Source organism: Dendrobates tinctorius, unplaced genomic scaffold, assembly GCF_039654945.1.
Source record: "Dendrobates tinctorius isolate UK_male_01 unplaced genomic scaffold, ASM3965494v1 ptg000120l, whole genome shotgun sequence".
NCBI lineage: Eukaryota > Metazoa > Chordata > Amphibia > Anura > Dendrobatidae > Dendrobates > Dendrobates tinctorius.
This window is the reverse complement of record NW_027361788.1, coordinates 41,363,525-41,650,000: the sequence shown is the minus strand read 5'-3', so window position 1 is coordinate 41,650,000 and position 286,476 is coordinate 41,363,525. Positions and strand designations below refer to the sequence as shown.

The 286,476-nt window shown below is 46.7% G+C and overlaps 1 protein-coding gene across 1 annotated transcript; it reads left to right on the top strand.

Moving 5' to 3' along the window:
• The first annotated feature begins 69,914 nt into the window (after positions 1 to 69,914).
• Positions 69,915 to 190,950, top strand: LOC141046672 (ficolin-1-B-like). Its single transcript, XM_073541248.1, has 14 exons — positions 69,915 to 70,050; positions 89,685 to 89,798; positions 90,607 to 90,660; positions 99,204 to 99,248; positions 100,248 to 100,301; positions 116,677 to 116,730; positions 117,363 to 117,416; positions 117,602 to 117,655; positions 118,755 to 118,799; positions 119,239 to 119,265; positions 119,467 to 119,594; positions 180,608 to 180,737; positions 181,181 to 181,315; positions 190,619 to 190,950. The coding sequence occupies exons 1-14, from the start codon at positions 69,969 to 69,971 to the stop codon at positions 190,879 to 190,881; spliced, it is 1,239 nt and encodes a 412-aa protein (XP_073397349.1). The 5' UTR covers positions 69,915 to 69,968; the 3' UTR covers positions 190,882 to 190,950.
• Positions 190,951 to 286,476: the final 95,526 nt, after the last annotated feature.

Sequence of the window (286,476 nt, the reverse complement as noted above, 5' to 3'; positions counted from 1 at the left end):
TACTGCTAGTTGTTGTTGATAGGTTCAGTGGTCTGCAATCTGATAGCTGCCAACTTCTCTGGTTTTCTGGACTTAGCTAGCATTTCTGTTTTTGCCTCCTACGGCGACTCGTTCATAACAGCGCCCCCTAGCTGTCACAGGGGTCACTGCATCACAATATATATCTATATATATGTACATGTATATGTATTTATGAACATGACTGTTCCCATTTATTTTGTAGCTGCAAAGAACTGTAAGGAGCTGAGGGACCAAGGAATTATTTTCAGCGGCTGGTACACAATATACCCAGATGGCATGCAACCTTTGATGGTGCTTTGTGACATGGTCACGGATGGAGGAGGTTGGATAGTAAGTTTACAATTGCACTTTGAGATGACTGATGATTTTTGTATGGCCTCAGTGTGACAACAGTTCTATAATCATTTGGATATTTCAAGCTCTAAAAAAACATCAAATTTTTAAAAGGCAAAGACGAGTGATGGTGGAGAAAGTAAAACCATATAAGATGTTATAAAAGTGTTTAAATGACTGTAAGGACACAAAAAAGGAGGGAAGAGACAGAAAGGTGTCAACAATAATCTATAATCGGGGGAAGAATGCAAAAAAATAGGTAAAAGTACAGTAAATAAAGACAATTCAATGTTTACAGACTTTCGTAAAATTGTCTTGTTTTGAGTATTCAAGAATTTATCCAAATTGACTTTGGGTTGGTTTAAAAAAATTGTACAATAATGGCGGTTGGTTGCGCAGGAATGAGCTTACGTGAGTGTAAATCAATGTAAAACCGCAGACAATCATATTAATGTAACATTTATAGCTCCATCATTTACATAAAACCCTTTAGCTACTGATCCCTTTCACCTCGAGGGCAAGTGAGGATCTAAGAGGGCAATGATAGTCCTGCAGAAGGAGCTTTGAGTCTATAGACATCTATGTTAAAACAACAAGGTCTGGAGTTGCTAAACTTATCGATTTTTTTTTTTTTTTTTTTTTTTTTTATATATATATATATATATATTATATATAACTTCCTTTGTGATTTTTAGTTATCCAATGCCAGTTACAATCCATAGACATACTATAGGCAGTTAAAATAGTTGGCTGTAAAGCCAGGATTTTTCTTGTACTGCTCTGATCTTAGTTTGGATGATAAGATGAATACGTCCACCTCTCATCCAGGTGTTTCAGAGACGAGTTGACGGTTCAGAAGACTTCTACCAGGATTGGGAGACCTACAAAAGAGGATTTGGTAATCAACTCACTGAGTTCTGGTTGGGCAACGAGAATATACACCGTCTTACATCCAGAGGTAAGGATCAAGTACTGATCATGGTATCAATGCTGCCGAAAACCTCTTCATTCAATTCAGATTAATCACCTAAAATGGAAGCCACAACATTACTGTCGGGATCCTTCAGATACTTCTTTCACCCGAAGGACCGATGTTCTTGGGTGTGAGACACCATATGTCTCTAATTAAATCAGCTCCGTCGAGAAGAACTACACAGACACAAGCTGTATAATACAACTCGGGATGCCTGCCAAGACGCCTCTGGCTTCTCAGTTAGGCTTCCATCCTTTATATCAAAGAATTTTAGTATTTACATACATGCGCAGTATAGAAATGACTTCACAACTTGTTTCTATACAGAGAAAGCCACTGAAAGACAGGAATTTATCTGTTATCTGGTTTCGATTCTCAAGGGAACAGGAAAGATAAGTTTCAACAAGAAAATGCAACGTAGACAGAACTCAATTTAACTCCTTCAGTTCCTATCATTCCCCCCTTTGACATCTTTATTCTTCACAGTCTGGAACACTGGATCCTGTAATGACAGCTGATAGTGTCCTATTCACCAGGTACTATCCCAGGCCGACGGGTTGCCCGAGGGAGACAAGTATCTTCTTTTACCCTCTCCATCCCCCAGTTACTAAGGTTACGTCTGTCATCACAAGAGTACGCTCCTTCATGTCAGAAATGAGATGTCAACCTAAAACTTAAAGAAAACAATTATCAACTTTGGTATATGTTCTGTCATTATCTTTCTCATCTGTTTCTGTATTTTCTCTTACATACAGAAAAACACCAAAAAACAAGTTTCAAAAACACATATATTACAAGGAGACAAACAACAATACGTAATAAACTTAGTATAATCCCAGCTATCCAACCTCCTATACCCTTAAACCAATTGACTGGATTCAGAAAGGAGAAAGTATCTGACCACCAACTATCTTTATTGCGATCATTGTCTTTATTATACTGATCTCTAAGTTTTTGAACATCCTCTAATTTTAACTTTAACTTTATAGTGTTGTTGGGATCTATATAATGACAGCAAGCGGGTCCGACGACCTGACACATGCCACCCTGTGCTGCCGTTAAATAATCCAGTACTATGGTATGCTGATTAGTAACTATAATAAGTTGATTCTGGACAGCAACAGTGGTGTTAAGTATATCCAACATGTCCCAGATTTGATCATCTAAATAATCTGTAGCCCTGACCAATTTATCCCACATTTGAGTGATCATAGGATAGATAAAAATAGAACTAACAATTTTATTAGCCACACTCATCTGCACTATATGTGGTCTCCCAGAAGGACGAGGTGTATTATCTGCTGCTCTTTTGTATAATGTATGTTTGGGTATAGCCTGCATATCCAATTGTTGGTTTGGAATGATAAAGGTAGCCAGAGTTAAACGTCCCAGAGTACAAGTACCTCTTACCCCTACTGGCAACCATTTATATGCATTGTCTCCACATACCCAGAACATATCACTAGGTAAATCCCATAAGGCTGAATGTTGTAATACCAGTCTATGAACTAGGTCTATGTACGCAGATACATTTTGAAGCATACACCAATTTGGAAGTTGTCCTAATCGGGATTTCCACAGGTGGGAGTTCCTTTCTCATATCCAGATGACTCGTTACAAGGTATATTACCTGAAATGTTAAAACAAGTTTCGTTATTGCCCTGGGGAAATAAATCGGAATACTCCCAAGACATATTATGCAACCTTCTTTCTAACAGTATTGGTTTGAAAGCATCAGTAGAATGAGAAGTTACACTAAAACTAATTTGTAGACCATACGCTGGAACTTGGCCCAAGTTGGTAAGTTGAGTCTTATTCCTAGGTACCCAAACCCCTCCTTTATATGCCAAATATTGAAGGTGTGTATTACTTCCTGAAAGGTTACCTTGCCACCAGGGATATCCTACCCATCCCACAACAGGTATACCGATAGTCATATTCCATAACTTCATATTATTTGTGGCATTATTAGCTAATGTATCAGAACATTTGGTCCAAGCAAATAATTCTTCGGGTGGAACAGGGATAACAAGAAAAGGAATACTTGTGGCTGATACTGGTGAATACGTGCAGATCCAGCAGTCCGCCGGAGACTGGGTATCCTTTGACCAATCCTTCAGTAATTTTTCATGGTGTTGTATAAACCTATTATTCAATGGCATCGGAGAATTTAAACTGTCCCATGCAGTCACTATCATTAGAGAAAATGCAAAAAAAACCAAAGCATTATGTTCTTTTATGTGTTGTTAACCCCTGTGGCTAGTTTGCAATGTGATGCGTGGATCCAGGTTGGTCGTCCTTCTAACTTGACAGAAGTAGGCGTTGTCAAGAGTACTTGATAAGGACCTTGGTATCGGGGTTCAAGCGTCTTTCTGGAGTGTTTCTTGACATATACGTAATCACCAGGTTGTAGGCAGTGTGTTCCTTCCACACTATCCGGATCTGGAATGGAAGAAAAAACTAGAGAATGCATTTGAGTTAAATGCTTTTGTAACTGGATTACGTAACTAGTCAAACCATCCACATTAAGTGTTAAAACCTGTGGGTAGTACAACCCTGTGTTTGGTGGTCTTCCAAACAATATCTCGAAGGGTGACAGATTAGTTTTCCCCGTGGGTGTGTACCTTACTGAGAATAATGCTAATGGGAGACACTCTGGCCATGGTCTATGGGTCTGTTCCATGGTTTTCTGTATTTTCAATTTTAGTGTCCCGTTCATTCTTTCTACCTTCCCTGAACTCTGTGGGTGGTAGGGTGTATGAAATGCTTGTTCTACACCTATCATTTGCATGACATTTTGCATTACCTCAGCAGTAAAATGTGTGCCTCTGTCTGATTCAATTGTTTCAGGTACACCGAATCGTGGTACTAGTTCCATAACTAGTTTCTTTGCAGTGGCTCGAGCTGTAGCCGTTTTCACCGGGTAGGCTTCTGGCCATCCAGAGAACATGTCAACACACACCAGAACATATTCATATGGTCCACTTCTGGGAAGTTGAATGTAGTCGATTTGTAGTCTCTGGAAAGGATATAACGGCCTAGGACTGTGTTTCCGTGGAGTCTTCACTACTTGTCCGGGATTGTGTGCTAGGCATATGGGACAGGTGGTACAGTGTAGCTGCGCCATCTTCCCAAACCCAGGAGCAATCCAAACGTTCGTGACTAGGCGTGTCATTCCATTGGCGGACATGTGAGTTGGAAGATGAACTGCTTCTGCCATCCTCGGATATAAAACCCTAGGCAAACAGTACTTCTGATCCCTCTTCCACATTCCGTCCGTTTTTTCGGCACCCATCTTTTCCCAAGTTTCCTTGTCTGTCTGGGCGGAGTCTTCTTGGAACTTTTGTAAGTCTGCAAACAATCCTGATGCATCCTGTTGCACTATGTTTACCTTTTCTGGAGTCCCCAAAGCAGCTTGCTTCGCTGCCTGGTCTGCTTTCTCGTTGCCTTTCGCTTCCATGTTGTCTTTTCCGGTGTGTGCTGGCACCCTCATAATGGCCACCCCCTGTGTCTGGCCACATTCTCGAGGATTTCTCTGATCAGTGTGGCATGTTTTATGGGTGTTCCTGCTGCTGTCATGAAACCCCTTGTGCGCCACAAAACCCCAAAATCATGTGCTATCCCAAAGGCATATCTTGAGTCAGTGTAGATATTTGCTGTTTTTCCTTTGGAAAGTTTTAATGCTTCATTCAGAGCTGTTAGCTCAGCTTCCTGAGCGGACATATGGGGTGGAAGTGCCTTTGCTACAATAATCTCATGTGGTGACACCACAGCATATCCTGTGTGGAATTTTCCAGTTTCATCGGCATATCTGCTGCCATCCACAAAAAGTACAAAATCTGGATTTAGTAATAGTGTGTCAGTGACATTGGGCAAGCCAACAACTTCTTGTTGCATCAGTTCTACGCAATCATGTTCATGTTCAACTTCCTGTGGGGGTTCAAAAGAGAGTGACAATTGTTCCTCATCTATCCCCCCTTCAGAATCCGCAATGGGCAACAGTGTAGCCAAATTCAGATTCTGAGTTTTGGTAAATGTAACATTAGGTGGCATAAGCAAAGCACATTGTAGTCTGAGTTGTCTGGCCATAGAAATATGTTTGGAAGACACCTGGTTCAAGATACCGTATATATCATGTGTGGTACAGACAGTTAGTGGATTGTCCAATACAATATCAGAAACCTTATCAAGTAGTAATGCAATTGCAGAAACTGCTCTGACACAGGATGGTGTTCCTTGTGCTACAGAGTCTAACTTAGCAGAATAGTATGCAAGGGGTCTATTCTTTTTGTCATGTTTCTGTGTCAGAATGCCAGTAGCATGCCCTCTGATTTCAGCAGCCATAAGTTGGAAGGGCATGTCATAATTGGGTATGCCTAATGCTGGAGCTGATATTATGGCCTTCTTTAGATACTGAAATGAGGTTTTTGCGGTATCAGTCAGTCGGAAGGGTGTTGTGTTGATGCAATCATACAGTGGCTGCATGTGTTCACTAGCATGTATGACCCATTGGCGACAGGAAGAAACTAAGCCCAAAAATGCTCTCAACTGCTTATGAGTTTTTGGTTCTTTCATCTGTTGGACAATTGTGATTCTGTCATTGGTTAGGTGTCGGGTACCATGAGACAGACAATGTCCTAAAAATACAACTTTTGGTTGACAGAACTGTAATTTCTCTCTGTTGACCTTACACCCATTGTCTGATAAAAACATCAATAATGATAGCGTATGGGTTTTACAGCTAGGCTCATCAGGTGCACAAAGCAATAGGTCATCCACGTATTGTAGGAGCACAATGTCAGGTGGGTGTGGCCAGCCGGCCAACACAGACTGTAATGCTTGTGTATATAATGTGGGCGAATGCTGCATGCCTTGTGGCAGTCTGGTCCAGGCATATTGTTTGCCTTTAAACGTAAAAGCAAATAAGTGCCAACAGTTTTTGTGAAAAGGTACTGAGAAGAATGCGTTTGACAAATCAATTACTGAAAAACATTTCGATTGGCTAGGGATTTTCGCCAATAACGTGTGTGGGTTAGGTACTACAGGTGTCAAAGGAACAAGGATTTTATTTATTTCTCTCAGATCATGAACCATGCGATATTTTGGAGCGTCACCTGGTCCTCCTTTCTTTTTGACAGGAAACAATGGCGTATTAGCTTGTGATTTGATCGGTACCAATGCTCCATTGTTTACAAGATCAGTGACTTGTCTTATGTATCGGGCGAACCCCATAGGAAAGGTAGTTGGATCTGGAGCATTGGACAATAATGCCATACATTCTGGGGCAGACCATGGAGTATAATGATTGGTATGAATCTGTCTGGTGTGTGTAACACCTTGTTCATCTACTTCTCTAAAAGGGCGTGTTTGAGTCCTAACAGGGGCTAACCTGCTAGGGTGGTGATAACGGGGTGCTCCACAGGCTAGGCAAGTATCTCTCCAGTCTGGATTTTGTTGACCACAATTACTACAAATCCATCCTGGATTGCCATTATCAGATGATAGCGATTGTACATCAGGGCACAGTCCGGTGGACGGCGGTATAACCGGCACTGTAGGTGGGGCTGTTATACGGGTTGGGGCAGGATAGGGTGGTGGTTCCTGTTTCTCAGGCACAGGGCTAAATTCTTTGGGGCGTATCCATCTTTTTGTTTTCTCATTATACGCCCAGTTTTCTCGCTTAGCAACCTGTGATACTTTAATACATGCCTCTACCTGTTCACCCCACCCGTTGTCTGCAATTCTTCCTGATTTTGTGTCTTTTATCTCCTTCCATTTTTCTTCGTCTAAAGCTTCTTTACCTTTTAGCTTAAAAACTCTTAGTACCACCTTTAAGTCTTTTGCTGCACTACTTCCACATCTATCTTTTATTATTTCACATAGCAATTTTCCTTCTTCCGCTGTTCTCCCCTGACTGTTTCCCATTTTCTTATCCTGTATCACTTATCCCTCCTGTTAGTCCCCCGCCTTAGGTGGTGTATTGGGTAAGCTCAAGACTCAGCTCTACTATACCTCGTTACCTTCTTCCTAAGGTGCTAACAGACTGAATGGAGTTTCTGTTCCTCTTTGTACTACGTGTTTCGTGTACTTGTACGCTATATATGCTGCAAACAGAAGCACTCCCACAACACACAGGGATGTGAATAGGATATCCATTCACTGGGTTTCTTCAGTCATATCTTGTCACAGGCTTATTTTGTGATCCTGTGCTCATTCAATCATACTCTTATCTGTCACAAGGTTTATTCGTAAAGGGTGTTGATTTAAGCTTAGGCGGTGACCTCCCCGAAAGGACGCTGTCACATAACCCAGTTAGGCAATATCACCACTCTTTGGACGAATACCTACTGTGCAGCTTATTTTCTACTTTCCACAATCCTTCAAATCAAAGTAGCCACTCAACAACCTCCTTGATTCCTAACACGGAACCGTCTATTGTGAAAAACTTGTCCGTCCGGGCTTTGTAGTATGAACTGTTCACCTAATCTTAGGTTCCGTAATGTCTGACCTCTCAACGTGTTACTCAATGGGATATGTGTATTTAATGCTAACAATATCCACCACTGTTCTCCCTTTTTGACATAATGAAACTTTCTTATGTTTGTGTCTGGGATTGTCCCTGCAAATGTCCAATCACCATACCCGTTATGATTTGCATCAGCTCTTCTCCTAAAAATAGCAGTACACAGGCAGAATCTACAATAACCTCTCATTCGAGCAGAAGTTACATATGTGTGTCACACCCGATTTCCTCAGAGTTCCTATATAGACCCGATTTTACGGCTCCCTCCTCTACTAGATTCCCCTTGATACGGACCTTAGTTAAAATGATATATTATGAAGAGCAGAGAAGAGAAAAATGATCTCTTACCTGGCCAGGTGTTTAGGTCTGCTGTTCACAATATCATCAATAACCGGTGTGGTCCAGAGGTCGGGTAGTCTTGGAGAGGTGCCTATTTCGGGTCCCTGTTCGAGGCGCCAGGAAACTGTCGGGATCCTTCAGATACTTCTTTCACCCTGTCGGGATCCCTCAGATACTTCTTTCATCCAAAGGACCGATGTTCTTGGGTGTAGGACACCATATGTCTCTAATTGATTGCTCCGTCGAGAAGAATAACACAGACACAAGCTGTATAATACAACTCGGGATGCCTGCCAAGACGCCTCTGGCTTATCAGTTAGGCTTCCATCTTTTATAGCAAAGAATTTAGACATTTACAGACATGCGCAATAAAGAAAAGAAAAATAGTTACCTCTACAACAGCTTTGCCATGTAAGCAGGAAATATTTGACCTTGGTTCACAAGGGAGATGTCTGAGACATCTCCTCGAAGAAAAGATAAAGTTCAGCAGAATTCATTTAACTCATTCAGTTCTTATCATTCCCCCCTTTGACATCTTCATTTTCCACAATCTGGAACACTGGATCCTGCAACAACAGCGGATAGTGGCTCGTTCACCAGGTACTATCCCAGGCCGACGGGTTGCCCGAGGGAGACAGGTCTTCTACCTTCTCCATCCCCCAGATACTGAAGCCACGTCCATCATTGCAAGAGTATGCTCCTTCATGCCAGAAATGAGATGTCAACCTAGGATTTAAAGGAATAATAGTTCAATTCTTGTTGTTTACAGTCAAACTTCCTTATCTATTTTTGCATCTTTTCTTGCATATAGAGATACACCAAAAAACAAGTTTCAGTAGCACATATATTACAAGGAGACAAACAGCAATACGTAATAAACTTAGTATAATCCCAGCTATCCAGCCTCCAATACCCTTAAACCAATTAGCTGGATTAAGAAAAGAGAAGGTGTCTGACCACCAACTGTCCTTAGTACGATTATTGTCTTTATCGTACTGATCTCTAAGTCTTTGAACATCCTCTATTTTTGATCTTAACTTTAAACTACTGTTGGGATCTATATAATGACAGCAAGCGGGTCCGATGACTTGACACATACCTCCTTGCGCTGCAGTTAAATAATCTAGTACTATGGTATGCTGATTAGTGACTATGATAAGCTGATTTTGGACAGCAACAGTGGTGTTCAATATATCCAATATATCCCATATTTGGTCATCTAAGTAATCTGTAGCCCTGACTAATTTATCCCACATTTGGGTAATCATAGGATAAATAAAAATAGAGCTGACAATTTTATTAGCCACACTCATCTGCACTATATGTGGTCTCCCAGAGAGGCGAGGTGTATTGTCAGCAGCTCTTTTGTACAATGTGTGTTTAGGTATACCCTGAGTATTCAACTGGTCATTCGGAATAACAAAGGTAGCTGGAGTCAAACGACCCAGAGTACAAGCACCTTTTACCCCTACTGGCAACCATTTATATGCATTGTCTCCACATACCCAGTACATGTCACTAGGTAGGTCCCATAGGGCTGAATGTTGTAGTACCAGTCTATGAACTAAATCTATGAACGCAGATACATTCTGGAGCATGCACCAAGGTGAAAATTGTCCTAAAGGACTACAATAACCTGCATCAGGGTTTCCACAAGGGGAGGTTCCCTTCTTATATTCCGAGGACTCGTTACAAGGCATATTACCAGGAATATTAATACAAGTTTCGTTAGTGCCCTGGGGAAATAAATTGGAGTACTCCCATGACATATTATGTAACTTTCTTTCTAGCAACATTGGTTTGAAGGCATCAGTAGAATGAGAAGTTACATCAAAGCTAACTTGTAAACCATACGTTGGAACTTGCCCCAAGTAGGTTAACCGAGTCCTTTTCCTGGGTACCCAAGCCCCCCCCTTTATATGCCAGATATTGAAGGTGTGTATTACTTCCTGAAAGGTTACCCTGCCACCAAGGGTATCCTACCCATCCCACAATAGGTATTCCAACAGTTGTGTTCCATAACTTCACATTATTTGTGGCATTATTAGCAAGTGTATCAGAACAACTGGTCCAGGCAAATAATTCCTCGGGTGGCACAGGAATAACAAGGAACGGAATACTAGTGGCTGATACTGGTGAATGTGTGCAGATCCAGCAATCTGCTGGAGACTGAGTGTCATTTGACCAATCATTCAGTAATTTTTCATGATGTTGTATAAACTTATTATTCAAGGACATTGGAGAATTTAGACTGTCCCACGCAGCTACCATTATTACAGATAATGCAACAAAACCAAACCAAAACATTATGCACTCTTATGCTTTGTTAATTCCTGTGGCTAGTTTGCAATGCGATGCGTGGATCCAGGTTGGTCGTCCTTCCAACTTAACAGAAGTAGGCGTTGTTAGGAGTACTTGGTAAGGTCCTTGATATCGCGGTTCAAGGGTCTTTCTGGAGTGTTTCTTGACATATACGTAATCACCAGGTTGTAGACAGTGAGTTCCTTCCACACTATCTGGATCTGGAATGGAAGAGAAAACTAGAGAATGCATTTGAGTTAAATGCTTTTGCAACTGGATTACATAACTTGTCAAATTATCCACATTGAGTGTTAAGACCTGTGGGTAGTACAACCCTGTGTTTGGTGGTCTTCCAAACAGTATCTCGAAGGGTGACAGTTTAGTTTTCCCCGTGGGTGTGTACCTTACTGAGAATAATGCTAATGGGAGACACTCTGGCCATGGTCTATGGGTCTGCTACATGGTTTTCTGTATTTTTAATTTTAGTGTCCCGTTCATTCTTTCTACCTTCCCTGAACTCTGTGGGTGGTAGGGTGTATGAAATGCTTGTTCTACACCTATCATTTGCATTACATTTTGCATTACCTCAGCAGTAAAGTGTGTACCTCTGTCTGATTCAATTGTTTCAGGGACACCGAATCGTGGTACTAGTTCCATCACTAGTTTCTTTGCAGTGGCTCGAGCTGTAGCCGTTTTCACCGGGTAGGCCTCTGGCCATCCAGAGAACATGTCAACACACACCAGAACATATTCATATGGTCCACTTCTGGGGAGTTGAATGTAGTCGATCTGTAGTCTCTGGAAGGGATATAACGGCCTAGGACTGTGTTTCCGTGGAGTTTTCACTACCTGTCCGGGGTTGTGTGCTAGGCATATGGGACAGGAGATAACTCAAATTAACCTGATTTTAAGGCAATACCACAAAAAACACGTGAAAGAAAGAAAAAAAAAAAAAAAAAAAAAATTATATATTTTTTATATATATAACAATAATAATGAAATGGTTATAATTCTATTAGTATACCTTTTTCAACGTGTATAAGTGTGTGCCACTGGAAGAATGGTAGACCATTCGAGAAAAGATTTGTAAACCGAATCAAAGAAAAACCCAAATTTTGGTCAAAAAATGTATATAAAAATTAAATAAGATATATGAATAATAAAAAAGTCATAAAACAGATATACGATTAAAATACCTTTATTAAGTAATAGTAATACGAATACATATAAAAAAGATGTGTGCTCAAAAGAATTTTATATATACACAGGTGTATATATAAAATTCTTTTGAGCACACATCTTTTTTATATGTATTCGTATTACTATTACTTAATAAAGGTATTTTAATCGTATATCTGTTTTATGACTTTTTTATTATTCATATATCTTATTTAATTTTTATATACATTTTTTGACCAAAATTTGGGTTTTTCTTTGATTCGGTTTACATATGGGACAGGAGGTACAGTGTAGCTGCGCCACCTTCCCAAACCCAGGAGCAATCCAAACCTTCGTGACTAGGCGCGTCATTCCATTGGCGGACATGTGAGTTGGAAGGTGAACTGCTTCTGCCATCCTTGGGTACAAAACCCTAGGCAAGCAGTACTTCTGATCTTTCTTCCACATTCCGTTCGTCTTCTCAGCTCCCATCTTTTCCCAAGTTTCCTTGTCCGTCTGAGCGGCGTCTTCTTGGAACTTTTGTAAGTCTGTAAACAATTCTGATGCATCCTTGTGCACTATGTTTACTTTTTCTGGAGTCCCCAAGGCAGCTTGCTTCGCCGCCTGGTCTGCTTTCTCGTTGCCTTTTGCTTCCATGTTGTCTTTTCTGGTGTGTGCTGGCACCCTCATAACGGCCACCCCCTGTGTCTGGGCCACATTCTCGAGGATTTCTCTGATCAGTGTGGCATGTTTTATGGGTGTTCCTGCTGCTGTCATGAAACCCCTTGTGCGCCACAAGACCCCAAAATCATGTACTATCCCAAAGGCATATCTCGAGTCAGTGTAGATATTTGCTGTTTTTCCTTTGGAAAGTTTTAATGCCTCATTCAGAGCTGTCAGCTCAGCCTCTTGTGCGGACTTGTGGGGTGGAAGTGCCTTTGCCACAATAGTCTCATGTGGTGATACCACAGCATATCCTGTGTGGAATTTTCCACTTTCATCGGCATATCTGCTGCCATCCACAAAAAATACAAAGTCTGGATTTGACAATGGTGTGTCTGTGACATTGGGCAAGCCAACAACTTCTTGCTGCATCAGTTCTATGCAATCATGTTCAACCTCGTGTGGGGGCTCAAAAGAAAGCGATAATGTGTTCTCATCTATATCCCCCCCTTCAGAATCTGCAATTGGCAACAATGTAACCAGATTCAGATTCTGAGTTTTGGTAAACGTAACATTAGGAGGCATGAGCAAGGCACATTGCAATCTGAGTTGTCTGGCCAAAGAAATATGTTTAGAAGAAACCTGATTCAGGATACCATATATGTCATGTGTGGTACAGACAGTTAGTGGGTTATCCAGCACAATATCAGAGACTTTGTCAAGTAGCAATGCGATTGCAGAGACTGCTCTAACACAGGATGGTGTTCCCTGTGCTACAGAGTCTAATTTGGCAGAATAGTATGCAAGGGGTCTATTCTTCTTGTCATGTTTCTGTGTCAAAATGTCAGTAGCATGCCCTCTAATTTCAGCGGCCATCAGTTGAAAGGGTATATCATAGTTAGGTATACCTAATGCTGGGGCTGACACTATGGCCTTCTTCAGATACTGAAATGAGTCTCGTGCAATGTCAGTCAGTTGGAAAGGTATTGTGTTGATGCAATCATACAGTGGCTGCATGTGTTCACTAGCATGTATGACCCATTGGCGGCAAGACGAAACTAAACCCAAAAATGCTCTCAACTGCTTATGGGTTGTCGGTTCCTTCATTTGTTGTACAATTGTGATTCTGTCATTGGTTAAGGGTCGGGTACCATGTGATAGACAATGTCCTAAGAATATGACTTTTGGTTGGCAAAACTGTAATTTTTCTCTGTTGACCTTACATCCATTGTCTGATAAAAACATCAGTAGTGAAAGTGTATGGATTCTACAGTTAGCCTCATCAGGTGCACAAAGCAACAGGTCATCCACATATTGTAAGAGCACAATATCAGGTGGGTGTGGCCAGCCGGCCAACACAGACTGCAATGCCTGCGTGTACAATGTGGGTGAATGCTGCATGCCCTGTGGCAGTCTGGTCCAGGCATATTGTTTGCCCTTAAATGTAAAAGCGAACAGATGCCAACAGCTTTTGTGGAGGGGCACTGAGAAAAATGCGTTTGACAAATCAATCACTGAAAAACATTTCGATTGACTAGGGATTTTTGCCAATAGCGTGTGTGGGTTAGGTACTACTGGTGTCAAAGGAACAAGGACCTTATTTATCTCTCTCAGATCATGTACCATGCGATATTTCGGGGCATCACCTGGTCCTCCTTTCTTTTTGACAGGAAACAATGGCGTATTAGCTTGTGATTTAATTGACACCAATGCTCCATTGTTTACAAGATCAGTGACTTGTGCCTCAATAGCAGCCTCTTGTTGGGCACTGATAGGGTACTGTCGCAACTGAGGCAACCTTGTGTCTGCTGGCACCTCCACCACAACTGGGGATACGGGAAGTAAGCCAATATCCGCATTCCCTTTTGCCCATAAGGTATCAGGTAATTTGTCTAGGGCTGGGTCCCATGGTTGTGATGTGGTGTCATCAGGATTTTGTGACTCGAGAGCTTGAATTATCATACAAGCCTCAAGAGTGTCCTCGTCCCCATCTGGGATAGTAAGATGTACTGTACCATCTTCAGCAAATTTGATATCTGCCTGCAGTTTCTTCAGTACATCTACTCCTAATAGGCAAATTGGTGCTCTTTTGACAAACAAAAATTTATTCAGGAACATTTTAGGTCCTATCTTAACGGGTAAAGGTTTGCTAAAAGGAATTAGGCTAGATTGTCCACTGAATCCTGAGACAAAAGTCGAATACTCTGAAAGGAGGTCTGGAGTTATTACTTTGTCATTGACCACCGAAGAGGTTGCTCCGGTATCTAATAGAAAGGGTACCTTTTTACCATTCACCTGAATTTTAATTACTGGCTACCTAGAATCGAGTGTCATTCTAGTGGCATTTAGTCAGTCGGTTGCGTCCTCCTTTCTAGATTGATGTTCCCTATCTGCTTTTCTCTTTCGGCAATCTCTTTGAAAGTGACCAGGTTTCTTACAGTAATGGCAAGTAAAAGTCTTTCTCCTTGGTCTCCCTACCGGGTCTTCCAAATCTAGTGTAAGAAACACTTTCCCTTTTTCTCTTTTGTTTTCCCTTAAGTCCATCTCAATTCCCATGGCTCTCTGCTTTAGACCATGGGCATTGTCTGCTGACCTCCAATCGGGAGTACAATTTTTCAACTTCAATTTCATTTCTGGCGTTAACCCATCTATGAAGGACTTAGCAAGCAGTCTCTGTACCCCCGGGTTGGTAAGGTCTAGTCCCTCATCGCTAAATCCCATCTCTAATGTCTGGTAAAAATCAGCTACTGTTTGTCCAGGTTGTTGTGAAACAGCTGTCTGTGAACCTCGCTGTCTCTGTTTGTCTCCCATGAACGTGTCAAGGACTTCTAGGAATATTCCTGCTGATGCCTGTGTGCGAGGGTTGTCTGCTGCATCCTCCGCTGGCTTTCTAATTGTCAAAGCCTGCCAGAGCTCGTGTTGGAGTGGCAGAGGTAGTTTTAATCTGAGCATATCTTCCCCGTCATTCCAGGTACCTCTGTGTACCATCAACACCTGTCTTAAGTAAGCAGCAAATCGGGCTGGATTGATAATCGGGTCAGGGGCGTTAGACAACAAAGCCATACATTCAGTTGCAGTCCAAGGCTGGTAATGATTAGTAATTATATGTCTAGTGATGTAATCCCCCTGTGCTGTAATCTCCCTGAAGGGTCTGCTTTGTGATCTGACAGGGGCTAATAGGTTGGGCGCATGGTATCGGGGTGCACCACAGGCAAGACAATTCTCCCTCCAATTGGGGTTTTGTTGACCACAATTACTGCAGACCCATCCAGGTTCATCACTGCCACTAGGTGGCTTAACAGCTATTTGCGTCTCTGGGTACAGCTTAGCCGGTGGTGGAGGTGAACTGGGAGTTGTGGCAGGAGCCATAGGTACTGGTGGTGGCACTGACAAAGGGGTTGGATAGGGTGGAGGCTCATGCATTTTCTCCACTGGGTCATCCGTCATTCTGACCTTCTTTGGACGTATCCATTTCCCTGTCTTCTCGTTATATGCCCACTTTTCCCTCTGAGCAACTTGTGAACATTTTAAAAATGCTTCAACCTGTTCTCCCCATCCCGCATCTGCAATTTTTCCTGACTTCATGTCTTTTATTTCTTTCCATTTATCCTCATTCAAAGCCTCTTTCCCTTCTACCTTGAATTTTTTTAATACCTTTTCTAGGTCTCTTGCTGCACTTTTTCCATATCTATCTTCAATTATATCACATAACCAATTTCCCTCCTCAGGTGTCTTTCCCTGACTGTTCCCCATTTCTTTATCCTGTTTCTCTTGTTCCTTCCTGTTAATCCTTCCTTCCTTAGGTGGTGTATTGGGTAAGCTCAAGACTAGGCTCTACTATACCTCGTTACCTTCTTCCTAAGGTGCTAACAGGCTAAATGGGGTGTCTGTTCCTCGTTGTACTACGTGTTTCGTGTACTTATATGCTATGTAACATCCGAACAGAAGCACTCCCACAACACACAGGATTGTAAACAAAGTATCCATCTATCGGGGTTCTTCAGTCATATCTTGTCACAGGCTCATTTCACGGTCCTGTGCTCATTCGATCACACTCTTATCTGTCACAAGGTTTATTCGTAAAGGGTGTTGATTTAAGCTTAGGCGGTGACCTCCCCGAAAGGACGCTGTCACATAACCCAGTTAGGCAATATCACCACTCTTTGAACGAATACCTACTGTGCAGCTTATTTTTCTACTTTCCACAACCTTTCAAATCAAAGTAGCCATTCAACAACCTCCCTGATTCCTAACACGGAATCTTCTATTGTGGAGAACTTGTCCGTCGGGGCTTTGCAGCATGAACTGTTCACCCAGCCTTATATTCCGTAATGTCAGACCTCTCCCATTTCGATTTGCATCAGCTCTTTTTCTAAAAATAGCTGTGCACAGACAGAACCTACAGTAACCTCTCATTCGAGCAGAAATTACATATGCGTGTCACACCCGATTTCCTCAGAGTTCTTATATGGACCTGATCTTACGGCCCCCTCCTCTACTAGATTCCCCTTTATACGGACCTTAGTTATAATGATACATTATGAAGAGCAGAGAAGAGAAAAATTGATCTCTTACCTGGCCAGGTGTTTAGGTCTGCTGTTCACAATTTCATCAGTAACTGGAGTGGTCTGTAGATCGGGTAGTCTTGGAGAGGTGCCTATATCAGGTCCCTGTTCGGGCGCCAGGAAACTGTCGGGATCCCTCAGATACTTCTTTCATCCAAAGGACCGATGTTCTTGGGTGTAGGACAACATATGTCTCTAATTGATTGCTCCGTCGAGAAGAATAACACAGACACAAGCTGTATAATACAACTCGGGATGCCTGCCAAGACGCCTCTGGCTTATCAGTTAGGCTTCCATCTTTTATAGCAAAGAATTTAGACATTTACAGACATGCGCAATAAAGAAAAGAAAAGTAGTTACTTCTACAACAGCTTTGCCATGTAAGCAGGAAATATTTGACCTTGGTTCACAAGGGAGATGTCTGAGACATCTCCTCGAAGAAAAGATAAAGTTCAGCAGAATTCATTTAACTCATTCAGTTCTTATCAACCCGAAGGACCGATGTTCTTGGGTGTGAGACACCATACACTCACTGGCCACTTTATTAGGTACACCATGCTAGTAAGGGGTTGGACCCCCTTTTGCCTTCAGAACTGCCTCAATTCTTCGTGGCAGAGATTCAACAAGGTGCTGGAAGCATTCCTCAGAGATTTTGGACCATATTGACATGATGGCATCACACAGTTGGCGCAGATTTGTCGGCTGCACATCCCTGATGCGAATCTCCCGTTCCACCTCATCCCAAAGATGCTCTATTGGATTGAGATCTGGTGACTGAGGAGGCCATTTGAGTACAGTGAACTCATTGTCATGTTCAAGAAACCAATCTGAGATGATTCGAGCTTTATGACATGGCGCATTATCCTGCTGAAAGTAGCCATCAGATGTTGGGTACATTGTGGTCATAAAGGGATGGACATGGTCAGCAACAATACTCAGGTAGACTGTGGCGTTGCAACGATGCTCAATTGGTACCAAGGGGCCCAAAGAGTGCCAAGAAAAAATTCCCCACACCATGACACCACCACCACCAGCCTGAACCGTTGATACAAGGCAGGATGGATCCATGCTTTCATGTTGTTTACGCCAAATTCTGACCCTACCATCCGAATGTCGCAGCAGAAATCGAGACTCATCAGACCAGGCAACGTTTTTCCAATCTTCTACTGTCCAATTTCGATGAGCTTGTGCAAATTGTAGCCTCAGTTTCCTGTTCTTAGCTGAGAGGAGTGGTACCCAGTGTGGTCTTCTGCTGCTGTAGCCCATCTGCCTCAAAGTTCGACGCACTGTGCGTTCAGAGATGCTCTTCTGCCTACCTTGGTTGTAACGGGTGGCAATTTGAGTCACTGTTGCCTTTCTATCAGCTCGAACCAGTCTGCCCATTCTCCTCTGACCTCTGGCATCAACAAGGCATTTCCGGCCACAGAACTGCCGCTCACTGGTTTTTTTTCTTTTTCGGACCATTCTCTGTAAACCCTAGAGATGGTTGTGCGTGAAAATCCCAGTAGATCAGCAGTTTCTGAAATTCTCAGACCAGCCCTTCTGGCACCAACAATCATGCCACGTTCAAAGGCACTCAAATCACCTTTCTTCCCCATACTGATGCTCGGTTTGAACTGCAGGAGATTGTCTTGACCATGTCTACATGCCTAAATGCACTGAGTTGCCGCCATGTGATTGGCTGATTAGAAATTAAGTCTTAACACACAGTTGGACAGGTGTACCTAATAAAGTGGCCAGTGAGTGTATGTCTCTAATTAAATCAGCTCCGTCGAGAAGAACTACACAGACACAAGCTGTATAATACAACTCGGGATGCCTGCCAAGACGCCTCTGGCTTCTCAGTTAGGCTTCCATCCTTTATATCAAAGAATTTTAGTATTTACATACATGCGCAGTATAGAAATGACTTCACAACTTGTTTCTACACAGAGAAAGCCACTGAAAGACAGGAATTTATCTGTTATCTGGTTTCAGTTCTCAAGGGAACAGGAAAGATAAGTTTCAACAAGAAAATGCAACGTAGACAGAACTCAATTTAACTCCTTCAGTTCCTATCATTACATAACACAGGGAAGTATAACATGACCTTAGGTGCAGCATGGCATGTTTCACCATATTAATGTGTAGTTACCCCACCCAATGACACAGCCAGTCAGGAACGGCTATAGGCCAGAGGTCACTGGTAACTCAGCCACTATAAAAGCCCAAGCAAAAGATGCTGCTGCCATTTTGTAGGAAATGTGGATAACAGAGAGGACCTCAGAGAGGAGTTAGAGATACATAGTACAGAGAATACAGATGAATGAGGAGATACCGTAAGGAGATAAGAAGAGAGATTCAATTACAATATATTGATAGAGAGATAGGAGTCACTGACACTGTGTCAGTCAGGAAGTCGCTGCAGTCAGTGTTGCAATCACAGTCAATTAACTGTGACATAAAGGATTATTCCCAAAAGCCAAGCTATTCCCTATCAACGGGATAGTAGACAACTTGCTGATCAATGGCGCACCCACATTAACCCCAGAATTGAAGCTTTGGAACCCAAGAGCGAGGCTCTGCAGCCCCATCCTGAATGGAGCAGAGGTGTCTTTTTCAGGCAGTCCCATAGGCTATGTATGGAGCGCATATGTGAGGTGATCGAGAATATGCCGCTGACTGTCACCCAACATTACCCTTATTGCATGTAATTTGCAGCTGCTGTTCTGTTTCAATAGTAATGTGCATGGACATTGTTCTGCCCATTCTGTGCAGCTAAATATTTTTAAGCGCTGTTACAGCTATGGCCATTAGGTGTGATTATTCATGTGTTTGAAATTTTCTGTTCCCCAAATGGTTAATTGTTCAGAACCGCCCTTCTTTCTGCCCTGGTCAACAACATGTAACAATTCTTCAGCCTCCTGAGTAGTTCACACCTGCTCAGCTCAACTCTTTGCAAAATCATTGCTATAACAAGCGGATTCCAGTAAGGATAATGCAATTATTAGTTATGCGTCTATGTTAGCAGCCATAATGCAGCCCCCCATGATGTTTGCAATGCATGCTCAGCTCCTGTGATGCTATTTCACTGCATGCTTTTTCATAAGCATCCTCTAATTAAGCATCCTCTGTTCAGTCACTGCAAGCTTGCAACCATTAGGTGTTTTTGACATCTTTCTCCTTTATTGCTGTGTATGTTATATTGCTCAGCTTTAATATAATGCATGATAACAGCATCCTGTATTATTGCTTCTGTTGTGATAATACCCTGCATTGCTATTACCTGCCAGTATTTGTGTATTGTATACTGTCTACCAGTACTGACCTGCTGTATTATCTGTCTTTTGTAGTTTTTACCTGAAACATCCACATTTTGTACAACAGTCTACTAAATCATCCATATCTGTGTTCAACAACCTCTGATATCAGCTACTACTGTTCTACTATACTATTTGTTATCATCTCCCATCGTTGTCCATATCATCCCAATAAATAATAGACTTAAGCACTCATACAGTCTTGTTTCTGGGAGTGGATGAAAGGTTAAGCCGTATGCTGGAATCCACATAGCATCATACGTGGAAGAAGGTAGAACAGACATTGAGAATATTGTTGCCGCAGCGGGGTCCCAGCAGTTGGGATCCCAGTGATCAGCAAGTTATCCCTTATCCCATGGATGGATATAACTTGATTTTTGGGGAATAACCCTTTAGTCTCCTCTGAGTGCAAGTGAAGTAACAATTTAGCACTGCATGGCCCTAACTTTTTGCACTGGCACAGTGCAGTCTGTGAGTGCTGCAATGTTGCTTTATTTTTTTTCTGCATCAAATCATCAGCATTAAACACCACACCACCATTATGCTAGTGTAGTCTATGTCCAGATAGGGCTCATACAGAGGTTAGGCTAGTTTCACACTAGCATTTATTTCCTGCAGTGCACGGCGCCGCTAAGCCCCACCCCCTCCCGGCTCCCTGCCCGCCCCATCCGGTCATCGGTGCCTACTAGCGCACATGGACGCTTGCTATCTGCGCACCCTATCTTTAGCATAGGGTGCGCAGATCGTGCGCTGTCCGTGCACTAGTAGGATTTTAGTGTGCGCTGCGCACTTTTGAAGGTGCGCCGTGCGCGCCAAAATGCAACATGCTGCGTTCGGCGCACACGGGCGCACCTTCAAAAGTGCGCAGCGCACGGCAAAATCCTGCTAGCGCACGGCCAGCGCAGATCGCAAGCGTCCATGTGCACTAGTAGGCGCCGATGACCGGATGGGGCAGGCAGGGAGCCGGGAGGGGGCGGGGCTTAGCAGCGCCGTGCGCTGCAGGAAATAAACGCTAGTGTGAAACTAGCCTAAGTGATTTTTTCTTATGCAACAAAAGACCCAATAGTCATCAGTGTTTTAAAGGATCAGATTTTTATCAATGTGTCAGTTATTACCATCAGTGTTTAATCATTTATTTTTGTCTAAAAAAGCAAACAATCGAATGTTTCTCAAGCAAGTCAGTGAGAAAGGGACAGCACATGGATGGCATCTTGGGCCTGTTGAATTTTTTTTCTCGGACCCACAGACTTGCATTGGCAAATTTGATCCGTGACTCAAATATTACACCACAATATATTGTAGCTCAGTCTGTGACAATTTAGCGAGGCACCACACTAATGTTTTGCATCTGTGCAATGTCTGCAAGTGCGCACCCAATATTGCTGTATTTTCTGTGTCAAACTACTAGCATTTAATCATCACACCACTGTTCATTGCAGGTTGTCTGTGACAAGTGATGTCTGCCAAATACAACCTGAGCACGTACTGAAGTGAATGGACTTGTCAAAGGTCTCCTGTCGAAAACTCAGTAGCCTCAGGCCACGTTCACATTGGGTCAGTATTTTACATCAGTATTCATAGCCAAAACCAGGAGAGGAACAATCAGAGGAAAAGTATAATAGAAACACGTCACCACTTCTGTATTAATCACCCACTCCTGGTTTTGGCTACAAATACTGATGTAAAATACTGAACAAATACTGACAGTGTGAACGTGGCCTTACACACATCTTTTCAGGGCTTTGGAACACTTTCAATTTGTGATTAATCAATTCGCTCTAAGTCAAATTTCAGGATGAATCGGACAAATCAAACCTGATAGAAATTTCAGGAAATTCACTCAATCTCTTCGGACATAAAAATTATTTTTAATAATGATAAATTTATATTGAGATTTCCCTAAAATGTTGTCCATGGAGTACCCACATCTCTGTCTGATATTACCTCCTATAGGTAGCTTTCAGCTCCGGGTGGATTTAGAGGATTTTGACAATAATCGAACCTACGCCACATACTCAAATTTCAGTATTAATGGAGAAGGAGATAACTACAGGTTGAAACTTGATAAATTCATTGAAGGTACCGCAGGTAAGAGACCCAGACACACATTTATTTGCCATCTTTATGTTATCTACTGTAGCCACAATGCAAAAAACAGTGGTAGAAAATTGTGAAGAACTGATCTTTGTGTGTTTCGGTTGTGTAAGTCTATAATAAAGATACACTTTAAACTTGAAGTGCGCCCATATGTAAGGTGCAACTTGTGAAAGGAAAAAAGAGAGTTGTTCATGTTTTTGCCTGTGATATTGTGGGTTATGGGCAAGAAAAGGACACATTGGTTCTAATACTCTCATTTAAAACTTAATCTGTTATTCTGAAAGATGTCTCCCAGCCAAAAGGCTTCATGCATCAGCTAAAAATTGACCAAAATATACATTTCAGATTGTAATGACCGATTGTCGGCTGTCACATCAAAAAATAACTGCTGCCTGGTTTTGACCAATAGACAACCAGCAAATGTTTGCTATTGTTCTAAAGAGAAATTGACCATGTTGGATTTTTTGGGGGTGATCATAAGCACTGGCTGTATCATCAACCAAAGAAAAACAACACAGCTGATGCAGTCTGAGATGTATTATTTTTCCCTGGGCAACGTTCATTCATCAGCCCACCTTTCTCTAATGTGTATGGGGGCCCAAAGTCTAATTGGTAAACAACTTGTCCAAGAATATCTGTGATCTGCTATCATCTGGACCAATATTTCTTTAAAGGGAATCTGTTAGAAAGATTTCCCTTAGTAAACCAAAGATACTAAAGAATAGGGCAAGTTGAAACATTTTCAATGATGCCTATTCCAGAGCCACTTGGTCCTCCATTGCACTAAAATTCGTCTTTGGTAGATATGCCAGTTGGGCACACAATTTCACTGGTGGGCATAAAAGTTCACTTCTCGGCTCTGTTTCTCATTTTTTCTCTGCCCTGCACTACCCCTCGCATCTTGATTGACAGGGAGATGGAAGCTCTGCTACGTAAAGTCACCTCTGCTCCCTCCTGAAATCTCGCTCACTCACTCTGCTCCCTCATGAAATCTCGCAAACTCGCTCTGCTCCCTCCTGAAATCTCGCGCACTCTCTCTGCTCCCTCCTGAAATCTCACGCACTCGCACTGCTCCCTCCTGAAATCTCACGCACTCGCTCTGCTCCCTCCTGAAATTTCGCGCACTCGCTCTGCTCCCTCCTGAAATCTTGCGCACTCGCTCTGCTCCCTCCTGAAATCTTGTGCACTCGCTGCTCTTCACTTGTCCTGCACATGCATAGTATGAAGATCAGGGAAACACTGAGGGGCAATGGAAATCTACTAATGAAAATCTTACTGACAGATTCCCTTTAATGCTACCAGATCATCTTAAGCTTCAACTTTGTATGACTTAATGGGATCGATTATTTAAGAAAAACCATAGTGTCTCTTGTTCTACGGCAAAGATTCTCAAACTTTATCTTCCGGGGACTGATCAGATAATGCCTAGCTCTCACCATTAGTGATGGAAGTCTAAGGAAAATGAAAAACAAGTTACCAATAAGTTCAAAATGAGTAATTATTAATGTTGCTAAACTAGAGGCTGCGGCAACTTATTATATCCATGAATATTACCTACCCAGCTGAGCCTCACCAAAAACAAGGCTGGTGCTTCACTAGTGAGGCTATTGTGGCGCGCCTGCGGATCCAGTAGCCACAGAGGTACTGCACCTCATCCAGAGGTGTAGTATCTCATGACCAGGTAAGATGGAGGCACTTTACCACACTCCTAACACTGCACCCAACACACACTAGTTAGTCAGGGCATCTGGGTGTACCCTTCAGGAGGATGGCCTCATCCCAGACTGGCTAGGAAAGGGTGTTGGGGGGGGTTAGTGGGGAAGGTAGGTAGAAGGGGAGGAGCTTAGAAAGGAGTGATTTAGAACAGCCAATCACTGACAGCGAGTGGGAGGAGCTTAGGGAAAGAGTGGGAGATTTGAAGTGAGTTGAAAGAGTTCCCTCAGGGGAAGAGCAGGTGAAAGGACGTATTGAGGGCAGCTCCTGTCAGGAGCTGCTGGACTGATTGGCTTGGAAAGAAAGGCTCCCTGAAGGAAGGACTGGTTCTTCTAGAGTCCCACGCTAATAGCCATCAGGTGGGGGAAGGAATTAGGTCGCAGAAGGGTCTCAGCCCCTAGCATAGCGAAGTGAACATCGAACTTAACTAGCAAGCTGACAGTTGTGGTTGCTTTATGGGCCACAGCGAACTTCCACAGTTACCTTCTCCGGAAAGGCTGCCACGTTGGATCATGAATTCTGACAGGATCCACGGCAGCTAGCCTGGGACACTGACTGTGAGCTGCTGATAGGAAGGAAGGAGTTAAAACAGCATTGAGGAGACGGCGTAGGAAGGAATATACTGACAGGGAATGTTGGAGGGGTGTACTCATTCACCTGGGAGTTTACTGGACCCCTGATCTGGAGGACACAGCACGGAGGTGGGCATCTGTACTGCAGAACAGAACTGTGAGTAAAGCCGATTGAACTACCAGCAACTGTGTCCTGAATTACAGACCATCCAATGATAGTAATTGGAATTGTGTAAACATTTTCTCTGTAGTGGCATTGTTAGGAAGTCAAACAAGTTTGAACAGGTTTTGGGGATTAAAGAAAAAAAAACATCAAAACTTTAAAAATAAAGAATGTTTGGTATTGATCAGACTTATTTGCCGTGCATTGCTCCTCTGGGAAATTTAATATGCAAATTGCCTCTTCAGAGAGAAAGAGGACTTGAACTCTATAGTGCCACCTGTTGGTAGTAGCGATCCTACAAGTCACAATTCACCCTTTAACGAGTCTTGTAATATGACTGAGGATTAAAGTCAAATCAGAATCTCAATTTGCAGACACGGTGTTTCGGGCTATTGGCCCTCGTCAGTGCAAAGTATGATAACTGATTTGACTAGGTGAGAGGCTCTGGACTGTCTTTAAGGGTCGATTGTGACTTGTAGGATCGCTACTTCCAACAGGTGGCGCTATAGAGTTCATGTCTTTGTTCTCTCTGAAGAGGCAATTTGTATATTAAATTTCCCAGAGGAGCATTGCATGGCGAATAAGCCTCCTTACCTTGACAAGCCAGAGCTGGTATATCAATCTCCACAAGGAGAAACCTTACTTCGTAGACCCCAGTCCAGAGCCTCTCTGCTAGCCAAATCAGTTCTTATAGTTTGCACTGACGAGGGCCAATAGCCCGAAACACCGTGTCTGCAAATTGAGATTCTGATTTAGCTTTAATCCTAAGTCATATTACAAGACTCGTTAAAGGGTCGATTGTGGCTTGTATGATTGCTACTACCAACAGGTGGCGCTATAGAGTTCAAGTCCTCGTCCTCTCTGAAGAGGCAATTTGCATACGATATTGATCATTCATTTATTTTTATTTTGCTTTCCTGGCATTTTTTCTAGGAGACTCACTAAGTCATCACAAGGATGAAGCCTTCTCCACCAAAGATAAGGACAACGACAAGGGAAAAATAGAATGGACACCATGTGCTGAATATTTCAAAGGAGCCTGGTGGTTTTATAGCTGCTATCACAGCCACCTGAATGGGAAATATCTGAAGGGGGAAAATTTAGACCCTTTGAGAGGGGTTGTCTGGATCAATTACAGAGGCAAATCTTATTCCCTAAAGTCCTCAGAAATGAAGTTTCGCCCTGCTTAAAAGATAGATAATAGTCTAGAAAATGTGACCAGTATTCTGTTTGCCTCTGAATTAATCAGAATAAGGATATCTTTGACAGAAGTATTGTATATAAGAATACATTGGTATCATGGCCCCTAAGATTGCTATGGGGCTCCATGTGGGGGCAACTCAAGCCATCCTCATCCTCCTTACTTATCTCCTAATACCTAAGGCCTGTTTCACACTTTAGTTTTTTGTGTCAGTTAAAATCCGCCAAAATGGCGGAAAGCGGTTCCGTTGGTAACTGATGTGAACGGATGCCACCGGACCGTTTTTTTGACGGATCCGTTGAATGAAGAATTTTAAAGGAACCGCAGTCCGGGAAGGGGGGGGGAGGAGGAGAAAGAGAGAGAGAGAGAGAAAGAGAGAGAGAGAGAGAGAGAGAAAGAGAGAGAGAGAGAAAGAGAGAGAGATTTTTTCCGTCCGCCAGGAAGGATTTCAGGGTTAAATTCCCGGCTGTCTTCCTTCCTCCGGGCATGCGCACTGTAAAATGCGGCTCCTGCAGCGAAAAAAACGTTGCATGGTCCGTCCAGGCATGTCGGCGGATGCAAAAAATTTGGCGGATCCGCAAAAACAACAGATCCAACGGATGGCCATCCGTCAAGATCCGCCAGTAATGCAACTCAATGGGGAAAAAAACGGATCCGCCCAAAAAAATGGCGGATCCGTTTTTTAAAAAAAAACGGCGGATTTTGACTGATGGTCAAAAAAGGAAGTGTGAAACAGGCCTAACAACAAAGGGGGCAATGAAGTGCCAGTTGTCTACTCTGCAAGCACTTGGGGCTTTGTGAAACCTTTTTGCTGTGTGTCTTTTTCCATCTATGTCCTTTAGTCCATGGTTCCCCAACTCCAGTCCTCAAGGCCCACCAACAGATCATGTTTTCAAGATTTCCTTTGTATTGCCCAGGTGAAGCACTTATCACCTGAGCAATACTAAGGAAATGCTGAAAACATGATCTGTTGGTGGGCCTTGAGGACTGGAGTTGGGGAACCCTGCTTTAGTCAGTGAAGATGACAGCTACACTACATGCTGAATGTTAGCAGATGAATAAAAATAAATTGAAGAAAAATGTGTCCAGCGAGCAGTGAAGGTGCTAAAATTTAACTTTTAATCCACATATATAAAAATGAACTGCACTGAAAACTCACTAGCAAGAAAAGTGAACGATCAATACGTTTCGACTTTACGTCTTATTCATGATCTAACTTTAAGACACATTGTCAGCCGTTTTATAGTGTTTCCAGGATATCTCATTGGTTGACTAATAACATATAATTATTATTGTGCCAATTAAAATAATACAAACATACATATGTGATCACTAAGTAAGAAAAAGATTATATAAACAATTTAAAAATAAAAATCTTTCATAACAGATAAGAAAATGGATAAACTTTTACAAGTATCCAAATCAGTAATATTCAATATTATGTAATTAAATCATGTCCAGCATTTAGACCATGCGGGATATGGGTATATAAAATAAACATCCAATAGGATTCCCTGTTTTGTAATTTTCTTTTATAATTCCCATCTCCATTCGTTGCATCAGAGAGATACGAGTCTTCAGTGGGCAAGTTGTACATCCCGTATATTGTAATTTTCAATTACAAACGAATACTGCAGCTGTAGGTATATTAGCAGCCTCAAAGCATTTTGCTAAAGAACATAAGGGCAGCGTGAATTATTTTAGATTTTGTGGCATAGAAAAAGTATATAAACCGCGTAGAGATGTTAGATCATGAATAAGACAAAGTCGAAACGCGTTGATCGTTCACTTTTCTTGATAGTGTCTTTTCAGTGCTGGATACCATATGTTGGTTCATTTTTATATATGTGGATTAAAAGTTAAATTTTAGCACCTTCAGTGCTTGCTGGACACATTTTTCTTCAATTGGATTCTGCTGTGGTTGCTTCGCCCTTGTCCGTGTGAGGTTTCGGTTTGAAAGCAGGAGGTCAAAACAGGACGAATTGGTAAGCTGACATTTTTGTGCTATCTTTAATGAAAATAAATGTAATGATTCACAATGAATATTTTCTTTTTTTAATTTTCTACCATCCCAGAATAAGAGTATAAATGGAATTATGCATAATAATAATAAGAATTTTAGCAAGCTAGCAGTATAAGAATGAATGAACACTATGGTATAAAGCAACAAGAAGTACAACACTAAAGTAGACAGAGTACCTGTAACGCCGCTGTGTTTGTACTCTGCTTACTCGGCATCACTCTGCATATCTCTGCTTTAACCCTTCGCTCTTTTCCCTCTAATGAGCTGGAATGCTGTTGTCAGTTACCTGTGTGGATGCTGCCCAGTTCCCGTCTCCGCTACGTAGCCGTACATGCGTGTGTGGCTCCGCTGCGCTGCATGACCACCCACTTGTGCGGTCCCTGGCTGCCGCTGAGGAAAGCTATCCGTGGGTTGCAAGGTCCTCTGCAGTTGTGCATGACTTACCACGTGTGTTCAGGCTTGCAGCCACTGCCAGGTGTCCTTTGCAATGCTGATTTGTGTCTGGCTGTGCTTAGGGTGCATGGGACCACACCTCCCCTGCTTTTATGAGGAATGGGTGTGTGCTAGAATTGCTGCTCCAGCCTATCGCTGTGAGGCAGCTCCCTGTGGGGCATTGCCAGAGCTTCGCATCAAGTTTCTGAGTCTTGCTATGTCTGTTTAGTGTTCAACACTTGTCCTGCCTGCCAGCAGTTCTAGGTGAGCTGATGCCAGTCTTCCACCTGCTCTGGGGGCGAAGTACCCACATCCATTTCTGTTCAGTCTGTTATCAGCTTTGGGACAGCTGATGTCTGAGTTCCTGGACTTATCCCGTTTATATGTTGGTACCAAGGTCCTAGACCTGATTCCTGCTGTGTTATGAAGTCCTAGTCCTGATTCCTGCAGTGTTATGTTGCTGAAGTCCCTCTGTGTCTTGAACCCTGTGCCCAGTGTCTGTGACTCTTTGCTAACTGACTTTCTGTGATCTAACCTGGGTTCATCTTGGAAGTAGGAGTCTGGTGTATCTGGTGAGTTTTTGCTACTCTGTGCTCAGCTTATCATTCGGTGCAATCCCCAGCCGGTTCCAGTCCAACTCGGCGGGGTTTGCACTGGAACGCTTGAGTTCCTTTTTAGGTCGCTGCCAGATGGTCAAAGCCCGATGACCGTGGCCTCTTGTCCATAGCCTGATGACTGCTTCCAGATGTCTGGTGCCTGACGTCCTCCGCCAGATGTCCGGATCCTATCCTTCCCTGCCCGATGCCCGGAGCCTGCCAATCGCTGCCAGATGTCCGGAGCCTGATGACTGCGGCCTCATGTCCAGAGCCTGATGTCCGCAGCCTGATGTCCGGAGCCTGTCAATCGCTGCCAGATGTCCGGAGTCTGATGCCAGTGTTCTGATGTTCTATCTGAGATCTGAGTTCTGATGTCCTGCCTGAGACCTGACGTCCTGATGTCTGCCTGGTGTCCTGATGTCCAGATGTCCTGTCTGAGACCTGATATTCTGATGTCCGCTTGATGCCTTGATGTCTAGATGTCCTTCTTGATGACTTGATGTCCTGATGTCCAGCTTCTGCCCTGATGTCCTGTCCGTGTTCTGATGTCCTGTCCGTGTTCTGATGTCCTGTCCGTGTTCTGATGTCCTGTCCGTGTTCCGATGTCCTGTCCGTGTTCCGATGTCCTGTCCGTGTTCCAATGTCCTGTCCGTGTTCCCTGTGTCCAGATGTCCTGCCTGAGTCCGGATGTCTGTCCGTGTTCCGATGTTCAGACTGTATCCAGATGTCCAGTCTGTGGTTCTGGTGGTCCAAGTTGTGCTCTTGAGCTGGTCCCGCTCGTGTTCCTGGATGGATTCCTCCTCCGTGGTTTCCGGGAGTCTCCAGCTCTGTTTCCCCTGTGACGATCCCGCCAGCGAGTCCTGGACCTGACCAGCCGATGCCCGATGCTGTATTGCCAACATTCCTGGACCTGTGCTATCCATGTCTTGCTTATGATCTGATGTCCTGCCGGTTCCCTGGGGTCTTACCTGTGTTGTCCCTGCCATTGTCTGAAGGCTGCCTGAGGTCAGTGTCTCATGCTCTCCTGCTGTGCTTGTGCTACGCCCGAGGCCTGAGAGAGAGGCCATCATAGTATGCCCGTGCCAGACAACCCTGGACTGCATCAACCCGTGATGATCTCCTGACATCGTCTGAAGCTAGTCCAAGGTCGGTGTCTGATGTTCTCCTGCTGTGCCTGTGCTACGCCTGAGGCCTGAGAGAGAGGTCATCCTAGTATGCCTGTGCCAGATGACCTTGGACTGCGTCAACCCGTGATGACCTCTTGCTTCGCCTGTCAACCTGAGATGTGTTTCCTTCATGATGTGCATATTCCGGAACCTGGTGTTTACATGTCTTTTGCTTTATTTCAGTAAACTTTATGTTTCTTCATACCTGAAGTTGTGCGGTGTCTTTTAGTCCTGCATATGGCCATCTTGTCCACAAGCTCAGCTGCCACAGACCCCAGTTGCTACCCTTCCCTAGTCCGGGTAGGCCCGGGTACCCCCTGTGGTCCAGTGGGTCCACATTCCACGATCACCTGGGACGCATACCCCGTCATCGTTATAGTTCGACGACATTGGAGCGTCGGCTGGGTAAGCCACGCTGTGTCCGCGATCGTAACAGTACCAAAGCCACAAAGTGAAAGATTCAGTTTCCATTCTGACTCCAAAACTTGGCTGCGAGTATAGGGCATTTGTGTCAGAGACACCGCACTACACTTGATCATAGAGCTAGTGCGCGTGTCCTGAGTACAGAAGCAGTGCTAAAAGTTACCTGTGGAGCAGGGCAGCAGAGGTGACCAGGCGTGCTTCAAGCTAATAGTGTCAGGGTCCAGTCAGCGCTGGAAAGTAAAGAGGCACGGGACCTGCGGACACTGAAAATGAGTAAGCTTGCACAGGACCTATGGTCATGTGACTGCAAGGGGGCGTGGCTTAGCGTCCTGCTTACAGATATGACAGGACACCATACAACAACTCAGAGTCAGGCAAAACGGAGGTCACAACAGTACGGGCAAACGAGGCACAGGAGGGACAAACAGATGGGTAGTCAGACAAAGCCAAAGGTCATACACAAGAGGGCGATGTGGTACCAAGGGGACGAGCAGAGAGAAGTCGGGTCACAAGCAGAGAGTCATACACGAGAGGTAGCGCAGTATAAGAGGGACAGGCAGAACTCATAACAGGGACAGAACCGGATCAAAACCACACAAGCAAGCAAGATATCAGGCACAAGGCACACGTATACAAGAGGTCACTTAACTCAGCCGAGGGCAGGAGTATAACTGACACCGGACCCAGGTCCAGTGAGCACTAAATAGCCTCCTTCTGCCAGAGAGAGGCAGCACAATTAACCCATAGTCTAACCAGGACGGGTCAAAGCGAAATCCCGTCCTGGATCATGACAGTACCCTCCTCTCAATGGGGGGCCACTGGACCCCCAGGTCTCTCAGGGTACTTGGCATGAAAGGCTCGGATCAACCGATCCGCATGAACTGATCGAGCAGGAACCCACGAGCGTTCCTCAGGACCGTAGCCCTTCCAATGTATCAGATACTGAAGTGCACGACGGACCCACCTGGAGTCGACAATTCGCTCCACCTCGTACTCAGCCTGCCCGTCTACCAAAACCGGTGGCGGGGAAGATGATGATCCCTCCCCACCGGACCTCACAGGTTTCAAAAGGGCCTTATGGAAAACATTAGGGATCCGTAGAGATGGCGGGAGACTCAACCGAAAAGCCACCAGGTTAACTGCTTCAGTAATTTCATAGGGGCCTATAAACTTGGGTCCAAGCTTCGCAGAGGGGACCTTGAGCCTTATATTTTTGGTGGATAACCATACCTTATCCCCGACCTGAAACACTGGACCCACGGATCGTTTTTTGTCCGCAAAAAATTTAAATTTGTCCTGGGCCTTCGTAATGTTATTTTGGACCTCCCGCCATACCTCCCCCAACCACTGGATCGTCTCATCCGCCCCAGGACACCCAGAATTCAAACGGGAAAATTCTCCAAAATGAGGATGAAACCCATAATTGCAAAAAAATGGAGATGTACCCGTAGACTGGTTAATACGGTTGTTAAATGCAAACTCAGCCAATGGTAACACAGAACACCAATCATCCTGTCGGGCTGAGGTCAAACAACGCAGAATTTGCTCCAGAGACTGACTGGTCCGCTCAGTCTGCCCATTAGTCTCTGGATGGTAGGCGGATGAAAAGGACAGACCAATACCCAACCTCCTACAAAAAGCTTTCCAAAATCTGGGCACAAATTGCACTCCCCTATCAGACACCACATTCAAGGGTACCCCATGCAACCGCACCACATGCTCCACAAACAATCTGGACAATGTTTCCGCATTAGGTAGAGCTGCCAAAGGTACAAAATGTGCCTGCTTACTAAACCTGTCCACTACAACCCAGACCACGGTATTACCCTTGGAGGGGGGAAGGTTGGTGATGAAATCCATGGACAGATGAGTCCATGGTCTCTCAGGAATTGGCAGTGGTACCAATTCCCCGGCCGGCCGGTTATGGGGAGTTTTCGCACGGGCACAAACCTCACACGCAGAGACATACTCCGCAACATCAGAGGCTAAAGAAGACCCCCAGAATATTCTAGCAATGGCCTTCCGGGTGGCTGAGATCCCTGGATGTCCACCCAGAAGTGAGTCATGGAACTCCTGGAGGACCTTGAGACGAAACTGAGCTGGCACAAAAAGTTTATCCCCCGGCTTAGCTGAAGGTGCAAGAGACTGGGCTTCTCGAATCTCCCGCTCAACACATTAGAAACATCTTCCACCACCACCCCAGGCTGAAGAATGGAGGATGGAGGTTCCGGGGGAGACACCGGATCTAGACTGCGTGACAACGCATCCGCTCTGATATTCTTGGATCCTGGCCGAAAAGTGATCGAGAAGTTGAATTGGAAAAAAAAAAGTGACCATCTAGCCTGTCTGGGAGTCAACCTTTTAGCTGACTCAATGTAAGCTAGGTTTTTGTGGTCCGTGATTACCGTTATAGGATGGACAGCCCCCTCCAAAAAATGCCTCCATTCTTCAAAGGCCAATTTTACGGCCAGAAGTTCCCGATTCCCCACATCATAGTTTTTCTCCGCAGGGGAGAACTTCTTTGAGAAAAAGGCGCAAGGTCTTAAATTGGTCAAAGTGGCGGGTCCCTGGGACAATACCACCCCCACCCCCACCTCTGAGGCGTCTACCTCAACAATAAATGGTTCAGACTGGTCCGGTTGAATAAGAACCGGGGCAGACATGAAACATTTTTTCAAAAACTGAAATGCCGCTACCGCAGCGGTTGACCAATTCTTGATATCGGCCCCCTTTTGAGTCATGTCTGTGAGGGGTTTAACCACCTGTGAGAACCCCCTTATAAATTTACGATAATAATTAGCGACCCTAGGAAACACTGCAGAGCCTTCAAATCACAAGGCTGAACCCACTCGACAATGGCCTGCACCTTATTAGGATCCATGCGATACCCTTCAGCAGACACGATGAATCCTAGAAAGGACAGTTCCTGAACAAAAAATAGACATTTTTCAAGTTTAGCAAAAAGACAGTTCTCCCTGAGCCTTTGGAGAACTGCCCGAACATGACCAATGTGAGCCTGTTTATCAGGAGAGTAGATTAAAATGTCATCCAAATACACCACCATAAAATGTCCAATCAAATCAGAGAACACATGATTTATGAAATTTTGGAAGACTGCTGGAGCATTGGTCAGGCCGAAAAGCATGACCAAATTCTCAAACAACCCTTCAGTAGTGAGAAAGGCGGTTTTCCACTCATCTCCGTCCCGGACTCGGATAAGGTTATACGCTCCCCGTAGATCTAATTTCGAAAACCACTTAGCTCCGGACAACTGATTGTATAAATCAGGAATAAGTGGAAGGGGATACGTATTCCTCACAGTTATTTTATTTAACTCACGGAAATCGAGGCATGGGCGCAAACCACCGTCTTTATTCTTTACAAAAAAGAACCCCGCCGCCACAGGAGAAACAGAAGGACGAATATGTCCCTTACGGAGACTTTCGGAAATATATTCCTTCATCGCAGCTCGTTCCGGACCCGAGAGGTTATACAAGCGGGCTTTGGGTAATTTAGCACCTGGAACCAGGTCAATGGCACAATCAAATGGGCGGTGTGGTGGTAAAACCTCAGCCTCTTTTTCGGAGAAAACGTAAGTATAATCTATCAGGCACTCCGGAATACCTTCTAGACCCACAGACGACACAGACACAGATACAAGACATTTCTCAGAGCAATAGGGACCCCATTTAACAATGTCCCGAGATTCCCAATTAATCACAGGATTATGCAGATGTAACCAGGGGAACCCCAACACCAGTCCCGCAAGCAGGTTGTTCATTGCAAAACATGAAATACGTTCCTGGTGCAAGGAACTCACTCACAGTACGAAACATAATGTCATTCTTAACCAGTGGTGTTTTGTCAATAGCAACAATGTGAATCGGAGTCTCCAACCTAACTGTCCCTAACTTACACCTGGCCACCAAGTCAGAGTCAATAAAGTTCAATGATGAACCTCAATCCACGAAGGCAGAAGTGGATGTGGAGACACTCCCACAACAAAGTTCCACTTGAAACAACATTTTAGAGAAGGCAGAAAAGGCTACCTGAGAACCTGGGTGACCTCCACGATAATCACCCAGGCTCAGTCGCTTGTTGGTTAGGGGCCGGCAATCCTTTTTCCAATGTCCAGACTCGCCACTGTGAAAACAGCATTTTCTCACGCGCCGTTGTCTCCTTTATTCCTCCTTAAGGTCGATGGTTCCCATCTCCGTGATTTTCAATGTAGAACTGGCTCCCCTACCTTGGGAGAATAATGATGTCTCGGTTTGTATCACTCCCCTTGCCCGTAACCTGCGATCCATCCGGACGGCCTGTGTCATAGCCTCCTCCAGGGAATCAGGTGGGGGGTGGAGAGACAAGGCGTCTTTCAGATGCTCAGACAGGCCTCTACGGAACAACCCCCGGAGGGCGGCGTCACTCCAGCAGACCTCAGCAGCCCAGCGTCTGAACTCGGAGCCAAACCACTCAGCTGAGTGCTTCCCCTGGCAAACATTCATCAACATGTCCTCAGCCATACGCATCCGATCAGGCTCGTCATAAATATGCCCCAGGGCCTCAAATAATGCATCCACGGTCATACGCTCAGGGGCCGTGGTAGGAAGGGAGAAAGCCCAAGCTTGGGGGGCTCCCCTTAACAGGGATATAATGACCCCCACTCTCTGACTTTCATCCCCAGAAGAGTGTGGTCGTAAGGAAAAAAAAAGCTTACAGCCTTGAAAACTCTGAATTCATTTTTATCTCCAGAAAAGGTATCGGGTAATTTAACCGGAGATTCCGGGGAAATAAATGTAACATCCCGAGCCCCCAATGAAAGAACTCCCTGCACAGTGTCAGCGATCAGCTGCTGAGACTGAGCCAGGACTGTTTGTTCTCCAAGGAGTTTATGAGACATCTGCGTCAGGTGCTTAACCTGTTCAGAAAGAGTGTGCATAGGATCCATCACATACACAGGAGAATGGGAGCAGAGAAAAAAAAAATGGTATGGGTCAGTTATAATGTCAGAGACACCGCACTACACTTGCTCATAGAGCCAATGCGCGTGTCCTGAGTACAGAAGCAGTGTTAAAAGTTACCTGTGGAGCAGGGCAGCAGAGGTGACCAGGCGTGCTTCAAGCTAATAGTGTCATGGTCCAGTCAGCGCTGGAAAGTAAAGAGGCACGTGACCTGCGGACACTGAAAATGAGCAAGCTTGCACAGGACCTATGGTCATGTGACTGCAAGGGGGTGGAGCTTAGCGTCCTGCTTTCAGATATGACAGGACACCATACAACAACTCAGAGTCAGGCAAAACAGAGGTCACAACAGTACGGGCAAACGAGGCACAGGAGGGACAAACAGACGGGTAGTCAGACAATGCCAAAGGTCATACACAAGAGGGCGATGTTTTTACCAAGGGGACGAGCAGAGAGAAGTCGGGTCACAAGCAGAGAGTCATACACGAGAGGTAGCGCAGTATAAGAGGGACAGGCAGAACTCGTAACAGGGACAGAACCGGATCAAAACCACACAAGCAAGCAAGATATCAGGCACAAGGCACACGTATACAAGAGGTCACTTAACTCAGCCGAGGGCAGGAGTATAACTGACACCGGACCCAGGTCCAGTGAGCACTAAATAGCCTCCTTCGGCCAGAGAGAGGCAGCACAATTAACCCATAGTCTAACCAAGACGGGTCAAAGCGAAATCCCGTCCTGGATCATGACAATTTGAGACACTGTTTTTATAGCTGTCTCTATGTACTATTACTCACACGAAGAGATTTCACCAGATAGCTTGACTCGACTGCAAAGGCACGTATGAAGAATCCAGAAAAAGGCTTATTTTCAAGATGAATTCTTGTAGTTATACAATAGCAATAGATGTAACAGCTGTAATAGGTAAAAAAAAATATTATTCTGAATCAGAGCTGCAAGATATGAGGTTCTTAAGATGAATACATACAGAGAATGAGCAAAAGAAGGGAGGGGTAACTGACATCAGAGCTAGAGAGGCAGACTGGGAAAGAGGGAGGACAAACTTCTAAAATTATTAAAAACTTCTAAAATTATAGAAAGCAAATCTTATTTCATAGAAACACAACAGCAACAATACAATACTCTATGACAGTGATGGCAAACCTTTTAGAGACTGAGTGCCCAAACTGCAATCTAAAACCCACTTATCGTATATACTCGAGTATAAGCCGAGACCCCTAATTTTGCCATAAAAAAACTGGGAAAACTTATTGACTCAAGTATAAGCCGAGGGTGGTGCTTCACAAGGGTTAATGATGGTTCAAAAAGATGCTCCATAGATAAATACTCCCCATAAAATGCTGCACAAGGGTTAATGGTGGCCCAATAAGATGCTCCATAGATAAATACCCCCCATAAAATGCTGTACAAGGGTTAATGGTGGCCCAAGAAGATGCTCCATAGATAAATACCCCCCATATATTGCTGCACGAGGGTTAATGGTGGCCCAAGAAGACGCTTCATAGGTAAATACCCCCCATATGCTGCTGCCGCTACTGCTATTAAATAGAAAAAATTACATACTCACCTCCCTCGCTGGGGGCCAGGTGCCGGTGACCTGAGCAGATGGGGACACCGGCGCACTCTGTGGGACAGGTGCCGGTGTCGCCGCTGGCTCAGGCCCCCAGCACTGGCGATATTCACCTGTCCCCGTTCCATCGCTGCACGCCGTTCTGTCTTCTCGGGTCTCTGCAGTGACGTTCAGCAGAGGGCGGCACTGACTATGTCATCACGCCCTCTGACCTGAATGTCACAGTCAGAGGATGCGGAGAACAGAGCGGCGTGCGGTGGTGGAACGGGGACAGTTGAATATTGCACTGTTCCCCATCCTCCCCCGTCATACTCACCCCCTCCTGGCACACGGTCTCTACAGCCCCTGCTTCTTCCATGGTCTCGGCGGCAGCTCTTCCAGGTTTCAGCGGTCATGTGGTACCGCTCATTAAAGTCATGAATATGCGCATATTCATGACTTTAATGAGCGGTGCCACGTGACCGCTGAACACAGGTGCCGAGACCATGAAAGAAGCAGGGGGGCTGCAGAGACTGCGCCAGGAGGGGGTGAGTATGATCTCTGACACCCGCGCTCCCCCTCCCCCGCCGACCCCCGGTATATGACTCGCGTATAAGCCAAGAGGGGGACTTTCAGCCCCAAAAAAAGGGGGTGAAAACCTCAGCTTATACGCGAGTATATACGGTATTTATCGCAAAGTGCCAACATTGCAATTTAACCGGAATACTGAGGTTTTAGATTAGAAAAACAACTCCTACATTAGCACGCTATAGCAAAGAGCTTGTAAGCCCTGTACTCTAAGCCTAAGATACTAGCCACCGATTGCAGTGGAGGTCTGTTCTTGAGAATGGAGAGGATTTTCATTCAAAAGTAAAATTGCCACATATGATGCTGTATACTGTATAATGGCACACATAATGCTCCATACTGTATAAAGGCCACACAGTGCTCCATACTGTATAATGGACCGGCCCCCACATGAAGCTGCATGCAGTATAATGGCCCCATATGATGCTCCATACTGTATAATGGCCACACAGTGCTCCATACTGTATAATGGCCCCACATGATGCTGCATACAGTATAATGGCCCCACATGATGATGCATACTGTATAATGGTTCCACAAGATGCTGCATACAATATAATGGCCCCACATGATGCTGCATACAGTATTATGGCCCCATATTCTGCTCTATACTGTATAATGGCCTTGCATTAAAAGAAAAAAAAACTACTCACCTCTGCCCATTCCAACGCTGATCTGGTCTCTTCATCTATCAGTTCTACCTGTGGGCACGCGCGCCATCTCTGCAATAGCGCCATCACCACTCTCCTCAGCCCGAGCGCCTTCCCCGTCCTCAGTACGTGGGCAGACTGATGGAACGGTGTGCTGCCTGATGGGAGAGTTAGGAGCAGAGGAGAGTAGACCTTGAGGCTCTGGCGCTAGTGATGAGGGTCCGGGAGATTACGAGTGGGCTGAGGAGAGTTGTGGCGGCACTAGTTTTGAGGAGATGGTGTGTGTGCCCACCGGGAGGGCTCTGTGTGCCCCCTCTGGCACGAGTGCCATAGGTTCGCCACCACTGCTCTATGATAACCAAGTCATGGGACATGACAGTTTCCAAATTAAATAAAATTCATTTTGCCGGTTCATTAAGATAGTAGATTTATTAATGTGGGTCAAGAAAGACCTTCCGTACCTGTGCCCATGGGAGAAATTATATGGGATAAACAATACTCAAAAGCTCTGTCTCACAAGCTACCACCTGAACTGAGAATACACTCCTAAGAAATACCTTATGCTGGCACCACTTATCCAATACGGGTAGTAAGTCCCAGCACCACATACATTGTACTTGCTGTTATCAATTGAACACTTGCAGTCTACAAATAACATGGACAAGACACAACCCATACTCTAGATATTTAGGGTTTCTTTAGAACAACAAAGAAAAACTCATAAAGGGGTCGTCCAAAACTAATACTGATTTTCATCCAAATGTTTCTCTATTCATTTTAATTATATAATAGTTTTTGTAATACGGTTTAGTTAAAAAGTCCCTTCCCTCTCTAATCTAACAGCTTTATTTTATTTTTATTTTTTTTACCTTTTTCCATTTTGTTGACGCCTTGTTTGAGAAACCTCAGTGCACGCTGGAGTACTCAAACAGGACATTATTGTCACACGAGCACTGTTCGCTAGTCACCTGGCAGCTCCAAAATTACTACCACAAATAGGTTTGGTGCAAGCTATTCAATTTCCTGGAGCCCAGAGAGTTGCCTGTTACGAGTGTGTCTCGCAGGGGTGGGCTGGGCTGGGTGGCAGAGAGGAAACAGCCCCCGGGCCGCTCACCCAGCAGCTGTACAGGGCTACGCTGCGCACAGCAAATTATGCGCAGCTGTGTCTGCTGTACTGTGACGCGGCCGGCAGCAGAACCAGCCGCATCACAGTCTATCAGCGCACACGTCTATCATAGAATCATAGAATCGTAGAGTTGGAAGGGACCTCCTGGGCCATCTGGTCCAACCCCCTGCTCAAAGCAGGATTCGCTAAATCTTCCCAGACAGATATCTGTCCAGCCTCTGTTTGAAGACTTCTATTGAAGGAGAACTCACCACCTCTCGTGGCAGCCTGTTCCACTCATTGATCACTCTAACTGTCAAAAAGTTTTTTCTGATATCTAATCTATGTCTCCTACCATTCAGTTTCATCCCATTGCTTCTAGTCTTTCCTTGTGCAAATGAGAATAAAGATGATCCTTCTGCAATGTGACAGCCCTTGAGATATTTGTAGACAGCTATTAAGTCTCCTCTCAGTCTTCTCTTTTGCAGGCTAAACATTCCCAAATCCTGCAACCTTTCCTCATAAGACAGGGTTTGCAGACCGGTCACCATTCTGGTTGCTCTTTTCTGAACTTGCTCCAGATTGTCTTTTTTAAAATGTGGCGCCCAAAACTGGACACAGTATTCCAGATGAGGTCTAACCAAAGAGGAGTAGAGGGCAATAATGTTGACTCATATTCAGTCTGTGATCTATTAGTATACCCAAGTCTTTTTCACATGTGCTGTTACTTAGCCCTATTCCTCCCATTCTGTATATGCTTTTTTCATTTTTATTGCCCAGATGTAGTACTTTGCATTTTTCCCTGTTAAAAACCATTCTGTTAGTTGCTGCCCACTGCTCCAGTTTATTTATATCTTTTTGAATCTTCTCTCTCTCTTCTCTACCTACCTTGACGGTTGCGCAGCTCCCACTCTCTCCATGTTCTGTACTTCCAGGTCAGGTGTCGGGCGTGCGCAATGATGTCATCGCGCATGCGCCAACATGTCCCGCAGGATGCTGAGAGGCGCTGCAGAGAAGTGACTGTGAGGTAAGTATGGAAAACTTTTTTATTTTCATTATAAAATGAATTCAATGGGTGAGGGGGTGAGGGTAACTTCAAGTGATGAAATGGGGGGATGTAAGGAGGACTGCACATGATGGAGTGGGGGGTATGTGGGGCTGCACATGAAGGAGTTTGGGGGTTAAAGGAGGCTGCACATGATGGAGTGGGGGGTCAGTGGGGCTGCACATGATGAAGTTTGAGGGTTAAAGGAGGCTGCACATGATGGAGTGGGGGGTATGTGGAGCTGCACATGATGAAGTTTGGGGGTTAAAGGAGGCTGTACATGATGGTGTGGGGGAGTCAGTGGGGCAGCACATGATGAAGGGGGAGGGGGGCTGTACATGATGGAGTTGGGGGTTAACAGAGGCTGCACATGATGGAGTGGGGGGGTCAGTGGGGCTGCATATGATGAAGGGGGAGTGGGGCTGCACATGATGTTGTTTGGTGATTGAAGGAGACTGTAAATGATAAAGGGGGGGAGTGGGGCTGCACATGATGTTGTTTGGTGATTGAAGGAGACTGTAAATGATGAAGGGGGAGTGGGGCTGCACATGAAGTGGGGGGTAAGGGGGACTGCACATGATGAAGTGGGGGGAGTAAGGGGGACTGCACATGATGAAGGGGGAATGGGGTTGTACATGATGAAGCGAGGGGTAAGGGGGACTGCACATGAAGTGGGGGGTAAGGGGGACTGCACATGATGAATTGGGGGTTAAGGGGGACTGCACATGATATAGGGGGTAAGATGGACTGCACATGAAGTGGGTGGTAAGGGGGACTGCACATGATGAAGTGGGGGTAAGGGGGATTGTACATGATGAAGGAGTGGGGCTGCACATGATGAACTGGGGGGAGTAAGGGGGACTGCACATGATGATGGGAGTGGAGCTGCACGGGACTGCACATGAAGTGGAGGGTAAGGGGGACTGCACATGATGAATTGGGGTTAAGGGGGACTGCACATGATGTAGGGGGTAAGGTGGACTGCACATGAAGTGGGGGTAAGGGGGACTGCACATGATGAATTGGGGAGTAAGGGGGACTGCACATAATGGATTGGGGAGTAAGGGTGGGTTGGGGAGAGCAAATGATCAATTGAAGGGGGTGGGGAGAGCAAATGATGATGTAGGGGGAGAACAAATAATGAATTTTGAAGGTGGGGGAGTAAATGTTGTACTGAATGTGGGGTAGAGCAGTTGATAATGAATAGAGGGTGGGAGAGAAAGACATGGCAATGAATTGGGGCAGGATGGGCATGTAAATATAATGAATCGGGGTTAGGGTTAGAGCGGGAGGTACATAGTGAGGGGAGTTGAGGATAAAGTGCCTGGTAATGAATTGGGGGAAAGAGTATAGGTGCTAATTAATTTATATATTAAATGGGGATAGTGGCTAGTGGCTATTTATAGTTAGTGGGTGCACAGTGGTGGATTATAATTTATATTTGGAATGATGGGTTAATAATAACAATAATAATAATAATTTTATTTGTATAACACCAACATATTCCGTAGCACTTCACATTTTAGAGTGTCCTTGTACAGACAATGGACATTAATCATAACAATAAACACATAGATCAGCAGATACCAAAAAGAATGAGGGCCCTGCTCGCAAGCTTACAATCTATGAGGTTGCATAATAACCAATTATATATTGATTGTGGGTGCACCTCTGTATTCAGATGTGTAGTGTAGAAGAAGGGGAAAAAGTGGGGAATGTGCTCTGGAAGTGGTGCTCTAGGTAACTGTGTTATTTCATGCAGAGACAAGTCCTGGCTGGAAGAAGTGATGGCGGTCTGTGCTGGATGAAAAAGAAAAGCAAAGATGAAGGACTTCAGCTAGAGACGTCACTGGTGAGTCAGTGTGTTACCTGTACACTGACACTATACACTGTATACTATATACAGAGCTCCTGTGTATAATGTCACTTGCAGAGGTGATCACTGTATTATCTGTACACTGACACTATATACAGAGCCACTGTATATAATGCCACTGGTGATCCCTGTATTAACTGTACACTGATACTATATACAGAGTTCTTGTGTATAATGTCACCAGTGATCACTGTATTACCTGTACACTGACAGTAAATACAGAGCTCCTGTATACAATGCCACTTAGTATTGTGTTGTTTTTTTTAATTAATGATCAGTATTGTAGAATATTTAGAATTGAGAGTCCTCAGTGGTTGATACCTTTTAATGGCTAACTGAAAAGATGGTAACAAATTGCAAGCTTTCGTGACTAAGCAGGTCTCTTCATTAGGCTAGACTAATACAAAATCTGAAGAATAACATATTTATACACAAGAGAGCACATAAATAACTCAATAGATAAGACAAGTGATGTGAAGCGGAATAGTCATTGTGGGAGAGAGATAAGCATAAATATTGGAGCAGTTCATAGATAAGCAGTGTGAAGGTTTTATTGCCCTCTGATTGCCGGTCTGGTTCTGTGTTGTGATGAGCCCAGAAGGTCTGAGGGGCAAATTCCTTAATTGATGTAAAAAGTGTCAGGGTCCTAACAGCGCCGGTGTACAGCCTCCGCTAAGCAGGGACTCACCCGCACCATAGGGACCCCTGGGGACAAGAACAGCCGGAAATAAAGATGCACAGGACCTGAATGTAGAAGTTTAGCAAGCCGGCACAGGACCTACGGTCATGTGAACGGTCATGTGACTGCAAGGGGGTGGGGCTTAGCGTCCTGCTTTCAAAGAAGGCAGAAAACTCAAAGTCGGGCAAGGCAGGGGTCATGCACAGTACAGGCAAGCGAGGTAGAGGAGGGATAAACAGACGGGAGGTCAGACAAAGACAAAGGTCATACACAAGATATCAGTAAAGTGCCAGGGATGAGACAGAACGGATAGTCAGGGCCAAGCAGAGATAAAACCAAACAGACGTAGAAGGTACCAAGCAGAATCCAAAGCAATATCCAGAGAACAGACCGAGTCATACACAGAGAATCATGCAACCAGAACACAGCACTAACACACTCAGGGGTCACCACACAATGCCAAGGGCGAAAGTATAACTGACGGGGGATGGGAGCTTCCTGAGGCAATAAGAAGCCTCCCCAGAACCAATGAGAGGCCACCATAATAGGTCCCAGGTGTGCAGGTGAGAGTCTGCACTGAGGTCAGAACATTAACCCCAGCAGTGCCGGTCACCCAGCACTGGCATCATGACAGTACCCTCCTCTCAACGGGGGGCCTCTGGACCCCCAGGCTTGCCCGGGTATCTAGCATAGAAAGCCCGGACCAGACGATCCGCATGCATCAACCGGGCCGGCACCCAGGACCTGTCCTCCGGCCCATACCCCTTCCAATGAACTAGGTACTGTACTGACCGCCGTACCAACCTAGAATCTACGATGTGACCAATCTCATATTCCACATGTCCCTCAACCGAAACCGGAGGAGCAGCGGACTCGGATTCTCCCCGGACTGCTTCAAGCGGTTTCAGTAGAGATCTATGAAAGACGTTAGGGATCTTGAAAGAGGGTGGAAGGCACAGCCTGTACGCTACTGGGTTGATTTTTTCCACAATCTTGTATGGGCCAATGAATTTGGGGCCCAACTTGGCTGACGGAATCTTTAACTTAATGTTTCACGTGGAGAGCCAAACTTTCTCTCCAACCTGAAACATGGGACCAGGTGTTCGTTTCCTGTCTGCGAAAAACTTATACCTGCCTTGAGACCTAGATATATGCCGCTGGACTTCTGCCCATGTATCTTTTAACCGCTGAACAGAGTCCTCAGCCCCGGGGCACCCCGTATCCAGACAAGAAAACTCACCAAAATGAGGACTGAACCCATAGTTGATCAAGAAAGGGGACATACCAGTGGATGGACTCACCCGACTATTGAAGGCAAATTCAGCCAACGGCAGTATATCACACCAGTCATTCTGTCTAGCAGAAGTCAGACATCTGAGGATCTGTTCCAGAGATTGATTAGTGCGTTCCGTCTGACCATTACTCTCAGGATGGTATGCAGACGAAAAGGACAGAGATATCCCTAATTTTTTGCAGAAAGCACGCCAAAACTTAGCCACAAACTGCACACCACGATCAGACACCACATTCAGGGGTACCCCATGCAACGGACCACATGCTGCACAAACAATCTGGATAAGGTCTCAGCAGAAGGTAATGCGGACAGGGGTACAAAATGAGCCTGCTTTGAAAATCTGTCCACCACTACCCATACCACCATATTACCCCTGGAAGAGGGAAGATTGGTAATAAAATCCATGGACAGATGGGTCCACGATCTTTCGGGAACTTCCAAGGGCATCAGCACCCCCGCCGGCCGGCTATGGGAGCTTTTAGAACGAGCGCAGACCCCACAACCAGAAATGAATTTCTTTATATCAGAACCAAGAGTAGGCCACCAGAAGATCCTAGCCACCGCCAGTCGCGTGGCTTATATACCAGGGTGAGCACACAACTTGGATTCATGGAACTCTTGCAAGAGTTTAAGGCAAAGTTGCTCTGGGACAAATAACTTGCCCCCTGGCTTGGCCACAGGAGCCAGCGACTGGGCCCCCTCAATTTCCTGTTCCAATTCAGACGAGATCCCTGCTAACACCACCCCAGGGTGCAGGATGGAGGACGGTGGCTCCGGGGCAGACACAGGGTGAAAACTACGAGATAAGGCGTCAGCCTTGACATTCTTTGACCCTGGATGGAATGTAATAGTAAACTGGAAACAAGAAAAAAATGTGACCAACGGGCCTGTCTGGGCGTTAATCTTTTAGCAGACTCAATGTATGACAAATTTTTGTGATCAGTGATCACAGTAACCGGGTGACTGGCATTTGTCAGGTGTATGGCTTTTTCTGGTCTTTTGCTTCCCTTCCCACGTTGTTCTAGTTTAAAGCTCTCCTTACAAGTGTAACAAGGCGACTTCCAAATACATGTTTTCCAGTCTTCGTAAGGTGCACCACATCTCTAGCAAGTAGTCCATTGCCTGAGAGAGATTCCCAACAAATGTCTGGATAGTTGAAATCTCCCATGACAACTATGTCATATTTTTTGGAGAACTTGGCCATTTGATGCATAAAGAGTTCATCCATATCTTCCGCTTGCACAGGTGGCCTGTAGTAAATGCCTACAATGGTGTCCTTTCCATTGTTCTGTCCTTGTATTCTTACCCAAACAGTTTCCACAGAACTCCCAGTCTCTGAAGCTTCAACCTCTGTGCAGATATACGCGTTTCTAACATACAATGCGACACCTCCTCCTCGTTTCTCAAGTCTGTTTCTTGCACATAAGTTGTATCCTTCTAGTCTTGTATTCCAATCATGTGTATCGTCCCACCAAGTCTCAGTGATTCCAATGACATCATATTTCTTTTCCTGTGTTAGTAGTTCTAATTCTCCTTGTTTGTTGCCCATGCTTTGTGCATTAGTATAGAAACATTTTAGTTTGTGATTGGTTTCTCTTTCTCCAATATTTTTATTAATTACCGTATTTTCCGCTTTGTAAGACGCACTTTTTTTCCCCCAAAATTGAGGGGAAAAAGGGGGTGCGTCTTACAAAGAGGATATACATTTGCGCTGCCACTGAGGGTACTTGCCGCGGCACTCTGTGCCCTGATGCTGCCGCTGCGCTGTCCGCCACCGCCGCGCTCCTGTCCCCCGGTGGTTTTCCGCCCCACTGCCGCCGCCGCGCTCTGTCCCGTTCAGCGTGGGGGGGTCTCTGTCGCTCCATGCCTGCTTTCTTCCTGGAAAATGGCCGCCGCGCATGCGCAGACGGACATCTCGGCACTGAAATCTCGGGAGATGAGATTTCAGCGCTGAAATCTCATCTCCCGAGATTTCAGTGCCGAGATGTCCGTCTGCGCATGCGCGGCGGCCATTTTCCAGGAAGAAAGCAGGCATGGAGCGACAGAGACCCCCCCACGCTGAACGGGACAGAGCGCGGCGGCGGCGGTGGGGCGGAAGAAACCACTGGGGGACAGGAGCACGGCGGAAGAAACCACCGGGGAACAGGAGCGCGGCGGTGGCGGACAGCGCAGCGGCAGCATCAGGGCACAGAGTGCCACGGCAAGTACCCTCAGAACGGGACAGAGCGCGGCGATGGCGGCAAACACCGGGGGATAGGAGCGTGGCGGTAAGAACCGGGGGAGAGCGCGGCGGTGGTGGCAAGCAGGCACCGGGGGACAGCGTGGCGGTGGTGGCAAGCACTGGGGGACAGAGTGCAGCGGTGGTGGCAAGCAGGCACCGGGGGACAGAGCGTGGCGCTGGTGGCAAGCATCAGGGGACAGAGGGCGGCGGCAGTAACAGACACCGGCAGCGGCACGCTGCACATCAAAACACCCCCTCATCCCAGCCGCAATGTTCCACTCCGGCCTCCTCCATCACCACCCCTGGTAAGCAATAAGACGCATGGATTATAAGATGCACCACCATTTTATTAAAAATAAAGTTTTTTTCCTATTTTTCTCCTCAAAATTTGGGGTGCGTCTTATAATCCGGAGCGTCTTATAAAGCGAAAAATACGGTAGATTCTTTTGTCTTTGTTCTTCCTTTCCACTTCTAATAGCAGAGTTCTCAATAGCATTTGTCAGGTGTATGGCTTTTTCTGGTCTTTTGCTTCCCTTCCCATATTGTTCTAGTTTAAAGCTCTCCTTACAAGTGTAGCAAGACGACTACCAAATACATGTTTTCCAGTCTTCGTAAGGTGCACCCCATCTCTAGCAAGTAGTCCATCGTAAAGGTAATTCACTCCGTGATCCAAAAATCCAAATCCTTGCTGACGGCACCATCGACGTAGCCAGTTGTTCACCTGCAGAATCTTATTCCACCTCCTTGTTCCATTGCCATCCACTGGGAGGATGGAAGAGAAGACCACCTGCGCTCCCAGTTCTTTCACTTTCTTGCCTAAGTTTTCAAAGTCTCTGCAGATAGTTTCCAGGTCATTTCTTGCGGTGTCATTTGTCCCCACATGTAGTAGCAGGAATGGGTAGTCATCTGTAGGTCTGAAGAGTCCTGATATACTGTCAGACACATCTTTAATTTTTGCACCTGGAAGACAGCACATTTCTCTTGAAGTTATATCCGGTCTGCAGATAGCGGCCTCTGTTCCTCTCAACAGGGAATCCCCCATGACCACCCCTCTCTGTTTCTTCTTCACAACATTTTTCTTTCTCCATCCAGGAGGACTCTGAAGGCGTACAAGGTTGCTGTTTGTGGGCAAAGACTTATCCTGATGTATTTCTTCATCGTTTTCCTGCGTGAGAGCCTGGTACTGGTTCCTGAGCAGTATGGGTGCTGACTGCCTCCTGATCCTCCTGCTTCTCTGGGTCACATGTTTCCATTCCTCTGTTTCTTCAGGTGCACTTTGAATTTCTTCTCTTTCTGTAACATGAAAAGATAATTCTGCTCTGTCTAAGAACTCTTCACCTTCCTTAATGATCTTCAACATAGCTAACCTCTCTTCGAGATTTTGCAACTTTTCCTCCAACAGGGACACAAGCTTGCATTTGTGGCATGTGAAGTTTGGCTTTTCCACTGGTAAGTCTGTGAACATGTAGCAAGAAATGCAGCTCACCAAATAGCTCCTGGCCTCTTCCATATTGAGATATCTTAAAAACGATGAAAGATGAGCCAATGACGATGAACGATGAAAGATGAGCCAAAATTTGCTCGCCGATATGTACTGAGATTATGTGAAAAGCCCGGACAGCCCCTTTAAATAAAAAATAACCTAGATGTGTTTGGTGTCTATAAACTCACAATGACCTAGAGAATCATAATGGCAGGTCAGTTTTAGCATTTGGTGAACATGGTAAAAAAAATCCAAAAAAGTTATAGAATTGCACTTTTTTTGCAATTTCACCGCACTTGGATTTTTTCCCCCATTTTTGAGTACACGAGATGTTAAAACCAATGATGTTGTTCAAAAGTACAACTTATGTCGCAAAACACGAGCTCTCACATGGCCATATTGACGGAAAAATAGAAAAAAGTTATGGCACTGGGAAGAAGGGGAGCGAAAAACAGAAACGCAAAAACGAAAAAGGGTTCCATCATGAAGGGGTTAATAATGATATTTTCCTTGAAAAACAATCCCATATGATTCAATGGGAACTACATTTTAAAAAAAAATCATTCTCTATAGATCAATAGGAAAAAGCTTTAAAAAAGCTTTAAAAATAACATGCTCATCAAATATCTGCATGTCTTTACATGAGTCATATGAAATGGTACTATACACCAATCAGATTGTCAAAAATTATTCCAAATCCTTCTCCTACATGTGGGACAAACTGTAGATTTTTTGGAGACTTAATACATGTCTATCAGAATTGCCTCGAAATTAATAATCTTTGGCATCAGGTGTCTCAACTTATTAACCAAATTCTTAACTGGAATTTACTTAATTGGAATATGTCACCTCAAATAGCTTTACTTTCCCTTGAATTGGAACAAATCCCTCCAATCTCAAGGTCCATTCTTATTCATATTTATTGGTTGTGAAACTATTGATAGTGGCTCTATGGAAAAAAAAATTCCCTCCTAAATTTAAGGATATTGTTGAAAAAAATAATGGTTCCTAAAACATATGAATGCAAATTTGCAACTGCGAATAAAAAAAAATGGAATATTTGGTCCCAAGTTTTTCCGTAAGCTGTATTTTCTAGGTTGATAATTCAATTTTATCCTTTGAATACCTTGAAATCAGTAAATTTGTTTTCTTTTGTACATTATTTGTTATATTTGTACGCTTTACTTTAAGAATGTACCAACATGATTTGTAATCTTTGTTCTCCTTTTCATATCCCATTTTCCTTCTTTCCAAATTTCCCCTCCTTAAGGTTGGTTTTACATGTCCTGATATTTCCGGTACCGGAAAAAAACGGTACCGGAGATATCAGTGTCCGTATGTCAATTTGTCACATTCGTGTGGCATCAGTGTGTACCATCCGTGTGTGATCCGTGTGCCATCCGTATGTCTGTGTGTACCATCCGTATGTGATCCGTGTGCTGTCCGTATGCTGTCCGTGTGCCCGTGTATTGAAACAGTTTGTTTCAATGTTAACCCTATGACTTTTAAAACGCACACGGATGACACACGGATGGCACACGGACGCCGTGTGTGGTACATGTTTACACGGACCCATTGAAATGGCTCCATGTGATCCGTGCTGTTGCTCAAAAACAGACATGTCAGCGTGTTTTACACACGTGAAAACACACTGACATGTACACAGACCCATTCATTTGAATGGGTCTACGTGTGTCAGTGTCTCCGGTATGTGAGAAAACTTTCACCACACGTACCGGAGACATATATATATATATTTGATAGAGTTCTACATAGTAGAATAGCCGCAAAATCAATTGCCGGCTTCTGTAAAATCATTCCCCAACCCGACATGAAATAACACTTGGTTTCTATACAGTAAACCATTTCATTTCATGTTTTTTTTTATATGTCCCTGACTAAGAATTAGATTAGGGTTTGTGTGTAAAATTTGGGACGTCTAGGTGTTAAATTAAGGGGTTAATTCGATGGAAAAAAATGTGTGGGCTCCCGCGGCAAAATCGCAACCAGAGAGGTAAAGCAGGTGAGTGAGGGCAGATTTTAATAGCCTTGAGAGAGACCATTGTTTTTGGCCCCCCCCCCCGGCTACAAAAATCTGCCCCCAGACACCCCAGAAAAGGCGCATCTTATCCTCTCTATTCCCATTGCCCTGTAGTGGTGGCTAATGGGTTAATATCAATGGGTTAATGTCATCTTGCAATTGGAAGGTGACATTAAGCCGATTAATAATGGAGAGGTGTCAATAAGACACCGATCCATTATTAACCCTAGACTATGAAAGGGTTAAAAAACACACAGACATTAATTAAAAAGTCTTTTAATGAAATAAAGACACCAAGTTTTTAACCAATTTGTATTACTCTGCTATTCCAAAATAAAACCATGACCTGCAAAAAAATAACATAAAAAAGCAACAATATCCTTACCTCTCCGCCGTTCAGTCATGTCCCACGCTGTAATCTTTCACAAGGGGTTAAATAGTTTACAATGAGGACCGGTGCTAATGCGACCAGCCCCACTGTAAACTACTTCAAAATGAATTAGTTCAGCTCTGCGCAGCCTCACTGGCTGCCTGGAGATGAACTAATTAGCGTGGGAAAGTTTCTGACTTTTTTCCCACGCTCATCAGTTCACCTCAGGTTAGCTGGGGACTCCCGCTGACGTCACTGAGTCTGCAGGGAGTCCTCTGGCTGACCTGAGGAGAACTAATGGGAAAAAATGCAGAAACTTTCCCACGGTAATTAGTTCATCTCAGGGCAGTCAGGGAGGCTGAGCAGAGCTGAAATAATTCATTCTGGCATTTTTTTCCAACAAATTAAACCCTTAATTTAACACCTAGACTTCCCAAATTTTACACACAAACCCTAATCTAATTATTATTCAGGGACATATAAAAAAAAACATGAAATGAAATGGTTTACTGTATGTAAACCATATGTCATTTAATGTCGGGTTGGGGAATGATTTTACAGAAGCCGGCAATTGATTTTGCGGCTATTCTGCTATGTAGAACTCTATGAAATGTAAATATATATATACACTCACTGGCCACTTTATTAGGTACACCTGTCCAACTGTGTGTTAAGACTTAATTTCTAATCAGCCAATCACATGGCGGCAACTCAGTGCATTTAGGCATGTAGACATGGTCAAGACAATCTCCTGCAGTTCAAACCGAGCATCAGTATGGGGAAGAAAGGTGATTTGAGTGCCTTTGAACGTGGCATGATTGTTGGTGCCAGAAGGGCTGGTCTGAGTATTTCAGAAACTGCTGATCTACTGGGATTTTCACGCACAACCATCTCTAGGGTTTACAGAGAATGGTCCGAAAAAGAAAAAAAAACCAGTGAGCGGCAGTTCTGTGGCCGGAAATGCCTTGTTGATGCCAGAGGTCAGAGGAGAATGGACAGACTGGTTCGAGCTGATAGAAAGGCAACAGTGACTCAAATTGCCACCCGTTACAACCAAGGTAGGCAGAAGAGCATCTCTGAACGCACAGTGCGTCGAACTTTGAGGCAGATGGGCTACAGCAGCAGAAGACCACACTGGGTACCACTCCTCTCAGCTAAGAACAGGAAACTGAGGCTACAATTTGCACAAGCTCATCGAAATTGGACAGTAGAAGATTGGAAAAACGTTGCCTGGTCTGATGAGTCTCGATTTCTGCTGCGACATTCGGATGGTAGGGTCAGAATTTGGCGTAAACAACATGAAAGCATGGATCCATCCTGCCTTGTATCAACGGTTCAGGCTGATGGTGGTGGTGTCATGGTGTGGGGAATTTTTTCTTGGCACTCTTTGGGCCCCTTGGTACCAATTGAGCATTGTTGCAATGCCACAGCCTACCTGAGTATTGTTGCTGACCATGTCCATCCCTTTATGACCACAATGTACCCAACATCTGATGGCTACTTTCAGCAGGATAATGCGCCATGTCATAAAGCTCGAATCATCTCAGATTGGTTTCTTGAACATGACAATGAGTTCACTGTACTCAAATGGCCTCCTCAGTCACCAGATCTCAATCCAATAGAGCATCTTTGGGATGTGGTGGAACGGGAGATTCGCATCAGGGATGTGCAGCCGACAAATCTGCGCCAACTGTGTGATGCCATCATGTCAATATGGTCCAAAATCTCTGAGGAATGCTTCCAGCACCTTGTTGAATCTCTGCCACGAAGAATTGAGGCAGTTCTGAAGGCAAAAGGGGGTCCAACCCGTTACTAGCATGGTGTACCTAATAAAGTGGCCAGTGAGTGTATATGTGTGTGTGTGTCTGAGTGACACAAATGACATCATTTTGGAAACTATACCCCTTAGGGAACTTATCTAGATGTGTATTGAGCACTTTGAACCCAAAGGTACTTCACAGAAGTTTATAACGTTAGGCCGTAGAAAAAAAAAAATCACTTTTTCCCCAGATAAATCTTTTCTAGCTCCAAATTTTGCATTTTTGTAAGGGTAACAAAAGAAATTGCTTCATACAATTTGTTTTGCAATTTCTCTTCAGTGCGCAGATACCCAATATGTGGAGGAAAACAACTGTTTGGGCGCATGACAGGTCTCGGAAGTGAAGGAGCGCCATTTGACTTTTTGAATGTAAAATATGCTAGAATAATTTTGCGGTTGCTATTTCGCGTTTGGAGAGCCCTTCATATGCCGAAACAGTGGAAACCCCCTAGAAGTGACACCATTTTGGAAACTAGACTCCTTAGGGAACTTATCTACATTAGATGTGTATTTAGCACCTTGAACCAACAGGTGCTTCACAGAAGTTTATAGCGTGGAGCTGTGGAAAGAAAAAAAAATCTAATTTTTCCAAAATAAATCTTTTTTAGCTGCATATTTTGCATTTTCATAAGGGTAACAGGAGAAATTGCTCCATACAATTTGTTGTGCAATTTCTCCTGAGTACACCGATACCCCATATGTGGAGGAATACTACTGTTGGGTGTATGGCAGACTTAGAAAGGAAGGAGCGCCTTTTTGAATGTAAAATTTACTGGAATAATTAGCGGATGCCATGTAGCGTTTGGAGAGCCCCTGAGGCCCCTGAGGTGCCTAATCAGCTCACATGCTTCTGGAGATATGCACCTGTAAATTAGGTGGGCTCTCACCACTACAGAAATGCCAAACATGTGGGTGCTATATGTGGTTTAGGCACACTGGGGCTCAGAAGGGAGGGGGCATTTGGATTTAGGAGTGCAGAATTTGCTGAATTTCTTTTGGGGAGCGTGAAGCCATTTAGCTTTTCCAAAGCCTTTGTGCTACCAGTAATTTGGAAGCCACCTATATTTCCATTAACATATGACGGACCTGAGTGAGGACTTGCTTTTTTTGTGGATTGAGTTGAAGTTTTTATTGGGAACATTTTACATAACGTTAGGGATTGCAACGCCTCTGCTGCGTCTCCAAGAGTGGACCCTCTGGGTCGTGATACCTGAGCCCCCATTGGCGAGCAACCCTAGTGAAACCACCCCTTATACTGGGAGCATCAGGAACAGGCCCAAGGAAGTGTTAGGGTCAGCGGAACGCACCAGATATAAATAATAGGAGGTGCGTTCACCGCCCGGGGTCCACCGTGCGGTAGATGGTACAACCGCTGTTGGACAATGGCAGGTGCACCAGAAGGTGAAGTACTGCGCTCGGGTTAACGTCACCCGAACGCTAAGGGCGGCTCTGTTCAGACACAGAGTCGCTTGGCAGATATAAATATAAAGCCGCTGGCCCTGTTAGCTTCACAGGAAGCTCAGCGGGTGGCGTTGAAGCCGCAACCGCCAATAGACACTGCTACCGCAGCGCAGCAATAACTAAAGCCGCAGGCATCGTACCGGAGAACCGGGCACCGACAGACGCTAGTGTAAGTGCGGAAAGCACAGTGGTGTGTAGCTTGCCACAACCTGGAGCTGACTTATCCAACACACAGTCACCAATCGTATTATCCAAGGGAAGGGGTTTCATAATAAGTCAGTCACCAGTCCATGTATCCATCACCATACACACACAGCATAATATGCTACACTAGTGCATAGCCGAGCCGCCATGCGGGCTTTTTATAGCCATGCGCTTCTAGGACCTTCCAGTACCCTGGAAAGGACCAATCAGATCCGACACAGGAGCTGAACATGTGACCCCTGCTCTCCAGTGAGAGGTCACCTTGCGGGCATGCCCAGTAGCACGGCATGAGGACTTAGCCTCTGGAGCTGTTCCCTGCAGAGCAGGTTGCGCTTCCATTGCTGCACCGGAGGTGGCAGCAACATCCAGGCCGTCAGAGCGAGTCTGAGCAGTACGCCTGGCTCGCCGTGATTGCTGAGCAACACCCGGAGTGGTCGGAGGAGAATGGGAGACTGCTGGATGTCTGGCTCTGGATTCCTGCTGTGGATTCCACAATGGCCAGTAACAAAGGGGCGGCTCGAAGGGGACAAGGAAAAAACAAAGCGTAGGTGAGAGAAAGGACTGGTGGACTCAAGGGGACCAGGAATGGAGCTTGCAAGTATGTAGGATCAGTGGTAGAAGAAGGAATTAGAATGGGATCCGAGGAGATGGATCAGAGACCCCCACAGAACCACAGCGAAAGATGACACTGCAAGACAAAAAGGACAGGGATGGGTAAGACACACACAGAAAGTACACCAGGGCAAAGCAAGGGCGTGCAGAGCACACAAGTGGGAAGACAGGGACCTGTGGGAACCAGTATATGCTCCAGCAAATAGGTACTAGCGCACACACGACTGATAATCAGGTGCCTTCCCTGGCAGGAAGCAGCCTGATATACCCAGTGGCCTCCAGGTCATGACCTCCTCCTAGTACAAGAAGGGGTATGCGGCCACGAGCTATGCCGCCCAGCTCGCATGCATGGACCGCGGGATCCCCAGAGCAGGCGAGAAGCTGGAAGTGCCGGCAAGATGCGACGAGGGACAGCATTGTGCCGGGAAGCGGAGGAGCTCAGGTAAGTATCGCGGGTGGCAACAGTACCCCCTCCCTTACATCCCCCTTTTTTAAGGCCGGAAAGGAATCTTTTCAAAATGCGGGGTGCATTTATGTTCTCTTGTGGTTCCCATGACCTCTCCTCCGGACCAAAGCCTTTCCAGTCAATCAAGAAAAAAGCTTTCCCTATAACCTTCCTCATGGCAAGTACATCCTTTACCTCAAAAATGTTCTCAGCGCTAATAGGTCGAGGGGTGTGGCAAGGAGAGGAATGAAAGTGATTAAGTACCACAAGTTTAAGGAGGGAAACAAGGAGGAGTTGGGGATACGGAGCGAGGCAGGCAACTTCAACTTGAAGGCAACGTCATTAATTCGCCTCAAAATCTCGAAGGGACTGTTGTAGTGGGGGCCCAATTTATAGGAAGGAATTTTCAGTCTGATATACTTGGATGAGAGCCACACCTTTTTGCCAGGTTGATATGTGGCTCCCCTGAGGCTTCAGTCGCCACAGAGGTACTGCACCTTCTCCTAAGGTGTAGTGCCCCACCATCCAGGTAAGGTGGGAACTCCTGACCACGCTCCACACCTGCATTCCACACACAGGATAGTTCAGTGGGGCCCACCTAACAGCTTCATGCTGGGGGTTAGCAGAGCACCCCTCGTGGAACCCTGCTTCGTAACACGAGATGTGTTGGGAGGCGGATGGAGTTAGATGATATAAAAGAGAGGGAAAGTGTAGGATTGGAGGCCAGTCAGTCAGTCTGACAGAGGTCAGTCTGGGGAGAGTTGGTTAGAGGAGAGAGAAGAGAGAAGATGGGTGTCTGAAGGACGTGCTGCAGCAGGTCCCAGTGATCTGGGCTGCTGGCACGAGAAAGACCAGAGAAAGAGACTGATAAGACTGATAAACTACACTTCCATAAGAGAGAGAGAGAACAGATTGGAACGAAGGAGAATAGAAGGACGGTGGGAAGCTGGTTGAGAAAGAGAGAGAACCCTTCCAGTCCAGAGCACACAGAGGCCGGGGCCCGGTCCCCGAGGTTGATTGGAATCTTTATGTATGGCAACAGACACCGGAGGAGTAGTGAGCCGCTAACGCCTTACTCCCACCATAGACTTCGGACACAACAGCGAAACAGATAGAGAGCCGGGATTCAGGAGAGGAGTCCCCGAAGCAGGCTACAGCTGTCTGTCATACAAGTAGAGACTAGGAACACCTAAAGAGAGGCATTCCAGGGTAACTAAGTACTGGAGTGCTTCGCACCTTAAGGCACATTGGAGGAGTCGTTCAGTAAGGAACATATTGGCGAAGTGTGGAAGGGAGAATCCTATCCTGCCTGGAGGTTGGCTGGAGCCCTGACCTGGAGAACACAGTACGGAGGCAGGCAGTGGTGTGAACTGCAAACAGTGAGTAAAGCTTTGGAACCGCATACTCTGGTGTCCTCCAGTTATTCTGCACCGTTACACCTGGGTACCAGCAGCCATCCTATACTGCGCCTCTCCTCATCCATTGCACCTACACTGCCCTGGGACTACAGCTCCACCTGTGGGGAGCTACACCATCTCTGCTGCACCACACCATCAGTCCCAGTGGACCTGTATGCAGCGTTGGCCCAACAACATATTTGCCAAACACCACGGTTGGCGTCACAAACTTTCCTTATAAACTATTCTACCATAGACTACATCGCCGCCATTGATATTGGGCGCCCAGGGCCATGGACAGGGTCCCAGCTGCTGTGACACATCATCCCCCTGACACCGGCCCAGTACCGAGTATCCCACAGCCCTGGGTGAAGCGAGGGTGACCCAGATGAGGCGGAGGACCAAGCGCTTCTTGTCAGCGTGTCTCTTCATCCTGTCGCAAGCTCTTTCAAGTGCTCCTTTGGTCTCCTCCCAAATTTTGGAAAATTCCACAGACAGAGAGTCGGCTGCTGGTACCCCGAGACAGGAGAGACCGGGAGAGGCATGTTAGGGTGCTGCCCAGAGACAATGAAAAAAGGATATTTGGAGGAAGCCTCACTGGAAAGATTGTTATATGCAAACTCCGCCCAAGGGAGAAGACTGACTCAATCATCTTGATGAGCATTAGAAAAGTGCCGAAGAAAGGACGCTAGGACTTAAAAAATCTGTTCTACTTGACCGTTGGTCTGGGGGTGGTAGGCAGAAGTGAAGTCCAGGGTTACATTCATAAGCTTACAGAGAGCTCTCCAGAAACGGAAAATGAACTGAACTCCACGATTGGACATAATGTGTTGCGGGAATCCATGAATTGTGAAGATGTGGCGAATGAAATCTTTGCCAATTCGGGAGCAAAGGGCAAAATAGGTACCAGGACAAAGTGAGCCATTTTAGAGAAACGATCCAGCACCACCAGAATAACTGTACACCCAACGGAACAAGGAAGGTCGGTGATGAAATCCATGGCTATATGCTGCCAAGGAGCCGATGGCACCAGAAGAGGATGCAGGAGTCCGGTGGGTAGTTGTCTCAGAACCTTGTTCTTGGCACAGGATGGGCATGAAACTGTAAAATCCTTAATGTCCTGGCGAATAGAGGGCCACCAGTAGTGGCGAGAGATAAGAGAGAGGGTTTCTTAATACCAGCATGGCCGGCAAGTTTGGATGAGTCCCTAGAGTAGCACCTTCTGTCTGTCGTTCTCGGAGACAAAGGTCTTACCTGGTGGAAGAGTGGCAGGATGTAGGGGCACCGCGGTGATGATCCTAGAAGGGTCGATAATGTGAGAGGGATTCTCCTCAACATCATCTAGCTGAAAAGACCTATATAGAGCATCAGCCTTGACGTTTTATTGCCCGGCCGGAAGTGGAGTTCAAAATCAAAGCGGGCAAAGAAAAGCGACCACCTGGCTTGTCGGGGGTTGAGCCTCTGAGCATAGAATCATAGAATCATAGAATCGTAGAGTTGGAAGGGACCTCCTGGGCCATCTGGTCCAACCCCCTGCTCAAAGCAGGATTCGCTAAATCATCCCAGTCAGATGTCTGTCCAGCCTCTGTTTGAAGACTTCCATTGAAGGAGAACTCACCACTTCTCGTGGCAGCTTGTTCCACTCATTGATCACTCTAACTGTCAAAAAGTTTTTTCTAATATCTAATCTGTGTCTGCTCCCATTCAGTTTCATCCCGTTGCTTCTAGTCTTTCCTTGTGCAAATGAGAATAAAGTTGATCCTTCTACAATGTGACAGCCCTTTAGATATTTGTAGACAGCTATTAAGTCTCCTCTCAGTCTTCTCTTTTGCAAACTAAACAATCCCAAATCCTGCAACCTTTCCTCATAAGACAGGATTTGCAGACCGGTCACCATTCTGGTTGCTCCAGTTTGTTGATGTCTTTTTTAAAATGTGGTGCCCAAAACTGGACACAATATTCCAGATGAGGTCTGACCAAAGAGGAGTAGAGGGAAATAACGACTTCACGTGATCTAGACTGGATGCTTCTGTTAATACATCCTAGAATTGCATTTGCCTTTTTTGCTGCTGCATCACACTGTTGACTCATATTCAGTCTGTGATCTATTAGTATACCCAAGTCTTTTTCACATGTGCTGTTGCTTAGCCCTATTCCTCCCATTCTGTATATGCTTTTTTCATTTTTATTGCCCAGATGTAGTACTTTGCATTTTTCCCTGTTAAAACCATTCTGTTAGTTGCTGCCCACTTCTCCAGTTTATTAATATCTTTTTGAATTCTTTCTCTCTCTTCTCTAGTATTAGCTATCCCTCCTAGCTTTGTGTCATCAGCAAATTTAATCAGTTTACCCTCAATTCCTTCATCTACACCATTGATAAAGATGTTGAACAATACAGGACCCAGGACAGAGCACTGTGGTACCCCACTTGAGACATTCTTCCAACTGGATGTGCAGCCATTTACGACCACTCTTTGGGTCCGATCACTAAGCCAGTTATGAATCCACCTAACAGTTGCCTTGTCCATTCCATACTTAGTCATTTTTTCAATAAGGATTGTATGAGATACTTTGTCAAATGCTTTGCTGAAGTCAAGATATACTATATCTACAGCATTTCCTTGATCCACCCAATCAGTGATTCTGTCATAGAAGGAAATTAAGTTAGTCTGACATGACTTATTAGCTACAAACTCATGCTGACTCTGTTTAATCACTTCATTCTTATCCAGGTACTGACATACATGTTGTTTAATAATTTGTTCAAAGATCTTTCCTGGAATAAAAGTCAGACTCACCGGCCTATAGTTGCCTGGGTCCACCTTCTTCCCCTTTTTGAAGATAGGAACAACATTTGCTCTTCTCCAGTCTTCTGGGACTTCTCCTGTTCTCCAAGAATTTTCAAAGATTATGGAGAGGGGTTCAAAAATTTCTTCTGCTATCTCCTTCAGTACTCTGGGGTGTAATTCATCTGGACCTGGAGGCTTGAATTCATTTAGGTTAGCTAAGTGATTCCTCACTCTCTTTCTGTTTATAGATATCCTGGATTCTTCTATTCCCTTAATAGGACAGTGAAGAACAGTTGATGTTACATTTCCTTTCTGAGAGAAAACAGATGCAAAATAGGAATTTAAAAGTTCGGCCTTCTAAACATCCTGTCTTACCATTTCATCATTTTCATCCTGTAAAAATCCTATAGCATCTTTGACTTTTCTTTTACTTTTGACATATCCCCAAAATCCTTTATTATTGCTTTTGACATCTCTTGCAAGCCTCAATTCATTGTTAGCTTTAGATAATCTGATTTGTGCCCTGCAGGTTCTGCAGACAGCATTATATTCTTCTTTAGATATGCCCCCCTCTTTCCATTTTATAAACATTTTTTTCTTCCTTTTTAGCATGTGCTTAAGTTCTGTGTTCATCCATCCTTGCTTCCTTAAATGCTTCCTATTCTTCCCTCTTTTCGGAATTGTTAACAATTGTGCTTTGAGAATTTCATTTTTCAAGATTTCCCATCCTTCCTGGACGTTTTTGTCTTTAAGGATATCCAGCCATTGGATCCCTCCAATTCTCTTTCTGAATCCCTTAAAATCTGCCTTTCTGAAATCTAACCTTGACGTCTGAGTCTTCACAGGTCTTCCTCCTCTAGTTATCCAAAATTCTAAAATAGCATGGTCGCTACCACCTAGGGTCCCAGCCACTTTTACCTCCTCAACCATTTCCTCCCTGTTTATAAGGATTAGATCCAAGGTAGCAGTTCCCCTTGTTTTCTCCCCTTCTTCGTTTCTTGCGGTGTCATTTGCCCCCACATGACTGGATGTAAGCCAAATTCTTGTGGTCGGTGAAAACCGTGAATGGGTGTACAGCTCCTTCAAGTAAATAACGCCATTCCTCTAATGCCAACTTTATGGCTAGTAGTTCTCTGTCTCCAATGGAATAGTTGCGTTCGGACATTGAAAACGCCTTGGAAAAGAACCCACAGGTGACTAATCGACCAGAAGAGGACTTCTGGGAAAGTACTGCACCGGCTCCCGTGGAGGAGGCATCCACCTCCAGAATAAATGGTTTACTTGCCTCTGGACAATGCAGCACCTGAGCTGTTGCAAAGGCTTGTTTCAGAGCCAGGAATGTGTCCTACGCTTCCTTAGACCAAATGTTTGGATTAGATCCTTTGCAGATAAGAGACGAGATAGGCCTGGATAGCAAAGATAAATGTGGAATGAACTGTCTGTAATAGTTTGCAAAGCTAAGGAATCGTTGAATGGCCCTAACTCCTAGGAGTCGCGGCTAGGTGAGTAGTTGAGGATGGCAGACACCTTCTCGGGATCCATACTTTGGCCAGAGTCTGAGATGATATACCCCAAAAATGGCAAGGGCGTTTGTTCAAAGATACATTTCTCAAACTTGGCATAGCGACGATTCTAAGGCGTAGCAACACCTGACGAACATTTCGTCTATGAGAAGGCAGATCCGGAGAAAAAATGAGAATGTCATCTAAGTAAACTACCAAGCAGGAATATTGGAGATCCCGGAAGACATCATTAACAAACTCCTGATACACTGTGGGAGCATTGCAGAGGCCGAATGACATGACCAAATATTCGTAATGTCCATCCCACGTATTAAACGCGGTCTTCCACTCATCCCCCGAACAAATCAGGACAAGGTTGTAGGCCCCACGAAGATCAAGTTTGGTGAAGATCCGTGCTCCCCTTAAGCGGTCAAAAAGCTCTGGGATGAGCGGCAGAGGATATTTGTTCTTGACTGTAATATTGTTCAGACCTATGTAATCAATACAGGGATGAAGGGAGCCATCTTTCTTCTTAACAAAGAAGAATCCTGCACCTGGAGGACTTTTGAATGAAGCCCCTGGCCAGATTCTCCCGGACATATTCTGACATAGCTTGAGTCTCTACCGGAGACAGCGTGTAAGTTCTGCCCCTCGGAGGGGTAGAGCAAGGAATAAGCTCAATCGGGCAGTCATATGGCCGATGCGTAGGAAGACTCTCTGCCTTCTTCTTGTTGAAGACATCCGAAAAAGACCAACAAGCAGATGGTAATCCAGTGAGAGCAGAAAAGGCCGTGATGAGCCTACCGGATGGACGAACATCAGACACCGCTCCTGGCAAGATTGTCCCCAGCAAAGTATGCCCCCAGTGTGCCGATCAAGGATTGGCTCATGCGCCCTTAGCCAGGGGAGGCCCAGAAGAACCGGGTGAGAAAGACTAGGCAGAAAGTAGAAAGCTATCTTTTCCCGATGCAAGGCTCCCACCTGTAATTCCACCTCTTCGGTGACTTTAATAACGGTCTCCTGTAAGGGTTGACCATCCACAGACGCAATCCACTGAGGATTTACCAGGGTTTTTACTGAGAATTGGTACTTACTAACCTCCTCAAGTCTAATGAAGCTCCCTGCGGCCCCCGAATCAACATGAGCCACCTCAGAGTAGTGTTTAGAGCCCACGATCAGCTGGACGGACAGGGTCAGGGGTAGAGAGGAATTACATACACCTAGGGAGGCCTCTCTTACCTGTCCGAGGCAGAGGAGTTTCCCGGACATTCTGTACAGGAGAGGAGCAAGTGGGAAGCACTTCCACAGTAGAAGCAAAAACATTGTGAAAGTCTCTCTTTTCGGCGTTGTTCAGCCATTTTGAACCGATCCACTTGCATCGGTTCAGGTGCAGTAGCGGAATTAGACACTGTGGGTCGCGGACTGATAGACCTATGAATGGGAGCGGACGGGCGATTGGTTCTTTCCTCTCAAGCAGATTCGCAAGAGCGTTCCTGAAAACGTAGGTCTATGCAAGTAGCGAGGGATATAAGATCCTCAAGATCAGCGGGAGTATCCCGACCCGCAAGTTCATCTTTAATTCTGCCAGAAAGGCCCCTCCAGAATGCTCTGACCAACGCCTCATTATTCCACCCCATTTCAGAGGACAAGGTGTAGAAGTAAATGGCGTATTGGCTGACGGCAAGAGAGCCCTGATGGAGGTTGAAGAGGGACTCCGTTGTAGAGGCTCATCGGACACTCTGCGAAAAGTTTCCAAAAAGACTGGCAACTGAGAAATTATGGGATCATCACGCTCCCACAATGGATTAACCCATGCCAAAGCCTGTCCCTCTAAATGTGAAACCACGAACACCACATTAGCCTGATCGGTGGGATATCGCTGCGGTAGCAATTCAAAGTGTACACGGCACTGATTCAAAAAACCTCGGCAGAGCTTGGGATCGCCATTATACCGGGGCGGTTTACCAAGACGAGGTGGAGGATGAGGTATAGAATCAGGGTCACGAGGCTGGTCCTGCGCCACAGCCGTGGCAGCGGACTGGAGGGAAAACAAGCGGTCATCCACCGAGGCCATGTAACTTAGAATACGGGCCTGTCTATCATGCTGCTGGGCAAGTTCCTGCTGAAGACTCGCAAGCTGAGTAGCATTTACTGGGTCAGAGGCTTGTAATGAGGACAAACAGGAGTCCATGGTCTTCATAAAAGACATAATATGAGTTTGATTCTCGTGCAAAAATACCAGTTCCTTTTGGGCCTTGGCAGAGGCACCAGCGGGATCCATGGCCTGATTATATTGCAACGCCTCTGTAGCATCTCCAAGAGTGGACCCTCTGGGTCATGATACCAGAGCCCTCCTGAGCGAGCAACCCTAGTGAAACCACCCCCTATACAGGGAGCATCAGGGACAGGCCCAAGGAAGTTTAATATCACAACGGCCGGTACCAAAGTGGCAGCTCGAAGGGGACAAGGAAAAGACAAAGCGTAGGTCAGAGAGATGACTGGTGAACTCAAGGGGACCAGTGGTACATGAGGAAGGAATTAGAACGGGATCCGAGGAGAAGGGAACGATCAGAGACCCCCACGGAACCACAGTGAAAGATGACACTGCAAGACAGAGAGGACAGGGGTGGGTATACACACACAGAAAGCACACCAGGGCAGACTACAGGGCAAAGCAAGGGTGTGCAGAGCACACAAGAGGGCAGACCAGACAGGGACCTGAGGGAACCAGTATATGCTCCAGAAAATAAGTACTAGTGCACACACTACTGATAATCAGACGCCTTCCCTGGCAGGAAACAGCCTGATATACCCAGTGGCCGTCACCATGACAGGGCGGCACCTCCGGGTCATAACCTCCTCCTAGTACAAGACACCGAAGGGGTACGTGGCTGCGAGCTATGCCACCCAGCATGCATGCGTGGACAGCGGGATCCCCGGAGCAGGAGAGAAGCTGGGAAGTGCCAGCAAGAAGTTCAGGTAAGTATCGTGGGTGGTAACATGGATAACATTTATCCGTCGCTCTACTCTGAGCACTTTGGGGTTTCCATCTAAATCTCTGAGTGACAAAACAGATGAAACCCCCAAGGGATCCATTCACTATAATGAGGCAGCAGATTTACTCTGGACTCCATCCAGCCTCTGTTCAGCGGTGTCCTTTTCAGAAGTGCAGAAAACTGTGGCCGACGGCACTTTTATGCAATCCTAAAAGACGGACACCACCGGATCACAGGTCCTACGGCGCCCACAGTGCCTCCATCTGCCTCATTATATGGAATCTTCTGCCGGAGGTTCTGTCTGAATCATGTATTTTAGAGATTTACACAGAAACCCCGATGTACGCGTTCAATGCAGAGCACAGGATAAATGTACGCCGTGCCTTACTGCGATCTTTGGGAGGCAGAATGAAAAAAATCAACAGCATGTGAGGAATTGGTTTTATTTATTTTTATGCCGTTCCTCGTGCGGTATAAGTGAATAGGAGACTTTAATCTTCGGGATGATGCGAATACAGTGATACCAGATTTATATCGGGTTTTTCTGTTTGATAGCTGTCACACACTAAAAGACGCTTTTTTTTTAGAAAACTAGTTTTTTGCATCACCATATTTTGAGAGCTATAATTTTTTCATATTTCAGTCGACAGAGTCATGTGAGGGTTTGCTTTTTGCGGGACGAGCTGACATTTTTATTTACCATTTTCGGGCACATGACTTTTGTTCAGGAATTGCTTTTTGGTTTTTTTTCTCTTATACAGTTCCACGTGTGGTAGAATTGATAAGATAGCTTTATTTTTGGGTCAGTACGATTACAGTGATACCTCATTTATATCTTTTTTTACGTTTTGGCGCTTTTACACAATAAAAACTATTTTATAGAAAAAAATAATTATTTTTGCATCGTTTTATTCTGAGAGCTATAATTTTTTTATTTTTTCTGTTGATGGAGCTGTATGGCAGCTTGTTTTTTGCGGGACAAGATGTTTTCAGCTTTACCATTTTTATTTACATCCGTTTTTTTGATCGCATTTCATTGCACTTTTTGTTCGGCAGTATGATAATAAAGCATTGTTTTTTACCTAGTTTTTTATTTATTTTTTTCACTGAAGGGGTTAACTAGTGGGATAGTTTTATAGAGCGGGTCGTTACGGCCACGGCAATACCAAATATGTGTACTTTTATTGATTTTTTCATTTACATAAATAAATGAATTTATTGGAAAATATTTATTATATTTTGTTTCTTTATTTCTGAATTTTTAAAAAAAATATTTTTACACATTCTAAAAAATTTTTTTTTACTTTTTTACATTGTCCCAGGATGGGACATCACTATATAATGTAAGATCACTGATCTGACACTTTTCACTGCTTAGTATCAGATCAGCGATCTGACAGGCAGGGAAGGAGGCATGCCGGCGCCTGCTTTCGGCTTGAGTCACGCACAAGGTAGAAAAATACGGACCGTATTTTACGTCCGTAATGCACATAAATGGTCCCTAAATAGTGCTCCGTATGTCATCCTTTGTCAGGGTGTGGGCGCGAATTTTTCTCATGTAAGCATCCGTATGTGATCCGTATACCGTTTTTTTCTCGCAACCTTGCAAAATGGACATTTAACGATTTTGAGGCCTGCACATAATTTAAATCATCAGCACCAACCCAATTTATTGCCTCAACATCAGGTGGCAGCCTCCAATCTGCCCATTTTGGTGCTGTGCTTATGTTGGTGTCTTGCTGGTTGTTAGCAAACATGTCTGACACACTTCAGTTCACCCCAACTGACCGTGTCCTCTTCAACTGGGTTTTGTCCAGGTGCTTTGGCCAGCCATACCCAGTGATTGTGGATCCGAGGAGGAGGAGACGAATGTGGGTGCATCCACATTTGAGACAACGCCTCAATAAAGGCCATTTTCACAGGCTTGATGCAGCTCTGAGGACACATCCTGACAAGTTTTTCCTCTATTGTCAGATGACCGTTTCTACCTTTGATGTTTTGTTGGAGACAGTGCGCCCAGGGATCACCTTCCAGGACACCCGGATGCGCAAATGTATCTCTGCGGAGGAGCGCCTTCTCCTTACGTTATGGTATGTATTTCTCAGCTACAGAATGTATGTAGATGATTATTTTCTCAAATAATTCTCTTACTCAGTAACCCCTTTTTGGCCAAGAAACATTAGGTATTGGTACGAAATATATGCTCTCAAACTTAGAACACTTTGATGTGTTATTCCACATTACATAGCCGTGGGACATGTGTATATGTATTGTTCACCTAGCTTCTTACTTACACACTGTTGTGGTGATCTATATGTAATGTGTGCATCCTTGAGCATGTATTTTAATGTATATATTTTCTACATTTGTTTAATTGTAGGTTCCTCTCAACTAGCCTTTCTTATGCAGCACTCCATCTGGAGTTTTTGATTGGGAGATCGACAATATCGGGCATCGTTCGTGCTACATGTTCGGAAATCTGGTCCAGAGTTCATCATCTGGTCATGCCTGAGCCTAAGATGGGAGATTGCCAGGCGATTTAAGTTGCACTGCCAATTCCCCAATTGTATTGGAGCCCTGGATGGGAAGCACATCCGTGTGCGTAAGCCGCCGAACTCAGGGTCCCAATTCTATAATTATAAACAATATTTTTCTGTAGTTTTGTTGGCTCTGGTTGACAGCAACTACAGGTTTATAATTGTAGACATTGGGGCTTATGGAAACTGGAGACTCTAGAGTCTTCAATTCTTCCATTATGGGTCGGCGGCTGCGCAATAACCTGTTGGTCCTACCACCACGTCAGCTGCCAGGCTCAAATCAAGAAGCGGTGCCTTATGTCCTAGAGAGGGATGAAGCCTTCCAATTGACCAGGCATGTCATGAGGCCATACCCGCGCAGAAACCTTGACCACCGGCGCAGGATTTTTAATGTGCGCCTTTCACGTGCCCGAAGACTGGTGGAGTGCGCCTTCGGCATTCTTTGTGCCAAATGGCGTGTCCTCCAGTCTGCCATTCAGCTGAGTGAAGCCAACGTCAATGAGGTCATCAAAGCTTGTGTGGTCCTCATCTGATGTGACTGAAGGTGTGGTGGACAATGGGGCTAGGCCTAGGTCACATGTGCTCCCTTTACGGCGTCCTCTCTCAGGACTCAAAGTACGTGATGTGTTCACCCAGTATTTTGTTTCACCTCATGGTTCTACTACCTGGCAAGATCAGGCTGTATCTATGTTGTGATGTTCTTATGTGTGTGTATATAATTTTTTTGGTTTGGTCTTCTCTGATTTGTGCTGTCTGTTTATATGTGATAAAGTTGACTTACTTATTCGAATGCCTAAAATAATTCAGGCAGAAGGCCAAAGATGCATTTTCAAATGTTTTATAAATGCAAAAAATAACTTACAATACGGTGTACCATATTTTTGTCATATGGCAGATATTGCCCAGGCCATTTAGCCTTTTCTGTGTATAACATTGTCATTTTTTGACACACAAAGAGGTAACAAAAAATTATAAATACCAACAAAAAAAATGTATAAAACAATTAGCTATTTTATAACTGCTGGTAGCTTGACGGAGGTGATGGCGGGAGGCCGTCATCTCTTTGTTGGGGGTTGGGGTTCCCAGCTTGACCATCACCCTGTTGGGGTGGATGATCTTGGCCCTGTGGGAAGATGTGGCCATGTTCCTGCAGCAGTGCACCAAAGAGACCATAAGGATACTGTTGATTATAATCTTGTGGCTGATTGTAGCCACGTCCATCATACCCCCCAATTTGACCATGTCGTCCAAACCCAGGTTGGGGCCAGCCTCCAACACCAGGTCTGTACAAGTGGCCATATTGGGCAGGTTGGTTATAGGCTGCCATTTGGCCCTGTTGTTGCCAAGGTTGGTTTGGGGGGGGAATGGGTGGAGGTGTAGGCACACATGCAGGCGGACACTCAGATCCTAATTGAGCATGCACAGCTGGTTGTCGGACAAGGCGGAGACGGTTACGGGTTGAGAGCTGCCACCTCTCAAGATACTCAAACAACTCATATGGGTCATTGGGGTGTGTGCATGCATCAATTAGGATCTGAATGGATCCGCGCACACGTAGCCTCACCTCATGGGGTAGGGGACGGAGGTACCGGGCCAGGCTTCGGGAATATGCCTCTTCACCCTCATCCTGGGCAGCCCTGGACAGGTAATTTAGGACACCTGTGTCTACATGCCTCCGGGTATCAGAGGCAGTGTTGTCCCTTCTCCGTCTCCCACGGCGGCCTACGGCTGCAGGCTGGGGGGACCCCTCAACACGGCCAGTAGGGCTGCTGCTGTTGCCGTGGTCTTCTAAGTTGCTGGCTGCTGGTGGCTCTGCTGGGTCTGGACCAGGTGCAGAACCTGATGCTGGGCCTGATGCTGGTGGAGCTTGGGGGTTGCAAAAGCTCTGGTCAGAAGATGGGCCAGCCACCTCTTCACATCCCCCATCCGGGTCTACAATGGGCTCAGTATCCGACCCTGTCTCCCTCTCTGTGAGGTTGGACTGAGTTCTGTTAGGAAATGTACAAAAAACCAAATGTAGCTCTGACCCTAAAAAGCATATGTGTCATGTGGTGTGATGTCTGTACTTACGGTCTGAGATCCATACTGGGTGCCAAAAATGCCAAGCGGTCAAAATAGATGTATTTCCGCTTGGTCGGTGCTGCTGCCCCACTCCTGGCCCTCTGCTGTCTTTCCCGCCGGTACTGGTCGCGGATGCTGCGCCAGCGTCTCATCACATCCTCAACTGCAATGTGAATTGAAAAGGGACTGTAACCTTTGTGAATTGTGCCAAGCAATATTCCTAACATTTCACATAGTCACGTGGCCTAGTAGGAGGTGGTTTTTATCTAAATTTTTCTTTAGCAAACAGGGATACCTACATACACAGTCTAGGATTGTAGGGGCTACATTTAAAAAAGCTCAGTTATGGCCTTTAAGCTGATTGGTAAAAATGGCAATTACTTACGAATTTGTTGTTGCTCCTCACGTGGCCGTTGGGCAAAGTCTGGGAACATGTGCACACAGATGCGCCTCCATGCTGCCTCTTTGCAGCCCCGATCAGAATAATGGGCATCCCATTGGTCCCAAAGTTCGGGCCTTTCATGGACCAATACAATTAGGAGTTCCACATTAATGTGGCTAAACATGACGCTGCAGGACTCCGTGGAGGCGTACTTCCTGGATGTCTGGAGCACTTTTTGAGCTAATTTGCATGTCTAAGCTTCCTGATGATGGATTGGCCCATTTCCTGTCACCAGGAAAAGTCTTGCGTATTTCTCGCAAGTCACACGGGTGGTCCGTGTGTAATGCGATTTTTTTGCGCACCCATCGACTTGCATTGGCGTACTACGGTCGTAATATGCTGACAATCGCAGCATGCTGCGATTGGCACGGACCATAGAAAATACGCGAGAAAAATACGGCTGATGGGAACTACCCCATAGAGAATCATTGGTCCGTGCGCAATGCGTTTTTTTAACGCCTCTCACTCGTCCGTATTCCTCTCTAGTGTGACTCCGGCCTTTAGCAGGCGCTTGCAAGCCACCTCCCTGCAGGACTCGGAAGGACCCCACGGCCATCTTGGTGCCGGGGGTCTCCATGGAAACCATCAGGACAACGCGATCGCATCGCATCGAGGGAAGCGCACAGGCCACAGGATTCCCTGCACAATGCTTCTCTATGCTGCTGTCATGACTGACAGCGGCATCAGAGGGGTTAAATGCCTGCGATCGGTGCTAACACCAATCGTGGGCATTGGTCACATACAGTTGACACTCGCATCCGATCGCTGCAGCACTCAGAGTGAGGCTGCACGATAGGTGCGCAGTACTAGTACTGCTGTTTGCGGGAACGCACCTCCCACAGAGCAGTACTAGTACCGGGCATGTCAGGAAGGGGTTAAAGAAACAGTTCAATCATTTTTTTCCTATTACCGGTAATATACTGCTATCACCATATTATATAGCACTGTGCACTTACAATTGTTCATTTAAGTGGCTACAAACTTTGATGGGAGGAGGAGGAGTGCTTCTGTGAGTCATCTTCTAAGACTGGGGTATTATATTGGGAATTGTTGAGGTGTCAAAAGAAACAGAGCATTGGGTTCTTATGCTTGGTTATCTCCCTACTAATCAATAATGTTCATGGACCAACCTACCTTAGTTTCTCTATAACAAACGCCCATTTTTTGTTTTTCGGTTTATGGGGTCAAAGATTGCTCTTGTTGCATTTACTGTATAAACTCTGCTGTGGCAGAAGGTCGAAGCAGCTGTGGGAGAAGCAGCCATGGTCCTCTCACCGCAGAATATACTGGTTCTCCTGCTCGGTACAACCTTTTTCTGCAGCTGGGCAGATGACACCTGTCCAGGTACGTGACACTCACATTCTTAATCCTCCCATACACAATAGACAGCTGTCATTCAGCGGATAGCTAGACTTTCTCTCCTGACTCTTCCAGACACACGAATATGCCTGTGTTCACTATGAGAGACATCTCTGGCGAGTTATTGTACATTGAACAAAAGGATTGGCAGTGCAAAATCAGACTTGTCAGATCCTTCGTTCTCTGACATCATCTGTTGGGGGAGAGTCAGAAGCCCCCATACACATAAGAGTGCTAATGATATCGGTGGATTCACCTAACATAATTTTAATATTTGTGGTATCCTTTATTTTGGTGACAGTCATCATATATTTATTTATTTTACTCAGTTAGTGCCATTAATTCCACATGACTTTAAAGACATTATTGGCACTGTCCCCATTACTGGCCCCCATTGGGGCTCACAATCAGGATTTCCTACCAATATGTATTTGAAATGTGGGCGGAAACAGGGACCCGGAGGAAACCCACACAATCACAGGGAGAACACAGACTCCTTGCAGATGTTGTCCTTGGTGGGATTCAAACCCAGGACTCCAGCATTGCAAGGCAACAGTGCTAACCACTAAGCGAGCGTGCTGCTGTTTAGCACTTGTGCTGTGGTCATGCTGTGGGCATAATTCCAATGAAAGTGTATTATATATGTTATATTTATTTATTTTTATATATATATATATATATATACTAGCTATGAACCCGTTCTATGCCCGGGTGGTGAGCATTTTTATTGGTATATGGTCTCCCATCCTGGTATGTGCTGCCCCCCTCCTATCCTGGTGTGCATGGCACCCCTCATCCCTATCCTGGTATGCATGGTACCCTATTCCTCATCCTGGTATGCATGGACCCCCCCGAATCCGGGTACGCATGGTCCCCTCACCTCCAAATCCTGGTATGCATGGTACCCCCTTATCCCTATCCTGGTATGTATGGTCCCCTCACCCCCCTATCCTGGTATGCATGGCTCCCTCACCCCCCAATCCTGGTATGCATGGTCCTCTCACCCCCCCAATCCTGGTATGCATGGTCCCCTCACCCACCTATCCTGGTATGCATGGTCCTCTCACTTCCATACCCTGGTTTGCATGGTCCTCTCACCCCGCTATCCTGGTATGCATGGTCCTCTCACCCTCCTATCCTTCTTTCGTGGTATGCATGGTCCCCTCACCCTCCTTTCGTGGTATGCATGGTCCCCTCACCCGCCTTTCGTGGTATGCATGGTCCCCTCACCCCCCTTTTGCCCCCTTTCGTGGAATGCATGGTCCCCTCACCCCCCTTTCATGGTATGCATGGTCCCCTCACCCTCCTCTTGTGGTATGCATGGTCCCCTCACCCCCCCTTTCGTGGTATGCATGGTCCCCTCACCCCCCTTTCGTGGTATGCATGGTCCCCTCACCCCCCTTTCGTGGTATGTATGGTCCCCTCACCCCCCTTTCGTGGTATGTATGGTCCCCTCATCCCCCTTTTGTGGCATGCATGGTCCCATCACCCCCTCTTTCGTGGTATGCATGGTCCCCTCACTCCCCTTTCGTGGTATGCATGGTCACCTCATCCTCCTTTCGTGGTATGCATGGTCCCCTCACCCCCCTTTCGTGGTATGCATGGTCCCCTCACCCCCTTTTGTGGTATGCATGGTCCCATCACCCCCCCTTTCGTGGTATGCATGGTCCCCTCACTCCCCTTTCGTGGTATGCATGGTCTCCTCATCCTCCTTTTGTGGTATGCATGGTCCCCTCACCCCCCTTTCGTGGTATGCATGGTCCCCTCACCCTCCTTTCGTGGTATGCATGGTCCCCTCACCCTCCTTTTGTGGTATGCATGGTCCCCTCACCCCCCTTTTTGTGGTATGCATGGTCCCCTCACCCTCCTTTTGTGGTATGCATGGTCCCCTCACCCCCCTTTTGTGATATGCATGGTCCCCTCACCCCCCTTTTGTGGTATGCATGGTCCCCTCACCCTCCTTTTGTGGTATGCATGGTCCCCTCACCCCCCTTTCATGGTATGCATGGTCCCCTCACCCTTCTTTCGTGGTATGCATGGTCCCCTCACCCCCCTTTCGTGGTATGTATGGTCCCCTCACCCCCCTTTCGTGGTATGTATGGTCCCCTCACCCCCTTTCATGGTATGCATGGTCCCATCACCCCCTCTTTCGTGGTATGCATGGTCCCCTCACTCCCCTTTCGTGGTATGCATGGTCCCCTCACCCTCCTTTCGTGGTATGCATGGTCCCCTCACCCCCTTTCGTGGTATGCATGATCCCATCACCCCCCCTTTCATGGTATGCATGGTCCCCTCACTCCCCTTTCATGGTATGCATGGTCTCCTCATCCTCCTTTTGTGGTATGCATGGTCCCCTCACCCCCCTTTTGTGGTATGCATGGTCCCCTCACCCTCCTTTCGTGGTATGCATGGTCCCCTCACTCCTCTTGTGTGGTATGCATGGTCCCCTCACTCCTCTTTCGTGGTATGCATGGTCCCCTCACCCCCCTTTCATGGTATGCATGGTCTCCTCACCCTCCTTTTGTGGTATGCATGGTCCCCTCACCCCCCTTTCGTGGTATGCATGATCCCCTCACCCTTCTTTCATGGTATGCATGGTCCCCTCACCCCCCTTTTGTGGTATGCATGTTCCCCTCACCCCCCATTCATGGTATGCATGGTCCCATCACCCCCCCTTTCGTGGTATGCATGGTCCCCTCACTCCCCTATCGTGGTATGCATGGTCTCGTCATCCTCCTTTCGTGGTATGCATGGTCCCCTCACTCCCCTTTCGTGGTATGCATGGTCCCCTCACCCTCCTTTCGTGGTATGCATGGTCCCCTCACCCCCTTTCGTGGTATGCATGATCTCATCACCCCCCCTTTCGTGGTATGCATGGTCCCCTCACTCCCCTTTCGTGGTATGCATGGTCTCCTCATCCTCCTTTTGTGGTATGCATGGTCTCCTCACCCTCCTTTCGTGGTATGCATGGTCCCCTCACTCCTCTTGCGTGGTATGCATGGTCCCATCACCCCCCCTTTAGTGGTATGCATGGTCCCCTCACTCCCCTTTCGTGGTATGCATGGTCTCCTCATCCTCCTTTCGTGGTATGCATGGTCAACTCACCCCCCTTTCGTGGTATGCATGGTCCCCTCACTCCCTTTCATGGTATGCATGGTCCCCTCACCCTCCTTTCGTGGTATGCATGGTCCCCTCACCCTCCTTTCGTGGTATGCATGGTCCCCTCACCCTCCTTTCGTGGTATGCATGGTCCCCTCACTCCTCTTTCATGGTATGCATGGTCCCCTCACCCCCCTTTCATGGTATGCATGGTCTCCTCACCCCCCTTTCCTGGTATGCATGGTCTCCTCACCCCCCTTTCCTGGTATGCATGGTCCCCTCACTCCTCTTTCATGGCATGCATGGTCCCCTCACCCCCCTTTCATGGTATGCATGGTCTCCTCACCCCCCTTTCCTGGTATGCATGGTCTCCTCACCCCCCTTTCCTGGTATGCATGGTCCCCTCACCCCCCCCTTTCATGGTATGCATGCTACCCCTCACCCCCCCTTTCGTGGTATGCATGGTCCCCTCCCCCCCCTTTCGTGGTATGCATGGTCCCCTCACCCTCCTTTCGTGGTATGCATGGTCCCCTCACCCCCTTTCGTGGTATGCATGATCCCATCACCCCCCCTTTCATGGTATGCATGGTCCCCTCACTCCCCTTTCATGGTATGCATGGTCTCCTCATCCTCCTTTTGTGGTATGCATGGTCCCCTCACCCCCCTTTTGTGGTATGCATGGTCCCCTCACCCTCCTTTCGTGGTATGCATGGTCCCCTCACTCCTCTTGTGTGGTATGCATGGTCCCCTCACTCCCCTTTTGTGGTATACATGATCCCCTCACCCTTCTTTCATGGTATGCATGGTCCCCTCACCCCCCTTTTGTGGTATGCATGTTCCCCTCACCCCCCTTTCATGGTATGCATGCTACCCCTCACCCCCCCTTTCGTGGTATGCATGGTCCCCTCACCCCCCTTTCGTGGTATGCATGGTCCCCTCACCCTCCTTTCGTGGTATGCATGGTCCCCTCACCCCCTTTCGTGGTATGCATGATCCCATCACCCCCCCTTTCATGGTATGCATGGTCCCCTCACTCCCCTTTCATGGTATGCATGGTCTCCTCATCCTCCTTTTGTGGTATGCATGGTCCCCTCACCCCCCTTTTGTGGTATGCATGGTCCCCTCACCCTCCTTTCGTGGTATGCATGGTCCCCTCACTCCTCTTGTGTGGTATGCATGGTCCCCTCACTCCCCTTTCGTGGTATACATGATCCCCTCACCCTTCTTTCATGGTATGCATGGTCCCCTCACCCCCCTTTTGTGGTATGCATGTTCCCCTCACCCCCCTTTCATGGTATGCATGGTCCCATCACCCCCCCTTTCGTGGTATGCATGGTCCCCTCACTCCCCTATCGTGGTATGCATGGTCTCGTCATCCTCCTTTCGTGGTATGCATGGTCCCCTCACCCCCCTTTCGTGGTATGCATGGTCCCCTCACCCCCCTTTTGTGGTATGCATGGTCCCATCACCCCCCCCCTTTAGTGGTATGCATGGTCCCCTCACTCCCCTTTCGTGGTATGCATGGTCTCCTCATCCTCCTTTCGTGGTATGCATGGTCAACTCACCCCCCTTTCGTGGTATGCATGGTCCCCTCACCCCCTTTCATGGTATGCATGGTCCCCTCACCCTCCTTTCGTGGTATGCATGGTCCCCTCACCCTCCTTTCGTGGTATGCATGGTCCCCTCACCCTCCTTTCGTGGTATGCATGGTCCCCTCACCCCCCTTTCATGGTATGCATGGTCTCCTCACCCCCCTTTCCTGGTATGCATGGTCTCCTCACCCCCCTTTCCTGGTATGCATGGTCCCCTCACTCCTCTTTCATGGTATGCATGGTCCCCTCACCCCCCTTTCATGGTATGCATGGTCTCCTCACCCCCCTTTCCTGATATGCATGGTCTCCTCACCCCCCTTTCCTGGTATGCATGGTCCCCTCACCCCCCCCTTTCATGGTATGCATGCTACCCCTCACCCCCCCTTTCGTGGTATGCATGGTCCCCTCACCCCCCTTTCGTGGTATGCATGGTCCCCTCACCCTCCTTTCGTGGTATGCATGGTCCCCTCACCCCCTTTCGTGGTATGCATGATCCCATCACCCCCCCTTTCATGGTATGCATGGTCCCCTCACTCCCCTTTCATGGTATGCATGGTCTCCTCATCCTCCTTTTGTGGTATGCATGGTCCCCTCACCCCCCTTTTGTGGTATGCATGGTCCCCTCACCCTCCTTTCGTGGTATGCATGGTCCCCTCACTCCTCTTGTGTGGTATGCATGGTCCCCTCACTCCTCTTTCGTGGTATGCATGGTCCCCTCACCCCCCTTTCATGGTATGCATGGTCTCCTCACCCTCCTTTTGTGGTATGCATGGTCCCCTCACCCCCCTTTCGTGGTATGCATGATCCCCTCACCCTTCTTTCATGGTATGCATGGTCCCCTCACCCCCCTTTTGTGGTATGCATGTTCCCCTCACCCCCCTTTCATGGTATGCATGGTCCCATCACCCCCCCTTTCGTGGTATGCATGGTCCCCTCACTCCCCTATCGTGGTATGCATGGTCTCGTCATCCTCCTTTCGTGGTATGCATGGTCCCCTCACTCCCCTTTCGTGGTATGCATGGTCCCCTCACCCTCCTTTCGTGGTATGCATGGTCCCCTCACCCCCTTTCGTGGTATGCATGATCTCATCACCCCCCCTTTCGTGGTATGCATGGTCCCCTCACTCCCCTTTCGTGGTATGCATGGTCTCCTCATCCTCCTTTTGTGGTATGCATGGTCTCCTCACCCTCCTTTCGTGGTATGCATGGTCCCCTCACTCCTCTTGCGTGGTATGCATGGTCCCCTCACTCCTCTTTCGTGGTATGCATGGTCCCCTCACCCCCCTTTCATGGTATGCATGGTCTCCTCACCCTCCTTTTGTGGTATGCATGGTCCCCTCACTCCCCTTTCGTGGTATACATGATCCCCTCACCCTTCTTTCATGGTATGCATGGTCCCCTCACCCCCCTTTTGTGGTATGCATGTTCCCCTCACCCCCCTTTCATGGTATGCATGGTCTCATCACCCCCCCTTTGGTATGCATGGTCCCCTCACTCCCCTATCGTGGTATGCATGGTCTCGTCATCCTCCTTTCGTGGTATGCATGGTCCCCTCACCCCCCTTTCGTGGTATGCATGGTCCCCTCACCCCCCTTTTGTGGTATGCATGGTCCCATCACCCCCCCTTTAGTGGTATGCATGGTCCCCTCACTCCCCTTTCGTGGTATGCATGGTCTCCTCATCCTCCTTTTGTGGTATGCATGGTCAACTCACCCCCCTTTCGTGGTATGCATGGTCCCCTCACCCCCTTTCATGGTATGCATGGTCCCCTCACCCTCCTTTCGTGGTATGCATGGTCCCCTCACCCTCCTTTCGTGGTATGCATGGTCCCCTCACTCCTCTTTCATGGTATGCATGGTCCCCTCACCCCCCTTTCATGGTATGCATGGTCTCCTCACCCCCCTTTCCTGGTATGCATGGTCTCCTCACCCCCCTTTCCTGGTATGCATGGTCCCCTCACCCCCCCCTTTCATGGTATGCATGCTACCCCTCACCCCCCCTTTCGTGGTATGCATGGTCCCCTCACCCCCCTTTCGTGGTATGCATTGTCCCCTCACCTTCCTTTCGTGGTATGCATGGTCCCCTCACCCCCCTTTCGTGGTATGCATGGTCCCCTCACCCCCCTTTCATGGTATGCATGGTCCCCTCACCCCCCTTTCATGGTATGCATGATCCCCTCACTCCCCTTTCGTGATATGCATGGTCTCCTCCCACCCCTATCCTGGTATGCATGCTATCCCTCACCCCCCCAATACTGGTATGCATGGTCCCCTCACCCCCTCTTTCCTGGTATGCATGCTACCCCTCACCCCCCAATCCTGGTATGCGTGGTCTTCTCACCCCCTATCCTGGTATGCATGCTACCCCTCACCCCCCAATACTGGTATGCATGGTCCCCTCACCCCCCTTTCCTGGTATGCATGGTCCTCTCACCCCCTTTCCTGGTATGCATGGTCCCCTCACCCCCCTTTCCTGGTATGCATGGTCCTCTCACCCCCTTTCCTGGTATGCATGGTCCCCTCACCCCTATTAAACTGCACATATACAAAAAAAAAACATTTATACTCACCCTTCTTTCCTGTGCTCCAGCGTTGTTACGTTCTGCTGGAGGCCGGGGGAGGAGTCTGGCGCCGTGTCTTCAGTAAAATGGTGCCGGATCGCGCCATGCGCATGTGCGATTCCGGCAGCAATCCTGCCCTTGTCTCCGGCCGAAGAGAAGCGCCGCGGCAACGCTCCTCCCGGTCAGGTAAGTATGTATGTATGGCGCCCGAGATTGCGGTATGTAAGCATACTGCCATCTCCGGGCGCCATACACATCCCTCACCGTTGGCTGCCTCGTTCTGTCTGGAGCCAGACTGCGCAGGCGCGTCGCGCTTGCGCAGTCTATAAAGGCTTTGGATAGAGTGATGCTTAGCACGTTATATTATAGATATATACTGTATATTATGCTTTCATTGGAGTTATGCCCACAGTACGACTCCTCACGGTGAACCTTTTTGACCTATGAGCACTTTTCCTCCCTTCTTTGTCAGATACGCATGGCTAATGCATTGAAAAATCTTTTTAAAAATCTGGTTCAGAAACTCCAGATTCCTCTACAGTATCTACTGAGACCTCACAATCTTACCTCAATCAACAGATCACCTGTCCCACTTGGAGCAGAGAAGGTGGGTTCCCAAGGACAGTCATGCTGCTTAGTTCATCAGGTGATCTTGACATAATGTATCCACCAAGCCTTACTCCATCTTTTCAAGTATTGTCCCTAATATGCAAGGTTCTGTTACTAACCTGGTTCTAGTGTTCTGGTCTGTCTCTCACAGCCTAACGGCTCTCTAGGTGATTTCTGTAGGCTCCTTTCTTAACTACTCTGCTACCCCATCAGAGCAGTAGCTGCCAATCCTAAAAGGGAATCTGTCACCCCCTTGGACGTACCTAAGACTGGTTTCACATTAGCGTTTTTGCACGCAGCGCATCATGCGCTATCGGTCGTATGCGCCATGCGCCCCTATGTTTAACATGGCGGGCGCAAGCACGCGTTCATCAGTGTTTTCGTGCGCATGCGCTTTTTCCAGGTGTGCGCTAGACGCTACATGTTGCATTTTTTGTTCCGCCCGACCTCGTTAAAAAAGTGCATGCAATCGCATGCGCGCAGAATGCGCCAAAAAACACATTACAGTCTATGGTAGCGCAGGCGTGCGCTTGGTCATGCGCACTCCAGTGCTTTTGGGCGCATGTGATTTTTGAGTAAACAATGTCTAGACACTGGTTTAAACCACCTCCTACACAAAGCAACATTGTTTGGGGGGTTGTGTACATTAGAAGGTGTTTTCACTAGCAGAACAATACTCTACAGACAGCCTGCAAGAGACCAGACAGCCTGTAAGGCCTCTTTCAGACATCCGGTGTCAGGGGTCCGGCGGCCTGCGGCGAATAGCCGGGCCGCCGGATCCGGCCTGCAGCGGTGACACCGGATGTACATGCGGCCCCTGATGCGGCTTGGAGGACATTTAAAGGAGCCGCAGCACCGGGGGTCGAGAGAGCCAGCCGGAGAGAGATCGGGAGGCGAGAGAGCAGCCAGAGAGACAGCGGGGGACAAGAGAGCAGCCAAAGAGACAGCGGGGGACGAGAGAGCAGCCGAAGAGAGAGCGGGGGACGAGAGAGCAGCCGAAGAGAGAGCGGGGGACGAGAGAGCAGCCAGAGAGACAGCGGGGGACGAGAGAGCAGCCAGAGAGACAGAGGGGGACGAGAGAGCCAGCCAAAGAAAGGTATGGAGCGTATGGAGAGAGAGAGAGAAGGGGAGGGGGAGAGAGAGAGATGCGCGCCGGGCACTTGTGGGGTTAAAACTCATAGTGCCCGGGCATGCGCAGTTGAAAAAGCCGGTCCGGCGCTGCAAAAAAACCTTGCAGCCAACGTTTTTTGCAGACGCCGGACGGCGCATGTTTGCCGTATCCGGCAAAACCCGGAGGTGCCGCATGTCCATCCGGCATGATGCGGCGATCATTACATTCTATGTGTAAAAACCGGATCCAATTCCGGATCCGGTTTACACAAATTTCGCCGCATCATGCCGGATTTAAAAAAACGGATGTGTGAAAGTAGCCTAACAGACCAGAGCCATTATTTGGATCAAAGCTGCAGCATCAAGAATGTGAGTATTCTAAAATCTAAGGTCTGCCTGTCTTTTCAAATGTATTATGTACTAATGCCTTTTATTTTTTTTATTGTAGCATGTCTTCTGGGGATGAATATCGGCCGTCCCGTGGTGAACTGGCCCAAGTAGAGTGTGATGTGAGTATGTTCCTGCCCTACAAGTATCTGCTTCAACATGTACACATGTTTAAAATTATTTTTTGTTCTTTTTCAGACGTCATCGGACACGTTTTCAGAGTCCGAAAGTGCAGGAGCAGCCAAGTCAAGTGCCGGCGGTGAGACGGACGGGCTGTAAGTATAGACTAACTGTGAATGTCCTTCTTTTTTCTTTTCTTTTTTTTCCCCCTGGCTGTTTTTCCATCATGTTTTTAATCTTAAATCTTTCTTCTTTTCTGTATTTTTTTCTTTTTCATTTACAAATATTTCCAAGAATCTAATTTTGTTTTTGTTTTTCTAGGTTCCACAACGGGATGAAGACATCTTTCTGGACAATGACGCCCTGATTCGCCTGGTCCAGTAGCGTGTCCCGTTGTGGGACAGCCGTGATCCACAGCACGCGAACTCGTTGGTGACTCACCAGCTGTGGAATGAGGTGGCCGCAGCGCTGATGGATGGCTGGGACAACGCATGTCAAAGGGTCCGCAAGGATTTTCCTAAGTATTTCAATGATTTGTGCTGCCGCATTGACTGTTGGCCATGTTCACACAGGTGTGTGTCATGCTAGATATATTCTAGCATGATACACAATTGTGTTACATTGGCCAACAGTGAGTGCATTGTCTATTGTATTGCTGTGTGATGCCGCATTGACTGTTGGCCATGTTGACACAGGTGTGTTTCATGCTAGATATATTCTAGCATGATACACAATTGTGTTAGATTGGCCAACAATGAGTGCATTGTCTATTGTATTGCTGCGTGATGCCGCATTGACACGTGGCCATGTTAACACAGGTGTGTGTCATGATAGAGATTTTGCCATCGGTGCAATTTTTTTTTCTTTGTTTTTCCCACAGTGAACAAAGTCAGAACCCGTTGGCGCTCGATGAAGGACCGCTTCAACAGGGATGTTCGTGATGAGGACTAGGTTCGCAGTGGTTCAGCGGCAAGGACCAGAACTAAATACCATTATCATCAGGAGTTAGCTTTCCTAAGACCGGTCCTTGCCACCAGAGCATAAGTATTTTGGTGTATTGTATTGTTTTTTAATCAGTGCTTTTCTATTCCACAGCAGTTGGCGCTTGTAAATGCATGATACTAATGTTTTTTATTTGCTTTTCACAGCACCCTGCAACCTGTCCCTGGAGTGGTCCTTCATCAAGCTGCCTCGGACCCGCCCCAGCCATCCAACAGCCAGGAAGCATCTTGCAGGTCAGCAACATATACAACTGGAGACCAGGAAGCTGGTCTTTCAGGTCTTCCCCTGTCCCAGGTCTCTGCCACTGGTTTTGCGGGCAATTCCCACCAGCGGCATAGGGCCTCGGACAGGAAAGTCATGCCTGAGTTCCTTCACTTGAGCTCGGCCTTTCAGAATGCCATCAAGGGGCTGGCAGACAGAGTGGAAAGCGGTTTTCCCTCATGGAATGCGGTTTTAACCATATGGACCACCGCTTCCACTCTGTCGACAGTTGCCTTGACCGTCTGGAAGCCGACCTCAACAGACCAGCGCACCATCATTTTAGCAAAATTGAACGGGCCATGGCGGAACACCTTAGTCCAGATCTCCAGATGACTGTGATGCAGGCCTGCAACAATGTTTTCATGCAGGCTATGCAGCAGAGTCAGTACGGGCAGCAGTCAGTGGTGGCATTTCCATCTGTGCCACCACTGACTCGCTTCACGTCACTACTGACTTCTGCTACATACCACTGCACGGCCACCTGCATTCCAAGCCAAGCCGGACACCACTACACCACCGTAAGTCCGAGTGCTGCTGGATACTCCACCGCCACCACCATGGCAAGCGCTGCTCCTGTCTGGACCACCACCGCCACCACCACGTCTGCTTGGAGCACCGCCACCACTCTGCCTGCTAGGAGCACCGCCACTGCTCATCCTCCTAGGAGAACCGACACCGCTCCGCCTGATAGGAGAACCGACACCGCTCCGCCTGATAGAACCGCCACCGCTCCACCTGATAGGAGAATCGCTACCGCTCCTCCTGATTGGAGCACCGCTACCGCTCCTCCTGATTGGAGAACCGCCACCGCTCCTCCTGATAGGAGCACCGCCACCGCTCCTCCTGATTGGAGCACCGCCACCGCTCCTCCTGATAGGAGAATCGCTACCGCTCCTCCTGATTGGAGCACCGCTACCGCTCCTCCTGATTGGAGAACCGCCACCGCTCCTCCTGATAGGAGCACCGCCACCGCTCCTCCTGATTGGAGAACCGCCACCGCTCCTCCTGATAGGAACACCATCACCGCTCCTCCTGATCGGAGCACTGCCACCGCTCCTCATGATAGGAGAACCGCCACCGCTCATCCTCCTAGGAGAACTACCTCCGCTCCTCCTGATAGGAGCACCACCACTGCTCCCCCTGCTAGGAGCACCACCACCGCTCCTCCTGCTCTGAGCACCACCACCGCCACTGATACTCCTGCTTTGAGCACCACCATCACCACCGCTCCTCCTGCCTGGACCAGCACTGCCACCGCCACCACCGAGCATCAGCAGCAGAGGGGTGACCTGCATTCTATATTTGTAAAAACCATTCCCAGGTCCACCAGCTCCAGGCGTTCACCCACCACAAGGAGGTCCACAACTAGCAGGCACTCCAGGCAGGACCCACAAGGCAACAGGAAACAAAAAAAAGAAGGACTCTTACCCTCCCTCCACCATCACCCCCCAGTGTGTCTCAACCTGCCTCCAGTTCCATCCCTGAGCTCCCTTCCCCCACTACTTTCGTCGCCCCTTCCCCTAGAACCCCATTCCCCCCTTTGAGCTATTCCTCATCTCTCCACACCCCAAAATTGCCTCCATCTTCTCCAAAAAGTCGGTCCAAATAAAATGTTTTTTTTTTTTTTTAGAAATAAATGTGAATTTATGGTATACCATAACAATGTTTGATCAATGTGTCTTTCGCCGGCTACACACACTTCGCCGTACACACACTGTGCCATACAATATGTGTATTTGCCACCACATAGCTCCATTACCTGTCACATGTTTCTTGTGTCATTCATGGAGATCTGTGTAGTCAAAAAAACACAACTATATGACTTGTATTTTCACAACCACTCTCTTCAGTCTGCTAATATTGCACAGACTGAATAGAGGATGGTGTTGAGTGCAAGGCATATCTATTGTTACCTTGCCATGTATCATAAAGAGTGAATTAATGATGGTGTGTTTTGATCATCATCACTTCAATCTTTGTGACACAAGGCTAGAGGATTCTAGATATACTTTGTAATTAACCACATCATCTATTCAGCCTGTGGCAAATAGACTGAAGAGATGATGGAGAAAATACACGTCATATGTACAATACCCTGGCCTCGTATCATAACTATTTATCACACCTGGGCAGGAGAATACACAAATGAGTTAACGTGCAGCGTCATTTCAGTCTGCATTATCTATTGCCCGCAGACTGTAGCGATGCTGTGGTTTAACCTATATGTGTATTCACCTGCCCAGGTATGATAACACCACCATGAAACCCAGCCCGGGGATTGTATAAGTTGTATAAACTTTATCATCTCTCAAGTCTGCGTTCATACTGTTGTCACAGTGGAGATCATACAACTAATATTTTGAAAGTGAAGGATAAAATTGCTAAAAAAAAGCAATATTTGTAACATCAGGCCATGTGATACAAATATTAGTTGTATTATCTCCACCGTCGCTGCACATTGAACAAAAACTATAGAGATGATAAAGGTCATACAACTTGCGTGTATGAAGTCACATGGCCATGAGTACTAGTACATTCATGAAGAACAAAACACAGCATCATGAATTCACTGGTACACCTGGCCAGGTGATTATTGTTTTGGAGTGTATAAAAACAGGGTGCACTCGGTACAGGTATGAAATTAGGTTTTTTATTAACATACACACAAGAAATCCATTTCACACCATTTGATCTTGCCATTCCACACATTCTACATCTGAGGTAAAGTAGGCCGCAAATTGGTCCCTCATTTGGCCAACTTCAACGGATGAAGGGAGAGGGTGCTGAGTGAATTCAGGCAATGGGTTTGCAGCTGGTTCCTCGAGTTCAAAGTGAGGGTGCTCTTTAGCCATTACAAAATTATGAAGAACCACACACGCCTTCACCACCTCATCCACTGTTTCCAGCTTTAGATTAATGGCTGTGCCAAGAATGCGCCATCTGGAGACAAGAATACCAAAAGCACACTCTACAGTTCTTCGGGCCCTGGTCTGTCTGTAATTAAAGATTTTTTTGGTGTGGTCCAAGTCACGACTGGAGTAGGGTTTCAGTAGGTTTTGGCACATTTGGAATGCCTCTTCCCCAACCATTACAAATGGCTGTGGCGGACCTTCGGTGTGGGGAAGAGGCCGTGGTGTGGGGAAATTAAAATGGTTACCATACAACCTACGGCCCATGTCAGAGTTCTTAAAAGCCGGTGAGTCATTCCCCCAGCCAAATGCCCCAATGTCCACCGCAAGAAACAGACAGTCTGCATCCGCAATGGCCATGAGTACTGTAGAAAAGTACTTTTTATAGTTATAGTACTCAGAGCCTGTTCTTTTGGGTTTTATTATCTGGATGTGTTTCCCATCCACTGCTCCTAAACAGTTGGGGAAATTGCAGACTGTCCAGAATCTTTCAGCGATTTTCATCCACTTTTCCGCGGTGGGCAGGGGCATAAATTCTGGACAGAGAACGTCCCAAAAATCCCGGAAAGGTGTCCGCAACTATTCCCGACAAGGTTGATATTCCAAGCCGGTACTGGAAGTGGAGTGAAGATAGGGTCTCTCCAGTAGCCAGGAATCTGCCAAACAGATAAAGAATAAAAATTAATATTTATGTCTAGAGTTTTGTAAACCACTGAAATGTAAAAATATTAGTACATGGCAGACCAATAATTATGCAGGCTTTGGAATAGTACATGGCTGACCCAAAACAATTATGCAGGCATTGGTTATTAAATATTACGTACCGTAATGTGACCAGGAGCCGTTCCTCTGGAGGAATTGCAGGACAGAGCTATGTGTCCTGTCTCCGGATGGCTCCTTGAACCCGAGCAAGTAAATCCATGAAGCTTTCTTGGGACATCCGGGTATAGTCAGTAAATTTTGCCGGGTTTGCCTGAAGCTCACTGTAGAGGGTGTGGTATGCTCCACGGCTCTCCCGGAGTTCAATAATCGGATGTATCAACAAATGCCCCCTCTGCCGTCTTCGCTATCTCTCTCTCCCTTTGTTGCTGGCAAGCAAATGCAAAAGACTGAGCCAGCGCGATGTCCAAATCCAAGTTAAAGTGAAAAGTCTTCCAACGCAGATCCCTGTTCGCAAAGGAAAAAGTAGTCAAATCTGAAGAATTCAGCTGTAACAGGGTCTATATAAAGCATTCCCATGACACACGTCCACTGGTGTCCCATTGGTGGAGTCGGTTTCAAGAATTTTTCAAGGATTTTTTTCCAGTGAAATGGGGCACCTAGAGAAAGTATGCGCCTAAAAAAACGCAAACGCATACAAAAACGCATGAAAACACATATAAACGCTGCGTTTTTTCTGTCGTCATGCGCACGCTGATACGACAAAAAATTGCTGCGCTTACAAGCACTCGCAAGCGTTTTTTTAAGGCGTTTCAAGTGCGCACGAAACGCTGCGCAAAAAGGCGCTAATGTGAAACTAGCCTAAGCTATTACTATGTGCATACAGGTACTAGAATACTTAACATAGTCATACCTGTATTCCTCATACATATCTGTGGTCTTGTTCTTCAGAAATCCTCTTTTAATCCTTTATGTTAACCTGGTCTTTCAGGCTTCGGGGCGTGCGGTGCCTGGAAGGAAACTCGGTCTCCGATCGTCATTTGTATACCTTGTCGCCTCCCATTAGCATCACAGGACCCTGTGACGTCTAGTGGTTGTCCCGCACCTGCACCCTGCACTTCCGATAATCCACCCTTCCTTGGGCATTTGCTTCTTGCTTCTTCAGCGCAGGTGCCTGTGCATAGATGACCAGATTAGCATAAAAGAGGATTTCTGAAGAATAAGACCGTGGATAATAGGCATACCAGTATGACTATTTTTTAAAGCTTAGGTACGTCCATGGGGGTGACAGATTCCCTTTAAAGGGGTTTTCCACGAACAAAGTTAATTTTAATCAACATTTTAATCAATAAAATACTTTATAAATACTTTAGTCTCCACATCTCGGTCTGCACAGTGCCAAATGAATTGTGGCTTAGACTGTTAGGCTATAGGCTGAACCCGATGGACTTATATCTACCTTCAACCTTACAACTATAAAACTATCTTCTCTTATAAACGGGAAATGAAAAATGAAGAATTACAAGGTTATTTTTCAAATCAAGGATAGGTGCTAGGTGCTTCATTGTAATAGACATTCTTTTTTAACCACAAATAGGTGACTAAAAAGTGATTTCAATGGGGGACCTCCCTTCTAGTCTTCTAGTTCAGAATTCTTTAACCTCTTTCTGCCAGTGGACGTACTATTCCATCCATGTGCCCTGGGACTTAATTCCCACGGATGGAATAGTACGTCATAGGCGATCAGCCACGCTCACGGGGGGAGTGCGGCTGATTGAGGCCGGGTGTCAGCTGATTCTCACAGCTGACACACGGCGCTAAGTGCCAAGAGCTGTCACGGACCACTCCCGGCACTTTAACCCCCAAAATCCTGTGATCAAACATGATCGTAGCATGCAGAGGGGCTGACAGCCCTTCTGCCTTTGGATCGGAGACCCCGCGGCATGACGCGGGGTCCCGATCGCTGCCATGGAGACCTGATGTCGTCATGACAACATCCAGGTCTCCAGACCTGAGAGACTTCCTGTCATGCACAGTGATAACCAGGAAGTCTCTCAGGTTAGTGTATAGAAGCTGCAGCGCTGACAGCTTCTATAGCATGCAGATCTGCATGCTATAGAAGCGATCAGGCTGCACAAAATGAGTGTCCCATAGTGAGACAAAGTGTAATAGTAAGAATTAAATAAAAAAAAATTTTAATAATTGTAAAAATATTTTAAAAAATAATAATAAAAATATCAATATTTATTCCATCTATATATAAATATTTGAATAAAAAAAATATAAACAATAAAAGTACACATATTTAGTATCGCTGCTTCCATAGCGATCCGACCTATAAAACTGTCCCACTAGTTAACCCCTTTAGTGAACACCATTAAAAAAAAAAACAAGGCAAAAAAACAATGCTTTATCATCATACTGCCGAACAAAAAGTGGAATAACACGCGATCAAAAAGATGGATATAAATAAACATGGTACCGCTGAAAACGTCATCTTGTCCTGCAAAAAACAAGCGACCATATAGCTCCATCACCAGAAAAATAAAAAAGTTATAGCTCTCAGAATAAAGCGGTGCAAAAATAATTATTTTTTATATAAAATAGTTTTTATTGCATAAAAGCGCCAAAACATTAAAAAAATGATATAAATGAGATATCGCTGTCATCGTACTGACCCGAAGAATAAAACTGCTTTATCAATTTTACCACACGGGGAACGGTATAAATGCCCCCCCTCAAGAAATTCATGAATTGCTTGTTTTTGTTCATTCTGCCTCACAAAAATTGGAATAAAAAGCGATCAAAAATGTCATGTGTCCGAAAATGGTACCAATAAAAATCTCAACTCGTCCCACAAAAAATAAGACCTCACATGACTCTGTGGGCCAAAATATGGAAAAATTATAGCTCTCAAAATGTGGTGATGCAAAAACTAGTTTTCTCAATAAAAAGCGCCTTTTAGTGTGTGACAGCTGCCAAACATAAAAACCCGCTATCAAAACCCACTATAAATAGTAAATCAAACCCCCTTTATTACTCCCTTAGTTAGGGAAAAATAATAGAATAAAAAAGTATTTATTTCCATGTTCCCATTAGGGTTAGAGTTAGGGTTGGGGATAAACTTAGGGTTAGGGTTGGGGCTAAACTTAAGGTTAGGGTTGGGGCTAAACTTAGGGTTAGGGTTGGGTCTGGGCTAGAGTTGGGGTTAGGGTTTGGATTAGGGTTAGGGTTGAGATTAGGGTTAGGGGTGTGTTAGGGTTATGATTAGGCTTGGGATTAGGGTTACGGTGTGTTGGTATTAGGGTTGTGGGTCGCCCCCCAGGGCTGTGTGGTACTCGGTACCGGGCCAGTCTCTCAGAGGGAATTGTCACAGCAGCGGTGGCCCGTCCATGGCCCTGGGCACCCATGTAAAAGGTATTGAGTTGGGAATAAAGTTTATAAGTGATTTGTGACGCCACCTGTGGTGTTCGGCAAGGGAGGTGTTAAGCCGACGCTGCAGACAGATCCTCTGGGACGGATGATGTAGTGCAGCAATAATGTTGTAGCCCTCCACTGGTATGGCTGTTGGTCCCAGGGCAGTGTAGCGGAATGCTTATGAAGAGGGTGCAGTGCTTGACACAGAGATGTAGCAGTGCGGAGGATGTTGGAGGAAGGAGGCAAGGACACAACAAGGTGCAGTTTCTTTACCTTTACTTGGCAAACGCAGTCCAGGGTCCTGATTACAGATGTCACAGGAGCAGGCTAGCCTGGAAGCAACTCAGGAATCTCTCAGATGGGTTGTGTAGTCTCCTTCCTAGCGCTGGCTTGGAGTACATGCAGTACAGTGTTACACTGAAGTTCCTCCTTCTTATTGTCTCTTAGAACTACCTCGTATGGTAGACAGCTGTAGGCCTCTATCTCTCTTGGCTCGCCCGTCGCTGTTGTGCCTCCGAGTCTTAGTTGGGAACAGAGCATTTACAGCTTCCTATTAATCTTGTTTCTGTTGCAGGACCTTCAGTATCCATACAACCGTGGAGACCAGGATCCAGATCATGTGCTATCACTGGGAGGGAGCTCTCTATCCTCAGCTCAACCTCCAGCTTCTCTCCACACGTCTACACTCGTTGTCCTCCTCACACTAACTGACTATTTCCCCTCCTGGCCCTCAGAGCGTGCTCCTCCCCCAACTCTGGTTCAGAGCTCCCTCTGCTGGCCTGGAGTGGGAACTGTGTTGCATGACATGGTTAACTGTCAGAGAGACCCTTCCTTGTTTCTAAGCATGACATCACCCTCCCTGGAGGAAGGCAATGCCATTGTGACGACCATACTCCTGGGGGCGCCACAGTTGGAGTTAGAATTGGGGGTTTTCTACTGTTTAGGCACATCAGGGGCTCACCAAACGTGACATGGCGTCTGATCTCAGTTCCAGCCAATTCTGCATTGAAAAAGTCAAACGGTGCTCCTTCCCTTCCGAGCTAAGCCATGTGCCGAAACAGTGGTTTACCCCCACATATGGGGTATCAGCATACTCAGGACAAATTGCACAACTTTTGGGGTCCAATTTCTCCTGTTACCCTTGGTAAAATAAAACAAATTGGATCTGAATTAAATTTTTATGAAAATAAGTTAAATGTTCAATTTTTTTTAACATCCCAAAAATTCCTGTGAAGCATCTAAAGGGTTAATAAACTTCTTGAATGTGGTTTTGAGCACCTTGAGGGGTGCAGTTTTTAGAATGGTGTCACTTTTGGGTATTTTCTATCATATAGACCCCTCAAAGTGACTTCAAATGTGATGTGGTCCCTAAAAAAATGGTGTTGTAAAAACGAGAAATCGCTGGTCAACTCTTAACCCTTATAGTTTCCTAACAAAAAAAATGTTGGTTTCAAAATTGTGCTGATGTCAAGTAGACATGTGGGAAATGTGTTACTTGTTAAGTGTTTTGTATGACATACTGTATCTCTGTGATTTAAGGCCATGAAAATTCAAAGTTGGAAAATTACAAAATTTTCAAACTTTTCGTCAAATTCCCGTTATGTTTTTTCCACTAATAAATGCAAGTTTTATCAAAGAAATTTTACCACTATCATGAAGTACAATATGTCACGAGAAAACAAAGCCAGAATCACCTGGATCCATGGAAGCGTTTCAGAGTTATTACCTCATAAAGGGACAGTGGTCAGAATTATAAAAATGGGCCTGGTCATGAACGTGCAAACCACCCTTGGGGGTTAAGGGGTTAAATGAGTCTTAGCAATGGGTTTCTACATAAGACAACCCTTTTGAGGATTAGACAATTTGATAACTCTTGCTTTCTGTTTCTCCACAGATGTGAAACTAACAGAATTTAGGGAATCAGATAAGATGCCCATTTTAAGGGGACACCCTGGAATCCCTGGATATCCCGGACTTCAGGGACCTCCAGGATTGCAGGGACATAAAGGTATGAGTCAGTCATGCAAATGAACAACTGAACAACCCAGAAACCATAGGTTTTCCATGGCTTCTACATGTAGTCGCTAGAGACAGTTATAAATATGACTTTTAATTTCCATAGCACTTAACTAGACTAGACCACCAGGGATATTACCATTAACTATAAGCCACTAAGGACCTAAACATTCTATGATCTGCTCATATCTATCTGGAACTAATGAGTTGCACTCCATAATGCAATTACTCAATATTACCATGAAAAGTTAAAGGTAGCAATGGGAATGCTCACCAACAGTGGTTGTGCTAATCCAGGTACAACTGTTTCAATCTGCAAACACCATCTAGGAGATCCAGACATATGGAGATTTTGTATAGGTCTCCAATGCACTAAGAGAAAAGTGTGGTTATTAAGTGGCACTGTTATTAAAGAAAAACAACAAAAAAAATTCTCTAATAACATTATAATATTTATATTCCAATAATAACATACAATGCACTTCAAGGATGATCAGACCTCTTCTTCAAGTACAACAAACTATGATCATTGCTTCCATTTAAAGATCTAACTCAATCCCCAGATAAACGTATCTGGCTACTGCATAAAACTATCTGTATAAAAATCTTTGAGGGTAACCTTTAAGCCCATCTAGTCTATGGTTTCCTACAAGGACGCCCTTGTAAGACGCCAATGGAATGGTCACAATAAACAACCCTGAGCACATAATTCAAGTTATTATCACACACATTTGGACAATTTGTTTGGAAGACATTCCACCCATTATATGTATTTGCCTTATCATATTTTCTCAATTAAGGTGATCTGGGATCTTCAGGGAAAACAGGGGACAAAGGACTAACTGGAGAAGAAGGTAAAATCTCATCTTGGACATTTCTAATGCAGATATTTTATTTCACAGTAAATTCTCAGTTTCCAGCAATGTGTTTTGATACTGATATTCTCCAGGTTGGTTTTCAGCTTTCACCAACAGGCTCCCCGCTTAGGGTTTATTCCTACTCTGATAGTCATATAAACTAATTGCTATACAGTGATTTCAGTACCATTACAACACAGTCAAAGGCAAAAAGATTTACATTCAGTGACTCACAGGTTATGAATCCCCTTATTCAAGACTTTCTGTTTCCCTTTTCTTCTCCATCCAGCCCAGATCTCTAGGACAAGTTCTTCCACCTATGTTTCACCTCTGCAAAGTTTTCCCCCTAATCATCTTCAGCGTTTGTGCAGCAGATCATCGCCTCTCTCCACTAGGGCAAGCTGATCATAATGCCACACACTGTGCCCCCTGATCAGCAAAGTGCCGCATGATGTGCCCCTAGAAAACTATACTGCCACACACTGTCCAAGAACTAGTGATTAAAATGAACTTTTGTTTGTGGGGAAAAACATTTCAGCATCCAGACATAGAATTGTTTTCCTCTAGTTTAGTCCTGTCTGTTCACCTCCTGTGTAATGTATTTGTTTCCAGTTTTGACCTCAGATTATTTTTATGACTACTGTATTCTTGCATATTCTGATTTATATACCTTTCTTGCTCTCTTGGTTCTGACCCAGCTCTCTGACCACTCCTGCCAGCCTGCACCACCGTACAGCAGGTTATCCCATGGCCCCAGTGTGGGGAGGTTGAGCTGACGGACAGGTCTGCCTGTAGTGAAGGGCAGAGGGATAGCTCAGTGTAGGAATGAAAGTGCTGAGAAGAAGAGAAAACGGTCTGAGAGCATCAAGTAACGGTGTGCTTTGAATGGTGAAGCGCTGTGGTGAAAGTGCCTAGGGCAGCCACAGTGGGAAGAGCCACAAAGGACGCCACGACAGTGAAACAAAGGAAGTGAAGGCACCCAGGTCTGTGTAAAAGTGAATTCTGGACTATTCCTGTGATGAAGTACGGTGGTCGTACGAAAAGCGGCCAATAAAATCTGAACTGTTGGACACAACCCTTGTCTCAATCTCGTGTCTGCTGGCGCCACGAAGTGGGTCACCCCCCCAGTCCTGTTGGATCAGCACCACCTAATCGCCTCCCTCAGCCCCGATCCCTACATTTGGTGTAGTCAGCAGGATAGACGCCACCAATACTTCAAATTCAGTGGCAAGCCTGCAACGGAGGAATTAAAAAAAGGACTTGGGCTGCCTGGTTGTGGATTACAAATTTGGGACTCGGTTACGGCCATCAGAGGAACCGGAGCGGTATCAGAACTGAAAATGGCTGTGATGATTTGCCATCAAAAGAAAGAGACACAGGCTTATACAATTGAACTGGATGATCCGGGGCTATATCAAATCCGCCCCTGGGGGGGAGTGGTGTTCATCTGGAGAGAACTGCCCCCTCATATTCGACCCTGGAAGATGGGTGGAGAAACCCACCACCGCACCACCCAAGAACGGGAGTGGCCCGGGTGGAGAGACCTGCTGCGGCTGTTTGGTGCCATTCAGCTACTGGACCCCGGACGGAATGAAACGTTGCAGCTGTCGGGGTATCGGGCGCCTGGAATGGCGGTGGCACCAGGGAGTGGAGACTCGTTGGGAGATCTGCCCAGGAAGCCTCCCCGCAGAACTGTCGGGCCTGGAGGCCGGCCCTGCCAGACTGCGGAGTGAAAACCAACGACCGGAAAAGGAGCGCTGGGAAAGCCTACTGGGAGCCGCGGCGGCTGGGAAGGTGAGCGTGTCCCTGGCCCTGCCGGCGGCACCCCAGGCAAACCCTGTCCCCACGCTCCATGTCGCAGATAGACCTCGGGGCCCCGACACCGGCCCTCGGCCTTCCCACCCGACTCCTTACGCTGTAGTACCTCCCACTCTGGATGACGGCGTGGCCCCCCACCAAGCTGACTGTCGCTTCATCGGTTTCCCTCCCAGTCACTGCTGTGATTGGGCCATCAGCTGCAGTGGTTGACTTACCGGCAATTGCGGTCGCTGCTACATGTGCGGCCCTGCCTGCGGTTGGTTTTCCGGAGCCTGTGGCCGCCTTGAGTCCAGCTGCGGCCTCCCCGTGGCCACGCCAACTTCACCGCCAAAGACGGCTGTGGCCTACTCACCACCAAAGCCTGCGGCCGCTTCTGCCCCGCCCTCAACTTCAACCACAGCCCGCCCACCGGACTCTGCAGCCTATACCGGACCCTCCGCTTGGGTTTCGGAGGTCATCGAGAGAAAGAAGGCCAGAGAGCGGGAGATCTGGGGGCTGCTTCATGAAAAAGGAGAGGCTGGCATGGCGGTTCCACGTTCCATCGGGAGGCTGGTTTACACAAATGTGGAAAAGGGTTATGGATTCATCCGGGACCTCGCCACTGGTGAAAAGGTATATTTGAATGTGGCGTCCATCCGTCATGGCCGGGCTCTACAGGAGGGAGACTTAGTCTCTTACTATAAGGAGTACTGCCCCCGTAGCTACTACGCCGTTGCGGTGATCGCTTGTCCTGAAGACTACGTGTGTCACGGTCACGTGTGCGAGTACCGCAAGACGAACCCATATGACACACGTGACCCTGGATACACCACCTCCAGTGGGGCGAATTTAAATAATAAACACTTGCAGCTGGATACACCGCCTCCAACAGGCGAATTTAAACAATAAGGGAAACCTGGGAAACATTAACAATGGTGGGCCCTGCGATAGGGAATAGGGAAGTGGAGACCTCCAGAGCTCCCCTGAGCCAGTGTCCCTGCACTCCTAACGTTCCCTATGCCGGTTCCGCACCGGGCGCACACAGGAACCTAAAAACCCTAGCTCGCCCTGACCTAAACCCTCACTAGGGAATTGGTCGGTGCGGAAACTTTGAAGACTTAGGCAAGAAAGTGAAAGAACTGGGAGCGCAGGTGGTCTTCTCTTCCATCCTCCCAGTGGATGGCCATGGAACAAGGAGGTGGAATAAGATTCTGCAGGTGAACAACTGGCTACGTCGATGGTGCCGTCAGCAACGATTTGGATTTCTGGATCACGGAGTGAACTACTTATACGATGGACTACTTGCTAGAGATGGGGTGCACCTTACAAAGACTGGAAAGCATGTATTTGGAAGTCGCCTTGCTACACTTGTAAGGAGAGCTTTAAACTAGAACAACATGGGAAGGGAAGCAAAAGACCAGAAAAAGCCATACACCTGACAAATGCTATTGAGAACTCTGCTATTAGAAGTGGAAAGGAAGAACAAAGACGAAAGAATCTAATTAATAAAAATATTGGAGAAAGAGAAACCAATCACAAACTAAAATGTTTCTATACTAATGCACAAAGCATGGGCAACAAACAAGGAGAATTGGAACTACTAACAGGAAAAGAAATATGATGTCATTGGAATCACTGAAACTTGGTGGGACAATACACATGATTGGAATACAAGACTAGAAGGATACAACTTATTTGCAAGAAACAGACTTGATAAACGAGGAGGGGGTGTCGCATTGTATGTTAGAAACGCGTATATCTGCACAGAGATTGAAGCTTCAGAGACTGGGAGTTCTGTGGAAACTGTTTGGGTAAGAATACAAGGACAGAACAATGGAAAGGACACCATTGTAGGCATTTACTACAGGCCGCCTGTGCAAGCTGAAGATATGGATGAACTCTTTATGCATCAAATGGCCAAGTTCTCCAAAAAATATGACATAGTTGTCATGGGAGATTTCAACTATCCAGACATTTGTTGGGAATCTCTCTCAGGCAAAACTAACAGGTCAAGGAAATTCTTATCCTCTCTTGCTGACAACTTTATCTTCCAAAAGGTAAGGGAGAAAACAAGGGGAACTGCTACCTTGGATCTAATCCTTATAAACAGGGAGGAAATGGTTGAGGAGGTAAAAGTGGCTGGGACCCTAGGAGGTAGCGACCATGCTATTTTAGAATTTTGGATAACTAGAGGCGGAAGACCTGTGAAGACTCAGACGTCAAGGTTAGATTTCAGAAAGGCAGATTTTAAGGGATTCAGAAAGAGAATTGGAGGGATCCAATGGCTGGATATCCTTAAAGACAAAAATGTCCAGGAAGGATGGGAAATCTTGAAAAATGAAATTCTCAAAGCACAGTTGTTAACAATTCCGAAAAGAGGGAAGAATAGGAAGCAGTTAAGGAAACCAGGATGGATGAACACAGAACTTAAGCACATGCTAAAAAGGAAGAAAAAAATGTTTATAAAATGGAAAGAGGGAGGCATATCTAAAGAAGAATATAATGCTGTCTGCAGAACCTGCAGGGCACAAATCAGATTAGCTAAAGCTGAAAATGAATTGAGGCTTGCAAGAGATGTCAAAAGCAATAATAAAGGATTTTGGGGATATGTCAAAAGTAAAAGAAAAGTCAAAGATGCTATAGGATTTTTACAGGATGAAAATGATGAAATGGTAAGACAGGATGTTGAGAAGGCTGAACTTTTAAATTCCTATTTTGCATCTGTTTTCTCTCAGAAAGGAAATGTAACATCAACTGTTATTCACTGTCCTATTAAGGGAATAGAAGAATCCAGGATATCTATAAACAGAAAGATAGTGAGGAAACACTTAGCTAGCCTAAATGAATTCAAGTCTCCAGGTCCAGATGAATTACACCCCAGAGTACTGAAGGAGATAGCAGAAGAAATTTTTGAACCCCTCTCTATAATCTTTGAAAATTCTTGGAGAACAGGAGAAGTGCCAGAAGACTGGAGAAGAGCAAATGTTGTTCCTATCTTCAAAAAGGGGAAGAAGGTGGACCCAGGTAACTATAGGCCGGTGAGTCTGACTTCTATACCAGGAAAGATCTTTGAACAAATTATTAAACAACATGTATGTCAATACCTGGATAAGAATGAAGTGATTAAACAGAGTCAGCATGGGTTTGTAACTAATAAGTCATGTCAGACTAACTTAATTTCCTTCTATGACGGTATCACTGATTGGGTGGATCAAGGAAATGCTGTAGATATAGTATATCTTGACTTCAGCAAAGCATTTGACAAAGTCTCTCATACAATCCTTATTGAAAAAATGATTAAGTATGGAATGGACAAGGCAACTGTTAGGTGGATTCATAACTGGCTTAGTGATCGGACCCAAAGAGTGGTCGTAAATGGCTGCACATCCAGTTGGAAGAATGTCTCAAGTGGGGTACCACAGGGCTCTGTCCTGGGCCCTGTATTGTTCAACATCTTTATCAACGATTTAGATGAAGGAATTGAGGGTAAACTGATTAAATTTGCTGATGACACAAAGCTAGGAGGGATAGCTAATACTAGAGAAGAGAGAGAGAGGATTCAAAAAGATTTAAATAAACTGGAGAAGTGGGCAGCAACTAACAGAATGGTTTTTAACAGGGAGAAATGCAAAGTACTACATCTGGGCAATAAAAATGGAAAAAGCATATATAGAATGGGAGGAATAGGGCTAAGTGACAGCACATGTGAAAAAGACTTGGGTATACTAATAGATCACAGACTGAATATGAGTCAACAGTGTGATGCAGCAGCAAAAAAGGCAAATGCAATTCTAGGATGTATTAACAGAAGCATACAGTCTAGATCACGTGAAGTCATTATTTCCCTCTACTCCTCTTTGGTCAGACCTCATCTGGAATATTGTGTCCAATTTTGGGCACCACATTTTAAAAAAGACATCAACAAACTGGAGCAAGTTCAGAAAAGAGCGACCAGAATGGTGACCGGTCTGCAAACCCTGTCTCATGAGGAAAGGTTGCAGGATTTGGGAATGTTTAGTTTGCAAAAGAGAAGACTGAGAGGAGACTTAATAGCGGTCTACAAATATCTAAAGGGCTGTCACATTGTAGAAGGATCAACTTTATTCTCATTTGCACAAGGAAAGACTAGAAGCAATGGGATGAAACTGAATGGGAGGAGACACAGATTAGATATTAGAAAAAACTTTTTGACAGTTAGAGTGATCAATGAGTGGAACAGGCTGCCACGAGAAGTGGTGAGTTCTCCTTCAATGGAAGTCTTCAAACAGAGGCTGGACAGACATCTGACTGGGATGATTTAGCGAATCCTGCTTTGAGCAGGGGGTTGGACCAGATGGCCCAGGAGGTCCCTTCCAACTCTACAATTCTATGATTCTATGATTCTATAATCCCACCACTGCACTAAAACACATATGAGGAAAGATGACAAAACAGGGGAAACACCACTTAGCTTTGCTCTGTTGCGTACGCTCCTAGCAACAGAGGCCACCACCAGCGTGCATCTTCTCCTCCATCACCATAACCGGATCCTTCACCATAGTGCAGCCTTGGAGCAGAGTCCACCACCAATTGCAGAAGTCCAGTAACAGAGTCCCAAAGATGAGCTCAGCTCCTGCCCAAAAAGTAAAGCATGCTTGAGTCCAGCTCTCAGCAACCAAGTCCCGCATGCTGAGTGCAACTCTCTCCATAGTCGCCACTCCACCAAGCCATGCAAGCACTTCCTGCCGACACCATAAACTGTGACTCCACCACGCCATGCCAACCCTTCTTGCAGACTACATAGCTGCCACTCGTCCCCTCTGGCTGGGCTGCGCAGGACTCATGTTCAGCTCCTTCCTCACCCAGGCTTCCTTGTGAATGACTAACACACAATATCACCAACAGTGATTGGACACACCTGACTCTCTTTTATAGAGCCTAACACCTGATTTGTAATTAAGTGCACATTAAACCAAAGAAACTAAAGTGCACTACCGCTCACCATCACCGGGGCAACTTAGAATGAACGACACCACGTGTAATAATTCTAATGGCCACCGGGGGCAATCAACCCACTTTGGCACCAAGCCAAAGGAAAAAAAGTTCACTTTGTCCATTTGACTTGTCAGATCCAGCCTGGATCATGACAACGTGCCCCCGTAAAAGGACTCATAGAGACACCCCGAGAATCCCGGGACTTCACGGCTGTGGAATCCCTTGCTGAGTTGGCGGAATACCGGCCTCAGGATATGGCCCGGACTACCAAGAATTCGATGCACCATTGTGCAATTCACAGGACAGTTCTACGTCCAAGTTATTAGGAATGTTTTGTTTATTGAAAGATGTTTTTTTCTTTTCCTGACACAGCGGGGATACATGCGGGGGAGCACTCATGTCAAAGAAAGGGGAAGTATGCCAGTATGACTGTTTTTGATGTTGGAAAACAAAAATCTGTTTTGATAAAAACGTATTGCAGCAAATATGGAAAAGTGTGTAGTGAATTTAAAATGTTAAAGTGTTATAAAAAAAATTGTGTGTTCAACAGATCCCGGGTACGTGACATATGACGACCACGACTTAGTCAAGTTGACAGGACGACGAGGCAGGAAGAAGGTAGACAGACCGGGGTACATGAGTCAGACCCCCAGGAGATAAGATTGTCGGGGACGACAATGGATAAAGGAAAGAGGAATGGGGAGGTTGAGCTGATGGACAGGTCTGCCTGTAGTGAAGGGCAGAGGGATAGCTCAGTGTAGGAATGAAAGTGCTGAGATGAAGACAAAAGGGTGCCATGTTGTACTGTGACCATTAGAGGGCAGTGGGGAGCGTAGGAGAAAGTGGTTATGTAACTGCCAGGGGTCAAGGTCACTGCCATTGGTTAAGAATAACTGTCAGGTGATAGTGGGTGGAGCTACCAAGGCTGGTAGTATAAAGGATGACGGAAGGTTCTAGAAGTTCCAGTCAGCCAGGGGAGCTCACTAGATAGGAGGGATTGCCATAGCGAGGAAGACGGTAGAAGGCCCTCAGAGAGTGACTGACAGTGGAGACGGTCACGGGGGGTGGCCCAAAGGACAGTAGCGGCAGACAGAGACGGTCTGAGAGCAATAAGTAACGGTGTGCTTTGAATGGTGAAGCGCTGTGGTGAAAGTGCCTAGGGCAGCCACAGTGGGAAGAGCCACAAAGGACGCCACGACGGTGAAACAAAGGAAGTGAAGGTACCCGGGTCTATGTAAAAGTGAATTCTGGACTATTCCTGTGATGAAGTACGGTGGTCGTATGAAAAGTGGCCAATAAAATCTGAACTGTTGAACACAACCCTTGTCTCAGTCTCGTGTCTGCCGGCGCCACAAATTGGGTAACCCCCTCAGTCCTGTTGGATCAGCACCACCTAATCGCCTCCCTCAGCCCCGACCCCTACACCCAGCTCCCCTGTTTAAGTCCAGATCACTGGTTAAAAGATGAAAGCCCGACTAAACCCTGGGATCTGATAAGCTGAGCGGCTTGCGCTAAGTCTGTCCGTGTTAGCCTTTTTAGAGATGCCAGGTGACCACTGACAAGGCCCTGTTATACTTTCTTGGAGATACCTTGAACTGGAGATACATTTCTGATAGATGACCTGTGCGTTCTTGTACTGTTATGTCTCTTCAGACGAAAATAATCAGGGTCTTACACCTTATAAATTAGTGATTGAGGTTTCTAAACCACAAAACAATATATAAAACCTCTGATTAACTTTTTTTACTAATATATTTTTTGAAATCTAGGTGATAAAGGAGCTGCTGGACAAATGGGACTTATTGGAACAAAAGGTAATGTTGGAGTGCAGGAAAAATTTTAGCAACCCCCTTTGTATACATTAATGAGGCAAGAAAAACATGCCTACCTTCTTTTAGACACAGGGTCACTCTTGTACATGGACCACATCTCATATTCAATAATGGGACTGACCATAATATCAGACATAGCCTCTACTGTTACATGATGGTTATGGTGCCACCTAGTGTTTGTTTGATCCTTTGTGATAATATCAACTCCATGTTTCCGCTGCTGGTCACACATGCTCAGTGGCTCAGCCCCACCTCCCATGTGTCTGCTGCTGCTGGTCACACATGCTCAGTAGGTCAGCCCCACCTCCCATGTGTCTGCTGCTGCTGGTCACACATGCTCAGTAGCTCAGCCCCACCTCCCATGTGTCTGCTGCTGCTGGTCACACATGCTCAGTAGGTCAGCCCCACCTCCTATGTGTCTGCTGCTGCTGGTCACACGTGCTCAGTGGCTCAGCCCCACCTCCCATGTGTCTGCTGCTGCTGGTCACACATGCTCACTAGGTCAGCCCCACCTCTCATGTGTCTGCTGCTGCTGGTCAAACATGCTCAGTAGCTCAGCCCCACCTCCCATGTGTCTGCTGCTGTTGGTCAAACATGCTCAGTAGCTCAGCCCCACCTCCCATGTGTCTGCTGCTGCTGGTCACACATGCTCAGAAGCTCAGCCCCACCTCCCAGATCTTTGAATGTCTTCACATACCTATGGCTGAAATACTGCTGCAATTTATCAGTGGGTAATCTAAGGTCAGATCAGGAGTAATATAAATTGTACATTGCACAAGGTGAAGCTGACCTTAGATTCTCTGTCCGATTAAAGATATTGATAACCTTATTGGTCAATAAATATCCCCTATGTATTACTGGCATGAAGATGGATCTGGGTGTCTCCTACTTGCATTTGGTCTCTATCAGGTGGATGGGGAAGGTGCTACATCTCTCTAAAGACATTTACATTTTGTATATTCTAGTTTTTTCTTTGTTAAGGTGACCAGGGCGTTCCAGGAATAACAGGAGACAGAGGACTAACTGGACAGAAAGGTAAGAGCACGTTATGTAAACATTTTATACAAGGGATGTATGGAGATTAAAAATAAGTGACTACTATCTGCGACACAGCATCACTGTTATATATGGGCCATGTGTGGTATTCATATGAGGGGCCTGAGACGTAATACCAGACACAGTCTATGTGGTTACACTGGACTGGTGTCCAGGATGGAACCCAGTCCCTAAATGACCTCTGACTGTCCCTCGTCAGGGACTGGGTCTCGAGCTGTAGCAACATTAGCGTGACTCAGCCTTCCTCACAGCCACACAGACTGCATTGCTGAAAATGGCCTGACAACTAAAACATAGACAAGTGCACTGAACCCAAGGCCATGTGAGAGGGCTGGAAACACGAAAACCTCACAGGTTGTCATCTACCTCTAGCAGTCCTGTGGTATGGCAATTAATGTAACGGAGGAAGTTTTAATCCAGAGAGGCACTTCCGTTACGAAGTTGAAGATTCCAAATCGATGATAATAAAAAAAAAATTGTGGAATGTTGTATCCCAAAATTCTGTAATTAAAAATATTTTTTTATTTTTTTTAAGTGCAGGGTACACTCATCTAAAACGCAACACATTTTGGCTGTATAAGCCCTCATCAGGCACAGAGATTAAAATTAAAAAATTCCACTTTTATTTTATCATCCATTTATATTCCTCAACTTACCAGCGGGAGCGCCTATGAGTTAAACTGTTCTCCATTTCCAAACGCTGAAAAGGTTTTCTGGAAAGATCTTTTTTTCACAGTACACCAGACTGTCAGCAAGCCCTCTGAAGGATTCCTTGCATTATAGTGGGCTGTAAAAGTGGTCTGGTCAAAATTAATGTTTTTGTGAACAGTTAAGCAAGTTGAAGATGAAATGATCTATGAAAGACCTAACATTAAACTTGACACATTTCCTTTGTATTTTAGGCAAAAAATATACATATTTTCATATTTTCCATTTTAAAAATTACTAAAAGTAAAATGGGCAGATGCAAAAGTTTGTGCATCCTACATGGTTAGGACTCTCCACCCTCCCCCCCTCTACTTTCCAGGCTACTTAATTAATGAAATGCAATACAGAAACAGTTTAAAGGGAATCTGTCACCCCAAAACTCACATTAAACCATTTATACATTCATAGAGCGTGCTTAGCCCCTGTACAAATCTTGCTTGTACTGTAGATTTTATTAACTTTATTTAATATAATAAAGATAGTTTTACTAGATATGTAAATGTTGGGGACTTGGTGTACCGTTGACTTGGCCAAGAGCTTGGTGCACTGTTTTGTTCTCTCAATTATCACCCTTTGTACCTACTCTTATGGTAATTGGCAGCCCTCGCTTTAGAGCACTGGCACTGCCTGATCTAAACCTCCAGGCTGCACACACTGACACTGCAGGGGCCAAGCGCACAAGTGCAGGTATGTTTTCATTACTGCCTCCTGTGTGTACTGGCAACTTGCTGCACACAGATTGATGTTCCCTAGACCCACAGGTGGGGAACACAGGGCATTATTAGGTATGCTATGTGTTTCTTCTACTGCCATTTGGTGGCAGGTAGTTTTCCCACCGTTTTTGCCATGTCAAGTACCCTGCAGTAGTGAGTAAATTATTGGAGGGCATGCTCAGCAAGTCGGGGGACAGTAGCAGGGGTGATATGTTTTTCTGCCCTGGAGACGGCCCACTGATTGGCGCCGGGATCAATGAGTGGGACTGGGGAGGGAACAGGGGGATAAAAAGGACCAGTGCCACAGGAGCACGTCCAACCTCCGGCGTTTGTCATACCAAAAGTGCTGCTGTATCGTTCAGTGAAAGAATCTCTCCTTGATGAGCTGAGAAAAAATATAGGAGAAGGAGCCTTGTCCTGCTTACAGCGGTGCCTTGAATCGACGAGCGAAGATGTTGCTGAGCTGGAGGATGGAGAGCGAGTGAGCAGGGACCAGAAAGTAAGGAGCGACGATGCAGCTGGAGCGACAACAGAGGTCAGAGGAGTCAGATTGCCAGGACAAAGAAGGAGACTGAGGACCGCTGAGTGTGCCACAAGTTAGCATGCCAGTCAGGGACCGGTTGACCTCTGACTTCTTAAGGCTGTTGATGGTCCTGCATCGGACTGTATGCATTCTGGAGGTCTTGAAAGGAGTCAGCCCTTCGAGCAGAGCTGCAGGTGTGAAGAAAGAGCTACAGGTGATGAGCACAACCACTCTCATACCCAACTCCTCAACGCCTTATCTCAACTGTCTTATTTTGTTAATGTCCCTGAAGAGTATGCTGCCCTGTCAGTCAGACCACTCAGCCTCAGGTTATCAATCCTCCCAGACCCATGTGGCTGCAGAGGTATGGAGGTACCTTGATGGGTGTTTGGAAGGATTGGTAAGGGAGCATAATTCTGTAGTGATGCCCATAACTACAGAAGTTAAAGAGTGGGGGAGGCCTGCAATAAAGAGGTATTGACTTGTACAGTTTCCCCATTGGGTTATTATTTATTGTCATTGCTGCCTTATTGTCATTGCTGCCAACATCAAAAGAATATTTGGCTAAAATGGATAAAAAAGAGGAAGCGGATAGAAGGAGACCAATACCCAGGTCATTTAACAACTATTTGCAGGTACAGTATTATGCATATATGCTAGCATCATGGGGGAGAGGTTTCTGAGGACATGTTTAGGATTATTCCAGTATGTGGATATAGTTTTAGAGGCCTACAAAAACTTTATTGGCCTTAGTTGGTACTTTTATGATGAAAACTTTAGGCAAAAATTGGCAGTTTACCCATCATTGAAATGAGGTGTCAAGGATGTTGAGTTATAGTGAAATTTAATGATACTAACGAAATCTGCAGGTTTTCAAAGACCCCAGTTAACCCAAAACGTGCTTAGAAAAGAGATGTGTTTTTGTCATGTCCACCATGTCTGTTATGTGTCATGTCTGCCATGTCTGTTATGCTGCAAGTTGCCTGGAGCAGTGTGCACGCACGCCTTACCTCATGGCTGCACGCTGTTGCTGGGTAACCATACGTCTCTGTCTGACTCTGCAATCCACTGTATTCCTGGAAACCCCTGATCATGTGACCTTTCCTATGTTCCAGCTCTGCTCTGGTTCTGCAATCCGCTGTATTCCTGGAAACCCCTGATCATGTCACCTTTCCTATGTTCCAGCCCTGCTATGGTTCTGCAATCCGTTGTATTCCTGGAACCCTTGATCATGTGACATTCTCTATGGTTCTACCCAGGCTGTTCTAGCGATGCTCTCTATGATCCTGGAGGATCCAAACCGGAAGTCCTTCCATGATCCTGACCCGGAACTACAGGTGCTATGGCGCTATATCAGACCGCCCCTCCCTATGGTCAGGGCCTGATTACCGTGTTGCTTCCCTGCATGGCTGCTTGGTCTGCTCAGTCGCTCCCTGTATTCTGTGCCCCTGCACTCTGCCCTGTCGTGCATCTCTGCACACGCTAAGTGCTTATACTCTGCCTCTTGTCTCGTGCCAGGTCTTGTGTTGTCTCTCGTGCCATGTTTGTTCTTGCCTTGCTTTGCCTTGTAGTGCTTCCGCTGTTCTCTGCCTTAGCCTGTTTTGCTATGTCTCGCCTTAGCTATTCTTTGACTTGTAGTCCATCCTCTGTTCTCTGCCTTACCTGTTTCGCCATGACTGGCCTTTGCTATTCTGAGCCCTGTAGTACTTCCACGTTCTTTGTCTCTGCCTGGTTTTCCGTACTGTGTCCTATGGTGCTCTCTTGCTCATTTCCATGTCTAGTCCCAAGGCTCTGCCTTGGCCCGGCTCTGGGCTTCAGCCTACGCTCCGCTGCTAGAGTCTGTCCTCGGGTGGTCTCTAGCACACTGCTGACTAGTCCCAAGGCTCTGCCTTGGCCCGGCTCTGGGCTTCGGCCTACGCTCCGCTGCTAGCTCTGTTCTCTTTCTGACCTGACTCTGTGTTTCTGCCTATGTTCCTCTTCAGGTTCCGCTCCTTGCTTTGTCTTTTCCTTGCCCTGTTGGTTTTCCTTCCCCCTGTCTTGTTGTTTCAGTACCGACCTGTTGGTCGCGTCAAACAGGACAGGGTCACTAGTCAGTCCTGTTGTTTTAGTTACCGGCCTTTGAGTCGTGTCACACAGGACAGGCATATGTGACAAATTGCCCTTGCCCGCCTCCTGTGCCTTAGTCGTGTCGCATGCTTGTGTCTCAGCTGTGTGCGCTGACCAGTGAGGCGTGTCTCCTGCCTCGAACCATGGCGTGGCTCCTAGCAGGCACCCTGCCTCGAACCCTGGCGTGGCTCCTAGCACGCACCCTGCCTCGAACCCTGGCTTGGCTCCTAGCACGCACCCTGCCTTGAACCCTGGCGTGGCTCCTAGCACACACCCTGCCTTGAACCCTGGCGTGGCTTCTAGGACACACCCTGCCTTGAACCCTGACCATGGCGTGCCCCTCTGCACACGCAGGACCCTGTCTTGTATGTTGAACCTGACCCTGTCTTGTATGTTGAACCTGACCCTGGCGTGCACCTTGGCACGCGCAGGACTCTGCCTCGTACCTTGTGCCTCGGCGTGTCTCTATACACGCACCCTGTCTTGTTTGTTGCTTTGAACCCTGGCGCGTCCCCTACACATGCACCCTGCCTTGCACCTTGCCCTGGACCCTGGTGTGCCCCTAGCACGCACCCTGCCTGGAATCCTGCCTTGGACCTTGGTGTGTTTCCTAACACGCACCATGCCTGGATATCTGTCATGCCTCCTTGCCTGAACCCTGGTTTGCCTAGCGGATGCCCTGAACCTGCCGATTGCTGCCAGAGATCGTAAGCTTGATGACTTCGGCCTGATGTCCGGAGCTGATGTCCGCAGCCTGATGCCCTGATCATGTCGATCGTTGCCAGCTGTCCGGAGTCCGATGCCATTGTGCCTTTGCCTGTACCCAGGCATGCCACCTGGCACGTACTATGCTGTGGACCTTGGCATGCCCACGCACGCACCTTGCCATGTTTGCTTGTTTTCACATTTTTGCACTGAATGTTCCTGCAGTTGTCTAAATGAAGATACCTTGAACTTACGTCTTGTCTTGTTTCCTGCTTGTCCCTGGTCGTCAGACACTCACATAGTGTCCCCCTGAGCCGGCCGTCTGGTCCCAGCAGTCGTGGTGGCTCACCCCCTTGGTCTTGCCCCTGACACTCCCTGTATAGGGGGTGGTTCCTCACAAGGTCAGCTCGCCCTCGGTGGGTGAGTGCCACGACCCAGAGGGTCCACTCAAAAAATGGGCTCAGCAGAAGTTGAGTCCGTCACAGTTTTGCTTTCAATGAGGCCTAATGTAAGTGCCCTAATTTATGCAAATATAGGCACAAATGTTTTTTTTGTAGTGGATCGCACACAACGGCAAGATGCTTTAATAAAGCCAATTTGCCAGGGCAGCCCTCAACAAAAGAATATCTTAACAAGAGCATTGACACCGGTAAAGTGATAGTATATTCTAGTTTGGCTAGTGTGGTATCCAAACTGCAGGATGGCAAGGTTGCTATTTGAGGTTTTTCAGATGGTTTTGTAATACCTTCTTTTGGCGCCTCTGGTTGTTCTTGGGTAAATAATTTGAATTCAGTGGAGCTGCATCCAGAGGTGGTAGAGGCGAAAAAAGCTAAAGAAATCAAGGCAGGTAGAATTGCTGGGCCTTTTAGAAAGCCTCCATTTGCGCATTTTCAATTGTCACCTCTGGGTGTCATGCCAAAGAAAGAGCCTAATTCTCTTCAGCTGATCCATCACTTATCTTATCCGTATGGTTCCTCACTGAATGATAGTAGTGATGATGAGCTAAAGTCGGCATGTTACACATCGTTTGAACAGGCAGCAGAGATAAATAAAAGATTTGGGCCTGGTGCATTGATGGCAAAAGCAGATATTTTAGCAACTTCCGATTCACCCAGATAGTTTCAATTATTTGGGCTTCAATTTAAGGGTTTATTTTATATAGATAAGTGTTTAATGATGGGTTGCTCGTTATCATGCTCCTATTTTGAGGCATTTTATTTTTGGAATGGACAATTGCGTTGCATTGTATGAAGGGTGGCATCGCACACTATTTAGACAATTTCTTGTTTGTGGGCCCAAAAGATAGTGAAATGTGTAGTCAATCGTTGAATACGTTCAAGTCTATTTGTTTTTAATTAATATATATTTTCACATAATTTTTATCTGTACTGGAAATGAAATGATATACTTTCCTGTTATAATTAACATTGGTGTCTCGTTCTGGTTTCCCTGGAGTCTTTTTTTCCTCTGTCTCCTCTCGTTTTTTTGTCTTGATTTTTAATGTGGCTTTTTTGAGCACATGCAATACCCCACCACTAAATCATTGATAATTATATTTTAATATGTTGTTTAATATCGTGAACAGCACTATTCCTATATACCGCAAATTTTTACTGCACAACCAATTTAATAAAGAAAGGATAATATAAGTAATTTTAAATAAATATTTTTAACAATTCTTATATGGATATCTTTTTTTATATAAATAATACTTTTTATATAAATAATTTTTATGCAAATTTTATCTTCCAGCAAGAACTGTGCAATAATATATATAGAAATAAGACCAAAAAATGTCTTTTGAAAGAATATTTTATTCAGAAATTTCATGGTAGAAGTTTGTTTTTCTATACATGTTGTTGGATTTGGCATCGTTTGTGTGGTTTCATGGTGGCTCTCTTGAGAGGATGTTCTCCTTGTAAGGCATCTCTCCTTTTTTTTTCCCTCCCATTTTTGGAGGTTCTTATCCCTTTCTTTTTAAATTTTCTTATAATATTTTTGTTTTCGCTGATTGCTGTTAATAAAGAAATGAATATATATTAGTCATTTTATAATGCAAGTATTATAATAATTTTATAACAGAAATTTATATATATATTGTCTATTAAGTGTCTATCATGTGTTCAAGCAATGAACTTTGACATCCTTTTGAATCAGGATTATTATTATTTATTACCTGTTAGACGCCGAGCACCTGAATGACAAGTGTACTGTTTTTTCTATTTAAGAACCTGTTCATGATACTTGTATTTGTTTTTTTCCTGAGGAAGGAGTTCTGTGAAACTTCGAAACACGTCGAATAAAGACCACTGTAATAATAATTGTTCATAGTGACTCGCAGCACGGATTGTCTGACCACTTTTTTTCCTATCCTGCATCTTCCAAGTCAATTTGTAAGGATTTGGTGATTCTGCTAGCGAAGGACAAGACAGTTCACCCAACGAATTGTATTGAATATTTGGGTATTATTATTGATACTGTTCGGAGAGAATTCAGGTTGCTGTTGGGAAAAAAAAACAGTTAAATGCATGAAGGCATCAGTAGAGTTATATGCAAAAAAAAACCGAAGATGAAAGATGAAGAATATTGAATCACTGTTGGATATGTTAGCATTTGCCTCCATAATGTAATGACACCTAAGGTGTCACTGGCGCTGCCTAGGGGGCGCTACCAGGGGGGCGCGTGAATGAGCGCAGGGAGTGCAGACAGAATGCATGCAGTGCAGAAGGACCTGAGACTAGTGTAGTGAGCACAGGACCTGCCACTAAGTGATCACATGACATGGGGGCAGAGCCACCGCACATGAGTGCAGGGAAGGACACTGAGCACGCAAAGACAGGGCAAAGACAGTAAACGTAATCAAGGAGAGCCGAGAGTCAGAAGCCAGATGAACGCACAGTACCTAGGGACAAGACGAAGAGTAAACAGGGACAAGCCAAGGGGGTTAGATAACCAGGAGCGATGGAACAGTACAAACGCAGAAGTCAGGGGACCAACCGAATCATACACAGCAAGGCACACAAGCACAGAGCCACATGTTTAAGGACGAGTAACCTGGGTCAGCAACCACTAACCGAGTATACGGAAGTATCACCGACACTATATGCCGGTACTGCCAACATTAAATAGCCGCCCCACAACCAAAGAGAGGTGGACTGAATTAACCCTGACCTGACAAGGATGGAGGCGGGACCATCCTGTCCAGAGTCATGACACATGGTTATTCTGAAGGATAGGGTTTTTTTGTAGAAGGTTAACAATGCATGTTGCAAGTTTGAGGAACCTGTCTTTGTGTGTATGTATTACTAAAGATGTAAAGGAAGATCTTGGTATATAGTTAGAGTTTTAAGTGATTTGAATGGTAGGACTGTCAGGCAGGAGCCATTTGTGGTAGCGAAAGATATGAACCTTTTACGGATGCATCTGGGTCGGATGTCTTTGGGGCTTACTGTAATAGTAATTCGTGTGCGGCTAGATGGCGGCAGTCGTGGGTGTCTAACGGGGTTACCATGAATTTAGTGCTTTTTCCTGTGGTAGCAGCTTTGGTACCACATATGTACAATTTGCTTAACTAGAGGTTTTCTGAGTGTGCGCCCCATTGGGGGTGAGCATCTTCTGTTACACTAGTCTGTTATGCCTCTGACACAGTTTCAGTTTAGAAGCATTTTGAGTAAGTGCTTATCTGGCCTAAGTTTAGGCGATATATACTTTTCAACACATTCTTTTCATATTGGGGCTGCCAGACTGGGTTTGGATGAGTCCATTATTAAGAAACTCTGAAGATGGGAGTCAAATTGTTACCAGCTTTACATTAGAAAGTAAGCGTTTTCATGGCAATTTTATTTAGGTTATACAGGTTTTACAGTGTGGATCATGGGACATTCGTTTGTACATTGGGCTGAGCAGAGAGCGCAGGAGCGCCACTATGGGCCAAACCTGTTATTACCACCTGATTGGGTAAGAGTTGCTGGATGGGGATTAGAGGGCAGAAATGGGATGGCCTTCTCGATCAAGTCATAATGATGTGCATCATTTTCCTAGCCCCCAATATCATAATAATAATCTATGAGGTAATGACTTTGGTAAGATTGGAACGGTGGACCTTCTTTTTCTAATGAAAAGAAGTCTGCAGAAATGAGCAGTTTGTTCCCAGGAGTAAAGATCATTTTTTCTGAAGAAATTCCAAGAATTTTGTGGATTTGGTCAGAGAAAGTCTTAGTTACTCACCGGTTAACGGTATTTTTCGGAGTCCATGACAGCACCACCTGAGAGAGGGATCCGCCCTTCCTAGGAACAGGAAAACCTACAGATACAAAAGGGCGGCACCTCTCCCACGCATCAGTTGGATTACAGAGCATACAAGAGGACCTCCAAGGTTAATGCATGATTATATGTACAACAATATCAATACCTAAATTTTTATCACCCGTGGATATGTACAAAGGGAAGACGTGCACACCCAATTTGACTAAGGGAAGGGAATCTATGGGTGCTGTCATGGACTCCGAAAAATACCGTTAACCGGTGAGTAACTAAGACTTTATTCGGTCGTCCATGACAGCACCACCTGAGAGAATTACAGAGAGTAAACACTACTTTAGGGGGGGACTACAGCCTGCAGAACCCTGATACCGAAGGAGAGGTCTGCAGAAGCACCCAAGTCTAGCCTATAATGACTATAAAAAGTGCTCGGAGAGGACCAAGTGGCCGCCTTACAAATCTGGTCGATGGAGACTTCCGATCTCTCGGCCCACGAGGTCGCCACGGCTCTGGTGGAATGCGCCTTCAATTTCTCCGGAGCTACTCTACCTTTTGAGGTGTAAGCTAGCGAGATTGCTTCTCTAATCCATCTGGCTAGTGTACTTTTGGACACCCTAAGACCTTTCCTAGGGCCTTGGTAGGAGACAAAGAGGGCATTGTCCTTCTTCCAGGGATCGGTAGCCGCTAGGTACTCCAAGAGGCATCTTCTAACATCTAAAGTGTGTAGCTTCTCCTCTTTCTCATTAATTGGTTTAGGGAGGAAGGATGGAAGGACTATTTCCTGCGACCTATGAAAGCTGGAGGCTACTTTTGGTAAATACGCTGGGTCAGGTCTAAGTATTACCCTATCCTCTTTTACCTGAAGAAAAGGTGGGCGCCTAGACAATGCCTGAATGTCGCTTACCCTACGGGCTGACGTTATGGCTATCAGGAAAGCTATCTTGAGGGACAGGCTCCTAATAGAGGCTGACGAGATGGGTTCAAATGGCGCTTCTGTCATAGCTGTGAGGACTAGGTTCAAATCCCATGGCGTGAGTCTATTTTTTACTATTGGTCTGGATCTACTCGCTGCTTTGATAAACCTATTAACCCAGTAATTAGCCGCGATGTTGCAGCTAAAGAGGGCCCCTAAGGCGGATACCTGTACTTTAAGGGTACTGGTGGAGAGACCCAGGTCCAGCCCTTTTTGTAAAAATTCCAAAATCTGGCCTATAGGGACGGAATCATCAGTATTTATATTTGAGCTTTGGAGGAATCTTTTCCAAATTCTGACGTAAATCTTAGTTGTCACCACTTTCCTACTTTTTAGTAGAGTGTCAATTAGGTCTGGGGAGAAGCCTTTACTTTTTAGCAATGACCGCTCAAATTCCACGCCGTGAGATGAAGGCCAGCCACCTGAGGGTGGAAGACCGGGCCCTGGGACAGAAGGTCCGGGATGTCCGGGAGAACCCAAGGATCGTCTACTGACATGATCCTGAGGTTCGAGAACCATGCTCTTCTGGGCCAGAACGGGGCGATGACTATGACCCTTGCCCTGTCCTTCCTGATTTTCCTCAACACCAGAGGAAGTAGAGATAGGGGAGGAAAGGCGTAGGCTAGCTTGAAGTCCCATTTTATCAGTAGCGCATCTACTGCCAGAGGAGTCTCCCTGGGATTTAGGGAGCAAAACTGTCTCATTTTCGAGTTCTCCTTGGTGGCGAATAGATCCACCTCTGGCTGACCCCATCTCTGCACGATCTGAACGAAGATGGAGGTGTTTAAGGCCCACTCTCCTTGTTTTAACAGGTTGCGGCTCAGGAAATCTGCCGCGACGTTCTCTTTTCCTCTTATGTGAAGAGCCGTGAGAGATAAAAAATGCCGCTCTGCTAGCTGGAACAACTGTCCTGCCACATTCATCAGAGTTTTGGATCGAGTTCCGCCTTGGTGGTTGATATAGGCCACGGCCACTCGATTGTCCGAGAGAACTCGTACGTGATGGCCCTGTAGATACATAAGGAGCTCTTTAGCTGCGTGTACTACCGCTGTCAATTCTTTCAAATTAGAGGACATTTGTATCTGATCCCGTTCCCATAGGCCCTGGACCAGAATTTCCTCCATATGCGCCCCCCAACCGGAAGGACTTGCATCCGTGGTGACCACGCGGGTAATGTTATACTCCCACGGGACCCCTCTAGACAAGTTATTTCTTTCTAGCCACCACTCCAGGGACTCTATTGTGTTACTGGATAAGGTCAGTCGACCTTCTAAGTTACCCCCAAGAATTCTCTGATACCATAAAACTTCGCCCTGTAGAGTTCTCGTATGAACTTGGGCCCACTGGACCGCGGGAATGCAGGACGAAAGGGAACCCAACAGGGACATGGCTTTCCTGAGGGACATGGAGGGGTTGTTGGAAGCGTTAAGGACCCGGCAATGCAGGTGCAGCAGCTTCTCTGGGGGCAGACGGCATTCCTGCTTTTTAGAATCTAGGGTTAGGCCTAAAAATTGTTGAATTTTTAATGGCTGCAAACGGGATTTTTTGATATTAAGTAGCCATCCCAACCGCTCTAGAGCCACCGTTGTTTTCTGTAATTGTTCTAAACACTGCTCGGCTGAACTGCCTATTATAAGGAGGTCATCTAGATAGGGAACGACTAGAATGTTTAGCTCGCGCAGATGGGCCATCACTTCTGCCATCACTTTGGTGAATACTCGGGGCGCAACTGCTACCCCGAAGGGTAAGGCCGCATACTGGAAGTGCTGGATTGACCCCTTCAACTGAACCGCCAGTCTAAGGAAAGGTTGGTGTGCTAGACATATAGGTATATGGTAGTAAGCGTCTTTCAGATCTAGGACCACCATGAAGCAGTTTTGAAACAGCATTTTTATTGCGGTGTTAATTGTTTCCATTTTAAACGGACGTACAACCAGGAATTTATTGAGGGCTTTGAGGTTAAATATAGCCCTAAATGAGTCGTCCGGTTTACGGACCAAGAACAGGGGGGAATAGAAGCCTTTCCCCCTCTCTTCCTCTGGAACTCTCGTCAGGACTTTTTTGTCCAGTAGCTCGAGGACCTCGGTCTCCAGGGCAGCTAGTTCTAGCGGGAAGATTTGAGCGGAGTTACCCTGAACCGATCTTGGGGGACGCAGGAGAACTCTAGGTGCAGTCCTGTAGCTATCACCCCCAGTATCCAGCTGCTATTTGAGATTCTGGCCCAGGCCGGGTAGAAGGCAGATAATCTTCCTCCTACCGGAGCCACTAGTCATTGGGGCGGCTTCTTATTATCCCGTGATGGACCTTCTTGGCGACCCCCTCCTCCGAACATGAAGCCAGTACCTCTGGTTTTCTTGTTGTCCCATCTGTTCTGATCTCTGGCCTGCCTCCTGCGGGAATACCCTTTCCTAGAAAAGGGACGTCTCCAGGATGTATTCGGCAGACTTGGAAATTTCTTTTTCTCATCCCCGGCTTTCTCTAACAGTTCGTCTAGGACGGGGCCGAATAAGTATTCACCCTCACAGGGAATAGAACAGAGACGGGACCTGGCTTGGATATCTCCCGGCCAGCATTTTAACCAGAGGGCTCTCCGGGCCGAATTTGACAAACTTGCAGACCTGGCCGCCATTCTTACTGAGTCTGCCGAGGCATCTGCCAGAAAGGCAGCAGCATTCTGGATAATTGGAAGAGACTTACGGATGGAAGCTCGCGAGGTTCCATCCTTCAGCTGGGAGTCCAATTGATCCAGCCAAACCATCATGGATCTGGCTGCGCACGTGGCTGCTATTGCTGGCCTTAGGGCGCCTGCTGACATCTCCCATGTGCCCTTTAGAAAGGAATCTGCCTTTTTATCTAGGGGGTCTTTAAGGGAGGCCATATCGTCGAAGGGTATAGATGACTTTTTGGAGGCTTTAGCTACCGCTGCATCCAGCTTGGGGGCCTTATCCCATCGACTTACTACTGGGTCCTCAAAGGGGTATCTTCGCTTGAAAGCAGGCGGCATAGAACCCCTTTTTTCCGTTTTTTTCCACTCCCTGTCTATCAGGCTTTGGACTCTTTCGTTTAATGGAAAGGACCTTTGCTTTCTGGGGTCTAGACCCCCGAACATAATGTCCTGGGCAGACAGTTCTGTCTTTTTTTCTTCTACCCCCATGGTTGACCTTATGGTTTTAATTAATTTATCCATTTGGTCCAAGGGAAAACAGAACCGGCTGGAACCCTCTTCGGAAGAAGAAGAGGAGGCCGAGGACTCTGAGGAGATATCTTCCCTCCTAGGGCCGACTGAAGATTCTGAGCCTGAAACACTAGCCCGTCTTCTCTTAGAAGAATCTTCTTTTGATAGGGCTTTTATTTCAGTCCTGATTAATTGCCTCAGGTCTGTAGCGAAGCTTGGAGCTTCTTCCGCTACCTGCATAAATAGGGAAGAGTGTAAGAGTCTGATACTCCACTCATGTTCTACCCCTCATCTCCGTCCCTACCGTCTGTCTCACGCAAGACTGACACAATCTCTTAGGGTGGCCATCTGGTAAGGGGCAACTACAGAGGGGCACATTCCTTGTGCTTCTGCTTCCCTGTGGCCTTCTTCCCCTGATAATCAAAAAACATAAGGGGACGCTGCATCAGGGTACATTCTCGCAGATCTCTTACCCTTGCAGATGAGGATAGGTACCGGATCATGGGGGGCTGCAGGAGGATCCTTTGGCCTAGAGGAACTACTGTGGCTCCTTCTGCCTCTTAGGCTGGTCACTGGGGTGCTTTGCCACGGGCTGCACCTCTTGTGGATCCATGGGGGCTTCTGTTGTGTCCATCGCTGGGCCTCCAGAAGCACCTCAGCAGCAACGCCTTCTGTCTTAGGAAGGCTTCCCCTCCGGATCAGCAGGAGCTCCGTCCGGGGTTCGGGCCCCCCATTGGACCGCTCCCCGCGATCCTCCCCCTCTCCTCCAGGCCTGCCCGGCCCCCTCAGGCGGCGGGCGCGCATCGGCGCGTGTCCCCCACAACCGGAAGTCGACCGGCATCCGACTTCCGGTTTCGGCGCTAGGCTCCGCCCCCTCCGCCGCGTCACTTCCGCCGCGCGACAGAGGCCGCGGGGACGCGCGGCAAGGGCCTAGCACTGCGCCGCCGGCTCGGAACCGCCACTCCCTTTGTGGGACACCGCCGGCGGCGCCCGCCCGAACGGACCGCACCGCCCCGGGGGAAGGAGACACAGGGGGACACCGCTTACCTCACCGGCCCATGGAGAAGGCGCCCCCCGGACCCTGTCTCCGCCTGCTCTTACCACTGCCGTGGAAATCCTACCCGGACCCACCATGACGCATCCAGGGCCCCCAGCGAGACCGAGGTAGGAGAACCCCCCCCGCTACCTGAGTCGGTCCGCTGGGCTGGGAATTCGGTTATCCATGACGGACGATCTGTAGGGAGTTCTGTCCTTCTTAGGAACAGGAAACCAACTGATGCGTGGGAGAGGTGCCGCCCTTTTGTATCTGTAGGTTTTCCTGTTCCTAGGAAGGGCGGATCCCTCTCTCAGGTGGTGCTGTCATGGACGACCGAATAAACTAAGATTTTCTGATAAGATTAGTAAGTGATTGAACAGATCGATTTGCAAGTTTTTACCTTTAATTGGAGGTTTCTCGTTTAGATACATTGACTTAGAAGGTGGAATTCCCAGCCTTTTCAGAAAGGACTTGGTGCACGTATCGGAAATTGGGACTTGCATTTTTAATTTTTAATTTTGTAAGCAATGGTTGAAATAGCCCTTGGTGGGTTGGGCCATGCTTGCCTGGGTAGGCATGATAGCCTGGTGGGGTTAGTCAGCCAGGTATCTGGATGGACAGGAAGTTGGGGTTGACTGGCTTGAGCCATTTGGCCAAGCTGCACTGATTGGTAAATAGCTTGGTTCTTTTTAATAAGTTGATATGTTACCATCTGTTTTTTAATAATCAAATAAAGACTGTGACCAATTTATTATGTACTAAGTCAATGTGTCAAAATAGTATTATTTATGCGCTGTATAGATAAGGGGATAAGGATAATGTGTAATGCCATTACACAGTTGCGGGCAGCTGATGCTGACAGGAGAGGGATGACAACATGCACAAACTGACACTACAGGAAATCAGAAAGTTCGGAAGCAGTGTCAGACTCTGCACTCATGTCTCTCTCATGTCAGTATCGGCTGCCTGCTTTGTGAGCCTGTGTGCAGAGAGTTTCTGGTGCACACAGGAAAGTGCAACGAGAAAGGACCTGCATCCACTGAGACTGTGTGCACTCAGCCCCGGTAGTGTCGGTGCATGCAGATCTCAGAATTTAGATCAAAGCAAGGGATGTCAGTCATCATACAGTCAGGTATAAGTGATGGGGTGGAATGGTGAACCCAGCTCTTGGCCACACTAAGGGTGTTTTTTATATAAAACCAAATTAGTAAAATCTACAATACAAGTATGATTTTTAAAGGGAGCTAAGTCCCCTATATGAATGTCTAAATAGTGCAATTTGAGTTTTGCTGGTGACACACTCTGCAAAATCATGGGAGAAACAACGCACACATAATAATAACAACAGTCTACCAGGAAAAAGTAGCTAGTGTTCACCATCACCCTTTTACAGATCCATACTCTGAATGCCATCAATATAGCAGAATGTAAATGTAATTATGCAGAGACACAAGTGAATAATGCATCCCGACACTAAGAGATAAAAGGTTAGAGACATTCAGACATTCAGAACAAGGGTATATTATGCAATTCCTATAGTGTTAAGGTACTGTCACACTTAGCGATGCACCAGCAATCCCGACCAGCGATATGACGCGGTCAGGATCGCTGGTACATCGCTAAGTGGTCGCTAGTGAGCTGCCTCACAGGCAGATCTCACCAGCAACATCGCAAGGGTCGGGGGTCGCTACTTACCTGTCAGACGAAGCGATCCTGACGTCCTCCCACCCGCGTCCACGCATCGCTCGTCGTCACAGCAGGAAGCCCAGCAGGAAGCTGACGACGAGAAACAGTCCAGGACGTTCTCGCGCGATCAGCGATAACCAGCGGGGGAGCGGTCGGAGGTAAGTATCAGACATAGCGATATCGCTATAACGTCACAAAAACCAGTGACGTTATAGCGATATTGCTAGCGATATCGCTTAGTGTGACAGGCCCATTAGTAATCCAGCTGTATCAGTGGATTTTGCTTTTTATACACAGTACTGGCCACGGACCGTGCTGCACGCTGCTAATTAGTCAGTATGAGACAAAGTGTCCTGCTCTGCCTCTTAGGCTATCGTCATTAATACGGGAACCAGAGTGGAAAATATAAAGCTGGCTTCATCAGGATGCTTTGTCTCCTATTCTCTAGTTAATATATTTCTTTATTAAGGTACCCAAGGATCTCAAGGAATTAAAGGAGATATAGGGCCAACCGGAGACAAAGGTAAGAGCACGTCATGTAGACTTCTATTACAGGGGGTGTATGAGGGTAGAAATACATGGCAAGTGTCTTCTAGACACAGCGTCACTCTTCTCCATGGTCTGTGTCTGGTAATCATATGATGGGACTGATGGTGCTACCTGATGATACTTTAATTGTTTTTTTAGAACGTTTACCTCATGTGTGTGGTGCTGGTGGTTAGACATGCTAAGCATCTCAGCCCCATCACGCCGATTCTCATGTACACAAATACGGAGTGGTATCTGATATTGTACAGGTCTATCAATCAATAAGAACTGGTGCTCTAAAAGTAGTCTCTTCTCATCAGCTGTGCACGTTAGGTGGACGTTCTGAAAGGACATCATAAAAACGCCAGAAGACGCCATAACAAGTGTGTAACTGCAACATCTACACATCCCTAACCCATTACACCGCTACATTTTACCATTTTGTGATCTGCATTTGCATCAGGGATAATAGATGCTCTGTCCATGTTCAAATCAATAGTCACGTTATTGGTAAACTATCACGCAGTGTGGATGACTGTCATGTCCTGCATCTGTGGATGGGGAAGGCGTCACATCTCTCTACAGACATTTACCGTATGTAGTACACTATGAATTTTCTTTACTAAGGTGACCTGGGATCTCAAGGAACAACAGGACCTGGAGGACCAACTGGACTGAAAGGTAAGATTGTGCCATGTCTAGACTTCTACTATGGGAGGCACCCTTTAATACTTAATATGGATGACTGCAATGTAGATGTATTTGGGTATCACCTACTTGTATTCTGCTTCTATCCAGTGGAGGGGGAAGGTAACACATTCTCTACAGACAATTATGTATTACATTACGTATATTTTCTTATTTAGGTGACCAGGGATCTTTAGGGAGAACAGGAGACCGAGGACAAACTGGAGAGAAAGGTAAGATAATATCATGTAATACTTCTAATACAGATGCCTGTAGACACAGCGTCGCTCTTCTCTATGTGATGAGTCTGGTATTAACGGACTGAGCCTCAATTCAGGTCTCAGATCCACAAAATTTGTTCAGGTGGAATTAGGCATTATCTACAGTGGGTACGGAAAGTATTCAGACTCATTTAAATTTTTCACTCTTTGCTTCATTGCAGCCATTTGGTAAATTCAAAAAATCAATTTGCAAAAATTTCTACATTTGTTTTTTTTTTCAATTAAGATGGGGTGCAGAGCGTACATTAATGAGAAAGAAAAATTAACATTTTTGCATTTACCAAATGGATGCAATGAAACAAAGAGTGGAAAATTTAAAGGGGTCTGAATACTTTCCGTACCCACTGGGACCCTCTTTTTGCAATGCCCGTTTCTGTCACCATGCGCCGCCATATTCATTCTGCGGGTGGTGCGGATGATGGAGGTGACTTCGGGACTAGAAGCTCTGAGTGGCACAGGCTTTGTCCAGACACTGAGATTATGGAGGCTGGGACCTGTAGTGCCATCCAATCAGCTCTTTGTTTTGGCCTCTTGGACTTCACCACTGTACTACTGCCAGGTATAGTTCATCTACTCTGTTTAAGTGCCTGTGCTATCTGCTCCTGATTGCTTGTTTATTTTCCTGCTGTCTGACCTTAGCCTGTTTACTGATTATTCTCCTGCCTTCTGATTTTGTACTTTATCTACCACCCTGGTTCCGGCCCTGCCACCAGAGCACTCTGGTCAGCCTACACTACTGGCCAGCAGCCTATTACGGAGGCCAAACCTAGAGGTGCCACTGTCAGTCCAGATCCCTGTACTGGAGTTAAAGGGTGAAGGTCAGGGTAAACTCTGGTATCTGGTAAGCGGAGTAGCTTGTGCTAAGCCTATCCATGGCAGCTGTTTTAGGACTGCCAGGTAACCACTGACGGACCCCCAGTACACTTACCTTCTTCTATCAAGTAGATGGGAGAGCCACCTTATCTCTACTGCTTCTTGACCTGAGCAATAGTTTTGCACTTATAAATCATTGACAAAAATGAAATCACCGTCACTTGTCATTTTTCTTTAGGAAGCAAAGGAGAAAAAGGTTACTCATTCAGTGCCATGTTTGGAGGTAAGAAAGTTATAGCATCTATTAATTTGCCAGTGATTTCTAGGGGTGGGCTGTTCTCCAATGTGGAGCCGACCAGCCTGGGTAGAAAGTCTGCTAGGCCAGGCGGCACTGCACCCTAGGAGATAAAAGTTATATAGATTACAGTAGTTCTCCTCTAGAGCCACCTGTTAGGGATAGCTACAATATTAATCCATTTTCAACCCTTTAGCTTTTATCCTCAGTCATGTTGCAAAGCTTGTTAAATGGTCAGACATTGACCTATATGTTAGATACCTCCAAATGGCAGCACTATATAGACCCCAATCTTCTGGAGGAAATCTTGCATGTTTACCAGGCGAAAGGGCACATAAGTGCCCAGCTCTTTATGTGTTTTGCCCAAGGTATGTGCCATATTTACAGCCATTTATACATTTTGTTATGTATTGCTTCTTACTAACAGGACAAAGTGGACTAACGAGTCAGAAAGGTAATATATGGATGGACAATCTCCCCAGTACTTGCAGGTTTGGACAACTCTTAGCTTATGTGTATGGTCAAGTTTTACAGCTCATGGGTTGTGTCCTTGTCATGTATTTAAAGAGTGACTGAACCTCACATGTAGATTAATTCTATCCATATAATCTAAAGATGTAGATAAAGAACATAAATGTGTCCATCTATTTTGTAGGTGCAAAGAACTGTAAGGAGCTGAGGGAGGGAGGCATTGTTTTCAGTGGCTGGTACACAATATACCCAAATGACATGCAGCCGTTGATGGTGCGATGTGACATGGTCACGGATGGAGGAGGTTGGATAGTAAGTTTACTAGAAGCATTGCACCTTCAGATGACTTTATTGATTTCTACGTGGCCCCAATAGGCATTTCTGAAAATGTAGATGCCTATCATCTGCATAAATTCCAGCCTGTTTTCGCTTTCCCAGAGGTAATATGGGAATGCGAGAAACAAAGTGATATCGTAAATCATAAAATATTCCAAGATGCCTTCTGAGTCTAATTTCCTTCGAGATTATTTTGCATCTGTAAATCTTTCAGTTACATTCACACTTATACAGCCCTCATTGGAAATTCAGAATTCTATTACATTTTCCAAATTTTCTAGTTTTTGTCATAAAAGAATCAAACAAGAGCAAAGTAATATCTGAACACAGTTCATATAACAAGCTGTTACAAGCTTTACTTTAGGCTTGACCGAGCAACTGTTTGCATTTTCTCTTCTGGATTCTAATTCTCCCCTCCTGTGTCTGTGGTCAGTCTCCCTGCTGCCCCTCCCTCCTGATCACACCTAGCCTATTTCATGAGCACAGTTTGTTATAAATTCTGAGTCTCTGGTCTGTCTGACCGGGGTCTGTCTCCATAAGGATGCGTCTATAAGGATATAGCAGAAATATGCCAGAAATGAGCCAGAAGTGATAAGAAGGTACAACTAACCACTGTTATTAACCTCTTTCCTACATTAGACGTACTATTCCGTCCATGGGACCTGGGACCTAAGTCCCAAGGACGGAATAGTACGTCATAGCGATCAGGCGCGCCCCCGTGGGGAGCGCCGCTGATCAAGGTCGGGTGTCAGCTTCTTGTCACAGCTGACACCTAGCACTATGTGTCAGGGGTGGACACGGACCACCCCCGGCACGCTAACCCCTGGCACACCACGATCAAACATGATCGCAGTGTACCGGGGGCATAGGAGAGAAGTGCGCAGGGAGGGGACTCCCTCCGTGCTTGCCTGAGACCCTCGGAGCAGCGCGATGTGCTGCGCTGCTTTGGAGGCCTCCTTCCCTGCTGGTCCCTGGATCCAATATGGGGGCAGGGACCGTCGGGGGCCTGCAGGGAGCCAGCTTCCTCACTGCCTGCAGAGCGCAGGCATGAGGAAGCCTGTGCAGCGCCTGTGTCAGATCGCTGATCTGTCACAGCGATCTGTGATGTGTCAGATCAGCGATCTGGCACATGACAGTGATGTCCCCCTTGGGACAGTGTAATAAAGCTAAAAAAAAGTGTAAAAGTAATTTATAAAAAAAAATCACTAAATAAATTAAAAAAAAAAAAATATTCCCTAATAAATTCATTTTTTGAAAATAAAAAAAAAAAACAATAAAAGTACACATATTTGGTATCCCGGCGTCCGTAACGACCCTCCCTATAAAACTGTCCCACTAGTTAACCCCTTTATTGAACGACTAACTGAAAAAAAGCCTATTAAAATATAACTTTTATTAAATACAAAAATAACAATATAAAATTGCACAGATGTCCCCCATTATAAAGCCTAGTAAAAAACAGGCTATTGTATTGCTGGAAAGAGATAAGGTATAGCAGTCAAACCAAATCTAACCAGCTGAATCTGCCAATCCAATCATGTGGTCAGAAAAACCTGAATCATAGCAGTTAAAAACTGCACAATACTATTATAGCCCAAAAACCTCAAAAAACGGAAAAAAAGGGGAAATGGACATAAAGAAGATGTATAAGAATTGATAAGACGTGCTACCATCTGATAACAATTTCACTCAGGCGATGTGAAGAAAAGAGTGACCTGGCCCTATACAAAATGACTGAACACCTACCTAGGTGCGGAGGTTGGCACCTAATAAATACGAGAATGGCGCCCCCGCTCGTGCGATGGCTATCCCTAATGTCATGATCCAGGACGGGGTTTCGCTTTGGCCCGTCCTGGTCAGACAGGGGGTTAATTGTTTCTGATTCTTTCTGGCAGAGGGTGGCTATTTAATGCTCACTGGACCTTGGTCCGATGTCAGTTATACTCCTGCCCTCGGCACTATGCATCACACTTATCAGTGTGACTTATGTCTTATTCAAGCCTTATTAGTGTGCATTTCCCACTAGGCAGCCGGACCTTGATGGGTTAACTGGCTGTCTTCATCAGTGGAGTGCACCTGTGCTGCCCCAGCCTTTATCATTGGGGCTTTGCTGTATCCTGCTAGTGCATTAGTCAGGGTTTGGTGAGTTACCCAACAATTGTTCGCTTTTTGTAAATTTTTGGAAAATTTATTTTTCCGTTGTTTGCCATTTAGATTTAGTGTTGGGGACTCACAATATCTGGGGACCCTTGACGGTGGGTTGTGAGCTTATCTGCTTTGGCCAAAATATTAACCAATACCCCATTTTTTTATCATTTATCTTTTTGCACTTTTTATCATTTTTACAGGATACAGCTTAGCCCTTCATGTTGGCTTGGTTTTTGGTGTGACGCATGTATACAGTGCTGAGCGGCCCGCCTATATTGGCGTCATTGATAGGCTGCTCAGACACTATGCATCACACTTATCAGTGTGACTTATGTCTTATGCAAGCCTTATTAATGTGCATTTCCCACTAGGCAGCCGGACCTTGATGGGTTAACTGGCTGTCTTCATCAGTGGAGTGCACCTGTGCTGCCCCAGCCTTTATCATTGGGGCTTTGCTGTATCCTGCTAGTGCATTAGTCAGGGTTTGGTGAGTTACCCAACAATTGTTCGCTTTTTGTAAATTTTTGGAAAATTTATTTTTCCGTTGTTCGCCAGTTATACTCCTGCCCTCGGCTGAGTTAGTTGACCTCTTGTGTACGTGTGCCTTGTGCCTGATAACTTGTTGCTTGTTTGGTTTTGATCCGGTTCTGTCCCTGTTACGAGTTCTGCCTGTCCCTCTTGTACCGCACCGCCCTATCGTATGACTCTCTGCTTGTGACTTGACTATTCTCTGCTCATCCCTTTTGTACCGCACCGCCCTCTCGTGTATGACCTCTGCTTGTCTGACCTGCGTTTTCCTCTCGTAGGTCCTGGTACTCCTTACTATTTTCCGTGCCTCAGGTCCGTGCTATCAGATTAAAAAGCTGCAAAAAATGCTTTAAAGACCGAATCAAAATCCACAATAAGAAAACCTGTCTGGAATCTTGATGTGCATTTGTTGTCATAACTGAATCACACCTGGCAGCTTAAACCTTCACTGCCGTATTGGGCACCATGCTCTCCCGCAGTGTGGGTAAGTCACCCTGTTCAGCCGTGGCAGTTGCCGAGGCTGACAGGATCCTGACATTATAACTGACCGTTTGTCTGGTTTTGTTTTCTCTCTGAAGAGAAAAAAAAAAAGTGTGTGTTATCCTCATGGATCCCATACAAGCCTTGGCTGATCATGTCAAGCACCTGACTCAAACGTCTCAGAGACTCCTGGGGGAACAACTAGCCCTGGCTCAGTCTCAGCAGCTGATCGCTGACACTGTGCAGGGGGTTTTATCAACAGTGGCTCGGGAGGTTACAGTAATTTCCCCTGAATCTCCGGTTAAGTTACCGGATACTTTTTCTGGAGATAGAAGGGGATTCAAAGTGTTCAAGGAGGGCTGTAAGCTTTTTTTTTCATTGAGACCACACTCTTTGGGGGATGAAAGTCAGAGATTAGGGGTCATTATGTCTCTGTTAAGGGAAGCTCCCCAGGCTTGGGCTTTCTCCCTTCCTACCACTGCTCCTGAGCGTATGACTGTGGATGCATTTTTTGAGACCTTGGGGCATATTTATGATGAGCCTGATCGGATGCGTATGGCTGAGGACAGGGTGATGAGTGTGTGTCAGGGGAAGCACTCAGCCAAGTGGTTCTGCTCAGAGTTCTGATGCTGGGCTGCTGAGGTTTGCTGGAATGATGCCGCCCTCCAGGGTTTGTTCCGTAGAGGCCTGTCTGAACATCTAAAAGATGCCTTGGCTCTCCACCCTCCGCCTGATTCCCTGGAGGAGACTATGACACAAGCCGTCTGAATGGATTGCAGGCTACAGGCCAGGGGAGTGATGCAGCTGGAAACCCCATTATTTTCTCAAGGAAGGGGAGCCAGTCTTACATTGGAAACCATGGAGATGAGAACCATCGACTTCAAGGAGAAAGGAAAGGGACAATGGCGCTTGGGAAAGTACTGTTTTTTCTGTGGGGATTCCGGACATGGGGAAAAAGGATTGCCCTTCTTGTCCACCAACCTGCAAGCGACTGAGCCCGGGTGATTGTTGTGGAGGTCGCCCAGGCTCTCAGGTACCCTTTTCTCCATTTTCTAAAATGTTTTTATAAGTGGAACTTTGTTGTGGGAGTGTCTCCACAATCACTTCTGCTTTCGTGGATTGTGGATTGTCGTTGAACTTTATTGACTCTGACTTGGTGTCCAGGTGTATGATAGGGACAGTTAGGTTGGAGACTCCTATTCACGTTGTTGCCATTGACAAAACACCACTGGCTAAGAATGATGTCATATTTTGTACAGAAGAGTTTCTCCTTAAAGTGAGTTCCTTGCACCAGGAACATATTTCATGTTTTCTCTTCGCCACGACAGCACCCACTGAGAGAGGGGATCCGCCCCCAGGAACAGGAAACCTACAGAGAGATAAAAGGGGCGGTCCCCCTCGCTCCCTCAGCTGGAAGCAGCGACGGGCAGATCCGAAATAGGAATCCCCCCCTCTGCTGGTAATGCGGGTGAGGCCGTGGCAAGGAGTGCCTGGCTCACCAGGAGGTGCAGTGGAGGAGCACCTGGGAAATCCCTAGGAGGGGATTGCGCATTACGAAGCGCGGCACAGCGCCAGGGGTCCGGGGAACCTGGATGAAGACCCCCCCTCCCCCCGCCTCAAAAGGAAGACTGGGGATAGCAAGGCCAGGGTGGAGAATGATGCCCTGAGCTTGTGCAGGACGCAAGATGTGCCACAGGTGCTTGAGATGAAAACAAAAGACCAGCATCCCCAGGTATGATGCGGATTGCGGTAAGAGGCTGAACGCTGATTCCATACCTGATTCCTGGCGATGGTCAGTGGTATGGTCCGGTCCGACAGCATAGACCGGGAGAGGCCAACATGGCGCATATAAGAGGGCGCAGCACGGCGCAAAAGGCCAGCAGCCGGGGGCTTGGCATGGTGATGCAGCATATGGCTGGAGTAGAACTGGCTCCGGTCTGACAGCGTAGACCTGGAGAGGCCGACCTGGCGCGTATGAGAGGCGCAGCACGGTGCAGAAGGCCAGCAGCCGGGGGCTTGGCATGGTGATGCAGCATATGGCTGGAGTAGAACTGGCTCCGGTCTGACAGCGTAGACCTGGAGAGGCCGACCTGGCGCGTATGAGAGGCGCAGCACGGCGCAGAAGGCCAGCAGCCGGGGGCTTGGCATGGTCATGCAGCATATGGCTGGAGTAGAACTGGCTCCGGTCTGACAGCGTAGACCTGGAGAGGCCGACCTGGCGCGTATGAGAGGCGCAGAAGGCCAGCAGCCGGGGGCTTGGCATGGTGATGCAGCATATGGCTGGAGTAGAACTGGCTCCGGTCTGACAGCGTAGACCTGGAGAGGCCGACCTGGCGCGTATGAAAGGCGCAGCACGGCGCAGAAGGCCAGCAGCCGGGGGCTTGGCATGGTGATGCAGCATATGGCTGGAGTAGAACTAGCTCCGGTCCAACAGCGTAGACCGGGAGCGGCCGACATGGCGCGTATGAGAAGCGCAGAAGGCCAGCAGCCGGGGGCTTGGCATGGTGGGCCTGAGTCTCAGAGGAGAGCCGAGGCAGATTGACTCCCCCCTCGGCTGATAATAGCAGCGTGAGGCAGGGGCCAGGTGAGGCCATCGTCGCTCACGGATGCAGCACGATATGGCTGGAATGTAACAGGCGCGCATTTGCGCAGAGGGTCTGCAGGCACTTGAAGGCCTTGTATAGCCACGGATAAAAGTGGTAGACAGAATGATTCCACGGAAAGAGGTGGTACACGGTGAAGCAGACCACATCTTAGGCTGAGTTTCCACAGCCGGTACCATGTGTTAATCATCAAGGAGACGCGGGGCTGCTCTCTTTAGGTGGCTGCTGAGCAAATGAAGGCCGGGCAATTACCAGAGTGGGAGAGAGACCAGCTGATGATCCCTAGTCTGGTTTGATGTGTGAAAAGGAAAAAAAAAAAAAGTGCACTAACCTCACCCTGCTTCCCTGGAGGGGAAGCTCAGTATAGCTAGACCCTCGGCTTGCAATTGGGGGCTACAGCACCCGGCAGGGGTTAATGAAGCAGTGTGCAGGAGTTTGCTCATTCTTCCTCCTGCTCTCCGAGAAAAAAAAAAAAGGAAGGGTCGGCAGCCTTTCCAGTCTGACTGCTCTCGTTAGATGGCAGCAGCTAAGTAGCTGGAAGCCAGGCAAGTACCAGAATGGAATACCAGTCATAGATCCTGGTAAACAGCAGCATACTGGTAGCAGTCCAAGAGGCACACACAATTTCATGTGCTGAGAGCCTTATGGGGGACTTCAGCAGCGCATCGTCTCCATGAAGATTGCCAGCTGCAGCTCATTAATTGGCTCCTTCGGGGGAGGTCACTCTGACAATTGAGATGTACCATTCAGAGTGGGGGTTATCTGGAACTCTGAGAGGTGCCCCCTTGAGTGTAACTGTGGGCCTGGTCTCTTGTTTAGCACCTTCAAGCACCTATGTATATCATATGGTATAATAGAGTCTGGATGTATAGTATTACGTCGTAGCGGCTCTATGAATCGTACTGCATCATAGAATACTTCATGGTAATTCATAGTACTTCAGGGTACTGCATGGTGCTTCATAGTACGAAAGATATGCAGTGAGAGGTGGACACCACTGTATAAATTACCAAATATTACGGCCCGCTGCAAACATGCGCCAAAGATGAATCAAAAAAAAAAAAAAATAAGAGAAAAAGCGCAAATAGTGATGCACACGCAGCCAATGATATAATTCATGGTACGTCATATTTGCTTTGTGGTACTTCGTGATATGTTGCAGTACTTCATAGTACTTCTAGTTGCATCATAATGCATCATAGTGTGCCATAGCTCATCAGACTGCTTCATGGTAGTTCATGATAGGTCATAGGTGTGTCATAGTACCTTGTGGTACTTCTTGTTGCGCCATAGTACATCATAGTATGTCATAGCGCATAATATTGCTGCATGGTATGCCAGGGTACTTCATAGTACTTCATCATATTTAGTATTGCATCATAGTACTTCAGATGGCATAATAGTACTGAATAGTGCTGCATTGTGCATCCTTTGTGGTTCATAATATATATTGCTTCATGGTACTTCATAGTACTGCCTCATACTTAGTATTGCTCCATAGTACTTCAGATTGCATCATAGTACTTCATAGTGCTTCATATTACTTCATGGTACTTTATAGTACCTTCACAGTACTTCATAGTGCTTCATGGTACTTCATAGGGCTTCATAATGCTTATTAGTACTTCATGGTACTTAATGGTACTTCACAGTGCTTCAAAGTACTTCATGGTACCTCAAGGTACTCCACATTGCTTCAAAGTACTTCAGGGTACTTCATAGTGCTTCATGGTAATTCATAGTGCTTCATGGTACTTCATGGTACTTCATGGTGCTTCAGAGTACTTCATGGTGCCTCATGGTACTTCATAGGACCTCATATCACTTAAGGATGCTTCATGGTATGATATGGTACCTTCATAGTATGAGGAGGAATACGGTCAAGAACTCTGATATCTACCGCAGAGAGAATCCTGCAGAGAGCCAAAACATACCTGTTGTTCCTATTGACCCGTTTTTATCAGGGTAATAACTTCAGAGCCTGTTCCTGGTGCTCTCCATGTCAGTGGAGTGGACAATTCCGGAGCACACCTCCTCAGCCACCCTACCCGGCATCAAGAGGAATGGGTGCTCAGCCGGGGCATCTTCAAGATGATAGCGGCTATATGGGGCATGCCGGAGATAGATCTGTTCGCTACAATAGACAGGTCGAAAGGTTCGCTCCACTGTACAGGGCATGTACTCGACGCCCTTCTAAACCCTTGGACGGTTCACCAGACCCTCCGATGTTATGGTCGCCAGCTGTTACCAGGATGATGAGGTAATAAGGAGCGAGAGTCATCTTAATAGCCGGTGGGGCTAAAAAGCCGTGGGTTTCATGGCTGAGAGTCATGTCATGGGTTCTCCCTCTGGATCGGGACCTGCGCTCACAAAGACCCTGTTACACCCTCAGGTCAAAGGTCTACGCCTCACGGCATGTAATTTGAGGGGCAGTTACTGAAGCTAAGCAGATGACTTATTTGGCACCCTCTTGGAGAAAAAACTTTAAACTTTCCATTCAGCAGACCTTTCCGGGGAGGGTCTTTTTCCTTGCCATATTAGAGTTCCGGCAGGAGGGGCGTGAGTTCGGACTTGCAGGTAACACCCCAAAAGTTCCGAGTTTCGGCTCTGAAGGCCAACTATAATTATAACGTGTGGACAACAAAGGGGTAGCTCGATCTTTGCTTGCCAGCAAGCAAACCCGGTTCACATTCTTCAAGGACCGCCTTGGGGACCTTAGCTTAGTCCTAGATGCTTTCACACAGGGACTATTCGGGCCCATACACTTGACCTCAATAAAGTGCGTTTCATTGAAAGCCGCCATATTGGCAGCTCTAGTATCGGCAAGGAGGATGCATGATCTCCAGACCCTGTCAATAGATCCTCCATCCTGACAATATTTCAGGGCAGAATAGTGTCAAAGACGGACCGTCCTACCTCCCTAAGAAGGCTGCTAAATTCCATAGATCCAAAAAATCTACCTTCCCTCTTTTTTTATGATAGCCAGGCAACACCAGAGAAGGAAAGATAGCATGGCCTAGACGTAAAGGGGGCCATCTTAGTCTATATAGATAACTCTAGGCCATGGAGGCAGAGCAGGGCTCTTTTTGTCTCTTTTTGTCTCTTTCCAGGGTAACAAGAAGTGTGGATCAGAAACGCATTGGCATATTCGGCAAAAAAAGGAGAAGGCCCGCCACAGGGCGTGAGGGCACATTCTGCAGGAACCATATCTTCTTCCTGGGCCAAAAGGACGGAAGTCCTAATTGAGCTAATATTGGTCTGTTTCCCTAGAGGTGGGTAAGAGTAACTGTTGAGTAAAGCAGGTAAGGCCGCAACCTGGTCTTCTCCTTCTGCCTTTTATAATCACTACAGGCTACATTTGTCTTCTTCCGATGACTTGGCCTTTGGTAGATCTGTCCTTAACACGGTGGGCCCTCCCAGGTGATTATCTCTGAAAATCTCTCAGTGGGTGCTGTCGTGGCGAAGAGAAAAAACCGGATTACTTACCGGTAATACTCTTTTGTAGAGCCACGACAGCACCCGCTCACTTCCCTCCCTTGATATATGTACATGTGGTTCACTCTGGGGTGTGAAGGATAGAAGCTGTATATAAATATATGCTAGAATCGCTTACTGAGCAAATTGACTAAAGCATGTGTGGCGGTTCCTCTTGTTCTCTGTAATCCAACTGAGGGAGCGAGGGGGACCGCCCCTTTTATCTCTCTGTAGGTTTCCTGTTCCTGGGGGCGGATCCCCTCTCTCAGTGGGTGCTGTTGTGGCTCTACAAAAGAGTATTACCGGTAAGTAATCCGGTTTTTTGTTATGGACAACCTGCCTGCGGGACTGGTGTTGGCGTTCCCCTGGTTACAATTACATAATCCTGTGATTAATTGGGAATCTCGGGACATTGTTAAATGGGGTCCCTATTGTTCTGAAAAATGTCTGGTTACTGTGTCTGTGTCGTCCGTGGGTCTGCAAGGTATTCCGGAGTACCTAAAAGACTATACGGACGTTTTCTCCGAAAAAGAGGCTGAGGTTTTACCACCACACCGCCCATTTGATTGTGCCATTGACCATGTTCCAGGTGCTAAATTGCCCAAGGCCCACTTGTATAACCTTTCAGGTACAGAACGGGCTGCGATGAAGGAATACATTTCCGAGAGTCTCCGTAAGGGACACATTCGTCCTTCTGTTTCTCCCATGGCGGCGGGGTTCTTTTTTGTAAAGAAAAAAAACGGTGGTTTACTCCCACGCCTCGATTTTCATGAGTTAAATAAGATAACTGTGAGAAATACGCATCCCCTCCCACCTATTCCTGATTTATACAACCAGTTGTCCGGAGCTAAGTGATTTTCGAAATTAGGTCTGCGGAGAGCGTATAACCCTATCCGAGTCCAGGAAGGAGATGAGTGGAAAACTGCTTTTCTCATTACTGAAAGGTTGTTTGAAAATTTGGTCATGCCTTTTGGTCTGACCAATGCTCCAGCGGTCTTCCAAAACTTCATACGTCACGTGTTCTCTGATTTTGTTGGATGTTTTATGGTGGTGTATTTGGATGACATATTGATCTACTCTCCTGATAAACAGGCTCACATTGGTCATATTCGGGCAGTTCTCCAAAGGCTTCGGGAGAACTGTCTCTTTGCTAAACTAGAGAAATGTTTATTTTTTGTTCAGGAACTGTCTTTTCTGGGGTTCATTGTGTCTGCTGAAGGGTATCGCATGGATCCTAATAAGGTGCAGGCCATTGTCGAGTGGGTTCAACCTTGTGATTTGAAGGCTCTGCAGCGTTTCCTAGGATTTGCCAATTATCGTAAATTTATAAGGGGGTTCTCACAGGTGGTTAAACCCCTCACAGACATGACTCAAAAGGGGGCCGATATCAAGAATTGGTCAGCCGCAGCGATATCGGCGTTTCAGTTTTTTAAAAAAATGTTTCATGTCTGCTCCGGTTCTTATTCAATCGGACCCGTCTGAACCATTTATTGTTGAGGTGGACGCCTCAGAGGTGGGGGTGGGGGCGGTATTGTCCCAGGGACCCGCCACTTTGACCAATTTGAGACCTAGCGCCTTTTTCTCGAAGAAATTCTCCCTTGCGGAGAGAAACTATGATGTTGGGAATCGAGAACTTCTGGCTGTAAAGTTGGCCTTTGAAGAATGGAGGCATTTTTTGGAGGGGGCTGTCCATCCTACAACCATAATTGCGGACCACAAAAACCTAGCTTACATTGAGTCGATCACTTTTCGGCCAGGATCCAAAAATGTCAGAGCTGATGCCTTGTCACGCAGTCTAGATCCGGTGTCCCCCCCCGGACCTCCATCCTCCATTCTTCAGCCTGGGGTGGTGGTGGCAGGTGTTTCTAATATTTTGGAACGGGATATTCGGGAAGCCCAGTCTCTTGCACCTCCGGCTAAGCCGGTGTATAAACTTTTTGTGCCAGCTCAGTTTCGTCTCAAGGTCCTCCGGGAGTTCCATGACTCAGTTCTGGGTGGATATCCAGGGATCTCGGCTACCCGGAAGGCCATTGCTAGAGTATTCTGGTGGTCTTCTTTAGCCTCTGATGTTGGGAAATATGTGTCTTCATGTGATGTTTGTGCCCGTGCAAAAAACCCCCATAACCGGCCGGCCGGGGAATTGGTACCACTGCCAATTCCTGAGAGACCATGTACTCATTTGTCCATGGATTTCATCACCAACCTTCCCCCCTCCAAGGGTAATGCCGTCATTTGGGTTGTGGTGGACAGGTTTAGTAAGGAGGCACATTTTGTACTGTGATAAAACACTCCGGGATCGCCTTTGCTGGGGTCAAAGGTCACGTGCATTCAGCATGAAACTCAGGAGCAGAGCGGGGATTCGTGTATAACTGACCCTGGGTCAGGTTTATTAACGGTGAAAGCAATGCAAAAGGAAATAAAACATAAAACAAATCCTTGCCTGTCCGGCACTAACTAAACAATGGACAACCTAACTACCAACTGGCGGGCTTCTCCCGTCCAGCCAAACCACAGTTGCAGTGGGCACTGCTTCCACTCACGTGTGTGTCTCTCACACAGACAGGCTCTCTGTGTTCCCAGGCTGAGACACTCACACAACCACCTTGCATCCTTATATATCCACCTCCCATTATCCATTAGTAAGCAGGTGCGATACTGACCAGACTAGGCCACATAGGAGAGGAATCTGGGCGAGATATACCTGCCCTCATCCACTATTCCCACATGATTCTCACAGTACCTTTGACAGCTCTACCTAATGCGGAAACATTGTCCAGATTGTTTGTTGAGCATGTGGTGCGGTTGCATGGGGTACCATTGAATGTGGTGTCTGATAGAGGAGTGCAATTTGTTTCCAGATTTTGGAGGGCTTTTTGTAAGAGGTTGGGTAATGCTCTGTCCTTTTCATCCGCTTATCATCCAGAGACTAATGGGCAGACCGAGCGGACCAATCAGTCTCTGGAGCAAATTCTGCGTTGCTTGACCTCAGCCGGACAGGATGATTGGTGTTCTGTGTTACCGTTGGCTGAGTTTGCGTTTAACAACCGCATTAACCAGTCTACGGGTACATCTCCCTTTTTCTGCAACTATGGGTTTCATCCTCATTTTGGAGAATTTTCTCGTTTGAACTCTGGGTGTCCTGGGGCGGATAAGACTATCCAGTGGTTTGGGGAGGTATGGCGGGAGGTCCAGAGTAACATTACGAAGGCCCAGGATAAATTTAAATTTTTTGCAGACAAAAAACGATCCATGGGACTGGTGTTTCAGATTGGGGATAAGGTATGGTTATCTACCAAGAATATAAGGCTCAAGGTCCCCTCTGCGAAGCTTGGACCTAAGTTTATAGGTCCCTATGAAATTACCGAAGCAGTTAACTCGGTGGCTTTTGGTTGCGTCTCCCACCATCTCTACAGATCCCCAAAGTTTTCCATAGGGCCCTTTTGAAACCTATGAGGTCCGGTGGGGAGGGATCATCAGCTTCCCCGCCACCGGTTTTGGTAGATGGGCAGTCTGAGTACAAGGTGGAACGAACTCTAGGTTGGTCCGTCGTGCCCTTCAGTATCTGGTACATTGGAAAGGCTACGGTCCTGAACGGTCGTGGGTTCCTGCTTGATCGGTTCATGCGGATCGGTTGGTCCGGGCCTTTCACGCCAAGTATCCTGAGAGACCTGGGGGTCCAGTGGTCCCCCATTGAGAGGAGGGTACTGTCATGATCCAGGACGGGGTTTCGCTTTGGCCCGTCCTGGTCAGACAGGGGGTTAATTGTTTCAGCCTCTCTCTGGCAGAGGGTGGCTATTTAATGCTCACTGGACCTGGGTCCGGTGTCAGTTATACTCCTGCCCTCGGCTGAGTTAGTTGACCTCTTGTGTACGTGTGCCTTGTGCCTGGTAACTTGTTGCTTGTTTGGTTTTGATCCGGTTCTGTCCCTGTTACGAGTTCTGCCTGTCCCTCTTGTACTGCACCACCCTCTCGTGTATGACTCTCTGCTTGTGACTTGACTATTCTCTGCTCATCCCTTTTGTACCGCACCACCCTCTCGTGTATGACCTCTGCTTGTCTGACCTGCGTTTTCCTCTCCTCTACTACAGTATTCCTACAGTGGGTACATTACATCATCTGCAGTAGTAGGACGCTAAGCCCCGCCTCCTGCAGTCACATGATCGTAGGTCCTGATACTCCTTACTATTTTCCGTGCCTCAGGTCCTGGCTGCTTAAACCTTCACTACCGTATTGGGCCCCGTGCTCTCCCGCAGTGTGTGTAAGTCAACCTGCTCAGCCGTGGCAGTTGCCGACGCCGACAGGATCCTGACACCTAATCTCCTATATCATCCTATAAGACGACAGGTTAGAAACAGAGGGCCAGATGACCTGTATCCATTTGCTTAGAATATCTTCATGAATGCAGTAAAGTAGATGTATACAATCATATATGCATGTGAGGAAAGGTAGAAAGTCCAGACAGTCTGAATAGATGCATAACACTCACACACAGTAGAACCAGTTACATATAAATTTGTAGCAAATTATGCCCTTTCCCAAAACCACTATGTTATGTATATGAAGTATATATAAAAATTGTCACATCAAGTACCCAGATAAAAAGCTGCCTATTAGACACAATGATGAATCAATGGTAGGTAAACAGGAACGGCTTATCTGATAACAAATTGTCAGAAATCATGAAAGCAAACAAAGACACCACTGAATGTAACAGATTTTCAAGTCTCAGTGTAAATTAGTAGGGGTGCTACAGCCACTCCAGATATCAGATATATATCATACCCCGAGTTTAAATCACCAGATACTGACTACTAGAGTTGAGCGACTTTGGTCGGATCGGGTTTCGTGAAACCCGAATGAAACAAAATAAGTTTCAGATGAAACTCGTCCGACTAGAGCAAAACAAAGTCGGAGTTTCGTCCGAAACCCGACCCCAATGCAAGTCAATGGGAAATAAAAGTCGGATGAAACTCCGACTTTTTTTGCTCTAGTCGGACGAGTTTCATCTGAAACTTATTTTGTTTCATTCGGGTTTCACAAAACCCGATCCAACCAAAGTCGCTCAACTCTACTGACTACAATAAGCCCATTCATGGGGAAAAAAAACAGTACTTATCTGTGAATATATACTCCTTCATAATGATATCCATAAGGTCCATGATAACATCATTCCTCAGATATAGTCCGCACACTCTCAACGCGTTTCCCCCTACTGCGGGTTTATCAGGAACATATTGGTCAGAGCGGTCTGGCAGTGGAGACTAATCCAATTGATGAGGCTGCACCTGTAGCTTACCATTCCCCCTTATATAACTATCACTCCCAGCATCCCCTGCTTTCAGACTAACGTCATCACCTGGTGTCACAACACTAGAAGCACAATGTATGTTTACCTGCAGATTGTGTCCTCACATTCTCACTGCACATGTCCATTCAGTATCCAGACACTAGAGGAGTCACATGATCAGCTCACAGCAATTGCTGCTCTCACACTGATGTCAGCACCTGCCCACACAGTGCTAGAGGCACACAGTATGTTTTCCTACCAATACCATTGTGTCCTCATTGTTTCATTGCGCATGTCCACTCAGTGTCTAGATGCTGGGAGAGTCACATGATCAGGCTACAGTCACCACAATATCCATACGCCCCCCCAAAGAAGCAAGAAGCAAAACGCGCGTAGGGGTGCCGCTGTCCACAAATCAGATAGGTTGGTATTTCCTTACATTTTCATGTCTGATACTTAGGCATTTATATATCCTTGGCTGCCTCTCCTCCTTACCATTTTGGTTCATTCATGCTAGCTGACAGTCTCTTTTACTTGCGGTCTTCAGACTTCTACCTTATAATTGTGTATATTTTTTATATATACTCCACTTTGTATAATTTTCTGTGACCGTTTCCTATGCACTATGCACTTTATGGGAGATATTGCATGCTATTACATTTAAGAGATAACTGAGAGGGAGTTGATTATGTTATTGCTATCTTGCCTTTGCCTAAATAATATTAATTGTACCTTGACCTTTACTTATATGTGGTAACTGGATGTCGCTGATTCCCTTATTTTGTATTTATCCACATCTCTTTTTTTCTACATATTGTATTTTATCCTATTGAGTATAATAAAAATTTTATATTTTATTTACTGCTCTTGATTCCATTTTTTCTTTGGTCTGAATATAGCTCCAATGGATGAGCATTACTATTCATAGCCACTTTGTGGTATTTTTGGCTAGGAAAGGGTGTTGGGGGTTAGTGGGGAAGGTAGGTAGAAGGGGAGGAGCTTAGAAAGTGGAGTGATTTAGAACAGCCAATCAGTGACAGCGAGTGGGCGGAGCTTAGAGAAAGAGTGGGAGATTTGAAGTGAGTTGAAGAGTTGAAGAGGAGGAGCTGCTGGACTGATTGGCTTGGGAAGAAAGGCTCCCTGAAGGAAGGAGTGATTTTTCTAGAGCCCCACGCTGATAGCCGTCAGGTGGGGGAAGAAATTAGGTCGCAGAAGGGTCTCAGCCCGTAGCCTAGCGAAGTGAACATCGAACTTAACTAGCAAGCTGACAGCTGTGGTTACTGTATGGGCCACAGCGAACTTCCACAGTTACCTTCTCCAGAAAGGCTGCCACATAGGATCAAGAAATCGCCTGAGTTACGAATTCTGACAGGATCCGCGGCAGCTAGCCTGGGACACTGACTGTGAGATGCTGATAGGAAGGAGTTAAAGCAGCATTGAGGAGACGGCCTAGGAAGGTATATACTGACAGGGAGTGTTGGAGGGGTGTACTCATTTACCTGGGAGTTTACTGGACCCCTTTGCCTTGAGGACTGGGCGTCTGTGTGCACCAGACTGTGAGTAAAGCCCCTTGGAACTGTATTCAATTGAGTCCTTTGTCTCCTTTCTGCACCTAGCACCCAGCACTGCCACATCCTCCATTCCACTTGACATCATCACCCCTAAAAACAACTCTCAACGGCCCTGGGACTATTGCTCTACCTGTGGAGAGCCACTTTCACCTCAGCTGCGACACACCAACAGTCTCAGGGGAACAACATAGCAGCGCTGGTCGCCTCTGACCAGGATACCATAGGTGGTGTCATGTATTCATATATAAACTTTCATTTCCAGGACGTCCTCCTGACAGCACCATGGAGGACGTCCTCCTTACAGGGACAGGAAAGCACACGAGAGGTTAAAAGGCCCCATCCCACCCCTTTCCCTCAGTGTCTTTCCTGTCCCTGCACGGAGGGACATACGAGAGGAGCAGGAAGATTACCTGAGGGCGCAGGGGGATCGGGCGGCTGGTCTACCGTAGTCCCGGAAGACATGTGGGCAGATCTACAGGACCTGCTCCAGTCAGAGGTCATAGTGCCAGTTACGCAGCAGGAGAGGGGAAAAGGTCATTACTCTTCCCTATTCTCCATTACAAAACCATCTGGCGAGGCCAGAACAATCATAAACTTAAAACCCCTAAGTGCCTGGGTGGTATACAAAAGGTTTCGAATGGAATCAATACGCTCAGCGATTCAACTTATAGACAGGGATGCCGTCATGTGTACTCTGGACCTGAAGAGTGCATACTATCAGGTCCCCATCCATCCCTCATCTCAAAGCTTATTAAGATTCGCAATCAGTCTACCATCCCGGACCTGCCACTTCCAGTTCCAGTGCCTTCCGTTCGGGCTGGCTTCGGCCCCCCGAATATTTACAAAGCTGGTAGCGGAGGTGGTAGCCTACCTGAGAAAGCAGGGAGTCATTATAATACCGTATCTAGATGACTTTCTCCGAGTCACAGGATCAGAAGAAAGGCTCATCCAGGACAGGAGCCGAACGATCAGAACACTGGAGTATCTCGGCTGGCTGATCAACGACCAGAAGTCAGACCTAAAGCCAGAAAGCAGGGAAATTTTCCTGGGAGTCCTTCTGGATTCAAGAGACAGAATATCCCGGCTACCGAGAAAAAAGCAGCAGACAATTCAAGACAGAGTCAAGGGACTACTGAGACATCGCTCCTCCATAAGAGGTGCAATTGAAGTTCTGGGTCTGATGACAGCTTGCATTCCATGCGTCAGATGGGCCCAGTCCCATTCGAGGCCCATGCAAAAGGAAATCCTCGCAGGATGGAACAGGCGTCAGGATTCTCTCAACGGGCCCATATCCTTACCAGACACGGTAAGAAGATCCCTGCGGTGGTGGATACAGCCCCAGAACTTACAGGTGGGCGTGCTATGGGCAACCTCGCCGTACGTGGTAATCACCACAGACGCCAGTACGTGGGGATGGGGAGCCCACGTAGAAGGAAGAATTTTTCAGTGAAGATGGCCGGTCAGCATCAGAAGCAGATCCTCCAACTTCAGGGAGCTCTATGCGGTCTGGGAAGCCCTGCGTCAGAACCGGTCGGTAGTGAGAAATCGACATGTCCTGATATTGTCCGACAACACAACGGCAGTCTCATTCCTGAAGCACCAGGGAGGTCCGAGACATCGACCACTCCAGGCACTCGCAGGACGAATATTCGCCTGGGCAGAAGAGGTGGTCCTCTCCATAACGGCAATCCACCTAGAGGGTTCTCAGAACGTAGTAGCAGACTATCTAAGCAGACAGCGGGTCAGCCCGACAGAGTGGGAACTAAACAAAGAAATCTTCCATCAGCTTTGTCAGTGTTGGGGGACCCCCAGTATAGACCTGTTTGCAAACCGGAAGAACTCAAAGGTCGCCAGATTCTACTCCTTGAACCCAGCAGACCACCCGGACGGAGTAGATGCCCTGAGCCAGGCCTGGACAGAACCCCTCTTGTCTGCATTCCCACCACTGGCGCTGATACCGGCGGTACTCAGGAAGAGCTGCGAGGACCGCGCGTCGGTGATATTAATAGTGCCATACTGGCCAAAGAGAAGCTGGTTTCCGCTGCTAGGAGCCATGGCAGTAGGAAACCCAGTCGAGCTACCCCTGAAGGGAGATGTTATCCACCAGGGGCCGTTCGCCATCCAGACCCAGCAAGGCTACGCCTCTCGGCATGGATCCTGAAAGGGACATCCTGAGAGCAAAGGGCTTATCTGAGCAGGTCATATCCACTCTACTGGCCAGCAGGAGACCGGTAACATCCGCAATCTACAGAAAAATATGGAAGAGATTCTGCATGGAAGGTGGCAGGTCCGACCTCTCGGCAGGTACCCCTGACCTCCCTAGTGTCCTAGACTTTCTGCAGTCGGGATATAATAAGGGGCTTAAACCTAGCACGTTAAAGGTCCAAATCTCGGCTTTGAGCGCCTTCTTCGACTACCCTTTAGCCTCCCATCCTTGAGTGGTAAGATTCATAATGGACACGCAGCGTTTTCGCCCCACAATTAGGCAGCTCACCCCACCCTGGGACCTCGGCCTGGTACTCAGATCTCTATGTAGGGACCCCTACATGCCTAGTGATAGAATGTCCATATCGACTCTCTCTCGAAAGACGGCTTTCCTCGTAGCCATCACCACGGCCAAAAGAATAGGGGAGCTCCAGGCCCTGTCCACCAAGGATCCATATCTCCAGATCAGGGACGATCATTTAACCTTAAGATTAGATCCGGCTTTTATCCCCAAGGTAGCCTCTTACCAGAATATAAATCAGGAGATAGTGCTACCATCCTTCTGCAGCAATCCCCGCAATGAGAAAGAACAGCGTCTCCACTCCCTAGACGTAAGACGGGCAGTTATAAGCTATCTAGAGGCCACCAATGACTGGCGTATTGACTCAAACTTGTTCGTCCTCTTCGGGGGTAAAAATAGGGGGAGAAAAGCCTCTAAGGCGTCCATCGCAAGATGGATCACATCAGTAATTTCAGATGCCTACCAGTCGGAAGGCGCCAACCCACCAGATACCTTAAGGGCCCACTCTACTAGGGCAGTTTCAGCCTCCTGGGCCGAGCGCGCAGGCGCCTCAGTCGAGCAGATTTGTAGAGCGGCAACCTGGGCCAGCCTGAATACATTCTGTAAGCACTACAAGCTTGATGTGTTATCTGGTCAACAGACCGCATTTGGGAGAAAAGTTCTCCAGGCGGTGATCCCACCCTGAGGAGGTGCTTTGGTACTCTCCATGGTGCTGTCAGGGGGACATCCTGGAAAATAGGTATTAGACCTACCGGTAATGATGTTTCCAGGAGTCCATCCTGACAGCACGGGTAGTTCCCTCCCGGATAGGTTGTTATGTTAAGTTATGTCATATGATGTAATATGATGATACCATTAAAAGAGTTATAACATTATCCACGCTGTGGTCCTTGTTAAGTCACCGAGGGAAAGGGGTGGGACAGGGCCTTTTAACCTCTCGTGTGCTTTCCTGTCCCTGTAAGGAGGAGGAGGACGTCCTCCATGGTGCTGTCAGGATGGACTCCTGGAAACATCATTACCGGTAGGTCTAATACCTATTTTTTACTACACTGCAATAATAATAACAAACATTTTTCATTTGACTGCCTGGGGCCACAGACCGGGTAGCAGCCACTGTGACGTCTCCCATTGAAGGCAACGGGCCCGGTACCGAGTACCCCACGGCTCTCGGGGCACGTCATAAATGCACCCCCCCAAAAGAAATTCATGAAATGCTGGTTTTTGTTCATTCTGCGTCCCAAAAATCGGAATAACAAGCGATCAAAAATGTAACGTGCCCGAAAAGGATACCAATAGAAACGTCAACTCGTCCCGCAAAAAATAAGACCTCACATGACTCGGTGGGTCAAAATATGGAAAAATTATAGCTCTCAAGATGTGGTGATGCATAAACTATTTTTACAATGAAAAGCGTCTTTTAGCGTGCGACAGCTGCCAAATATAAAAACCCGCTATAAATAGTAACTCAAACCCCCCGTTATCACCCCCTTAGATAGGGAAAAATAATAAAATTAAAAAAAATGCATTTATTCCATTTTCCCATTAGGGCAGGGGTTAGGGGTGTGTTGCGGTTAGGGTTGGAGTTAGAATTGGGGGGTTTCCATTGTTTTGGCACATCAGGGGCTTTCCAAACGCAACATGGCGTCCGATCTCAATTCCAGCCAAAAAAGTCAAATGGCGCTGCTACCCACCCGAGCTCTGCCATGCACCCAAATAGTGGTTTACCCCCACATATGGGGTATCAGCGTAGGCAGGACAAATCGCACAATAACGTTTGGGGTCCTGTTACTCTTGGGAAAATAAAAATTGGGGGTGAAAACATCATTTTTGTGGAAAAAATATGATTTTTTAATTGTACGGCTGCACGTTATAAACTTCTGTGAAGCCCTTGTGGGTTCAAAGTGCTCACCACATATCTAGATAAGTTCCTTGGGGGGTTTAGTTTCCAAAATGGGGTCACTTGTGGGGGGTTTCCACTGTTTAGGCACATCAGGAGCTCTCCAAACGTGACATGGCATCCGATCTGAATTCCAGCCAATTTTGCAGTGAAAAAGTCAAATGGCGCTCCTTTCCTTCCGAGCTCTGCCATGCGCCCAAACAGTGGTTCCCCCCCCACATATCAGGTATCAGCGTACTCAGGACAAATTGCACAATAACTTTTGCAGTCCAGTTTCTCCTGTTACCCTTGGTAAAATAAAAAAATTGAACCTGAAGTAATTTTTTTTGTGAAAAAAAGTCAAATGTTCATTTTTTTTAAAAAATTCAAAAAATTCCTGTGAAGCACCTGAAGGGTTAATAAACTTCTTGAATCTGGTTTTGAGCATCTTGAGGGGTGCAGTTTTTAGTATAGTGTAACTTTTGGGTATTTTCTATCATATAGACCCCTCAAAGTGACTTCAAATGTGATGTGGTCCCTAAAAATAAAATGGTGTTGTAAAAATGAGAAATTGCTGGTCAACTTTTAACCCTTATAACTTCCTAACAAAAAAAAAATTGGGGTTCCCAAATTGGCTGATGTAAAGTAAACGTGGGAAATGTTACTTATTAAGTTTTTTGAGTGCCATATCTCTGTGATTTAAGAGCATAAAAATTCAAAGTTGGAAAATTGCGAAATTTTTTTCTCAAATAAATGCAAGTTATATGAATTAAATTTTACCACTAACATAAAGTACAATATGTCACGAGAAAACACTGTCAGAATCACCGGGATCCATGGAAGTGTTCCAGAGTTATTACCTCATAAAGTGATAGTGGTCAGAATTGTAAAAATTGGCACGGGCATTAACATGCAAACCACCCTTGGGAGTAAAGGCGTTAAATGTACTAAATTTCTTTCTCCTTCCTCCACATTTACACTCAACATGCTGACATACGCTCTAACAGTTTTTGGCTCCATTACTCCTCACTCTCCTTTGCTATCCGCATACCCCAACACGATCAAACCAAATAATAATCTCTCCTTCCCTCTTGCCTCCCCACATGACCTCCTCCATTGACCTCCTCAACATCACATCTCTCCTACTAAAACATAAAACAAGCCGGCCACTCTCCTCCCACCTGCTCTCCCTGTTTCTGCTTCTCCTCACTGCTGGTGATATATCTCCCAAAGTTGGACCCCCACAGCTCATACCTCCCATTACTACCCTCTCCTATCGCTCCCAACCCAATATAAACACCCGAAATCTCACCCATATGAAATCTGTGCCCTTGACGCCCACCACCCTGCTCCCTCTCTCTGGATCACTCTGGAATGCCCGCTCCATCTGCAATAAACTCCATGTGATTCACAACCTCTTTACCTATCATAATTTTTCCTTCCTGGGCCTCACCGAAACATGGCTGACACCCTCAGACACAGCCTCCCCTGCTGCACTATGTTACGGCAGCCTCCACTTCACCCACACTCCTCATTCTGGCAACAGGCATGGTGAAGGAGTGGGCCTTCTCCTTTCTTCCAATTGTACCTTTAACCCAATCCCACCTCTACCCTTCCTTATCCCCCCTCTTTTGAAGTCCACTCTGTTCGCATTTACTCTCTGCAACCTCCAAATGGCCATTATATACCTACCTATGGGCAGGGCCGTATTTAGAGATTTTGCTGCCCTGGGCACTTTTCGTGCTGCCCCCCCCCCCCCATTGGTGAGTATGACTAATGCAGACACTGTCGGCAGTGACTTAGGCTACTTTCACATCAGTGATTTTCGCCATTCACGGCAGATCAGGCAGTTTTTTCCGCATCTGCCATGTAACGGATCACTTATGGCAACACTGCATTCGGCCTCATTCATTCCCTATGGGACTTGTGGACATGTGCGGCACTTGCAGTTTTGCCGCGATCCTGCAAATGCGATATTCGCAGCAATGGAAAAAAACGCTGCTGGCTGTGTTTGTTTTTTTTGTCTCACTGCAAGTGCAAAACCGCATGCGCCGAATATGTTCGCATGTCCCATAAGGAATGAGTAAGGCCTCTTTCACACTTCAGTTTTTTAGCATCAGTTGAAAGCCGCCAAAAAGTCAGAGAAGCGGATCCGTTCTGAACTGATGCGAACGGATGGCACAGACGGATCCTGAAAGGAGAGAGAGAGAGAGAGATTTTGTCCGGCACCCAGAAACAGTTTCGGGTTAAATCAGTGTCTGGAGGATCCGCCACAGAAAAAAACGTTGCAAGCTCCGTTTTGAAATCTTTGAGGATGGTGACGGACAGCAACTTTTGGCGGATCCTCACAAAAAACGGATGCAACGGACAGCAATCCGTCACAATCCGCCATTAATGCAAGTCAATGGGGAAAAAAACGGATCCTCAAAAGAAAATTGAGGATCCGTTTTTTTCAAAACCTGGCGGATTGTGACTGATTGTAAAAAACGGAAGTGTGAAAGAGGCCTAAGCGGTCCGAATCTGTGTATGTGGGTCGCCCTCCCAGGGCTGTGGGGTACTCGGTACCGGGCCGGTATCAGTGGGATGTGTCACAGCAGCGGTGACCCAGACCGTGGCCCTGGGCGCCCAAGTAATAGGAAGATGTGAATGGTGGAATGTAGTTAGATGAATAGTTTGTAACGCCACCTGTGGTGTTCGGCAAGGGAGATGTTAAGCCGACGCTGCAGACAAATCCTCTGGGACAGATGGTGTGGTGCAGCAATGATGTTATAGCCCTCCACAGGCAGGGCCTTTGTCCCAGGGCAGTGCAGATGTGGAGACACTTAGATGGTGTAGTGTTTGGCGCAGGGGATGTAGCAGTGCCAGGCGGACGGACGCAGGAAGGAATGGAGGACACCAGGGCATGTAGTTCCAAAGCTTTACTCACAGTCTGTAGTGCCTGCTTCTGTGCCGTGTCCTCCGGGTCAGGGACTCAGTCAACCTCCAGGCAAGATGGAATGCTCCCTTCCAACACTCCGCCAACTTATGTGCCTTTTCTGAACGTCTCCTCTATAGCGCCTTTAAGTGTGAAGATCTCCTAGTACTGAGTTACACTGGAGTTCCTCCTGACAGATGTTCCCAAGAACTTTACTTGTACGGCAGACAGCTGTAGCCTGCTTCGGGGACTCTCTACTCCTGAGTCCCGGCTCTCTATCCATGTTGCTGTTGTGCCCTCAAGTCTTAGATGGGAGTAGTGCATTTACAGCCCACTACTCCACCGGTGTCTGCTGCAGAACCATTAGTGCCCATACAACCTCAGGGACCGGGCCCCGGCCTTGGCTTAGAACTTCTAGGCAGGGTTCTTCCTCTAACCCATGTCCTCTGTGTTGCCTTTCACTCCTACGTTCCACACTTGTCCTTCTTTCCTATGGAAGCTCAGGCTTCAGTTCAATGTCTTTCTCCTTCTTTCCTTTCCCGTGCCAGCTGGCTCAGTTCACTGAGGCAGCTGCAGCACTCCTTCCTCCATCCCTCTTCCAAGGATCTCCTTACCTCACTCCTCTCTGTGTGACTTCCTCCCTCAGACTGACCTGTAATCCTCAACTTTCTTGCTCTTTTATGTATTCTCAACTCCACCCATCTCCCAGCACGTTTAGTGTTCCAAGCAGGGAGCCACCAAAGGTGTTCTGCTTCTCTCTAAGCAAGAAGCCGCAATGTGGTTTTGCTGAACTACTCTATTGTATGGGGTGCGAGTGTTGGAGCATGGTCAGGAGCCTCCAACTTACCTGTATGGTGGGGCACCGCACCTTAGGAGAAGGTGCAGTACCTCTGTGGCGACTGAGCCTCAGGGGCGCCACATATGCCCATGTAGCTCTTTCAAAGACAATTCCAGTAATATTTTTACATGTTCAGTCTATTCATCTGAAATCGGTTTGCATACATATGCAAATGAAGGAGTAGATCTGCTACTCAAGCTTTATACCGGCTCACTGCCACCTCTTCCAGCTCTTTTTTCCAGAAGGAAGCACATCATAGAGGCTGTCAGTGAAGGATGTGGCACTCTGTGGGAAATAGAGCTCGAGTGATAGAGGGGTAAGATCCACCATAGTCGTTAGGCATCATTTATATATCAATGGAAATGCTATTTTTCAGTACAGCAGAACGGATCTGGTTCACAGATCTGTTTTTTTCACGGATCTGTACAGATCCGTCTCCATAGAGATTCATGTTATTTGACTCAGAAAGCTACGGATCCACGTCTGTCCGTTTGTGTCGGTGTTTTTCAAGGCAGCCCAAAACCAGAGCAGTCTCCGATTCTGGGTGCATGAAAAAAACTGACACAAATGGATCAGAGAAAACGAATAGAAAAAAACGAATAACAAAGAATAGACACAGATCAGAAATTTAGCAGTGTGAAAGCCGCTAAGATGTTTTTGATTGAAAAAGCATTTGAATTCAGTAAATGTGGCCTCAGACTGGAAACACAAGGTGTGAGATGCATGCAAGATACTTGTACGAGTCTTACATGTCTCACCTGGGACGGTGGCAGGAGGGAGCACGTCGGCTGTATGAGTTTCTATGCAGCTGACGCACTCACGTCCAGAGAGCCTGCCGCTGTCCCGGGTGAGTCATGCGACACTCATGCGAGTATCTTGTATGCCTCTCTGTCCGTGTTTCCAGCCTTAATGCTGCAAAATCAACAAATGACCATTGGAACCTAGTGTATAAGTATGGTAAAATAGCAGTCATTATTCCATGAAGCGCTACAACTTTTTCAGGCAACTGATCAGTGCTGGTGTCAATATTGATGGCCTATTATAAGGATAGGATATCAATATTACATCCTCAAATAAATCAATAAAAACAGATGTGTAGTGCTTATGATGAGCATAGAAAGAGCTAATACACAATGCTTCCAGCAAAAATATTCTTGCATAGCTATTATGGCAGCATGGTGGCTCAGTAGTTAGCACTGTACGCGGTGGCTCAGTAGTCAGCACAACAGCTTTGTAGCACTGGGGTCTGAGGTTCAAATCCCAACAAGGATGACATCTGCAAAGAGTTTATATGTTCTACCCGTGAGCTCCAATGGGGAGTGTTGATGATGTATGTAGTGTTCAATCTATTTTATTGAGCATTTTACAAACAAAGAATATATTATATGCAAACAGATAATATATAGAATCATAGAAAATATCTAGTATTCAAAAATGAGAATACAACCATCTATCAGTAAATCAAACATACCATGGTAGACAATAACAGTAGCCATATGGTGAACGCCAACAAGGTATTCAAGAGAGGAAGTATCCTCTATATTATGCAGAGGACAAACATAGGGTAAAGAGAGCGGGAAATAAAGACAAGGGAAGAGGGGGGGGGGGGAAAGGTTATGGATAAAGCAGTCCTTAAAATCATGTATATATTAATGTGCAAATTCCTATGTAACTGAAACATTCAGCAGAACAAATTATGGAAATCAGATGAGTTCTGAAACAAAATCCATCCACTCCAAATCCTTCTAAATTTGATGATGTATGTAAAGCGCTGTGGATTTAATAGCGCAATATCATTGAATAAATATTATTCTTAATATTACAATATGTCACAATACCAAGATCTGAAGGATCTTTTGTTTCGAGGTCATGAGCTCTCTGATTCGATGTTGCTGCCTGTCTCGCTGTCGTCCTCTTTTGACACTGCAGTGTGGTGGACAAGAAAACATTAACTGGTTAACAGCAAGAAGTATGGTGTCTGTACTAACTGAACTATAAACTATCCCCATACCATGTCCAGCAGACATTGGAGGATTACTTGTATATACCCGTGTATAAGCTGACCCGTGTATAAGCCGACCCCCTTAATTTTGCCACAAAAAACTGGGAAAACTTACTGACTCGCGTATAAGCCTAGGGTGGAAAATGCAGCAGCTACTGGTAAATTTCAAAAATTAAAATAGATACCAATAAAAGTAAAATTACTTGAGACATCAGTAGGTTAAATGCTTTTGAATATCCATATTGAATCAGGAGCCCCATATAATGCTCCATACAGTTCATGATGGGCCACATAACATGCTCCATACAAAATACGCCCCATATAATGCTGCACAAAGGTTAATAATGGCCCCATAAGATGCTCCATAGAATAATATGCCCCACATGCTGCTCCATAAAGGTTATGGCCCCATAAGACGTTCCATAGATTATGCCCCATATGATGCCTCATAAAATGCTCCATAGAATAGGCCCCATAAATTATGCCCCATATGCTGCCCCATAAGATGCTCAATTGAATATACCCCTATATGCTGCCCCCATAAGATGCTCCATTGAATATGCTTCCATATACTGCCCCATAAGATGCTCCACTGAATATGCCCCCATATGCTGCCCCCCATAAGATGCTCCACTGAATATGCCCCATATGATGCTCCACTGAATATGCCCCCATATGCTTCCTCCATAAGATGCTCCACTGAATATGCCCACATATGCTGCCCCATAAGATGCTCCACTGAATATGCCCCATATGCTGCCCCCATAAGATGCTCCACTGAATATGCCCCATATGCTGCCCCCATAAGATGCTCTACTGAATATGCCCCCATATGCTACCCCATAAGATGCTCCATTTAATATGCCCCCATATGCTGCCCCCATAAGATGCTCCACTGAATATGCCCCCATAAGATGCTCCATTGAACATGCCCCCATACAGTTGTGGCCAAAAGTATTGACACCCCTGCAATTCTGTCAGATAATACTCAGTTTCTTCCTGAAAATGATTGCAAACACAAATTCTTTGGTATTATTATCTTCATTTGATTTGTCTTAAATGAAAAAACTCAAAAGAGAATGAAGCAAAAAGCAAAACATTGATCATTTCACACAAAACTCCAAAAATGGGCCAGACAAAAGTATTGGCACCCTCAGCCTAATACTTGGTTGCACAACCTTTAGCCAAAATAACTGCGACCAACCACTTCCAGTAACCATCAATGAGTTTCTTACAATGCTCTGCTGGAATATTAGACCATTCTTCTTTGGCAAACTGCTCCAGGTCCCTGATATTTGAAGGGTGCCTTCTCCAAACTGCCATTTTTAGATCTCTCCACAGGTGTTCTATGGGATTCAGGTCTGGACTCATTGCTGGCCTCCTTAGAAGTCTCCAGTGCTTTCTCTCAAACCATTTTCTAGTGCTTTTTGAAGTGTTTTGGGTCATTGTCCTGCTGGAAGACCCATGACCTCTGATGGAGACCCAGCTTTCTCACACTGGGCCCTACATTATGCTGCAAAATTTGTTGGTAGTCTTCAGACTTCATAATGCCATGCACACAGTCAAGCAGTCCAGTGCCAGAGGCAGCAAAGCAACCCCAAAACATCAGAGAACCTTCACCATGTTTGACTGTAGGGACCGTGTTCTTTTCTTTGAATGCCTCTTTTTTTTCTCCTGTAAACTCTATGCTGATGCCTTTGCCCAAAAAGCTCTACTTTTGTCTCATCTGACCAGAGAACATTCTTCCAAAATGTTTTAGGCTTTTTCAGGTAAGTTTTGGCAAACTCCAGCCTGGCTTTTTTGTCTCGGAGTAAGAAGTTGGGTCTTCCTGGGTCTCCTACCATACAGTCCCTTTTCATTCAGATGCCGACGGATAGTACGGGTTGACACTGTTGTACCCTCGGACTGCAGGGCAGCTTGAACTTGCTGCTCAGTCTCCTCCCGGCCCCCATTCTCCTCCTGGCTCATTGCCCCACCCTGGCGCTCATTCCCCCCGCGCTCATCTCCCCCTGCTCACTGCCCCCTTGGAACTCAGTCTTCCCCCCGGCCCCCATTCTCCCCCTGGCACTCATTTCCCCCCTCATTCCTCTCACCGCTGCTCAGTCTACCCCCGACACCCATTCTCCCCCTGGCTCAGTCTTCCCCCCGGCCCCTATTCTCCCTCTGGCACTCATTTCCCCCCTCATTCCTCTCCTCGCTGCTCAGTCTCCCCCCCCGGCCCCCATTCTCCCCCTGGCTCATTGCCCCACCCGGGCTCTCATTCCCCCCGTGCTCATCTCCCCCATCTGCTCATTGCCCCCCCGGCGCTCAGTCTTCCCCCTGGCCCCCATTCTCCCCCTGGCACTCATTTCCCCCCTCATTCCTCTCCCCGCTGCTCAGTTCCCCCCCTGCTCATTGCCCTCCCTCATTCCTATCCCCGCTACTCAGTCTTCCCCATCCCACATTCTCCCCCTAGCACTCCTTTCCCCCCTCATTCCTCTCCCCGCTGCTCAGTCTCCCCCCCGACCCCCATTCTCTCCCTGGCACTCATTCCCCCCCTCATTCCTATCCTCGCTGCTCAGTTTCCCCCCGACCCCCATTTTCCCCCTGGCTCATTGCCCCCGTGCTCATCTCCCCCCTGTTCATTGCCCCCCGGCAGTCAGTCTTCCCCCCGGCCCCCATTCTCCCCCTGGCACTCATTTCCCCCCCGCTGCTCAGTCTCCCCCCGGCCCCCATTCTCCCCCTGGATCATTGCCCCCCTCCCCCAGTGCTCATTTCCCCCCCCCCGTGCTCATCCCCCCCGCTGCTCAGTGTCCCCCCCAGCCCCCATTCTCCCCCTGGCTCATTCCTCTCCCCGCTGCTCAGTCTCCCCTGGCCCCCATTCTCCCCCTGGATCATTCCACCGCACCCCGTGCTCATTCCCCCCCGCTGCTCCGTCTTCCCCCCCGGCCCCCATTCTCCTTCCAGCTCACCTGTCGTGGCGCGGTCTGGTCCCTTGTCCTCCTGCTGCTGCATCATGTGCCAGGAGTCGCAGCGCCGGTATCTTGAGCGCTTTTCCTGTTTGTGTCAGTGTGCGGTCACGTGGTACCGCTGATTAAGATCATGAATATTGGTGCCACGCCTATAAGAGAGGCATGGCGTCCATATTCATGTATTAATGAGCGGTACCACGTGACCGCACGCTGACACAAGAAGACAGATATCGGCGCAGCCTTGCAGGACCATCTGAGCTGCAACAGGCACTGCTGGAGCCTGGAGGAGGTGAGTATGATTGCGGAGGGGATGGGGGGTGAACGAGGGGGAGGGCCGACCCCCCAAAAAAAAACCCTTGCTCAGGTGCCGCCCTCCCGCTAAGCCCCGCCCTAGGCACATTCCCTCCGGTGCCTAATAGTAAATATGGCCCTGAATATGGGCCCAATCACTGCCTTTATTGACCAGGTCTCCACCTGGCTTCTTCACTTTCTCTCTTCTGATATTCCCACCATCATCATGGGTGATTTCAACATCCCCATTGACGCCCACCAGTCAGCAGTCTCAAAACTCCTGTTGCTCACTTCATCTTTTGGACTCACTCAGTGGTCCCCCTCAGCCACCCACACAGAGGGACATACATTAGACATAGTCTTCACCCGTCTCTGCTCCCTATCTAACTTCACAACCTCCTCTCTCCCTCTAGCTGACAATCATCTACTCATGTTCTCATCACTGTCCTCCTCACCTATCACTCAATTCCACCAACTTGCGCACCCCCTCAGAAACCCTGCACATATAGACACTCGCACACTCTCTGACTCTATTCTACCACTCTCCCCCATAGCTTCACTCCACACCACAGACCCTGCCACTAGTTTCTACAAATCCACTCTTGCATCAGCCATCGACTCGGTCGCCCCTGTCATGCATAGCAGAGTGCGACGAATCAATAGACAACCCTGGCACAATAACATCACTAAAAAACTTCGGCAAGTATCCAGAATTGCTGAGCAGCGTTGGAAGAAAACACACTCGCAAGACAACTTCACCTCATTCAAACAAGCAACACTCACATTCAAATCAGCTCTCACCTCTGCTAAACAGGCCTGCTTTACATCCCTTGCATCTTTCTTATCCCACAACCCCAAACAGTTATTCACCACTTTTAACTCCCTCCCCCGCAGTGGTCCCCTCCGACTTCCCTAATCTCTGTCGAGGACTTTGCCACGCACTTCAAAAATAAGACAGACCAAACAAGGCAAGTGTGGCGCCCCTGAGGGTTCAGTCGCCACAGAGGTACTGCACCTCCTCCTGAGGTGTAGTATCCCACTTCCCAGGTAATATGGAACACCTGACCAGCCTCCCACACTCACATCCAGCACAGACACCTTAGAACAGCAGAGCAACCCTTTATGGCAGTTGCTCTGGTTCATGAAGGGTGCTGGGTGGTGGGTGGAGCTGAGACACTAAGAGGGGAAAGCTGACAGGAAGTAAGATCAGATTGAGAAGGAGATTCAGAAAGGCAAGAAAGAGAAGCAGAGAGAGGAGAAAGAAGGAGTTCAATTGTTCATAAGGAGGAGAGATTAGTGCGGAACGTAAGGAGAAGAGAACTAAGGACTAGGGTCAGTGCAGAGCCCTTCCTCAAGTTTGAAGCGCATGGCCGGAGTCCGGTATCTGAGACTGTTTGTGAAACTAATGTTCCTGCAGCAGAAACCGGAGGAATAGGAGTTGTGACCACTCTATTCCCACAAAAGACTCGAAGACACGGTGGCAACCTAAGTGTGAGCTGGGACATGATGGATGGAGTCCCCGAAGCAGGCTACAGTCACTTGTCATATGAGTGGACTTTGAATAACAACAAGCAGGAGGAACTTCAGTGTAACTCAGTACTACAAGTACCTCAGATAAGCGCTAGAAACGAGACGTTCAGAACAGGCACATGAAAGGGAGTGCTGGAAAGGTTAATTCCATCTGCCTGGGAGTTGGCTGAGCCCCCTTGTCTGGAGACCGCAGCATTGAAGCGGGCACCTGTCTGTGCCAAGAACGTGAGTAAAAGAACTGGAACTGCACTCAGCTGTCTCATTGCCTTGTTCCTGCACCAACCCACTCAACACTTCTACATCCCTGTGCCTAACACTGCACCCTTTCCCTCAACACCTATTACTACTGCCCTGGGACTACAGCTCCACCTGTGGGGAGCTTCAACATCATTGCTGCACCACACCATCTGTCCCAGAGAAGCAACCCTGCAGCGCTGGCCAAACTGACCAGAAACCACAGGTGGCGTCATGAATCATCTCAATAACTTTATCCCCATCACTCTACCCCTTTTACATTGACTTCCTGAGGCCACGGACCGGGTCCCTGCCACTGTGACATCTCCCATTGAAATCAACAGGCCCGGCACCGAGCACCCCACGGCCTCTGGGGGTGAGTCAGTTTTGGCGTCACGAACAGGATGACGAAGCCCGGTACCACCAGGTCCTGTGTGCCGAAGATTTATTGGACTTAAAATTGCTGAAAATGTGCAAAAGAATCAAAATTATAGACTGTAAAATGGACTTTCAAAATGGCCGCTGTCGCGGTGAAGAAGGGCGTGACAACATGGGTGGCCCTAAGAAAAGAGCGCGAACTGTCCTGGGCCTCCCCTGCCTGAACTTCTATGCAACAGCAACATGGCCCACGTATACTGGCTTGGTATGGAGGAAGAGGAAGAAGGCGCCGCCCCAGGAAGGAGGAGCAAAGCCCTGTGGCGGGAAGGGAGCCCAGAGAGAAGCTAGAACACCAGGACGCCATGTTGGGAGAAAAAAGGAGACCTGAAGAGCACGAGGAAGAGGAGCTTGCCTTCCCCGGCGCAGTAGTCGAAGGCTCCGGCCCTGTTTCTGCCATGGACCGCCAGCAATTAGAAGAGATCGCTATGCTGAACCGCAGCCTGCGGCTGAAGCAGGAGGCTGTGCGGACCTTGGATCGGCAGCGCACCCAGGAGGGCCCTGCAGAAATGGTATCCCCACCATCAGTACCCGCCACCGCTGCACCAGTTCTCCCCCAGGCAGCACCTGTGAAACCTGCGGCCGCTGCGATGCCACCGGCAGTGCCCATCACCATGACACCGCCACCAGACGCTGGCTGCCAGGAGGAGTTACCTGAGGGCCCGGAAGCTGACTATGAAGCAGAGACTGTGTTCCTGCCCGGACCTGGCGTGGCTGCGCAAGTGGATCGCCCTCGCACCCAGGGCAGCGGGTACTCGGAGCCGGGCCCGGTGGATTTCAATGGGGGTTGTCACAGTTGCAGTGACCCGGTCCGTGGCCCTGGGCATCCATTGTAAAAGGGGGAATGTTGAGTGATGGAATAAAGTTTATTAATGAACGTTTCGTGACGCCACCTGTGGTATTCGGCAATGAAGATGTTAAGCAGACGCTGCAGACAGATCCTCTGGGACAGATGGTGTGGTGCAGCAATGATGGTGTAGCCCTCCACAGGCAGGGCTGTAGTCCCAGGGCAGTGTAGATGAAGAGGTAGGGGAGAGACGTGAATGGTGCAGGGCTAGGCACAAGGATGTAGCAGTGCTGGGTGTGTTGACGCAGGAATAAGTGGAGGACACCAGGGCATGTAGTCCCAAAGCTTTACTCACAGTTTGTTGCAGGTACAGGTGCCCGCCTCAGTGCAGTGTCCTCCGGGTCAGGGGCTCAGCCAACTTCCAGGCAAGATGAAGTACTCCTTTCCAACACTCCGCTAACATATGTGCCTTTTCTGAACGTCTCCCTTTTGCGCCTATAGTGAAGTACTCACAGTATCGAGTTAAACTGGAGTTCCTCCTGTCAGATGTTCCTATGATCTCTACTTGTATGGCAGACAGCTGTAGCCTGCTTCGGGGACTCCTTGCTACTAAGTCTCGGCTCACTCACGTTGCTGTTGTGCCCCCAAGTCTTGTGTGGGAATAAAGTGGTGACAACGTCTATTCCTCCGGTTTCTGCTGCAGGACCATTAGTGTCCATACTGCCTCGGGGACCGGATCCCGGCCTTGCGCTGTGATCTTGGGAAGGGTTCTCCTCTAACCCTAATCCTTAGTCCTCCTCTCCTCACGTTCCATACAAATCCTTCTTTCTTATGGAGAGAGTCAGGCTTTCTATCAATGTTCCTTTCCTGTGCCAGCGGACCCAGGTCACTGAGGTCGGCTGCAGCACTTCCTTCATCCATCCCACTCAGGGCATCTTCTCTCACAGACTGCCTCAATCCTAAACTCTTCCCACTCTTTTGATGCTAACTAAACTCCACCCGCCTCCCAGCACGCTTCGTGTTCCAAGCTGGGAGCCACCAAAGGGTGCTTTGCTACACTACCGTGTTGTGTGGGATGCAGGTGTTGGAGTGTGGTCAGGAGTCTCCACCTTACCTGAATGGTGGGGTACCACACCTCAGGAGGAGGTGCAGTACCTTTGTGGCGACTGAACCCTCAGGGGCGCCACATACCCCCCCGTTAAACACAGCATGTCCACGGGCTGCAAGTGAAACAAAGTTAGACAAAATAAGGAACATGCAAAAATTTTTGAAATGCTTGAGAAGCAGTTCTTATCTAAACTTCCCAATGTGGGAGGCACTGACTCTTGAACGTTACAAACAATTTTAACTATCTATATCTCAATACCGTACCTAATTCAAAGTGCTATTAGCAGTAAACACACTACCACTTTCAAGTGTTATCATTATCACATTTTCTCATCACTTCTTCTTTTCCTTCACATTTTACTATTACTTCTGAACCTTAAGTGACAACCGCTGATGCCTGGTTCGTCACCTTCAATTTTTAAATCTTTATTCAAATATTAGCATAACTAAATTATTAATCAGATTCCTAAACCTCACTACTGACTATAAAATCTGTTCTATCAAAAATACCAAACATTATTCTTTAAATGCAATTATGTAGGTTAGACACTGGTCCAGCCAAGTTGCCTTGAAATGTCCTTATTCTAAGAGCAAAACGCCAATTCTTGAGGTAGTCCTTATTCCAAAAGGGCTATGTAAAACCAAGAGAGGGCACCTATGGGGGTGCAACTATATACATCACAGTTCTGGTTCATTCAGTGTCCATGATCTCCACAGTTCTATGAAAATGTTGCCAAAAAAACTGGGCAACCTGGAAAAACATGAGGAACAAATAACTTTAAGGCACAACGGTGCAAATACCCTCCTGGGGAACAGAGTTAGTTACTAATCATTGTTAGTGTTGGTGGTCCCCTCCTGGGGTGCTGAAGTTGTGGAAGGGGAAACCCATGATATTTATTGACACCCATCAGCTGCTCAGACTCTTCGGCTGAGATCAGAAGATGGCGAATGGGACGCGCTTGTTCCAGCCTTACTCTTTTCAACAGGGACTTCTTCCATTTCCCCATCGCAGTCAGCTTAGTGCTTCTGAATTGAGAACACAGCCCTTCCATTTGTCCCATGTGGAATTCGAGCATGCCGGCCGTAGTGCATGAAAACTCAGGTGGTAACCCGTTGGCAGGGGTGGCGGTCATACCAGGAGCATCCCGGCGGTGCATGACGTTTCTTCGGGTCGCCGGGCCCAAGATCGGAGATGATGGCGGGGCAGACGGCGGCTCCGGGTCTGCAGGGGTCTCTGGTGGGACCGGCGCAGTCGCGTCAGGTCCAGGCAGGAGCTCAACTTCCTCCGTTCCGGCTCCCAGGTTCTCAGAGAACTCCTCCCGACAAGCCGCGCTTTGCGGTGATGGTAGTGTGTGGGTGGAGACAGGCGCTGACTGTGGCATAGCGGCGGCCGCGAGTTCCACAGGTGCTGCCTGGGAGATGTCGGGTGCAGCGGCGGCAGGTACCGCAGGTGAAAGTACAGGTGTGACAGCAGCGACAGCGGGTACCAATGGTGAGGGTACCGGGCATGGAGGTACCGATGGTGTAGGCCCCTCCCGGGCATGCTGCCAGTTCATTATACAGAGCGCCTCCTGCCTCAGCCATAGACGGTGTGTCAGCTGGGCAATTTCGATCTCCAGCTGCTGGTGGTCCAACGTGGAAGTCGGATCGGAGCCCTCAGCCAATGCGCCGGGGAGGTTCAGCTCAACCTCCTCGCGCTCTTCGGGCCTCCTTCCTTCTTTCATCATGGCGTTCTCTCCTTCTTCCTTCCTGGCCTCTTTTCCCGCCACTGGCTCTCGCCCCTCCTTCTGATGGCGGCGTCTTCTTCCTACTCCTCCATACCAAGCCAGTATCCGAACCCCCCTGGGGGTGGGCCATGTTGCAGTTGCATGGAAGTTCAGGCAGGGAAGGCCCAGGATGATTCGCGGTCTTTTGTTAGGACCACCCATGTTGTCACGCCCTTCTTCACCGCACCGGCGGCCATTTTGAGAGTCCATTTTACAGTCTATCAATTTGGTTATTCTGCACATTTTCAGCAATCATAAGTCCAATAAATCTTCGGCACACAGAACCCGGTGGCACCGGGCTTCGTCATCCTGTTCGTGACGCCAAAAATGGATCGCCCTCGCACCCAGGGCAGCGGGGTACTCGGAGCCAGGCCCGGCGGATTTCAATGGGGGTTGTCACAGTGGCAGTGACCTGGTCCATAGCCCTGGGCGTCCATTGTAAAAGGGGGGAATGTTGAGTGATGGAATAAAGTTTATTAATGAATGTTTCATGATGCCACCTGTGGTATTCGGCAATGAAGATGTTAAGCAGACGCTGTAGACAGATCCTCTGGGACAGATGGTGTGGTGCAGTAATGATGGTGTAGCCCTCCACAGGCAGGGCTGTAGTCCCAGGGCAGTGTAGATGAAGAGATAGGAGAGAGACGTGAATGGTGCAGGGCTAGGCACAAGGATGTAGCAGTGCTGGGTGTGTTGACCAAGGAATAAGTGGAGGACACCAGGGCATGTAGTTCCAAAGCTTTACTCACAGTCTGTTGCAGGTACAGGTGCCCGCCTTGGTGCAGTGTCCTCCGGGTCAGGGGCTCAGCCAACTTCCAGGCAAGATGAAGTACTCCTTTCCAACACTCCGCCAACATATGTGCCTTTTCTGAACGTCTCCCTTTTGCGCCTATAGTGAAGTACTCACAGTACCGAGTTAAACTGGAGTTCCTCCTGTCAGATGTTCCTATGAACTCTACTTGTACGGCAGACAGCTGTAGCCTGCTTCGGGGACTTCTTGCTACTAAGTCCCGAATCACTCACGTTGCTGTTGTGCCCCCAAGTCTTGTGTTGGAATAAATTGGTGACAACTTCTATTCCTCCGGTGTCTGCTGCAGGACCATTAGTATCAATCCAGCCTCAGGGACCGGACCCCGGCCTTGCACTGTGAACTTGGGAAGGGTTCTCCTCTAACCCTAATCCTTAGGGTACGTGCACACGCTGCGGAATCCATTAATCCGCACGGATTTTGCAAAAACCGCAGGTCCAAAGACCTGCGGATTATCTGCGGTTTTGCCTGCGGTTTGGTCCTGCGGATTCACTATCTCCACAATGGTGGAGATAGGAACCCGCAGCGGTTTCCGCAGAAAGAATTGACATGCAATTCTTTCTGCGGATTCAAAACCGCAGCAAATCCGCGCGTTTTTTTCCGCAGCGTCAGCACAGTGTTTTTTGTTTTCCCATTCAAATGAATGGTACTGTACACCGCAGCTAAAACTGCTGCGTGTCCGCAGCGGCCAAAACCGCTGCGGAAATGCAGCGGAATCCGCAGCGTGTGCACACAGCCTTAGTCCTCCTCTCCTCACGTTCCGTACAAATCCTTCTTTCATATGGAGAGAGTCAGGCTTTCTATCAATGTTCCTTTCCTGTGCCAGCGGACCCAGGTCACTGAGGTCGGCTGCAGCACTTCCTTCATCCATCCCACTCAGGGCATCTTCTCTCACAGACTGTCTCAATCCTAAACTCTTCCCGCTCTTTTGATGCTAACTAAACTCCACCCGCCTCCCAACACGCTTCGTGTTACAAGCAGGGAGCCACCAAAGGGTGCTTTGCTACACTACCGTGTTGTGTGAGATGCAGGTGTTGGAGCGTGGCCAGGAGTCTCCACCTTACCTGAATGGTGGGGTACCATACCTCAGGAGGAGGTGCAGTACCTCTGTGGCGACTGAACCCTCAGGGGCGCCACATAGGTCCCACCGAAGGCCTCAACAGACCCTGAACCGGCACCAGCTCCACTCCAGTCGCCGCCTGATCACCGGGCAGTTCCAAAAAACACCGCTGCCACCGGCTGCCATCCAGTACCTGCAGGTGGGGTCGGGTCCTGAACTTTAATTTGGAGAGGGGGTGTGGTTTCATCTCGGACCCCCAGCGAATTTCAGACCTCTTTGTGAGCCGGAGGGATGTAGAGTCTCACTGTGACGTCTGCCTGCGGTCTGGACTGCAGCCAGACAGCACCCCGAGAAACACTGATACCCTTTACCCCAATACAGGGATCTGGATTTATAGCAGAGCCCAGGAGGCACTGTCTGAATAGGAGCAATGACCAGAGCAGGACAGTCGCCAGAAAGGTGTTCCAATACAGGACACAGAGGCAATGATATCCGAGACTAAACCAGTCAGGCAGCAACGGTACAAAAACAGTAGACAGTAGAATCATAGAATCGTAGAGTTGGAAGGGACCTCCTGGGCCATCTGGTCCAACCCCCTGCTCAATGCAGGATTCGCTAAATCATCCCAGTCAGATGTCTGTCCAGCCTCTGTTTGAAGACTTCCATTGAAGGAGAACTCACCACTTCTCATGGCAGCCTGTTCCACTCATTGATCACTCTAACTGTCAAAAAGTTTTTTCTAATATCTAATCTGTGTCTCCTCCCATTCAGTTTCATCCCATTGCTTCTAGTCTTTCCTTGTGCAAATGAGAATAAAGATGCTCCTTCTACAATGTGACAGCCCTTTAGATATTTGTAGACAGCTATTAAGTCTCCTCTCAGCCTTCTCTTTTGCAAACTAAACATTCCCAAATCCTGCAACCTTTCCTCATAAGATAGGGTTTGCAGACCGGTCACCATTCTGGTCGCTCTTTTCTGAACTTGCTCCAGTTTGTTGATGTCTTTTCTAAAATGTGGTGCCCAAAACTGGACACAATATTCCAGATGAGGTCTGACCAAAGAGGAGTAGAGGGAAATAATGACTTCACGTGATCTAGACTGTATGCTTCTGTTAATACATCCTAGAATTGCATTTGCCTTTTTTGCTGCTGCATCACACTGTTGACTCATATTCAGTCTCTGATTTATTAGTATACCCAAGTCTTTTTCACATGTGCTGTTGCTTAGCCCTATTCCTCCCATTCTGTATATGCTTTTTTCATTTTTATTGCCCAGATTTAGTACTTTGCATTTTTTCCTGTTAAAAACCATTCTGTTAGTTGCTGCCCACTTCTCCAGTTTATTTATATCTTTTTGAATCCTCTCTCTCTCTCTCTCTTCTCTAGTATTAGCTATCCCTCCTAGCTTTGTGTCATCAGCAAATTTAATCAGTTTACCCTCAATTCCTTCATCTAAATCATTGATAAAGATGTTGAACAATACAGGGCCCAGGACAGAGCCCTGTGGTACCCCACTTGAGACATTCTTCCAACTGGATGTGCAGCCATTTACGACCATTCTTTGGGTCCAATCACTAAGCCAGTTATGAATCCACCTAACAGTTGCCTTGTCCATTCCATACTTAGTCATTTTTTCAATAAGGCTTGTATGAGAGACTTTGTCAAATGCTTTGCTGAAGTCAAGATATACTATATCTACAGCATTTCCTTGATCCACGCAATCAGTGATTCCATCATAGAAGGAAATTAAGTTAGTCTGACATGACTTATTAGTTACAAACCCATGCTGACTCTGTTTAATCACTTCATTCTTATCCAAGTACTGACATACATGTTGTTTAATAATTTGTTCAAAGATCTTTCCTGGTATAGAAGTCAGACTCACCGGCCTATAGTTGCCTGGGTCCACCTTCTTCCCCTTTTTGAAGATAGGAACATCATTTGCTCTTCTCCAGTCTTCTGGGACTTCTGTTCTCCAAGAATTTTCAAAGATTATGGAGAGGGGTTCAAAAATTTCTTCTGCTATCTCCTTCAGTACTCTGGGGTGTAATTCATCTGGACCTGGAGACTTGAATTCATTTAGGTTAGCTAAGTGTTTCCTCACTATCTTTCTGTTTATAGATATCCTGGATTCTTCTATTCCCTTAATAGGACAGTGAAGAACAGCTGATGTTACATTTCCTTTCTGAGAGAAAACAGATGCAAAATAGGAATTTAAAAGTTCGGCCTTCTCAACATCCTGTCTTACCATTTCATCATTTTCATCCTGTAAACATCCTATAGCATCTTTGACTTTTCTTTTACTTTTGACATATCCCCAAAATCCTTTATTATTGCTTTTGACATCTCTTGCAAGCCTCAATTCATTGTCAGCTTTAATAATCTGATTTGTGCCCTGCAGGTTCTGCAAACAGCATTATATTCTTCTTTAGATATGCCTCCCTCTTTCCATTTTATAAACATTTCTTTCTTCCTTTTTAGCATGTTCTTAAGTTCTGTGTTCATCCATCCAGGTTTCCTTAAATGCTTCCTATTCTTCCCTCTTTTCAGAATTGTTAACAACTGTGCTTTGAGAATTTAATTTTTCAAGATTTCCCATCCTTCCTGGACATTTTTGTCTTTAAGGATATCCAGCCATTGGATCCCTCCAATTCTCTTTCTGAATCCCTTAAAATCTGCCTTTCTTAAATCTAACCTTGACGTCTGAGTCTTCACAGGTCTTCCTCCTCTAGTTATCCAAAATTCTAAAATAGCATGGTCGCTACCTCGTAGGGTCCTAGCCACTTTTACCTCCTCAACCATTTCCTCCCTGTTCATAAGGATTATATTCAAGGTAGCAGTTCCCCTTGTTTTCTCCCCTACCTTTTGGAAGATAAAGTTGTCAGCAAGAGAGGATAAGAATTTCCTTGACCTGTTAGTTTTGCCTGAGAGAGATTCCCAACAAATGTCAGGATAGTTGAAATCTCCCATGACAACTATGTCATATTTTTTGGAGAACTTGGCCATTTGATGCATAAAGAGTTCATCCATATCTTCAGCTTGCACAGGCGGCCTGTAGTAAATGCCTACAATGGTGTCCTTTCCATTGTTCTGCCCTTGTATTCTTACCCAAACAGTTTCTACAGAACTCCCAGTCTCTGAAGCTTCAATCTTTGTGCAGATATACGCGTTTCTAACATACAATGCGATGCCTCCTCCTCATTTATAGACACCTTGTACCTTGTTTTACATTACTATATAGTTTGTTGGATTTTGTCTACATTTCTACAAAAAAGGAGGAAGGCTGGTGGAAGAGGCCGTGGAATTGGGCGGGGGTTGGCAGCTGGTAATGATGGTGTTGGTGGTGGATCTGATGGTAGTGGCAAGAGCAAAATAGGACCGAATGCAGGAGGTGTTGAGCCTGCGTCATCGTCTGGCTACATAAGGCCTCGAACGCTTAGTTTTCTAGGAGTTGGCAAACCGCTTTTAAAGCCAGAGCATCAGGAAAAAGTTTTGTCTTACATTGCTGACTCAGCCTCCAGCTCTATCGCCTCCTCTTCTTCAGTTGTAAAAAGTAAAAGCACTGAGTCGTCATTGGAGGCTCATGTTCATGAACCACACCTTTCCTTGTGTCCTTCACCCCAACCAAGATTGAAGGATGACGCAGGCCATACTACTGATTACTCCATAGATCTGTTTTCACATACCATGCCTGGATTATCAAGTCAAATGGTGAATTACCCAGGCCAAGATGAATCTGACATGGAGTGCACTGATGCACAGCCGCTGATGGATGATTCTGCTGGTACATTCACTCAGAGCACTACATTGTCCTCGCAGTGTACAGAGCCAGATTCTGACCCTGATGAGACTCAGGTGCCCCTTCCCGCACACTATACCACCATACACGGTGACACAGAGGAAGGTGCACATGACATAGAAGAGGAGGTGATGGATGACCCAGTTGTTGACCCAGATTGGCATCCATTGGGGGAAGAGGGTGCTGCTTCCAATAGCTCAGATGAGGAGCATCCACAGCAGACATCGACATCGCAACAGCTGTTATCTGGCAGGCCCGGAGCACTCCAAAGACAGGTTCCAAACATCAAAAGAGTTGCTGGACAGCTTGTCCAGAGGGTCAAAAGATCACAGCGTGCTAGGCCGCAAAATGTCTGCCAAAGTAGGAAGAGTGCAGTGTGGCACTTTTTTGAACAAAATCCTCATGATCAGGCCAAGGTTATCTGTAAGAAGTGCGCAAAGACCTTTAGCCGAGGGAAAAATCTGAAAAATTTGAATACCAGTTGCATGCTTAGACATTTAACCAGCATGCACTTGCAAGCGTGGACACAACACCAAACCTCAAGTGCCACATGTGCAACTGATCACAACGAAGGTAGTCAGCAACGCTACATTGTTTCCCCCACTGTAAGCCCACCGGTTAGCACAGCAGCAAACGTTGAGGTGTCGTTGCAAGGCCACAACAGTCAGGGAATCCCACTGTTATATCAACGAAAGACTGATTCTAGGCCATCAGAAAGAACACCAACTCCATCACCATCATCAACCCTCTCTCAGTCCGCCCTGTCCACCGCTACTTCCACCATATGCAGCTCTCAAGTCCAGCTCACCCTCCCAGACACTATGAGTAGGTCAAGAAAGTACTCAGTCTCTCATCCGCGTACACTGGGTTTGAACGCCCACATTGCCAAACTAATCTCGTTTGAGATGATGCCCTTTCGGTTGGTGGAAAGCACAGCTTTCCGCGAACTCATGGCCTATGCAGTACCACGCTATGACCTACCCAGTCGCCACTTCTTCTCTCGCAAAGCCATCCCAGCCCTCCACCATCATGTGAAAGACCGCATTGTCCATGCACTCAGCAGTCAGTGAGCGGAAAGGTGCACCTCACAACTGATGCATGGTCCAGTCGGCATGGCCAGGGCCGTTACGTGTCCATCACTGCGCACTGGGTTAATGTGGTGGATGCAGGGTCCACAGGGGACAGCGGTGGTGGGACAGTGCTGCCTAGCCCACGGTATAGGAAACAGTTGGCTGTAGGCGGTCGACCCTCCTCCTCCTCCAGAAGCGAAAGCTCGTCCACAGAGCGCAGTCGTACGAGCACTCCATCTGCAGCTGCCACTGTTGCACACGATGTGTCCCCCTATCGAGCAGCTAGTGGAAAGCGTCAGCAGGCTGTGTTGCAGATGATGTGTTTGGGCAACAGACACCGCCGAGGTGCTGGCCGAGTACTTGAAGCGACAAACTGAGTCATGGCTGGGCAGTGTACATCTTGAGGCAGGCAAGGTAGTTAGTGATAATGGCCGTAATTTTGTGGCAGCCATAGCCCTTTCAAAACTCAGCCATATACCTTGCTTGGCTCACACCTTGAACCTGGTGGTGCAGTGCTTCCTCAAAAATTATCCGGAGTTAACAGCCCTGCTCCAGAAGGTGCGAAGACTGTGCGCGCACATCCGCCGGTCGCCTGTACACTCCGTTCGTATGCAGAAGCTGCAGCGATTGCTCCACCTTCCCAACCACCGCCTCATTATCGACATTGCAACAAGGTGGAACTCCACCCTGCACATGGTGGAGCGGCTGTGCGAGCAGAGGCAGGCCATAATGCATTTGTGGGAGGATACACGGCCAGGCACTTTGAGAGCAGACATGGAGTTGACAGGTGTGCAGTGGTCGAAGCTGAAAGACCTCTGTAAAGTCCTTCAGTGTTTTGAGGAATGCACACGGCTGGTAAGCGCAGACGACGCCATCCTAAGCATGAGCATCCCACTTATGCGTCTGCTCATGCAAACTTTGATGCACCTTAAGGAGCAGGCGTCTGCAGCCAATGTTGATGAGGAGGAAGAGGAGGAGGGAATCCTTGATGACATTCAGCCATTGTCTGCTCAGGGACCTCTCCTGGACGAGGTGGAGGAAGAAGAGGAGGAGGAGGAGGAGGAGGAGGATGATGGGGATGATTACTTAGGGGAGGAGGATGCATCTCGTGGGGCAAGTGAAAATGTTGGCGTGGCAAGGTCTGGTACAGGGTTTGTGCGTGACTGGAGGGATGTGGATTTGCCAGAAAGTGCTCCTCCACCCAGCACTCGCAGTGCATCATTGACACCGGGAACATTGGCCCACATGTCAGATTATGCCTTGCAGATCCTAAAAAGGGACCCACGCATTGCCAAAATGATGAACGATGACGACTACTGGTTGGCCAGCATCCTGGATCCATGCTATAAAGGCAAATTACAAAACATCATGCCACAGGAGAACCTTGACCTAATATTGGCTAATAAACAAGCAACTCTGGTAAATCGGTTGCTTGAGGCATTCCCAGCACACAGCAGCGGTGATGGTTCTCACACGAGCCGTACGGGCCGGGGGCAGCTTGGCAGAGGTGTTCGTGGTGCACACAGCAGAAGTGGCGTTGGAGACAGGGGTTTCATGACAATGTTGTGGACTGATTTTTCAAATACCGCTCACACAACTGGTAATACTGCATCGATGGAAAGTGACAGGAGACAGCAGTTGTCAACTATGGTTACAAACTACTTTTCCTCCCATATCGATGTTCTCCCACACAGGTCATTCCCCTTTGACTATTGGGCCGCTAAACTGGACACCTGGCCTGAATTGGCCCAATATGCCTTACAGGAGCACGCTTGCCCAGCTGCAAGTGTGCTATCGGAAAGAGTCTTCAGTGCAGCTGGATCAATCCTGACAGAAAAAAGGACCCGTCTGTCAACCCAAAATGTGGATGATCTAACCTTCATTAAAATGAACCATGCATGGGTTTCCAAGGATTTTGTCCCACCTTCCCCTGATGACACATAGGGTGACAGAAAAATGGCTTGCTTTGGTCCACCTCTTCCTGGGACTTCACCTATTTCGCCTTTTGCATCAGCTGAATGTACAACATCAACATATGCCACTTTCTAAAACCCCCTAACTGTGCTGCCTCCCCCCCATGGCCGGGGTCACCACCTAGCGCACGACACCGTGCGAGTGCCGTTGCCCTGGACAGGTGGGTAGGCCGACTCTTGGGTGCGGGCACAGGCACAGGGTCCCTCATAGTGCAATCAAGTGTCTCTGACGGTGGTGGTGCACACCCGCCGTCAGACACACCGCCGTACTATGAGGGGCCCAGTGCCAGTACCGACGCCCACGAGTGGGCCCCCCTTGCTTGGGCAGGGCCCCAGCATTTGCAATCTTTACCTCTCCCTGCTCCTCCGCTGTGTAATCTGGGCCGTCAAATCCATACTGTGCCTGACACCGTCTGAGCCTGCCTCCTGATGTACAGACATATATTTTGAATGTGTACGCTATCCATACATGTTATCCAGGGATACGGTACCCTTTCTAACCTTTGTGCAATCACGTGCAATCCATACTGGGCCTAACACCGTCTGAGCCTGCCTCCTGATGTACAGACATATATTTTGAATGTGTACGCTATCCATACATGTTATCCGGGGATACGGTACCCTTTCTAATCTTTGTGCAATCACGTGCAATCCATGCTGGGCGTGAGAACGGCTGGCGAGCTGTTAAGCAAGCTACAGCACCTGTGGTTTGCACACGTAAGTTTTCATTTTTTCAGGAATGACGGTTAGGCCTAATTCCGGAACTGCGGTTGACCTGCACTTACTGGGAAATCATTGTTCGCGGGTAATAATTGTCATCAGTGATCCCCATCACTAACGTTGTTCAGCGGGTTATCTGCACCTGTAAGCGACAAACGCTGGCCTTTTCAGTGTAGCGCACATGCAGCCACGGACATGTAATGGCATGACACACCAGTTATTGGCCAATCTCATGTGCCAGAGCCTCACGTGTCCCTCTAGTAAGCCGGACTCGGACCGCGGGGCATGACGGAGTCTCGTTCGTTAACGGAATTAAGCTTGCAATGTGTGCATCTGTTCTGTAGCTGGCATGGTTGAGGTTTCCCAGGTGGAGTCGAATTTAACCGTAGGCTCCACTCCTGGTAGTGCCCTTCTGGACATTCCTTTAAGGTTCAGCTTTGCAACCATACTGCCCACGTAAAACAAACACTTTGCCTTCATGAACGCTGTTTGGAGGGTCATGACTCGTGTGAATAATGCTGCCCAATCAGTTAACCTGCTAGAGAGATCGTTCGTTGCTCCCAAGCATGACATCACACTCCCTAGGAAGAAGGTAATGCCACTGTGGCGACCGTACTCCTGGGGGCGACACAAGTGCACTGATGCCCAGCCACTGCTCGATGAATCTGCTGGTACATTGACCCAGACCACTACATTCCCCTCGCACGCTACTCGGCCTGAATCTGACCCTGATGAAACTCAGGTTACCCTTCCCATATACAGTTCCATCTTACACGGTGACAAAGAGGAAGCTGCAGATGAAATACTGTGCAGTGAGATGGAAGATGGGGACGACGAGGAGTCCAGACAAGTACAGGGATTCCCTAGCGAGGAGACTTATTTGATTGTTTTCAATGTTGGGACAGCAATTTTTGGGGAGCACTATACCCTGGAGAATGATAGATGGTGCCCACCATACACTGGAACATTCCAAAGGTGGACATCAGACACTGGAGCAGCATTTACAGGGCCCATTATACACTAGAGCATTAGAAATGGGGCCCATTATGTTTGGAGCATTATTTGGGCCCATAAGACAGTGGAGCTTCATTCATGGGGACCAACATATACTGTAGCATTATGTGGAGCTCATCATATACTGTTTCAAACATTATATGGGACCAATGATTCTGTATGGAGAAATAGATGGGCCTCGTCATGAGATGTAAAAAGTGAAGTATTTTTCATTGTACTATACCGCTATTTCTCTGCCGTATCGGAGCATGATGAGTTGTGGTATGTGTTAAAGGGGCGCTCTTTCGCCCAGGGCACATGAAAACCTGGAGCCAGCCCTACCCCCCACAACTTTAGCCAAATAACCCCCATTTTTCAGTGCGTAACTTGTATTATGAAGTTAATTAAGGTTGACAAGCTTAAGTAAGAAGAATTGATGCTTTTGGCATTCAAATGGGCACTGTAGGTGTGTTTCCTGTCCTCCTCTCACTGCCGACTTTTATTCCCCATTGACTTACATTGGGTTTCGTGTTTCGGGACGACCCCGACTTTTCCCTATAATCGGACGATCTTGCTCGACCCGACATTTGGAAAAGTCGGGTTTCACGAAACGAAACGCGACCCTAAAAAACCAAAAGTCGCTCAACTCTACTCTTCAGCAAAAAAAACACATTTTTCTAATTTCGCAAACAAAGAGTTTTTTCGCAGTCTCTGCAATACCGAACGGACGTGTTGAGCATGTGTCACAGGGTCAGCCGAATAAATCAAAATGTCATCCAGATACACGACGACATACACCCCACAAATGTCCCTGAAAATGTCATTGACAAAGTGTTGAAATACGGCAGGTGCGTTACTGAGTCCGAACGGCATTACAAGGTACTCAAAGTGACCAAGAGGTGTATTAAAGGCCGTTTTCCATTCGTCACCGCTTCTTATGCGGACCAGATTATATGCCCCCCGGAGGTCAAGTTTAGTAAACCAGCGGGCTCCCAGTAGCTGATTAAACAGATCAGGAATGAGTGGGAGCGAGTACTGATTTTTTACAGTAATTGCGTTCAGCTCACGATAATCGATGCATGGTCTGAGTCCACCATCTTTTTTTTCTACAAAGAAAAACCCAGCTCCTACAGGTGAGGTGGAAGGTCTAATAAAGCCTTTACGTAGGCTGGCTGCTATGTAGTCATTCATGGCTACACGCTCCGGACCCGAGAGGTTGAATATTCTCCCCTTAGGGAGACGGGCACCAGGGACCAAGTCTATAGGACAGTCGTACTCTCTATGAGGAGGTAGTTTCTCAGACTCCACTAAGGAGAAGACATCTTCATAATCTCCGAATGCATATGGAATGGAGGGGTTTTTAATTTTAACTTGGTTCACTGACAGTGACATACAGTGATTCTGACACCGTGGACTCCAGCGCACGATATCACCTATGCGCCAGTCAATAACTGGATTATGCTGGTGCAACCATGGCATGCCTAACACAACTGGATCTGATAAATTGTGTATAACAAAAAATGACATTTGTTCGTTATGTAATGTCCCCACTGACATAGAAATTTCGGCAGTAATGAATTCCACGCCTCCCTGGTCTATAGATGTACCATTAATTGTAATAGTCTGAATAGGCGCTTTAAGCCTTAGCAGAGGTACACCCAGACTCTTAGCAAATAAAAAATCCATAAGGTTGCCGGCAGCACCACAATCCACATAAGCCTTCACACACAGACGTTTCTTAGCAAAAGAAAGGGAAACTGGTAACAACAGTTTGGCCGCTTTTGCGGGCAATACCTGACCCCCAGCGCTGTCCAGGGGGCGATGCTCCTGGAATGTGGATTTCCAACAGCCAGCATTTTCTTTGAAGCTTCCAGGCTGCAGCATGCTTGAGCCTGAGAGTGACCTTCCAGGCTGTGCAATGTAACAGGTGTTTGGGCCAGGAATCAGCTCAGTCAGGAGGAAGAAAAAAAAAAGGTAAGGAAAACTGCTTTTATATGTGTTAAGTATAGACACAAGAGCAGTTTTATTTTTTTGGGCCGGATATAATGTGACGTCTGCCTGCGGTCTGGACTGCAGCCAGACAGCACCCCGAGAAACACTGATACCCTTTACCCCTATACAGGGATCTGGATTTATAGCAGAGCCCAGGAGGCACTGTCTGAATAGGAGCAATGACCAGAGCAGGACGGTCGCCAGAAAGGTGTTCCAATACAGGACACAGAGGCAATGATATCCGAGACTAAACCAGTCAGGCAGCAACGGTACAAAAACAGTAGACAGTAGCAGAGTCAGATTCCAGGCCGAAGCCAGAGTCATAAACCAGGAGAGTCGCAGAGGTACAGAATCGTTGGGCAGAAGCAGAGTCAGAATCCAGGCCGAAGTCAGAGTCATAAACCAGGAGGGCAGCAGAGGTACAAAGTCGTTAGGCAGAAGCAGAGTCAGAATCCAGGCCGAAGTAAGAGTCATAAACCAGGAGGGCAGCAGAGGTACAGAATCGTTAGGCAGAAGCAGAGTCAGAAGTCCAGGCAAAAGTCAGAGTCAGTCAACAGCAATTCACACAGTAACACGCAGGGAAACCAAGAATATATCCGGCGGCTTGCAAGCCCAGTCCAAAGGTATTTGAGGGATCAGGTCATCCCTCACAGGCTCCCGGGCTGATGATGTCATCAGGACCGCCCCCAGGACCAGACCTGATGACGATGCACCAACCCCTTCATGACTGACAGAGGAGCGGAGTCTGTGTCCACTAGACGCCTGCGCAGAAGCCCTTTCACTGTTGCCGCCATTACTCGGGCGCGAGCCACGGCGTCTCCTAGTGGCTGAGGGTGGAACCGCAGGCCCTGAATTCGACGATGACATGTCAGTCCGGCACCTCCTGGTAGCCGAGGCCTGGACAGCAGGCCCTGAGCCCGAGGGCGGCGTGACAGTCCGTCGCCTCCTAGTGGCTGAGGGCGGAACAGCAGGCCCCGAGTCTGACGGCGACGTGACACTCACCTCCGGAGGGGACACCCAGCACGTGATCTACACCCAGGGGATTAGGTGACTTTCACCCGCCATGAGGGGCTACGCGGCTGGTATGCCCTAAATGTGCGCCGCATCCCGGAGGAGTTCATTGCGGCCTATGTGAAGGGGAATACCTATGTACCTCTGGCAGAAGCAGTTCCCACCGTGGTCTATGTACCAACTAAGGCCAAGCAGGCCACATCCACGGAAGTGAAACACCCTCTGGTTCAAATGGCTGCCCCTGCTGTGAAACAGGCAGTGGTTCCACCGGCTGTCAGGCCAAAGACCAGGGCAGCTATTTCCCAATCCCAACAGGAGGACTATGGACAATATGTCATGCCGCCAGGGAGTGGACACCCTGACCAACTCCCCTGGAAACAAAAGAAATCTGCTTCCACCACCCAAGGGGGGGATCACTAAGAATGTTCACCGGTGACTGAACTGTTACCCAGGAGGGTATGGGCACCGTTGTGCCCTCAATGTTTGCATTTGTTTTTCTTCAGTTGTGCCTCAATTTGGCATTTGTTGCACTAAAAGTTTAAGAACTGCCGTGATCATGAACTTGGAGTGATCCACAAACTTTCTCTGTATATAGTTTGCGCCTCTTAAGGTGCTCTCTCTTGGTTTTACTTGAACCTCAACAAGGACTACCTCAGACCTGAAGTTCTGCTCCAGCACTTGCAATAATTACTGTTGTTTTACTGTGAAGTCTTTTATAATGTGCTTTATGAAAGGGTTTGTAGCAATGTTTAGCTATCTGACTAGGAACACTGTTTTAATAAAAATGTGAGGTTTTGAATAAAAATTTGAAACCAGGAGTCAGCGGTTGTCACCTACAGGTCTAGTAGAGTAGGAGTAATAGCAGAATGTGAAAAATATGTTGAAGCAGAGATGGTAATGCCTAACCTGGCAGTGAACTTCTCGGTAACGGTTACTGCCAATAGCACTTCAAAATAGGTGAAATGTTAAACGTTCAAGCTTTAGTCCTCTCCTTAAGAGAAGCTGTTTTTACATTGTTAATTTAAAAAAGAAAATTTTTGTATGTTTCGGTAACATCTCAATGCTCATTTGTTTACAGCCCGCGGATGTGCTGCGGTTAACGGAGGGGGAATGTGGTGCCCCTGAGGGTTCAGTCGCCACAGAGGTACTGCACCTCCTCCTGACGTGTAGTATCCCACTTCCCAGGTAAGATGGAACACCTGACCAGCCTCCCACACTCACATCCAGCACAGACACCTTAGAACAGCAGAGCAACCCTTTATGGCAGTTGCTCTGGTTCATGAAGGGTGCTGGGTGGTGGGTGGAGCTTAGAGACACTAAGAGGGGAAAGCTGACAGGAAGTAAGATCAGATTGAGAAGGAGATTCAGAAAGGCAAGAAAGAGAAGCAGAGAGAGGAGAAAGAAGGAGTTCTGTTGTTCATAAGGAAGAGAGATTAGTGCGGAACGTAAGGAGAAGAGAACTAAGGACTAGGGTCATAGCAGAGCCCTTCCTCAAGTTTGAAGTGCATGGCCGGAGTCCGGTATCCGAGGATGTTTGTGAAACTAATGTTCCTGCAGCAGAACCCAGAGGAATAGGAGTTGTGACCACTCTATTCCCACAAAAGACTCGAAGACACGATGGCAACCTAAGTGTGAGCCGGGACATGACGGATGGAGTCCCCGAAGCAGGCTACAGTCACTTGTCATATGAGTGGAGTTTGAGTAACAACAAGCAGGAGGAACTTCAGTGTAACTCAGTACTGCAAGTACCTCAGATAAGCGCTAGAAAGGAGAAGTTCAGAACAGGCCACGAAAGGGAGTGCTGGAAAGGTTAATTCCATCTGCCTGGGAGTTGGCTGGGCCCCCTTGTCTGGAGACCGCGGCATTGAAGCGGGCACCTGTCAGTGCCAAGAACGTGAGTAAAAGAACTGGAACTGCACTCAGCTGTCCCATTGCTTTCTTCCTGCGCCAACCCACTCAGTACTGCTACATCCCTGTGCCTAACACTGCACCCTTTCCCTCAACACCTATTACTACTGCCCTGGGACAACAGCTCCACCTGTGGGGAGCTTCAATATCATTGCTGCACCACACCATCTGTCCCAGAGAAGCAACCCTGCAGCGCTGGCCAAACTGACCAGAAACCACAGGTGGCATCACAAATCATCTCAATAACTTTATCCCCATCACTCTACCCCTTTTACATTGACTTCCTGAGGCCACGGGCCGGGTCCCTGCCACTGTGACATCTCCCATTGAAATCAAGAGGCCCGGCACCGAATACCCCACGGCCTCTGGGGGCGAGTCACAAGTTTTTATTGTCCAACCACCACAACCCATTTGCATACCAGACCAATGTCCAAACCCCATAACCTCCCTTTCCAAAATCACTGAAGGAGAATTTGCTTATCCTCTCTCCAAATCACACCTCACCACTTGTGCGCTTGACCCCATCCCATCCCACACTAAAAAACGGAAAGGGGAAATAAGAAAAGTCAGCTCACCGAAATGCCTTGCACCTTGTTCATGAGTATCGTCCTCAGGGAGCAGTCCTAGTCTCAGACTCAGTCGATGAAGGAAAAAATAGAGGAAAGTTCTCCAGCGATAATTATAATAATAAAGTGATAATAATAATTTTATTTTTATAGCGCCAACATATTCTGCAGCACTTTACATTATAGAGGGGACTTCTACAGACATTACAGCACAGCATAGCATAGCAATAAACACATAGATCAAAACAGATACCAAGAGGAATGAGGGCCCTGCTCGCAAGCTTACAATCTTTAAGGAAAAAGGGGAGACATGAAAGGTGTATGGAAACAATTGCTTTTATTGTTTTTAATGTTTGGACCATTCCTAGTGTAAGAATCGGGTGTTCCTGTTGCTGCATGAACCAGTTAACAGTCTAAATATGTAACAGTACAGACACAGAGGGCTATTAAATGCAAAAAGCATGTGAGAACATGATGCGAGAAACCTGGATATGGTAAAAAACATTGAAATCAGCCACACAGAGATATTTAGGTTAATGCGTTGAGGTGATAGGCCATGAGAATGAAACAATGGTCCCAATGAAGGAATAAAAATAACTTTTTATTTAAACCATTTAAAATTGTATGCAACCAATATGGGTAACTGTACACATGATGCACATTTGAAAAACCTACACGTTTCAGCAATAAGCCTTAGTCATGTACAGTGCATCATCTGTACAGTTACCCATATTGGTTGCATACAATTTTAAATGTTTTAAATAAACGTTTTTATCCCTTCATTGGGACCATTTTTTCATTGCTGGAGAGCTTTCCTCTATTTTTTTCCTTCATCCCATCCCACCTCCTCCCCAACCTCACCACTACAATTATCCCATCCATAACCCATTTCTTCAACCTATCACTAACTTCTGGTACCTTCCCCTCTGCTTTCAAACATGCCACAATCACTCCCATCCTCAAAAAGCCATCCCTTGACCCGAGTGCTATGTCCAGCTATCGCCCCATATCTTTGCTCCCATTTGCTTCCAAACTCCTTGAGCAGCACGTCCACGCTGAACTTTCCTCTCACTTTGCATCTAGCTCGCTCTTTGACAACATACAATCAGCCTCCGTCCCCACCATTCCACTGAGACTGTCCTCACCAAACTTACTAACGACTTACTTACAGCCAAAGCTAACAGACAATTCTCTATGCTCCTCCTTCTAGACCTGTCCTCTGCCTTTGACACAGTTGACCACTGCCTCCTACTACAGATCCTCTCTTCCTTTGGTGTCAAAGACCTGGATCTCCTTATACCTTACCAACCGCACATTTAGCGTTGCCTACTCCCACACTACCTCCTCATCTTGCCCTCTCTCTGTTGGTGTCTCTCAATGCTATACCCTTGGCCTGGGACAACTCAAATTCCTATGGCTTCCAGTATCATATACAGTATATGCTGATGACACTCAGATCTACCTATCTGGACCAGATGTCACCTTTCTGCTGTCCAGAATCCCAGAGAGTCTATCAGCCATATCCTCCTTCTCCTCTCGCTTCCTCAAGCACAATGTGGACAAATCTGAACTAATTATCTTTCCTCCATCTTGCATATCTTCCCTACCTGATCTATCACAACAAACAAAATCACACTTTCCCCTGTCCCGGAAATCCGCTGCCTCGGAGTAACCCTTGACTCTGCCCTGTTCTATAAACCGCACATCCAAGCTCTCGCCATCTCCTGTCGCCTTCAGCTGAAAAACATTTCCAGAATCCGTCCTTTCCTCAACCCTCATTCTACCAAAATGCTTGTGCATGCCTTAATCATCTCCAGCCTCGACTACTGCAACATCCTCCTATGTGGTCTACCTTCTAACACTCTAGCACCCCTCAGTCCGTCCTTAACTCTGCTACCTGACTAATTAATCTCTCTCCTCGCTACACTCCTGCTTCCCCTCTTTGCAAATCCTTTCACTGGCTCCCAATTTCCTAGCGTATCCAGTTTAAAATACTAACACTGACCTACAAATCCATCCATAACCTTTCTCTTCTGTATATTTCTGAACTAATCTCTCAACATCTTCCCTCATGTAATCTCTGGTCCTCCCAAGACCTCCTTCTCTCCTTCACGCTTATTCGCTCCTCACCCAATCGTCTCCAAGATTTCTCCCAAATATCCCCCATTCTCTGGAATTCTGTGCCCCAACACATCCGGTTATCCACCACACTTGGATCCTTCAGATGGAACCTGAAAACCCATCTCTTCAAAAAAAGCTTACAACCTGTAATGACCACGTGGCCACCTCAACACCATTGGAGCTACTGCAACCCTCGACCTACTGTCTCTTTCCCCATAATCCTGTAGACTGTAAGCCCCCAAGGGCAGGGTCATCTTCCCTCTGTACCAGTCTGTCATTGTGAGTTTGTTTACTGTAATATTTGTATTTTGATGTAACCCTGTCTCATGTACAGCACCATGGAATTAATAGTGCTATATAAATAAATAATTATAATAACTGCCATGCTTCACTATAAACTAGGAGTAAAGCAGCCATATCTAAAAATTCAATGAGCTTTATTAAGTACATATACAAAAAGGAGTGACAAACATGATTAAAAGTGACAAGGAGATGTTAAAACAGAAGTAGGCTTTACCAAGGGTGACAATGTACAGAAAATTATTAATCAGAAATTGAATATATTAGAGTAAATAAATAGATCTATCTCATAAGCAATAAGGGTGTCCCTGTACAGCCTATAGAAGGGAAAACCAGTATACAGCTCTGGCAAAAATTAAGAGACCACTTTCAAATGTTCAAATAATGAATTGAGGGTGGGGGGGAGAGCAAATAATGAATTGAGGGTGGAGGAGAGCCAATTGATGATGGGGTAAAGCACATGATAATGAATTGAGGGTGGGGGAGAGAGCAAATGATGATGAATTGAAGGTGGACACAGCACATGATACTGAATTTAGACTGGGGGATGAAGGTATATTTTTGAGTAAAATGTAAATTGTTCTTTTAGTCTATAAATTTCTTACAATATGTCTTCGAATTTCCCAGCGCTACTTTTTTTTTTTTTGACAAAGAAAAATAGTCAAAATTTAAAAAAAAAAAAACTGCTTTCAGACCTCAAATAATGCAAAGAAAACAAGTTCACAATCATTTACAAACAACAATACTACTAACTCAGGAAGAGTTCAGAAATCAATATTTTGTGGAATAACCATGATTTTTAAAAACAGCTTTCATGCTTCTTGACATGCTTGCCACCAGTCTTTCACACTGCTCCTGGCGCAAAAATTTAAGCAGTTCTTCTTTGTTTGATGGTTTGTGACTATCCATCATCCTCTTGATTACATTCCAGAGGTTTTCAATAGGGTTCAGGTCTGGAGAATGGGCTGCACATGACAGGGTTTTGATGTGGAGGTCTCTTAAATTTTTGTCAGAGCTGTATAGTATGAATAATAGGCAGAGTCCTCCTACTAATATACATGCATTGCAGTAGTCATCCATTATACTCACATATCCCCATGAATCCCATACGTGACAAGGCAAACCCACAGTAAAGTAATATCAGAGGAGGACACCCCTTAACAGGCTGTACAGGGACATGTTTGTGCAATAGATGCAGGGCCGCCATCAAGGCATTTCTGCCCTTACTTCTTTGTGGTGCCGAGTGAGCAGAAGTACAGATGGGGGCCTGAGCCCCACCTCTTGTGCTTCTGCTCACCGGGCCCCAGGATTTTGTACGCCAACACAGGGAGCTTTCTTGGGGCTTGTGGCCGTCAAAACTGAATGGCTGTGCAGCTCGAAAGGAGTCTCTCCGCCTCCTCTGTGGCGTGCTGGTGACAGCGCATATACAATGACGTCATCGCATACACGCCGGCATGTACACACGCCACTCTCATTAGGACAGCAGAAGTGGAGCTGCAGGGGATTGTATGAGATGTAAGTATGAAAAACTTTTCAAATGATAATGAATTGAGGGTGTCAGAAAGAGCAAATGATGATGAACTGATTGTGGGGGAAAGCAAATAATGAACTGAGGGTGGAGGAGAGCCAATTGAGGATGGGGTAAAGCACATGATACTGAATTTAGACTAGGGGATGAAGGACAGCAAATGATAATGAACTGAGGGTGAATGGAGAGCAAATAATGAATTGAGTGTGGGCGAGAGCAAATGATTAATTGACAGTGGGAGAGCAAATGATTAACAGAGTGTGTGGAAGAGCAGTTTATAATGAATAGAGGGTGGAAGAGAGAGGACATGACATAATGAAATGGGGTGGAGGGGGGTATGTAAATATAATGAAGCGGGGAGCTGAAGATACAGACGGGGGTGTTGCGGATGCAGGAGTGTGACTGTTGGGGGAAATTGGGGGAAAGAGTACAGGTTCTAATTAGTTTATATATTTATTCGGTGGGGAAAGTCATTATTTATAGTTAGTGGGGCACAGTGGTTGATTACAATTTATATTTGTAATGATGGTTTGCATAATAACTAATTATATATTAATGGTGGGTGCAGGTGCATAGTGTGGAAGGTGAGGAATGTGCTCTGGAAGTGGGGCTCTAGATAATTGTGTTATTTTATGCAGAGACGTGTCCTGGCTGGAAGAGGTGATGGTGGTCTGCATTGGATGAAGAAGGAAAGTGAAGATGAAGGACTTCACCTACAGATGTCACCGGTGAGTCAGTGTGTCACCTGTACACTGACACTATACACTGTATATTATATACAAAGCTCCTGTGTATAACGACATTGTTGATCACTGTATTACATGTACACTATATACAGAGGTCCTGTATATAATGTCACTGGTGATCCCTATATTACTTGTACACTTACACTATATACAAAGCTCCTGTGTATAATGTCACTAGTGATCCCTATATTCCCATTACACTTAAACTATATACACAGTTCCTGTGTTTAATGTCACCAGTGACCACTGTATTACCTGTACACTGTCACTATATACAGAGTTCCTGTGTATATTGTCATTGGTGATCACTGTATTACCTGTACACTGACACTATATACAGAGCTCTTGTGTATAATGTCACTGCTGATCACTGTATTACCTGTACACTTACACTATACACTGTATACTATGTACAGAACTCCTGTGTATAATGGCACTTATGGTAATATTAGTATTGTGGTTTTTTTTATTAATGATCAATATTGTAGTATTCGGTTACTATGTAGTGATCTTGTCATGGTGTGAAAGTATTTGTCCCTTGTATGTGGTATTATTTGGTCACTATGTGGTGGTAATGTGATCTGGTCATGGTGTGGTGGTATTTGTGCATTGTATGTGATATTATTCAGACACTATGGGGGGGTAATATGTGGTCCGGCCATGGTGTGACAGTATTTGTGCCTTGCAAATGGTACTATTGGTCATATTAAAAAATGTATGTGACACATACCCATAAAGAAAAATACACCTTAAAAGAGGATTGGATAGTTTAAGAAATTTTTAATAGGTTAGAGTAGAGAAGGGTGCTGCCAAAAGACTCTACCTAGTTGTGATGGCGGTTTAAAAAATCTTTTGGCAAAAACAAAAGCTCCTGGCTATGTACAGTGGAATGGGTAAAATAAGTATTTGACACACTACCGATGTTACAATTTTTCCCACCTACAAAGAATGGACAGGTCTGTAATTTTTAGGTACACTTCAACTATGTGATACAAAATATAAAAATAAAAAACAGAAAATTACATTGTATGATTTTTAAATAATCAAATTGCATTTTATCGCATGATATAAGGATTTGATACAATAGAAAAACAGAACTTAATATTTGGTACAGAAACCATTTTTTACAATCACAGAGATCAGACATTTCCTGTAGATTTTGACCAAGTTTGCACACACTGCAACAGAGATTTTGGTCCACTTCTCCATACAGATCTTGATCCACATGAAAATTGTAGTGTGTTTCCTAAGCACTAGGACTCTGTCCACTATTTATCTTGAGGATGACATTATTTTTAATTTTCTATGTATATGCATTGAGTTTTGCATTTAGTGTTTTGCAGCCATACTCTACTCTCATATGCACAATTTTGCATATCCTGATTCAGTATAGGTCATCATTCACACACCCTTATTTCTTATGAGATACATCTATTTATTTACTCTTGTATATTCGATTTATAATTAGTAACTTTATGTATATTAACAACGTTGGTAAAGCCTACTTCTGTTTTAAAGGGGTTGTCCACTATTAGAATAATCTCTTCTTGATCAAAATGTTTGGGTTGCATAAACAATAGAGCTTATTCTCACCTCCCGTGCTGACGTTGAGCAGCGCTGGTGTCACTGTCCCCATCTTCGGACAAATCGAACATGAAGAGGAAGTCCGGGCCGCGGCTGATCTCAGACTTCCTCTTCATGCTGCATTCAACAGGATGTGGGGGACAGTGACGCCAGTGCTGATTGGGTGCCGGTGTCACTTGTCACAACAGCACGGGAGCTCCGAGGGAGCAAGTGCCGACACCGTGGGAACGGGAGGTGAGTATAAGCTTTATTATTTTATGGATGCCAAGTGACGGGTAGGAGTGGACAACTTCTTTTAATCATTTTGGTCATATTTTGTTTTATATGTACTTAATAAAGCTCATTGATTTTACATATGGCTGCTTTACTCCTAGTTTTCAGTGTAGGTTATGTTTAAGCCTTGTTGGCAGAACCTATTACATTTTGTTTAATTTATAAGGTGTGTACGATGCTTCACTGATGGTATCATCAAGCTCTAGCCAAACTTTACTGTAGGCATCACCGATCCACCAACATTCTTCAATGTAAGTATCAATGAGGTACTGGCAAACTGTAGGTATCACCGAGCTCTCACTGTGGACATTACCATGCCACCATTAAGTTTCAATATTCTTTTCAGGGTATGCTTTATTGTTCCTCTCCCAGACATTCCACTGATCCATAGGCCTGAACAGGTCGAGTTTTGTTTCATCGCTCCACAGAACAGAATTTCACATTTTTTTCTGTCTTATTAATTTTGTTTGGATCACATTGGAGTCTTTTTTTGTGCTTTAGAGTTGGTAGAGGTCTACATCTTGGTGTTCAGGCATGAAAACCATTAGTGTTTATATTACTCACTTGTCCCAGGTACAATGCCGGGCTTTGCTTGATACCTACCTCTACATCAGACTCCCTATCTGTTAACATGTCTGATGTCATCATCCAAGGCCTTTCACGACCAGCTCAGGTAGTCGTGCCCTTCTGAGTATTCAGGTAGCTAGTATAGGCTGATTCCATGTGCTTTCAGGTGTTTGATTGTCTTTTCCGCTCATCATTATGAGTGCTATTTGCACATTCAGCTCTCCTACAACAAGTCGCCTGATTGTTTTCTCAACTCTTCTGTGGCTGAGTGCTGTATTCATATCCATCTTTACTACAACCAGGTACTCTGCTAATCATGGCTACCATCCGCAAACTGAACTCTGCTGCATCAAAGTAACTGCCATCCTACTCATCTCAAGGTGCTGTCTGCACACTCAACAATGTTGCATCAAGGCATTTGCTTGCCTACATGTTTCTACTGATCCAAGGTGCTACCCATACACTTGATTCTGCTGCATCTAGCATTTCCAGCTCCGCTGATCCATGTACTGTCCTGCACTTCCAGGTTTACTTGCCATATGCCTAGTGCAGCTCCGATTGATCAACCTAGGATAACAATACTCTTCTGGCAATCTTCAAAACTGGTTTGTCAGCTGAATCATGGATGAACTAACCGATAGAGACTTGCATTCTTCTTTTGATGATCTGAATTCTCTTGTCACCAAAGTGGACTTACCATTCAAACTATTTTTAAAATCTCCTCCCAGAGAGGTCACACAGGAACCCATGTAAATACGTTAGAAAAAATATTATCAACTGAAAGACCCCATAGCCCAAAAGAAGGACTTTGTACTGTGTTAAAAATGGATCATTCCTTTAAGCGAAAGAGGAGGAACATCATCCTCCACCAAAGACAAGCTTGTTGCTCCTACTTTCTTGTGTTCCAGGACAAGCCTTCATCAGGCTTACAGGACAAGTCTTCATCTCTCATGAGTCAGAAGGCTGAGAAGTTTGTCTGTGGATGCTTCTCAAACTTATCTCTACAAATGGTTCTGCAATTGCTGTTGGCTGTATTCAGTTTTGGATTAAGAAGGTGACTCACAAGTTGAGGACATTTATTTTTTGTTTTGCCACTTGGTAATGCACCAGTGCTCTTGCATTTTCTATGCAAAGACTACATGCACTGCTTATTGATTGATCGTCTGACCAGATAACCAGGTGGAGATCCTCCTATTTTCAAAACTGCCTCAAAGCTTTATCTCAATCACCTTATCTGAAACTTTATTCTACATCTATTTCCTCCAACTTTTCAGTTCCCTATCAGGACTTTACAAAATGAAGTGGCAAGGCTAATGTGGCCAGGCGTCACACTTTTAACAGTATCTCCATATCTCAATCCTGGATGTAGATAGATGAACTCAACATAGAACACTGAGCCATCAGCCCCCTCTTCCACTATTTACTCTGTGGATCTGAACTGAGTCCAGCATGGTGGGTGCGATGACATAACTACAACCCCCAAGCTGTGAGCTTTAGACTACACGCTGCAGAGACTTGAGTAGCAGAAGAAAGGGTCAAAGTGAGAATTTTTTTTGTTTCATTAATGTGTACTTAAAGCTGTTATTCTGTGTGTGGGGAGATATACTGTGGGGGCCATCATACTTTGTGTAGGGGGATGTAATTGCAGTCTTCTAATCCTGGTTTTTCCAGCTGAATCATGGATGAACTAGCCAATAGAAACTTGCATTTCTCTTGATAATCTGATTTCTATTGTCACCCAAGGGAACTTACACTTCAAACCAGTTTATGGGCGGGGGCAATTAGAATTCCTGCTATGAGGCCCCTTCATTTCTGTTTTCCCCTGACTTCACAGACATCTTTTCCAAACGGAAGGCCAAAACACTACATCCATGTTGGCTATGACATTCATGACACAGCTAAAAAAACGAAAAGTGCTGATAAACATTGTTGATGCTTTCCCAAATTCTATCCTGGTGGCAAACATCCAATTAAAGACTCACTAAAAGAAGATGGATCCATTGGTCCATTTCAAATTAGTGAGTGCACTTTGAAGATTCCCAATGTTTTTATATCTCCTTCTTTCGTCCTTTAGTTCTTAATAAATTCTCATCTACTATCACATCTGATGTCATCATCAAACAGCTCAGTTAAGAAGCATGGCAATCACCTGTAATAATGAACACTTGGAGACAGCCTACGTCTCCCAGTCTCAGATTGGTTAGTTGAGCTGTCAATCAACAATCTGACCGCTTCAACACCCTCCTGTATCAGATTGGAAGGCTAAGCAGTCAGTAACTGCATCCCAGACACAGTGAGGGGTGGAACCGTGACAGTTGATTATGACACGTGAATAATTCTGAGAATGCAGTAGTCAGTAAAAACTTCATTTTGTGCTAAATTTGGAGAAACCACTTGTTATATTAGTTGTATTGAACTATTTACATTGCCATCAATGGAAAGTTTGTAAATTGTGCTAAAAAACTGAATTTGCAATGGGGAAGGAATAATTTTGACTGCAACTATTGAGCATGCTCTACAGTTGGCTAACAAGCCTTGATCCTTTCATCACTGTCCTGCTCTTGCTTCCTATCTGAATAGCAAAAAAAATTGGAAATTGCAGTGCAAGAACTAAACAATGAATAAGTCCACCTTTCCTTCCAGGTGTTTCAGAGACGAGTTGATGGTTCAATAGACTTTTACCAAAACTGGGAAACTTACAAAAGAGGATTTGGTAGTCAACTCATGGAGTTCTGGTTGGGCAACGAGAATATTCACCGTCTTACATCTGGAGGTAGAGATCAAGTCTTGGTGATGGTATCAATGCTGCCGTTATTGCTTCGCAGGATTACAGCAGTCGTAGGTTTAATAAATGTCCCTGATGATGAGCATAGTGGTCTCTAATTTCCTTTTGTGTCGAGATTAGTAGGAATATGTTTGTCAGGAAGGGTTTTTTTTCCTCTGGCCAATCTAGATTAAAGGTGAGTGGCAACGATATGAATGACAATCTAGTTGCTAGGAAAATAATGACTGACAACTATTGCATTTCAAAGGATATACTGTATCCAGCAGCACAACGTAAGATCAGATTGGCCAGGTCTTCAGAATGACATTGTATGATCGTGAAGTTGAGGGGATTACTGTTATATTAATCATGGAAAAATATATTTAGTGGAAAATCTTTTTAAATGCTGACCATGTAGTGCTTCCAACACTGTCTGATATTTTGTCCTATAGGTAACTTTCAGCTCCGTGTGGATTTAGAGGATTTTGACAATAATCGAACCTATGCCATATACACAGAATTTAGTCTTAGTGGTGAAAAAGACTTCTACAAGTTGAACCTTGGTAAATTCATTGAAGGTACCGCAGGTAAGAAAAACAGATGCTTGGTTACTTGCAATCTTTGGGGTATCTAATGCACAGTATTGATCAACCATCCACCAATAAAAAATGTGTCCTAGTGCATATATTTTTTGCGTCTGTGTCCAAAATGCAGCTTGACCTAAAACTGAAAAAAAAAAATCCCAAAAATTAATTAATGGAAAGAAGAACAAATCCTCCAGTGAAGCAGCAGGCGATTGAAGTAAAACTTAGGATTTATAGGTACCATAAATAAAGCATGCTAGCCAAAACGTGTTGGTCTTATACCACTGGAGAAGCCGCTACTTTTTTAACTGCAGCAATAAATGAAGAGTTTTTCTTCAATTACCTGCTGCTTCCATGGAGGATCTGTTTTTCTTTACATGCTTTGCTGCGCCTTGTCTTGGGCGACTCCGTGCGAGGACGTTTACAGTCTCAGTGCTGCACCATGCTGGGCAAGTTGAGTCTTCTCCCTTCCCCTTCTGCCTTGTTTGAAAAATTAATTAATGGAGCTACAACTCACAATGTGTATAGGAAAGACTACAGCTCTCCTTAGTTGCAGTGAAGAAAATGACATTGTGACATTAGTCACAACCCACAGACAGGCTGAGAGTCAGCAAAGTCAGACATTCCGGGGTCAATACTAAACAAAAGTCGTAAGTCAGGTCATATTCCAGGGTCAGAATACCAGAGAAATAGCGGATAAGCAAAGGGGCAATAACAAATGGGTAGTCAGCAAAGGTTAGCAGCAGAAGATCAGAACTTACAGCACAGGGATCAGGAGACCACACACCAGAAAGTATAAGCTTTTGACTGGCAGTGATCTGGGCCAGACAGCTCACCTAAATAGCAGGGAAATTACTAAGAACAGGAAGCACCTGTGGAAATATCTGCACTTCCCTGTCTCAGACAGGTCAACTGAGTCCCAGACACTCTGAGCGGAGGAATCGCGACAGACATTTATTGATCTGTTAGCGTGTCATGTTCAGGGGTGCCTCACTTTACAAGGTCATCGGTTTAGTCTGCCCGTATCTATCTGTATGACCACAACAGCAGCTACTTCCCCCACCTCTCCTCAGCGCAGGTCTCCGGGCAATGCACTTAGGGAGTGCGTGTGCCCCGCTTGTTATGAGGTGCGGCAAAGAAGACCCAAGACAACATACTCAGAAGGGAGGTAAGAAAATTTCTAAAACAATCCACAGGGAGGAGATTGGAACAAAACAAAATCCTCTAAACTGCATGCTCACAAATGCCAGAAGCCTGGCAAACAAGATGGGAGAACTAGAAGCAGAAATATCTACAGGTAACTATGACATAGTGGGAATAACCGAGACATGGTTAGAGGAAAGATATGATTGGGCAGTTAACTTACAGGGTTACAGTCTGTTTAGAAAGGATTGTAAAATTTGGAGAGGAGGAGGGGTTTGTCTTTATGTAAAGTCTTGTCTAATGTCCACTTTAAGGAAGGATATTAGCGAAGGGAATGAGGATGTCGAGTCCATATGGGTCGAAATACATGGAGGGAAAAATAGTAACAAAATTCTCATTGGGGTCTGTTACCAACCCCTAAATATACCAGAATTCATGGAAAGTCTACTACTAAGGCAGATAGATGAAGCTGCAACCCATAATGAGGTTCTTGTTATAGGGGACTTTAACTACCCGGATATTAACTGGGAAACAGAGACCTGCGCAGGCCCGGATTGGTAATATGCCCAACCGGGCACTTTCCCGCTGGGCCGCTGTCATGTGGGCCGCGGGCGGCAGCGCCCGCTCATCTGGCCGCTTGCCAGCTGATGCGACCACTGGCCTGGCTGTTGTTCCTGCCGCCGGCCCTCTGCGCGCACTGCAGGGAGATAAGCCGCCACGCACCCCATCCTCGCCCTAGCTTGAGACCCCCCCGCAGCCACTCACAGCGTTGCTTGCCTGCTCTCTTCTCTGTACACAGGACCTGTGATGAGGTCACAGGAGGGGAGGAGTCAGGGGTCACATGATCAGGAGCCTTTGTCCAGACCCCTGATCATGTGACCCCTGACTCCGCCCCTCCTGTGACCTCATCACAGGTCCTGTGCACACAGCCCTGTCTGCCGGACTCTGCTGTGCTGGTTGTCATGGTGCTGGATGAGGTAAGTATGTGTGGGGTCAGGAGGGGTTTACAGGGTAGATGTAGCAGAGCTGTGTGTGTACGAGGTGTACGGAGCGGAGCTGCATGTGTACGAGGTGTATGGAGCGGAGCTGGATGTGTACGAGGTGTACGGAGAGGAGCCGTGTGTGTATGAGGTGTACAGAACGGAGCCACGTGTACAAGGTGTACGGAAAGGAGCCGCGTGTGTACGAGGTGTACGGAGAGGAGCCGCGTGTGTACGAGGTGTACGGAGCGGAGCTGTGTGTGTACGGGGTGTACGGAGAGGAGCCGCGTGTGTACGAGGTGTACGGACCGGAGCCGTGTGTACTTGGTGTACGGAGCGGAGCCGTGTGTGTATGGGGTATACGGTGCGGAGCCGTGTGTGTACAGAGTGGAGCCATATGTGTACGGGATGAACGGAGCAGAGCCAAGTGTGTATGAAGCATACAAAGCGGGCTTTTCCCACGGACACAGGAGTACACGGCGGAGCCCCGAGGAGCATTTTAAAACTCACACATGACGTTCCACCGGAAGTGATACGCTGGAAGCTGACAGGAAATTAGATAATTTCATGAAGAGATTGTAACGGAACTAGGAATGCTTCAGTTCCATCACCATGTCCTCCTCTGGCAGCGCAGACAGCAGGATCGTCTTGGAATCGGGGATGCCGGTCATGTGAGCGGATCATGATATGTTCTACATCGGGAGGCTCAGGTGGGCACTAAAATGGGAGCCGGGCTGCTACAGTATCTTTATAGAATCTTTCTTTATTTCTTTCTCTCTTTTTCTTTCTTTCTCTGTTCTTTCTTTCTCATTCTCTGTTCTGTCTTTCCCTCATTTTCTTTCTCTCTCTCTGTTCTTTCTCTCTCTAATCTTTCTTTTTTCTTTCTCTCTCTCTCTGTTCTTTCTTTCCCCTCTTTTTCTTTTTCTTTCCTCTCTTTCTTTCTCTCTGTTCTTTCTTTCTTTTCTTTACTTCTTTCCTTCTCTCTCTGTTCTTTCTCTGTCTCTGTCTGTTCTTTCTTTCTTTCCCCTCTTTCTTTCTCTCTCTGTTCTTTCTTCTTTCTCTCTCTGTTCTTTCTCTGTCTCTCTCTGTTCTTTCTTTCTTTCCCCTCTTTCTTTCTCTCTCTGTTCTTTCTTCTTTCTCTCTCTGTTCTTTCTTTCTCTCTTGCTCTCCTTTCTTTCTCTCTGTTTTCTTTTTTCTCTCTCTCTGTTTTCTCTCTTCCTTAGTGCCAGTCAGTGTGCTCATAATGCCAGCCACTGTGCCCTCAGTACCAGTCACTGTGATCAGCAGTGCTAAATGGGTGCGGTTGGGCGTGGACATGGGTGTGACTAGTTGCGAAATGGATGTGGCTGGGGCGTGGCCTAAAATTTGCCCTCTTTCCCATCTTCAAAAGTTGGGAGGTATGATAGGGGCGGCTGTGACCTGGGGGTCTGGTTGCCCAATGGATAGCAGTTCTGCCAGGAATACTGTCACCGTGCGTACAAAAGGGGACAGAGCTTTGGGAGGAGTACTGTACCTAAAAGCAATAAATAGGACTGAGCTGAAATACTGGGCACAGCGGTGACTACATGTTATATAGTCATGTTAATCTCCTCTCACTTCTTGTAACCTACAAGTGTACAAAGATATTGTATAGTCATCATGTGACTAGTGGGCCTGTGTAACTTCAAATGCCAGGGCTGAATTTTAGTCCCAGTCCGGCCCTGGACCTGCGAAACCCATAATGGCAACAGGTTTCTGCTAATTTTTCTTGGTTATTGTCTTTCACAATTGGTGCAGAAACCAACCAGAGGAGCAGGAGTTTTAGACGTAATACTATGTAATACACCTGACAGAATAACAAATCTGCAGGTCGTCGGGCATCTAGGAAATAGCGACCACAATATTGTACAGTTTTACTTGTCCTTCACTAGGGGAACTTGTCAGGGAGTCACAAAAACACTGAACTTTAGGAAGGCAAAGTTTGACCAGCTTAGAGATGCCCTTAATTTGGTTGACTGGGACAATGTCCTCAGAAATAAGAATACAGATAATAAATGGGAAAAGATTAAGAACATCCTTAATGGGCACAGTAAGCGGTTTATACCTTGTGGGAATAAAAGGATAAGAAATAGGAAAAACCCAATGTGGCTAAACAAAAAAGTAAGAGGGGCAATTAACAGTAAAAAGAAAGCATTTAAACTACTAAAGCAGGATGGCACCGTTGAAGCTCTAAAAAACTATAGGGAGAAAAATACTTTATCTAAAAAACTAATTAAAGCTGCCAAAAAGGAAACAGAGAAGCACATTACGGAGAGTAAAACTAATCCCAAACTGTTCTTCAACTATATCAACAGTAAAAGAATCAAAAGTGAAAGTGTAGGCCCCTTAAAAAATTGTGAGGAAAGAATGGTTGTAGATAACGAGGAAAAAGCTAATACCGTATACACTTGAGTATAAGCCGACCCGAGTATAAGCCGAGGCACCTAATTTTTCCTTGGAAAACTGAGTAAGCTTATTGACTCGAGTTTAAGCCGGGTATGCATTGTCCCCTCATCCCTGTCCTGCTGTGTGGCTACCCTCGTCCTGTCTTGCTCTGTGTGGCTCCCCCAGCCTGTCCTGCTCTGTGTGGCTCCCCCGTCCTGTCCTGCTCTGTGTGGCTGCCCCATCCTGTCCTGCTCTGTGTGGCTCCCCCCACGTCCTGTCCTACTCTGTGTGGTTCCACCGGTTGCATGCATGGCTCCCCCGGTCCCCTCATATGCATAGCTCCCCTCCATCCCATCTTGTATGCATGGCTCAGCTCCCCCCGTCCCATCATTGTATGCATAGCTGGGCTCCCCCATACCATCCTTGTATGCATGGCTTGGCTCCCCCCGTCCTCCCCTGTCCTCCTCACCCTCCTTGCGCCATCGCTGTATGTCCCTGCATCTCCGTTGTCCTGGTGCCTGTAGGTCCACGCCTATGGGAGTGGAGATGCGTGCATATTCATTACCTTAATGAGCGGTACCACATGACCACTGAGCACAGGAAGAGCTGCCGCACCGGGACAACGGAGATGCAGGGACCTTCAGCGACGGCGTGATGAAGGGTGATGATGTCACAGCCGCCGACTCCTGCTGCCGCTCCCCTCCCCCTCCCCCACTGGCTTTCTGGACAATGACTCGTGTATAAGCCCTAGGGGGGCGTTTTCAGCTCAAAAAATGTGCTGAAAATCTCGGCTTATACACGAGTAAATACGGTATATTAAACACCTTCTTTGCCATGGTATTCATGGTGGAAAATGAAATGCTAGATGAAATGCCGAGTGACAAAGAAAACCCTATATTAAGGGTCACCAATCTAACCCAAGAAGAGGTGCGAAACAGGCTAAATAAGATTAAAATAGATAAATCTCCGGGACCAGATGGCATACACCCACGAGTACTAAGATAACTAAGTAATGTAATAGACAAGCCATTATTTCTTATATTTAGGGACTCTATAGCGACGGGGTCTGTTCCACAGGACTGGCGCATAGCAAATGTGGTACCAATATTCAAAAATGGCTCTAAAAGTGAACCTGAAAATTATAGGCCAGTAAGTCTAACCTCTATTGTTGGTAAAATATTTGAAGGGTTTCTGAGGGAAGTTATTCTGGATTATCTCAACGAGAAATAACTGTTTAACTCCATATCAGCATGAGATTATGAGGAATCGCTCCTGTCAAACTAATCTACATGTATTCAGTTTTTATTAAGAGGTAAGCTATAGACTGGACCAAGTTGAGTCATTGGACGTGGTATATCTTAATTTTTCCAAAGCGTTTGATACCGTGCCACACAAGAGGTTGGTACACAAAATGAGAATGCTGGGTCTGGGGGAAATTGTGTGTAAATGGGAAAGTATCTGGCTTAGTGATAGAAAGCAGAGGGTGGTAATAAATGGTATATTCTCTAACTGGGTCGCTGTGACCAGTGGGGTACCGCAGGGGTCGGTGTTGGGACCTATTCTCTTCAACATATTTATTAACGATCTGGTAGAAGGTTTACACAGTAAAATATCGATATTTGCAGAAGATACAAAATGATGTAAAGCAGTCAATACAAGAGAAGATAGTATTCTGTTACAGATGGATCTGGATACGTTGGAAACTTGGGATGAAAGGTGGCAGATGCGGTTTAACATTGATAAATGTAAGGTTATACACATGGGAAGAAGGAATTAATATCACCATTACACACTGAACGGGAAACCACTGGGTAAATCAGACATGGAGAGGGACTTGGGGATCCTAGTTAATGATAAACTTAATGTGGCTGCCAAGGCAAACAGGATCATGAGGTGCATTAAAAGAGGTCTGGATACACATGATGAGAGCATTATACTGCCTCTGTACAAGTCCTTGGTTAGACCACACATGGAGTACTGTGTACAGTTTTTGGCACCGGTACTCAGGAAGGATATAATGGAACTAGAGCAAGTACAAAGGAGGGCAACAAAATTAATAAAGGGGATGGGGGAACTACAATAACCAGAGAGATGAGCAAAATTAGGATTATTTAGTCTAGAAAAATGACGACTGAGGGACGATCTAATAACCATGAATAAGTATATAAGGGGACAATACAAATATCTCTCCGAGGATCTGTTTATACCAAGCAAGGTGACGGCCACAAGGGGGCATTCTCTGCATCTGGAGGAGAGAAGGTTTTTCCGTCAACATAGGATTCTTTACTGTTAGGGCAGTGAGAATCTGAAATTGTTTGCCTGAGGAGATGGTGATGGCGAACTCAGTCGAGGGGTTCAAGAGAGGCCTGGATGTCTTCCTGGAGCGTAACAATATTGTATCTTACAGTTATTAGGTTCTTTAGAAGGACGTAGATCTGGGGATTTATTCTGAGGGAATATAGGCTGAACTGGATGGACAAATGTCTTTCTTCGGCCTTGCTAGCTACGTTAGATTTAATACTTTACTATATTAGATTCTTAACTCCTTCACTCCAAAGCCTGTTTTCACTATACTGACCAGGCCAATTTTTTTTTAATTCTGGCCACTGTCACTTTATAAGGTCATAACTCTGGAATGCTTCAATGGATCCCACTGATTCTGAGATTGTTTTTTTTTTTCATGACATATTGTACTTCATGATAGTGGTAAAAAGTTATTTGATATGATTTACGTTTATTTGTGAAAAAATAAAAAATTTGGCGAAATTGTTGAAAATTTAGCCATTTTTAAACTTTTAATTTTTATGCCCTTAAATCAGAGAGATGTGTCACACAAAATAGTTAATAAGTATCATTTTCCACATGTCTACTTTACATCAGCACAATTTTTGAAACATATTTTTTTTTGTTAGGAAGTTATAAGAGTTAAAAGTTGACCAGCGATTTCTCATTTTTACAACAAAATTTACAAAACCATTTTTTTAGGGACCATCTCACGTTTGAAGTGACTTTGAGGAGCCCATATGATAGAAAATACCCAAAAGTGACACCATTCTAAAAACAGCACCCCTCAAGATGCTCAAAACCACATTCAAGAAGTTTATTAACCCTTCAGGTGCTTCACAGAAATTAATGGAATGTGGAAGGAAAAAATAAACATTTAACTTTTTTTCACAAAAATTTTCCTTTAGACACAATTTTTTTTACTTTCACACGGGTAACAGGAGAAACGGGACCATTAGTTGTACAATTTCTACTGAGCATGCCAATATCCAAAATGTAGGGGAATACCATTGTTTGGGTGCACGGCAGGGCTTGGAAGTGAAGGAGCCATTTGACTTTTTGAATATAAAATTTGCTGGCATAATTAGCGGTTGCCATGTCGCGTTTGGAGAGCCCCGATGTATCTAAACAGTGGAATCCACCCACAAGTGACCCCATTTTGGAAACTAGACCCCTCAGGGAACTTATCTAAATGTGTATTTAGCACTTTGAAACCCACAGGTGCTTCACAGAAGTTTATAACATTGAGCCATGGAAATAAAAAAAATCTAATTTTTCCCACAAAAATGTTTTTTAGCTCCAAATTTTGAATTTTTATAAGGTTAACATGAGAAATGTATTCTTTGGGTCATTATGATTACAGCAATACCCCAGTAATAGCATTTTTTATGTTTGGGCACTTTTACACAACAAAAAATAATTTATAGAAAAAATAATTATTTTTGCATTACTTTATTCTGAGAGCTATAACTTTTTTTTATTTTTCCACTGACGGGGCTTTATGGCAGCTTTTTGTTTGTGGGATAAGATCACGTTTTCAGCTGTACCAATTTTATTCAAATTGGTCTTTCAGACTTTTTTTGCACTTTTTGTTCGGCGGTATGATGATAAAGCATAGTTTTTTGCCTCTTTTTTTAGGGTGTTCACTGAAGGGGTTAACTAGTGTGACAGTTTTAAAGAGCTGGTCTTTCCAGATGCAGTGATACCAAACATGTGTACCTTTTTTGTATATTTTTTTTTTACAAAAATTAATGTATTTATTAGAATAATAATTTTTCTTTTTATTTTGTTCTTTATTTGTGGATTTTATTTTAATATTTTTACACTTTTTAATGATTTTTTTAAACTTTTTTACATTGTCCCAGGATGGGACATCATCCTTATACCGACAGATTGCTGATCTGATACTCTGCAACGCTTCTGCACTGCAGAGCATCAGCGCAGCATATGACAGGCAGTGCTGTATATGTATGGAGCATGTTGGGAATGGGTTAAAGGTTTAATTCGCGTACCCCAGGTGCCTGCATGCTTGACCCTTGGGGTCAGCTGCTGTAGTACCAAGGACTGCCCTAGAGTGATACCTGGCAGTTGCCTGCACCTCGAGCCTAACCTCACCATCAGAGGCTCTAATGAAGATCAGGCAGATGTTTAGTTATGCCCCTCCAGGGTAAGCCCGGTTCGTGGTGCAGGGGGTCCACAACCACCAACGTGTCAATATGTGTAAGCCTGGTCTAACCCAACTGGTCTCAGTACAAATTAGCATCACCATTTCATCATGTGGGTTCCATAGCTACTTTTGGCTTTGCATGGCTGCTCTTCTTTATTGCATTACTTTTTCTCTTATTAACAATCGTTCTGTGTCACCGGGCCATTAAATGTGCATGTAGCCAATCGACAGTCAAATAACGGCTGCGATCATGCCATTTAAACCCGTCTTAAGTATAGACTGACCTATCTGCCTATTATTTTAGATTTTAATGCTCTCTTCTCTTTGCAGGTGACTCATTTTATTACCATAGGTATGACAAGTTTAGTACGTATGATCGTGACAATGATCAAGATACTGACAGTCACTGTGCAGAAAAGTATAAGGGTGGCTACTGGTACTATCGCTGCCGTGAATCCAATTTAAATGGCTTGTATCTGCGGGGAAGTCGTCCTACTGACTCGAAAGATTACAATGGTGTGAGCTGGAAATCATTCCGAGGGGATTATTACTCGCTAAAAATGACAGAAATGAAATTTCGTCCTGAGACTTAATAGATCTGAAACTGAAGAGATTTTACAATTTTGGATACATTTGCAATAAAAATGTTACAAATGTTACAACAGAGGATATACATTATTAATATTGTGTTTACCACACAGACACTGACACTGCCAGTCTGCCCCTCTGCTGTCCTTAAGGATAGAGCACCAAAAACACACAAACAGAAAAACGTGTCAGAGCCGCATGTGGGGAAAGTCTTCACCAGAGGCCGTAGATAAAGCTTAATAATGGGGATAAGAAAGGCAGCTGCCCCCTCCTCCATAGTTTTGGCTTGTTTATATTTTACTGTCAACCAAAATTTTCATGAGATGGAAAGCACCACGATTAATACGGATAGACTGAAATTTGGTACAACTCATCCAATACTGGAAACAGGGCATGAATCAGACAGAAAGAGAATTACTTTGCAAAATAAGGCAAAAGCCAAAATGAGGCAACATTGAGTTCCTGAAATTGCCTGAAACGCTGAGTTCCAGCTAGGATTGATTCTATAACAGCATTGATCATGGGCTGGAGCATAGAAATGGCAGCATCACCAGCCACAGCATTGATTGGAGCAATCGGACGATGACTTCCAATCGCACCAATCAGTGAGCAGAAACGCGATCTGAAAGCTCAGTGACCACTCTGCTCCGCCTCATTCTAGCTTGGAGACGTGAGGAAAGCGGTCACTGTGCCATTCTGCTGCCAGATCTTCTGGGACTTGCAGTGCCACTGAATATTTTAGACTGTGACACCACTTCGGCTGCTGCTGACTGAAGAAGGAAGGTCTTCATTTCCTGTTCCTGTCCCCTACTTTTTTCAAGTCCACCCCAATCCCTCTATCTCCACTTTTCCCCCCTTCAGCCTTTTCCCTAAGGCTAAGTTCACACGTACCGAAACTCTCGCGGAAATTACCGCGAGAATTCCGGAATTCCATTCCGTGGGGAAAATCGCATTTTAAATTCCCGCTATTTTCCCTCGGAAAAGCTAGCATTTTGCAAGCGTAATTAGCTTGCAAAATGCTAGCGTTTTCCAAGCGATCTGCAGCATCGCTTGGAGAACTGATTGACAGGTTGGTCACACTCGTCAAACACAGTGTTTGACAAGTGTGACCAACTTTTTACTACTGAGGCCGCCTATGCAGCATCAGTAGTAAAAGATAAAAAGTAAAAAAAAATTAAAAATGGTGTTATTCTTACCTTCCGACGTCCCGCGCAGCCTTCCTAGTAATCCTTTGCGAAAATGCCCGCGATGGCGTCTGTTCTCGCGGGATCACGCGATGACGTCGCGCGAATGACCGCGAGACTTCGCGATCCCATCGCGGGCATTTTCGCAAAGGATTACTGGGAACGGGAGCGTGGAGAGAGGCGGGAAGGCTGCGCGGGACATCGGAAGGTGAGAATAACAATATTTTTTATTTTAAATTCTATTTTTTACAGGGATATGGTACCCAAAGCCCCGAGGACAGTCTCCTCTCCTCCGGACTGTGGGTACCATCCGCAATTGTTTTATTACTTTTCGCATGGTGGGCACAGCCACATGCGGGAAGTAAGCGGAACAATGCATTCCTATGGTTGCGGGATCGCCGCGATTCCGCAAAATTAATGAGCATGCTGCGTTTTTTACCGCGAAGCGATTCCGCCGCAGTAAAAACCGCAGCATTAGCACAGCATTGCGGAATCCCATAGGAATGCATGGGATGCTTATTTTTCGCGGCAAAGACGCGCGGTTAAAACCGCGCCGGAAATGCGAAAAAAACACTACGTGTGAACTCAGCCTAACTTCTTCCCCAAACACCCTTCTGCCACCAAGAGTTCATCAGTACTTGATCGCTCATTTTTGGGCAGCTTATTCCTTTACACCCCCTCTGTGTTAGGCGTCTGGTTTCTGCGCCTGCTCTGCAGGAATCCAGAGCTTCACATTCTGCGGTCTCCTGCTGTCTATCTACTGCAGAGAAGATTACTTTGCAGCAGACCGCTCCAGAGACTAAGTTCCTCTGTGCTCCTACTGGGCATGCTCACGAGGCGATCTCCCATTAGAGATCGGGAGTCATGTGCCCAGGTCCTGCTCCAGATCTCATTGGTCCATCTCGGAGATCTGGAAGGTCTCGCACGGCTATAAAAAGCATGTGGATAGGGAATTAGTGCAGCAGTCAGCGCCAGTCAGTGGCAAGCCTTAGGCCACTGTGCACTCCGCACCTCTACTCTAGCGTCCGACATTGCACCTGCCTCCTAGCTTTGTCGACTCGCGGCCGTGCCCTACGCCGCGCTGCAGTTGCAGCCCTCCTTGACGCTCACAGTAGCGACGCCGCACACACGGTAGGTCTAGACGGACGCAGCTCCTCTGCCTTGGGTCCTGCTCCTGTGACCAGATACTGTGTGTGCATTTCCCTGTGGTCTGTGACACTAACAGGCTCAGCGTTTTCATATGTTTATGTTACGGCGCCTCTGTGTGTGAACAGAGCCCGCTTTGCACACTTCGGGTGAAGTCTAACCCGTGTGCATTATACCGCCATATTGCTTGTCTGTCATTACCTAGCAGCGGTGTAACATCTACAGCACGGTGGACCCCGAGCGACGAACGCACTTTATTATTTATTTTTATTTAGTGCGTTCCGCCGTTCCTAACATTATACTAGCGCCAGTGTCTGGCTAGTAATGGCAGATCAGCAGCAACTCCTTCAGTGCATTCGCCAGCTAGAGGGCCGGTTGGCTACTCTTGAGAGTGTTATCTCAGATGGCGAAGTCTTCGGAGGCTGCTGTACAGGCGATCGCAGAGGCGGTTTCACGTATGTCCACGTCCTCCCCTGCGCCGACAGTTTCCCGCCTCCCGTTGCCCGATAAATTTTCTGGCGATTGCACCTCCTGTAGGGGTTTTGTGAGCCAGTGCTCTATCCAGCTGGAGTTACTGGCTGCGCGATTCCCTACGGAACGGGCTAAGGTGGGGTTTATTATTTCCCTTCTGTCGGGCAGGGCGTTGGAGTGGGCCACGCCACTATGGGAGCGTGGTGACCCTGAGGTTCGGACCGCTGCTCAGTTCTTAACATCTATCAAGCAGGTTTTCCTGGGACCACGGGTCACGCACGATACTTCTCCTCAGCTCCTTGCATTAACTCAGGGATCCCTCTCGGTCAGCCAGTATGCCGTTCATTTTCAGACACTGGCTTCCGAGCTGGAGTGGTCTGATAGAGCCCTCATCCCTGTGTTTTGGAGAAGTTTAGCTGAGCATGTTAAGGATGCTCTATCTACCAGAGAGGTTCCTGCAAGTCTGGAGGAGCTGACTGCCATTGCCAATCGCATTGATCTCCGTTTCTCGGAGCGCAGGCTGGAGCGTGCTCAATCCAGGTGGAGGGTTACTCCTGCTCCCACCTCTTTGAACCTCTGGAATCACCCGAGCCAGAGTGTTCACTCCCAGAGCCCATGGAGGTGTCTTGCACCAGTCTCGAGGCTCGTCCGGCACTAAGCTCCCCTTGCGGTTACCACTGTCAGCACTCTGTTCCCCAGGATAACGGGGCCCCGCAATGGCCAAACTCTGTGCCGCTGGGCAAGACCTTTGTCCCCTCTCGCCTTCAGCCGAAGGTTCTCGCGTGGGCATACGCGTCCAGGGCGGGTGGTCACTGTGGCTACATGCAGACCACAAAACTCCTGGCAGGGTCGTATTGGTGGCTGCACAGGGCTCGGGACATTAAAAAATATATTCGGGCATGCGCCTCATGTGCTTGGGATAGTCTCCTTAAAGAGAGAGTGGAAACGTCTACCGACACACCACGACGTTCCACTTCATCCTATGCTCCGGGCGGTCTTGCCGCTCCCATTGTCTCCCAAGTGTCCTTTCTTATACCTGGCGATCTTGCCGCCTCTGACACCTTCCACGTGTCCCGGTTTTCCGTGTCATCTACCAGGACATCAGACTTGCCTTCGGATGAGTCTAGAGACCTATGCCTCTGATGGGCACAAGGTGGTGGATTGGAAGGCTCAGAGGGGAGGGGGCCCTAGGAGGGGGGTATTGTTAGGCATCTGGTTTCTACGCCTGCTCTGCAGGAATCCAGAGCCTCACATTCTGCGGTCTCCTGCTGTCTATCTACTGCAGAGAAGATTATTTTGCAGCAGACCGCTCCAGAGACGAAGTTCCTCTGTGCTCCTACTGGGCATGCTCATGAGCCGATCTCCCATTGGAGATCGGGAGTCATGTGCCCAGGTCGTGCTCCAGATCTCATTGGTCCATCTCGGAGATCTGTAAGGTCTCGCAGGCTATAAAAAGCGCGCATCACCGTTCGGTCATGCGCTAGTATAGACTTTTCAAGCTAACTGTTATGATCTCAGTGCGGGTTTGACTCACACACGTGGGGTTAATGTCTGGAACCAGTGCTGATGACTGGCATTTCTGGGGTTAAAGGTTGTAATCCCGGTGCAGGCTTACCTGCACACCTGGGGCTATGATTGTGGCCTCTCCCTGGTTCTGGGAGAGGCTACTTATAGCCTCAGGATGCTCCCATCCCTGTCAGTTATACTCTTGCCCTTGGCATAGTGTGGTGACCACTGAGAGTGTTTTTGCTGTGTTCTGGTTGCTTGATAATCTGTGTATGATTCGGTCTGTTCTCTGGATATTGCTTTGGATTCTGCTTGGTACCTTCTGTGTCTGTTTGGTTTTGACTGCTGCTTGGCCCTGACTATCCGCTCTGTCTCATCCTTGGTACGTCACGGCTATCTCTGTGTATGAACCCCGTTTTGACTGTAATTCTGTATAGTGTCTTTCCATCTCACTAAGCAGGATGCTAAGCCCCGCCCCCTTGCAGTCACATGACCTTAGGTCCCGTGTCTACTTGCTAAACTTCAGCATCCACAGGTCCTGTGCATCAGTACTTTCTGGCTGTAACTAACCCCGGTACCCCTACAGTGCGGGTGAGTCCCTGCTCAGCGGAGGCTGCACGCCGGCGCTGACAGGGTCCTGACACTCAGGACACGCGCACTGGCTCAGTAAGCAAGTACAGTGCGGTGTTCCTGACACTAATGTTTGAATGGTAACGGATGTATGATTCTGGTGATTGACTCATTTGAAACCCCTTCCCTCTGATATTACGCATGTGGATAGGGAATTAGTGCAGCAGTCAGCACCAGTCAGTGGCAAGACTTAGGCCACTGTGCACTCCGCCCTCTACTCTAACGTCCGACATGGCGTCTGCCTCCTAGCTTTGTCGACTAGCGGCCGTGCCCTACGCCGCGCTGCTGTTGCAGCCCTCCTTGCCTTCCGCAGTAGCGACGCCGCACACACGGTAGGTCTAGACGGACGCAGCTCCTCCGCCTTGGGTCCTGCTCCTGTGATCAGATACCGTGTGTGCATTTCCCTGTGGTCTGTGACACTAACAGGCTCAGTGTTTTCGTATGTTTGTTGCGGCACCTCTGTGTGTGAACAGAGCCCGCTTTGCGCACTTCGGGTGAAGTCTAACCCGTGCGCATTATACCGCCATATTGCTTGTCTGTCATTACCTAGCAGCAGTGTAACACCTACTGCACGGTGGACCCCGAGCGACAAATGCACTTTATTATTTTTTATTTAGTGCGTTCCGCCGTTCCTAGCACTCTGTGCATGAGTCCTACAGCCCCCGAGCACTGATTAGAGATGCACATCACTGATCGGCATCTGCGCTTGCTTTTGACCAGGACTTTTTCTTTCCTGTCCATTTCACCCTCCCCATTTTGCACCACATTTGTGCATTCATCCTGCAACTGCTGAGCACTGGTGAGTGACGCACATCACTGATTGACATCCGGTTGTTGTTTTTTTTCAACAAGTATAAAAAAGGAATAAAATAAAAATAATTTAGATTAGTTGATAGCGGGATACATTAGGGACAGTAAAAATATATTGTAGTAATCGGCATCTACTATAGTATTTTTTACTGAATATAGTCAGAATTAGTGTCATAGTTGTGGGCGCGCAAAGATTTGTTTTTTACTAAATTCCGTTTAGTAATTGTAGTTTCAGAATTTTAGTGGAAAATTCTTGTAGTACTTATACTACAGTTTTTTCTATGGCATAGAATTACGGTTAGCACAATTTAATTGTTTTTACTGTCATCTGTTTAGTAAGTTTGTTTTTTACTTTACCAGATTTTTATATTCTCTATTTTACTTTATTTTTATCTTTAACATTCTAGATTCTTTTCTTCTATTCTTTTTTTCTCTTTTTTCTAGTCTAATAAATAAAAAAGTTTATACCAAACACTCACACACACACCTGAATAAAATTTGGTTATTTTACACACACGCAAATGTGAAAAATAAAAGCTCCCGCTCGTATCAAAGACGGTATTCAGCTGAGGAGGAATACACAGTTCTTGCCTCTGACACTGATCGTGAGGGAGAGGATCCTTAAAGGGAACCTGTTAGCAGGATTGTGCACAGTAACCTACACACAGTGTCAGGTCGGTGCCGTTATACTGAATAAAATGATACCTGGGGTGGTGAAATCTGTCTTGTGGTTGGTTGTTAATCTTTATTTTCAGTTTTGTGTTAATGATATGCTCGTGCACTAAGGCGGGGTTCATGTATGTGGTGTTCTGATTAGATATTCATAATAAAGCATGCTGACAGGTCACTGATCCCTCACTGACCTGCCCCCTAGTTTGCATAATGAATACCAGCACATACTGAAGAAAAAAAACAAACGCTTCTGTGGGCAGTTTAATCGCATGGTTACTGTGCACTTAATCCCTTTTGCAAATTTACCTGAGCGAGGAAAAAAAAAAGTCATTTTGAAAATAGCGCCCGCCACGCCTGAGCAGTACCAGATATCGGATTGGATAGAGATCTGATAGCTACTGTTGCGCCATCTTGCCGGAGAAGAAAAAAAACATCCTCCACCAAGATGGCGCCACAATAGCAGCTGTCGGCGATCTCCATGAAGGATCAGTGACCTGTCAGCAGTCTGCATTATGAATAGCTAATCAGAGCACCAAATACATGAACCCAAATATACTCATCCTGCGGGGCAGATTTGGTCTACGGGCCAGAGTTTGACATATGTCCTTTAAATATTGTTTACTGCTTCTGTGGGAACAAATTAGATTTCCAACCTGCAATGCAGTTAGTTGTAATAAATATACCTACAATATCTCACCGAATCATATTATATGGGTGGGTCACAAGTTACAATTGTCAGTCTCTTTTGACCATGCCCTATTATGGCAAATTTCTCAATCTCTAATGGGAACCAAGCATTTCCTTACACTCATTCGTAGTAGTTATTTCTATGATTTGCAATATATTATTTCAGATGAAACAACCAAACGTCAATTTTTCATTCAAATCCCTGGGGGAAACAGCTTCCATCCTAAAAATCCATTGTGCTTGCTTTGGTAGGATAAGTTTATCCTAGTCCCTCCTCCTGACATGTTGCCTAACTACTTCCAAAACACAAAATGATAGGGTCCTATTGTGTCCTCTGTGACATTCTCTGACATGATGGGAAATCAGGGTATCTCTTTTGTGCTTAATATATCCTAAGTGCTCACTAATCTGTCTTCTAAACTCCCTCATGGTTTTCCCTATATAGTTAAGGGGACAGCTGCATGTGGCCATATAAATTACACCAACAATTTTACAATTCACAAAGTCACTGCCGAAACACTTATGAAACTTTTACTTGGCGTCACCCACTTGCAGAAGCTACATCCACAGGGGCTTGCGCTCCAATCAAGTTCCCTCTTTTTTGGGTGCAGCGTAATAGCTATGGACCAACTGACCACACATTGAGCATCCCTTCCTATACGTTAGCCTTGGCTGTCTGGGAATAATGTCCAACAAGGGTGGGTTAGTCCTCAGAATTCCCCAGTGACTCTCCAAAATTCTATAAACCTGATCAGCCTGGCTATTGTGGCGCCCATGAGGGTTCAGTCGCCACAGAGGTACTGCACCTCCTCCTGAGGTGTGGTACCCCACTATCCAGGTAAGGTGGAGACACCTTACCACACTCCAACACTCACATCCCACACGCACACCAGTAGTGTAGCAGTTCAACCTTTGTGGCTCCCTGCTTGGAACACGAAGAGTGCTGGGAGGTGGGTGGAGTTTAGACTGCACAAGAGAGCGGGAGAATATTAGGAAAAGGTCAGTCTGTGCGTGAAGTTCCCCTGAGAGGGATGGAGTGAAGGAAGTGCTGCAGCAGACTCCTGTGACCTGGAGCTGCTGGCACAGGAAAGAGCCATAGAAAGCCTGATTCTTCAGAAGGAAGATAGTTTAGTACGGAACGTAAGGAGAAGAAGAGAACTAAGGACTAGGGTCAGAGCAGAGCCCTTTCTCAAGTTTGAAGCGCATGGCCGGGGTCCGGTCCCTGAGGTTGTATGGACACTGATGTTCCTACAGCAGAAACCAGAGGAATAGAAGTCGTCACCACTTTATTCCCATCTCAGACTTGGGGGCACAACAGCAACATGGGTGAGCCGGGACATGATAGCAAGAAGTCCCCGAAGCAGGCTACAGCTGTCTGCCGTACAAGTAGAGTTCTAAGTAACATCAAGAAGGTAGAACTTCAGTTTAATACGCAACTACAAGTACTTCAGATTAGGTGCTAGTGTGGAGATGTTCAGAGAAGGCACATGTTGGAGGAGTGCTGGAAAGGTGTACTTTACCTTGTCTAGGAGTTGGCTGAGCCCCTGACCTGGAGGACATGGCACCGAAGCAGGCATCTGTGTGCACCAGACTGCAGCTAAAGCCTTGGAACTACATGCCCTTGTGTCCTCCACTTATTCTTGCACCTTACACCTGGCTCTGCTACATCTACTTCTTTACACCATTTCCCCACTTACCAACCTCCTCTACACTGCCCTGGGACTACAGCTCCACCTGTGGGGAGCTTCGACATCATTGCTGCACCACACCATCTGTCCCAGAGAAGCAACCCTGCAACGCTGGTCAAACTGACCAGAAACCACAGGTGGCGTCACGAATCATCTCAACAACTTTATCCCCATCACTCTACCCCCTTTTACATTGACCGCCTGAGGCCACGGACCGGGTCACCGCCACTATGACATCTCCCATTGTAATCAACGGGCCCGGCACCGAGTACCCCATGGCCTCTGGGGGCGAGTCACTATCGTATATTCCTACTACATGCATCACTTTTTCTTTATCCTTTATCATTTTGAGATGGAGGAGAGTCTTCCTATCCCTACTCAGGGCATGTCTGTACGGTACATCTAGGGTGTTTTCCAGGTATGCGCTCTGTCTAAACCTATTACATAGATTATTTGCCTGTGCCCAGAATGTTGCAGTCACCGAAAAAATTCCTCCTTAACTGCAGGAACTGTCCATTTGGTATCCACCTCTCTAGGGGATCACCAGTAGTAACTTCTCCACTGCAATAAGTTATTCATTTCCCTAGGCTTCCTGTAAATATTAGTTGTTAGATGTCCATTTTCAGTTTTTTTAATCAGCAAATCCAGAAATGGCAATTCGTATTGTTGTAACTCACACATAAATTTTAGGTCTACCGAGTTGATGTTCAAACCATCCACAAATGTCTTAAAATTTTCCTGAGACCCTGTCCATAGAATCATGTCATCTCTAAATCTTTTCATGCCACCAGGACACCTCATCACAAAACAAAATAATTTCCTCCCACCAGTTTATATGACGGTGCACACGGGCACCCTTGGTGGTCCCCCTGCGCTGGTGGTAGTACTTAGAATTAAAGATGAAATAATTACACTACCGTTCAAAAGTTTGGGGTCACCCACACAATTTTGTGTTTTCCATGAAAACTCATACTTTTATTAATCAAATGAGTTTCCAAATGAATTTAAAATCTAGTCCAGACATTGACAAGGTTCGAAAAAAAGATTTTTATTTGAAATAATAATTTTCTCCTTCAAACTTTGCTTTCGTCAAAGAATGCTCCCTTTGCAGCAATTACAGCATTGTAGACTTTTGGCATTCTAGCAGTTAATTTGCTGAGGTAATCTGGAGAAATTTCACCCCTTGCATCCAGAAGCCATTCCCACAAGTTGGTTTGGCTTGATGGGCACTTTTTGTGTACTATACGGTCCATCTGCTCCCACAACAGCCCAATGGGGTTGAGATCTGGTGGCTGCACTGGCCACTCCATTACAGATAGAATACCAGCTACCTGCTTCTTCCCTAAATAGTTCTTGCATAATTTGGAGGTGTGCTTTGGGTCATTGTCCTGTTGTAGGATGAAATTGGCTCCAATCAAGCTCTGTCCACAGGGTATGGCATGGCATTGCAAAATGGAGTGATAGCCTTCCTTATTCAAAATCCCTTTTACCTTGTACAAATCTCCCACTTTACCAGCACCAAAGCAACCCCAGGCCATCACTGTTGAGAACTCTCTTGATCTGACTTCTGAGTCGGGGCTCCCTCTGGTGGTTACTGCAGGTAGTGGAGTTGGTCAGGTTGATAGAAGTCTGCCAGCTGAAGACGATGATTGGAAGTCAGGCGTTACTGACTGGGAGGATTTAAGTGAACAAGCTTCCCTCAGTTGCTGCTGGTGATTTGGTTTCTTCCTGTGCATGTTGAGGATTGCTGTCTCCTGCCTGATCCTGCATTTTTCAGTTAAGTTGTTCATTTGCTAATCCTTTGCATATCTGATTTGGTTTTGCCTTTTCTGCTTTCTGCTTTGCTGTAAGGGTTCAGCGTGCTCCCTGCTGGGGCAGTGCTGGACCCTGCTCCATATGTTACAGCTTGTGTCAGTTTGTTCAGTCCCTTGTTATATTAGTCTCTTTTGCTTTGTTGACAGTTCACACCAGAATGCTGATATAGTGGGGGAGAGGTCGTGAGACCTCAGTGTTTTTTGTACATCAGACGTGTTGGATTTTTTTAGGGTTTTTGCGTGATTGCAGACAGTGTATTTCTTGTTCTATCCTATCTAGACAGTTTGGGCCCCATCATTTGCTCAGTCTATTTTCTGCCTGTGTTTGTGCCTCATCTTGTCTCACCGACAATATATGTTTGGGGGCTATCTATTCCTTTGGAGTTCTACTCCGGGGCAGATTAGATTTCACCTTTCTTGCTTTAGGCTTAGCTAACTCTCTGGCTGTGCCGAGGCATCTAGGGCATCGCAGGTACGCCCAACGGCTACTGCTAGTTGTGTTGTTAGGATTAGGGTTCTGCAATACGCTAAGTTACCAACCTGTCACGTCTCCATCAGACACAGGGACTGCTGTTCCTGCTTCGGCCCTGGGGAGGCATCGGACTGTCACGTCGCCATCAGACTCGAGGACTGCTGTTCCGGTCTCGGCCACTGGGAGGCGCCGGACTGTCATGTCGCCATCAGACTCGGGGATGGCTGTTTCTGCCTTGGCCACTAGGAGGTGCCGTGGTTCACCTGTGGGTGGTGGTGACAGAGAAGGGGCTCCTGCGCAGGCATGTGGTGGGCACAGGCTCCGCTCCTCTGTCAGTCATGAAGGGGTTGGTGCATCACCATCTGGCCTGGTCCTGGGGGCAGTCCAAATGACGTCATCAGTCTGTGAGACTGTGAGGGATAGCCTGATCCTTCAAATACCTTGGGGGCCTGTCTTGCAGGCCGCCAGATATAGTCTTGGTTTCCCCAGTGTGCTAGTGTGTTATTTGCTATTGCTGACTCTGACCTTAGCCTGGATTTTGACTCTGATACTGCCTGCTGATTTTGTACCTCTTTTGCCCTCCTGGTTTAAGACTCTGACCTTGGCCTGGATTTTTGACTTTGCTATTGTCTGGCGATTTTGTACCTCTATTGCCCTCCTGGTTTAAGACTCTGACTTTGGCCTGGATTTTGACTCTGCTACTGTCTGCCGATTTTGTACCTCTGCCGCCTGCCTGATTTAGACCTGGACTCCTGACTACTCCTTCGGTTCCGTTAATTTATCCCTTTCTCGCGACCGTCCTGCTCTGGTCCACTGCTCTTATACAGACAGCTATTCTGGGCTCTGCTGTAATTCCAGATCCCTGTATAGGGGTAAAGGATCTCGGGGTTGCTTGGGGTGCTGTCTCAATTGCAGTCCAGACTCGCACCAGACGGCCATCACATTATATCTGGCCCAAAAATTGTTTTTATATATCCAGCGTATACTGTATATAAAAGCATTATCCCTGAACTTTTTTTTTCCTCTCCTGCCTCGCTGCCTGAGCTGATTCTTTGGGTAAAAGCATCTGTTACCTGCTTCATTGCACAGCCTGAAGGAACACTCCCATTCTCCTACACAAGCATGCTGCAGTCTGGAGACTTCAGGGAAAATGCTGGACGTCAGAAGTCTTCACTCCCGGGACGTCAGCCCCTGGGCAGCTCTGGTCATGCCTGCCCAGGGGCCCAGGTACTGCCCGCAGATGCGGCTAAAGTTTTTTTACCCATCTCTCTGTCATACCTTAAGAAATCTCTGTGTTTGGAGGCTTATGTGGATAGTGGTTCTGAGGGAAACTTCATGGATTTCCTGGTAGCAAGGAATCTTGGTGTACCACTGCTAAGGCTTAATGCCCCTATTAAAACCACTGTGATTAATGGCACATCTATTGTCCAGGGTGGAGTAGAGTTTGTTACTGCAGAAATTGCAATGTCAGTGGGGATACTACATACTGAACATGTGTCATTTTTTGTGATTGATAATTTATCAGCTGCAGTTATTCTGGGTATGCCATGGTTGCGTAAACATAATCCGGTCATAGACTGGCACCTTGGTGATATTGTGCGCTGGAGCCCACTGTGTGAGGACAACTGTATATCTCTATCGGTGAACCAAGTTAAAATCAAACCTTCCTTTGTACCTTACGCATTTAGAGATTATGAGGATGTTTTTTCCATAGTGGAATCAGAGAAATTACCCACTCACAGAGGATATGATTGCCCCATAGACTTGATACCAGATTCTTGTCTCCCAAAGGGGAGAATATTTAATCTCTCTGGTCCAGAGCATCAGGCCATGAAAGACTACATAGCAAGCAGTTTACATAAGGGGTTTATTAGACCCTCCACCTCACCTGTTGGAGCTGGGTTCATTTTTGTGGAAAAGAAAGACGGTGGTTTCAGACCTTGATTACCGTGAGTTAAGCGCAATCACTGTAAAAAATCATTATCCGCTTCCACTCATCCCTGATCTTTTTAATCAGCTGTTGGGAGCCCGTTGGTTTACTAAGCTTGACCTCCGTGGAGCATATAATCTTGTCCATATAAGAAAGGGAGATGAGTGGAAGACCGCATTTAACACACCCCTTGGCCACTTTGAGTACCTCATAATGCCGTTCGGGCTCAGTAACGCACCTGTCATGTTTCAAAATTTTGTGAACGATATCTTCAGAGACATCTGTGGAGTATCAATCAATCAATCAATCAAATTTATTATCGCCAAGTACATATTACATATATACAAGGAATTCTTTGTGTCAAAGAGGCAACATAATATATAACAACAGATACAACAAGTAACATCTAACAAGACAGATACAGTATATGGTCTACACATGACGATTTAATTGTTGAACAGAGAGTGGATAGAAGCTGTTCATATGGCGGTTGGTGCTGCATTTGGGGACTCTGAAGCGACATCCTGAAGGGAGTAGTTGGAATGAGGAGTGTCCCGGGTGAGAGGGATCGGATGAAATTTTCAATGCGTGGGATCGAATACTCTTATCATAAAGATCCTGGATTTTAGGCAGGGGGAACCTATAATTCTCTCTGCTGTTCTGAAAGTCCTTTGTAAGCTGAGTTTGTCATGCGCAGTGGCTCCCCCATACCAGACTATCAGAGAGGAACAAATCACAGATCTGATGACAGCATTAAAGAATAAGATCAGCAGATTCTTAGACAAGCCATATCTTTTCAGCTGACGCAGGAAGAACATCCTCTGTTGTGCTTTTCTTATAACAGCATCCACGTTTTTCCCCATTTAAGATCATGAGAGATGATAACACCAAGGAATTTGGTCTCTGTGACCCTAAGAACCACTTCGTCATGGATGTAGATTGGAAGTATCTCATGTTGATCTTTCCTAAAATCCACAACCATCTCAGCAGTTTTTTTAGTGTTGAGTACAAGATTATTGGCTTTACACCAGTCACATATTCTTTCCACCTCACTCCGATACAAGTCTTCAGCATTTCCCCTGATGAGACCAATCAGTGTCATATCATCGGCAAATTTCAAGATTTTTACTGAGTCTGCTGAAGAGATGCAATCATTCGTATAGAGAGAAAACAGTAACGGGGACAAAACACACCCCTGAGGTGCCCCGATGTTTGTGACCAAGGTGTCCGAAGTGAATGGTCCAACTTTTACACTCTGTATCCTGGCTGTCAGGAAGTTATAAATCCACAAGCATAAGTTGAGAGGGACTCCAAGAGCTACCATTCTCTTATGAAGTAAATTCGGATCAATGGTATTGAACGCTGAGCTAAAGTCCATGAAAAGAATCCGGACATATGAGTGCAGTTCATCTGTATGATCCAAAATGTACTTCAGTGCCAGATTGACAGTGTCGTTTGCCGAACGATTCTCCTTATAGGCAAACTGAAGTGGGTCCCATAGCTTCTGCGTGAATTTTATCAGGTGGGACATCATAATTCTTTCGAAGACTTTCATAGCTACAGATGTGAGTGCTACTGGTCTATAGTCGTTCAACTCAGAGGATCCCACTTTCTTGGGGACAGGGATAATTGTGGAATTTTTCCAACACTGAGGTACAACGCACTCTTTCAGTGACACATTGTATATATTTGCCAGTATAGGGGCAAGCTGGGTAGCACATACTTTCAGACACATTGGAGATACACCATCAGGGCCAGGTGCCTTTTTGACCTTAAGTCCCTTCAGGATGCGTATCACCTCTGCCTCGGAGATCACTACTTGGGTGTTGCACAATGAATGATCTTTATATGAACAGACTGAGGAGCTTAGAGATGAATAGCCACTGTGTGTAGAGCTTGCCTCAAATCTGCAGTAGAATTCATTTAACTCTGCTGCCAGACTTCTGCTGGGGTTCACTATAGTGGGGTGGCTTTTATAATTGGTGACCTCTCTTAATCCTCTCCATGCAGATCTAGTATCTTTTGATGAGAACCTTTCCTCCAGAATCTTTGCATACTCGTGTTTGGCTAACTTGATCTCTTTAGATAGCGAGTTCCTAAGTTTCTTGAATTCAGTAATATCGCCTGCTTTATAAGCCTCCTCTTTTCTCTTACGGATCAACCTGACTTTATTTGTAAACCACGGCTTGTTGTTTCCCCGAAAGTGGACAGATTTGGATGGAATAAACGTGTCTTCACAAAAACGGATATATGAGGACACTGCATCAACCCATTCATCCAGACCCGAGCATGTTTCCTGGAATACCTCCCAGTCCGTGCATTCAAAGCATGCTTGTAGTTGCAATTTTGCCTCCTCAGACCATGTCTTCTTTGTATAAACTGTAGGTTTGGATGTTTTCAACCATTACCTGTAGGCTGGAATTAAATGAATTAGACAATGATCTGAAAAGCTCACTGCTGCTCTCCTCACTGCCCTGTAGGCCCCTTTTATGACTGTATAGCAGTGATCAAGCGTATTGTTCTGTCTCGTGAAGCAGTTTATATGTTGAGTAAATTTGGGGAGATCCAGGTTGAGTTTTCCTTTGTTAAAGTCCCCCATTACGATCACAAATGCTTCTGGAGATCCTTTCTCCCATTCTGATATTTTGCAAGCTAATTCATCAATAGCAGCTTTAACAGATGCTTGAGGGGGAATATATACTGCAACCAGAACCATAGATGAAAACTCTCTTGGAGAGTAAAATGGTCTACAATTGAGTGCAAGGTACTCTAGATCTGGAGAGCAACCTTTTCCCAGTATGTTAACATCACAGCACCAGCTAGTGTTGATGTAGAGACATACCCCACCCCCCCTTTGTTTACCTGAAGCTACACAATCACAGTCAGCTCTGTAGATAACAAAACCAAGTAGATCCAGACTACAATCAGGGATGGTCTCATTCAACCAGGTCTCAGTAAAACAAAGAGCAGCTGAATTGGCCATATCAGATCTCATGTTACAAAGTAAGCGCAGATCCTCCATTTTGTTAGATAAGGAACAGACATTAGCCAAGTGGAGTGAAGGAAGAGCTGTTCTGAACCCTCTCCTCCGAAGTCGTGCCAGGACGCCTCCTCTCCTACCTCTCTTGCAGTACACCTCCACAGGTTTCACAGAAGAAATGGATTTTATGTACTCAATTGTTGAATTAGCAATCATGCTCCAAGAAGGGGAGTCCATGAGAAATTGCGGATGATTCCAGAATAATAAATCGTCCCTTGAAATCATAAGACTAGGTTTACAGAGTGCAGTGGCCATGATTACACTCAGCTTGTAGCTATAAAGACTGAACAGTCACAGCTTAGCAGAGTTAAATGTACAACTTTCCATAAAGGGTGCTCCCAGCACTGCTGGGGGGGAGGGCATGGGTGCAACAAGACAGGGACATCAGGGGACACGCCAACAGTCAGTCCAAACCTGCCCAGCTCACCCCTTCAGCTCCACCTGGACCACAAGATCTCCAGAATATGTAGTAGTTTATTTGGATGACATCCTGATCTATTCTGCTGACCTTATGATGCACGTCCAACATGTCTGTTCTGTTCTCCAGAGACTTAGAGAACATTCTCTATTCGCCAAACTAGAGAAATGCGTCTTTATGGCTGAGGAGGTATAGTTTCTGGGGTACATTGTCTCAGCTAAGGGGTTTCACATGGATCCTGCCAAGATCCAACCCATTAAGGAATGGGTACAACCCAAGTCTCTTAAAGCGTTGCAGCGATTCTTAGAGTTCGCTAACTATTATCGCAAATTTATCAAAGGTTTTTCGGAGATCGCCAAACCACTCATGGATTTGACCCGGAAAGGGGCGGATGTGGTTAATTGGAAGCCTGAGGCACTTCAGGCATTTTCTGTTTTAAAAGAATGTTTTGCTTCTAACCCGATATTGATTCAGCCTGATCTAGACTGCCCCTTTGTTGTAGAGGTTGATGCCTCTGAGGTTGGAGTAGGAGCAGTGCTATCGCAAGGCACGGCATCCCTCACTCAACCTCGTCCATGTGCCTTCTTTTCCCAAAAATTTTCTTCCACTGAGAGGAATTATGATATAGGGAATCGAGAATTGTTGGCAATAAAATGGGCCTTCAAGGAATAGGACCACTTCTTCAAAGGTGCAAAACATAAGATCACCGTGATCATGGATCACAAGAACCTGACCTACTTGGAGTCAGCAAAAAGACTGAATCCTAGGCAGGCAAGGTGGGCCTTGTTCTTCTCGAGATTTGATTTTGTGATCACTTTTCGACCAGGTACTAAAAATGTAAGGGCTGATGCCCTCTCTCAAAGTTTTTGCCCCTCACAGGCTGAGGACTCTGAACCAGCTCCAATATTGGTCAACGGGATTGTTGTTTCGGCTGTGTCTTTGGATCTTCTGGAGGAGATCCATAGATCCCCAGAACAAGCCCCTGACACAACGCTTCCCCAAACATTGTTTGTTCCGGCCACATTCCGCCAGCAAGTTCTGAAGGAATCGCATGATTCTGTCCTTGCAGGGCATCCAAGTATCAATAATACCATCAGACTGGTGACCAGGAATTTTTGGTGGCCAACTGTAGTAAAGGATTGTAAGGACTATGTACTGGCTTGTGAAATCTGTGCTCGCGCTAAGTCTCCCCATAATCGCCCAGCCGGCTGGCTCCAGCCCTTGCCTATCCCTGAGGGTCCATGGACCCACATCTCTATGGACTTTATTACTGACCTACCGCCCTCAGAAGGGAAGACATATTTCTGGGTGGTGGTGGATAGGTTCAGTAAGCAGTGTCATTTTGTTCCTCTGTCTGGACTACCTAATTCCAAAACCCTAAGCAAACTGTTCATTATTCATGTTGTATGACTGCATGGTGCTCCTGTGAATATTGTGTCCGACAGGGGTACCCAGTTTGTTTCGAAAATTTTGGAGGGCGTTCTGCAAACGCATTGGCATTGAATTGTCCTTCTCCTCTGCTTATCACCCTGAAACCAATGGTCAAACCGAGCGCACCAACCAAGCTCTGGAACAATATCTCCGTTGTTATGTGTCTGAGCATCAGTCCGATTGGGTGGAACATCTGCCGTTAGCAGAGTTCGCCCTGAATAATCAGTACCAGGGGTCCATCAAAACTACCCCTTTTTTCTATAATCTATGGCTGCACCCACGCTTTGGTTCATTCTCTGCTAAAATGTCAGAGCTCCCTGGGGTAGAAAGATCTATACATCAGTTAAAGACTATTTGGTCAGAAGTGAACACAAACTTGAAAGGGGCTCAGGTTAGACAAGCTTCGGCTGCTGACAGACGGCGATCCAAAGGGTCGCACCTGGGAGTTGGAGACAAAGTCTGGCTTTCTACCAGGAATATTAGGCTTAAAATGCCATCTGCCAAACTGGGTCCCAGGTTCATCGGTCCGTACGAAATTATTGAGGTGATTAACCCAGTAGCTTTTCCTCTGAAACTACCTCAGTCATTCAAACTGCCAAATGTTTTCCACAAGTCTCTCCTCAAATTGTACCGCTCCCCAATTCATCCTGTCTAGTCCCATCCTCAGGCCCGCATAGATAATGTGCCCAACCAGGCATTTTTCCACTGGGCTGCTGTCATGTGGGCCGCGGGCTGGCAGTGCCCGCTCATCTGGCCTCTTGCCAGCTGATGCGGCCACTGGCCTGGCTGTTCTTCATGCCGCCGGCCCTCTGCGGACACGGCGGCTATAGCTCCCAACTCTTCCTGGATTTTTGCACTGCAGGGAGATAAGCCGCCACGCCCCCCCCCATGCACCCCATCCTCGCCCTCCAGAGACCCCCATCCGCAGCCACTCACAGCGTCGCATGGCTGCTCTCTTCTCTGCGAACAGGACCTGTGATGAGGTCACAGGAGGGGAGGAGTCAGGGGGTCACATGATCAGGGTCCTCTGTCCAGACCCCTGATCATGTGACCCCTGACTCCACCCCTCCTGTGACCTCATCACAGGTCCTGTGCGCACATCCCTGCCTCTTGGTGTCTGCAGGAGTCTGCTGTGCTGGTTGTCATGGTACTGGATGAGGGAAGTTTGTGGAGCCGTGTGTGTGAGAGGTGTACAGAGCGGAGCCGCATTTGTACGAGGTGTACGGAGCGGAGCCATGTGTACGAGTTGTACGGAGCGTAGCCATATGTGTACACCCCGTACACACCCGGCTCTGCTCCACTCCATACACCTCGTACACACGGCTCCGCTCCGTCCACCTCGTATGTGTACGAGATGTACAGAGCGGAGCCGTGTGTGTACGAGGTGTACAGAGAAGAGCGTGTACGAGGTGGACGGAGCGGAGCCGTGTGTGTATGATGTGTACGGAGCGGAGCCGTGTGTGTACGAGGTGTAACGAGTGGAGCCGGATGTGTACGAGGTGAACGGAGTGGAGCCGTGTGTGAACGAGGTGTATGGAGCGGAGCCGTGTGTGTACGAGATGTACGGAGTGGAGCAGAGCCGGGTGTGTACGGGGTGTACGGAGCGGAGCCGTGTGTGTACGAGGTGTACGAAGCAGAGCCGGAGGTGTACGAGGTGTACTAGGTGTACGGAGCGAATCCGCATGTGTACGAGGTGTACGGAGCAGAGCCGGAGGTGTACGGAGCAGACGTGTGTACAAGGTCTACGGATGTACAGAGCGGAGCCGTGTGTGTACGAGGTGTACAGAGAAGAGCGTGTACGAGGTGGATGGAGCGGAGCCGTGTGTGTACGATGTGTACGGAGCGGAGCCGTGTGTGTACGAGGTGTAAGGAGTGGAGCCGTGTGTGTGCGAGGTGTACGGAGCGGAGCCATGTGTGTATGAGGTGTACAGAGCGGAGCCGTGTGTATGAGGTGTACAGAGCGGAGCCGTGTGTACGAGGTGTATGGAGTGGAGCAGAGCCGGGTGTGTACGGGGTGTACGGAGTGAAGGCGCGTGTGTGCGAGGTGTACGGAGCGGAGCTGGAGGTGTGTACAAGGTCTGCGGAGCGGAGCCATGTGTGTACGAGGTGTACGGAACGGAGCCCTGCGTGTACAAAGTGTACGGATCTCAGCCTTGTGTTTATGGAGCGGAGCAGATCCGGGTGTGTATGGAATGAAGCCGCGTGTGTGCAGGGTGTACGGAGCGGAGTGGAGATGGGTGTGTATGGAGCGGAGCCACGTATGTATGAGGTGTATGGAGCAAAGCCGCATGTGTACAAGGTTTACGGAGTGGAGCCATGTGTGTACAAGGTGTATAGAGCGTGGCTGCGTGTGTACAAGGTGTATGGAGCAGAGTCGCATGTGTACAAGTTGAGGGGAGCCATGTGTGTACTGAGTGGAGCCATGTGTGCTCGTTGTGTACGGAGCGGAGCCGTGTGTGTACAAGACATACAAAGATGAACCGTGTGTGTATGAGGCGTGCGGAGCCATACGTGTACGAGGTGTATGGTGAGGAGCATTCATACCTCCCAACCATCCCGTATTCAGTGGGACAGTCCCGATTTTGAGAGAGAGAGACTGTCCCAGCTGGGAGCTTACTTTTCCTGCGGACATAGGAGTACACGGCGGAGCACCGAGGAGCACTTTAGAACTTGCACGTGACGTTCTACCGGAAGTGTCATGCTAGAAGCTGACCAGAAATGAGGTAATTTCGGGAGGTGATTGTGACGGAACTATGGAGGCACTTCAGGGAATGCTTCAGATCACCGTGTCCTCCTCCGACAGCGGGAATGCTTTGGAATCAGGGATGCCGGCCATGTGAGCGGATCATGATATGTCCTGCACCAGGAGGCTCAATTGGGCACTACAATGGGAGCCGGGCTGCTATAGTATCTTTATAGAATATTTCTTTCTCTCTCTGTTTCTTTCTCTCTCTGTTCTTTCCTTCTTTCTCTCTCTAATCTTTCTTTTTTTTCTCTCTCTCTCTGTTCTTTCTTTCTCTCTATTCTTTCTTTCGTTCCCCTCTTCCTTTCTCTCTCTCTGTTCTTTCTTTCTTTCTCTCTCTAATCTTTCTTTATTTCTCTCTCCGTTCTTTCTTTCTCTGTTCTCTTTCTTTCCCCATTTCTTTCTTTCTCTGTTCTTTCTTTCTCTCTCTCTTTTTCTTTCCTCTCTTTCTCTCTCTCTGTTCTTTCTTTCTCTCCCATCTTTCTTTCTCTGTTTTTTCTTTCTTTGTCCACTCTTTCTTTCTCTCTCTGTTCTTTCTTTCTCTATTTCCCATCTTTCTTTCTCTCTGTTCTTTCTTTCTCTTTATTTCTTTCCCCTCTTTCTTTTGCTCTATTCTTTCTTTCTCTCTTTAATCTTTTTTTCTCTCTCTAATCTTTTTTTCTTTCTTTCTCGCTGTTCTCTTTCTTTCCCTCTTTCTTTCTCTCTCGCTGTTCTCTCTCTCGCTGTTCTTTCTTTCTCTCTCTGTTCTTTCTTTCTCTTTCTCTCTCTCTGTTCTTTCTTTCTCTTTCATTCTCTCTGTTCTTTCTTTCCCATCTGTCTCTCTGTTCTTTCTGTCTTTTTTCTTTCTTTCTCTCTATGTTCTTTCTTTCCCCCCTTTCTTTTTTCTCTCTCTCTGTTCTTTTTTATGTCCCCTCTTTCTTTCTCTATCTCTGTTCTTTCTCTCTGTTTTCTCTCTCTGTTCTTTCATTCTGTTTTCTCTCTCTGTTCTTTCTTTCTTTTCATCAGTACCAGCCACTGTGCCCAAAATGGCTGATTATATACACTGTATATACATATGCCTCGAGTCAGCACCTATCTATACGTAAGCCTCAGCAACAGTATATACGTAAGCCTCAGCACCAGTATATACATCAGCACCTGTATAATACACAGGTGCTGGGGCTGATGTATATACAGGTGCTGGCGGGGGTGATGTATATACTGGTGCTGACTTGAGGCTGATGTATATATGGGCTGTATGTATATACATCACTGATCAGCCTCTAGTCAGCACCTATATATACACCAGCCCCAGCACCTGTATATACATCAGCTCCAGCACCTGTATATACATCAGCCCCAGCACCCATATATACACCAGCACTAGCACCCATATATACATCAGCCCCAGCACCCGTATATACATCAGCCCCAGCACCCGTATACACATATGTATATAGAGTAGCCTCAATGTGATATATATTCAGCAGTATGTAACATAATATAGTATAATACTGTCAATTATAATGTAGAGTTGTGTGTATATAGTGTAGAGCTGTTCATATAGTATGTTGCTGTGTATATAGTGTGGAATCCACACTATATACACTGGCCCATCTTTATACAATACAGTATATCCACTTTATATTCCTTACCACAGTATATATTGTGGAGCTGTGTACATTGTGTATACTCCTTCTGTCCTGTATACATGGTGTAAATATAAGTATCTGCTCTAAGTCTGTGCATCTATGAAAATAAAAAGCGCTCCGATGAATTGTGCAAAGTGGTGGACTCTTTACTAGCCCATGTGACAAAGTTTTGGATCTATAACAGATCATTTCTCTGCTATGGAATTGAAATATTACCACATGGGCTAATAAAGAGTCCTCCACTTTTCTCTTATTTAATCATTTAATCGGTGTGCTGATTATTTTCTTTTTAAAAATGCCTTTGATTTAAGGGTGTGTGTCCTAAAAGCATTTCACCCACTGCTTAATATTTGGTGGTGCTCAATTATGACACATATCAAGGCTGACATCACCTCCCAGCAAAAGTGGGCAAGTGCCGTCGGTGACTAGGCATGCTATGGGGCTCGTAAGTAGGGGCGCCAGCGCCAACACAGTTGAAAACAATGATGAGTGAGGGAGCCATCTGCTCCCTCTCTCATCATTCCCCCTCTGCGTCTGAGCTCTGTGACGTCTTAGTGCAGAGAGTGCAATGACATCACTATAGCGAATCGTCTGTGCCAAGCAGTGCAGAGGATCAGAATACACTGAGGAGACCAGAGCAGTGGGGACAGGGAAAAGTATTATATGGGGCCCATTATACTGTATAAAGTAATATATGGGGCCCATTATACTGCTTGAAGTAATATACAGTATGAGGGTCTATTATACTGTATGGGCCACTATATAGGGCCCATAAAACTGTATGCAGTAATGTATGGGGCCCATAATAGTGTATGGAGCATTATGTGGGCTCATTGTACCGTATGGAGGAATATGTGGGGTCCATTGTACTGTATGGAGCAATATATGGGGCCATTATACTGTATGGAGCAGTATGTGTTGCCCATAATACTGTATGGCGGACTATGTGGTGCCTGTTATGATTGAGTCACCGTAGGAGGCAAAAACAGAAATGCTAGCTAAGTCCAGAAAACCAGAGAAGTTGGCAGCTATCGGATTGCAGACCCCTGAACCTATCAACACAACTAGCAGTAGCCGTGGGGGGTTCCTACGATGCCCTAGACCCCTTGATCACAGCCGGAGAAATAGCTAGGCCTAAAAAAAGAAAGGGGAAAACTAAACTGCCCCAGAGCAGACCCCAAAGCAAAAGGCAGCCCCCAACATATAATGACGGTGAAGCAAGATGAAAACACTAACACAGACAGAAAGATAGACTGAGCAAAGACGGGGCCCAAACTACCTAGATAGGAAAGGACAGGAAGGCTGCTGTCTGCAATCCGTGAAAAACCCTATGAAAATAAGAGCCAACAGACTGACAGTGAAAAAGGCCCTGAAGACGCTAGGCTTCAAAAAAGCTATGTCAGTACTCAGGAATATTCTGAAGACAGAGCTACAGGCAAAAGAAGATTCAGCTCACCCCAGCAGGGAATGGCAGAATCCAGAAAAGCAAGGAAAACAAAAACAAAACACTAATGCAAACAGGCAAAGCAGAAAAACTTAGCTTAGAGGAGCAGGAATCAGACTGGTGTCCTAGAAGTCCACAGAGAAATCACCCGCAGGGCAGAAGGGTGTCGGCAGCCTTATATCCAGTCCGTGACTCCACTCAGCCAGTCATCCTCATCAGGTTCAGGTGCCTGATAATCAAGCTCATTACCTTCCTTCACCAGAATAGGGAGTTCACCAGACCTCAGTGATGAAGGGGAAAATGAACTCACAACAGTTGCCCATAATACTGTATGGAGGACTATGTGATGGCCATAATACTGTATGTAGGACTATGTTGTGCCCATAATACTGTATGAAGGACTATGTTGTGCCCATAATACTGTATGGAGGACTATGTGATGCCCATAATACTGTATGTAGGACTATGTTGTGCCCATAATACTATGAAGGACTATGTCATGCCCATAATACTGTATGGAGGACTATGTGGTGCCCATAATACTCTATGGAGGACTATATGGTTCCCATAATACTGTATGTAGGTCTATGAGGTGCCTATTATACTATATGGAGGACTCTGTGGGGCCCATAATACTGTATGGAGGACTATATGGTGCCTATAATACTGTTCAGAGGACTATATGGTGCTCATAATACTGTAAAGAGGACTATGTGGTACCAATAACAATGTATGGAGGACTAAGTGGTGCATATAATACTGTATGGAGGACTATGTGGTGCCCATAATACTGTATGGAGGGTTATCCAAATTCGGATGTTCTCCCCTATCTTTTGGATAGGGGATGACTTTCTGTTTGTTGTGGATCTGACCGCTGGGACCCCCATGATCCTAGGAAACGTAGCTTTGAGGTGCACCATGTAAATGGAACTGTGGTCCAATCATACGCACTGTGACGCCATTAACATGGGGTTCTTTAAATAACTCCTTTAACCCCTTCACGACCTTTGACGCCACGTAGGCATCATGAAAAGTCGTGCCAGAACGACCCATGACGCCTATGTGGCGTCATGACTTTAAAGCCCCCCTGCGGGTCGGGTGACCTAGGTCACTGAAAGGTCACCCGACCCGCAGATACAGGGGGCTTTGTTCTTCACTACAGGGGGCGTGGCTTCGCCCCCACGTGGCTACGATCACTCTGATTGGCTGTTAAAAGTGAAAGCCAATCAGAGCGATAGCAATATTTCATCAATGAAAATTGATGAAATATTACAATCCAGCCATGGCCGATGCTGCAGTAGCATCGGACATGGCTGGAGACCATGATCCGACCCCCCCACCGGCTCACGGCAGCAATGTGCCGCCGCCGTCATCATCGGCTCCCCTCCCCCTTCTCTGTGCTCCCCCCACCTTCTGACCCCCCCTCACCCCCCCGGTACCTCCGATGTCCCTCTCCGCCTCCCGGTGTCCTGCGGTCCAGCTTCATGGGCGCCGCCATCTTGAAAATGGCTGGCGCATGCGCAGTCCGCCCGCCGTCTGCAATTTCCCTTCATTCTATTTTGATCACTGCGATAAACTCTCACAGTGATCAAAATAGAATGAAAAGTAAATAAACCCCCCCGTTTATCACCCCCATAGGCAGGATCAACTAATAAAATAAAGAAATTATTTTTATTTTTCCGTTAGGGTTAGGGTTGGAAAGAGGGTTAGGGTTAGGGTTGGAAAGAGGGTTAGGGTTGGAAAGAGGGTTAGGGTTAGGGTTGGAAAGAGGGTTAGGGTTGGAAAGAGGGTTAGGGTTAGGGTTGGAAAGAGGGTTAGGGTTGGAATTAGGGTTAGGGTTGGAATTAGGGTTAGGGATGGAATTAGGGTTAGAGTGGAATTAGGGTTAGGGTTGGAATTAGGGTTAGAGTTAGAACTAGGGTTAGGGTTGGAATTAGGGTTAGGCTTGGAATTAGGGTTAGGGTTGGAATTAGGTTACGGATAGGGTTAGGGGTGTGTTGGGGTTAGGGTTATGGTTAGGGTTGGGATTAGGGTTAGGGATGTGTTGGGGTTAGGGCTGTGGTTAGGGGTGTGTTGGGGTTAGGGTTGGAGTTAGAATTGAGGGATTTCCACTGTTTAGGCACATCAGGGGGTCTCCAAACGCGACATGGTGCAACCATTGATACCAGCCAATTTTGCATTCAAAAAGTCAAATGGTGCTCGCTCCTTTCCAAGCCCTGACGTGTGCCCAAACAGTGGTTTACCCCAACATATGGGGTATCAGCATACTCAGGAAAAATTGCACAACAACTTTGGTGGTCTAATTTCTCCTGTTACCCTTGGGAAAATAAAAAATTGGGGGCTAAAAAATGATTTTTTTGGAAAAAAAATGATTTTTTTAATTTCATGTCTCTGCGTTATAAACGTCTGTGAAGCACTTGGGGGTTCCAAGTGCTCACCAGACATCTAGATAAGTTCCTTGTAAGGTCTAGTTTCCAAAATGGGGTCACTTGTGGGGGTTTCTACTGTTTAGGCACATCAGGGGCTCTGCAAACGTAACGACGACCGCAGACCTTTCCATCAAAGTCTGCATTTCAAAATGTCACTACTTCCATTCTCAGCCCTTACGTGCGCCCAAACAATGGTTCCTCCCCACATATGGGGTATCAGCATACTCAGGACAAACTGGACAACTTTTGGGGTCCAATTTCTCCTGTTACCCTTGTGAAAATAAAAATTTGCGAGCTAAAAAATCATTTTTTGAGGAAAAAAAATGATTTTTTATTTTCACAGCTTTGCGTTATAAACTTCTGTGAACCACTTGGGGGTTCAAAGTGCTCACCACACACATCTAGATAAGTTCCTTGGGGGGTCTAATTTCCAAAATGGGGTCAATTGTGGGGGGTTCCACAGTTTAGGCACATCAGGGGCTCTGCAAATGTAACATGATGCCCGCAGACCATTCCATCAAAGTCAGCATTTCATAATGTCACTACTTCCCTTCCGAGCCCCGACGTATGCCTAAACAGTGGTCCCCACCCACATATGGGGTACCAGCGTACTCAGGACAAACTGGACAACAACTTTGGGGTCCAATTTATCCTGTTACCCTTGTGTAAAAAAAATTGCTGGCTAAAAATCTTTTTTTTTTTAGCAAAAAAATGATTTTTTGTTTTCACGGCTCTGCGTTATAAACTTCTGTGAAGCACTTGGGGGTTCAAAGTGCTCACCACACATCTAGATAAGTTCCATGGGGGTTTAGTTTCCAAAATGGGGTTATTTGTGGGGAGTTCCACAGTTTAGTTACATCAGGGGCTCTGCAAATGTAACATGATGCCTGCAGACCATTCCATCAAAGTCAGCATTTCAAAATGTCACTACTTCTCTTCCGAGCCCCGACGTGTGCCCATACAGTGGTCCCCCCCACATATGGGGTACCAGAGTACTCAGGACAAACTGGACAGCAACTTTTGGGGTCCAGTTTCTCCTGGTACCCTTGTGAAAATAAATAATTGTGCACTAAAAAATAATTTTTTGAGGAATAAAAAATATTTTTTATTTTCACGGCACTGCGATATAAACTTTTGTGAAGCATTTGGGGGTTCAAAGTGCTCACTATGCATCTAGAAAAGTTCCTTAGGGGGTCTAGTTTCCAAAATGGGGTTATTTATGGGGGAGCTCCAATGTTTAGGCACACAGGGGCTCTCCAAACACGACATGGTGTCCGCTAACGATTAGAGGTAATTTTAATTTCAAAAAGTCAAATGGTGCTCCTTCCCTTCTGAGCCTTGCCGTGCGCCCAAACAGTGGTTCTCCCCCACATATGGGGTATCGGTGTACTCAGAACACATTGCACAACAACTTTTGTGGTCTAATTTCTCCTGTTACCCTTGTGAAAATAAAAAATAGCGTGCTAAAAAATCATTTTTGAGGAAAAAAAATGATTTTTTATTTTCACTGCTCTGCGTTATAAACATCTGTGAAGCACTTGGAGGTTCAAAGTGCTCACTACACATCTAGATAAGATCCATAAGGGGTCTAGTTTCCAAAATGGGGTCACTTGTGGGGGGTTTTCACTGTTTAGGCACACAGGGGCTCTCCAAACGCGACATGGTGTCCGATAACGATTGGAGCTAATTTTCCGTTCAAAAAGACAAATAGCGCTCCTTCACTTACGGACCCTGCCGTGCGCCCAAACAGTGGTTTATGATGACATATGAGGTATCTGTGCACTCAGGAGAAATTGCTCAACAAATTTTAGGATCCATTTTATCCTGTTACCCATGTGAAAATGAAAAAACTGAGGCTAAAACAAAATTTTTGTGAAAAAAAAGTACTTTTTTTTTACCGATCAATTTGTGAAGCACCTGGGGGTTCAAAGTGATCACTATGCATGTAAGTTCCTTGGGGGGTCTAGTTTCCAAAATGGAGTCACTTGTGGGGGAGCTCCAAAGTTTAGGCACACAGGGGCTCTCCAAACGCGACATGGCAACCGCTAAATATTCCAGCATGTTTTCCATTCAAAAGTCAAATGGCGCTCCTTCCCTTCTGAGCCCTGCCGTGCGCCCAAACAGTGCTTTATGACCACATATGAGGTATCGGTGTACTCAGGAGAAATTGCCCAACAAATTTTAGGATCCATTTTATCCAGTTGCCCATGTGAAAATGAAAAAATTGATGCTAAAAGAAAATTTTTGTTGTAAAAATTAAAATGTCCATTTTTCCTTTCCACGTAGCTTTAGTTCCTGCAAAACACCTGAAGGGTTAATAATCTTCTAGAATGTAGTTTTGAGTAGCTTGAGGGGTGCAGTTTTTAGAATGGTGTCACTTTTGGGTATTTTCTGCCATATAGACCCCTCAAAGTGACTTCAAATGTGAGGTGGTCCCTAAAAGAAATGGTTTTGTAAATTTTGTTGTAAAAATGAGAAATCGCTGGTCAACTTTTAACCCTTATAACTTCCTAACAAAAAAAAATTGTTTCCAAAATTGTGCTGATGTAAAGTAGACATGTGGGAAATGTTATTTAGTAACCACTTTGTGTCACATAACTCTCTGGTTTAACAGAATAAAAATGTGAAAATTGCGAAATTTTCTAAATTTTTACAAAATTTCTGATTTTTTCACAAATAAATGCAAAAATTATCGACCTAAATTTACCACTAACATGAAGCCCAATATGTCACGAAAAAACAGTCTCAGAATCGCTAGGATCCGTTGAAGTGTTCCTGAGTTATTACCTCATAAAGGGACACTGGTCAGAATTGCAAAAAATGGCCAGGTCATTAAGGTCAAAATAGGCTGGGTCATGAAGGGGTTAATAGAGTGATGGGGGGATGACAAAGTGGCATGACAAAGTATAGCAAAAATTCACTGATCGGGGCTGATGAGTGTTATAGTTTGTGGGCTGGTGGGGTTTGTGTGGCAGGGCTGCTTTTTTGTCCCAGTCCGGCCCTGCCCCTCCTCCTCCAGTTTTGGTCGGGGGTGCCTTGGAATACGAAGTCCAGGGTATCCTTGACTCCCGCTTAGTGAGAGGGTCCGTGCAGTATCTGGTACACTGGTAGGGCTACGGTCCGGAGGAGAGGTCCTGGGTCCCTGCTGGTGACATTCATGCCAAAAAGGTTGATCAGGAAATTTCACCTCCTTCACCCTAACAAACCAGGTTTTTAGGGTCCGGAGGCCCCTCTTAGAAGGGGGGGTACTGTCACGTCACTGTCAGACACAGGGACTGCTGTTTCTGCCTCGGCCACTGGGAGGCGCCGGACTGTCACGTCTCCGTCAGACACAGGGACTGCTGTTCCTGCTTCGGCCACTGGGAGGCACCGGACTGTCACGTCGCCGTCAGACTCGGGGTCGGCTGTTCCTGCCTCGGCCACTAGGAGGCGCCGTGGTTCCCCCGTGGATGGTGGTGACAGAGAAGGGGCTTCTGCGCAGGCATCTGGTGGGCGCAGGCTCCGCTCCTGTGTCAGTCATGAAGGGGTTGGTGCATCACCATCTGGCCTGGTCCTGGGGGCGGTCCAAATGACGTAATCAGACTGTGAGCCTGTGAGGGATAGCCTGATCTTTCAAATACCTTGGGGCCTGTCTTGCAGGCCGCCAGATATAGTCTTAGTTTTTCCAGTGTGCTAGTGTGTTATTTGCTATTGCTGACTCTGACCTTAGCCTGGATTTTGACTCTGATACTGCCTGCTGATTTTGTACCTCTGTTGCCCTCCTGGTTTAAGACTCTGACCTTGGCCTGGATTTTTGACTCTTGTACTGTCTGCCGATATTGTACCTCTATTGCCCTTCTGGTTTAAGACTCTGACCTTGGCCTGGATTTTGACTCTGCTACTGTCTGCCGATTTTGTATCTCTGCCGCCCGCCTGGTTTAGACCTGGACTCCTGACTACTCCTTTGGCTCCGTTAATTTATCCCTTTCTGGTGACCGTCCTGCTCTGGTCCACTGCTCTTATACAGACAGCTACCTCCTGGGCTCTGTTGTAGTTTAAGATCCCTGTATAGGGGTAAAGGGTCTTGGGGTTGCTCGGGGTGCTGTCTCAATTGCAGTCCAGACTCGCACCAGATGGTCGTCACACAACCTTTCTGGTTCCCTGGTGGCATAGCCTATTCCTGCCATCCTCCTCGGTGACCTATTCATAACACATCACATTACCTCCACCATGCTTGACAGATGGCGTCAGGAACTCTTCCAGCATCTTTTCAGTTGTTCTGCGTCTCACAAATGTTCTGTGTGATCCAAACACCTCAAACTTGGATTTGTCTGTTCATAACACTTTTTAGCAATCTTCCTCTGTCAAATATCTGTGTTCTTTTGCCCATATTAATCTTTTCCTTTTATTAGCCAGTCTCAGATATGGCTTTTTCTTTGCCACTCTGCCCTGAAGGCCAGCATCCCGGAGTTGCCTCTTCACTGTAGATGTTGACACTGGCGTTTTGAGTGTGCTATTTAATGAACCTGCCAGTTGAGGACCTGTGAGGCATCGATTTCTCAAACTACAGACTCTAATGTACTTGTCTTGTTGCTCAGTTGTGCAGCGGGGCCTCCCACTTCTCTTTCTACTCTGGTTAGAGCCTGTTTTGCTCTCCTCTGAAGGGAGTAGTACACACCGTTGTAGGAAATCTTCAGTTTCCTGGCAATTTCTCACATGGAATAGCCTTCATTTCTAAGTACAAGAATAGACTGTCAAGTTTCACATGAAAGTTCTTTTTTTCTGGCCATTTTGAAAGTTTAATGGAACCAACAAATGTAATGCTCCAGATTCTCAACTAGCTCAAAGGAAGGTCAGGTTTAAAGGTTCTCTAATCAGTCAAACTGTTTTCAGCTGTGCTAACATACTTGCACAATGGTTTTCAAGGGTATTCTAACCATATATTAGCTTTCTTACACAGTTAGCAAACACAAAGTACCATAACAAGACTGGAGTGATGGTTGTTGGAAATGGGCCTCTATACACCTATGAAGATATTGCATTACAAACCAGATGTTTGCAGCTAGAATAGTCATTTACCACATTAACAATGTACAGAGTGTATTTCTAAATCATTTAATGTTAGCTTCATTGGAAAAAACTCTGGTTTTTAAAAAATAAGGAAAATTTCTAAGTGACACAAAACTTTTGAACAGTAGTTTATGTGTCAGTATAAATCTTGTTAGGTCTAAGAGAAACTCGTTATGCCTCCAGTCCTAATGTGACTCACCCTCACAGACAGAAAGTGTCCATTGCCCTCAGTCCCATCTCGTGCGGTATGCTACTGTAAAGTGCTTCTACAGCTATTGATGCCAAAAAGATGTCTCTTTCCACTATCACATCCAACTTCAGGAGTAGGTCAGACATATCCATTATATATGAGGGCAGTGCCAACAGACAAGCACAAAAGGACGTAGAATGTTATTTACATAAACCCCTAGATTTTGGTTAATACAACCAACCCCTGACTCAATGGGTCTCCCCTTTAAGGGGTTGGTACCTTTATGAATCTTAGGAAGCGTATAAAATGTGGGGATCGCAGGATGAATGGGCTACATGAATTTAAATTAATTCTCTGATATTATTTTACTTTCCAGAGCCTCTATCAGTAATAACCTGTGTCTCCACGTATGTGTCTATGGGATCATATTTCAATATCCCATGTGTTCATATCCCCAGGAGAGACATACATATTGTAGTATATTTTTTGTGAGTGAGGACAACAATATTTCCTCCCTTCTATTCGAGGGTTTCGGTATGATTCCATAATTTTTCTCTAATCCCTCAAGAACTTCCATTTCCTCAGTTGACAAATAGGGGTCTGTTTAAATTTGACTGGTCAAAACCTCTTAAGATCTTCCTCTACTACTTGTAAAAAAATATCAACATTACTGAAATCCCTCGTCGGAGGTAACTTAGTGCTTTTTCCTCTCAAATTGGTATGAATGTCCCTATACCCTTTTCCTCATCATTCTCTTTCAACAGGCTTACCAGGGTGTGTAACCTCTCTAGCTGGTACACAGTCAGTTCAAGGCTAAGACACTGTTCCCTATCACTTTCTCTAAAAAAATCTCCTCCATTTCAATTTGCGGCAAAACAAATTAACGGCCTTGACACAAGCAAATTTGTTAAAGGGGGTTGTTGGTACGAAAGACAATCCCTTCCCCAGTACCTCCAATTCCCTACGTGAGAATTTGTGGGAACACAGATTAATAATTTGGTCTCTATATAATCCATCCATTAGTTCCACTTTCTCAGGTCATATCCTATCCGGGCCCGCTGTCTAAAAAAGATGATGAAGAAGAGGAGGATGCAGAGGAGGGAGCAGCCGCCTGTTGTGATGTTGCTGTTGTTGGAAAATTCCCACATCTCCTCAGTCTGGACCACAAAGTCTTTAGTGAAGTCAGGTGCGACCAAGGCCGGCTGTTTACTTAGGGCGAGCTTCAACTCCTGTAATGCAATCTCCATTTCAGAGGACCATTTGGCCATTGACGTCTTCATGCCCTTAAAAAGATCAGTCAGGGGGGCGGCTATCATGGTGAAATTTTTTGTAAATCGCCGATAGTATCCCACAATTCCCACAATCACCCTAACCTGCTTCTTGGAGACCGGTTGCGCCCAAATCTGGATTACCTCCACCTTCTTGACTTGCAGCTTTAGTTTGCCCCTACCAATGATGTAGCCCAAGTATTTTGCCTCTTCTTTCACCATAGCGCACTTATTTTGGCTTATGGTAAACCCTGGCCTGCCTGGGCTCCCACAAATGGCATCTGTGAGGAGTTCCATCTCCCACCCAAGCACCTCCTATTGCTGTCGCTGCTGCTGCTGTTGGAGCTGCCAACAGTTTGTTTCTTGCAGAGCCAGCTGCTGCTGCTGCTGTTGTACCTGCTGCTAATGTTGATGCTGCTGTTGGTGGACCTGAACCAGGTGTTTCATCAGCTCCTCCATGCTGTCTGATGTCTTTTCCTGCCTTATGGCTGCCTTCAACCAGGACATGCAGTTTGCCCACAGCCGTCACTGTGGTTGATCGTCTCACTCAGCTGCACACAGAGGTAGATACAGGAACACTGTCTCTTTAAATCTATCACTAGTTTATTCTATACATGTGGCATAAACCAGTGCAAAGTTAAAATAAACACGGTTCTTCTGGTAAAACAGTAAAACAAAACAAAATGGTATACAGTCTGTGTACTTGCGGGGATCCACCCACTCAGGATTACCAAACACATGGTTCAGTTAACTACAAACACGAGCACCACTCTAGAGTTATCCTCTCCAGGCACACTGAACACTGAATGCCTCAGAAGGCTGACATTTTACATCCTAAACCACACCCTGGCGTGAAGATATTGTGGGCGGCCTCCCACCCACACGTTAGCTGTCCACAAAAAAACTCAGCCCTAAAACAAGACTGAATATCCGCCCTCAGCACTTAATGTGCTGAAACAAAACTTCTAGGTTTGAAATCACTGAAGCTAATAGCCTCAGTGAAACATATCTCCCCCCCAGTACTTTGTCAGTGACTTTGTCACAGTGGATATATTGTTTCCTCCTACAGGATTATCATCTGTTGAAAATGCTAGGTTGACTTTATTCAACCAAGAGTCAGTGTTGATTGACCCTGACAAAAAAACCTGCTATACTCATCTACCTTAAACAGTTTTACCAAAATTCCTAAATAGTAGGGGTATTTGTGTACGTCTCACCAGTGTTTTCAAAGTAGTTAGGCAACATGCCAGGAGTGGGGACTGGTATAAACTCATCCTACAAAAGGAAGGACAATGGATTTTTATGATGGAAGCGGCTTCCCAGAAGGGTGTCAAGTAAAAATTGACATTTGGTTGTTTCATCTGAAATAAGATATTGCAAATCATAGAAATTACTATAATGAATGAGTGGAAAAAAACGCTTGGTCCTCATTAGAGATTGAGAAATTTGACATAATAGGGCATGGTCATAAAAGACTGTCCATTGTAACTTGTGACCCTCCCTTATAAGATGAGATATTATAGGTATATTTATTACAATGAACTGCCTTGCAGGTTGGAAATATACTTTATACTTTGTTCTCTTACAGACTATAATAATTATACAAAAAAAAAATCTTTTCAGCTTACAGAAGGAATAAGTATGTTGGAGATTTAAACAACATTGCCTTCGGTATAGAATATGAGTTGGGGTTCTGGATCAAGTGATTTATCATTTTATCATATAGATAAGGCCATGTGCACACATTGAGTATTTGGTGAGTTTTTTACCCAAGTATTTGTAAGCCAAAACCAGGAGTGGTACGGCTCAGAGGAAAAGCATAATAGAAACATTTGCACCACTTATTTATTTTTCACCCACTCCTGGTTTTGGCTTTCAAATACATAGGTAAAAAACTCACCAAATACTGAATATGTGCATATGGCCTAAGAGTCATGTAGGAGGGAGAGTCCCCACTGTGTAACCGGACTGGAACCAAGGAGACTGTCACCAAGGTTCCTAGGGAGACAGTTCTAGAAGGAGTGGGGGCGGAGCCAGTATAAAAGGAACTTAGAACGCCAGCAGGGGGCAGTCAACAGAGTGGGAGAAAAGGAGCAGGAAGCCTAGGTGGCGCCAGAGAGCCAGAGACAGCAGGAGAGAGCGACAACCAGGGAGATTGGAGGGAGACTCACCACAGTCAGGAAGGAGGCAGCAGCGAGCAGCCCAGCAGAGGCACGCCAACCGAACGACCATGCTCCCGCTCCCGCCACTTACACCCACGGCTGCCACTGCCCGACTTCAGCCCATGGTTGCGGCCTGCCTGCCACCACCCGTGGTCGCCACTGTCCGACTTCAGCCCGCGGTTGCGGCCTGCCTGCCGCCACCCGCTGCTGCCTCTGCCCAACTTCAGCCTGCGGTTGCGGCCTGCCCGCTGCTACCCGCGGCTGCCGCGGCCCAACTCCAGCCCGCGGCTGTGGCCTGCCCGCTGCCACCCGCGACCGGCGCTGTCCAAATCCAGCCCGCGGCTGCGGCATGCCGCCACCTACGGCTGCCTCTGTCTGACTCCAGCCCGCAGTTGCGGCTTGCCCGCTGCCACCCGCGGCCACCGCTTCCCAACTCCAGCCCGCGGCTGCGGCCTGCCCGCTGCCACCCGCGACCGCCAACGTCCAAATCGCAGCTGCGGCCTGCCTGCCTCCACCCATGGCCGCCTTTGTCCGACTCCAGCCCGCAGTTGCGACTTGCCCGCTGCCACCCACGGCCACCGCGGCCCAACTCCAGCCCATGGCTGCGGCCTGCCTGCTGCCATCCACGGCCGCTGCTGTCCAACTCCATCCCGCAGCTGCGGCCTGCCTGCCGCTGCACGGGCTGGGTGCTGTGTTGTCTCAAATGCAGGACGGCCGGGAGAAGGTGATTGCCTACGGCAGCCGATCACTTCACGACTACGAACGCATTTCCAATAACTATAGATCCTTTAAGCAGTTGAGCCACGACGCTCCGAGCAGTCCACAGCTGGTAAACCCCCCCCCAACGCTTCGAACAGGACCAGTTCGTGTGGCAGAAAAGACTTTTTCATCAAGAAACAGGGCCAGACCCCTCCAAGCCCTCGCCCGAGGACTGGTGAGCAAGCAGGATGGGGGGAGTGTAGGAGGGAGAGTCCCCACTGTGTAACCAGACCGGAACCAAGGAGACTGTCACCAAGGTTCCTAGGGAGACTGTTTCCGGGGGACATAGTTAGGGGGCGGACCAGAGACAGTTCTAGAAGGAGTGGGGGCGGAGCCAGTATAAAAGGAAATGAGAACACCAGCAGGGGGCAGTTGACAGAGCAGGAGAGAAGGAGCAGGAAGCCTAGGTGGCGCCAGAGCCAGCAGGAGAGAGTGACGACCAGGGAGATTGGAGGGAGACTCACCACAGTCAGTTAGGAGGCAGCAGCGAGCAGCCCTGCAGAGTGATGCCAACCGAACGACCACGCTCCCACTCCCACCACTTACACCCACGGCCGCCATTGCCCGACTTCAGCCCGCGGTAGCGGCCTGCCTGCTGCCACCCGCGGCCGCCACTGCCCGACTCCAGCCTTCTGCCACCGCGGTTGCCGCTGTACAACTCCAGCCCATGGCTGCAGCCTGCCTGCCGCCACCCGCGGCCGCCTCTGTCTGACTCCAGGCCGCGGTTGCGGTTTGCCCGCTGCCACCTGTGGCCGCCGTGGCCCAACTCCAGCCCACAGCTGCTGCCTGCCCGCTGCTACCCTCGGCCGCCGCTGTCCAACTCCAGCCCGCGGCCTGCCTGCCGCCACCCGTGGCCGTCTCTTCTGACTCCAGCCCTGGGTTGTGGCTTGCCTGCTGCCACCCGCGGCCGCCACGGCCCAACTCCAGCCCATGGCTGCGGCCTGCCTGCTGTCACCCACAGCCGCCGCTGTCCAACTCCAGCACCCGCCTCTGTCCGAATTGAGCCCGCGGTTGCGGCTTGCCGCTGCCACCCGCGGCCGCCGCGGCCTAACTCCAGCCCGCGGCTGTGGCCTGCCCGCTGCCACCTGCGGCTGCCGCTGCCTGCTGCCACCCCCGGCCGCCGCTGCCAGACTCCGGCCTGTGGTTGCGGCCTGCTCGTCCAGGGCCCCGGCCACCGCCAACCGGCCTCCGTCGGGAGGCCCAACGCTGAGGAAATCTTCAGGGGCCTGTTGTGCCCACACTCCACCTGGGCGTAGGAACGCCAGAAATTTCCGTCAACTCCTCGTCGCCTTGGCCCAGTGGCTGAGACGCCGAGGAAACACCGACCACCACTCTGCCGGACGTCAGAGAAGGATAAGTGACACGCCGTAGTTGACCTCTCATAGTTCTTGGACCTATAGTCGGCCATCCCACGGCCTCATAGTTACCGGTTCCGGCCGGGTAGTTAATATTGTGTTGCTTGTGTATTATTGTTTGGATCCCTATGAGGATAACTGTTGTTAGCTTATTGGTTATTCAAGATAACCCTATATAAAAAGTTGCATTTAAGCTCACTCCGGTTCCCGTCTCATCACTGCATCCCGCATGCCTGCGAATACTACAGTCACTTAGCTGTAAAACAATAATAACCTGTTAGTTATACTGTGGAGCTTATTAATGAGTTGGTCTATTAATCTATATGACTGAGGGCCTGTTTATCAATTATTGTGATACCTCAAGACTAGAGTTGAGCGATACCGTCCGATACTTCAAAATATCGGATCGGAATGGATCGGCCGATCTTTAAAAAAAGTATCGGCATCGCCGATGCCGATACCGGAAGTCCCATTCAAGTCTATGAGACTTCCGGTATCGGAATTGGAAAAACCCTTTCCTGCCCTTGTACAGCCTCTCGGGGGTCTGTACGGGCCTTCCGGGGGTCTCTGCCGGCCTGCCGGGGGGCTGTGCCGGCCTGCCGGGGGGCTGTGCTGATGTCCGGGGGTCTGTGCAGGCATCGTCCGATGGGACTACAAGTCCCATCGGGCGATGCCTGCTACCATGACAGTGATTGACACATTAGCCAATGATGGGACAGTAGTAGTCACATCATCCGGCTAATGTGTTAAATGTAAAAAAAAAAAAAAAAATACTACATACATACATACTACATGCATACTACATGCATGCTACATGCTACATACATACCACATATATACTACATGCATGCTACATACATACTACATGCTACATACATACTACATATATACTACATGCATGCTACATACATACTACATGCTACATACATACTACATATATACTACATGCATGCTACATACATACTACATGCTACATGCATGCTACATACATACTACATGCTACATACATACTACATACATACTACATACATACTACATGCATGCTACATACTACATGCTACATACATACCACATATATACTACATGCATGCTACATACATGCTACATGCTACATACATACTACATACATACTACATACATACTACATGCATGCTACATACATACTACATGCTACATACATACCACATATATACTACATACATACTACATACATGCTACATACATACTACATGCATGCTACATACAATACATTCATACAATACATACATAGACATACAGTACATATAACATAGAGTAACATACTTACCAATACTTGTCACATTGTTCCCCGAAGCCATTGTCGTCTACGGAATAAATATTAACATAACAAACCACAAAAATACTCACCCATGATCCGAAGCAGTCCACGAGTGTGTCCCACGACGATCTTGGGTAGAGAACTGCAGCATCAGCTGATGCTGCCGCTCTCTACGGGGTGCAGGAATACAATGACGGAAGGTAGGTATCCTTCCGCACTGTATTCCTCCGCCACTTAAAAAAAAAAAATCCCTAGTCTCACTTTATGGTAAAGAATTTCCCACACAGCTTTTACCATAAAGTGAGACTAGGGATTTTTTTTTTTTAAGTGGCGGAGGAATACAGTGCGGAAGGATACCTACCTTCCGTCATTGGATTCCTGCAGCCCGTAGAGAGCGGCAGCATCAGCTGATGCTGCAGTTCTCTACCCAAGATCGTCGTGGGACACACTCGTGGACTGCTTCGGATCATGGGTGAGTATTTTTGTGGTTTGTTATGTTTATATTTATTCCGTAGACGACAATGGCTTCGGGGAACAATGTGACAAGTATTGGTAAGTATGTTACTCTATGTTATATGTACTGTATGTCTATGTATGTATTGTATGAATGTATTGTATGTAGCATGCATGTAGTATGTATGTAGCATGTATGTAGTATGTATGTAGTATATATGTGGTATGTATGTAGCATGTAGTATGTATGTAGCATGCATGTAGTATGTATGTAGTATGTATGTAGTATGTATGTAGCATGTAGCATGTATGTAGCATGCATGTAGTATATATGTGGTATGTATGTAGCATGTAGTATGTAGCATGCATGTAGTATGTATGTAGTATGTATGTAGCATGTAGTATGTATGTAGCATGCATGTAGCATGTAGTATGTATGTAGCATGCATGTAGTATATATGTAGTATGTATGTAGCATGTAGTATGTATGTAGCATGCATGTAGTATATATGTAGTATGTATGTAGCATGTAGTATGTATGTAGCATGCATGTAGTATATATGTGGTATGTATGTAGCATGTAGCATGCATGTAGTATGCATGTAGTATGTATGTATGTAGTATTTTTTTTTTTTACATTTAACACATTAGCCGGATGATGTGACTACTACTGTCCCATCATTGGCTAATGTGTCAATCACTGTCATGGTAGCAGGCATCGCCCGATGGGACTTGTAGTCCCATCGGACGATGCCTGCACAGACTCCCGGACATCAGCACAGCCCCCCGGCAGGCCGGTACAGACCCACACAGGGTGCACAGACCACCGGCAGGCCGGCACAGCCCCCCGGCAGGCCGGTACAGACCCCGGGCAGTCCACACAGCCCCCCGGCAGGCCGGCAGAGACCCCCGGAAGGCCCGAAATGATGGCGCATCATGATGCGCACACACCGTGCATCATGATGACGTCATTTCGGCTGTCAATCAACTTTGAACTTCCGATTCCGATTCCGGAATCCGATATGACAAAAGTATCGGAAGTTAGTATCGGATTTCCGATACCGCTAATATTGGCCGATACCCGATACTTGCGGTATCGGAATGCTCAACACTACTCAAGACACAGACTGAATAGTCCCAATAGAATATAGTCTTGATCACAGTGAGATATCTATGTATAGTATGGGAGGAGTGAGAACGTGTCAAAAATGTAGGCGATCACATGTAGTTGAAAAACACTAAAAGAGGATCTGGCACGTGCGCAATGGAGAGTTTGTGAGGGATGCAAACGTGATGAACTTAAAACAGGACCTGCGGTACTCAGGGGATCAGGTGCCCGAAGGGACACGTCACACATAAGCGCAGTGCAGCATCTAGGTAAACGGTATGACGCAACGCAAGGACCCAAATCTCCCAGCCATCATATGACCAAGACGTCATACGCATGCGCAGTATTATATATGTGGTAAGCACAGCGGCACACACGTGTTAACCCATAGAGAATCCTGTTGATCATGGGACCAATACATCATACGCATGTGTGGTAGCACGTGAGGGGACAGGCGAACACTGTATTGTAAGGCTGGGCAATTTCCCTGTAGGAAGAGGACGGAAACAGGAAACAGTATTTAAAGCAAGCTGAAGGAAAAAACATCTGAGCATCGTGGCAGTGTAAGCAGGTTACAGGATGCAGCAAAGGACAGAGCAAGCGTTACGAGCACACCACTAGGTTCAGATAGGGGTGGAACAGGTCTCATGAATTTTTTGGAACTCTATGGGAACAGTTACTCAGGGTGACCAAGTACTGCAGCTTCCTCAGGCACAAGATGGATCCACTTGCTCACACAGATACAACTAATAGAGTCCTCATGAACAGTATAGTTTAACCCCTTTACCCCCAAGCGTGGTTTGCATGTTAATGACCAGGCCAATTTTTACAATTCTGACCACTGTCCCTTTATGAGGTAATAACTCTGGAACGCTTCCATGGATCCCGATGATTCTGACATTGTTTTCTCGTGACATATTGTACTTCATGTTAGTGGTAAAATTTCATTGATATAACTTGCATTTATTTGTGAAAAAAACGGAAATTTGGTGGAAATTTTAAAAATGTTGCAATTTTCCAACTTTGAAATTTTATGTCCTTAAATCACAGAGATATGGCACACAAAATACTTAATAAATAACATTTCCCACATGTTTACTTTACATCAGCACATAATTTTGGAACCAAAATTTTTTTGTTAGGAAGTTATAAAGGTTAAAAGTTGACCAGCGATTTCTCATTTTTACAGCATCATTTTTTTTTAGGGACCACATCACATTTGAAGTCCCATTGAGGGGTCTATAGGATAGAAAATACCCAAAAGTGACACCATTTTAAAAACTGCACCCCTCAAAGTCCTCAAAACCACATTCAAGAAGTTTATGAACCCTTCAGGTGCTTCACAGGAATTTTTTGAATGTTTAAAAAAAAAATGAACATTTAACTTTTTTTCACAAAAAAATTACTTCAGGTCTAATTTCTTTTATTTTACCAAGGGTAACAGGAGAAATTGGACCGCAAAAGTTATTGAGCAATTTGTCCTGAGTACGCTGATACCTGATATGTAGTGGGGGGGGAACCACTGTTTCGGCGCATGGCAGAGCTCGGAAGGGAAGGAGCACCGTTTGACTTTTTCAAAGCAAAATTGGCTGGAATTGAGATCAGACGCCATGTCGCGTTTGGAGAACCCCTGATGTGCCTAAACAGTGGAAATCCCCCACAAGTGACCCCATTTTGAAAACTATACCCCCCCAAGGAACTTATCTAGATGTGTGGTGAGAACTTTGAACCCCCAAGGGCTTCACAGAAGTTTATAAAATTAAAAAATCATATTTTTTCCACAAAAATGATCTTTTGACCCCCAATTTTTATTTTCCCAAGGGAAACAGCACCCCAAAAGTTATTGAGCAAATTGACATGAGTACGCTGATACCCCATATGTGGGGGTAAACCACTGTTTGGGTGCATGGCAGAGCTCGGAAGGGAATGAGCGCCATTTGACTTTTTCAACGCAGAATTGGCTGGACGCCATGTTGCGTTTGGAGAGCCCCTGATGTGCCTAAACAGTGGAAACCCCCCACAAATGACACCATTTTGGGAACTAGACCCCCCCAAGGAACTTATCTAGATGTTTGGTGAGAACTTTGAAGCCCCAAGGGCTTCACAGTAGTTTATAACGTACAGCCGTAAAATGAAAAAAAATCATATTTTTTCCATAAAAATGATCTTTTCTCCCCCAATTTTTATTTTCCCAAGGGAAACAGGACCCCAAAAGTTATTGTGAAATTTGTCATGAGTACGTAGATACCACATATGTGGGGGTAAACCACTGTTTGGGCGCATGGCAGAGCTCGGAAGGTAAGGAGCGCCATTTGACTTTTTCAACGCAAAATTGGCTGGAATTGAAATTGGACACCATGTCGCGTTTGGAGAACCCCTGATGTGCCTGAACAGTAGAAACCCCGCACAAAATGGGGTCATTTTAAAATCTAGACCCCCAAGGAACTTATCTAGATGTGTGGTGAGCACTTTAAACCCCCAAGTTCTTCACAGAAGTTTATAATGCCCGGGCGTGAAAATAAAAATATCATATTTTTCCCACAAACATGATCTGTTAGTCCCCAATTTTTTTATTTTCCCAAGGGTAACAGGAAAAATTGGACCCCAAAAGTTGTTGTCCAATTTCTCCTGAGTAAGCTGGAATGCAGACTTTGATGGAATAGTCTGCAGGTGTCATGTTGCATTTGGAGAGCCCCTGATGTGACCCCCCCAAGGAACTTATCTAGATGTGTGGTGAGCATTTTGAACTTCCAAGTGCTTCACAGACGTTTATAACGTAGAGCCATAAAAATAAAAAAAATCATATTTTTTCCACAAAAATGATATTTTTGCCCCCAATTTTTATTTTCCCAAGGGTCACAGGGGAAATTGGACCCCTAAAGTTGTTGTGCAATTTGTCCTGAGAAGTCTGATACCCCATTTGTGGGGGTAAACCAATGTTTGGGCGCATGGCTGCGCTTGGAAGGGAAGGAGCCCGTTTGACTTTGGCTAGAATTGAGATCAGATGCCATGTCGTGTTTGGAGAGCCCCTGATGAACCTGAACAGTGGAAACACCCCAATTCTAACTCCAACCCCTAACCCCAACATACCCCTAACCCTAATCCCAACCCTAACACTAGCCCTAACCCTAGCCCTAACCCTAGCTCTAACCTTAGCCCTAGACCTAACCCTAATGGGAAAATGGAAATAAATACATTTTTTTAATTTTATTATTTTTCCCTAACTAAGGGGGTGATAAAGGGCGGTTTGATTTACTATTATAGCGGGTTTTTATGTTTGGCAGCTGTCACACGCTAAAATATGCTTTTTATTGCAAAAATAGTTTTTGCATCACCACATTTTGAGAGCTATAATTTTACATATTTTGACTCAGAGTCATGTGAGGTCTTATTTTTTGCGGGACGAACTGATGTTTTTATTGGTACCATGACATTTTTCGCTTTTTATTCCAATTTTTGGGACGCAGAATGAACAAAAAAGTTTTATTCTGCGGGTTAGTACGATGACAGCGATACTTCATTTATATCACTTTTTTATGTTTTGGCGCTTTTATACAATAAAAACAATTTTATATAAAAAATAATTATTTTTGCATCGCTTTATTCTGAGAGCTATATCTTTTTTATTTTTCGCTGATGATGCTGTACGGTGGCTCGTTTTTTGCGGGACAAGATGACAGTTTCAGCTGTACAATGTTTATTTATATAACTCTTTTTGATCGCGTGCTATTGCACTTTTTGCTCGGCGGTATGCAGGGGCATACATAGAAATCATGGGGCCCCATAGCAAAAGTCTGAATGGGGCCCCCCCAAAAAAAAAAAAAAATCAACAGGTGCTCTTAACTCCAGGCATGCATGTTATAGGTCAAACAATTAATTTTATAGCTAGTCTTTGATTTTTTTCTCATTTGAGTAAAAGAAAAAGTAAAACACTTACATCCAATTTGATATATTCCTTGTAAAAGTCAAAATGGAAGATTAAGCAGGACAACCTCGTTAAGCTGTCTACAATAAGACCAGCGATTATGGAATCTGTTGGCACAAAATGACTGCTCATACCAAATATGTCCTCAGTGCACCCTTGGCAGAGCTAGATAGAAAGCAGACAGAAGGTGCCCTAGACTGGCCTCACCAAGGGTGCACTGAGCACCTGTACTTTCAGTCATTTTGGGTTCAGACTCCCTTTAAGTTTCCCCCCCCCCCCAGAATCAGATTGAATGACAATAGGTCACTATGATGAGTGATACATAAAGGAATTTTAAATGGCAAGAACTACACATTGTGTCTTCCCATCACCTCCCAGGGGTGTTCTAAACAGACAAAAGGCATGATCATCATATCTAGGATGCAAGTATACGTTTTGTCAGCGAGAAGGGGTTAAAGCATTCTTGCCCACACATTAATCCTCTATATGCCTTAGTTTCTTGCAAACATCTGTAATCCTGCCCCAGAGTCATAGCGCAGCACAGTGCTATCTCCTCTTCGGCAGCATCGCTCGTCCTCCATCCAATTAGTGTTTAATTGCCGTTGCGTTCTGCTGATTACAGCTCTTCGCTCATTACTCAGGAAAATCAGCTCATTTTCACATTTTTTTTTCCCTTCCTGATGTTTATTTTTTCACATTTGGTCCCATTTCTTGTACAGCTGGACGTACTGTAGCATTTAATGCTTAATTGCCTTCTTTATCTATGTTAGCATGTAATCTGGATCAGGATGCATCAGGATTGCTACGCATCACAACGCCCCGTACCAAAACACTAGTGTGAACGCAGCCCCACTCGTACAGCACCTAACCAGGTGCCCCCATGTTATATACATGCTCCCAATACATTTTATTATCATTACCACACTGTAACATAGGGCACAAGCTCTTCTAGTGAGGCAGGAAAGATTACTGTACGACAGATCAGCATACAGATGTAGTCTACATTATGTCTGCAGTCTGTTCCCATACAGTTTCATCACTTTCCCATACAGCACATCCCTCGCTTCCGAGCATGCTCAGTGCCGCAAAACGGATCCCTGCACATGGATCCGTGTTCTCCTGGATCCGTGCTCCATGTTAATTCCAGACGTGTAGCCACGGACCCGTGCGTCACCCTGTGCCTGCGTGTTTTTCAGATGACACAAAACTGCAACAAGTTGCGTTTTTGTGCATCTGAAAAAATATGCAGACACACGGATCTGTGGGAAAACGGTGACAACTGGATGCACATGCAAGTGCCATCCGTCACCACTGAAAGTCAATGGAGACGAAAACGAATCCGTGTGCAGCCAAAATATGCAAGTGTGAGACCAGCTGAACTCTATATATTGACTGGAGCTGGACCTAGATCTCTCCACAGGTTTTACCTAAAATCACTTTACAATACTTACCCTACCCTAAGGGCTCATACTCACTTGCGAAAGAGTCGCGTGATTCTCGTGCGAGTCTCTCGCATGGAAACCTGGCACTGCCGCCTGCACTCGGACCGGAGGGGGCAGCTGCATAGAAATACATGTAGCCGCATGCTTCAGTCCCAGTGCTGGCGGCAGTGCCAGGTTTCCATGCGAGAGATTCAGACGAGAAACACGCGACTCTCTCGGAAGTGAGTATGAGCAATTAGCGGCAACAACTGACGTCGTCTATCCTCCTCCCTGTAGTGTTGTCCTGAATCCTCCTGGCCCTGCGTTCAACGGGATCCGTTACATAGCAGCACTAACGCACCCTTTGGCCACAGTGATACTAACGCATCCAAAATCGGCATGATGTGTTACTTCATGACGCACCCTGGAACACGGTCTGCAGCATTTGGGGGTGCGCCATGAAGTAACGCATCATGCGTTTGGATGCGTTAGTATCATTGCGGCCAATGGGTGCGTTAGTGCGGCTATGTAACGATCCCGTTGAACGCAGGGCCATTAACGCAATGTGAACCTGGCCTAACACTATGAGAAGATGATATACCAAACAATGTGCTGAGCCTCTCCTCCTGCACACACTATATATCGTATGTATATGCAATGGATGAGGGGACAGTGAAGTATATCTTTATTTGGGACTAAAGGTAACGCACAGGTCATTGCAGATGATGATGATGACAAACAATGTGCTGAGTCCCTCCTCCTACTACACATAGTCACATACCATATATGCCATGGAGGAACTGGCAGGATATATTTGGGACTGAAGGGTTAACTCACGTGCATTTGGGTCGCCCTCCCAGGGCTGTGGGGTACTCGGTACCGGGCCGGTGTCAGCGGGATGTGTTACAGCAGTGGTGACCCGGTCCATGGCCCTGGGCGCCCAAGTATTAGGGGAGATTGAATGGTGGAATGTAGGTAATGGAATAGTTTGTGACGCCACCTGTGGTGTTCGGCAAGTGAGATGTTAAGCTGATGCTGCATGCAGATCCACTGGGACTGATGGTATGGTGCAGCAAAGATGTAAAAGCTCCCCACAGGTGAAGCTGTAGTCCCAGGGCAGTGTAGATGTGGTTGGCACGGGGATGTAGCAGTGCCGGAAGGGTAGGAAGCAGACAAAGACACAGCGGGGTGCAATTTCTGTACCATTACTTGATAAATGCAGTCCAGGGTTCTGATTACAGATGGTACTGGAGCAGGCTAGCCTGGAAGCAGCTCAGATTCTCTCTCAGCAGATGGGCTATGTAGTCTCCTTCCCTAGCGCTTATTTGAGTGAAGTACTCCAAGTACTGAGTTACACTGAAGTTCCTCCTAATTCTCTTCTACTAGCACTCCTCGTATGGCAGTCAGCTGTAGCCTCTATTCCTCTCTTGGCTCACTCCGTGCTGCTGTGCCTCTGAGTCTTGGGTGGGGGTAGGGCATTTACAGCCTCCTACTCCTCTGGTGTCTGTTGCAGGACCATTAGTATCCGTACAACCGTGGAGACCAGGCTCCAGTTCATGCGCTCTCGCTGTGAGGGAGCTCTCTTTCCTCAGCTAAACCTCCAGCTTCTCTCCACACATCTACACACGTGGCCCTCCTCACACTAACTGACCACTCCTTCCTCTTGGCCCTCAGAGAGCTCTCCTCCCTTCAAGTCCGGTTCAGAGTCCCCCCTGCTGGCCTGGAGTGTAACTGTGTTGCATGTATAGGTTAACTGCGAGAGAGACCCGTCACTGCTTCCAAGCCTGGCATTACCCTCCCGGGAGGAAGGCAAAGCCGATGTGGCGGCCATACTCCTGGAGGCACCACATTCCCCCCTAGTGCAAGTCAGCACTCCTGGGCTGAACAAAACATGAAAAACATATAAACAGACAATGTGAACAATTATAATTGTACAAGATTTGTAAAAAGGGAAAAATTTACAAAAACCAAGAGCTCCAAAAATAGTCCTATGATGACAAGTCCAAGCATCAATATCCATGGTCCATTCCTGGGCAAATGGTGAACTATATACAGATTGGTGACCACACAAGTCCTGTGGTACAATGTCCATAAAACAAAACTGGCAAATTCCAAAGGAAACTCTTACAGATTACCTGTAGGCACAAAACTTGAAAACAGTTACACATACATATATATACATATATATATACAATTTCAACATTTACATAAACTTAGCTATATACGATATCTGATGGATTCTACTAGATTGTCTGCGAACTCTTAGACTCACCAGGGGCACAACAGGTTCACCACTGGCAGGGCGAGGGTTCTCTGGCTTCCCTGCTGGTGTGGCATCTGCTGCCTGATTTTCCTGGTCTTCAGGATTTTCTTGAGTCACTTCTTCCTGTGCTATCAGCTGGGGAAAGGTCAACACTGGCACCACTATTGCATCATTTACTTTAGTCCAATTTGCAGGGAATTCTCCAAGTATGGTGCTGACCTTTTCTTCTTCTATGGGTTGGATGTTATCTTGTTCTTCCATTCTTTCTTTTAACTGATCAGGGCATAATTTCAAATGATCTCTTGATATTGCTGTTGAGATTTCTTCTCCATCTTTACTAATAAGGCACACCTTGGTATTGTCAAAGTTTGAGGGTAGAATGGTATATGGTTCAGCTTCCCATTGATCATCCAGCTTATGCAGTCTTCTTTTCCTCTTGAGGACTTGTTCTCCTGGTGACAAGGGAACTGCAGGTGCATGCTGATTGTAGTGCCTTTCTTGCTTTTGTCTTGCCTGAGCTAAACTCTTTTCCACACATTCTTGTACTCTTCTGTACTGTTGCTGCCTCTCTGTATCCCAGTCAGCATCTGGTGATGTTACTTCAGGTGTCAGGACTCCCATGTCCAAATCAATAGGCAGTTTCCCAGGCCTTGCTCTCATTAGGTAGGCTGGAGTACAGTTGGTGGAATTCACAGGAATGTGGTTGTAGAGGTCCACCAGATCTGGCAACTTTTCTGGCCACAGATTCCTCTCCTCCAAAGGCAAGGTCTTCAGTAGATCGATCACCACCTGGTTCATCTTCTCACACATGCCATTGGTTTGTGGGTGATACGCTGTTGTCCGGATCTTCTTACAACCATTCAAGTTAAAGAATTCCTGGAACACTTCTGCCTCAAAGGCAGGACCTTGATCTGTAAGCACTTGCTCAGGATTTACATGTGGTCTACAGAAGTGCTGTTGGAATGCTCTGGCTGCTGTCCTGGCTGTTTGATCTTTGACAGGCACAACTATCAGGAATCTTGAGTAGTGGTCCACAATGGTAAGAGCATAGATGTAGCCTGACCTGCTTGGAACCAGCTTCACATGCTCCAGGGCTACCAACTCAAGTGGCTGTTTGGTTATTATGGGCTGCAGAGGAGCTCTCTGGCTGTCTTGTTCCTTTCTGCACAGGTTACATTGTCCACACTCCCGGCACCACCTCTCAATGGCTTTCCTCATACCAGCCCAGTAGAACCTCTCCCGGAGCAATGCTTCCAACTTCTTCCATCCGAAGTGTCCAGCTCCATTGTGGTATGCTTCCAGAACCATTGATGCCTCTCTCTCTGGGACTATCACCTGCCAAACCAGCTCATGAGTGCGAGCATTGATACTCCTCCGACACAGCTTTCCTTCATAAATGAACAGCCGGCCTCTCTCCTTCCACAACTGCTGGGTTTCCTCAGGAGCATTCGACTCTGGGCGTGAGTCAGCTTGTGACAGTAGCTCCTTCACCAGGTGGACTGCGGGGTCATTATCCTGAGTTTCTGCCCAGTCATGATGGGGCAATGGATTTAGGGTGACTTCTTTCAAGCCAGACCATCTGTTTCTCACTCCTTGAGCACGTTGGGCCGCAAGTGGCCGATGGAAGGGAGGTAACTCTATTTCTTCCAGAGCCTCAGGGTCTTCTCCTGCATCTGGCAGATTAGGCATCCTGGACAGCGCATCAGCATTGGCATTGTTATGCCCTGACTGGTGTCATGATCCAGTTTTGGATCTGACAGTTTAATGGATAAGTTGAACTTTTTTCCCTTTGGCTGGGTGCCAAAGTGACGTGATTGCCCCCGGTGGCCATTAGAATTATCACACGTGGCGTTCATTCTAAGTTGCCCGGTGGTGGTTAGTGGTATCGCACTTTAGGTTTAATGTGCACGTAATTAGGAATCAGGTGTGGGGCTCTATAATTGAGTCTCAGGGTGTGCAATCACTGCTGGTGATATTGATTCATTGATTCTGAGTTGGTGAGAGCCTGGTGGAAGGATGGAGCTGAGGAGTCCTGCGCAGCTTAGCCAGGGGGGACGTGTGTCAGCTATGGTGTCTGGATGAAGGGCTGACATGGCGTGGTGGGGTCGCAGTGATGGTGTCGGCAGGAAGTGTCTGCATGGACTGGTGGAGTGGCGACTATGGAGAGTGGCACTCACCATGTGGGACTTGGCTGCTGAGCTGGACTCAAGCATGCTTGACTTCGTGGCAGAAGCTGAACTCATCTTTGGGACTCTGTTACTAAGCAGCAGCAACTGGTGGTGGACTCTGCTCCAAGGCTGCACTATGGTGAAGGATCCTGTTATGGTGATGGATCCGGGTGGAGGAGAAGACGCACGCAGGTGGAGGGCTCTGTTGCAGGAGCATAAGCACAGAGCATAAAGCTAAGTGGTGTCCCCCTGTATTGTCTCTTTCCCTCATGTGTGTTATTAGTGCAGTGGTGGGATTAGTTTCCGCACCGACCTACTCCCTAGTGAGGGTTTAGGGTCAGGGTGAGCAAGGGTTTAAGGTTCGCGTGCGGCGACAGGTGCGGAGCCTGTATAGGGAACGTAAGGAGTGCAGGGACACTGGCTCAGGGGAGCTCAGGAGGTCTCCACTCCCCTATTCCCTATCGCAGGGCCCACCATTGTTAATGTTTCCCAGGTTCCCTCTTATTATTTAAATTCACCGTACTGGAGGCGGGGTTTCCAGAATGTATTTATAACGTGTAATACCTAAATTCGCCAGGTGGAGGCGGCGTATCCATCTGCACGTATTATTATATAAATTCGCCCTACTGGAGGCGCTGTATCCTGGGTAACAAGTGTTATGGGTTCGCCTTGCGGTAACATCTGCGTCCTGACACACGTGACCGTGACACCTGGTACTTGATGGTAAACTCATAGTTAGACAGCCGAGCCATCCATCGCTGTTCCAGTGCACCCAGTTTTGCAGTGTCCAAGTGAGTCAACGGGTTGTTGTCCGTGAAGACTGTAAACTTGGCTGAAGCTAGGTAATGCTTGAATCTTTCAGTCACAGCCCAGACTATGGCGAGGAACTCCAGTTTGAGGGAACTGTAGTTGTCAGGGTTCCTTTCAGTGGGACGAAGCTTCCTGCTGGCGTAGGAGATCACTCTTTCTTTGCCATTTTGTACCTGCGACAGTACTGCTCCAAGTCCCACATTGCTGGCATCAGTATACAACACAAAGGGTTTGTCTTAATCTGGGTAGGCCAGAACTTCACCTACCGTGAGAGCCATCTTCGGCCGGGTGAAGGACCTCTCCAACTCCTCAGTCCATTCAAATGTGGAATTCTTCTGTTTGGATTTCTTGGACTGCCCCACCAGAAGATTTTGCATAGGAGTGGCTATTTCAGTGAAGCCTTTGATGAACCTTCAGTAGTAGCCTACGAAACAGAGGAATTGGCGTACTTCATGCAGGTTGCTGGGCTTCGGCCAGTCCCGGATGACTGTGACTTTGTCAGGATCTGGTGCCACACCTTCTGCACTCACTAAATGACCGATGTACTGTACCTTGGGCTTCAGGAGGTGGCATTTGGAAGGCTTCACCTTCAGGCCAAAGTTGGACAAGGCTTCTGTCATGGTCCAGTCCGGAGTTTATCTTCTGCTGTCTTCACTCCGGACTGGTCATGCGGGGGTTAATCTCCTCAGCCTCGTTCTGGAGCTAGCTGGGCTATTACAGTCTCTCACAGCCTGCTGACCAGTGTTAGTGATAGCTCAAGCTTCCAGTTTAGAGCCTCTGACCCTTGTACCTTGGTGATCCTCCTGCCTTTGACTGATATTCACGTGTATGACCCGGACTGATCTCTGACCTCTGTCTCTTGGTATTCATCTCTGCTGTTACATTCCCTCTCTGGCATCTGACCCCCCCAAGAAAGAAGGGAAATATCCAGCTCCACACGAAAATTGATTTTCAAATTTATTCCAATGAAGACAATATATAGATCAGCTCCAGGACTGCATCAGCTCACACAGGAGCGACATAAGCGACGCGTTTCGATCGCTACATGCCATCTTTATCAAAGCTACCATATCAAAATCACACACAGGTTAAAAAGGAGCAGAAACCAATCCTGAGTCTAATACAAGTCACATGATTGGAAGGTCCTGTTCTAACAATACAATAAGAACAAACAAAGAATTTGTAAAAGGTACCTCAATATAGCACATAAAATATACAAAAAGGGACTGCATAAATATAGAAAATGTCCATAGTAGAAAATATTTACAATTCTATCAAGATTGGTACAATTGCATATATATAATCATGAATCATGTGACTACAAAGGCTCATCTCACCAGCGCATACATCTTTTAACGGTATCACATATAATTGTCAAGATTCATGAGAAAAACATGCAAACAAGAAAATACAAAAGTAAAAAACATTATTAATACAAGTTGCTCTGAAATATTAGTAATGAAACATGATTTCGTTCTTTTTGCTTAATCCATCAGGAAATCTCGTTCCCAGGTTAAAAATTCAGAAAGCCTCCCGGGTAAGGAGTGTCCTTCTAATATCAAGACCCCTAGAAGGTTATAAATATTTTCTACTATGGATATTTTCTATATTTATGCAGTCCCTCTTTGTATATTTTATGTGCAATATTGAGGTACCTTTTACAAATTCGTTGTTTGTTCTTATTGTATTGTTAGAACAGGACCTTCCAATCATGTGACTTGTATTAGACTCAGGATTGGCTTCTGCTCCTTTTTAACCTGTGTGTGATTTTGATATGGTGGCTTTGATAAAGATCGCATGTAGCGATCGAAACGCGTCGCTTATGTCGCTCCTGTGTGAGCTGATGCAGTCCTGGAGCTGATCCATATATTGTCTTCATTGGAATAAATTTGAAAATCGATTTTCGTGTGGAGCTGGATATTTCCCTTCTTTCTTCGTTGAACCAACCATTGCAGGATGGTGATCCATGCTCCTATGGAAGTTGGTGAGCTGGCTTACACTGTTTGAACATCTGACCCCTCGGCTTGTACCCCGACCACATATTTCGTCTCACGTTTTGGACCCCGTGTGTTGTGAGTTCATTTTCCCCTTCACCATTGAGGTCTGATGAACTCCGTCTTCTGGTGAAGGAAGGTAGTGAGGCTGATTACCAAGCACCTGAGCAGAATGATGATGACTGGGTGACTGGAATTGCTGACTGGATATAAGGCCGACGCCCTTCTGCCTTGCGGGTGATTTCTCTGAGGGATTCTAGGAGACCAGTCTGATTCCTGCTCCTCAAAAGCTAAATTTTCTGCTCTGCTTTTTGCATTTGTGTTTTGGTTTTGTTTTGCCTTGTTTTTCCGGATTTCTGCCATTCCCTGCTGGGGTGAGCTGAATTTGCTCTGTCTTCAGAAAATACCTGAGTACTGATATAGTCTTTTTGAAGCTTATCGTCTTCAGGGCTTTTTTCCCTATCAGTCTGTTGGCTCTTGTTTTGATAGGGTTTTGGCAGATTGCAGACAGCAGCTTTTCTATCCTGTCCTATTTAGTTAGCTTGGGCCCCATCATTTGCTCAGCCTATCTTTCTATCTGTGTGAGTGTTTTTTCATCTTGCTTCACCGTCATTATATGTTGGGGTTGTCTATTGCTTTGGGGTCTGCTCTGGGGCAGTTTAGATTTCCCTTTCTGTCTTTAGGCTATTTAGTTCTCCGGCTGTGATCGAGGGGTCTAGGGCACCGTAGGAAACCCCATGGCTACTGCTAGTTGTTGTTGATAGGTTCAGGGGTCTGCAATCCGATAGCTGCCAACTTCTCTGGTTTTCTGGACTTAGCTAGTATTTCTGTTTTTGCTTCCTACGGTGACTCATTCATAACACCCGTGCTCAAGTTTTGGCTTTCTGACTCTCGGCTTGGTATTTTGACTACGTGTATTGCTGCTCCTTCTGGTACGTCTGCTCCTGCTAGTTTCTGACTCGGTTTGTCTGACTATTCTCTCTCGTTACCTGTGGCACCAGTGCTGTTGCTCAGGGTTGCTGCTCTTGGTGTGTAACCTCTCTTCCCTCACCAGCTCCCCCTGGTGGAGGTTTCACTACAGCTTCAAACACCTCAGCCAGGTGCTCCAGATGGTTTTCATAAGTCTTGGAGAAAACAATGACATCATCAAGGTACAACAGGACTGTCTCAAAGTTCATGTGTTCCAGGCAGCACTCCATCAGTCGTTGAAATGTTCCTGGGGCAGTGCAGAGCCCGAATGGCATATAGTTGAACTCACAGAGACCCATTGGAGTGGTAAATGCTGTTCTCTCCTTGTCTGCCTCTGTCACGGGAACCTGCCAATACCCACTAGTGAGATCTAAGGTGGAAAAATAGTTAGCAGTTTTAAGTGCAGCTAATGACTCTTCAATTCTGGGTAATCTTTATGTGTAATGCTGTTAATTTTTCTGTAATCAACACACATTCTCATGGTACCATCCTTTTTCTTTACAAAAACTATTGGAGCTGCCCAGGGGCTAAACTGTCTCTGATAACCCCAGCTTCCATCATCTCTTTCAACATACCTTCAGCACATTGGTATTGTGTTGGGGGTATAGGCCGGTACCTTTCTTTAATGGATGGATGATCTCCAGTCGGGATGTGATGTTGAACCCCTTTTGCCTGCCCAAAATCTAGTGGGTGTTTACTGAATACCCGCTCATATTCTTGTGTCACTCTGTAAACCCCATTTTTCTGGTATGAAGGTGTAGAGTCAGTCCCCACCTGCAGTTGCTGGCACCACTCCTCCATCTGCTTCACAGAGCCATTGTCCTCCACCTGATCGGATGAGACCAAGGGCTCTGCTGCCTGCAAAGAGTTGTTATTAACAGTGAGCAGCTTAGCAACTGTGGCGTACCGAGGTATTGTGGCCTCCTCCTCCCCACAATTCAAAAGGCGTACAGGTACTCTCCTTTTCCGTACATCAACCACCACTCTGGCTGTCCGGACAGTGGGCCTGCTATCAGAATATACTGGTTCTACCAATGCCTGGTAATCCTTCCTTCTGAGGCCTATGGCTGCCCGACACCAGATCAACATTTCACAACTGGGGGGTATTGCAATGGGAAAAGCATCACTCACTCTGACGCTGCCAATTTCTCCGCCAGAAAGTTCTACCTGCTATCTTTGCATCAGGGCCTTGATCTCCTTCTGCAGGACTCGTTGTTCACTGTAACCAGCAGTCTCAGCCACCTGTTGCAACAAGACAATAACCTCGGAAAGACAATTTTCAATTACATTTGTGCCAAGAGTCATCATGGGATTACATTCATGTCGATCAATATCCACAACTATCAGACCTTGAGATTTTAACCCTCCCCACTTTAACAGTAATTTCTTTACATCCCACTTGTGGTAAAGACTGACCATTACTGGCAACTCCTGTTAGTTGATCAGTTGGGCCACGGGTGAGTTCAGAATCAGCCCAATACCGCTTGTAGAGGATATAGGGCATAGTGGTCACCTGAGTGCCATTGTCCAGCAAAGCGTTCATGGGGATGCCGTCAATCACCACAGGAAGGACCGGTCTCCCTCCCACATACTTGGCTCGCCAGTTCCTTGGGCCTTGTGGTCCTACTCCTGGAGGTTGGCCCTCTGCCCCAGGGGTTGCTCGTTTAAAGGACAAAATCTTGCAAGATGACCTGCCTTGTAGTAGCGACGACAGATGGGGCGTCCGTCCTGGTCATAGCGGTCGTTGTTCCTTCCTCGGAGTGGCGGGGTTCTCCTCCTCCGGAACGACAGGACATCCTCTGGACTGGAAGCAAGCTGGATCTTCTCTTTGGAGGACACCTGCAGGGACTGCACGGTTTTAGTAAGTGCAGCCATACCCCTGGTCAACTCCTGGACCTGAAGATGCAGCTACTCAGTTGGATCTTTATCCAGAGTCTGTGCATCAGCCTCCACAGGGATGGAAGGAAAAGATGTTACTTCCTGATGGTAGGTGATCACTGGGTGCCTAGGGGGTGCTGGACGGCTGTCAGTTGATTCCTGCAGAACCTGAAAAGCCCTGTCCTTAAAATCAGCAAAGTCCAGATCAGGGTTTTGCAGGGTTATGATGCGCAACTGCCCCCTGTGGGTACTGGATAGGAGTCCTTCAATGGACTGCTTCTTTAACAGTTTATCTTCCTCCTTCACACTGTCAGGATCAACTTGCTTAACTGCTCGCAGTGCCTCCTGCAGGTTAAGAGCATAGTCACTTATGCTGTCCTGCGCTTTCTGTTTACATCCAAAGAATCGCATCTTGATTTCAGCTGCAGTGCTGGTGTCAAAGGTGCTTCTCAGCTTGGCTAGAATCTTTTTAACAGTCTGATTGTCAGTGTCCTGCCAGGCTTTCACCTCTCTCTGTGCTGCACCCGTTAGCTGTCCAATAAGGATGTTCACTTTCTGGCTTTCGGACAGAGGGTATACTTTAAACAAACTGCACAGTCTCTCTTTAAATTCACTCAGTGTATGTGTCTCACCCGAGTACTGGGGTAGCCAGGCCGCTCCCGGAAGGTAGGGCATAGACAGCGGCATTATGGGGACCGCTGCGGCGAGCACTACTCCTTGCGGCGCTGAGGGGTTGGCGACGGCGTCTGCCGCTGCATTGCTGCTTGGCACAGACATTCTCTTCCCCCCCTAGTTAACGTTAGCCAGGGCCGGGGGTTGAGTGAGCTTACCGGCGGCCGCTTCGCAGGCCCGACACTCCGGGCTGTAGGCCTCAGCTCCTCCCCTTCTCGCGCGCTGTCCTCTCTTCTCTCTTCCCGCGCGGCACTTCACTTCTTCGCGAGCTGCGGCAGGCTCCGCCCACGAAGGCCTGCCCCTTTTTCCTTCCGCGCGCTCCAATCAGCGGGATAAAGGCGGCGATGGAGCCAATTTCGTACACAGTCTATAGCACACAACAGTCTCTGGCACACAGGGCCCGGGGATACTGGGCTCCGTAATCCTGTTCACAGTGCCAAATTGGGTCGCCCTCCCAGGGCTGTGGGGTACTCGGTACCGGGCCGGTGTCAGCGGGATGTGTCACAGCAGCAGTGACCCAGTCCATGGCCCTGGGCGCCCAAGTATTAGGGGAGATTGAATGGTGGAATGTAGGTAATGGAATAGTTCGTGACGCCACCTGTGGTGTTCGGCAAGCGGGATATTAAGCCGACGCTGCATGCAGATCCACTGGGACTGATGGTATGGTGCAGCAAAGATGTAAAAGCTCCCCACAGGTGAAGCTGTAGTCCCAGGGCAGTGTAGATGTGGTTGGCACGGGGATGTAGCAGTGCCGGAAGGGTAGGAAGCAGACAAAGACACAGCGGGGTGCAATTTCTGTACCTTTACTTGATAAATGCAGTCCAGGGTCCTGATTACAGATGGTACTGGAGCAGGCAAGCCTGGAAGCAGCTCAGATTCTCTCTCAGCAGATGGGCTATGTAGTCTCCTTCCCTAGCGCTTATTTGAGTGAAGTACTCCAAGTACTGAGTTACACTGAAGTTCCTCCTAATTCTCTTCTACTAGCACTCCTCGTATGGCAGACAGCTGTAGCCGCTATTCCTCTCTTGGCTCACTCCGTGCTGTTGTGCCTCTGAGTATTAGATGGGGGTAGGGCATTTACAGCCTCCTACTCCTCTGGTGTCTTTTGCAGGACCGTTAGTATCCGTACAACCGTGGAGACCAGGCTCCAGTTCACGTGCTCTCGCTGTGAGGGAGCTCTCTTTCCTCAGCTCCACCTCCAGCTTCTCTCCACACGTCTACACACATGGCCCTCCTCACACTAACTGACCACTCCTTCCTCTTGGCCCTCAGAGAGCACTCCTCCCTTCAAATCCGGTTCAGAGTCCCCCCTGCTGGCCTGGAGTGGAACTGTGTTGCATGTATAGGTTAACTGCGAGATCGCCCCTTCACTGCTTCCAAGCCTGGCATTACCCTCCCGGGAGGAAGGCAAAGCCACTGAGGCGGTCATACACCTGGGGGCGCCACACATTTATTTACAGCCCACAACTCCACATCTCCTCCTCTCCTGACCGCTCCTCCCCCCAGATGAGTCACAGTCAGGCTTCACTAAGCTGAAGCTGCCAGGCACCAGAAGAAAAAAAAAAAAAATCCGCTCGTTCTCCCTGCAGAGCCGCCTCATTTCGTTCACAGCAGGGAGCCGGCTCTTTGAATAGGATCGTTCACGAACGACACATCACTACTGAAGAAGCAATGTTATGTCACAATTCACAGGGAGGAAGCCAAAGTCCTTTATAGTGCAGGACGCTGCATATCGCACACAGGACGCTGCATATCGCACACAGGACGCTGTATATCGCACACAAGAGGACGCTGTATATCGCACACAGGACGCTGTATATCTCACACAGGACACTGCATCTCGCACACAGGACGCTGCATATCACACACAGGACGCTGCATATCGCACACAGGACGCTGTATATCACACACAGGACGCTGTATATCACACACAGCACAGTGAGGGGACACATTTAACAAAAAAATCCACCCACAGCCAGCCGGGCTCACCGAATCACCGTCTTGTGTGTGTCCCTGTCTCTGAGTGAGAGAGGCTCATGATGAATGTTTTCTGCTTCCTGCTTCCTGCAATGCACGCTGCTCCCTCTCTGGCTGCCAGGAGGCATGGTGTTCTTATGCAAATCCAGCCAGAGACTTCAGCCAACTGCTGACCAGGAAACAAGGAAAGGGGAGCTAATCAAGGGGCCCAACCAGGGGGGTATACAGCGGCCGTCGGCCGTCGCTTACATTTAATTAAAGGAGATAGTACTGTGTCAGCACAGCACAGCTGCCAAACCGCAGCGGCCGTCGCGGACCCCCCTCCCCCATCAGGGCCCCTCACCTCTCCGGGCCCCATAGCAGCTGCTTGGTCTGCTACTATTGATGGTACACCCCTGGCGGTATGTTGATAATGCATTGTTTTTTGCCTTTTTTTTGTTTTTTTGAAGGGGTTCACTAAAAAGGTTAAGTAGTGGAACAGTTTTATAGGGTGGGTCATTATGGATGTGGAGATACTAAGTATGTGCACTTTTATTGATTTGTTTTTTATTTACAAAAAAAAAGAATTAGGGAATATTTTTTTTTATTTAATAAGGAATTTTTTTTAAATTATTTTTTTTTTTTTTAATTTATTACATTCTCCCAGGGGGGACATCACTTTATAAAGACAGATCGCTGATCTGACACTTTGCTATGCACTGTGTCAGATCAGCGATCTGACAGGCACTGCAGGCGGCTTCTCAGGAAGGCCCCTGTGGCCATCTTGGATCCGGGGGCCTGCAGGGAGGAGGTCCTCGGAACAACGCGAGCACATCGCTCCCTGCGTGATGCTTCGCTATGCCCCTGGAACACTGTGATCAGTGTGCCAGGGTTTAATGTGCCGGGAGCGGTCCGTGACTGCTCCTGGCACATAGTGCCGGGTATCAGCTGTGATAATCAGCTGACACCCGGCCGCGATCAGCTGCGCTCCCCCCTGTGAGCGCAGCTGATCGCGATGATGTACTATCCCGTCAACGGTCATACGGGCCCAGGTCACCTGGACGGGATAGTACATCATATGTCAGGAAAGGGTTAATGTCACAGTACATTCAGTACAATTCAAGTCTCTTAAGCACAGGCTTTATAACAGTACAGCTGCTTCTTAGAGGCACATTGACTAACAGTTTCTTTTGTTAGCACAGTTCAGCGAAGATCAAGACTCTTTACAAAGGCACAGCTGTTGTGAATTCACTTTCTGGCCTACCTCTGGTTACTGGTGAAGGTAGTAGAGATGGTTATATTGACAGAGGGGTTGCGAGTTCTCTTTCTGGGCTCCCTCTGGAGGTTACAGGAGGTATTGGAGCTGAACTAATTAACAGAGGCCTGCCACCTGATAATGAGGAGGACGATTGGACATTCGGAGTTTCTGACTGGATTTAAGACAGCCGACTCCCTCTATCCCTGCTGGTAATTTTTTCCTCCCTCCTGAGGTCTTAGTTTCCAGCTCAGTCCCTGCATGCTCAAGCTAAGTGTACTTTTGCTATTGTTCACATTTGATTTGGTTTCGTCTATTTCAGTTTTGTGTGGTCAGCCAGCCCCGGCTGGGGCTGTGCTGAATTTCCATCCTTGTGTTACTGTTTGTGCCAGTTTGTTTTTGTCCCTTATTAGATTGGGCTCTCTTTGCTCTGCTTTCAGAATATACCAGAGTGCTGATATAGTGGGCGAAGTCTAGTGACTTCAGTATTTTTTCTATCAGACGTGTTGGGCATTTTTTGCAGTGTTTTTTGCGTGATTGCAGTCAGTGTCTTTCCTTTCATGTCCTGTCTAGTTAGTTTGGGCCCCATCATTTGCTCAGCCTATTTTCCTACCTGCGTTTGTGTTTTCATCTTGTCTTACCGACAATATATGTTTGGGGGCTATCTATTCCTTTGTGGTCTGCTCTGGGGCAGTTTAGATTTCCCCTTTCTTGCTTTAGGCTTATTTAGTTCTCCGGCTGTGTCGAGGCATCTAGAATCATCATAGGTACGCTCCATGGCTACTGCTAGTTGTGTGGATAGGATCAGGGGTCTGCAATCTGCTCAGTCACCAACCTCTCTGGTTTTCTGGGGCTTAGCTTGGTCTTGCTTTCCTCTTTGGTGACCCAATCATAACACACAGCAGTACACAGCATTTCTTCTAGCACAGTGAGATGGAGGAGGGGGGAGGGTTTGCTGAGGGAGATTATCTCTGTAAGGCTAGTTTCACACTTGCTTTTTTTTGCAGCGCGTTTTTCCCGCAAAAAAACGCATTAAAAAAACGCATACAAATGCATACAAACGCTGCGTTTTTTTCCAGCATTTTAATGCGCATGCAGGAAAAAAACGCAGCGTTTTTGCGCGTTTGTATGCGTTTTTTGTGCGTTTGCGTTTTTTTACAGATTTTGGAAAAACCCCACAAAAAAGAAAATACAACCATTCAACAACACACAAGACCAATGGGACTTCATTGTGGGTGTGGTATGTTAATATATATAGACCTTGTCTACAGTATTCTTCACATTTGCTTGATTCTTCTCGTGACCATGGATCTGCGCTGGAAGAGTTTTCACTTCAACTTGGATTTGGACATCGCGATGGCTCAGGCGTATGCAGTTGCTTGCCATGAACAAAGGAAGAGAGAGAGGCAGCGAAGACGGCGGCGTATGTGGATACATCCGATTGTTGAACTCCGGGAGAGCCGTGGGGCATACCACACCCTCTACAGCGAGCTACGTGCAAACCCGGAGAAATTTAATGATTATATCCGGATGTCCCACGAAAGTTTCATGGATTTGCTTGCTCGTGTCCAACAATCCATCCGGAGACAGGACACACAGCTCCGTCGTGCGATTCCTCCTGAGGAACGGCTACTGGTGACATTACGGTATGTTTTAAAAACAAAGGGGTGTGGTCTGATGTTTTTTTATGGAAATTTAGTATTCAAAACCTTGGGTAATTAGTTTTCGTGAATGTACTAATATCTTATTTTATAGTTTTTAAAAATAATATACATAAATATTAATTTTACTTCTTTGTCTGTTCACAGATTCCTGGCGACTGGAGAAACCCTATCCTCACTACACTTCCAGTACCGTATTGGAATCTCTACCTTGTCTGGAATTGTTGCTGACACCTGCCGGGCTCTCTGGAATGTTCTTTGCCCAGAATTTATGCCCCTGCCCACCGCTGAAAAGTGGATGGAAATTGCTGACAAATTCTGGACAGTATGCAATTTTCCCAACTGTTTGGGAGCTGTTGATGGGAAACACATACGGATCATCAAACCCCAAAGAACGGGATCTGAGTACTATAATTACAAAAAGTACTTTTCAATAGTACTCATTGCAATTGCGGATGCCGGATGTATGTTTGTAGCAGTGGACATTGGAGCATTTGGCCGTGGTAATGACTCGCAGGCTTTTAAAAACTCAGACATGGGCCGGAGGTTGTATGGCAACCAATTTAATTTCCCTATGCCACGGCCTCTTCCTCACACCGAAGCTCCGCCACTGCCCTTTGTAATGGTTGGCGATGAGGCTTTTCAAATGTGCGGAAACTTACTGAAACCCTACTCCAGCCGGGACTTGGACCACACCAAAAAAATATTTAATTACAGGCTGACCAGGGCCAGAAGAACTGTCGAGTGTGCTTTTGGGATTCTTGTTTCCAGATGGCGAATTCTGGGCACGGCCATTAATCTTAAACTTGAAACAGTCGATGAGGTGGTGAAGGCCTGTGTGGTTCTACATAACTTTGTGATGGCTAAAGAGCACCCGACCTTTGAACTGGACGATGATGCTCCTAACCCATTGCCTGAATTCACTCAGCACACTCTCAGGTCATCCGTTGAAGTTGGCCAAATGAGGGACAAATTTGCGGCCTACTTTATTTCTGATGTAGGACGGGTGCACTGGCAAGATGAAATGGTGTAATGTTGTTGTTTATGGTAATAAAAATCCTTATTTGATACCATTACTGAGTGCACTATATTTTTTAAACTCCAATTAATTAAAAAACTTCCCATGTATAACTGAATTTTTTTATGTTCACACACCTGGGCAGGTAAATACACATATGAGTTAAAATTCAGCATTGCTAGTCTGCGTGAAATATATTGGAATGAGCAAAGCTGCAGGCCATGAATCATGAAACAATTTTTTTTTCAATCGAAAATTGTGCAACTAGTTTAAAACAAAGTATGTGATTTTCTCAAAACACAACCCTCAAAACCCAACCCAAATGAAAGTCCATGGGGAATACAAGTAAGTTACACTAGGCCTTGGAATGACTATACTAGGCCGTGGTATTTCAAATATGAGTATATTAGGCCTTGTGCCTAATAGTATATTCATATGTGAAATACCACGGCCTAGTATAGTCATAACAAGGCCACAAGGCCTACTCGATTTTGGCAAACTAGTATCTTGTTTCACAAAACTTGACAAGTTTCAACAGTTTGGTAAAACTAGAGTTATTACACTAGGCCTTGTAATGACTATACTAGGCCGTGGTATTTCAAATATGAGTATAGTAGGCCTTGGGGCTAGTAGTATAGTAATATGTGAAATACCACGGCCTAGTATAGTCATACCAAGGCCTACTGTAATAACTCGATTTTTAACAACTGGCATCTTGTTTCACAAAAAACAAACTGGTGAAACTAGAAAGAAACTTATTTTTTAGAAAGAAACTTATTTTTTAGACAAGTTTCAACAGTTTGTTTTTCATGAAACCAGATTCTATTTGGTAAAAATAGAGTTATTACACTAGGCCTTGGAATGACTATACTAGTCCATGTTATTTCACATATGACTATACTAGCCCTTGGGTTTGTTTTTAACATGTATTTACCCATCAGTGTGTGTGAGCGGCGCAAACAACATTAATGAAACTTATTAATGGTGAACCACAAATGTAAATTTATTTTTTATCACAAAAATAAAACTAAAAATTATTTTTTACGGCGTTTGGGGGCAGATGGTTTCAATTTGGGGGTGTGCAGGGAATATGCAACACTTGCAGTTGAAGACGGTGTTTGAGGGGAAGGGGCAACAAAACTTGTGGGGGAAGGTAGTCCAGTTAAGGGAATTAAAGTAGGAACACTTGTAGGAGAGGAAATCTGTTCAGGTACATTAGTTGTAATGGCATGTCGCCGTAGGCTTGTGTGCCTGGACCGACTTTGGCCCAATGCCCGCCTTGATTGATTTCGCCTAGAACTAGGGGCAAATATGGAATGCAGGTCCCCCGTCTGCTGGTATGGCTGCTGCTGAGGTGGCGGCTGCTGCTGAGGTGGCGGCTGCTGCTGAGGTGGCTGCTGCTGCTCAGGTGGCGGCTGCTGCTGAGGTGGCTGCTGCTGCTGAGGTTGCGGCTGCTGCTGAGGTGGCTGCTGCTGAGGTGGCTGCTGCTGCTGAGGTGGCTGCTGCTGCTCTTCGTTGTCAGTGCTCGTCCTTGCAGGAGGACTGGTGGCGGCAGTGATGGTCCAGGTTTGCAGAGTGGTGGTGGCAGGGCTACTACATGTTGTTGTAGCGGCAGGGCTGTTCCATGTTTGCCTAGTGGTGGCTGAGCTCCACGCATGCATGGGATTGGCGGTGGTGCTCCAGACAGGAGCAGCGCTTGCCATGGTGGTGTCGGTGAAGTGACCAGCTGCACTCAGACTTGTGGTGGTGTAACGGTGGGTGTCCTGGCTTTGAAGAGAGGTGTCCGTGCAGTGGTATGCAGCATAAGTCGGTAGTGAGGTGAAGCGAGTCAATGGTGGCACAGGTGGAAAGGACACCACTGACTGCTGACCGTACCGATTATGCTGCATAGCCTGCAAGAAAGCATTGTTGCAGGCCTGCAGCACATTCAGCTGTTGATCAGGACTAAGGTGTTCCGCCATGCCCTTTTCAATCTTACTAAAAAAATGGTGTGCTGGTCTGTTGAGGTCGGCCTCCAGACGGTCAAGGCGCTGTTCTACAGAATTGAAGCGGTGTTCAAAGTGGTTAAAACCACGTTCCATCAGTGCAAAACCGCTTTCAACTCTGTCGGACAGTGACTTGAGGCTGGAATTAAATGTCTCGCTCAAATGCATAAACTCGGGCAATACATTCCTGTCCAAGGCCCTCTGCCGCTGGCGGGTAGTGCCCGCATAACCAGTGGCAGAGACCTGGGACAGGGGAACACCTGATGGCCCAGCTTCCTGGTCACCAGCTGTGTGTGTGTGGGACCTGCAAGGTGCTTCCTGGCTGTCGGATGGCTGGGACGGGTCAGAGGACGTCCGAGGAAGGACCGCTCCAGGGCCAGGTTGCAGGGTGCTGCTCCAGGTGCTGTGGAAGAAAGGAAAATCATTACTACCATGCCTTTACAAGAAGCATCAGCTGTGGATTAGAAAAACACAGATTAATAAAAATAAAAACCCAAAATGTATAATACTTACGATCTTGTGGCAAGGACCGGTCTTAGGAACTGCAACGCGTGATAGTGACGGTATCTAGTTCTGGTCCTTGACGCAGATCCACTGCGAACCTGGCCCTCAGCACGAACATCACTGTTGAAGCGGTCCTTGATCGAACGCCAACGTGTTCGGACTTTGTCCACTGTTGATAAAAAAAAAAAACAGTGCCGTCAAGGACAACAGTCACTGCGGCACAATGTAGCAATACAATACTCAAAGCAGTCACTGTAGACCCCGATGACACTGTTGGGTTTCCTGCTAGAATACGCCTAGCACGAAACCCAACAGTGCCGTCAAGGACAACAGTCACTGCGGCACAATGTAGCAATACAATACTCAAAGCAGTCACTGTAGACCCCGATGACACTGTTGGGTTTCCTGCTAGAATACGCCTAGCACGAAACCCAACAGTGCCGTCAAGGAAAACAGTCACTGCGGCACAATGTAGCAATACAATACTCAAAGCAGTCACTGTAGACCCCGATGACACTGTTGGGTTTCCTGCTAGAATACGCCTAGCACGAAACCCAACAGTGCCGTCAAGGACAACAGTCACTGCGGCACAATGTAGCAATACAATACTCAAAGCAGTCACTGTAGACCCCGATGACACTGTTGGGTTTCCTGCTAGAATACGCCTAGCACGAAACCCAACAGTGCCGTCAAGGACAACAGTCACTGCGGCACAATGTAGCAATACAATACTCAAAGCAGTCACTGTAGACCCCGATGACACTGTTGGGTTTCCTGCTAGAATACGCCTAGCACGAAACCCAACAGTGCCGTCAAGGACAACAGTCACTGCGGCACAATGTAGCAATACAACACTCAAAGCAGTCACTGTAGACCACGATGACACTGTTGGGTTTCCTGCTAGAATACGCCTAGCACGAAACCCAACAGTGCCGTCAAGGACAACAGTCACTGCGGCACAATACAGAGCAGGGAAATACTCACTAAACGCCTTTTTGGCGGATGCTGTGGCGCTGTCCCAGCCATCCATCAACGCTGCGGCCACCTCATTCCATAGCCGCCGGGTCACCACATTGTCCTTGTACAGCCGGTCACGGCTGTCCCACAACGGCGAACGCTCCTGGACCAGGCTGATGAGCTGCTCATTATCCAGGTAGACGTCTTCATCCCGTTGTGGAACCTAGACAAAACACATTCATTAGAATAATCAAATTTAAATTGACTAAAAAGTTAAAAAAAAAGAAACAAAAAAAAGAGTAAAAATAGAAGATAAAAAAAAAATAAAGAACATTACAAATCATTTGATACTTACATTCCGTATCACCACCGGGACTTGGCTTCGCTGCTCCTGCTCTTCGCCCTCACTATTCCCGTCCACAGATGATGATGACGATGTCTGAAAGTTGAAAAAAACGTAAGAGATTTGGAGAAGCAGCAGATATACTTACCAGATGCACGAAAATAATCACCTCACGGTCTGCTTGCGCCAATTCCTGCCGCGATGGGGAATACTCAGATTCTGAAGACATACTGCATGTAAAAATAATAAAAATCATTAGTACATACATAATTTAAAAGGACAGGCATATAATGTAATATACTCACATTCTTCGCTGATATAATGGGTTCTTGGTTGAATGTCTGCTCTTCAATCTGTCTAGTGTAGTAGTGGCAGAGTTTTGGCAGGCACCTCCTTTATATAGACTTTTTTTTTTTGACTTTAGAAGATTCTAACTAGGATAAAAAGTGGACACCACCCAAAAAACGCAGCGCTAAAAAATCGCATACCTGCGCATGCCAGTGCGCACGTATGCGCATCCATAGGCTATAATGGCCATTTTTAGCGCAAAACGTGCGCATACGTGCGCATGCGATTTTTTCAAGGACCAAAAAATGCAACATGCAGCGTCTGGAAATTACCAACGCACACCCCAAAAAAACGCAGCGCATGAAAATCGCATACATGCGCTTACAAGCGCGCAGGTATGCGCACCCATGTTAAATATAGGGGAAAAATCGCATGCGCACGTATGCGTTTTTTTCCAGCGCTAAAAAACGCAAATGTGAAACCAGCCTAACACAACTTCCTATCGTACTTATCCTCCTGCTCCTGATAGACTTCCTCCAGTAGCAGTATAGGGATTAGCCCAGCTCCACTCTGTTAATGGAATTCTGTGTCCCTATGGTTCACTTGCCTGAACGTATTCTAGAGACAGATCATGTACAACTCATCCCTTTAGGCTGCTGCCAGAATGTAAACAATTTTCCCATAATCCCCCTGGGGCTCTGCGAACCACTACCTGTCTCCTGTGACTGTTAACCCCTCTAGTTGCTGGATGCTTTTGAAGCAACAGCAGTTAGCACTATTTCTGCATGTCACACAAGGGTTAATGATTTTACTTAACACAGGGATACTCCACGCAGGGAGGAAATGGGGGTAAAATGGGGGTAAAAGGCAATTTAAATGCAGGAAAAGAATATGCAAAGTCAAAGAAGAATAACAAAGGATATTGTGATAACAGTTCTTGTTGAATCAATTTAGCCTGTCAGCCATCTCTCAGGCTGTAGAAATCTCAAAGCAGGAGATGGTGCCAATAACAGCTGGCGTGGTGCTTGTCTGATGTCTTCTAGCGGCAGCGGTCGGTGTCCGGTACCTTCCACTGGGCCCCTAGTCCATATGCCGATGTGGCTGAAAGGGAGCAAGCCTCAGCACTGTCTGAGCCCAACATGGCCCGGCAGATATACACTGGGTGGTCGGGGTGCAGATATCGGTCCTGCACTCGGTCTCTCTTTGGTGGCACGCGTGCAGTACTTGCGGACCCGGAGCGCTCGGCATCTTGGTTCGTGGTGGCCAACAGGCACACCGTACGTCTCTCCTCACGGCCTCGGCTGCCGGCGGTGGGGATGCTCGGGCGCGGGCCTGCGCTGCAACGATGCTCGATGGCCAGAGCACACACTTCACCTCGCTGCACGCTGTCTCTTCCCTTCCAAGTCTAACCACTTCCGCGTGCACTCAGGCTGCAAGCCCTTAGCCAGACCCCCTGCTCCTGGATACCCAGATTGGTCCAGTCCCTTAGACATTTCCCCAGACAACAGAGGAGACAGCCCCGATAGTTCCGTATCCGGCACAGAACAGGTACCCGCGGTCCGGTCCTTCTTCTTACAGCAGGAGGGATGAAGTAGGATGAATTCACATCAGAGTGTCATGCTGAGACCTCTTGAATATCTAGAAGCCTGATTAACCTCTGAGAGGAGGAGAAACGCGTAGAGGCAAGATAGCTTATTGAATCTGTATTCACATAAGTGACATTTGAGGGAGAGAATCCCACCTTTCTTTATTTTCCCTCCTTCTCCTCCTACTCTTGTTCCTCAAATGATAATGAACTGCCATGCAGATGCCCCAGGACAGCAAATGAGCAAATGCCAACTGTTAGTGACCCCCTATGGACCTCAGCCCCCGAAGGTTATGAGCCACAGATTCCTCATTTTGTGGCCCAATCAGGAATTTAATTTGATACTGCCGGTCTCACAGAAATAAACTTTTTTAAAGTCTATTTCTCTGAGGATTTTGTAAACCTCATGGTGGCCGAGACAAATTTATATGTACAATTTTGTTCCCAAAACTCCACGTCATCATTTTGTAACTGGACCTCTGTAGACGCGGTAGAAATTATGAAGTTTTGTGGTCTTGTCCTTCACATGGGGTGAGTGAAGAAGCCAGAAATTCGGTAATATTGGGGTGTTGATGTTTTATATAACACTCTATTGTTCTGCTTGGCTATCACCTATAAACGCTTTGAGACCATCCACAAATTTTTACATTTCAACAAAAATGCACAATGTCCTCCCTGAGATGATACCAACTTTCACCGACTTTTCAAAATTCGGCCGGTCATGGATTACTTCAGCAACAAGTTTGCTGAGGTGTACATTCCCCAAAGGGACATCTGCATGAATGAGTCTGTAATTCCTTTCAAGGAGAGGCTTCAATTTTGGCAATACCTGCCCAGTAAGAGGGCCAGGTACGGAATTAAACTTTACAAGCTGTTTGAGAGTACCTCAGGGTACGCACACATATTTAGGGTTTATGAAGGGAAGGACAACCGGATTCAACCCCCTGCGTGCCCCCCTGTCCTTGGAGTGAATGGGCAAATTGTGTGGGATTTGGTGCACCCATTGATGGATCAGAATTATCACCTCTATGTGGATAACTTACACATCAGCCTCCCACTCTTAAGCCCCCATCACACATAGCGATCTCGCTAGCGAGATCGCTGCTGAGTCACAAGTTTTGTGACGCAACAGCGATCTCACCAGCGAGATCGCTGTGTGTGACAGCTATCAGCGACCGGCCCCCCTGCCAGTTATCGCTGATCGTTCCTGAAAGGTCAGGACTTTTTTTGGGCCGTTGGTCTCCCGTTGGTCTGCACGCATCGCTGCGTGTGACAGGCGGGAGAGCAACGACCAGCGATCAGTGCGCTGGTAGCCAAGGTAATCGTCGGGTTTCTAAGCAGCGCACGGTGCTTAGAAACCCGATGTGTACCTTAGTTACCAGCACGCTGATGCAGGGAGCTGGTAACCAAGGTACACATCGGGTTTCTAAGTGACGCGCCGCTTAGAAACCCGATGTGTACCTTAGTTACCAGCTCCCTGCATCAGCGCGCTGGTAACTAACGTACATAGCCACGCGCCCGCTCGGCGTCGCTGGTGCTGATCGCTGGTGAAGCTGCCTGTTTGGCAGCTCACCAGCAATCATGTAGCGACACACCAGCGATCCTGACAAGTTGATATCGTTGTTGGGATCGCTGGTGAGTCGCTATGTGTGACGGGGCCCTTAAAGCTACTGCAGCCTGTGGTACTGTGTGCAAAAACCAGAGAGAACTCTAGGTCGCTAATTGGGCAGCTGCTCAGAAAGGGTGAGACCCGTACAGTGCCACGCAGAAAGCTAAGGTGTGATACAAAAAGCTTTCTGTGCATATCGTACAGATGGCATTGTATAACGCTTTTATGTTATCATGATGTGCAGGCCAGGCTGGCACATTCCTTCAGTTCCAGGAGGTAATGATCAAGGCCCTAATATTAGGAAGTCAGGAAGGAGTAGACCCCAGTATTTCTGGAACTGTACATGCCTGTTTAGTATCAGGGCAACATTTCTCAGGCAAGGTCCCTCAGACTGCAAAGAAAGGAAGGTCGAAAAAAAGTGTTAACGTATTACAGAAGGGGGATAAGTAAGGACACCACTTGACAATGCAACACCTGCCCCGACAAACCTGGCCTGTGTATAAAGGAATGTTTTAAAGTCTACCACTCATCCATGGACTACTACATTTATTTCTGACTTACTCTAATTTTTTGCACGACTTGATGTACTTTACACAACTCATATGTGCCAACATGATGCATTCTACACAACTTACATATAGCAACCTGACGCACGCTAAGCAACTTACATATGTCAGCACATTATGGTTCACATACCAGGAAAACACTAGATTAATTCCAATATAGGGTCACTTGTGGGGGGTTTCCACTGTTTTGTCACATCAGGGTCTCGCTAAATACAACATGGCGCCCGCAGACCATTCCATCAACGTCTGCAATCCAAAACATCACTCCTTCCTTTCAGGGCTTGACTGTGCTTTCAAACAAATCACACAACGATTCTTCTACACAAATAGAAATACACAGGGATGTAAATAAAATAATTTCCTTTATTCAAATATCACTATCAATAATAAAAAGAAAGGATGCTGATTTTACAAAAATGCAGGGACATTCCACCATAGAGTACCAACTGTGCAAACAACTCCAAAAGACTATACATGACATCAATGCCACAAAAATAAGATTATTAAATCCGCTTAGAAAAGGCACCATTCATATTACCTTAATACAATAATGAGATGTGGGGGGTCATACTCATACATACCCTCATCCTACAAATAACTCCTATATATGAAATAAATTACATCATATCAATGGCTATAACTGCCATATATTTATTAAAAATGCACCATTGTGCAAGGGCATAATATTAATAGTGCCTGAAGTGGCCATTATTATGTGGAGATGTATTAGTAAGAAAAATGCATAGCGCCCAACAATTGCATTTTTCTCATAAAAACATGTAAAAATGTGCCTAAATCTGGACCAAAAAAAGGCCTCTATAAGCGGTGCCTAACGCTATTATTGATCATGCTATGAATGAAAGGTAAAAAACCATTACCTATGAAGTGCACATGGAAACTCCTGGTGTCCCTGCTGCTCCGACGCGCGTTTCGAAGTCCTTCATCAGGAAGAAGTGCTTTCAAACAGTAGTTTTCTCCCACATATGGGGTATCAGCGTACTCAGAACAAATTGCACAACAACTTTTGGGGTCCAATTTCTCCTGCTATCCTTTTGAAAATGAATAAATGGGGGGGGGGGTTAAAACAACATTTTTGTTGGAAATATAAAATGTTTCCATTTTTAAAGTTCAGAGTTGTAAAGTTATGTGAAGCACCTGTGGGTTCAAGGTCCTCATCCCATGTCACACGTTTTGGTGCATTTTCTCCTATTACCTTTGTGACAATGCTAAATTTTGGGCTAAAGTAACTTTTTGTGGAAAAAAGTACAATTTTCCTTTTTTCCTTCCACATTGCTTTAGTTCAGTGTTTCCCAAACTCCCGTCCTCACAGCCCCCAACATGTCATGTTTTCAGGATTTCCTTAGTATTTCACAGGTGATGGAAGTATCATCAAGGCATCTGGAATTCTCTCACATATGTAACACTATGGAGATCTTGAAAACATGACCTGTTGGGGTCCGCGAGTACTGGAGTTTGGGAACCACTGCTTTAGTTCCTGTGAAGCACATGAACGGTTAATAAACGTCTTGAATGTGGTTTTGAGCTGTTTCAGGGATGGAGATTTTAGAATGGTGTCACTTTTGGGTATTTTCTGTCATATAGGCCCCATTGACAGCGCATTGGTGCGCGCGAGCCTTGCTGGTGGAGTTGTCAGTATCCTGGATTAGGTGAGTATATGATTTCTTTTTATTTTAATTAAAATTGGTGGAGGGCATCATAAACAATGGTGGCCCCTGAAACAGGGGGGTGCTCATGCAGTGGCGACTACAAAGTTTGGAGCCTGATGCAGGATCAATTATGCAGTTTGGGGGCTAATGTAAGGGCCATTATACAGTTTGGATGCTAATGGGGGGCATTATGCAGCATGAAAGGTAATGTGGGGGCCATTATACAGTTTGGGGGCTAATGTGGTATACAGTTTGGGGCTTACTGTGCTGGCCATTATACAGTGTGGGAGCTAATGCAGAGTCCATTACACAGTGTGGGGGCCATTATATATGAGCACTTTAGCTATGACATGTTGACATTCTAGCTGTGATATATGAGCACTATAGCTGTGCCATGTGAGCACTCTAACTGTGATATGTGGACACTCTAACTGTGATATATGAGCACTCTAGCTGTGATATATGGGCACTCTAACTGCGATATGTGAACACTCTAGCTGTGATATATGGGCACACTGTGATATATGAGTACTCTAGCTGTGATATGTGGGCACTCTGTGATATATGGACAGTCTAGCTTCTATATAGACACTCTAACTGTGATATATGGACACTCTAACTGATATGTGGGCACTTTAGCTGTGATATATATCAGCACTCTAGCTGTAATCTGTGGGCACTCTAACTGTGCTATATGGGCATTCTAATTGTGATATATGGACAGTCGAGCTGCTATATTGATACTAACTGTGATATATGGGCACTCTAGCTGTGATATATAGGCACTCTGTGATATGTGGGCACTCTAGCTGTGATATGTGGTCACTCTAACTTTGATATAAGTACTCTATCTGTGATATGTGGGCACTTTAGCTGTGATATGTGGACACTCTAATTGTGATATGAGTACTCTGTGATATGTGGGCACTCTAGCTGTGATATGTGGGCACTCTAGCTGTGATATGTGGGCACTCTAACAGTGATATGAGTACTCTATCTGTGATATGTGAGCACTCTAACTGTGATATGAGCACTCTATCTGAGATATATGAGCACTCTAGCTGTGATATATGGGCACTCTAGCTGTGATATATGGGCACTCTGTGATATGTGGGCACTCTATCTGTGATATGAGCAGTGACGTTTTATAATGAGGTCCATCTTGGCGGTAGCCCAGGGCCCAGTGGTGTGGGGGGGCCCACCAGCCCAGGGTAAATTGCCCCATTATAAAGTGTGACAGACACAGAGGCGTATCTAGGGGGGGCAGCCGGGGCATTTGCCCCGGACGCAGCCGGCAGTGAGGCGCAGTCGGGCCGCCTAATGCGGTGGTCCACAGTGTCTCCCCTGGCGGCTGAGTTCTGCCAGTACAATTGAAACTCTGACCGCTGGGTCAGAGCGACGCCAGCAATGTGATCAGGTCACGCTGCTGACGTCACTCCCAGGCGCCCAGAGCGAACACTGGTGGTAACTGTGCTCCTCTGTGAAACTGAAGAACCACCAAATATGGGAGATGGGGGGGATTTGGAGTGGGGATAGGGGTTAATGAGTGGGGATGGGGCTTAATGTGTGGGGGGATTTGGAGTGGGGATGGGGTTAATGAGTGAGGATGGGGGTTAATGTGTGGGGGGATTTGGAGTGGGGATGGGGATTAATGAGTGGGGATGGGGGTTAATGAGTGGGGATGGGGGTTATTGTGTGGGGTGTTAATGAGTGGGGATGGGGGTTAATGTGTGTGGGGATTTGGAGTGGGGATGGGGGTTAATGAGTGGGGATCGGGGTTAATGAGTGGGGATGGGGGTTATTGTGTGGGGGGTTAAAGAGTGGGGATGGGGGTTAATATGTGTGGGGATTTGGAGTGGGGATGGGGGTTAATGTGTGGGGGATTTGGAGTGGGGATGGGGGTTAATGAGTGAGGATGGGGGTTAATGTGTGTGGGGATTTGGAGTGGGGATGGGGATTAATGAGTGGGGATGGGGGATAATGTGTGGGGGGATTTGGAGTGGGGATGGGGGTTAATGAGTGGGGATGGGGGTTATTGTGTGGGGGGTTAAAGAGTGGGGATGGGGGTTAATGTGTGTGGGGATTTGGAGTGGGGATGGGGGTTAATGTGTGGGGGATTTGGAGTGGGGATGGGGGTTAATGAGTGAGGATGGGGGTTAATGTGTGTGGGGATTTGGAGTGGGGATGGGGATTAATGAGTGGGGATGGGGGATAATGTGTGGGGGGATTTGGAGTGGGGATGGGGGTTAATGAGTGAGGATGGGGTTATTGTGTGTGGGGATTTGGAGTGGGGATAGGGGTTAATGAGTGGGGATGGGGCTTAATGTGTGGGGGGATTTGGAGTGGGGATGGGGTTAATGAGTGAGGATGGGGGTTAATGTGTGGGGGGATTTGGAGTGGGGATGGGGTTAATGAGTGAGGATGGGGGTTAATGTGTGGGGGGATTTGGAGTGGGGATGGGGGTTAATGAGTGGGGATGGGGTTAATGTGTGGGGGGATTTGGAGTGGGGATGGGGATTAATGAGTGGGGATGGGGGTTAATAAGTGGGGATGGGGGTTATTATGTGGGGTGTTAATGAGTGGGGATGGGGGTTAATGTGTGTGGGGATTTGGAGTGGGGATGGGGGTTAATGAGTGGGGATGGGGGTTATTGTGTGGGGGGTTAATGAGTGAGGATGGGGGTTAATGTGTGTGGGGATTTGGAGTGGGGATGGGGTTAATGAGTGGGGATGGGGTTAATGTGTGTGGGGATTTGGAGTGGGGATGGGGGTTAATGTGTGGGGGATTTGGAGTGGGGATGGGGGTTAATGAGTGAGGATGGGGGTTAATGGGTGTGGGGATTTGGAGTGGGGATGGGGATTAATGAGTGGGGATGGGGATAATGTGTGGGGGGATTTGGAGTGGGGATGGGGGTTAATGAGTGAGGATGGGGTTATTGTGTGTGGGGATTTGGAGTGGGGATGGGGGTTAATGGGTGAGGATGGGGTTATTGTGTGTGGGGATTTGGAGTGGGGATGGGGATTAATGAGTGGGGATGGGGGTTAATGTGTGGGGGGATTTGGAGTGGGGATGAGGGTTAATGTGTGGGGGATTTGGAGTGGGGATGGGGGTTAATGAGTGGGGATGGGGGATTTGGAGTGGGGAAGGGGGTTAATGAGTGGGAATGGGGGTTAATGTGTAGGGGGTTAAGGAGTGGGGAAGGGGGTTAATGTGTGTGGGGATTTGGAGTGGGGATGGGGGTTAAAGAGTGGGAATGAGGGTTAATATGTGGGGGGATTTGGAGTGGGGATGAGGGTTAATGTGTGTGGGGATTTGGAGTGGGGATGGGGGTTAATGAGTGGGGATGGGGGTTAATGTGTGTGGGGATTTGGAGTGGGGATGGGGGTTAATGAGTGAGGATGAGGGTTAATGTGTGTGGGGATTTGGAGTGGGGATGGGGGTTAATGAGTGGGGATGGGGGTTAATGTGTGTGGGGATTTGGAGTGGTGATGGGGGTTAATGAGTGAGGATGGGGGTTAATGTGTGTGGGGATTTGGAGTGGGGATGGGGATTAATGAGTGGGGATGGGGGTTAATGTGTGGGGGGATTTGGAGTGGGGATGGGGGTTGTAACGGGGTCTTGCTATCTCGGGTACCTCTTTCAGTACCACCCCGTGTTTCCGGAGGTCCACTCTGCTTTGGCTGGAGTCTGAATGAAGGACACTGGCTGGAATTCCTTGGTTACATGGGCGCATATAAAAGATCACTGCTTCTCCACGTATTTCCAGTCTGACAACACTTTACTCACAGGACACAGAATATATCACACAGATACAGAGGGCAGGCCAATAGAAAAGCGGCAGGCCAGATATACATTACTATAGCCGCAGGTGGCCGGAGCCTGCCGATGTTTACTGTGGGAATTACAAAGGTGGGGGAGGGCGGCTGGACACAGCCTATGGGCTGATGCATTAGGAACCTATTATACATACAGTTGTGGCCAAAAGTATTGACATCCCTGCAATTCTGTCAGATAATACTCAGTTTCTTCCTGAAAATTACTGCAAACACAAATTCATTGTTATTATTATCTTCATTTAATTTGTCTTTAAAGAAAAAACACAAAAAGAATTGTCCTAAAGCCAAATTGGATATATTTCCACACCAAACATAAAAAAGAGGGTGGACAAAAGTATTGGCACTGTTCAAAAAATCATGTGATGCTTCTCTAATTTGTGTAATTAACAGCACCTGTAACTTACCTGTGACACCTAACAGGTGTTGGCCATAACTAAATCACACTTGCAGCCAGTTGACATGGATTAAAGTTGACTCAACCTCTGTCCTGTGTCCTTGAGCATGGAGAAAAGAAAGAAGACCAAAGAACTGTCTGAGGACTTGAGAAACCAAATTGTGAGGAAGCATGAGCAATCTCAAGGCTACAAGTCCATCTCCAAAGACCTGAATGTTCCTGTGTCTACCGTGTGCAGTGTCATCAAGAAGTTTAAAGCCCATGGCACTGTGGCTAACCTCCCTAGATTTGGACGGAAAAGAAAAATTGACAAGAGATTTCAACGCAAGATTGTGCGGATGTTGGATAAAGAACCTCGACTAACATCCAAACAAGTTCAAGCTACCCTGCAGTCTGAGGGTACAACAGTGTCAACCCATACTATCCGTCGGCATCTGAATGAAAAGGGACTGTATGGTAGGAGACAAAGGAAGACCCCACTTCTTACCCCGAGACATAAAAAAGCCAGCCTGGAGTTTGCCAAAACTTACCTGAAAAAGCCTAAAACGTTTTGGAAGAATGTTCTCTGGTCAGATGAGACAAAAATAGAGCTTTTTGGGCAAAGGCATCAACATAGAGTTTACAGGAGAAAAAAGAGACATTCAAAGAAAAAAACACGGTCCCTACAGTCAAACATGACGGAGGTTCCCTGATGTTTTCGGGTTGCTTTGCTGCCTCTGGCACTGGACTGCTTGACCATGTGCATGGCATTATGAAGTCTGAAGACTACCAACAAATTTTGCAGCATAATGTAGGGCCCAGTGTGAGAAAGCTGGGTCTCCCTCAGAGGTCATGGGTCTTCCAGCAGGACAATGACCCAAAACACACTTCAAAAAGCACTAGAAAATGGTTTGAGAGAAAGCACTGGAGACTTCTAAGGTGGCCAGCAATGAGTCCAGACCTGAATCCCATAGAACACCTGTGGAGAGATCTAAAAATGGCAGTTTGGAGAAGGCACCCTTCAAATATCAGGGACCTGGAGCAGTTTGCCAAAGAAGAATGGTCTAAAATTCCAGCAGAGCATTGTAAGAAATTCATTGATGGTTACCGGAAGCGGTTGGGCGCAGTTATTTTGGCTAAAGGTTGTGCAACCAAGTATTAGGCTGAGGGTGCCAATACTTTTGTCTGGCCCATTTTTGAAGTTTTGTGTGAAATGATCAATGTTTTGCTTTTTGCTTCATTCTCTTTTGTGTTTTTTTATTTAAGACAAATTAAATGAAGATAATAATACCAAAGAATTTGTGATTGCAATCATTTTCAGGAAGAAACGGAGTATTATCTGACAAAATTGCAGGGGTGTCAATACTTTTGGCCACAACTGTACATATAACTGCACAACATATTCTGGGTGCTGAGTGGTTCCGTAACACATAACACGGCTCCCCTTTTCAGCGACTCGATCGGCATACACAGTCTGATCCTTAACGGATCGGTTTGGGGATGACCGAAATTTATGGGGTTGGTACAAGTTCCGTTTGTCGACTTAGTCCATCGGCGTTACCGTTTTGTTTGCCGGGTCTGTAGTGGATGGTGAAGTCCAGAGGTTGTAGGGCTAAACTCCACCGTCAGCAATCTGGCATTGTCTCCGGAGACCCGATTAAGCCAGACTAGGGGATTATGGTCCGTTAGGAGGGAAAGCTGTCGTCCATACAAATATGGTTGCAACTTTTTGAGTGCCCATACTACCGCCAGGCACTTCTTCTCGATGGCCGCATAGCTTACTTCACTGGGCAGTAGTTTCCGACTCAGGTAAGCTACCGGGTGTTCTTGGCCCTCCGGCCCGACTTGGCTCAGTACTGCCCCCAATCCAAACATAGAAGCGTCTGTGTGAACAAGGAAACGTTTAGTTGGATCGGGTGCGGCCAATACAGGGGTATTGGTGAGGGTGTCCTTTAGTTGGCGGAAGGCTCCTCACACTCTGGGGTCCAGGTTACCTGGCGGGAGAGGTTCTTACGGGTCAGATCAGTGAGGGGCTTGGCTACGCTGCTGTAATTGAGAACGAATTTCCTGTAATACAGCGCTCTCCCTAGAAACGCCATGACCTGGGTTTTAGTGCGTGGGTTGGGCCATTTGGCTATGGCCTCAATCTTGGCTGGTTCTGGTCGCTGTTTCTCACTTCCCACCCAATGCCCTAAATACTGAACCTCTGCTTTGCCCATGTGACACTTGTTTGGGTTCGGGGTGATTCCGGCCTGGTGGATCCTGTCCAATACTGTCTCTAGGTGATTTAGATGCTCTTCCCTTGTCGCACTGTAGATGGCGATGTTGTCCAGGTAGGCACAAGCATAGTCCTGGAGACCATCCAGAAGCCGGTCAGCCAGCCTTTGGAAGGTCGCCGGGGCATTCTTCATCCCGAATGGCATAACTCGAAACTGGAATAAGCCAAACGGGGTGACAAATGCCGACTTGGGAATCGCGTCAGGACTAAGGGGAATCTGCAAGTAGCCTTTGCATAGATCGATGGTGGTCAAATACTTTGCCCCCGCCAGCCGGTCTAACAACTCATCCACACGCGGCATGGGATATGCATCCGTCACTGTTTTCTCATTGAGCTTACAATAGTCTACACAAAATCGTGTAGTCCCATCCTTCTTGGGCACTAACACTACGGGGGATGCCCAGGGACTATCTGACTCTTCAATGACCCCTAAACGCAACATCTCTTGTATCTCTTGTCGCATCCCCTCTCGTACAGACTCATGGACGCAGAAGGGGTTTTGTCGCAGGGGGGTCTGATCCTGGGTCTCAACCTTATGCTGTGCCAGGCGAGTGTACCCTGGTTTCCCCGAAAACATCCTCTGTTGCTGCCTCAACAACTCCTCCGCATGCTGTCTCTCCCGGGGGCCTAGGTCTTCACCCAAGTGTACCTGGTCCCATGTTTTAGACTGAGTCCTTTCCCCTAAGACATCCGGCAAGGGAAGTCCGGCTAAATCCTCTGTTTCAGGTGCACAGATGGCCACTACCTCTTCAGGGCGCTCCCGGTAGGGCTTCAGCATATTCGCATGGAACATGCGGATAACCCTGGGGTCATCACAATCGGCGACATTATAGGTTGTGTCGGCTATTTTCTCCACTACCTGATAGGGCCCCTGCCATGCAGCTTGGAACTTGTTCTGCTTAGTGGGCTCTAACACCAGGACCTTCTGTCCTATTTTCAAGGTGCGCTCTCTGGCCCTCTGATCGTACCATACGCGCTGGCGCCGCTGGGTCGCCTGCATGTTCTCACGTACAGCCTGGGTCAGCTCCTGTAGGCGGTCCCGAAATTCCAGCACATAGGGTACAATAGGTACCCCTTCTATGAGGTCCTCCCCTTCCCAATGTTCTAGCACTAAGTCTAGGGGTCCCCTTACCCGTCTCCCGTATACCAGCTCGAACGGGGAGAACCCCGTGGATTCTTGGGGCACCTCCCGATAGGCAAACAGGAGGTGTGGCAAGAATTTCTCCCAGTCCCTGTAGGTCCTGGTAAAAGTCCCAATGAGCTGTTTTAATGTCCCGTTAAAGCGTTCACACAACCCATTGGTTTGCGGGTGGTACGGGGCGCTTCTAATGGACTTTACGCCGCACAGCTTCCACAGTTGGTTTGTCACCTCTGCTGTAAACTGGGTACCCTGGTCCGAGATAATCTCCCGGGGAAATCCAACCCGTGAGAAAACCTGGAGCAGGGCGGCCGCCACCGTCTCTGCCAGTATGTTAGGTAACGCAACCGCCTCTGGATACCGTGTGGCATAATCTACCACTGTCAACATATACCTTTTCCCTGACGGACTGGGTTTGGCTAACGGCCCTATCAGATCGACCGCTACTCGGCTAAATGGTTCCTCCACAATGGGGAGGGGGCGTAATTTGGCCTTGCATCGATCCCCCCTCTTGCCAATGCGCTGGCAACTGTCACAGGTCTGGCAGTACTGACGAACATCATAGGTTACCCCCGGCCAAAAGAAGTTATGTGTCAGACGATGCCTGGTGCGACTGACGCCGAAGTGCCCGGCCAAGGGTATGTCATGAGAGATTCGCAGTAACACCTGCCTATACTTCTTGGGAACTACCAGCTGTCGTTTTATAGTGGAGCTCGTCCCTGTGTGGTGCTGCTCTGTGATCCGGTAGAGGAGTCCCTGCTTCCATACAAACTGTTCCCCTTCCAGTACCCCTCTCCCCTCCTGTGCCTTCCCACAATATCCCTCCAATGAAGGATCCTCAAGTAACTCCCTCTTAAATTCATCTGGGGTGGCCCAAGAAATGTGTCTGGCTATGGGAATACATGTAGGGCTGGGATGTCTTACCTGGGCCTCCTCTGAGTGTGATTCCGCCTCCGCAGCTCGAGCTTGTCTCCGGGTGGTCACAGGATATGTCTCAGCCAGAGGGGCAACCGAGAATGCAGACAACATGGGCCCCAAGTCGTTTCCCAGCAAGGCGTCTGCAGGCAAATCCTCCATCAAGCCGACCTCAACAAGGCCATCCCCGACTTCCCAGTTCAGGTGAATCCTGGCAGTGGGCAGTCGATGTATAGCTCCCCCTGCTACACGGACTGCCACTGTCTGGTCCGTCTTCTCTTGGTCCCGGACGAGATGAGGCTTCACAAGGGTCAAAGTTGCCCGGAATCTCTTAGTCCATGCATACGTTTCCCATTAACCCACACGACCTGTCGATGCTGTTGTCGATTATCTGCCCGGTCTGCCTGCACGGGGTCTACTTCATGCAGCACTTCCTCCATCTCTTCCACCCCTTGGTTAGTCGTAGCCCCCAATGCCGGGTCACCTTCGCCTTGGTAGCAGTGTACAGCAGCCCAGCAGAAGGTAGCTGTTCCCGCCTTTGGCCACTGGGTATGCCGAGTCCGGTTGGGGCAGGTGGCCCAGCTGACGGCAGGTGTGGCATCGCGCCCCAGGGGGACTGTGGTAGGCCGGGTTTCTAGCTGGTCCCCCTACAATCTTCGGTGGTTTGGGGCCCTCCAGGTCCATGGGCGGGCCCCTAGTAACCATCTTTGATCCGGACAACTGAGGCCTCCTGGCATCATGATGTTCATCGGCCAGACGAGCGGCTTCCTCCAGAGTCGTTGGCCGCCAGTCCCGAAGCCATTCCTGTGTCTCAGGGGTTAGTCCATTACAGAATCGTTCTAACAAGAAGATCTGGAGGACGTCCTCCTTAGTGGTTGCTTGGCTCCCTTGCACCCACTGTAGCAGTGACCACCGTAATTTACAGGCCCATTCAGCGTGGGTATCGGTTACGCGTTTTATAAGTCCACGGAACTTTTGGCGGTATGCCTCTGGTGTCAGCGCATACCGGGCCAAGATCACTTCTTTGATCCGCTCATAGTCCATACAGTCCTCATCAGGTACCGTGCGATAGGCGTCCGCTGCCTGGCCTGTCAGCTTCCTGGCCAGAATCTGAACCCGCTCCTCCGGCTTTACTTGATGAAGGGCACACTGCCGCTCAAAGTCCTGCAGAAAGCCATCAATGTCTTCCTCTGCCTCCCCCAACTGTCGGAAGGCATTATACTGGGTCTTTTCGTGGCTTACTGTTGAAGGTACCTGGTCGAAGGCCAGAGCTCCCCCTGCTCGCTGACTCTCCTCTCTCCGCTCTGCCATCTCCATCTTGGCCAGCTCCACTTTGGTCTGCTCTGCCATCTCCATCTTGGCTAGCTCTATCCTGGTCCGCTCAGCGATCTTTTCCTTCAGATCAGTACGCACATCAGCCATCACCTCTCGTATGATCTCTACTGCAGGGTTCGGGCCATAGAACGCCAGTCTGTTCTTTACCTCCCTCTGGAATTCAGTCTCCTCCACGTTCACATTGGGGGACGAGGCACTGTCGTGTTCCATGATGGCTGCTATCAAATCCGCTTTTGTTTTGTTGCTGGCGATCAACCCTCGGGCTTCCACCAGATCTTTTAATGTAGCCCTCTTTAACTTCTGGTAGTTGTTTTCCATTCATTCCTTTCCTTTACTCACAGGACACAGAATATATCACACAGATACAGAGGGCAGGCCAATAGAAAAGCGGCAGGCCAGACATACATTACAATAGCCACAGGTGGCCGGAGCCTGCCGATGTTTACTGTGGGAATTACAAAGGTGGGGGGGCGGCTGGGTGCAGCCTGTGGGCTGATGCATTAGGGACATGCATCTCCCATGGAACCTATTATACATACATATAACTGCACAACATATTCTGGGTGCTGAGTGGCTCCGTAACATGTAACAGGGGTTAATGAGTGAGGATGGGCGTTAATGTGTGGGGGATTTGGAGTGGGGATGGGGGTTAATGAGTGGGGATGGGGGTTAATGTGTGGGGGGTTAGTGAGTGGGAATGGGGTTAATGTGTGTGGGGATTTGGAGTGGGGATGGGGCTTAATGAGTGTGGATGGGGGTTAATGTGTGGGGGGATTTGGAGTGGGGATGGGGGTTAAAGAGTGGGAATGGGGGTTAATGTGGGGAGATTTGGGGTGGGGATGTGGTTAATGAGTGGGGATGGGGTTAATGTGTGTGGAGATTTGGAGTGGGGATGTGGGTTAGTCAGTGAGGATGGGGGTTAATGTGTGTGGGGATTTGGAGTGGGGATGGGGTTAATGAGTGAGGATGGGGGTTAATGTGGGGGGATTTGGAGTGGTGATGGGGGTTAATGTGTGGGGGGATTTGGAGTGGGGATGAGGGTTAAAGTGTGGGGGGATTTGGAGTGGGGATGGGGGTTAATGTGTGGGGGGATTTGGAGTGGGGATGGGGTGTTATTTAATGTGTGTGAGGGATTTGGAGTGAGGATGGGGGGATTTAATGTGTGTGGGGGGATTTGGAGTGGGGATGGGGGGTAATTAATGTGTATGGGGGATTGGGGATGGGAGGGATTTGGAGTGGGGATGGGGATTTAATATGTGGGGGGATTTGGAGTGGAGATGGGGGGATTTAATGTGTGTGGGGAGATTTGAGGACACAAAATGTAGAGTATGTATGCATGAGGGCATGTATGAGGAAACAATATGGGAGATGGGTGCAGACACAGTATGTTGAATGGGGATGGGTGCAGACAGTATGGGGCGCAAACGGGTAAATGTATGTGGACACAATATGAGTAGTGATGGGAAAAATGTATGTGGACACAGTATGGGGAGTCAGGAGTATGTGTGAGCAGACAGTATAGAGAGTGAAGGGGTAAATATATGAGGAGACAGTATGGTGAACAGGTGGGATGTTAGAGGAGACAGTATGAGGTAGGGGAATAGTGTGAGGCGACAGTATATTGCAGATATTTTTATTCAGGAGCATTATAATGACACTTCTATCTTTAAGGGCATCGTGTGGAAAGGATGCAGAAGACCGGAGAAGATGGAAGTCTGCAGAGATGTGGATGAAAAAACTCATCATGGGGTCTGGACAAGAAGAAAAGGAGAACGACTGCAGTGACAACATCATCTATAAGGTACCTGTAATTATTTGTGATACTGACTAATTCTCATGTTTTTATTTATGCTAGGCACATTAAAGGGGTTGTCGAGGTTTGTGATGAGTCTGCAGTCATTCTATGTGACTGCAGACTTCTGAATTCTCACAGTGCTCACTGAACGCTGTTAGGATTCTCTTGTGGCGGTAATTTACATACATGCAGTCACGTGCTGACTAGACATGTGTGGCCTCACTCAATGAAAATGAACAGAGTGAGGTCGGGCATGTCTAGTCGGAATATGGCCTGAAGTATATAAATCACATACTTGTGCTGACATGACTGTACATCAGCAAGGGAGAATCCTAAGGGTGTGTGCACATGCTGCGGATTGCTCTGCGGAATTTTCCACGCGGATTTGATGAAAACCGCAGGTAAATGCACAGGTCAAAAGACCTGCGGTTTATCCGCAGTTTTTCTGCGGTTTAGCCTGCGGTTTTCCCCTGCGGTTTGACCCCTGCCATGGACCAGGTGCCAAACCGCAGCGGAATCCGCACAAGAATTGACATGCTGCAGATTTGAAACCGCAGAAAAACCGTACGGAAAATTCCACAGTGTCTGCACTGCGGTTTTCATTTTACATAGGTTATAATGGTACTATACTCCGCAGCAAAAACTGCTGCGGTTCCTCAGGACCAAAACTGCTGCGGATCCGCAGCAGAATCCGCAGCGTGTGCACACACCCTAAATGTGTGCAGTGCATTAGTTGTGAGAATTCAGAAGCCTGCAATGTCAGGGGATTCAGCGCTGCAGGTTCAGTAGTCATCACGTAGACACTTCACTCATATGCGATTTTCATACTTATGGTCCTGTGACAACGAGTTTCTCTTCCTGCTTCTTTCAGTTTTTTACTGAACATTGAGAGCATTAGGGAGAGCAGCTCGTGGGTACATGACCAAGTGAGCAAATTGCATGTGTGCAGGGGGGGGCGAACTAAATTCTTGCCTCGGGTGCCAGAAAGCCTAGATACACCTCTGGACAGACAGACTAATCCGGCCACCGCTGCCGCCTGCCACACTCTCACAGCAGCGCTACCGACCCCCATATTTGTGGCCATAATATGTATAATTCTTCTGTATGTTGATTTCAGCAGAGAAATTGGTGCTATGATGATGGTAACTCCGAATCAATTGTCTTAACCCCAAGGGATAAATTCAAAATTGAATTTTTATAGGTCTCATAGACAACCTAATGAGTGGCCGGAGTCAACGTCTTGGAGCATAATCAGATGTTTGCTCCAAATTTGACTTTTTGTCAAATCTGTCAAAACTTTCTCCATTGGATTAAAGAAGCTGGAAGCAATCTTGTTCGTTCATATCCAGAAGACCTAATGCCAGGTGTAATTGAAACAGAGTTAGTTCAGTTTTCAAAATTTTTATCCACTTCCTCTCCTTTATAAGAGAGAAGACAGGAAAAAACGAATTGTCTGAACTGAATTTGTTTCTACTTCTACACGAACAATAATTTAACTCAGACATTTTGTAACACTAAAATTATACTCAGGTTATATTTGAGTATGATGGTGTCAAACTGTACTGGCGACAGGTCTTTTTCAAAACTTAAAAGAATAAAAAATGAGCTTAGGACTGAGCCAAATGGGCCAAGAGCGGTTAAATCACCTTTCTCTTTTAAGCTTTGAATGCAAACTTTTGAAAACCCTTGACATATCCCAAATAATTGATGAATACAGCGCAAAGAAATGCAGGAAAAAAATGTGTTAATTTAGGCTTAAAAAAAGTCCAATTGAGGCTTTTAAATTCCGATGAGACATAAATTCAAAGCATAAAATTACCCAATGCAGGAAGTTCATGACTATTAGTCAGAGACATAGTTATGATGCATAGAAATAACAAGGATGGAGGGGGTTGTTTACTTTTGGATAATATATTTGAATACTGTCTTTCATCAGACTTTTAGCCAATTACCGTATTTTTCGCTTTATAAGTCGCTCCGAATTATAAGACGCACCACAAATTTTGAGGAGAAAAAAAGTTTTTTTAATAAAATGGTGGTGCCTCTTATAATCCAGGTGTCTTATTGCTTACCGGGGGTGGTGGCTGCGGTGAAGTGGGGTCCCAGGGTCGCTGCTGGAGGAGGCAGGAGTGGGGTGATACTGCAGGCCGCAGGAAGGGATGAGAGGGTGCTCCAATGTGCAGCGCGCTGCCAGGGGAGCTCGTGCTGCTACCAGGGGGGCTCGCGCTGCTGCCAGGGGGGCTGTACTGCTGCCAGGGGGGCAGTACTGCTGCCAGGGGGGGCTCATGCTGCTACCAGGGGGGGCTTGCGCTGCTGCCAGGGGGGCTGTACTGCTGGCAGGGGGGCTCATGCTGCTACCAGGGGGGGCTTGCACTGCTGCCAGGGGGGCTGTACTGCTGCCAGGGGGGTCTGTGCAGCAGCCCGGGGCTCTGCCCACATTTACCGGGTGTCCGTCGGCGCTGTGGATGTCTCCGGGTGCCCAGCCGTGTCTCCACGTGCCCAGCGGTGTCTCCGGTTCCAATCCCGGGGCTCTGGCGACATTTTGCGACAGGCCAGAGCCCCGGGGCTCCCTCTCGGTTCCCTCTGTTTTGGGCTCCGGCAATATGGCGGCCGCCGCCGGGGGCGGCGCATTCGCTGATGGTGATCTCGGGACTGAGATCTCGGTAGATGAGATTTCAGCAAGATCTGTCCCGAGATCACCATCAGCGCATGCGCCGCCCCCGGCGGCGACCGCCATATTGCCGGAGCCCAAAACAGAGGGAACCGAGAGGGAGCCCCAGGGCTCTGGCCTGTCGCAAAATGTCGCCAGAGCCCCGGGATTGGAACCGGAGACACCGCTGGGCACGTGGAGACATGGCTGGGCACCTGGAGACACCCACAGCGCCGACAGACAGCCGGACACCCCTGCGGCCTACACCCGGTAATGTATATCCTCTTTGTAAGACGCACCCCCATTTTCCCCCCAAGTTTGGGGGAAAAAAAGTGCGTCTTACAAAGCGGAAAATACGGTACTTTCACTTATACCAAACACTTTATCCAGTGTTTGGTATAGTTTGTGTACTGTATTATAGCTTGTCTCGTAAATAACTTGATATAGACAGAGAGCTTATTCTTAAGATCAAAAATAACAGCTTGTCATTTCATATATATCATTCAGGGTGATATACTTAAGGAGGGGTTTAGAAGAGGATCAGGATAGGAGTCTACCAGCAGGCCCAAATATTATATGCTGATTCCAGAATGTCAGTCTTTGTGGCTTCAATGCGGTACATCATTATCTAATTTTCTTTTGACTGGAGATAAGAAAAAAACAAGTTTTACATTGTGCAGCAAGATGAATTCTATTACATAGAAAAGGCGAGTTTTGCCTAATCTGGAGGTGTTTTCTATTTCTCTTGCATGTTGGCTCCAGGTTAGGATTGGTCTCTTGGAGTGTCGCCTTTTCCCCGTGTTTGATGTTGACCAGTCTCTATTAACACCCCTTGGTTGAAGGTTAAATAAACACATAGCATTAAAGGTACTGTCACACTTAGCGATGTACCAGCGATCCCGACCAGCGATATGACGCGGTCAGGATCGCTGGTGCATCGCTAAGTGGTCGCTAGTGAGCTGCCACACAGGCAGATCTCACTAGCGACATCACTGGGGACGAGGGTCGCTACTTACCTGTCAGACGCGGCGATCCTGCGTCCTCCTGCCCGGCTCCACGCGTCGCTCGTCGTCACAGCAGGAAGCCAAGCAGGAAGTGACCGACGAGAAACTGTCCAGGACGTTCTTGCGCGATCAGCGATGGACAGCGGGGGAGCCGGTCGTAGGTAAGTATCAGACACAGCGATATCGCTAGCAATATCGCTATAACGTCACAAGTTATAGCGATATTGCTAGCGATATCGCTTAGTGTGACATGCCCTTTAGTACTGATATACCTGAAACTATTGGTGCTGTGCTTGAGTTTAGATATTTTGAGAATATACTTTGATCTATAGTTTCTGGTTCTGGCAGCTTTTGAAATGTGCGTGTATAAGTAATATTTAATATTTATATACGTTATGCATTTAACACTTTTGTCATTGATTTGACTGTTTGTATTGTAATGGAAATGTGATCCTTTAAATTTTTTTTTAACTGTTTTGCGTTGCACTTTTGATGAGAAACTTGCGAAAATTGGCAACAGTCGTGTTTACAGATTAAAATTGGACTGTTCAACACTATGGCTTAAAATGTTTTTCTTTTCTTCCTAACTGAAGGGTAAATTGACTAGATCAATGGATGTTTGACAGGTTATAGTTTCACTCAGCAACTATTTTTCTGGAATAATCTGTTTGAGGTATATGATGACCCCATCGCATGACCCTGTCGCCTGACCCCATCACATGATAGGGGGTCCCACAGAGTCTGAACAGCCCGGGGCCCTGGTTACCCTTAATCCACCCCTGGATATGAGTACTCTATCTGTAATATGTGGGGACTTTAGCTGTGATATGTGGGCACTCTAACTGTGATATGAGCACTGTTACGTGTTACGGAACCACTCAGCACCCAGAATATGTTGTGCAGTTATATGTATAATAGGTTCCATGGGAGATGCATGTCCCTAATGCATCAACCCACAGGCTGCGCCCAGCCGCCCCCCACCTTTGTAATTCCCACAGTAAACATCGGCAGGCTCCGGCCACCTGCGGCTATTGTAATGTATGTCTGGCCTGCCGCTTTTCTATTGGCCTGCCCTCTGTATCTGTGTGATATATTCTGTGTCCTGTGAGTAAAGTGTTGTCAGACTGGAAATACTTGGAGAAGCAGTGATCTTTTATATGCGCCCATGTAACCAAGGAATTCCAGCCAGCGTCCTTCATTCAGACTCCAGCCAAAGCAGAGTGGACCTCCGGGAACACGGGGTGGTACTGAAAGAGGTACCCGAGATAGCAAGACCCCGTTACACTGGTGGCAGCCAGCGGGATATGATACCCCTTCTACAGGAGGAAAGGAATGAATGGAAAACAACTACCAGAAGTTAAAGAGGACTACATTAAAAGATCTGGTGGAAGCCCGAGGGTTGATCGCCAGCAACAAAACAAAAGCGGATTTGATAGCAGCCATCATGGAACACGACAGTGCAGCGCCCCCCAATGTGAACGTGGAGGAGACTGAATTCCAGAGGGAGGTAAAGAACAGACTGGCGTTCTATGGCCCGAACCCTGCAGTAGAGATCATACAAGAGGTGATGGCTGATGTGCATACTGATCTGAAGGAAAAGATGGCTGAGCGGACCAGGATAGAGCTAGCCAAGATGGAGATGGCAGAGCGGACCAAAGTGGAGCTGGCCAAGATGGAGATGGCAGAGCGGAGAGAGGAGAGTCAGCGAGCAAGGGGAGCTCTGGCCTTCGACCAGGTACCTTCAACAATAAGCCACAAAAAGATCCAGTATAATGCCTTCCGACAGTTGGGGGAGGCAAAGGAAGACATTGATGGCTTTCTGCAGGACTTTGAGCGGCAGTGTGCCCTTCATCAAGTAAAGCCGGAGGAACGGGTTCAGATTCTGGCCAGCAAGCTGACAGGCCGGGCAGCGGACGCCTATCGCACGGTACCTGATGAGGACTGTATGGACTATGAGCGGATCAAAGAAGTGATCTTGGCCCGGTATGCGCTGGCACCAGAGGCATACCGCCAAAAGTTCCGTGGACTTATAAAATGCGTAACCGATACCCACGCTGAATGGGCCTGTAAATTACGGCGGTCACTGCTACAGCGGGTGCAAGGGAGCCAAGCAACCACTAAGGAGGACGTCCTCCAGCTCTTCTTGTTAGAACGATTCTGAGACACAGGAATGGCTTCGGGACAGGCGGCCAACGACTCTGGAGGAAGCCGCTTGTCTGGCCGATGAAAATCATGATGCCAGGAGGCCTCAGTTGTCCGGATCAAAGATGGTTACTAGGGGCCCACCCATGGACCTCGAGGGCCCCAAATCACCGAAGATTGTAGGGGGACCAGCTAGAAACCCGGCCTACCACAGCCCCCCTGGGGCGCGATGCCACACCTGCCGTCAGCTGGGCCACCTGCAAAGACAATGTCCCAACCGGACTCGGCATACCCAGTGGCCAAAGGCGGGAACAGCTACCTTCTGCTGGGCTGCTGTACACTGCTACCAAGGCGAAGGTGACCCGGCATTGGGGGCTACGACTAACCAAGGGGTGGAAGAGATGGAGGAAGTGCTGCATGAAATAGACCCCGTGCAGGCAGCCCGGGCAGATAATCAACAACAGCATCGACAGGTCGTGTGGGTTAATGGGAAACGTATGCAGGGACTAAGAGATTCCGGGCAACTTTGACCCTTGTGAAGCCTCATCTCGTCCGGGACCAAGAGAAGACGGACCGGACAGTGGCAGTCCATGTAGCAGGGGGAGCTATACATCGACTGCCCACTGCCAGGATTCACCTGAACTGGGGAGTCGGGGATGGCCTTGTTGAGGTCGGCTTGATGGAGGATTTGCCTGCAGACGTCTTGCTGGGAAACGACTTGGGGCCCATGTTGTCTGCATTCTCGGTTGCCCCTCTGGCTGAGACATATCCTGAGACCACCCGGAGACAAGCTCGAGCTGCGGAGGCGGAATCACACTCAGAGGAGGCCCAGGTAAGACATCCCAGTCCTACATGTATTCCCATATCCAGACACATTTCTTGGGCCACCCCAGATGAATTTAAGGGGGAGTTACTTGAGGATCCTTCACTGGAGGGATATCGTGGGAAGGCACAGGAGGGGAGAGGGGTACTGGAAGGGGAACAGTTTGTATGGAAGCAGGGACTCCTCTACCGGATCACAGAGCAGCACCACACAGGGACGAACTCCACTATAAAACGACAGCTGGTAGTTCCCAAGAAGTATAGGCAGGAGTTACTGCGAATCTCTCATGACATACCCTTGGCCGGTCACTTCGGCGTCAGTCGCACCAGGCATCGTCTGACACAAAACTTCTTTTGGCCAGGGGTAACCTATGATGTTCGTCAGTACTGCCAGACCTGTGACAGTTGCCAGCGCATTGGCAAGAGGGGGGATCGATGCAAGGCCAAATTACGGCCCCTCCCCATTGTGGAGGAACCATTTAGCCGAGTAGCGGTCGATCTGATAGGGCCGTTAGCCAAACCCAGTCTGTCAGGGAAAAGGTATATGTTGACAGTGGTAGATTATGCCACATGGTATCCAGAGGCGGTTGCGTTACCTAACATACTGGCAGAGACGGTGGCGGCCGCCCTGCTCCAGGTTTTCTCATGGGTTGGATTTCCCCGGGAGATTATCTCGGACCAGGGTACACAGTTTACAGCAGAGGTGACCAACCAACTGTGGAAGCTGTGCGGCGTAATGTCCATTAGAAGCGCCCCGTACCACCCGCAAACCAATGGGTTGTGTGAACGCTTTAAAGGGACATTAAAACAGCTCATTGGGACTTTTACCAGGACCTACAGGGACTGGGAGAAATTCTTGCCACACCTCCTGTTTGCCTATCGGGAAGTGCCTCAAGAATCCACGGGGTTCTCCCCGTTTGAGCTGGTATACGGGAGACGGGTAAGGGGACCCCTAGACTTAGTGCTAGAACACTGGCAAGGGGAGGGCCTCATAGAAGGGGTGCCTATTGTACCCTATGTGCTGGAATTTCGGGACCGCCTACAGGAGCTGACCCAGGCTGTACGTGAGAACATGCAGGCGACCCAGCGGCGCCAGCGCGTATGGTACAATCGGAGGGCCAGAGAGCGCACCTTGGAAATAGGACAGAAGGTCCTGGTGTTAGAGCCCACTAAGCAGAACAAGTTCCAAGCTGCATGGCAGGGGCCCTACCAGGTAGTGGGGAAAATAGCCGACACAACCTATAATGTCGCCGATTGTGACGACCCCAGGGTTATCCGCATGTTCCACGTGAATATGCTGAAACCCTACCGGGAGCGCCCTGAAGATGTAGTGGCCATCTGTGCACCTGAAGCAGAGGATTTAGCCGGATTTCCCTTGCCGGATGTCTTAGGGGAAAGGACTCAGTCTAAAACATGGGACCAGGTACACTTGGGTGGAGATCTAGGCCCCCGGGAGAGACAGCAGGTGGAGGAGTTGTTGAGGCAGCGACAGAGGATGTTTTCGGGGAGACCAGGGTACACTCGCCTGGAACAACACAAGGTTGAGACCCAGGATCAGACCCCCCTGCGACAAAACCCCTTCCACGTCCCTGAGTCTGTACGAGAGGGGATGCGACAAGAGATACAAGAGATGTTGCGTTTAGGGGTCATTGAAGAGTCAGATAGTCCCTGGGCATCTGCCGTAGTGTTAGTGCCCAAGAAGGATGGGACTACACGATATTGTGTAGACTATCGTAAGCTCAATGAGAAAACAGTGATGGATGCATATCCCATGCCGCGTGTGGATGAGTTGTTAGACCGGCTGGCGGGGGCAAAGTATTTGACCACCATCGATCTATGCAAAGGCTACTGGCAGATTCCCCTTAGTCCTGACGCTATTCCCAAGTCGGCATTTGTCACCCCGTTCGGCTTATTCCAGTTTCGAGTTATGCCATTCGGGATGACCTTCTAAAGGCTGGCTGACCGGCTTCTGGATGGTCTCCAGGACTATGCTTGTGCCTCCCTGGATGACATCGCCATCTACAGTGCGACATGTGAAGAGCATCTAAATCACCTAGAGACAGTATTGGACAGGATCCACCAGGCCAGAATCACCCTGAACCCAAACAAGTGTCACGTGGGCAAAGCAGAGGTTCAGTATTTAGGGCATTGGGTGGGAAGTGGGAAACAGCGACCAGAACCAGCCAAGATTGAGGCCATAGCCAAATGGCCCACGCCACGCACTAAAACCCAGGTCATGGCGTTTCTAGGGACAGCGGGGTATTACAGGAAATTCGTTCCCAATTACAGCAGCGTAGCCAAGCCCCTCACTGATCTGACCCGTAAGAACCTCCCCCACCAGGTAACCTGGACCCCAGAGTGTGAGGAAGCCTTCCGCCAACTAAAGGACGCCCTCACCAATACCCCTGTATTGGCCGCACCCGATCCAACTAAACGTTTTCTTTTTCACACAGACGCTTCTATGTTTAGATTGGGGGCAGTACTGAGCCAAGTCGGGCCGGACGACCAAGAACACCCGGTAGCTTACCTGAGTCAGAAACTACTTCCCCGTAAAGTAAACTATGCGGCCATCGAGAAGGAGTGTCTGGCGGTAGTATGGGCACTCAAAAAGTTGCAACCATATTTGTATGGACGACAGTTTTCCCTCCTAACGGACCATAATCCCCTAGTCTGGCTTAATCGGGTCTCCGGAGACAACTCCAGATTGCTGCGGTGGAGTTTAGCCCTACAACCTCTGGACTTCACCATCCACTACAGACCCGGCAAACAAAACGGATTCGCCGATGGACTAAGTCGACAAACGGAACTTGTACCAACCCCATAAACTTCAGTCATCCCCAAACCGATCCGTTAAGGATCAGATTGTGTATGCTGATCGCGTCGCTGAAAAGGGGAGCCATGTTAAGTGTTACGGAACCACTCAGCACCCAGAATATGTTGTGCAGTTATATGTATAATAGGTTCCATGGGAGATGCATGTCCCTAGTGCATCAGCCCACAGGCTGCGCCCAGCCGCCCCCCCACCTTTGTAATTCCCACAGTAAACATCGGCAGGCTCCGACCACCTGCAGCTATTGTAATGTATGTCTGGCCTGCCACTTTTCTATTGGCCTGCCCTCTGTATCTGTGTGATATATTCTGTGTCCTGTGAGTAAAGTGTTGTCAGACTGGAAATACGTGGAGAAGCAGTGATCTTTTATATGCGCCCATGTAACCAAGGAATTCCAGCCAGTGTCCTTCATTCAGACTCCAGCCAAAGCAGAGTGGACCTCCGGGAACACGGGGTGGTACTGAAAGAGGTACCCGAGATAGCAAGACCCCGTTACAAGCACTCTGTTTGATTGATTAACGAGAAGAGAGAGCAAAAAAAAAAAAGGAGATCTAAGCCTTAGCCTCCTATATATTCAAACATAGCTTGGGGAAGGCATTTATGCAGAGGGCATTTATGCACATTTAATCGAAGTACATTTAATCAAAGTATGAGGCAGTTATAACATGGCAGTTAGACAGGGCAGGAGACAGGTAAGACATTTATATACATCTACTCCCCGTACATTTGGATTACAACTAATATATACTATATGCATTTGTGTAATTTATATCCTGGCCGCTGCATTCACACACATCCACCGCCCTGGCATTAACTCTCTACACTGCATCCATATCGGCCCCTCACTCCTTTCCTCTCCTATGTACAGCACTCACGTTCTTTTCACATTGCTAAATTGCACAGATCCATTCAGTCCCACCATTCAACATCAGAGACGCTCTCACAAATCACTTAACCATCTGCTCACTCTTTCTGTCCTTCTTCTCCTAGTCTCAGGAGACATTGCTCCCTACCCTGGTCCCCCATGTTATAGAAAGTCAAACCCCCCAACTGCTACTCTCAGAAACCCCTCTAATCTTATTAATATTCCCTGCATGCCATCTGTCTCTCTTAATTGTGCCCTTTGGAATTCTCGCTCAGTGTGTAACAAACTCTCCTTCATTCATGACTTCTTCCTTTCTAATTCTCTTAACCTTCTGGCTCTTACTGAAACCTGGATCCAGCAGTCAGACACTACCGCTGCTGCTGCTCTTTCATATGGTGGACTACACTTCTCTCATACCCCAAGATCAGACAATAGAGCAGGTGGAGGAGTTGGTCTGCTCCTATCACCAAAATGTACCTTTCAGGTTATCCCTCAAGTACCCTCACTTGTCTTTCCTTCTTTTGAGGTTCATGCCATCAGACTCTACACCCCCTTCTCCATGGGAGTGGCGGTGGTATATCGTCCTCCCGGCCCCTCCCTTCAGTTCCTGGATCATTTTGCCACTTGGCTTCCACATTTTCTCTCCTGTGACATCTCTACCCTCATCATGGGTGATTTCAACATCCCCATTGCTCTTCCCCTCTCCCCATCTGCTACTCACCTTTTATCTCTAGACTCCTCGTTTCGCCTTTCGCAGCTTACTAATTCTCCAACGCATGAAGACGGAAACTCCCTCGACTTGGTCTTCTCTCGGCTTTGTGCAGTGGATGATTTTGCAAACTCCCCTCTCCCGCTCTCTGACCATAGCCTTCTTTCATTCACTATCAAAAACTGCCAGGCCACTCAGGTCACCCCCACTGTCCATACTTATAGAAACATACAGGCCATTAACACCCAGAAACTTATGAAGAACTTGCAGTCTTCATTGGCCCCTCTCGCTTCCCTCTCATGTCCTGATTCTGCATTGAAGCATTACAATTAAACACTTCAAAGTGCCCTGGATGAATTTGCACCTCCTATACATAAAACACCACAACACAGACGGCGACAACCCTGGCACACCCTGCAAACACGTTTCCTGCAGCGGTGCTCCAGGTGCGCAGAACGTCTGTGGAGAAAATCCAGTCTACACGAAGATTTCATCCATTATAAGTTTATGCTTCGAACATACAACACTGCCCTTCACCTCTCAAAACAAACCTATTTCAACACCCTCATCACCTCACTGTCCAATAACCCTCTTTGACACTTTTCATTCTCTACTCAACCCAAGAGTACAGGCCCCAACCACGGAGCTTCGAGCTTACGATCTGGCGAATTACTTCACAGAAAAAATTGACCAGATCCGACAGGAAATTATCTCCCAAACACCTCATACCATGCATTGTCCTCCCTCCCTGACTGCATCTAGCTCACTCTCTGATTTTGAACCAGTCACAGAAGAAGTAAGCAGGCTCCTTGCATCTTCTCGCCCAACCACTTGCACCAGTGACCCATTTTTGTCACATCTACTCCAGTCCCTTTCCCCTGCTGTCACCCCTCACCAACTAAAATATTTAACCTCTCTCTCCCTTCTGGTATCTTTCCCTCCTCATTTAAGCATGCCATCATACATCCACTACTTAAAAAACCATCCCTCGACAAAATCTGGGCCGCTATCTTTAAACCTGTCTCTAATCTTCCCTTCATCTCTAAACTCCTGTAACGCCTGTCCACTCCCGTCTTATCCGCTATCTCTTTGATAACTCTCTTCTCGACCCTCTCCAATCCGGTTTCCGCTCTTTACACTCTACTGAAACTGCCCTCTCTAAAGTCTCTAATGATCTACTAACAGCTAAATCAAATGGTCATTACTCCATACTAATTCTCTTGGATCTCTCTGCAGCATTCAACACTGTGGATCATCAGCTCCTCCTCACTATGCTCCGTTCCATTGGCCTCAAGGACACCATTCTCTCCTGGTTCTCCTCCTAGCTCTCTGACCTCTCCTTTACTGTATCTTTTGCTGGTTCCTCCTCCTCTCATCTTCCCCTTACTGTTGGGGTTCCTCAAGGATCAGTCCTAGGCCCCCTCCTCTTCTCTTTGTACACTGCCCCTATTGGTCAAACAATCAGTAGATTTGGTTTCCAGTACCATCTCTATGCTGATGACACCCAATTATATGCTTCTTCTCCTGACATCACGCCTGTCTTTCTAGAAAACACCAGCGATTGTCTAAACGCTGTGTCTAACATCATGTCCTCACTATATCTGAAACTGAACCTGTCAAAGACTGA

Coding starts and splice junctions, on each gene's coding strand:
- LOC141046672 (XM_073541248.1), top strand. CDS start 69,969: ATGGTCCTCTCACCGCAGAATATACTGGTTCTCCTGCTCGGTACAACC. Junction 117,656..118,754: donor AGGACAAACTGGAGAGAAAG/GTAAGATAATAT, acceptor ATTTTTCTTTAG/GAAGCAAAGGAGAAAAAGGT. Junction 118,800..119,238: donor ATTCAGTGCCATGTTTGGAG/GTAAGAAAGTTA, acceptor TCTTACTAACAG/GACAAAGTGGACTAACGAGT.